Source organism: Pelobates fuscus, chromosome 4 (assembly GCF_036172605.1).
Source record: "Pelobates fuscus isolate aPelFus1 chromosome 4, aPelFus1.pri, whole genome shotgun sequence".
In the NCBI taxonomy this organism is placed as follows: Eukaryota; Metazoa; Chordata; class Amphibia; order Anura; family Pelobatidae; genus Pelobates; species Pelobates fuscus.
This window is the reverse complement of record NC_086320.1, coordinates 162716865-162921837: the sequence shown is the minus strand read 5'-3', so window position 1 is coordinate 162921837 and position 204973 is coordinate 162716865. Positions and strand designations below refer to the sequence as shown.

Here is a 204973-nt window from a genome sequence, read left to right as displayed (position 1 = left end):
GCAGGGATATTCTGCATTGTAATAAGAATGGCCGGTGCTTGCTTGTATCTGCCCATAATCACTCCTGTCTCCATAGCCAGCTTTGCCAAAGATTGGTTTCCATCCATGATGTTTGCCATTGGAATCATAGCTTCTTTCGTGGGAACCCAAGACCCCAAGGTTTGGGTGAGGTCCATTTAATGGCATTCGATCAACATCTGGTAAACTGTTCACTGCCTCCTTGTACAGAGGTGGGTATGCATTTGAGTTTATGTAGCCAGGGAAATCATAACAAGGTGCCCTGGGCACATATATTCTTGTATTAGAACACTTTGGGAATGATGACATTGAATCTCCCTGATAGCTTACCGGGTCGTAAGAAGGCTTGTAAGGGTCTGTGCTCTGGAATGAGGAATAATGTTGAGCCGTTATAGGGAAACTTGCATCTGCTACAAGACTAAACCGGTCTGATCCTTCTATGCAAGACATAGGATGAATATTGGAGAAATGGCCACCACTGTCGTTATATCGCCCAACCTGAAAAGTAGCAACACGTTATGTTTACAAACAGGAAAACAAAATTAACCTGAACGTTGGCAGATTTGACTGTGATTTTAAAGTAAGCTAAAGGTCATGTTAGCCATAGCACTCTTGAAAAGAAAATAAATATTTAATGTGTGTTTTTTTTATTTTTTTCTCCATTACTTACATACAACTATCTAGAGTTGTTACGCAGCTTTTCGTAAAGGAATAAATGTGAGTTGTAGTGAATAGACAATATATTTATATAACAACAACTATTTTGCTATTTAAAATTCACTGATGTAGGTAACCACATCCAGATTGGTTCATGTAACTGACTATCACCAATTAACCAAATCCCACTAAACTGCCTAATAAACAGCCTTGGGCTAAAAACATATACATATTTTTTTTTTTTTTCAATGAAAGAAAATAATTTTAGCTTTACAAACTTGTGCTAATATACTGCTTCGGATGTACCAGATGCCAAGACTAGAATATACATTGACATAGATTTAGATAAAATGGAGGTGATGGATGGAAACACAGACAGACGGAATTGTTTACCCCTTACCAACAAACCCAGGACAGGATATATATGAAAAGTAGCCAAACATATAAGAAAATACTGCATTTATAAAAGTGTTTGGAAATCTGAAATAAAATTCTACTAATACACATACAATAACGAGTATGTAGCTCATTCAATTCTAATTATTAAGTCCATTTAATGGGGCACCAGGTGTGGAACACTCATATTCAGGAGCATAGCATTGTTCTATTTACCTCAGACTCCAGAATTTTCTTTTTCTGTGACAGGTGAGATGACAGCTGTCTTTTCACTGCGCTTCTTCTTGCTTCCGTCTCAGATTTACTTTCTGGTCTTGGATGATCGTGAACACCCTTGGCCTTACAATGAACCAAAGACAAGTAATTTCCTTATTATACAGATACATCGAGGAACTGAAACCATACTAGAAAATCTGGATGGGCAGTGTGTCTTTCCTGACTGATTACGAATGTTTGTTTTTCCAGCAGACGTTTTTCTGCATTCTTTTTACCTAGTCCTCTCTACAGCTATGGGTTGTAATGAGCTGTAACAGTAAAGTATTTTGGATGGATGTAAATCGAGACAAAGTAATAAACTCATTCAACCAACACAGATTATGTCAAATTATGAAGGGCATTAAAATATTTTGTGGCAAGTAGAAATGTAAGATCTTGGGCTTCTTAAAGGACCACTATAGTGCCAGGAACACAAACTTGTTTTCCTGGCACTATAGGGTCCTTAGGTCCGCCCCACCCTAAGGGCCCCCCTCCCGCTGGGCTGAAGGGGTTGAAACCCCTTCAGCCACTTACCTTAATCAAGCGCCGGGCTCCCTCGGCACTGGTGACTTCTCCTCCCCCTTCCGACCACAAATCCGAATCAGCATGCACGGCAAGAGCCGCGCACGCGTTCAAACCACCCATAGGAAAGCATTACTCAATGCTTTCCTATGGACGTCCAGCATCTTCTCACTGTGATTTTCACAGTGAGAATCGCGGAAGCGCCTCTAGTGGCTGTCAGTGAGACAGCCACTAGAGGCTGAATTAACCCTCAGTGAAACATAGCAGTTTCTCTGAAACTGGTATGTTTTCAGCTGCAGAGTTAAAACTAGAGGGACCTGACACCCAGACCACTTAATTGAGCTGAAGTGGCCTGGTGCCTATAGTGGTCCTTTAATTCCCCACTCCTGCCAGGTTTTACTTAGTTTAGCACTTATCAACTTTAGTTATTGCTCTACACATTTCTTAAAGGGACATTGTAGGCACCATAGCCATTGCATCTCATTGAATTGGTTATAGTGCCTGGAGTCCCCTGGCACTCTCCCGCCATTCAGTCTTAAACTATTATCAAACAGTTTAATATTAAATTAGGGTATCTGACCACATACAGCCCAGCCCCCTTGAAGTTATGGCTAAGGTCAGCTGACACGCTCAGTCAATCACAACTGCACATTGATGCTCAGGCAAATGTGTCTATCGTTTAGCATTAAAACATTAAAAATGGTTTAACATTGAATAGAATTCTCAGTGCCAGGGATCTCCAGACACTATAACCCCTTAAATGAGATGACACAGTTACAGTGCCTACAGGGTCCCTTTAACCCCTTAAGGACCAAACTTCTGGAATAAAATGGAATCATGACATGTCACACATGTCATGTGTCCTTAAGGGGTTAAATGACCTACAAATAGCCCTAAATATTTACTCCCTTTTTTACTTTCACTTCTATAATTCCTTGTTACATTTTTTTGTGTTCTCCTTTATCTTATTTTATGTTTTTACCACCCATCTCTCTGGTGATTTTCTGCACCAAACTCTCTTGTTTCACTCTCCCCTCTCTATATATATATCCGTTATATACCCTCTTTCTTTAATGATTTTTCAAGGTATCACAATCTAGAAAGTGGTGTCATGTTGTAAACGTGGAGTGATCACCAGTAGAATGTGCCTGTTAGTTCTACTGGTTTCCATAGTGATTGTGTCACTTTAAGAACTTTGTACAACTTTTATGGACACTTTCATAAATCTCTCCCCTGTGTCCCTAACTCTTTTTCACATCTACTCAACCTATGTCAATCATCATGTTTATTCTGTTCTCTCTTACTCTTATCTTTATTTTACATTGTATTTTGTGTAACTGTTGCGTTAGTTTAGCAGTCCATTATCAACATTCTTCAGTTCATTTTTAAAATGTAGCACTTTAAATTTCTATTTCAGATATGATCAGTTAGTATGTCCATTAGGAATGTTGGTAATATGTCATAGCATCATTTCTGCATATAATACCTGGAAAAATATGGCTTTTACATCAAGCCTCCAGAAGTTAGTGACAGGATATCCACTGTGACCTCGACAAGGAATCAGCTCCAGAGCAGAATTACAGTTACTGCATAATTTTTCTACAATAGGAAAACAAGTACAGGTGTTTAGAGTGTACATTCATGAGCTATCTAGTTCAGTACTTTAAAAAAATGAAAGGGCTGTAAATGCTAGATCTCAGCTCTGTTCATTTTGCATTGGCTTGCCTATACGTTACTGTCTATTTTGCCAGCTTATATATATATATATATATATTATTATAATTATTATCATTATTATTATTTTATTATTTATATAGCGCCATCATATTCCATAGTGCTGTACAATATATACATATATATACACACACATATCATTACATCCTATTAAAAGATAACATTAAAACCCCATTTAGAAAAGGTTCAGGTTTTGAAAATATGGCATGTATTCATGTGAAAATATTTAAAAACACAGATTTTGGGAAGTCATTGAGGATGGGGTTTGGGGGGTCTGGATAATGTGAAGAACTACTGTAATGTCCTCATCATTGGAAAGGTTCTGACCTCTACAGCCACTGTAATCTGATTAAAAGATATAAGAATTTCTATTTCAAATCTTGTCTTAAGGCAAGTGCCACTTACTTTGCTGTTTCTGACGGGCCTTGTCACAAATTGCGGGACGGAGCTGTAGTTTCCCACCATCTGGCAAGGTACAATTGCGACTGCACACCACCACACCCAGACAGGACTTTTTTAAGATCTGGCAATTGTGGTTGTTGGTATTTCGCATGGCCCAGCCACTGAGATGGCGCTGTGCGTTCTTGTCATCCCCGCTGTATATAAAGCGAACATAGCCATCTGTCCATTCCTGGAAATTGTCAAACTGCTTCAGGTCCTACACAGCATTGACATTCAAGAAATATTCAGGTTACAACAATGAAATAAGGGTATAATGTATTATTAATACAGGTGTATCACACAATCAGAGGCATCTCATGCAGTATTGGAGCACGCCATTGCTGTTTGCTACAGCACCTTACACCTATTTCATAAAATAACATTGCTCAATAACCTTGTTACTAGTCAACACTTTTTATTATGAGACAAAGGTAACAAAATATCTATATATTAATCAATCACTGTTCTATGGACAAACACTCACAACACAGTAATATTAAGCACCTTCTTCATCTATACACTGATTAGTCACAACATTAAATCCTCGGACAGGTAAAGTGAATAACATTGATAATATTGTTACAATGGCACCTGTTAGGGGGTGGGATATATTAGGCAGCAAGTGAACAGTCAGTTCCTGAATTTCATCGGTTGGATGCAGGAAAAATGGGCAAGTGAAAAGATCTGAGTGACTTTGACAGGGCCCAATAGTGATGGATAGACGATTGGGTCAGAGCATGTCCAAAACGGCAAGTCTTATGGGGTGTTCCCGGTGTGCAGTGGTTAGTCCCTAACAAACGTGGTGCAAGAAAGGACAACCAGTGAACCCGCATCACGGTCATGGATGCCAAAGGGTCATTGATACATATGTGCAGCAAACCTGACCCCCATCCACCACTGAAAGCCTTCAATTAGCCTTCAATACCTTCAATGAGGATGTGAGCATCGGAACCGAACCATGGAGCGATGAAAGAAGGTTGCCTGATCTGATTAATTTTCTTTTAGACCAGGTGGATGGCTGAGTGCATGTGCTTTTACCTGGGGAAGAAATGGCAACAGGATACCCTATGGGAAGAAGGCAGTCAGGCGGAGGCACATACCACCTTCCTAGAGATTTTTGTAGACCACAGATATCCCTTGAAGGCAATCGTTTTGTAGACCACATACATCCCTTCAAGGCAATCGTGTTCCCTGATGGCAGTGGCCTCATTCAACAGGATAAGGCACCCTGCAAAAATGGTTTAGGAATGGTTTGGGGAACATGACAATTCCCCAGATTTCAATCCGATTGAGCATCGTTGGATGTGCTGGAACAACAAATCCGGTAAATGGAGGCCCCACCTCACAACTTAAAGGATTTGCTGCTAATGTCTTGGTGTCAGATACAATAGGACAGTTCAGTGATCTTGTGAAGAAAAGCATGCATGTTTTCATTGGGGGTATAGCTACTAAAATGTTTTTAAAAAGTAAACAAAAGTCAATGGAGTGTTCCTTTAACCCCTTAAGGACACATGACATGTGTGACATGTCATGATTCCCTTTAATTCCAGACGTTTGGTCATTAAGGGGTTAATTTAATAAAAGCATGGCTACCACCATAGAACCAGAAACATCTGCAGATATTTACTTTGTATACTAATCAAATAAACTACATTTAAATAATAAAATACAACTATTTACACAGTGCACTGAAGGTGGTCACACAGGAGAGTATTCTTTGCCATAGAAAAGGCCCCAATTGAGAAGCTATAGACTAGCAAATGTGATGACAACTCTTCAATAGGAAGCTCAGGCAAATCTGTTTGCAAATACTTAGACTATGTTCATAATGGATTAATTTAGTCTTTGAAAGTCATTGGGAGGATGTGCAGTCACAGGGAAGGTGCTACTTGAGTATGGGAAATGATTGCTTCTTTAAGGGGGCCTGTTCTACAAGTGGTGAGTTATGCCATCCTGAAGAATGTAGAAAATAAGGCAGGCGGAAAAAAAACACTATTCCAGCCAAATTGAAGAAGGTTAATTATTTAACCCCTTAAGGACCAAACTTCTGGAATAAAAGGGAATCATGACTTGTCACACATGTCTGTGTCCTTATGGGGTTAAACTCCAAAATTCAGTAAGCTCAAATTGTAAAATTCAGGCTACAATACTCCATCTGTGTCTAGAGTCGAGTTGGAGATTTATTTAATTTTGTTTTACATCAATTATTTTAGCTCAGTGAAGTCTAATCTCCAAACACAGCATTATAGTGAATTGCCATATAAACAAACACGGCTGATTTGTAAAAAGTCAGATATAATAGCAATGGCGACTGGTTGGCTTTTAGTTTACATTTTGTGAGTCACTCCAACCCTTGATTTGTTTTTAGCATGACAGTCTGAGAGAGAAATTTCAGTCAGAGACAAAAGGAAGGATTTTGTGGGTTTTTTTGTGGTTTATTTTTGTTTTGTTTTTTCATTCAATGCAGCATTTGGTCTTAAAAAGCGAATTTAAAATTAAATATTTAGCTTCACACATTGACTATAAAAACCTTAATTATTCACATTTATTTTCAAGAAATCTCAAATTCACGGGTTAGTGAATAAAGCCTTAAAAGCTATCAGTAAGTACCAGTAATCTCTGCAAGCCAGTGTTATAACAATATGACAAGTGGGCACTGCAGTCAGTGGGTGCTGTTTGGTGAAGGGTGTTTTACACACTTGTTAGCTTTTTTTTGTCCCTGTTTGCATTGTCTGGACAGTTTTATTGTAGGCATGCATGCATTCATTTTTGCAATATCTTTTTTTGTATTTTAAAAAACGTATTGTTCCAGTGAACACTGGCAATCCTAAAATTAGTTTTACTCTTAATCATTTTTGAATTGTTTTTATTTTGTCTGGTTTTCTTTTAACTACACTTGCCTTTGCAGCAATTAGATGGGATTGTTCATTTAAAATAGTTTAGAACAAATTTGCAAAATTTAGGTTGAAAATAGACTTAATTTCGCTAATTTGTGTTTTATTGGATTAGCAGAATTTGCAGTTTAGTGAACAAAGACAAAATAATGTATTCACTAAACTGTTAACAGGGGTCAATTGAGAAATACACAACATATCTGAAAGTATAACAAAGAAAAAACTTACATATCTACTATATTCTTAATTCAGACATTTTAGCCTAAATGGTGCTAATAAATTGTGCAATAGCTCACAGCTTGATGTTTCGTAAAAGGATCCCCAAATCTGACCACCAAATAGATCCCCAAATCTGATCCCCAAATAGATCCCCAAATCTGATCTTCAAATAGATCCCCAAATCTAATCCCCCAAATAGATCCCCAAATCTGTCATGTATAAATAAGTGGATGTATTCTTGTTAAATATTAATTCATCATATTTCAATTTTTTTTCTTAAATATGATGACTTTATTTTAACTTTAAAAATTCAGTGACAACCCGTTATAATGTAATACAATGCAGAGTGTATATTAATATATAGGCAAACTTTTCAAGATCATTCATAATTTATTTCAACTGTCAGACATCCTTTCTAATTCTCTAACCCAGCAATGTTTACCTTTCCCAGATCACTATATTACTCACTATCGCCTGCATCTAAAAATTGGCAAAAAAAAATATTGGGCATAGTATACTGATTGCTGTCAAATCAAACCTATTGTTTAACATGTTTTGTTGTCACTCCATACAATATTTCATTAGGATTACATTTAACTAAGATACCCAGTATCTAGTTTTATCGTATTCACTTGACAAATTAACACGTATTTATCATAATGTGTCAAATTCACCTGAATGTCATCCCACATAATTAGCATCCCACATATTAGTTCCACTGTATTCGGTATCTTGTCAGTAATATTTATCACTGTGAAATCTCAATCCATGTTAACCAATTATTTATCGCGAAATACTAGTAAATTAGATACAGGTAAAAAAAAAAAAATGCTGAGACGGAATACCACCGATTGCATTGATTATTGGCAGAGTATCAAAAACTGATCGTGTGCTCTTATCCCTGAGAATTACAAATATAGGAAACCAATCAGAGTCACTTATAGGGCTTGGAATTACAAATATATTATTATTATTATTATTATTATTATTATTATTATTATTATTATTACTACTTTTATTATTAATATTTACATAACTTCAATGTATTATGTATATAACAGAAATTATCTCCCATATATGTGCGTGTAATATATATTAGTGTGTACTATAAGTGAAGATTTGTTATTCATTTTGAATGCAGTAAAAACAAGTGATGTGGACTGTAAACTGCATTAAATATATTTTCTTTTATAGAGTTTGATTTTCAAGAGATACTTTGTATCCATAAAATATTATGTGTTATTTAATCTATGGCGAGTTAAGAACCGATTAACTAACTAACTAAGGAGTTATATTGCTGTTTGGGAAATAAATGATTTATCAGTTAGACTGTGAATTGTGCCGAATTATGAAATTTAGCTCAATATAGCTGCTTAGGAAACAATGTTTTATGTATGTATACCTGAATTTGCAAGGCTATTCACTAAATTGCGAATTCGAGGTGAATTCACAGTGAATTTCAAATTTTAGGCAAAAGTAGCCGAACTGATAGTTGACTTAAACAATTTATCCAGTTCGGCTATTTTACCTTAATTTCGAATTGAACTTTCAATTCACATTGAATTCTCGCTATATTGAATAACCTAGTCTGTTATTGATTTCTAGTCTTCTGTCAGCTGTTTAGTCAATAAGCCCTATAATATCAAGTCTGCTTTGTTTTTAAAGAAACCGACTATGGCGATCTCAGGCTAGTGTTTTTATTCAAAAGAAGATACTATTTTGGGAATAAGCAGAAACTGAAAAATAATGTATGTAAAATAATTGAAGTATGAATTTTCATGTTAACCCATGCTCATAGACATTCTTTAATCTTTAAATCAGTTATTTTTACTGATACTCCAGTCCAATCAACAGCTATTTACAATATACATTATTCTATGCAATTAACCATACCCATATCATCTTTTATGAATTAACCAGCAAGTGAAAATAAAATAAATGTATACGATTTGATTTCTAGTCTATGTCTTCTTATTATTAATAGTATTATATATACACGTATATATATAAATATATATACATATATATATTAATATATAAATATATTAATATACTGAACAGTTTCCTTAGTATCTGTTTTATACCTGCAATGCTATTTTTTTTACATAATAAAATATAACTTTTCAGAATGTATTATTTAAAGATTAGTAATAAATTCTTTCAACAAAGTTAATATTTAGAGAATAGAATACAAAATATAAATTGTTTTAAATCGTAAGTCAAATTGTATCTCTAATGTTTGTGTTAATGAAAAGTGACTGGTAATAAATTACTTTTTCTACTTGCCCATATATATGTTTTAGACAAATAAACCGAAATATACATTTTAACTATTTATCACAGAACCCATATTTAATCAATATTCCAGAAGTGTAATCATTGTTAGAACGTTAATAAATTGCAACATAATATAAACAGTTGAAAACACAAAACTTCACTTTTTGCATACAAATAATTCATACAAAAGACATTACAGTAACCAGCAATAAGTAACAAGGATTGCATTCTATATCCCACACTATCTATAAATGTTTGTACAATGTTGTCATTCACGCAATTTGCTTATAGCGCTAAATCAGCGTGAACATTCCATTGGTTTCCATGGAGACTGCTCTTTTATTAAGAATTTTGCACCAGGATAGATCTTAATGCATAATCCAGATTTAATTATAATTTACCTAGATTATTTTTTAGAATTTACAATCTGATTACTCATAGAAATATCCTGTATCAATTACCAGATATTTTCAGAATAATTTATATTACATATATAATAATTGTAAATGGCTGCCCTGTGTGGATATTATTTACTGTACTGTGTGTTTTATTTTTAGCTGTGTATACTGACAAGTATTTGGTGCATGCAACGTGAAAGTATTTGCTTGGCTTAGATTAGTTTCAAAAAGGTTGAAAGAGGCCGACCCTCCCCAAGCGTATCTACAGTATATGGTAAGTTAGAGCACAGTTGTTTTAATAAACCACAGAAATGCAGAAGGATGAACATGACTGGTAAGTGTTAGGATAGAGATTAGTGGAGTCACAGGTAGGATACACAGTGCAGCAGAATTACAGATAAAAGAGAACTCGATGATTCATTTTACATGTGTCAACTTTCAAAAATGTCACCGCAAATGTCTCTCACACAGCAGGGAGAGTGCTGTGATAGGAGATGGAGAATTGTGATCAGCTCAGAAACAGTGCACTGCTCACCTGCTAGAGTGAAATGACAAAGCCCTGGTATCTGGGGACTCTGAGTGCTCACAGGAGACAATACACAGGACACTGACATATTACAGTGTGTGCTGTGCTCACTGTCTATATTGGAGTTACAGGATAGTGATACATTAACACAGAATGTAGAATGGGGCACTGAGTGTGCTGTGCTCATTATCTGGAGTGGAGTGTAGAATGGGGCACTGGTGTGCTGAGCTCACTATCTAGAGTGGAGTGTAGAATGGGGCACTGGTGTGCTGAGCTCACTATCTGGAGTGGAGTGTAGAATGGGGCACTGGTGTGCTGAGCTCACTATCTAGAGTGGAGTGTAGAATGGGGCACTGGTGTGCTGAGCTCACTATCTGGAGTGGAGTGTAGAATGGGGCACTGGTGTGCTGAGCTCACTATCTGGAGTGGAGACTGGAGTTTAGAATACTGGCGTGTGGAATGGGGCACTGCGTGCTGTGCTCGCTACCTGGAGTGGAGTGTAGAATGGGGCGCTGAGTGAGCAATATATGACACACATACATTAAGCCGATATTAACCAGGGCAGGAGAACTGACAGGTGTCACTTGTATATGAGATTTGCAGAATTTACTGCACTCACCTGCGGGAGTTTGGGGTCATTAATATCCCAAGTTAACTTCATCCCATAGGAACAGACACGGTCCGACTCTTCATACATGTCTCCTGCCATCTTGGACATATTACACTGTGTGCAGAGAACAGAAGTCACTCACAACCCCTGTGGAATGTCAGCTCTGGGGACAAGCCTCAGCTGACCTCTCGCAGTCCTCTCATACAATGAATAAGAAATCTCCCGCACTGCAAGTTGGTATAATGTATTAATCAATGCCACCAGGTACACATAAAGGTAAACATTAATATGTATACATAATATGGCACACATACATCCACACACAGGGGTAAACAGATAGCCATCAGGTATATGGACTGATTTTCCATTCACTTGCCCCCAATGCCATGGATAATGAATGATCCCCAGGAGCCCCAGGTGGAGCACTACTTACCTGTGTGCAGACAGAAGACTGTCAGCCTTGGAACAGCTCCCAGCCACAGACAAGGTTATACAGTTCCTCCTCCTGTTTATGTAGATGAGCAGGGCTGGCTGTGATGTATCAGGGGTGCAGGCTTTGTATCTGTCACTGCTAGTGATCCATGAGGCTGACCCCACCTTCCACAGACAAATAAGACAAGGAGATGGAGAGATCACAGGGGCAGAGAGCAGCTCACAACTGACACATCAAAGGTCAAGGTGTAGCTTTTTTCAGGATTTTTTAGGTTACTAACCCATATTGCACATCTAGTACTAAACATAAAACAAACAAGCAAACAAAATATAATTTGGAAACATCATTTATAGTACTTTAATATTTAATAATAATAATAATAATAATAATAATAATAATAATAATCATTGTATTATGTTTAATTAAAAATTAACATTTAATTGCTTCTTAGATAACATTTTGGGATAATATTTTCCATTAAAATGGTTAGGTTTAACTGTGTGATAAAAAGGAAGTATGTATGCTTTGTTTTGTTTTAATTATGTAAACGAATAAACTATTTCAATAGAATTATAGAAATGCATTTTATGATAGGCTTCTGGAGATTATTTGTCAATGTAAATGATGCTTATAGTAATTAAATAAATATATTACTATATCCCAACATTTGCTTTTGACTCCGAGAAACTAAAGGTATTTATTTATTTTAATCTGTTTTACAAACGTGCAATAATTAGACTTATGGCTGACCATGTCACAGCCCCCATACTTGGACTTTAGTAAGGTAGCAATTTATTGAACCTAGATTAGTGAGTGAACGGGAATGGTAAAATATTGAGAAATAGCCTACTTGTGACTATACGTGAGTTGATTTTTCCCCCCATGTCAGCAATATTAGCTTCAATTTATTAATTCGATTTATAACTCACTCCAATTTAATATTCAGAAAATACTAGTCCATTTCATAATGCAATTATTATTTATTATGATGTTATTATTTATATAGCGCCATCAGACTCCGAAGCGCTGTACAATAAATAAATACATTTATTAATCAACTGAAAATTCCTACTTAGACTATCTACCTTCAACTTGTGATAACAACATCGCAAATGTCGAGTTTTAAAGAGTTGTGATAAATATTGTGTAAGCTCTATCCAGAATATATTTCCACACTTCCATACAGTATTCTCTGATAAAATATAGGTCAAACTGAAATAACCTTTTCAAAGGAAAAAGATCAGCTCTTTTTCTTTGGAATTCTGTTTCTGGTAAATACTAGTTTGTCTTTATAATGCAACAGGAACTAATCATTAGAAAATCAATATTTTAGCGATGTTATGACATACCACAGGTGTTATGGCTACAGGTAACTCTGTGAGTGGAGCAGTTACCATGGAAACCAAAGAAATGTTCCTACAATCCTTTCACTTTTAGAAGCATACTCCAGATTTTCTGTTTATGCATAACCTTCTTGTGTTTTTGCTTACTGATTTATGTATTTATATTTTTTTTATAGTGTATTATATTTCCTTAGTAAATTCTACAAAAACCGACCAGGAAGAGTTTGATAGGAATGACGCAACAGATGTTATGTATCAAGAGCGGTGCAAGAAACATCTGCAGTCTGTTAGTTCCCATGGTGACTGCTGTCAAAGACACATCTTGATAAATAATATTGATGTACCTGGTGAGTTTCCGCTCTCCCTTTTGCAAATGGTCCTGGATAATAAATGCAATAGTTATATTTAAAAAAAAAAAAAAAAAAAAAGTAAAAATAATCTTTGCAATTATCTTTTAGTAAGTGAGCAAATTTGGGTCTAATTATATGCGTCTCACATTAATTCGTATACACTCTGTCAAATTTCGTTTAAAGACAGGTAAACTTCCAGTTTAGTATAAATGAAATATACATTTTTATATATTATAATCTATTTGCTTTGGGATAATTTTCTATTTATTCCATGTGCCTATGGTTTTAAGAAACTAAGCAGCTGTTTAGTCCAGTTACATTTATGCAATCAAAAATCTAACAAGTGGACTCAGCAACGTTACGACACTAAGTCTTTGATAAAGCTTGACAAGGATACAGTTGGTGTTGAAAAGTTGTTGGATCCACTTGTTTGTTTTACTGCATGAATTACTAACACTGGACTGAGTGAGTGTGAAGTCTCCCAATTTTATGTGTTGGTCTTTGGGACAGGGGACCGTCACCTATCTAACATCCACACTCCAGCTGAGTGAGTTCTTATTTTCCTTAATTTATGTGTTTGCATATGGCCTTAATGTGTTGGGGAAAAAAGCCACACAACTCAGATAGAGATAATTAAATGATGTGTATAGGTACTAGATGTGTCATGTAATCATTTTTTATTGTCAGACACGTGTGTGTTGGATTGGAAGGTAAGGTAAGGTATTGTGGATAAACCTGGCACAGATCCCAAAGTCCATTTTGGGATAAAATTCTGCAACTCATAAACACTACTTGGGTCAGTTACAGTTACAGTTTGTTATCACTAGTATATTAAGCTGGATGTTTACTAAGTACCAGCTTGTAACCATTCTTGAAATAAAATCATTCAATTATATTAATCTAGTGTCATCAGTCAAAGCTTTAAGGTCCTATTATTCGGCTCACTAAATAAATATCCTATAAAAATATCTAAGGTATTAAAAAATGTGCATCCACATATACCTATTACATATGTTTAAAAAAAAAAAACAAAAAAAACCTTGTACCATGAAATTACAAAATTCAGAAATTGGGTCAAATTCAGATATTATTTCAATTGTTGTTATTTGGATAAATAATTCTCCCAAGTTATTTAATACAACATTGTATGCATATTACTTTTTTTCTGTTTAAAGTTTACAAAATAATATAAGATACAAAGCTATTTTTTGGAATTTATTACTTTATTCAGTTTTCCATTTTACTCACTGGATTATAAACTCTTTAGATTAGTTGATCTGATCAATTGCAAACATTTGATAGCAATGATTATTCTACACAGTTATTGCTTGTTTGTTGATATGTTGGTTGCTCATTTGAACTACTTTAAGTAAATATCTGAAACGTATGTTTTACACAATTAAATTAATTACAGATATTTCCTTGTCTCACTTTTAGAAACATCAACCCAATTATTCTGTAGGGAAAAACTACTGGAAACCGTTGCTGGTCCAGTTTGCCAATTTTTCAAAAATGCTACCAAGTAATATTCATCCTAAACCTCCTCAAATTGATATTTATGGAACAAGAAAATCCAACAGTCACTATATATACGTTTACATCATATATCACAGCAACCTCCACTAATCTAGTTTGTCTGAAGCTGAAGAAAGCAAGGTGAATTGCTAGTGTAGGACCCACCTAAGAGATTTGTCTTGAAGTGAAAGGTGGGTTTACACCTGTAACAAACTCTCTTCCCTAGTGTTTGGTTGTCTGTACCCCCTTATTCGTCCCCCAAACGAGTGTGTGGTGCCCCATTGTTATACCCTTCAAACGCCGACCTCCCCTGGCTGTTAACCACAAATTGGTGATTAACTTGAGTGCTTACCTGTGTGGCCACCATTCGTAAAAAACGAACGCACGTGGTCCAGTGCATTTTGTCTCCCAAACGCAGGCAGCTGTACCTGGTACACGAACCCGACCAACTAGACCAACGGTGTTAGGGAGATAGGATCTACCAAACAGGAAAAGCATTCGCTCCCTAACAGCCGGGGGGGTATTCATCGGTTTTCGTATGAGAACCCGCGAAAGATGACCGGTCATTGCCTTGTTTTCTATGGAACTATTTTGGGGCATCACCTTGTGGCCAACCGGTCAAAACTTTATTTGATTTGCGTTCCCGAACCACCTAAGGGATCTGAGCGCTATTTCGACAAAGTGGGCGGTCAGAAGCAAGCTATTCGGGGATATGACTTTCGTGGGGTTCCTATATTATTAAAATGTATTTTTATGATGTTTTATAATATTGTATATGTTTCCTGTATCTGAGAGATAATTGAGTTATAGGTTTCTCATGCAATTATCTCTCAGAAACAGAGACTCCTGGGAGGAAAACCTTTGAATTCTCGATGTGGACACCCCATGCTAGGGGTCAGTGCATAAAAGCTGTGTGTTGCCAAAATAAAATCAGTTGTACTCCCAGAAGTGTGTGGCGTCCAGTTGCTGGAGAGGAGGTGGGCTTTTCACTTGGCTATTTCTTGTTCCTGAATTCCTAAATCATAGCATAGGGAGATTCCTGGTCAAGACTAAGGCTCTGCTACAACACCTACTGGCCATTGGAGTGAAACAAAAAATCTCCATTTGTTTAAATATGCATGAGGATTTTGGGTAGTGTGCAGGTAACTCTTTTCTTTGCTTTATATTGTATGTATTGAGGCTAACGTGTACCATATTAATTAATGCCCAGGAGTAGTGGGAGTCTGAGCACAGGACTTATTTTTGTGTATTTGTATTTGGTTTTGTATCACACAGCCATGTTACAATGCTGCCGCCCAGCCCATGTGCTCCGTATAAAGGGTTAATAAGTATGTAGGGGTTTAGAAAATTACCCCTCTCTGCCTCGTTAGACATTTCTTTGCCTGAAGCTGAAGAAAGCAAGGTGAATTGTTAGTGTAGGACCCACCTAAAGAGGTTTGCATTGACATGGCAGGGGGGGTTTACACCCAACGGCCATTGGAGGGAAACAAAAAACCTCCATATGTTTAAATATGCATTGGGATATGGGATAGTGCGCAGGTAACTCTTTTCTTTGGTTTTTATTAATCTAACATCACATTTTTTAATCAAAAGAAGAATGTTGTGGTCTGGCTAAAGCTCGTAACATGCAAATCTACTGGCCTAAAGCCAATTGCCACTATACCCTGTGCCTAATCTCCTCTGATGGTTCCCATTCTACAGTGCTGGAGAGCAATGATCCAGAATTACAGCATCAGACCATACCCATCTCCTATGCTCCTCTTTATGGACAATCCAACTTTTCCACCATTATCCAATTAGACATGCACACTACATATTACATCCCAGCACTATTCATGGTACCACTCAACACTCCTGCAAAACATTTCAAACTCTACAATACAATTTTGAAATGTGTGTATCATTTAATCATTTGCTACACAGAATAAACCTATACATGTATAGGTCAAAATGGAAATAACATTGTTTTATTCAGGTAGACCACATGGGCTGGAGTTCTGACATTTTTGTTTATTTAGCTATGTTAATGCTTAATTTGTTCAATAATATTTTAGTGTTAACTGCTGTTCATGTTTACTATCGCTTCCTGTTGACTAGACACTTTTGATGGTGATTGTCTGCCTATCCTCCCACTTTCAAATACTAGAGACCATTACCTACAGCCAATCATAATGAAGCGTGCAATCAGGATCAAGCTCACTTAATCTTTTATTGGTCTTTTTGTTTTATACTTTTTCTTTCTTGGTAAGTTTTAGCTCCACATTTGGCCATCTTGAGAAAGGTGACAAAGTTATTAATATTAACTGTTTTTCTTCAAATGTCAGTCAAAGATGCACAGTTTTGTTAATTAGCTCACTTAAGAGTCCCCTAATATTTCTGGTTTTCAGTTATCCCATAGCCAACAGCAAGTAGGCCAATTTTAAAGAGGTCTCCTGTTTAACTACAACTTTATTCAGTGCCTATAATTAACCAGGCTGCGCACCACTGTCACCATGTTGTGCCTTGAAATACGTGTAGTTTGGGCCTATTTTTTTATTTCTACAAGGCTGACTCTTTAACCCCTTAAGGACCAAACTTCTGGAATAAAAGGGAATCATGACATGTCACACATGTCATGTGTCCTTAAGGGGTTAATGAGAGACAGCTGCAGAGAAAGTTTTAGTTTCCACATTGTAGTCCAATATCCATCTAATTTGTAGTTTATGTAGTGCATTCATAGCTATAGGCATGGAAGATGACTTGGGACAATGCCGCGAACCGCCCCGTTCACTAAACTGTGAATTGGACAGCTAATAAAGAATGTTGTGCATGACTGTTCACAAAACCACAAACAGTGCAGTCAGTTAACTAACTACAGCCACACATTATGGCAGCTATTAGCTTATCCAGGAGTTCCATTTGTGGCTGGGTGCCACACATACTCCATAAACCTCTGCTGGAGACAGTGGAGAGGAGTTTGTGGGATACTGTCTGATCACAGAGACTAGAATAATTGCATATTGATATTCCTGGTCTAGATGGTCTTGGTCTGGGATTAAGAACTTTAAAGGTTAGAATATAAATGTTTACAGAGCTTAAAATTTGTTGTCTTATGCTACTTGCCAGGTCTTAAAAATTACTTTCCGCTGCAAGCCATAATATATGCCCACTCAGGGCTGAAATTCTACTTGCCAGGGCTAATTTTCACTCACAAAAGGCTAGTAGCAGATTTTTATTTATTTATTTTTCAGATTATTTATTTATTTTTTATTGTTATATATATATTGTTATTATTGCATATAAGTGGCATACAAAATTCATTATTTAAATTTCAACAATCATCTGTTAAACGATTCCAATGGGTAATATAAAGCCTCATTTTATGATTATAAAAGATAGGAAACTGTACACATGTGAAACTTATTTAAGATTGGACCGTATAGCATGCACAAAGGTGACTAAAGGCATATGTTTTGCTGCTAGATTATATTACTTCTCTTTTCTCCTTTTTAAAACTGTTTTAACAAACAGGTAGACACAATATGTAAAAGAAAATGTGGTAGACAGGTCTAAATTAATTGCGATACCCCATTGTACATTATTGTCCAAGGTGCTGAACCCAAACAGAAATAAAACATGTAAAACAATAATTGAGAGAAGATCAAGAAAGGTCCTTATTGACTGGAGTTAGGCACCCACCAAAAAAGGTAACGAATACCCCACAGCTTTCTGGACAATTATTAGGTCAGGTTCTGAGATCAGCATGTTAAAGGTTTAGCTTGCCACGGCACAAAAGGTTTGATGGAGGAGAAGTCCCACCAGATGTAGAACCCCCCAGCCTTGTGGCATCATAGACCGAATAAAGGTGACCTAATTTAGCCAGGAAAGAGTTCGTCTGGGAGGTAAGTGCAAAATGATCTCTGGTCGCGGTACGAACCACCAAGAGAGTCCTTGAATCAGTCCAATGGTTTCCATTACCCTGTTGCTGCAACTGCCTTGTGACTGCACATAGTGATTGTCATAAGAGGATGGTGGAGTTGCATAACTCCAGAATACTGTAAGTTTAGACACTTCAAACTTGTAGTTTTTTTTGCCCTGATCGCTGTCAGAAATGCTGGTTTACCTCATGCCCTGAGGAACTTGATCATCACATCCCGAGGAGCATTTTTGGGGGCTTTGGCTGAGTTGAGAACCTGAAAAAGTCCATCTATTTGAATATTAAATGAAACAGAGTATAGTAGCCTCCTAACATATTGGAGCAGTTTCCTATTATCCACTGAGTCCAGTATGCCTCTCACCCTTAGGTGTTTCCATCTGCTATTAACCTCCAGTGAATCTAACTTGGCATCAAAGCTGGCCTGTGCTGCCTCCAGGCGTATAATCAGTTATGAGGTTGTTTCCTGCCTTTTCTTTACAGAATCTAGGTTCTCTTCCACAGACCTAGCTCAGCCCATGACTGTGGTAATTTCGCTACGTACGAGTGCCCTCTCAGGATCCATGCTCTTTTTCAATTCCAGCAGCAGATTGTAGATATCTTTTTTTTATAGAGAGTAAGCCCTTGTTGGCCCCCATGAGCAGTTCCAAATACTTCAGGAGGCTGCAAGAGATCTAAGGTGTCTAGTGCTTGGTTTCTGATTCCTCGGAGTCAGAATCTGGTGGTGTGCCATTTTAGGTTTGCTCCGTTGGGGCGTTCTGGAGAAAAGCACACCAATATCTCCGGTGTTGTTCAATTTCTTGGCACCATGATTCTTCCAAATCTTTCCCATGTGCTTAGGCAGTATTCTCGCCAATTCTACAAATAATAAAAGAAACTTAGTCAATGTTTATCCACCTTCACACATGGTCTATGCAGGAGCTCTCTTAAAACACCCAGATTTTTTTTTTAACACATTAATAAAATGGAGTTCACTTCATGGCTCGAGTATCCTTTTAGGTATGTATGCCTTGCTAACCATTTGTAGATCATTTACCCCTCATAATGCAAGCAAGGGGTTTGTCTAGCCATTCGCCATGAAATGGTTAAGTGGATATAATTATTATTAGTCGTAGCCCTATTAATGGTTTTATTGTCATCAAATTATGGTACATAGTATACTAAAGCACATCGTGGTGTCTAAAGTGTTCTTGGTTGTCTGGTAGCTAGTTGGTTGGACAAATAACATTATCAAAGATGTGGCTTCCAGAATATCGACATCAAAATAAAAAAAAGAAGGGAAGAAACAAAATTAAAAACCAATAGAATGCTTGCGATATAAAAACAAGCATACATAATGTCTGCAATACAGAGAAATGAAGCATGCACAATAGTGTTTTTACAATCTCATCATTGTTCACTGTTACTGAATTACTAAGTGACAACTTAAAAGGTGCTCTCTTTTTGGTACAGACGACCACATCCTCCAGGTCTAATTTTCTCTGATAGTGATCCTCTGATAGTGTTTGTTGTGTAAACATAATTGGAACGCACGTACACACTTGGTAGGATTGCTCCCGAATCAGACCTTTTCCGGACTCTTATACATTACATTATCTTCAAACTCACTGAAACCTTGCCCTTTAAGTTAAAGTGTATATTACTAAAACACACATAGACCCAAACCCAAAGCACTTACAAACCAATCACCTCCTTACAGCTGTCAGAATGCTTGTTGCTCTTTTCTGGAAATCCACTCCAACATTCAATGAGTGGGTTGGAAAAGTAGAGGGCAATCATACCAATTTCCTACCGAAGTCAAAACAGATTTATAATAACATGGCTGATTTGCCTCAAATTTATTGAATCGGACATCTATAAGAGCATGCGTCAAAATTTTAAACTATCTAACATTTTAATCTTTGGAAGACACGATCAGGACATCTTTAGTGCTAATATTTCTCTGCCTCCTCATTTTCAATTTTCTCTTTGACATACAGCATTCCTCAACATCTTCTCATTGTATTCTCTAACCATTATTTATTTATTTTAAAGATTTTATTGAAATATTTCAGGAACACACAACAAAAGCACATAGTATTGAAGCAGTGCTGTGGGAATTATTTCACTCTTCATATGATACATGAGTGTCAAATCAACAGCATTTGCAAATCACTCTCCACCATATAGTCATTCAAAACATCATATCTGGTCTCCGTTGGTTTAATGTTGGTTGCCTACATAGACAAAACACAAAAAGAAAAATAATAGTAACAGTTAGTCTTTATCTTAATATTTAATCTACCCTAATCTGGTTTAATTACTGCACCCTTCAAGCATGCAACCATAACCCTAATTCTAAAAAAAAAATAGCCTTGACCCAAACTCCCCATCCAACTACCGCCCTATCGCACTACTACTGTTTCCGTTAAAGATCCTTGAGAGAGTGGAGTACAAGAGACTGGTAAATGTCCTTGAATCTAACTCTTGGCTTTTCCCACTTCTGTCTGAATTTCACACTTTCACTCTTTCGAATCAGCCCTGATCAAAGTATACAATGATTAATTGCTGCAAAATAACCCAAATGGGACTGTGCACACTCAGACTACAGAAAATTAAAAAACATTTTTAATGCTCAAGATTCAAAATAAGCATATAAAGAAAAATATACACAGAAAAATATTTCAAAATATACACACAAAAAAAAGGGAATTGGGGGCACACCCTGAACATAATTTTTTTTGTGTGTGCGCGCTGTTCCTTAAGTCTGTGTCCAATAAAAGACTCAGTTCCAGCCATCCAGAGTAATCCACTCCACCAGCCTGAGGCCTCAGTGAGGAACCTGTATGTGATGCCCACCGATCCAGCTGCCTCTGGCAACCCAATCTGTAATCTGGAGAAAACTGTTGCTTTATGGTGTCGGTTGTATGTCCTCCTTGGATCTTGTAGATCCGGTAAAAAGAATGTGGCTTGGCAATATTCCTAATTCTTACAGAGTGAGTAAAGAGCCTTTGCCCTGCCTGAGGAAGTCCATCCCCTGCCTGGGGAAGTCCACCCAACCGCCCCTGGGACATTCTGCCATCGGCTCACAGGTAGGTTGCAATCCTTCTCTTTCATCTCGGGCAGCAGCCATTGGCTGCAATATGTCAATGGCATTCGGTTCGGTTCGGCACTTTGGAACTTCCGAACTTCGTCACTTAAGACATTCGTAAGCATCCGAATTTCCAAATGGCATGAAATTTGTACAAATTTACATTCAGAACGAAACGAATCACACATGTCTGGATTTCCCAAGACTTCTGTAAGTGCTCTATAAAATATCAGTGGTATTCTCTCATAACAGAATAATTCTTTGTAGGAGCAGATAGCTACTTCTGCTTCCTTTGTGGAATATAATGCAAATTTGTACAGGCAAACGAATAAAGCTCTGACAACTTTTTGGAATTAAGCATATGCATTGACAAATTAATGGAGGATAACACGCAAGAGTTCTTCTGATCTGAAAACGAATCCTATTGTTTAATCTATGCAGAATTTTTCTCTTGAACGTATAGCCTGCAGCCTTTAATATACACTTAATGTTTCATTTTGTGATTTATTTATTGCCCATTAAACCTAATATTTCTCATCAAAACACAGATGTTTATTTACAAAGGTGGGGCACTATGAATGGAGGGGTTATTGCCAACCCAACAGTGAATATGAATTGGAAACAGAAATATAAATAAAATAACATGGTTATTAGCGGGTCATGACGTGCGGACGTGCGGAGGCGTGCTGACGGCGGGATGACGGAGGAGGAGGGGCGGTCTGCCATGTAATGGCGCGCCCGGCGAGAGACGACCGCGAGCACCATTAAGTTTTTACTTGCTTCCATACCGTATACCAGCAACTGGCTTTTCAAATCGCATGCCAGGAATTTGGTAATACTCAAAGGGGGGACTTAGAACTGCGCACGGCAGTAATCCGAAACTCTATAGGCGGCAGTCCGACCATCTGCAGCCCTGAATGAGGATAGAGACGACAGCCTTATACACACGCCGGATGCCCGGACCCAAGTGGTTCAGCCCCTAAAACAACAGCCACGCTGAAAATTGAAAATTGAAATAATCGGAGTCCCAACGACGCTTCAGTGCGGTAATATATATCAGCCGCTGTGCTGTTTCAACTTGTTGTGTGGTATGTGAAGACTCAAATTTTCAGCGTATTCTGCCTCTGCAGGGTAAAATAGCCTGAAGCCTGAAGTCTGAAGCCTTTAATAATGCCTTCAATGCCTTTAATAATGCCTATTCCGACCATATTCTGTAACTGAACTATTAGAGGGACAGAGAAAGAGAAAGAAAAGAGGAAAGGGCTACAACCTAATGCTAAAAGTTGTCCCAAGGGTATAATTTATCATGAGTGCACAATATGAGCATAATATGTTTAAACCGTGAAATATACAGTACAGAGCATTAAAATTGCACCTTGGGACCAATATAGTGGATGTGGATTTTTTTTTTTTTTTTCTCTCTCGATCCGAAGGACTTGTAAAAATATCAAGTGGCAATATATCTGCTAAATATATTACTGCTAAATATAATCCACCTAATATTCATCAAATATTGGAAGCAATTGTATAGTATTATATACTGTATATGACCTTAAGTGCCTCCTGAATATGGCTGCTAAAAAGACACATGACACAAAATCCTCCTTGAGGAAGGACAAAAAAGATACAACGCAAGATAAATCTCTATCAACTTACTTCTCTCCCCAACATAAAAACTCCAAACAGATGATGAATGACACAGACGTTAGCGTGGAATGCTTGGATTCGGAGACCAATAAAGAGCCGTTAACAATCACTTTTTTTTGTTCTACCTTAAAGGACAACTTGCAACAGATCAAAATGGAGTTGGCTACAACAGCCACAGAAATAAAATCAGAAATTAAACAAGAAATAAATGTACTTGCGGCAAAGATAGACAAGTTTGAGGACCAAATTAAAGAGCTGGAATTTAATGTACAAAATCTAGCTGAAGACTGCCAAACGGCCAATCATAAGATTTTGGACCTGGAGTCTAAATTGAACGCTATCGAAGACCGGTCTAGACGTAAAAATCTGCGTTTTAGAAATATAGCAGAAAAGGGAAGACCAGAAGATGTGAGACAAACCCTGATGGAATATTTTTCTGCGCTGGGGGTGGAGTGTAATTCACATAATCACTTAATAGAACGGTGCCACAGACTTTTCAAACCTCAATCCATCCAGAATGATGCGCCGCGAGATATCATTGCATGTTTTAATACAGACGACTATAAAGAAAAAGTGTGGAAAGCCGTAAGAGAGAATCACCCAACCTCGGGCAGTTTTCAAATCGTAAAAGTATTCCAGGACTTATCCTTCGAGACGAGAGCAAAAAGGAAAATGTTTAATCCAGCAATTCAAGTTCTCAGACGTCATGAGATAAAATATAGGTGGCTTTATCCGCCCAAAATAAGCCTGTCGTTTGAAGGGAAAAGAGAGGTATTTGAGTCAAATACCAAACTGCTGGACTGGCTGAAAGCGAACAAATTGACTTTGTAAATAGCGGAGTCAGGGGCCAGGGCTAGTATCTGATATTATAAGGAAAGAAGGGGAAAGGGAATTCTTCTTTTCTTTTTTTTTTTTTTTTCTTCTCTCGGGTGCAATAGGACATGGTGTCAAGGATATGCAGCTGGTCTTTGGTTGAGATAAGGGGAATATATCAGAAATAACCCCTATAATTGTTAGGTGAGCATTAATTCTGACCTAACAAGAGTTAAGTAGTCAAGATTTTTTCACGTTGTGAGGAGTTATGGAAAGGGCTCCTAATGAAAGGGCTATTGCAAACAATAGCCGGTAATATGGGTTTAACACTAAGGCGATGGTAAATAATTTGACAAGAATTTGACCAAAATGTATGTATAGTAATAATTGCTGTATCATAATTCAATTTAATCTAGAACGACACTATTTCACAGCAAGGTTCGACTCAAATACAGGAGTAACACAAATATAATGATATACACGGGTTTAAAGATACACGGAAAAAGGATACAAATCAAGATAACACAGAGATACAGTAATGAGAAATAAGAAAAGACCTCAGTGAGGTACATTGATAAAATAAAAATCCACACGGGGATATAATTTTCGGTAAATGGGATAGGATTGGAAATTGTTGCTAGGGTAGTTTTATATCACATAAGTTGTTATCACATATACTTGCACTAGGAGGTCAATTTTCTGTAGACCAATAAGAAGGGGTATACTTAGATACACACTGAAAAAACGATATAATGCAAAGAAAAAAAAACACAGTGTATATATACTTCAAATAGAAGATATGATGTAGTCTCATTAATATATTAATGTGAGAAGTCGATTTGGTTTAAATGATATAAATGATTTATGCCCTTAAAGGGAATTTTTTTTCTTTTTTTTTTTTTTTTTCCCTCTTTTCTTGGGTGTAATAGGATATGGTGTTAAGGATATGTAGGTGGTTTTTGGTTGAGATAATGGGAATATATCAGAAATAACCCCTATAATTGTTAGGTGAGCATTAATTCTGACCTAACAAGTGTTAAGTAGTAAAGATTTTTTCACGTTCTGAGGAGTATATGGAAAGGGCTCCTAATGAAAGGGCTATTATAAACAATAGCCGGTAATATGGGTTTTAACACTAAGGCGATGGTAAACAATTTGACAAGAATTTGACCAAAATGTTTGTATAGTAATAATTGCTGTATCATAATTTAATTTAGAACGGCACTCAAATACGGGAGTAACACAAATATAATGACACACATGGGTTTAAAGATACATGGAAAAAGGATATAACTTAAAACAACAAAGAGACACAGTAGTGAGAAATAAGAAAAGACCTCAGTGAGGTACATTGATAAAACATAAATCCACATGGGGATATAATTTTCGGTAAATGGGATAGGATTGGAAATTGTTGCTAGGGTAGTATTATATCACATAAATTGTTACCACATATACTTGCACTAGGAGGGCAATTTTCTGTAGACCAATAAGAAGGGGTATACTTAGATACACACTGAAACAATGATATAATGCAAAGAAAAAAACACAGTGTATATATATTTTTAATAGCTGATATGATGTTGCCTCATTAATATATTAATGTGAGAAGTTGATTTGGTTTAAACGATATAAATGATTTATGTCCTGAAAGGGGAATTTTTTTTTTTTTTTTTTTTCTCTTTCTCCCCTTCGATGCGATAAAATGGTTTTCTCTAAGGCGTTTTTTTCTGGGCCCGGTGGTAGGCTCGCCCCTCTTGGTGTAGTAACACTACATTGTTGACGTTGATTTCTATTACTATCGGAAATCTACGGTTAAAATAGAGCAGAAAGAATCACCTTCTTTCTAAATCTAGCTGTATGTTGGATGATCATGTTGGATCTTTTTCGATCCAATTTTAATGTGATGGAGTTTTTTGTTGTCTGTTTTTTGGTTGGTTTTTTTTTTCTATTATGTTTGTTTATGTTATCCCACGCTCAGAGCTTTTGAATTCATGGACAAAGGAATGGCAAAAAATGACAAGAGTACTCCTATGTGGGGTGACGGGGGGTTTGAATATAATTACACCTGTTTAATTTTTTGATAGACACAGATGTTAAAATTTTTATCTTTAAAAGTTCAAGGTTTAAACACGAACAAAAAAAGGAGTAGATTATATGATACCCTTAGTGAACATAACATTCAAGTGGCATTCTTACAGGAAACTCACTGGTTGCAAGATCTTAAACAAAGATGGGGCGGGGTTAAATTTACCAATATTGTACACGCTTCTTTAAGAGACAAGAAAAAAAGAGGAGTTGCAGTCGTCTTCAATAGTAATATTGAATTGGTAATTGAATATATTGAACTAGACCAAGAAGCCAGATATATAATTATTGTATGCGTAATGGATAAAAAGATCTATACCTTAGTAAATGTTTATTTACCGAATGTTGACCCTATGTCAAAATTTGCATCAATAATGGATAGAGTGGACAAAGTAGCTAAGGGGTATTTAATAATAGCAGGAGATTTTAATTGTGTGGGAGATCCCATAATGGATAAAACTTATATCTCTGCTACTACAAATGATAAAAGAACTGCCAAACAATCTAAGAAATTAAAAAATATTTGTAAACAATATAACCTTCATGACATATGGAGATTATTACATCCAACGGATAAAGACTATTCCCATCAATCGTGCGTGCATGGTTCATACGCTCGTATTGATTTTTGTTTATTAGAGGCCAATGTGATACCCTTATGCAAATCAAGCGAAATTAAAGAGAGTCTATGGTCGGATCATAGCCTTATTTTACTAGACTTTGGTAACAAATCCACAAGGGGGTATAATACTTGGAGATTGAATGACGCCCTCATAAATGACCCGAAGAACAAGGAAGAAATAACCCAATTATTAAAATTCTTTTGGTTAGAAAACAACTCATCCGATACTTCGCCTGCAAACAATTGGTGCACTCACAAATCAGTTATGCGTGGCTACCTAATTAAATTAGCACATATAATGAGGTCCAAAAACGGGAAGACCCTAACTGATTTATATATTGAGTTTTATAATTTATCTAAACTAAACAAACAAAATCCCGCCGCAGAAACAAAAACTAGGTTAAATGGGCTACAAAAACAAATTAATCTTAAAGTGGAACAAAAAATTCAATTAAATATCCATAAACTAAGACTAAAAAATTACTATACTGGTAATAGAGCCAATAAGAACTTATCTAAAAGACTACGAAATCAGTATGCAAAAAACAGGGTGGAACAACTGACGGATGGCCAAAAGATATATTCGACACCGGCTGAAATAGGGGACAGATTTAATCAATTCTATGAAGATCTGTATAATCTTAAATTGTCGCCCAATCAAAAAGATATACAAAATTATCTTGCCGAAACCCAGATCCCAAAAGTTACACCGCAGGATCTACTAATGTTAAATAGGATCATCTCGGCTGATGAAGTCAAATTTCAAATAAATAGACTTCCTACTAACAAAACTCCGGGCCCCGATGGCTTCACGAATAAATATTATAAACAAATGCAGTCCCTATTAATTAATCCTCTAACAGAAATGTTTAACCAAATAGCTCTAAATAAATCTTTTCCAACTGAATTACTACAGGCCAATATTGTTCCGATACTGAAACCTGATAAACCCAGTCACAATCCTAGTAACTATAGACCTATAGCCTTGATTAATGTGGACATGAAGATCTACGCGGCCATTATCGCGGATAGAATTAAGTCTATTGTTGCGACGCTGATCCATCCAGATCAGATAGGGTTTGTGCCGGGTAGGCAAGTATCCAACAATATTAGGAGAATAATCGATACTTTGGACTGGGCTAATAGAAATGGGAGGCCCTTCCTGGCCCTGTCGTTGGATGCTGAGAAAGCTTTCGACAGGGTCGGGTGGGGCTACCTCAGTGAACTCCTTATCGCTTTTGGGTTCACGGGCTGGATACATAACGCCATTATGGCCCTATACTCCTCCCCCACTGCTAGAACGGTGGGTCCAAATATTACGGCAGGGTGGTTTGCACTCAAAAATGGTACACGACAGGGTTGTCCTCTCTCCCCCCTGCTGTATATATTGTCTATCGAGCCTTTGGCAATTAATATTAGGAATAATCCCCTAATCCAAGGTGTCCAAACGAACTTGATGGATATTAAGATATCATTATACGCGGATGATGCGTTACTCACTCTTACATCTCCAGAGTTCTCTTTAAAAACGCTAATGAAGGAAATTAAAAGGTACTCCAATTTGTCGAACTTTAAATTAAATGTAACTAAAACCACAGCAATGTTTTTGAATTTCGATAGTGATATGGTAAACATCTTAACCCATTCTTATAAATTTATATGGACTGATGTGGAATTAAACTATCTGGGACTCCTCATAACCGCCAATGTGACAGACATAATGGAGAGGAATACAATGTTTTTCATGAGAAAGATGAATTTCAAACTTAAAAGATGGAAAAATTTAGAAACTTCCTGGCAAGGTAAAATCAATATTATTAATTCATACATTTTGCCTAAATGGCTATTTATGTTCTCTATGATGCCACTCAAAATACCGGGGCCTTGGTTGGCTATGATCCAAGCCAGTTTTAACAATTTTATTTGGAATAATAAAAAACCCAGAATTGCTCAAAAAATCTTAACTAAAAAATTGTCTAATGGTGGACTAAATTACCCTAGTATTACCTATAGTTATTACGCAAATATTATTAGACATATTTATCTTCTTCAGGATCCTGTGCAGGTCCTCGAACCATGGTATATTTTAGAGTCTGAAATGGTGCAAACTGACACATTGCAATTCGCGATGTGGACAGTTACAAATAATTCTTTAACCAATATGTTCAAGAAATCTACGATATTATTTCAAATTTTGGAAGAGTGGATAAAAATTAAGAAAAAATTAGGCCTAATGAATAAGATACCCAAGACATGTACACTAGATATATTGCAAAGCCTTATAATAGATTTTTCTTTAAAGAATTGGGCTAATGCAGATAAAATTAAGATATTACAAATTATGCAAGGCGATAACATTTTGTCATTTCAGTCCTTAAACGATACTTTTCACATTCCATCTAGAGAAATTTTCACATATTTGCGGATAAAAAACTTTATACACAAAAACGTGCTCAAATCGACGTCCATTTTTGCTAAAAATTTGGAATTTATGTTTAAGTTGCAACCTATTAAAAAGAGCATGTCTGCTGCCTCAGCAATGTTGGAATCCCTTAAGGAGTCTCCCTATAGAGTGATCAAGACGTGGGAACTAGACTTGAAAGTGCAAATTTCGATAGATGACTGGAACTCCTCTTTAACGCGGGTAAATAAATATATCCACTGTTTAAATCTGTCAGAATGCCACTTCAAAGTTCTCTACAGATGGTATTATACACCTGTTAGAGTAGCCAAAATGTTTCATTCTGTCGAGCCAACTTGTTGGAGATGTGGAAGCCATTTAGGCACCTACATACATATCTGGTGGTCATGTCCAGTTGTTAAAGTTCTTTGGTCCTGGGCCTTCAATATTTTTACATCTATGTCCGTAGATAGAATTCCGGAGAATGCCGCTTCGGCTCTTATACATTTGAATTTGCCTTTTGATTCTCAAAAAGAGATATGTCTGGCTATCCATTGTTTAGTCGCTGTTAAAATTATTATTGCGAGAAATTGGAAAATATCCAAGCCGTTTAATAAACGATCACTGATAGAACAAGTAAGGCATCAAATATCAATGGAATATGAAATGATCAAAAACGCGAATGCTACTTCTAGAAAAAACAATTGGTATAGGGAATGGTTAGATAATTACAGTTCACTATTTGGATAAATACCCCATAGATGGTTATCTTTCAATGCGATTTATACGAGATATATAGATATCTGTTGAAATAGAGAAAGACCGCTTGAATTGAAAATAGAAGTCAATAACCCCACTATAGGTGGAAAAGAACATATTATGATTATGTGCTCTGAGCTGGTGGATGTTTTTTTTTTTTTTTTTTTTTTTTGTTGTTTTTGTTTCTGTTGTGCCTTATTGTTGTTACTGTTGTTTTTGTTGGTATGTTAGTACTGATATGCCGGATTATGAGTGAATACTAATACGCGATTACTATTTGTGTGTTATGCATGTTAAACATAAAAGATCCATGTATTTATTGGACAGATGTGCATATATGCTAAGTACAGTGGCGTACTAAGGGGGGGGCGGGGGGGGCGGCCCGCCCCGGGTGCCACTGACTAGGGGGGTGCCATGACGTCCAGTGTCATGTGTCACCCCCCATCATTACGCTGTGGCGGCTGCGCACAGCCGCAGCACCTTTGCGCCCGGCGGGACTTAATTCAAGGAGAAGGGGGAGGAGTGTTGCGGGCCGCGACGTCGCGCAACATGATGACGTCGTGCGCAGCGCCGTCAGCCCGCCTTCACGGATATTCAGGCGGTCAAGGCATCATCAAAATGTGAGTAGTCATTTTATGTGATGGGGCTAAATTAATTAAAGGGGGGGGGGTGGATAATGGATTAATTAAAGAAGGGGAGGGAGGTTTAATTAAAGGGGTGAGGATTAATTAAGGGGGGTGTATTAATTAAGGGGGGGTGTATTAATTAATGGGGTGAGTATTAATTAAGGGGGTGTGGATTAATTAAGGGGGGAGTGAGGATTAATTAAGGGGGTGTATTAATTAAGGGGGGTGTGGATTAATTAAGGGGGGTGGATTAATTAAGGGGGGTGTATTAATTAATTAAGGGGGGTGTATTAATTGGGGTGAGTATTAATTAAGGGGGTGTATTAAGGGGGTGTGTATTAATTAAGGGGGGTGTGAGGATTAATTAAGGGGGTGTATTAATTAAGGGGGGTGTGGAGTAATTAAGGGGGCTGTATTAATTAAGGGGGGAGTGAGGATTAATTAAGGGGGGTGTGAGGATTAATTAAGGGGGTGTATTAATTAAGGGGTGTGTGGATTAATTAAGGGGGTGTATTAATTAAGGGGGGAGTGAGGATTAATTAAGGGGGGTGTATTAATTAATGGGGGTATTAATTAAGGGGGTGTAGATTAATTAAGTTAAGGGGGTGTGAGGATTAATTAAGGGGGTGTATTAATTAAGGGGGGTGTGGATTAATTAAGGGGGCTGTATTAATTAAGGGGGGTGTGGATTAATTAAGGGGGCTGTATTAATTAAGGGGGGGAGTGAGGATTAATTAAGGGATGTGTATTAATTTAGGGGGTGTATTAATTAAGGGGAGTGAGGATTAATTAAGGGGGTGTATTAATTAAGGGGGGTGTATTAATTAATGGGGGTGAGTATTAATTAAGGGGGTGTATTAAGGGGGTGTGGATTAATTAAGGGGGGTGTGAGGATTAATTAAGGGGGTGTATTAATTAAGGGGGGTGTGGATTAATTAATGGGGGTGTATTAATTAAGGGGGAGTGAGGATTAATTAAGGGGGTGGATTAATTAAGGGGCAGTGAGGATTAATTAAGGGGGTGTATTAATTAAGGGGGGTGTGGATTAATTAAGGGGGGTGTATTAATTAAGGGGAGTGTATTAATTAAGGGAAAGTGAGGATTAATTAAGGGGAGTGAGGATTAATTAAAGGGGTGTATTAATTAATGGGGTGTATTAATTAAGGGGGGAGTATTAATTAAGGGGGGTGTATTAATTAAGGGGCAGTGAGGATTAATCAAGGGGTGTGTGTATTAATTGAGGGGGGTGTATTAATTAAGGGGGTGTGGATTAATTAAGGGGGGTGTATTAATTAACGGGGGTGTATTAAAGGGTGTGTGGATTAATTAAGGGGGGTGTATTAATTAAGGGGGTGTGGATTAATTAAAGGGGGCTGTGGATTAAAGAATTAAAGGGGGAGGTTTAAATAATGGGGGTGCAGGTTTTTTTTTATTAAGGGGGCTGCAGTATTCTATTTATTAAGGGAGGATGTGCACTGCAGATTTTTGTTTTTTGTTAATGGGGTGTGCAGGGTTTTTATAAGGGGGGTGTGCAGGTTTTTTGTTATTAAGAGGGGTTGTGCACGTTTTTGTTTTTTATTAAGGGGGTGTGCAGGGTTTTTTATTAAGGGGGTGGGCAGGATTTTTATGTGTAGGGAGTGAATGAAATTTATGTGATTGGGGTGCAGGGTTTTTATGTGTAGGGAGTGTATGACATTTATGTGATCGGGGTGCAGCGTTTTTATATGAAGGGCGAGACAAGGGGCTTTGTAGAAAGGGGCAGGGCAGGAGTTTTCTATAAGGTTCTCACCAGCCCCTTTCTACAAAAGCACTGGTCTTCCCCCTTCTACAAAATTGGCGCATTTTACAAATTTTACAAGCAGTTTACAAATGTGAGCAATAAATATTATTGAAAACATTGAAAAAAATGTGGGTGTTTTCTTACATTTTTATTATGGGGGGGGTGCCACACTCAGGGTCCGCCCCGGGTGCCAAATGCTCTAGGTACGCCCCTGGCTAAGTATTAATTCCTGCATATTTGATGTATGTCAAAAAAATGAAAAAATGTTTGTCTAATAAAGATTTATTAAAAAAAAAAAAAAAAAAAAAATAACATGGTTATTAACAAAAGTGAAAATTGGTGGGAATCCAATGTGAATTTCAAAACCAAAATAACCAAACTGTAAAAATTCTCCAAGTTAGCTATGCCTCCAGTTCAGCTACTATGGCCTTTCATTTAAAATCCACTGTGAAGTCTGACAATTCTCACTTTAGTGAATAACCCTGTTAGTCTGATTGGGCCCGCAAGCTTTCATTCAAAAGGTGGCTTACTCCTCCAAGTAGCACAAGTCTAGATTGTAATAAGCCCGAACCTGGGTCCACATCAGTACTGTCTCTAGCTCTGGAGCATGCTTATGTTAAACTAATGGTAGAACTAACAGTCATATTAAGGAATGATCATTTATAATCTTGTAGACCAGGGGTGCTCAAAAGGTAGATCCGCAGATGTTGTAGAACTACAACTCCCACAATGCTTTGCGTGCCTTCAGAATGTCTTTAGAATGATAAAGCTTCCTGGAAGTTGTAGTTTTAAAACATCTACTTTTTGGACACCCCTGTTGTAGACAGATTTGATCTCAGGAAAGTTGGTTTTATAAAGGCAGAAGAGTCTCATTATTTTCTGGTCTTTACTTCTTTTCAAAGTAAGTGGCAATCTAGCTGTCCTCAATACTTTTACACCTCTCTTCCTTATTAGATTAACATTTTAACACATTTCTTGGAAACATGGAAACATTTATGATAATTTTAAACATGAAACCGGTAAGTGAGGAAATGTTTGTTTGCTAAACATCACCATAGACAACCAGCAGATAAGTTGATTGACTGATAGCTAAGGCAGGCTTCCCTGGAATGTATTTTTAATGGCATTATTCACTTAACAGTGAGTTGACCAAATTTAAATTGCAACAGGCAGGGTGGAAAAAAAGTCTCCTATTTATATTATTGGAGAATTTATTTTCTAACTCCAAAATCTTGTACAGGTGTTCCTCACTTAATGACTTACTTGTTTACCGACTGCTCAGACATATGACCAGCTCTATGCTGCGTGGAATGCCCTGAATCTGAGTCTCGGGAATTCAAGGGTTTACCTCCACTAGAGAGCTGGGTTATGTTAACCCTTAAGAACTGCAGGCGTTCTATGCTGTCCTTTTTTGGGCGTTCTTAACGCCGAAGGGTAGCATAGAACATCCCTACTGTCCAGGGGACTTACCGGGTCCCTGCCGATCCCACAACGGCGATCGCGATCCGGCGGCTGCCTGAGAGCTCTGGCAGCCCCCTTATGCACAATCCGGCCCTTCAGGGCCATGTGATCGTGGGGTCCTTGCGATCACATGACCAGAATAGCTGGCTCATGCCGTGCCAGCAGGGGGACTGCCTGAGCTCCCCCTGCTGCCTGTAAAAAAGTTTTAAAAGGAAGTAAAAGTTAAAAAAGTTTTGTAAAGTAAATTAAAGTATTTAAATCATATATATATATATATATATATATAGCTATATGATCTAAGTACTTTTATACGCACACACACACACACACACACACACACACACACACATAAACTATTATTCTAAGTGTATTTTAATATTAATATATATAATTATATATATAATATTAAAATACACTTACAGTAATGTTAAATGTATATATATATATAGAAAGAATCAATAAAGGGAGCACACTGGGTCTTGATTATAGTGCAAAAGTTATTTACTGCATTCACAACGAATACATAAACTGTGGTTTAAGCGAAAATCAACGTTTCGACCCTCCTGGGACCGTATGGTAGCCCAGGAATGAGAATTACCCCCATGATGGCATACCATTTGCAAGTCTAATTTATTTTTATCCAGGTGAATATACTCACTGTAAGATAATATTTTCTATTACTAACCTATTTATAAACTTGAATTTTTTAAAATAAAAAGTATGCAAAATTTAATGTCACAACCAATAAAATGCTTCTCATCATTGCAGGGGTTAAACTCATCAGTTCTTGTATAAGCAGTATAGGGTGATGATGGGTTGGCAGGCCAGCAGGTGGAGCACAGTGAGAATTTTGCACGGGAATGCAACCCTTCAGACTGGTTCTGCACCCATTGTTGCCAAAGTGATTGATGTGTCTTTTTGTGTATGTGATAGAAAATCCAAGTACTTTTTTCATCAATGTAAGCAGCTATGTCCTTTCTTCTTCCGCAGCACCTGGACTGTATTTCAAGAAAGCTACAAAAATACAATGTAACTTTATATTCTGTGTTCCCTATTTCAAGGCCAGAGAAAAAAACAAAAAAACACTTCTGATGTAAACCTTGATCGTCTAATAAGATTGATAAAAAATACAGATGTAAAACTGGAACATTACTTGCATCAGGTTAACGGTTAGAAAATTCTGTCGACAGACAATATTTTCATGATGTACAGCCAATCGGAGTTTATTCACACTTTATTAATCTGGAATTGTAGAGAGTTGATTGGAGAATTGCAAATAGGAGCTAAAATATTCATGTTAATAAAAATAGGTGGATTGATTTTACAGTGCCGCTAATTTAGCCTAAAATGTTTAATTCTCTTATGGGTTAGAAAAGTTTTAAGATTCCAAGGGGCACTAGTCAGGTCACCAGTTTGCTCTTGCTCCCCCTCAATATCTTCACATAAGTATAGTTAATGAGGCCAAGCAAATTCATGGGGTTCTGGGGCCCCTTGGGTCCTCAGCGGCCCCCTAGAGTATCTTTTTGATAACAAGGCTCTGTTATTCTCTGGAATTTCAGATTTAAAAAATAAACTCAAATTCATTTTAAGGGGAGCCAACTTTAAAGGGACACTATAGGCACCCAAACCACTTCAGCAGGGTGGGGGAGGTGGGCACTATAGGGAGTCATAGTGCCAGGGAACAACTTTGTTTTCCTGGCACTATAGCTTCCCTATAATATTAGCAGCTTATGCAGCTTCACATGGCCTCATTTACCAGTGGCATCTTGGGTCCAGGAACACCTAGTGATTCATCTAAAGCTTAAGGCAGGAGGCTCTATGGAAGGGAATGAGGGCAACATCTATACAGTTATGACAAAAACGAATGTGTATGTAAGGACGCAGTACGTAAAGAGTTAAAAAAAAGTATTCAAACTGGGTTTCCTGTTGTAAGTAGTCAAATGTTTTTGAATAGTTTAACTTCGTACCTGGGGATCAATGGACACAGCTCCCCACCTTCAATACTAATACCGGAGAGCCTAAATTTCCTATGCAGTTGGTTCTCCAGAGCTAAGGCCTGCAATGCAGGGCTAAGTATAGGCTCAGGGTGATCAGCAGATGCTCTTCAAGTTCATTCTCCTGCATTAGTAGTTAAGGCAGGGTGTGGCATCCAGTGAAACCCAGGTAAGAAAATAAAAAAAAAACATTTGACTTCCTACAATGGGCACACCAGTGCACTCCTGGCACCATAACCACTATAGCGAGGTGTAGTGATTGTGGTGCTTGTAGTATTCCTTTGAATAACACCTGCATCCTTATTGTCTTTACGACTGCACTTATTGACAGCTAGAGCAGCTAGCTGGCCTTATTTTACATTTATTTTTTCTGGAGTTCATTTCATCTCTTCAATGTTTGATTTTACTTTGAAATTTGTGACTTTTGTCAGAAAGCCACATTCTTATTGTTTGCATTAAAATTCAGCTTACATTTTTACCACTAACAAATAGTGGTTTAAAATCTTATTAGTATTTTTGAGTTAATAACTAAATTGCCTTATGGAAATACCTGAAGTGGATTATGATACTTTTTTAACAAACATTCCAATTACACAACTGTAGTGTTTATAAGGCTAGGAGTACCCTAATGTCATTCTCCAGGAATTGGACCAAAAGCTGTTTCAGTTGAATGCTCACAGCCAATGAATGAGCACTGTGACAGGAGTTCTGCACAAAGGAAAATACCCCCAGAATATTTTACTTGCATTTTGCATTTCACATGTAATTTGGGATCTTTGTAAAAAACTAAACAAAAAAATAAACTACATATATATTTGTTCATGTTTATTGAGGACATTATGAATTTAGTAGTTTTTTAGTATTTTTAGCATTGTTATATGCATGTTATCTAACTTTTCCTTAAATTATTACTTCAACCATTTTTGGGAAAGAAGGGTGGCAAGTTTTTCAATTTGAAATGTCCTATTGGGCAATATTATTTGCCCCCATATTAATTAGCACTGGCCCTCCACTCCCCTCCTGACGTCACGGCTGCCGATCAGAGGCATTTCATAGAAAGGCCTGCCTGTAATGGGACTGTTGTGCTAGCTCAGCTAGCTTTTTTAAACAAGCACTATTGAGCTAGGCGAAGGGCAGGAGGGAGGGGACATCCACGCTTCCCCTTGAAGACTCAGAATTGACATTAGGCAATGTCACATGTGCCGGGGTGAAACGAGCTCCTGGCACACAAGTCCTGATTTCTCTGTATATGAAGTGTTTGAAGTAGATCCCTACCTCTAAGACCACTTCAAATCACAAAATTGGTTGTGGTGGTTGGAGTAACCATTTAATAAGGGACACTCAAGGCACCAATACAACTTTAAGAGAACACTATAGCATTAGGTATACAAAACTGTATTTCTAACGCTATAGTGTCCCTATATATAGTAATACCAAAGCCCCACACGTTTGCAGTAAAAAACAGTAAAAATATTTTACAAAAAGCTAATTGCTCACCTTTCTCCCTCGGGCTGCTCACCTCTCTGCCTCTCCGGTATGGCTCTCTTTGGCGATGGTCCAAATCAATGCTCCTCATATAGAAGCATTGGGAGCAGATTTGCATGGGCAGGGAATACTGCACAGCCATCCAATGCTTCTCATAGGAAAACATTGAATCCAGTGCTTTGCTATGAGCTGCCATGTCACATTTGACTCGGTCTATGCAGCGGAAGCACCTTTCACATACACTGCCCCCATACACACACTGCCCCCCACCAAACACATACACTTCCCCCCACACACATACACTGCCCCCCATACACATACACTGTCCCCCACACACATACACTGGCCCCCCACACACACACATACACATACACTGCCCCCCATACACACACTGCCCCCATACACACATACTCTGCCCCCACACAGACACATACACTGCCCCCCATACACACACTGCCCCCCCACACACACTGCACACACACACACATACACTGCCCCCCCATACATACGCAGCCCCCCCATACACACACTGCCGCCCACACACATACACTGCCCCCCATACCCACATTGCCCCACACACACATACACTGCCCCCCCACACACATACACTGCCCCCATACACACACTGCCCCCCCCACACACATACACTGTCCCCCCATACACACACTGCCCCCCCAGACACATACACTGCCCCCCCCATACATACACAGCCCCCCATACACACACTGCCCCCACACACACATACACTGCCCCCCATATACACATTGCACCCCTCACGCACACACACACTGCACCCCTCACATTACACCACTGCTCCTATGCCCTACTACAGCCCCATATCCCAGCAGATCCCAGGTAAGTTTGACTCAGAGCTGTAGTGGTTATTGTGCATGGATTATTTCTTTAAATAATATTAAAGTGCCCCTCCCGAAATCAGTCTCTGGATCCGCCACTGGGCAGAAGTGGGTTGCAATGTGAACTCCACTGCTGTCTGTCACCAAGAGTAGACTTCCACCCCCCTCCGCTTAGCACACTACTGGTGTCACCAGCCTCTGATGGTGTCACCCGGTGGGTTCTGCACCATCTTGGGTTGTTGCTTTCTCAGCATATCTCTCCTGTTCAAGTACGTTTGAAATTCATATTGCTAAAGCAGAAATATAAATCCTCATTTACAATATGGAAAGTGAGAGGCTAGGCCACAAGTACCTGGGAGACCTCTGTTTTTCTCAAGATGTTGAAATATTTTAGGAGCTAGAGGATAGTGCCCATAGCCTACTAGCAGCATAATCAATACAAACTTCTATTTTAAGCAGTTTTGCCTAAACAAAGACAGCTTTATTTGAGACACGTCAAATAGATGTGGCCACTTTACTACTTTACTAAGGTGCTACCAGACTAGAGGGAGGAACCTCTATCTAGTCAATGTGCTAAAAAAAAGGCCCACAAAGTTTTGATATTGTCAGTCTTTATTCAGGATCAGAGTAAGAGCCTTTCTCTTGATAAAGTCTGGCAAAGACAAAACTTGCTATGCCCAGTGGCGGATCCAGGAGGGGGCAATGGGGCAATTTCCCCCCCAAGATTCTCGCCTGCTGGCTAATGCAGGGCTGGCATTGTCCAAGTGCCAGCCAAGCAATGTGCCTGCGGACCGGAGGGGAGATCAGAGATCTCCCTCCCCGGTCCGCAGGCACCGTGCTGGCAGCCAGCAGGGGAGGGAGAGAGGACCCAGGAGCTCTTACCTGCAGCTCCTCCGGGTCCTCCTTTCGCGAGCATGGAGCGTTGCCACAGTTACCACGGCAACGCTCCAAATCTCGCGAGAGTGAACTGGAGCGCAGGCTAGAGTTCACTCTCACCACTGAACCACCAGGGATTCCCACTGGACCACCCAGTGGCGGATCCAGAGACTGATTTCGGAAGGTGCACTTTTATATTATTTAAAGAAATAATCCATGCACAATAACCACTAAAGCTCTGTGTAGTGGTTATGGTGCCGGGACCCCCTCCCAGAGTAAGTAGTCAAACCATTTAAGAACAGTTTGACAACTTACCTGGGATCTTCTGGGATATGGGGCTGTAGTAGGGCATAGGAGCAGTGGTGTAATATGAGGGATGCAGTGTGTGTGTGTGTGAGGGGTGCAGTGTGTGTATGGGGGGCAGTGTATGTGTGTGTGGGGGCAGTGTATGTATGGAGGGACAGTGTATGTGTGTGGGGGGCAGTGTTTGTGTGTGGGGGCAGTGTATGTGTGTGGGGGGGGACAGTGTGTGTATGGGGGCAGTGTGTGTGTGAGGGGCAGTGTGTGTCTGTGTGTGGGCAGTTTATGGGGGGCAATTTGTGAATGTGTGGTGAGGAGGTAGGGGGGCTTTTTGATAAAAATAAATAAATAAAGAATGTATAAAATTAAATGTATGTCCCCCTCCCTTCTTACCTTTACTGGGAGGAGGGGGGACATATTTAGATCCCTGGTGGTCCAGTGGGAATCCCCGGTGGTCCAGTGGTGAAAGTGAACTCTAGCCCGTGCTCCAGGGCTAGTGTTCACTCTCGCGAGATTTGGAGCGTTGCCGTGGTAAGCGCGGCAACGCTCCATGTTCGCGAGAGGAGGACACGGAGGAGCTGCAGGTAAGAGCTCCCGGGTCCTCTCTCCCTCCCCTGCCGGCTGCCAGCACAGTGCCTGCGGACTGGGGAGGGAGATCTCTGGACAATGCCAGCCCTGCATTAGCCGACAGGGGAGAATATCGGGGGGGGGGGGGGCAATTGCCCCGTTGCCCCCCCCGGATCTGCCACTGGGACCACCAGAGATTGAAATATGCCCCCCCTCCTCCCAGTAAAGGTAAGAAGGGAGGGGGGACATACATTTAATAATTTTATACATTCTTTTTATTTATTTATTTTTATCAAAAAGCCCCCCTACCCTCTTTACCACACATTCACACATTGCACCCCATAAACTGCCCACACACACAAACACACTGCCCCTCACACACACACTGCCCCCCATACACACATACACTGCCCCTCATATACACATACACTGCCCTCCATACACACACTGCTCCCCATACACATACACTGCCCCCACACACACATACACTGCCCGCACACACACATACACTGCCCCCATACACACACTGCCCCCATACACACATACACTGCCCCCACACACACTTACACTGCCCCCCATACACACGTTGCCCCCCGACACCCATACACTGCCCCTCTACACACACTGCCAATCCCACACACATACACTGCCCCCACACACACATACAGTGCCCCCCCATACACACACATGCACTGCCCCCCATACATACACTGCCCCCACACACACACTGCCCCACACAAACACACTGCCCCCCCACACACATACACGGCCCCCATACACACACTGCCCCCCACACACATACACTGCCCCCACACACACATACACTGTCCCCCCACACACACTGGCCCCATACACATACACTGCCCCATAACACACTGCCCACACACACACATACACTTCCCCCCACACACACATACACTGAACCATACACACACTGCCCCCCACACACATACACTGCCCCCCCCCCCCCATACACACACTGCACCCCTCACACACTGCAATATCCAGTGCATTGAGTAATGCTTTCCTATGGGCGGTTTGAATTGCCGCGCATGCGCATTCAGTGCGGAGAGGCAGAGAGAACCCCAGCGCCAAGGGAGCCCGGCACTAGAGAAAGGTAAGTGCTGAAGGGGTTTTAACTACACACACACACACTCTAACGAACAGACGCATACACACTAGCTAACAGACACACACATTTACTGACAGGCACACACTCAGTGACAGACATACATACACACTCACTGACAGACAGACACACATACACACTCACTTACAAAACATACACTCTCACTGACAAACACACACTCACTAACAGACACCAAACAGACTCACTAACAGGCACACACTAACAGACACACACAAACTAACACAGTCAGTAACAGACACACACAGTAACACACTCACTGACACACACACACACACACACTCACTGACACACAAACTAACACACACACACTGACACTCACTAGCAGACACACACTCAATAACAGACACACACAAACTAACACACAAACTAACACACTCACTAGCAGACACACACAAACTAACACACAGTAACATACACACAGTAACACACACACAATCTAACACACTCACTGACACTCACTAGCAGACACACACTCAATAAGACACACACAGACTAACACAAAACTAACACACTCAGTAACAGACACACACACAGTAACACATACACACACACTAACACACATACACACTCACATTTTTTTTAATTTAATTCCCCTGTAATGGCACCCCCAGGCATAAAAGGGTTAAACCGCCGTTTAGTAGATCTTCCCTTCCAGAGACACAGACACAGCTACTGTAGACACCAATACACCGAACCGGAGAAGCATATGAATGCTCTCAAACATACGAATGCTGCAAACAGCCAAATAGGAAAAACCATCCGAATAGGTTTACACTCCTAGCAGTCAAATTGGAACAGCATACAATAAATCCCCCCAAGAACGAGACAAGGCTCCATTTTGAAGGTCAAGCAGGAACAGACAGAGCTGTGGGCACATTAGTACCACCCACAGGGTTTTGGAAAACAACCAATAAACACGTACAATACACTCAGACACTCCCACACAAAATCCTTGCCTGTGATACAATTACCTTACACAATGGGTAATGTAATTATCACAGGCAGAGAAATACAGTTTTTCCACATTATTCATAACTTTAAAAGTATGTATCACATATACATAAAACTTACATTTTCAGAATCAGCATACTCCAAATATGTCAAAATCCACATTGGTCCATTGGTTCAAAAGATAGATCGAAGTCCTTAGTGACCAAAGGAAGCATGGCTTTTCTGCCCAAAACCAGTTCCACAGAGTCTTCAATTCTGGAGATAATTGGGAAGTAATCCAATTATCTCCAAGGACAGAGGCAAAACTCCATTGAGCACATGGCAGTAAAAAGACAGTAAAATACAATAAAATACACAAGGTTAAATTTATTACATAAAATACAGGCATGCAACATATCCCCAGATAGCTTAGGTCTGAGCGTACATTATTACTGAATGGCTCTCAGACCACACACATAAAGTTCAATTGCCATGGAGCCAAAGTCTTTTATTACACGAATAGGCTCCATGGCATAGCTATCTGGGTTAAATTAGTTCATTCAGTAAATCCGAGAATCTACCGAACGCCAGAGCAGAACTACATGAATAGACCTTTCTGCATAGGAAAATAAAGTATTTAAATGCTGGTCCATAGTCAAAAGGCAGCAGGCAGGCAACCAGGCTCCTCCAATGCACAGTGGTGAGATTGGTCTCATCACACCCCCAGCCTCCCTACCTTTGGGAGTGCTGAGGGGATTCCAACTTTCCCTGGGGTCCAGTGGGGCTGCTGGGCACCGGTGCTGCAGGTGGCGAGGGAGCACTGATCCTACTGTTCAGCTCCCTTGCGTGCCGCTTACTGATGCCGGAGCAGGAGTGACGTCATATTCCGGCTCTGGCATCACTGCGATGCGCGCAAGGGAGCTGGGCAGAGAGCGCTCAGGGGAGAATGCTCCCTCGCGCATCCGCCAGGTGACACCATTTCCAGCCTCGGGGGCCCTGAGGTGGCCAGCTCCTGGTTTCCCCAGGAGAAGAGGCTGGCAAACTGGCGTACATACCTGCACCTTCGTCACTGGGATTTGGAGAGGCCTGCTTGCCAGCCTCTTGCCCTGTGACTATGGCCCCTGGGATGTATTGCCCTTTAAAAGCTTTATTTGGGCATATTGGATTTTAAAACACTTTTTCTGCCCCTTCAAATCTATTGGAAAATGTGCCTCTTCCCCTCCCCCTTTATCCTGTCCTATTGTATCTTCAGCAGGGCGTTGTCCCAGGGACACTGCTAGATCAATTTAAACTGGCTGCTTTGTCCCTCCTCAATCTCCCATCAGCCCTTGCTATTGTTTAACCCCATGGCGATCCAACTGTATTCGTGAGATCTAAATGCTTTTCAGACATATTGAGCGCTCAGATCCAAGCTATCTGGGGATATGTTGGACATATAGGTTAAACATTGCATTATAAAAGTTATGTATTTTTATGTGGTTTTTGTAACAGTTTTTGATTTAGAGATATTTCCTGTACCTAGAGATAATTAAGTTACCACAGCCATTTAAGCCACTTATGTCCAGGATAGAGGAGAAGCTAGACCGGCTGCACAGCCTAAATCTGTGGAACTGTTTTGGGCATGAAAGCCATGCTTGCGGTCGGTCAAATGTCACTTCCATAAAACTTTTGAACCCCTGCTCAGATCTGGGTGATTTTTGGATATGTTGTTCACCCAGATCAGGGCTATCCAGGGACATAGGATTTATGTTGTTGTTATGGGGTGTTTCTGGACTTTGGGTATTTTCTGCCTGTGGTAACTGAGTTAGTCCATTGTGTTTGGTAATTTTATCACAGGCAGAGGGGAGGGTTTGTGTACATTAGCTGGGAGTGTTTAACTGTACAATATTGTGTTGATTGGATGCTGTGATTTTGTGTCCTGTGCTCCACAAGGTCCACGTGGGTAGTAACCTTCTGGGGAAAACTGTATATAAGAAATGCCTTTGTGCTCAATAAAAGAGATCATGAAGTTTCAGCTCATGTTTGGGGGATTGGAGAACTACACTCTGGGGATTGCTATAATCACTATACTCCCCAGGGTATAATCACTAAGCTCTGGTAAGAGCTTGTTCCTGTTCTCTGGATTTAAGAGAGGTTTACCTACTGGAAGCTGGACCCTGGTCTTGGGTCCAGGGTGGGTGGAGACGGCGAGACCCCAACCAAGCTGTGGCGGTTCGTGGGGTCTGCGGTGGTTATGGTGTCTGGTGGAGGGCTTGGAGCCCTCGGGAAGCACTAGGAGCATCTGTCAACAGAAGGTACCCAGTCGAGGTGCCAGGCGTTCTGTTACAAGCCTCGCCGCTGCATTCATTATAGATTGCAGCAATGCAATCTGTGAACATGTAAGACCACTGAGAAGGGTATTGCAGTAGTCAAGGCGCGAAAGAACAACAGCATGGACCAGCACCGTAGCTGCATCTGGTATTAAATAGGGGTGGATGCCAGCTATGTTTTTGACTGGACAAAGGGGTCAAGGAGAGGTCGGAGTCAAAGAGAACACCTAGGCAGCGAGCCTGCGAGGTAGAGGTGATGGTGGCGCCGTTGACTTGGAAGGAGACAGACACGGGAGTAGCAGCACTTGAGGGAGGAAAGATCAGAAGTTTTGTTTTGGACAGGTAGAGTTTAAGGAAATGAGCATCCATCCAGTTGGAAATCGTAGAGAGGCAGTCAGAGACACAAGTCAAGATGGGCGGAAAGAGATCAGGAGAGGACAGGTAGATTTGCGTGTCATCTGCATATAAATGATAATGGAAGCCAAAGGAGCTGATGAGTATACCAAGGGAGGCAGTATAGATGGAGAACAGTAGGGGACCAAGGACACACCCTTGGGGAACGCCAACAGAGAGGGGTTGGGGAGAAAAGGCAGAGCCAGAGAAAAACACACTGAAAAAGCGCTGGGAGAGGTAGGAGGAGCACCAGGAGAGAGCAGTATCTCGTACACCGAGATTATGGAGAATGAGAAGAAACTGTTGATGATCAACAGTGTCAAAGGCAGCAGAAAGATCAATGCGAATTAGGATAGAGTACTGGCCACGAGATTTAGCAGCGATTAAATAATTGGATACTTTGGTCACAGCTGTTTCAACAGAGTGACGAGCGTGGAATCCAATTTTAAACGGGTCAGCAGAGAGTTGGATTTAAGGAAGTCTGTCAATCTCACATACATAACTCTCTCAGACTTCAGGCACTATGAACATTTCAAATAACTGAAGTAGTCGTGGTGCTTGGAGTAATCGTTTAAGTACAAAACAACTGGCGCTTTGTCACTAAAGTTTTAACTCTGCTGTGTGTTCTATACTATATGTGGACTGGTTCCTTTAACACATGTAATTAGATGCCATTAATGGACGGTTCCATAACAAGCAAAGTGCAACTCTTCTTATCTCAACAAGTCCAAAAGTTTTACATCCCATGCAAGGTTACAAAACACTTAAAAATAAAAACTATGACTTGCACTAGCTGATGACCATTTGCTATATTGACCTATATTATGGACCATTTCTTACCAAGAATCTGTACCTATCCCTCCCCCACCCTATAGAGCGGTGTAAACTGGAAGGACACAGCGTGGATCTGAACTAATTAAGTAGTATGAGGGGCAGCTGAGCTCCTCTGGGGGGTGCCGTGTGATTACACCCACCAAGACTTTCTTCATCACTTCATACCGAGCTTTCCGAGCCTGGGACTACATAATGAGTGTGAGTGTCATGGTTCCATGTAACGGAGTCAGTAACTGGTAGGATTGATCTAGGTTTAGTTTAGTAAGATACCTGCGGTTCCAAAATTGAATCACCTCCTGTAACTGAGAATCGGCGTTCTGAATGGATAGATATGAACCAGTCAGCAAATCATGTGTCAGGCTCAATATATGTTTTAGGAGCTGTATGTAATGGAAGGTTTTTACATGGGTTTTTATTTTTTCAGATGGTACAGACGAAACACGTGGCTGTTGACATGTTTGGGAGGCTGGTTACATTTTGAGTCAATATCCTGCACACAAAAAAAAAAAAAAAAAAAGAGGCAAAGAGTCCGTTATGAGTTTTGATTTTTAGTCCATTTGTTTTAGTTTATCATTTTTTTTTTTTCCTTTTTATTTCTTGATATTGTGGAGAACGCTGCAGTCTATCCTACTAATTAATATCGCCCAGCTGCTGGTGAAAGTGGGCTAGGAACCTGAGCGAGCAGGCTTAATGAATTTTAATGAATACGTTAGTTCTATTGAACAGGATATCTATCTAGGCAATGCTAAAATCTGTAAATGTTTCTATTTTGTTTTCTGATTAAGGAGGACTTGGCAGACTGTTTTCGCTAACTAGTTATTTTCACCGAATTAAAGCTAATTGTGAGCGATAAACAAACTCTTCTACCATTCAGACTTGTAAATAGATCGTTAGATTGTATTTAATTCGTAGAATTTTGCTACATGGGTTAAGAATACAGTATATCTCACACTATACTATAGATTAGTTCCGATCATAGGCCAAGTTAAGGGCGACCCCTGCTGGAATTCTTCATATAGAACTGCAGTTGTATTTAAATATTTACTGAAGGTTACGTTAAGGAACTGGCTTTGGGATTAAAAACGTGTTCATAACGTTATAGTGCCCCCTGCCCCTAGGTATAATCAACCCAACCCCCTCCTCCTCCTCCTCCTCCTCCTCCTCCTCCTCCCCCCCCCCCCCCCCAAAAAAATCTGAAATTTGCAGAAGACACCACTCCTTTGGTCTTCAGTGTGTGTGTATGTGTATGTATATGTATATGTATATGTATATGTATATGTATATGTATATATATATATGTATATATATATATATATATATATATATATATAGTATATGTATATTTTTGCTCAAAAGAACAGGAGAATAGTGTTTACTAATAAGATATTCCAGCCAGCAAGGGAACTAAGTAATCCATATAAGTAATAAACCAGAAACACACTTAAAGTGGCTCTTTACACTCGCAGTGTGTGTATATGTTCACACCAACTATTGTCTTACCCTCAGGGACTCCTGTGTTATATAGAGAGACTTCAGATTAAAAAATCCAATGAGCTTCATTAACCCCTTCAGGACGGCGTCAATAGTACACATTCTGATCAAAACAAAACGTAAACAAAAACAGGAATTTGCGCTATATGTCTGTTCAACCGTAATTCACCTCTTTCATATTAAATGCACCCACACTTATTCTATATCATTTTGTTAAGGAGAAACAGGGCTTTCATTTCATATTAAATATTTATATATGAAACATAATTTATTATGAATAAAATTTAAAAAACTGAGATTTTTTTTTTTTTTTTTTTTACATTTGTAGTTCCGCTTCACATTTTAGCTGTAAATGTCATAATACTGTTAGGTTTTACTGCAAAAAAATGCACATATTTGTAATCGGCGATGTCTCACGAGTACAACAGTACCCCCCATTAACAGGTTTTATGGTGTTTTGGAAAGTTACAGGGTCAAATATAGAACGTTCCATTTTCTAATTGAAATTTGCCAGATTAGTAATGTTACCTTTGAGACGGTGTGGTAGCCCAGGAATGAGAATTACCCCCATAATGGCATACCATTTGAAAAAGTAGACAACCCAAGGTATTGAACGTGGGGTATGTTTAGTCTTTTTTAGTAGTCACTTAGTCACAAACACTGGCCAAAGTTAGCGTTCATATTTGTTTTTGTGTGAAAAAAGCAAAAAACTAATATTTGGCCAGTGTTTGTGACTAAGTGGCTACTAAAAATTACTGGACATACCCCATTTGCAATACCTTGGGTTGTCTACTTTTGCAAATGGTATGCCATCATGGGGGTAATTCTTATTCCTGGGCTACCATACGGTCTCAAAGGCAACATAACTAATCTGGCAAATTTCAATGTCAAAAAAATGAAATGCAAGCCTAATATGTGACTCTCTAACTTTCCAAAACACCATAAAACCTGTACATGGGGGGTACTGTTATTCTTGGGAGATTTCACTAAACACAAATATTATTGTTTTAAAACAGTAAAACATATTACAACAATAATATAGTCCATAAAAGTGCAGTTTGTTTGTAAAAAAATGCAAAAAACGTCACTTTTACTTAAAATATCATCGTTGTAATACAATTTACCAGTTTTAAACACTAATATTTGAGTTCAGCGAAGTCTCCCGAGTAAACCAGTACCCCCTATGTACAGGTTTTAGGGTGTCTTGGAGAGTTACAGGGTCAAATATAGTGCTTGTGAATTAAATTCTCTGCACTTTCTCCCTGTGTTGTCAGGCATGTCAATCAAATTTTAATTAATCAAATTACATAATTATGTTAAAAAATTACTTGAATATACACGTAGAATTTTAATATATATGCATTTATAGGTATTTAAATTCTACTTGTATACTAATGTAATCTTTTATGTAATTATATGTATTTATCTCTATATATATATATATATATATATATATATATATATATATATATATATATTTGCGGTTATTTGTATTTTATATATAGATAGCTATATATAGAATGTCATTCTAAGTGTATTCTGTTTCCAATATATATATATTAATAACAACAGTTAGAATGAAATTACATATGAATATATAATTTATTTTAAATTTTGTTTAAATATTTTATTTATTTTATTATTTTATTTATTTATTATTGTAATTATACGTATATATAATATATGTAGATCTATTATATATATAATATATATACATATTAAATATATGTAACGTCATTCTAAGTGTATTTTAATATTAATATATATACTAATATTAATATTAAAATACATTACGTATGACGTTACATATATATAATATGTATATATATTATATATATATACATATATTATATATATAAAAAGGCATTTAATTTATTTTATAACATGTTAATATTTATTTTTTTACACTACCTACCAGCAGGGGGACTGTCTGATATTTTAGACAGTCCCCCTGCTGGCGGATCCATAGCCAGCTATAGGGGGCCATATTTGCTGGAGGGGGGCTGCCTGGGCTCTCGGGCAGCCCCCCAGAAGAGGATCGCGGCGGAGGTGAGTACCGCCGGACCTCCAGGGCTGCAAGCCGTTACGGCGTTCTATGCTGCCGCAACGGCTTTAAAGCCCTTTAAAGCCGCGACGGCATAGAACGCCGTAACGGCGTTAAGGGGTTAAAGGGAAACTATTGTTTGTTTTCCTGGCACTATAGCTCTCCTCCTTGGGGTGAGAAGGGGATAAAATCCCCTTCTGTCACATACCACAGTCCAGCGCGATGTCTCTGGGCTCTGACTCCGTCTGCCTTTGCTTATCATCAGGTGGCGGGGGAGGCCTAAAGCGCCTTCTCCCCATAGGAGAGCATTATACAGTGCTTTCCAATCGGGATTCGGGTGATGCTGGAAGTCCTCATGCATAGTGTGAGGACGTCCAGCGTCAGTTAGGCGCCTAACAGCCCGGATGTCCCTCTAGTAGCTGTTTGCTGGACAGCCACTAGGGGTGGAGTTAACCCAACAGGGTAATTATTGCTGTTTCTTAACCCCTTAAGGACCAAACTTCTGGAATAAAAAGGAATCATGACATGTCACACATGTCATGTGTCCTTAAGGGGTTAAAAACTGCACTAATTACCTTTGCGGGGTTAAGGGACTTTGGACACTGCACCCAGACCACTTCAATGAGCTGAAGTGGTCTGGGTGCCTATAGTGTCCCTTTAAGTGTATAAAAATCATCAATAAAAGCCTGCCCTTCTATACCCAAACATCTCCATGAATTAATCTAGCCAGTATTCCACCTCAAGTAGTAACTGAGTATTCATCATTCTCTTCCTTACCCGAGATGTCTCCTCACATTGCCCCACATAACCTCTGTGCAGTAAATTGCTGTATTGTGCAGCATATAAACGTTTCCTACTTCCTTTTCTACTGCGTTTCACCATGTTCCAATTTGCGTATCATTCACAGAATCATTCCATATATCTGTTCATTCTCCATTTTTGAAATTTGTTTTCCCCCAAGGGTGAAGAAAAGGTTAAGCCGATTGAAAATACGGAGAGCCCAACAGAGTACTATGTATGTAAAGATTATTTTTTTTTTAATGCTGGGTTTCATTTTGTAATGTGTTCTTATTTTCTTCAAATGTCACTGTTCAGACATACGTTTAGCCCCTTAAGGACACATGACATGTGTGACATGTTATGATTCCCTTTTATTCCAGAAGTTTGGTAATTAAGGGGTTAAAGGTTTACTCCAAGCACCATTGCTACTTCACTGATTTATTTAAAGTGGAACTGCCACTTCTCTGGAATTGCACCATTAAATAAAGTGAAAATCAGCTATAATATACCTTGCTCTCTTTTCTTATATATTATACAATTGATCTTACAATTTAGCTCATTGCAGGCAAATGAAGATAAAAGAAACATTGTTTCCGTTTCTCCTCTTCTGCTAACTAATGTTCAATGGCAGAAAAGGACACCATTTATAACAGAGTGACTTGTGTAATGAGAACATTTTAACTTGTGTATACTATTTTTCTAATTGCCTGTTTACTAATTATATGATTTTATACTTCCATCCTCTAAGTAAAAATATACACATATACAAAGCATAGGCATTTTGGACATCCTATAACAGTGTGCAAATTGACCGTATCCGTAATTCTGTCTCGTCAATTTTCTTTCTTTTTTTTTTTTTTGCTTCAATTTCGATATGCTTATATACAATTTTTTTTTTTTTTTTTTTACAGCTGGAAACTTTAATCAGTGATGCTTTTAAAGGAAAAGGATTTCAGAAAATATCAGAATTAGTTGAAGATAAAATAGCTTGCTCTTCTCAGCGATACAGCAAAGTTCTCTTAAACCAACTCGACAGACTCATAAATAAGGCTGGTATCTTAATAGTATAGTTCAATGGCATCGCGTTATTTGGTTTGGAGGGACTAATCTACTTATCATAACCTGAGGGTCAAATACAACATGAAATGTGTTTCTGGAAGTAAATATATGGATGCACACTTTTGTAGGGCTAATTTTAGGAAAGCACTAGGACCAGGGCCGGCGCGTCCATAAGGCGGCACAGGGGGGGTGCTAGATTAGTGTGACCATGATGAGGGAAGCACACAGCACTCCTTCCAGCATGTCACTCATTGCAGCTTGGACAGGCGAAGCAGACCATGGTACAGGAATCAGAAGCTCCTGTACCGCTGTCCGCTCCGCTTGGCCACGCTACAAGCGAGGTATTGAGGCATACCAGGGAGAGTGGACCACTAAGGGGGGGGGGGGGGGCGGTGAGAGAGAACACCAAGGGAAAGGGGAGGGGGGAACTAAGGGACAGGTGGAGGCGGGACCACTACAAGATAGGGAAGGGAGTGGAGAGGAACACTAAGAGGGGGTGGGGCGTGGGAGGAACACTAAGGTGAATAGGGGGGCACTAAAAGACAGGTAAGGGGGGGAAGAGGAACACTAAGGGACAGGGAAGGGAAGGAAAAGGAACACGAAGGGAGGGGGGGAGGAACACTAAGGGGGGTGGAGGGTGTCTAAGAGACAGGTAAGGGGGGGGAGAGGAATACTAAGGGACATGGAGGAGAGGGGAAGGGACCACGAAGGGACATGGAGGGGAGAATGGCCCACAGGGGGGCCTCATAGGGGATAAAGACGCACAGGGGGACTGGGGATGAAAGAGACACACAGAAGGGCCTGAGGGATACGATACACTTAATAGGGTAACACACAATAGGTGGGTTAAGAGGCATGAAGATGCTTTTTGGGGGGGGGAGGGGCACCATAATAATCTTCGCCTGTGTACCCAAAAATCCTTGCACCATCCCTGACTGTGACATACATGTACCAGAATGCCAGACATTAGCTTGACTTACAGTCCGTGGCAGCAATTGTATCTGGCTGCCCCAATCCGTTTTTTTCCTATTGGTAAACCAAGACAGATAATGGGGAGCGGTGTTAATTTTGGCAGCAAATTTCAATTTAGTTTTAGTCAGTCTTTTGACTAAAAAGCAATTTTAGTCATCTGAATAGTTTTTTACTCTACAAAATTTCCAGTAGATTTTTTTTTTTTCACAAGGTTTATTAATATTATTTTTTTTCCTTTTTGGGTAAAATGTGAAACAAAATGTGCAGAAACAAATCTTGATGTTTCTGCTCGTTGTAGGACCAACAAAATATGGTTTAAATGCATGCAAAAATATTTTTAATAGCTTGTAAAATCCATTGTATTTGGTCACTATTAAAGTCCCATTTGTGTCCAATTTTCAGATTTTTTTTTTTTGAACATAGATATGACTATGACAATAAAACAATCACAGTATAAAAGTGTCTTGTTAATTAGATCCGAATAGTTACACAAACTTTTACATACATAGACAAATCTAAATCCTAGCTGAAGCAGCAATGTGAAATAGGGAGTATTTAATTAATACTGGTCTGGTTTTTATGCTTTGGGTTTTTTTCCCCATTTTTTTTTTTTTGCGTCTCAAAGCTCCTTTATTTTTTTTTATTATTGTCCAGTAGATTTTAGTCGAGACCTACTTCAATCCCTATCCCCTCCACTATGTTTCCTAAACCCACCCCTCCCCCCAATTACAGCCCATACCGTATATATGTGTGTGTGTGTGTGTGTGTGTGTGTGTGTATATATATATATTCTATATATATATATATTCTATATATATATACACACACACATATACGGTATGGGCTGTAATATATATGACATATTGTATGTGTGAGGGGTGTAGTGTGTGTTTTTGTGTGGGTGTTAATGCCAATGTATATGTCTAGTGCCAACGTGTGTAAATGCAGGGTTTATTTTATGTAGTGAGAGAGTGTATGTGTGTGTGTGCATATTAAATTTATTTTTTTTCTGCTAAAATTGGCATGAATACCAGGGGCTACTCCTCATATGACTCTCACATGTCTCTCCCATTTCTCCTGACACGTCTTTTCTCATTTACCCCAGGTATCTCTCCCTCTTCTTTTCACATGTTCTGTCCTGTGTGGAATGTGCTCCATCTGCAGGTCTGTTCAATAGCAGCAATGTGTTCACTGCGTGTATTGAGAGGCAGGAAAATAATTCTGCCTCTTATCACACATGCAGAGCTTGTGTTTGGGAAAGCCTTGCACGGGAGTGCAGAGTTGCAAATGAGGTACATCTTGCTTAGCTTTATTTTAAGTGCTAGGGCTCTTTGTGTGATGCAGTGGAGTGCAGCCATTCTGTTGGCATTACAGATTAAAAAGGAATCCTGATGTTAAACTTTGTGCCGTTGCTCATTTTTCTTTATGTATAAACTTAACTAGTGATTTATATCTGGAGGGGATCTTTTTTAGTTTTGTTCCCCTAACCCCCCACCCTGCTATCTATGCTCATATACCTACTTCCCACCATTGAAAGGTACAAAAGTAGGACAACTTGTACAAAGCTGAAACATATGTTGGCCTTATATAAATAATAATAATATATGAGAACATTTGAGGTGTTTCCTTTTGTTTTTGAGTTAGGAACTGGATCGGAATGAATTTAAAAATGTTTCGTTATTATTGAAATGCATCCAATACTTCTGTAAGAATGACTGTCAAGAGGGATCATTGATTCGACAAGGGCTGGTCGCAAAGATAAGTTAAATTTTTTTTTAAAATTTTTTTTTAATGTTTTGTAATTTCTTAACTTGTGTCAAATTATTTTAAAGGATCACTATAGTGCCAGGAAAACCCATTTTCCTGACACTATAGTGCCTTAAGGGTGCCCACACCCTCAAGGTCCCCCTCCCTTGGCACTGAAGGGGTTAAAACCCCTTTAGCTGCTTACCTTAATCCAGCACAGGGCTCCCGAGTGGAGCGGCATGCGTGGCAGGTGCCACGCGCGCATTCAAACAGTCCATAGGAAAGCATTTCTCAATGCTTTCCTATAGACGCTCTGCACACTGGATGCGAAAATCGCATCCATCATCGCAGAAGCGCCTCTAGCGGCTGTCAGGAAGACAGCCACTAGAGGTTGGATTAACCCTGCTATGTAAACATGTTGACCAGGGTTAAAACCTGAGGGACCTGGCACCCAGTCCACTTCATTGAGCTGAAGTGGTCTGGGTGACTATAGTGTCCCTTTAAATATTTTGAATACAGTATACTTATTCACTAACTTCAGAGTTATTCACTACAAGATTTAGCGAAATCAGAATGGCAAATTTGTGACTATAGCTTTCCATTTTTCCATATATGCTATCGTTACAGACATTTTGAATTAATTTTCTATTTTCAGAAACTACCATTCTAGGCACATAGATCACTTCAGCTCAATGAAGTGGTCTGGGTGCCAGGTTCCTCTAGTTTTACCCTGCAGCTGAAAACATAGCAGATTCTCTGAAACTGCTATGTATACACTGCAGGGTTATTCCAGCCTCTAGTGGCTGTCACCCTGACAGCCACTAGAGGCCGCTTCCGTGATTCTCGCTGTGAAAATCACAGTGAGAAGATGCGAGAAACCTGGGGTACAAAATACCCCGGCCTCTTTAAAGGAATACTCAATGCAGCATTACAACTTCACCAGAATTAAGTTGTTATGGTGCTAGGGATTGTATTTCACTCCACTTTGCTGGCACTCTCAGCCTATCAGCATTGTTTCCTGCTTGAAGCCTCTGCCTCTAAAAAAAAATTGGTGGCAGAACTGACCGGCATCGGACTGAAAACTGATGGGCTAAACCATGTAATGGTTTAATCCTTGGAGGCAAGCTGCCGCCATCAGGGGGTGACAACCATGATGGTTGTCACGGGCCCGGCGGCCCGGGCCCCACGTGGAGCGGCAAAACTGCCACAGGTGCATCTGCACCAGGGCCCATCAGGTGGCCCAAGCATTTAGGGCCACCCAATGGGCCCTATATCTTCAGAGGCCCGGTCAGCGCTGCGGCCGGGTAATTGCGCGACCGGGCCCCTTTTAAAAAAATAAATAAAAATTGCGGCAGCACCGCAAGGGCTGCTGGGAGGAAGTGACGTCCGGTCACTTCCTCCCAGCTTACTGTGCGCAGGAGGAGAGCGGAGGGAGAGCAGAGGAGAGGAGAGGCATCCGCTCACTCCCATCATCCCCAGCCACCCTCCTGCAACTTAAAGATAAGAGGAGGGTGGCTGATAAATGAGGTGTGTGTGTGTGTATGTCAGTGTGTCTGTATGTGTATGTATATATCTATCTGTGTGTATGTATGCCGTTATGTATTTATGTGTATGTATGTACGTCAGTGTGTGTGTCTGTATATCAGTGTATGTGTATGTGTGTCTGTTTGTATGTGTGTATCTTTCTGTGTCTGTGTCCTTTTGTGTCTGTGTGTGTGTGTATTCCTGTGGGCGGGATTTGGAGGCGGGCACAAGGGGGCCCAGACCTTGAGCTGTGTTAGGGGCCCCACAATTTCTGATGGCAGCCCTGGCCGCCAGGAACCTTCTGGCTCCATAACCATTTCATTCTGATGAAGTTGTTAAGGTGCCCAAAGTGTCCCTTTTAATGGCCACACTTTTGGGGGGAAAAAAATGTGAAAAACTGATAAACCTGACCAATATGGCTTTCCATAACACAAACTGAAAAGATCCTTGTGTGCCTGAAAGAATAAACAAATTTAATCAGAACTTGGTTTTGTAAATGGTCTTGTTTATCATCGGGATAAAGTCACCATCGAGTGTGCCGCCTATACACTTTTCACTTGACTTAATTGTGTTATTATTATTTGTAAGATCGCTGCTTAAAAGGGCAAAGTTAACTACCCTTGTAGCAGTCACATTAACCTCCTGCAATCTGTATGTTTTGGTTACAACATAAATACCTATATGTTATAAAAGTCCATTTGCCTTTTAGTATTATCACCTTTTAAGTGCTAATACACTTTTTTTTTTTATATGGTTGACATATCAAGTGCAATTTAAATGCAGATTACACATACCAAATCCAGTTTGAGATCTGAAAATGCAGACCTCCTGCAATACGTTTCTGTTAGAAATAATGGTATGTTCGCTGTTATTTATACATTTGATAGCTAAGCATTAGGACAGATGCAACATAATACTGAGCAATAAACGTAAGCAATAAAATACTGAGTTTCTGTATAATGCTAGCATCTTTTAGTATTTTGCTTATCTTCCTTTACCCCCTTAAGGACACATGACATGTCTGACACGTCATGATTCCATTTTATTCCAGAAGTTTGGTCCTTAAGGGGTTAATGAAAACCCATCTTAAAGAAGAACCAATATGAACAGAGTACCGTTAGTATAAGAACCTAGGCCATCCCTACCACTACCTCTTTTGTTGATGGCACAGACTCTACAGTGAGGAATATCACAGAAAGATATAGATCTATGAAATAAGTGAGGACCGTGATCAGCCAACAGGAAGTGTAGACCGTGATATGCTAACAGAACAAAAAAAAAATGGGGAAAGTTACAAAACACATGGCATGGGGAAAACAAAACAACCACAGGAATGACCGCTTCTTAGAAAAATTACTAAGAAAACATAATACATAAAAAGAACACCAGACCGAACCACAAAATCAAAACAATCAAAAGAAACATTGTGGGAATAACCAAGAAATTACATGTAATCAGAGCCCTGAGAAAAAAGGTGGAGGAAGGGCCAGGAGAATATTGACTCCTGTTTTTATTAAACATTTTATTATTCAATCACTAAAGCTAGAATAATTCCTAATTTTACAACAAGACAAAAGGCTCATATTTGGCAGTTTCAACACTCCAAAAGATGAGACAAAACCACATAAGAACAAGGATGAAAGTTAAATGCTCAGAAGGTAAACCAGTCTGCCGAGGTCAGAATTTCAGTTGAATTCACAGCATTAAAAATTACTTTTTGTTAGCCAAGTTTACAGCAGCACAGAATGTGCTCCAATTGAGTGGTTAGCACCAACAAGAGAGAAAAGCCAATGAACTCACCTGGCAATAGAATGTGAAAAGACTGGCTTGTGCGGGGGAATGTACAAGATGACAATCTGACCATTAGATGAATGGTTAAGGTGCTTGTGGATTTCAGATTTTGTCAAAGGCAGCAGGCCACACAGAGTTGAAGCTCTGGAAAAATAGGGATAAGACATAGAAGAGGAATTCGTCATAGTTCTACGTCACGCTAAAAAGGAGACCTTTTCAGGAGAGAAAAAATATAGAATCCACAATAAAGATGTGAATATCTAAAACATGATGAAATTAAACAAAACAAAAAACAAGAGCAGGCTTGGCCAATAGTTGTCAAAGGAACAAGGAACAATGCATAGAACCAGGAGGTCTAGCCAAGTGGACTCTGACGAGTGGGCAAACTAAAGGCTCCTTGGCAATGACTAGATCATAAGGGAACATGACCAGCTGAAATAGCCAGTCTTAAAAGGTTAATGGTGCAGTACGACTTGCACTGGTAGAAGAGAAAAGACAGAAAGTTAAGAAAGGCAGTCAGAGAAGTTGTAAGGGAATCCACCTGTTACTCCAAATATCAATTATTTCAGGCACATCTAGGTATGGTTTTCTACTGCCAGGAGTCCCAGACCAAGTTTCTAGAATCATGAGATAATCCAGACAAACACTAGAAACTGTCCAGGCTAGTAGAGGGAGATAGTTTTGCAAGATCAGAGGGTGAGGGTCCCCTTGAGGATAGATTTGTTGTGGGGCAACAGCAGAGGATTGTTTGCCAACATCTACAAGAACATAGGGAGCCAATTCTGAGTTTGCCACCGTGGTGTGATTAGACACATGATCATAACATAACACCACTGGCACTCATAAAGGGCAGAAAGGCATACGCTCTAAGAGTCAGCCACTGATGGAGAAAGGCATCCACCACCAAGTTCTATGAATCTGAGGATATGATGATTCATCAAGGTTGTGAAGTGAAACTCCTCATTCCTCAAGATGAAGGAATACAGATTGACTAAGCATAAGTTGCTGGAATCCTTCCAGTGCTATGAGAACCAATTTTTGATCAAGATGTCTGAGCCTAGAGGTTACTTTACCCTGAGAGAGATGGTCCGGTCCTATCAAGTGGATAAAGCCACTATAGGTGAAACGCGTTGTGTATATTTTATATATTTTACTCTATATTCCAAATAAAGGTATTTTGGCTACTTTTAAATAACTCTGTGCCATTTTACTCTTTTATTTATTATTTTTAATTTTGCTTGGTAGTCTGATTTTATCTTTCCTGCTGAGTATTACTCCAAAGACATCCGAGGTGGGGATTATACCACTCACGCCTAAGTCATTGAGCAGTCCGCCTGCTCAATCCTATGCGAGTACACATTTTATAGTTTCTACTCCTTTATATAAGATTTTATACAGTGAGCACTAGTCGTTGTCTCTCTTCTCCCTTATGATCTACATATCGGCAAAAGACTTGACCCTCTACACTCCTCCTACAAGTGGGGATTATACCGCTGTACGCTAATCATACTAGAGCTGGCTTAAGCTCTACTAGGCGTGAGTAGGACTGTATTAGACTCTGTTATTATATACACCATCTTTACCAGATGTACTGCCCTATCATCTGTTTTTCTCTTCCACATACGGAGTAAAAGATCAATACTTCTCTACGTATCCTATAAGCGGGGATTGTACTGCTGTATGCCATCCACACTATAGCTAGTTCAGCTCTACTACACGTGAGTAGGATTACTATAGATCTCTTCTTCTTGCATATCAACCCTCTTATCAGACATATTTGCACTATTATTTCTTTCTTTCTTTACATACGGATCCTGTAAAACCAACTTCAAGTGACCTTTAGAGAGAATACTCCTCCACATAGGCCGTCGGCGCCCCATCAGGCCCAACTAAAGACTTTGTTCTGGCACCACTTACACTTTGGAATTTGTTCATTTCAGCTGCACTTTAGCCAGCTTTGGCGCAACCTTCTTCTGTTTTGTCTTGTATATTAAAGGTGATGAGCCTTGAGTCTTTATTGCTTGGTGATATCAGCTCACAGGGAGATTGCATGAATGGTGGAAGATAACAGGCCTATAACCCTGATGAGACATCAGAGAGGTACCACGTTCTAACACGCAGTAGCATGGATTTCTCTATCTTTCCATCTTTGCAGATGAAAAATGTAGGATGGCCACCTGCAAGTCAACATTGAAACTGAGGAATTGGACCAAGTGAAGGAGAGAATTGTTTTTTGCCCTTAAAGGGAGCTCAGCTGGAAACTCAACCCACCTTCTTAAGAGAAGACTTTCATGAGTTAAGTGAACACAGCCACATGATGGTTCAAGTCATTGATGAAGTGTACAAAACAACCTCTAATTGGCTGCTAGGCCAAGTTGTTTGGTGCTCAGTTCAGTAAGCTTGGATTCAAGCATTAACAAAGTTGCATGTCTACATTCCCTGGACAAAATCCACAATAACAGTCATTCAAGATATATAAGGAAAGAGCCTGAGCCAAAACTCTCCAAGAGCTACAGCAGCAAAGAGGAAGGGGAAATGATGGTCTAGGCCAGGGGTCAGCAACCTATGGCACGTGTGCCATACATGGCGCTCAAGGCTGCCAGAGCCAAACTGGCTCTGGTTTGTCAGGAGTTTCAGTGTGACGTTAGATATCTGCTAGTGCAACCCGAGCAGTAATTGCAGAGGGTGAGGGACAATCATCAATTTATGCATTGCAGCACTTAGTGGAAGTCTCAAATCACTTTCTCCCAGCACCTGTGAACGGGAATCCGCACTGGAGTAGAGCAGCGCAGAGTAGCTTTCACTGCTCCTCTCCCTGACCTGCACCTCAGCAGCACAGTTCTGACTGGTCCTCTGGGAAGTCACCCACACTGCTAGATCTACACAGAGCTGCAGAAGAAGCCTCCTCCTCAAACAAATGATACAAACTGCTCAGAGACACACAATCCCCACAAAAACAACACCATTGACAATCCACATATATGCACACAACCCCACAAGCAGCCCTACACTTACACACACCATCAAACACTGTGACATATCCACATACACACACAATTCCATTAGAAGCCTCCATACAAAGCCCATATGCATAGTTATACACAATACCACAACCTACGCATGAACATATACAACATAACAGCCCACATACGAACAAATACAATGCTATAAGGCAACTGCAGCACCCATAAATAACACAAGCAGAATACGGCAGCATACAAACCTCCGTTTAAAAAAAAAAAAAAGACAAAAAAAACAACAACTAGGTCTAGCATGCCAAGGGACTTCAAAGATATTGTTTTGGCCCTGTATTACCGAGAGATTGTCTACCCCTGATCTAGGTTCTTATACTATTGGTACTCTGTTCCTCTTTGTTAAATTGTATGATATAGTTAACTGTTTCTTTGCTGTTGGAGGTTTTTAGTAAAGGAATATTGGCAAAATATGAGGCTCATGTATTGCTGCACATTGAATAACATTTGAATTTTATTTGAATTTGTTTATTCTTTTTTTACATGGTCTTATGGTTTGAAAGAACAATAGACTTTTTGAATATTTCTGGAAAAACAGACCCCTTCATATCTGCTCTTGTTGAAGACTTTTATGACACTGCATTGGTAAGTTTATCTCTCCTTCTTTTTTTCTTCTTTAATTTATAAATTAATCATCTTATTGCAATTTTAGGTTAGAGAGTGGATTTAGATCACCTCACTTAATGGGACACTCTGGGCACCAATATATTTTTAATACATTTGATAATCATGCAAAACACAAAAAGCAGTTTGCACTGAATACTGTGTGTATTAAAGTCCAATTCTTTAGAAGATCCTGGCTTGGATTTGTCCAGGCTTCAGTTGGTGATAAGTATATGTGATAAAACAGAAAATAACCAGTAATAGTGCAGATAGCCAGATACTTGGTGTAGGACACACAACAAGGATATGTGGGATCACACTCACATTTGCTAGAGCTGTAGACCAGCTCTGAGTAAAACCCCGTACAGTGGTATAATCCCCATTGATGGGTATGTAGCTCCTTAGAGGTAAGTCTCACAGCATCCAGATGAATATAAAATGGTGAAACATACAAAGCAAACCATAGTGCTTACTGTGTAAAACCAAAGCCAGGTAAAATATAAATGGTAATTTACTAACATTTAGTAGTGCAGTAACACAGCTCAAGAGAGCGCTTGGGTGATATGATCCCCACCAAGGATATAATGTTGAGTAGATTGTCCCGAGGGCAATCCTTGCCAGGGATTGGGTGCAGAGTGGAGTAGATACTTCAGGAGTTTTTAAATATGCCAGGAACAATAAAAAACAATAAAAGTAATAGAAAGTATAATAAATGGTCTTGCACGATAAAATAGGTGTAAGCCAAATAAACTTTTTTATGCTTAGAAACAATATTAAAACACACACAACGCGTTTCGCCAAACAAGGGTCTTCAAGTGTACAAGGTGTTGGGAGTATTCCTTACTTTCAGTGTTTGCAGCTTAATCTACTGTCTATATTAATTGATCCCTCAGCACTTATCCTACCATTTGTACTAGCCATTGGCTTTATTAATATGCTATATTTGTATCTTTTTATTTTTTTTAATTTTTTTTTGTTTTTGCAGAATGCTGTGCTATAAGCCTGCCTCCTTAACCACACCTCTTCACGACTTCCTTATCAAATGTTTGTACATGGCTCAGCCAGTGACAACGCTGAGTGTACTGAACTACAAGGAAGATACATAGAAGTGATCACTACATGTTAGTAGTTTGTTTGCAGCCAGGTTGTGAATTGAATGCAGCTCATTCAGTGCTTTTAGGGGATGAGCAATGTGCATACACTGATAAGGAAGTCAAAGTGGCAGGATTCTGGTGCTGCATTCTGCAAAACCATTATTTTTTTTATTGTGTGCAAAAGCTATAAAAAGATTTGAGCATGTACACAATACAGTATATCGAGGCCAAGACATGTGAAATCAAGAATGCAAATGTAAGAAACATAATACAGAAAAATAGAGGCTCCTGTATTTAGTAAGACATGTAAAAGCAAGAAAATGATGGGAATGCTGTATATCAGAAAGGTAAGCAAGTGGACAGTGGAAGAATTTATCATCATTTATAAAGAACAGCGCTTTACAAGTCTAGAAAGCTGAAAAAGGCCTTGCTCAAACTAGTTTACAATTTGAGAATATGAAGTAGGTGGATATACAGTATATTGTTTGTTTTCCTGCCCAAGAACCTTACTGGTGAGGTGGTCTGCTGGGATTTGAACCTAAGAAACCCAGCCCAAGAAATAGAGTCCTGAGAAGAGGAGTAAAATATCCAGGGGGCATATAAAAGTAGACTCCCCCTTGATCATTCTCTCTCTGCCAGACTTTTATAGGTTTCTGGTTAATGGCATTCTCTTGGAAACGTGCTGCCCATTAGCAAGTTGGGTAACTACAGAGAACAAATGAAGGTCCTTAGAAGAGCATAGTGGTTTAGAAGTTGACTTTTAAATGAGTTAAAGGGGAAATATAGTAAATGGTACTGTTAAGGGATTTGCAGTTTCGGCTATTAATTTGGACAGAAGATTTGGATAATTGTAACTCAGTGTAAAATTGACAAAAGGACAAGGTGTAACTGTATTGAAAGAGATGTTTTTGGCTGTATTATCTATCACAGATTGTTGTATGGAAATGTGGGTATTCTGGTGACTTAAAAGGAGTGAGCTGAAACAAAGGAGTGATGTGTGTAAAAATTACACCGGGGATGAAAATAACTTGTGGGAATGGGCTAGTGGGTGTTCAGCTTACATGGAGGGTTGATGGAAACTTATTTAAATATTAAATATCTATTTTGGAAGAACTGAGTTTTGGGAAATAGGTAATCCAGTTAGAAAGAAGAGATACAGCTAGTACCATGTTCCAGGAGACAGATAAGGAAAGAGTGGACTCTCTGGTCATCTAACAGGGTTTTCCACTAAGGTTTCATTTGTTGGAAACTCAACTTGTGCTGATGTGTAGATTATGTGTGGAACATACAGAGTTTGGTCCAGCAACTTAACTTTCTAGGTAACCTAATAATACAGTCCTTTTGTCAATTACCATCTTGACAATAATTTGAGAATACAGCCATAGCTATAAAGGCAAAATGGAAGCAATTTTGGAGGCAATTATCTATTCATTTATTATAGAACTCAAATAAGTGTGTGTATGTATGTAATATATATATCTTTAGTGTAGATTGGATTAGCCATATTAGTCCAGTAAACAAGATGCCAAAATATTGGCAGTATGCAATGATACCTTTTTTATTGCACTAACATAACAAGACAAGCTTTCGGGAGTTTTCCACTCTTCCTCAGGTCTGAAGCAATCTGATAGTTTAATACTTAAAACAACTGATGTTAACAGCTTGTCTGTCATGTTAGTCCAATAAAAAAGGTATCCGTGCATACGGCAATACTGTTTTTTTGACAATATATATATTATATTTTAACCCTTATTTTGATTGGAAATTAAACAGAGTTTCAATAGCCATATCGGTGTCGGGGTTGCATGATTGGACACCTCAGATTTACATTTTCGTTTTTTAAATAACAAAGTGTCATACGCTGTGCATATTAAAGAAATGTGATGTTTTTTCCAGAACAAAATTGTATGTGAGCATCCAGTGACTAGATGCAAACCGCTATAACATAACAAAAGAAATGTATATGTAGGCAATACGACTACTGTTTAACGTGTTTTTTTTTTTTTTTTTTTTTTTTTTCCTGTGTCACTTCTTAGGTTATTTGTAAAGGTAACTGTGATGAAGGTAGGTAGTCTTATTTATTGTAAATAAAGTAATAATTATGGTATTCAAGACTTTAATTCCAAATGCTTTGTAGGCAAATTTTAGAAACCTCAATGCCAAATGTATTATTTTGTCAGCCGTGTTTTAGGTTTTGTGATATAACTATGTTAAGCAAAGCACGCGACACTATATGATTAAATTATACCAGTTTTGGGTAAAGTCAGAAAATGTTGGTATTGTATCTTCTAGAACTACCCCAATGTGTCTATGGGTACACGTTTTTTATAACATTTTTGTTTGTTTCGGTTTCTTGTTTGTTAACTTGATTCAAGGATAAGATCTTTACCAGGATGGGGTTTGGCCCAGTATGTCACATTGTACTCATAATGCAGGGACAGACAAGTATGGTCCTGATGCAATCCAGGGGCGTATTAGCCGCGAGGCAAACAAGGCATTTGCCTTGGGCGGCATTTTCCAGGGGGCGGCAAAAAACGCCGCCCCCAAATGCCCAGGGCAAATGCCTTGTTAGCCTTGCGGCTAACTGACATGCCATCTGGGCGGGCGGGCGGTCTGCTGGGCGGCCGGCGAGGGACCACTTCCTCTGAGCTGTCTGCTCAGCTCCCTCGCGCGCCACACAGTGAGGCTGGGAGCCGGAATATGATGGCATATTCCGGCTCCGCCTCCCAGCCTCACTGTGCGGCGCGCGAGGGAGCTGAGCAGACAGCTCAGAGGAAGTGCTCCCTCGCCGGCCGGACGCCCGCCAGTGCCGCCCAGCAGCCACTGGACCACCAGGGAGAAATAGGACCCCCCCCCCAGCATTCCCAAAGGGGGGGGGGGGTAAATTAAAAAAAAAAAAGTGTTAAATATGTGAGTGAGTATGTGTGTGTGTGTGAGTATGTGTGTGTATGTGTGTGTGTGTGAGTGTGTGTGTGTGTGAATGTCTGTTAGTGTGTGTGTGTGTGTGTGTGAATGTCTGTTAGTGTGTGTGTGTGTGTGTGAATGTCTGTTAGTGTGTGTGTGTGTGTGTGTGTGTGTGTGTGTGTGTGTGTGTGTGTGTGAATGTCTGTGTGTGTGTGTGTGTGTGTGTGAATGTCTGTTAGTGTGTGTGTGTGTGTGAATGTCTGTTAGTGTGTGTGTGTGTGAATGTCTGTTAGTGTGTGTGTGTGTGAATGTCTGTTAGTGTGTGTGTGTGTGTGTGTGAATGTCTGTTAGTGTGTGTGTGTGTGTGTGTGAATGTCTGTTAGTGTGTGTGTGTGTGTGTGTGAATGTCTGTTAGTGTGTGTGTGTGTGTGTGTGTGAATGTCTGTTAGTGTGTGTGTGTGTGTGTGTGTGAATGTCTGTTAGTGTGTGTGTGTGTGTGAATGTCTGTTAGTGTGTGTGTGTGTGTGTGAATGTCTGTTAGTGTGTGTGTGTGTGAATGTCTGTTAGTGTGTGTGTGTGTGTGTGTGAATGTCTGTTAGTGTGTGTGTGTGTGTGTGTGTGAATGTCTGTTAGTGTGTGTGTGTGTGTGTGTGAATGTCTGTTAGTGTGTGTGTGTGTGTGTGTGAATGTCTGTTAGTGTGTGTGTGTGTGTGTGTGAATGTCTGTTAGTGTGTGTGTGTGTGTGTGTGTATGTCTGTTAGTGTGTGTGTGTGTGTGTGTGAATGTCTGTTAGTGTGTGTGTGTGTGTGTGTGAATGTCTGTTAGTGTGTGTGTGTGTGTGTATGTCTGTTAGTGTGTGTGTGTGTGTGAATGTCTGTTAGTGTGTGTGTGTGTGAATGTCTGTTAGTGTGTGTGTGTGTGTGAATGTCTGTTAGTGTGTGTGTGTGTGTGAATGTCTGTTAGTGTGTGTGTGTGTGTGAATGTCTGTTAGTGTGTGTGTGTGTGTGAATGTCTGTTAGTGTGTGTGTGTGTGTGAATGTCTGTTAGTGTGTGTGTGTGTGTGAATGTCTGTTAGTGTGTGTGTGTGTGTGAATGTCTGTTAGTGTGTGTGTGTGTGTGTGTGTGTGTGTGTGTGTGTCTGTTAGTGTGTGTGTGTGTATGTCTGTTAGTGTGTGTGTGTGTATGTCTGTTAGTGTGTGTATGTCTGTTAGTGTGTGTGTATGTCTGTTAGTGTGTGTATGTCTGTTAGTGTGTGTGTGTGTGTGTGTGTGTGTGTGTGTATGTCTGTTAGTGTGTGTGTGTGTGTGTATGTCTGTTAGTGTGTGTGTGTGTGTGAATGTCTGTTAGTGTGTGTGTGTGTGTGAATGTCTGTTAGTGTGTGTGTGTGTGTGAATGTCTGTTAGTGTGTGTGTGTGTGTGAATGTCTGTTAGTGTGTGTGTGTGTGTGTGTGTGTGAATGTCTGTTAGTGTGTGTGTGTGTGAATGTCTGTTAGTGTGTGTGTGTGTGTGAATGTCTGTTAGTGTGTGTGTGTGTGTGTGTGTGTGTGTGAATGTCTGTTAGTGTGTGTGTGTGTGTGTGTGTGTGTGTGTGAATGTCTGTTAGTGTTAGTGTGTGTGTGTGTGTGAATGTCTGTTAGTGTTAGTGTGTGTGTGTGTGTGTGTGTGTGAATGTCTGTTAGTGTTAGTGTGTGTGTGTGTGTGTGTGTGTGAATGTCTGTTAGTGTGTGTGTGTGTGTGTGTGTGTGTGTGTGTGTGTGTGAATGTCTGTTAGTGTGTGTGTGTGTGTGTGTGTCTGTTAGTGTGTGTGTGTGTGTCTGTTAGTGTGTGTGTGTGTGTGTGTGTCTGTTAGTGTGTGTGTGTGTGTGTGTGTGTGTGTGTGAATGTCTGTTAGTGTGTGTGAATGTCTGTTAGTGTGTGTGTGTGTGTGTGTGTGTGTGTATGTCTGTTAGTGTGTGTGTGTGTGTGTGTGTGTGTGTATGTCTGTTAGTGTGTGTGTGTGTGTGAATGTCTGTTAGTGTGTGTGTGTGTGTGTGTGTATGTCTGTTAGTGTGTGTGTGTGTATGTCTGTTAGTGTGTGTGTGTGTGTGTGTATGTCTGTTAGTGTGTGTGTGTGTGTGTATGTCTGTTAGTGTGTGTGTGTGTATGTCTGTTAGTGTGTGTATGTCTGTTAGTGTGTGTATGTCTGTTAGTGTGTGTGTGTGTGTGTGTGTGTGTGTGTGTATGTCTGTTAGTGTGTGTGTGTGTGTATGTCTGTTAGTGTGTGTGTGTGTATGTCTGTTAGTGTGTGTGTGTGTGTGTGTGTATGTCTGTTAGTGTGTGTGTGTGTGTGTGTGTGTATGTCTGTTAGTGTGTGTGTGTGTATGTCTGTTAGTGTGTGTATGTCTGTTAGTGTGTGTGTATGTCTGTTAGTGTGTGTGTATGTCTGTTAGTGTGTGTGTGTGTGTGTGTGTGTGTGTGTGTGTGTGTGTATGTCTGTTAGTGTGTGTGTGTGTGTGTGAATGTCTGTTAGTGTGTGTGTGTGTGTGTATGTCTGTTAGTGTGTGTGTGTGTATGTCTGTTAGTGTGTGTGTGTGTGTGTGTGTATGTCTGTTAGTGTGTGTGTGTGTGTGTGTGTATGTCTGTTAGTGTGTGTGTGTGTATGTCTGTTAGTGTGTGTGTGTGTATGTCTGTTAGTGTGTGTATGTCTGTTAGTGTGTGTGTATGTCTGTTAGTGTGTGTGTATGTCTGTTAGTGTGTGTGTATGTCTGTTAGTGTGTGTGTGTGTGTGTGTATGTCTGTTAGTGTGTGTGTATGTCTGTTAGTGTGTGTGTGTGTGTGTGTGTATGTCTGTTAGTGTGTGTGTGTGTGTGTATGTCTGTTAGTGTGTGTGTGTGTGTGAATGTCTGTTAGTGTGTGTGTGTGTGTGAATGTCTGTTAGTGTGTGTGTGTGTGTGTGAATGTCTGTTAGTGTGTGTGTGTGTGTGAATGTCTGTTAGTGTGTGTGTGTGTGTGTGTGAATGTCTGTTAGTGTGTGTGTGTGTGTGAATGTCTGTTAGTGTGTGTGTGTGTGTGAATGTCTGTTAGTGTGTGTGTGTGTGTGTGAATGTCTGTTAGTGTTAGTGTGTGTGTGTGTGTGTGTGTGTGAATGTCTGTTAGTGTGTGTGTGTGTGTGTGTGTGTGTGTGTGTGTGTGTCTGTTAGTGTGTGTGTGTGTGTGTGTGTGTCTGTTAGTGTGTGTGTGTGTGTGTGTGTGTCTGTTAGTGTGTGTGTGTGTGTGTGTGTCTGTTAGTGTGTGTGTGTGTGTGTGTGTGTGAATGTCTGTTAGTGTGTGTGTGTGTGTGTGTGTGTGTGTGTGTGAATGTCTGTTAGTGTGTGTGTGTGTGTGTGTGTGTATGTCTGTTAGTGTGTGTGAATGTCTGTTAGTGTGTGTGTGTGTGTGTATGTCTGTTAGTGTGTGTGTGTGTGTGTATGTCTGTTAGTGTGTGTGTATGTCTGTTAGTGTGTGTGTGTGTGTGTGTGTGTATGTCTGTTAGTGTGTGTGTGTGTATGTCTGTTAGTGTGTGTGTATGTCTGTTAGTGTGTGTGTATGTCTGTTAGTGTGTGTGTATGTCTGTTAGTGTGTGTGTGTGTGTATGTCTGTTAGTGTGTGTGTCTGTTAGTGTGTGTGTGTCTGTTAGTGTGTGTGTGTCTGTTAGTGTGTGTGTGTCTGTTAGTGTGTGTGTGTCTGTTAGTGTGTGTGTGTCTGTTAGTGTGTGTGTGTCTGTTAGTGTGTGTGTGTCTGTTAGTGTGTGTGTGTCTGTTAGTGTGTGTGTGTGTCTGTTAGTGTGTGTGTGTCTGTTAGTGTGTGTGTGTCTGTTAGTGTGTGTGTGTCTGTTAGTGTGTGTGTGTGTCTGTTAGTGTGTGTGTGTGTCTGTTAGTGTGTGTGTCTGTTAGTGTGTGTGTGTCTGTTAGTGTGTGTGTGTGTCTGTTAGTGTGTGTGTGTGTCTGTTAGTGTGTGTGTGTGTCTGTTAGTGTGTGTGTGTGTCTGTTAGTGTGTGTGTGTGTCTGTTAGTGTGTGTGTGTGTCTGTTAGTGTGTGTGTGTGTCTGTTAGTGTGTGTGTGTCTGTTAGTGAGTGTGTGTGTGTGTTTCTGTTAGCTAGTGAATGTGTGTGTGTGTGTGTATTTAGAAGGCGGGGCGGGGGGAGGGTGGGGGTGGTGCGGGCGGGGGGAAGGGTTGGATGGGGGTGGCGCGGGCGGGAGGGGGGCGCCTGAGTTTTGTCCTGCCTAGGGCAGCACAAAACCAGGATACACCACTGATGCAATCAGGAGCATTTTACCAAATGTGATCAAACCAAATGGAACCATCAAGATTGTCCGCTTAAATCACTGCAATGCATCTCACAGAAATACTGATGATATCCTTCCTGAGTACAGATGATTCCTCACTGAGGAGGACATAGACCATGAAATCTACTTAAAAAAACAGGTACCATTGCATAGCTCTCCCACTCAGGTACCCTGCGCAAGATACCTGTTCCAGTCATTGGGCAGAGTTGCATGCATCAGAACATCTTTGGACACCCTTTATGTACACACCAATACTCCTGCCTGTGTTATTATAATTTTTTTTTTTTTTTTTTATATAATTCTTTATTTTAGGAGTGCAGAGTTAATTACAGGCATGAACAAAGACTTGTACAGTACAATATTTCACAGTAAACAGTATAAGCATAGGAAGTCAAGAGATGCTGCACTTTTTTTGTTTTGGTAGATAGGTACATTAGTAATACAAGAAATGCTTCAATAGTGATATTCAGTGTGCGTAACAGTTGTTTGTCATATTAAGCTATGATATGTAGAGTTTAAATAAACATGCTTAAACACAGGAACTGGCACTTTGCAGGTTTGAGCTTTGTGGCTTAACCGATCCCCATCAGCTGTGGATTTGGTGCCCGGGACAAGCGTTGGGGGTCCCCCCAGTCAGTGCCCGTCCTGATCCCAGCCGGGATACATTCAGTTGGTTTGGTAGCATAAGTCCCGGGTACTTGTAGTTATTATTTTATTATTTATATAGCGCCAGCAAATTCCGTAGCGCTGTACAATGGGATGTTGACCTTTATGCCTTGACCCTCTTCAATCTGGGTTCTGCTCCTTCCATTCTACCGAAACTGCCCTTACCAAAGTGACTAATGATGTAATCTTTGTTAAAACGAAAGGTCATAACACTCTATTAATTCATTTAAACCAGGGATTGACCCATTTCTCCAGTAGCTCCTCATTATATTGTATAAATATATTATTAGCCCTAACTATAGTATTATACTTGCACAGGTCTTCCACAACAAATTGAGCAAAAACTGGCCCAATGACAATGCCAGTCAGTCTGGGTTTAGGTGTGGTATAAAATATACCAGCCTTGGCCCATATGTTGTGGGTGTGAACATCCTGTATACAATTTGGCAAATTGACAGCTCAGGGATGCGACTCTACACTTACGGTAGTTTAATTTTTGAGAGTAAAAAAGGCTTCCAGTGCACAGTTTTGCACCATAGCCACTTTAGTAAGTTGAAATACTTATGGTGGTTAAAGTGACCATTTTAGGAGTCCATACCTAATCCTAATTTGCAGTCCTTCAAACTAGCTTGTGAAAATCTATTGTTATTCTCAAGTGTTAGATCTATTTTACTCCTCTTAAAGCATGTATCTGGTATGTAAGTACAACAATCTGAAACCATTGTTGCGCATACCACTTTTATACTTTTTCCTTTCTTTTTTGGATTCATTAGTTTTTTGTTTTAGGATGGTGGTTTAGTAATAGATTGATTTGGACTTTCTGCCCTTTTCTACATCCAGCAAAGCTGGAATGAATGTCTCTAACATTTCATTTTACTTTCAGCATTTTGGCATAAGTAGGGCTATGTAAAAAAGTGTTAAAGGACTATTTGACTTTTTTAGAGGCCAAGATGAGCAATGAATCCATGATTACCAAATGCATAATTATCAGCTCCCATCCTCTTCAGTGGACTGTCATATGGGCTTGTGCTCAGTAGTGATGTCGCGAACACTAAATTTTCGGTTGGCGAACTGTTTGCGAACCGGCTAACCGCCTTTGACTTCAATGGACAGGCGCATTTTAAAACCCACAGGGGACTCTTTCTGGCCACAAAAGTGATGGAAAAGTTGTTTCAAGGGGACTAACACCTGGACTGTGGCATGCCGGAGGGGGATCCATGGCAAAACTCCCATAGAAAATTACACAGTTGATGCAGAGTCTGGTTTTAATCCATAAAGGGCATAAATCACCTAACATTCCTAAATCACTATGGATATGGATTGACACCTGACATATGACATATTGACACCTTGACATATGGATTGACACCTGTCCTCAGAGACCCTGATACACACTGACACAGAGCAGAATAGGGACTGTTCACCCTACATAGGGTCACTTGGCAGATATGGATTGACACCTGTCCTAAGGATCCCTGATACACACTGACATAGAGCAGAATAGAGACACTTCCCCCTACATAGGGTCACTTGGCAGATATGGATTGACACCTATCTTTAGAGACCTAATTGTGTAATAATGGTAATACTATTTCCTATTATATAATATTGGCAGGGGCAAGGCAATTCCCTCTAAATAGATGGGTAAAGGCAGAGACTATGGAGACTGGAGTGATAAAGTGTCAATAAGGTGATATAAAGTTAAATGTATCACAGACACACAGCCACCCTTTCTCTTAGCTAGTTTCTAGAAATGCTGGATAGGTAGAAGGGCTATAAAGACTCAGAGAGGTCTAAGAAGAATCCTCTAAACTAGCCCTAATCTCCTTAAACACCTTCAAGGGTGTTCTAAGCTAAAGCTCAATCTAAACGTTTAGATGACTGCCTGATTTCCCATCACAGATGCTGGCTAGGAATAACACTGTGCAAGACAAAGAGTGGGTCTAAGTGCACATGGTGCAGTAAAGTGTCCCAAGTGAAGTGAAAAAGAGAATAATGAGCTGGCGCCCTATCAGGGGACGTGTATATGGCATAGATTTTAGGAAGCGGGAGATGGAAAAAGATGCTTGGTCGGTCCTCCTGCTTCAAATTTGGGGCACTGCGCGTGCACTTTAATGTGCCACCAGATAGGAGTGGTGTGTTAAGTAGTACTATTCCTATCCGTTTAATCCCTGTTAAGTGCATTTCTTTTGGTTTGGTTTTTGAAGCCACAGTGCAGCACCACAGGGCCGAAAAATTAGACATGTACACATGCCTGAAAAATTAGGTATTGTTGCAGCCGCTGCTGTAGCAGCAGCCATAAAAATTTATGTTTGTTTCCCAGGCAGAAAGTGCCCTAAAACATTGCGGCTTGAACCCTAGTTGGTGGCGGATAAGTCACGCAAGTCAACCGGCATTCAGAGCTAAAATACAGCAGCATGTGGACCATTTTTAGCCCAAGGCAGCTCATCTCAGGCCTTTTTTAGTCAAATGTATCGCCCACTGTCAGTCCCTTCGGGATCCATCTCGCATTCATCTTAATAAAGGTGAGGTAATCTAGACTTCTTTGACCTAGGCGACTTCTCTTCTCAGTGACAATACCTCCTGCTGCACTGAAGGTCCTTTCTGACAGGACACTTGAAGCGGGGCAGGCCAGAAGTTCTATCGCAAATTGGGATAGCTCAGGCCACAGGTCAAGCCTGCACACCCAGTAGTCAAGGGGTTCATCGCTCCTCAGAGTGTCGATATCTGCAGTTAAGGCGAGGTAGTCTGCTACCTGTCGGTCGAGTCGTTCTCTGAGGGTGGATCCCGAAGGGCTGTGGCGATGCGTAGGACTTAAAAAGGTCCGCATGTCCTCCATCAACAACACGTCTTTAAAGCGTCCTGTCCTTGCCGGCGTGGTCGTGGGAGGAGGAGGATGACTTTCACCTCTTCCCCGGTTAGATTCCCGTTGTGCTGTGACATCACCCTTATACGCTGTGTAAAGCATACTTTTTAATTTATTTTGCAAATGCTGCATCCTTTCCGACTTGTTGTAATTCGGTAACATTTCCGCCACTTTCTGCTTATACCGGGGGTCTAGTAGCGTGGACACCCAGTACAGGTCGTTCTCCTTCAGCCTTTTTATACGAGGGTCCCTCAACAGGCACGACCGCATGAAAGACCCCATTTGCACAAGGTTGGATGCCGAGCTACTCATTTCCTGTTCCTCCTTCTCAGTGATCTCAATTAAGGTATATTCTTTCCCCCCCTAGCCACGTACAACACCACGGGTACCAGATAGGTGACAATGAGCACCCTGGGATGCCTGTTGTGGTTGGTCTTCCTCCTCCTCCTCAAAGTCACATTCCTCCTCTGACTCCTCTAACTCATCCTCTTCCAGCGATGCTGATAAGGCTGTTTCTGGTGGCGATGGTGACCACAACTCTTCCTCTTCATGCTCATCTACGGCCTGATCCAGCACTCTTCGCAGGGCACACTCCAGGAAGAAAACAAATGGTATGATGTCGCTGATGGTGCCTTCGGTGCGACTGACTAGGTTTGTCACCTCCTCAAAAGGACGCATGAGCCTACAGGCATTGCGCATGAGCGTCCATTAGCGTGGCAAAAAAAATTCCCAGCTCCCCAGAGGCTGTCCTAGCACCCCGGTCATACAAATATTCATTAACGGCTTTTTCTTGTTGGAGCAGGCGGTCGAACATTAGCAGTGTTGAATTCCAACGTGTCGGGCTGTTGCAAATCAAGCGCCTCACTGGCATGTTTTTTTTGCCACTGGATATCTGCAAAGTGCGCCATGGCCATGTAGGAACGCCTGAAATGGCCACACACCTTCCTGGCCTGCTTCAGGACGTCCTGTAAGCCTGTGTACTTAAGCACAAAGCGTTGTACGATCAGATTACACACATGTGCCATGCACGGCACATGTGTCAACTTGCCCAACTTCAATGCCGCCAACAAATTTGTTCCGTTGTCACAAACCACTTTGCCGATATCCAGTATCTGCGGAGTTGGGCCCCGCTTGTTTCGCGTGGGAAAAGCTAGAGGACTGCCTTTGGGGTACCTCTTGCCTGTTTGTGTTCGTTCAACGCACTACAAAAAAAAAAAAAAAAAGTGGGAGACAAATATACAAACTGTTGTAATTCCTACACCATTCACCTGATTTGGATGTAAATACCCTCAAATTAAAGCTGCAAGTCTGCAGTTAAAGCACATCTTGTTTGTTTCATTTCAAACCCATTGTGTTGGTGTATAGAGCCAAAAAGATTAGAATTGTGTCGATGTCCCAATATTTATGGACCTGACTGTGTGTGTGTGTGTGTGTATATATATATATATATATATATAACAAAGTAATAGAAAACAGCACTCCAGGGACTTCAAAAGTATAGTGAAAAAAGTAACTTAGCTTTTATTCAGGATCCTGATGAAAGTTCTGCACAAGAACTGAAACGTTGACACTTTGTGGCAGTTGATGAATAAAAGCTAAGTTACTTTTTTCACTATACTTTTGAAGTCCCTGGAGTGCTGTTTTCTATTACTTTGTTCTATTATTATTGCCAACAAGCACCGGGCTTTACTTTATCATAACAGGAGTGCAAGCATTTGGATTTATATATATATATATATATATATATATATATATATATATATATATATATATATATATATATATATATATATATATATATATATATATATATATATATATATATATATAATATCTCGATGTTTGTATATATAAATAAAAAATCACATGAAATATATATCCATATACAAAATTGCATAAAGATTTTCATAAATATACACGTAGATGTCAAATGTATAAATATGCATATATATTTAAATTCTACGTGCATATTTATGTAATATTTTTACATAATCAAGTCATTTTATTGTTTGCTATTTGAGGGACCTGCATGACAACCCTGGCCGAAAGTCCAAAGAATTTAATTTTACTTTTTACTAGCACTGTATTTAACCCTGTACCGTTACATAAAACCTGTACATTGGGGGGTACTGTTTTACTCGGGAGACTTGCTGAACACAAATTAGTGTTTCAAAACAGTAAAACATATCACAGCGATGATATTGTCAGTGAAAGTGACTTTTTTGCATTTTTTACACACACACAGCACTTTTACTGATGATATAATTGTTGTGATACGTTTTACTGTTTTGAAACACTAATATTTGTGTTCAGCGAAGTCTCCCGAGTATAAAAGTAACCCCCATGTACAGGTTTTATAGAGTTTTTGAAAGTCACTGGGTCAAATATAAGGCTTGATTTTTTTTTTTTTTTTACATTGAAATTTGCCAGATTGGGATGTTGCCTTTGAGAGCGCATGGTAGCCCAGGAATGAGAATTACCACCATGATGGCATACCATTTGCAAAAGTAGACAACCCAAGGTATGCAAATGGGGTATCTTCAGTCTTTTTTTTTAGTAGCCACTTGGTCACAAACACTGGCTAAAGTTAGTGTTCATAATTGTGTTTTGCATTTTCCACACACAAACAGATAAATGCTAACTTTGGCCAGTGTTTGTGACTAAATGACTACAAAAAAAAAAAGACTGGATATACCCCATATTGAATACCCTGGGTTGTCTACTTTAAAAAAAAAAAAAAAAAAAAAAAGTACATGTGAGGTGTGATTCAGATATTTATGACAGACAAGTGTTACAATGTCACTATTGATTTATTTATTTATTACTGCTATTTATAAAGTGCCAACAGATTCCGCAGCGCTGTACAATTAGTGGAGAAACTTACAATATACACAGACAAATACAAGAGGTAGAGAGAGCCCTGCCCGTAAGCTGATATCTAGCCATTGGAGCTCTTTTATACAAAGTGCTTGGCTAGATGGCCCGTGAGCTTACAATCTAAAAATATATATTTTGAAACCGCAGTTTCCTACTTGTACTTATAGCCCTATAATTTGCAACAAAAAAAAGCGGGTAAACACTGGGTGTTTTTAAACTCAGGACAATTTTTTTTTTAAATCTATTTAGCAGTTTGTTCATTAGCTTTTGTAGATAAGTAAAAGATTTTTCAAGTAAAAGTAAAAAAACATGTTTAAAAAAAATAATAATTTTTTAAAGTAAATTATATGACATGATACAAATAATAGTATGTAAAGAAAGCCCTTCTCGTCCTGAAAAAAAATAATATATAACTTGTATGGGAACAGAAAATGAGAGAGAAGAAAATTACAGCTAACACCACAAAAGCGAAGAGAATAACATTAATTATATTGTTGCAATGGTACCTGTCAAATGGTGGGATATATTAGGTTGCAAGTAAAGTCAGTTCTTGAATTTCATGTGTTGAAAGCAGGAAAAATGACAAAGTGAAAAAATCTGAGAGACTTTGACAAGGACCAAATAGTGATGGCTGGATGACTGGGTCAGAGGATCTCCAAAATGGCAAGTCTTGTGGGGTGTTCACACTATGCAGGGATTAGTACATACTACAAGTGGTGCAAGGAAGGACAACCAGTGAACTGGCATCAGGACATGGGAGTCAAGGGCTATTTGAAGCATGTCGAGAGCGAAGGTTAGCCAATCTAGTGTGATCACACACGGCTAATATAGCTCAAATTGTTAAAAACAAACAAACCATAATGCTGGCTGTGATATAAATGAGTCGGAACACCCAGTGCATCTCAGTTTGCTGCATGTGAGGGTGCATAGCCACAGACCGGTCAGAGTGCCCATGATGACACCTGTCCACTGCAGAAAGTGCCTTCAATGGAGATGTGAGTGTCAGAACTGGACCATGAAGCAATGGAAGAAGGTTGTCTGGTCTGATAATTCACATTTTATTTTGGATCAGGTGGATGGCCGTGTACTTGTGCATTGTTTACATGGGGAAGATAGAGCAGCAGGATGCACTATGGGAAGAAGGCAGACCAACAGAGGCAGTGCTATTCTCTGGGCAATGTTCTGCTGGGAGACCTTAGCATTCATGTGGATGTTGCTTTGACACGTACCACCCACCTAAAGATTGTTGCATACCACGATCGTACATGCCTTCATGGTAATGATGTTCTCTGATGACAGTGGCCTCCTCTCAGCATTTCACATTGCAAATATTGTTCAGGAATGGGTTGAAGAACATGACAAAGAGTTCAAGATGTTGACTTTGCCTCCAAATTCCCCAGACCTTAATCAGATTGAACATCTGTAGAATGTGTTGTAACAACAAACACCTCACACATCGCAGGGCTTAAAGAATCTGCTGCTAATGTCTTGGTGCCAGATACCACAGGACACATTCAGGTCTTGTGAAGCTCATTCATCGACGCAGCAGAACGGTTTTGGCAGTATGAGGGGGACCTACACAATATTGGGCAGGTCGTGTTTAATGTGGTGGTTGATCAGTGTATGCTTATATCTGTTGGTAAAAAGTTAAATAAGTCTATTACAAAAATGCCCGACACGTGTTCTGGACATATACTCAACTAAACCATGAGTTGTTTTTGTTTGTTTGTTTGTTTTTTACACTCTTTGTCAATATGCTTGACGTATGTACCCATAAGTGCTTTGTGACCAGGATTATTATACTGCTAACTTGTGTTTGAATTTTTATTTCAAAATAGCAAGTGTCTTTATTTCTTTTTTTATTTTTTTCTTCTTCTTCTTTTATTATTATTATTATTATACAGGAAGAAAGCAGCTGTTGGACTCATTTTTGTTTAGGCTTGCACTAATAGTAACAGAAAAATGGCCACCTTGCCATGTCCGTTTGGAGGTACGCTTTATTTATCGTTTCTGAATGAGCTATTTTACAAGTGCTGTTCTAACACAGTTTGTCACTCATTAAACCCTGGAATAGGCACTGAGGACTTTAAATTTCATCCTGGATAATTGCTCTCGAGAGGAAAAGAAGAGGCTTCAGTCTTGTGAAGAGTTGTGCATACTAACGTAAGTGCCCTATTGTCAAAAGTTAGTATTAAAAGCATGTGGGAGTTTAACTATAAGAATTAATTGGTTCATAGTTTAACCAATGACTTGGTGCAGGTAGTAATTTTAACAAGGCAGCTAGAATCCATTCTCTTGCCCATATTTTGTAACTAATTTTGTAGTTTTAGATTGATAACAGAAATTACTTTGAGTTGAGGAATATTGTCTGCCTGTACAATGTGGAAAAAAGTTATGAATAAATAAAAAATTAGCACAGTGTGTATTGATGTGATAAAAAATACTTCAATCCTTTCACTCCCCCTGAAAAAAAGGAATGTAGGAAGTTCTCCACGTAAGCTATGCTACCAGTTGTGTTTTTTTTTTTTTAATTTTATAACTTCTAAAGAAGAAAAAAAAATGTGAAACAGAAATTTTTGAATAATTTAAATAAATACATATTTTACAACTACGAACATGCAAACATTAAGCCCTGCACTCGGTCTACTTCCTGACGGCAGCAATGGTTACAATATGCATCAGAAAAAATACATAGAACAAAAGTAAAAAAAAAAAACTCTTTGAATATTAAATGACTGTGGCCATTAACGTGCAAGCTCACCTGCCCTATCAAGGCAAAAGCTAGTGGCTATGCGACAGCCTCCCGGAGTCAAATGCCAGAGCTGAAAAATGCTTGCGCTGTGCTCCTGCACAGATGCAGCGTTTCAGCCAATCAGGTAATCAGTATTGTCGTGGTGAGCGTGGGAATCCTAATTACGTCAGATTTTTAAAATTGAAAAACTGCGGATGGTTAGCTCATTCCACGAAGCACTGAGAATATATATTGCCCAAAACGTGGGTAAAATATATAAAAAAAATAAATAAATAAAAAAACCCAGTCAACCAGTAACAGCGTACAAAGGGTAGAGAAACTGAATGAAACATCTAAACAAAAAAAATGATTCAAGAACCCAATAGTAAAGGGAAATAAGAAAATATTTAATAAGTCGTAAAGACATATAAGATGGACTTGAAAATGTTTGTGTAATGCACACAGCTAAACAGATAACAAGGCAACAATGTATAAGCTTAAGAAAGTATCAAGCACACTGAAACTGGAGCATCATTACAAAAAATTAAGTTCTGTAAAGATAAATGTAAATGTTGTAACAAGTTTCTGAAAGCACATTTTTGTTATGCAGGGTGCACATGAGAATTCCATATTACACATAGTACTAGCATCCAATCTTCCTACTTAGGTGGATCCTTGGTTTGTTGGTCTTGTTTTGGAGTACAGTTATAGTCTGGGAAAAAAAAAAAACAGAAAGTAGTTAGAAATAGGCTGAATATCTACAAGATAGCCTTATGTAAAGAAAAACAATCTACCACCAGCAGGAAAAACCCTTACCCTAGGGGAGGGTGGGACGGGTGCTATTGCTAGGTGGTTATTCTCATCCATAAGACAAAGAAAGTTTGCAGATCATAGATTCCTGCTTCCAAGACGGTCAGAGAAGAGTTGAAGTCTATTCTGGGGTTAGAAACACCACTTTCTCATCCCCTGTTAGAGCAGCTGTTTGCGGTTACTCTGACATCAGATGCCTCAAATCACGGTTGGTGTGCGTTTACAGTCCAAAACGCGATAAGAGGAATTTGGTCAGACCAAGAGAGACTCCTTCATATAAACATCTTGGAGTTAAGAGCAATAAAATTTGCTCTCCAGGGCCTAGTTCCTCTAAACCAGTTACCGATGTCGGTAAAAGTCCAATCAGACAACAGGACATTGGTGTTTAAAGGCTCTAGATCTTTGGTCTTGGGCTTTGGCAAACAAAGTTCGGGTTTACACAGAACAAATTCCAGGAGAGGCGAACAAGCTCAGAGATTTTATCTCTCTCGCCAGAGTTTCTCTGTCAACGGTTCAATTAATGATTGCACTATTCCAATGGATAAGAAATTAATTTTGGCCAGAGACAAGTAGTTCAGTTTGCATCCCAAACCTCTGCACAAACTCCCAGGTTTGACTCCAGGATGTGGACAAAGGGAGCTTGGAAAATGGATGCACTGTTTTTTTTCAATGCACAGATGTTCCAGCCCCTTATGTCTGTCCCCCTCCATCTTTACTGATGAGAGTGCTGGAGAAGATCCGCAGGGACAGGGTACAGAGTTTAGTTCTCGTTTACCCAGTATGGACCTCCAGACCCTGGTACCCCGTGATCCATCAGTTAGTCAAGAAAACCAAGATCCCATTGGGCATGACTGTGGACTGCTTTCAGGGAACCAGCGATCTTTTGATCAAGCTTCCGCAGCTGATGTGGATCGCAGCCCTGGTAGGCTGTTAACGCATCCCCTTTTATCGGATAAGGTTCTGGACATCATTTATTCATCTTTAAGATGCAGAACTAGGGTAAGATATAAAGAGATGATTGAGCAATTCAAAGAATGGGAGGTTGCTTTTCTATCTACTTCTCAGGGATCTGATACCATTCAATTGGCTTTAGAATTTCTTACCCTTAAGGTACCCCTTCTGGTTTAGTGGTCAATACCTACCCATCTGAACGTTGCTAAGTTTCCCTCGCTCAGCGGAAGCTGCTGAACGTACTACTTCCTCAGATTCCCAGTCTATTTCTGGAGAGCCATGTCTAGAACTTGAACGGCTTTGGGAGTATGAATGAGCAAGCGCTCTAGAAGAGGAAGGAGAAGGACTCTCTAACCTCCAACTAAATTTGTCTTTTTTTTTCTCTGGAAGATGTTTCTGGTGCTCAAACGAGGGAAACACACTTGCTCTCTTGGTATCCTGTCCCTTTAATATTGCACTTGCTCAGACGAGTATGAGTTGAAGGGGAAGCATAAAAACTCTCCTCAGGCGAGCAACTGGCCGGACAGACCAGCCGCCTTTCTTTATTCTTTTTACATAGGACTGGGACCATATATGTCATGGCAAGGGTGCATAATACATTATTGCACTATGGAATATTGTCCTTTTAATGTAATTTATGTAGTGCATTGATGACCTGCCTGCCTGGTAGAGGGGGTATTGTCCATTTGAAAAGGGGTTAATTTGACTGTATGGAGGTCAGAAGGTTTAAAGCCTTAATTCCTCTTTGAAGCTGGGACCCCCACAAAGGTCAGATGACAGAAGGGGTAATGTAAATTGCATAGGAATGTGAAAAGGGTCAGATGGGTTACCATATGCATGGATCCTGTGATTAATCAAAGGCTTTGCAAGGTGTGAGATTCTACACTAGGGATTTCGGCATTCCGAAATTCTGGACTTCGAGACCACAGTATTAGGGAGTTATCTACCAAAAGGCTGAAAAACCTAAATTGGTCTTTCAGCCAAATTTACTAATACTAAGTAAAAATTACTTAGTATTAGTAAATTATGCCGCTACTCGCTATACCGTGAGTAGGGGCATGTTTATTAAACAGTGAGCAGCCTGTGACTGCTCACTGTTAAAAAAGACATCTAAAAAAAAAAATGTCCCCCCTCCCGAGCCCCCACCCATGCCGCGCGAGTGGGGGCTTCCAACCTGAATCTAACCGATCGGAGGGTGGGGGCCCTAAAGTAAAATAAGGGGGGGACCTATTGCCCTCCCCCCCAGCCCCCACCCCTGAGTGGCGGGTGGGGGCCCTAAAGAAGAATAAGGGGGGGGGGTAAACCATTTAGTACATACCCTTTCCAGGGGCCGGCCAGGGTCCTCTGTTCAAGCCGCGCGCGGTCCTCCTGCTGCACGAGCCGCGCACGGCTCATCCGACGGCTGCAACAGGAAGGCGGGCAGTGACCGCGAGAAGCGGTCACGTGTCCCGCCTGACTCTAAGAGCGCGCAGCGGGTCTTGGGCGCGCTCTTAAAGGGACAATGGGAGCCTAAATTGGCAAAGGCTTCCCATTGGTCCCTGTCATGCCACACTCCCCATACACTTACCTTTTGGGGGTTTGGATGTGACAGGGGCCAATCAAAATAGATGCTAAGGTATTTATACTCACCTATTTTCCCTTAGTTCCTTGCCCTATCGTGGTTTCTGTTTCAGTTCCCTTTAGCGCTTGTTGTGTTCCTTCGTACTTGACCTTGGCTTTGTTTCTGACTACGTTTTCTCTTTATCCATAGAAACATAGAAACATAGAATGTGATGGCAGATAAGAACCATTCGGCCCATCTAGTCTGCCCAATTTTCTAAATACTTTCATTAGTCTCTGGCCTTATCTTATAGTTAGGATAGCCTTATGCCTATGCCACGCATGCTTAACTCCTTTACTGTGTTAACCTCCTTATCTGTTCTGTTTGCCGGCTGGCTGTTTACCGTGTACCAGACCCCGGCTAGTCCTAGTTTAGGCTGTCTCATTGTGCCCTTGACCTCGGATCACTCCTGACTCTGTACTCCTCTCATATAGTCCGGCCATTCTAAGGTCCGGTAGACGTATCTCCCCTCTGTGTGTTGTCTTCTGTTGAGTTGAATCCTGCGCGTTGGGGTATATTTTCTAGTAGACAGCCACTAGAGGTGGAGTTAACCCTGCAAGGTAATTATTGCAGTTTATAAAAAAACTGCAATAATTACACTTGCAGGGTTAAGAGTAGTGGGAGTTGGCACCCAGACCACTCCAATGGGCAGAAGTGGTCTGGGTGCCTGGAGTGTCCCTTTAAGGTATGTTGCTTAAAATTAAAACGTTCCAGCAATGTTTTAGGTTTTATGTATAGATTAAGTAATTTTACTAATGTATCTCTATCTCCTCACCAGGCAAGATTTGGCAAGAACTATATTAGAGGCTGGAGGTAAGTTAACTATTTCAATTATTTACCATAACATTACATCTGAAAATCTTCCTGTTTGCTTGATTAGAAGAATGTATTTTGAAAATATAGGTTGTTTACAGCACAGATGAAATACATATACATTTTTTGTCATCAGATACCCAGTTGATTGCCTTAATCAAACTATTAAAATAGTTTTAAAAGATATAGATAGGGGGGGCGTGGTTTGTGGCCGAGCGAGCTGGACGTGTCCGGGTAGAGCTCTGCTGCGACCGCGGTGCCAACAGCCTATATTAGCGGAGACGAAACTCTAAAACTACAAAATCAGGTGGGGGAAGCACGATGGATAAAAGAGCCCCACGAAAGCAGGCGAAAAAAGCAACGGAGACGGTTACAGTATCCGATATGTTTGCGGCCTCTCGCGCTGTGCGATCGAGCACGCAAGATGGCGGACGAGATGGCCTGGGCACACCCTGTTCGCCTTCGAGCCCTGCGAGCAGAGGGGCCATGGGGTCTTCGGACTACGACACTAGCCAGATCCTGGCTAAATTGGCTGAAGTCCGCAACTACCTGGCCACGGATATTGTCCGCAACACGGCCGAAGTTAAAGCTGAAATTCAGGCTTTGAGGGTAAGGACGGCGGCGCTTGAGCAGCAGGTGGAGTCCACGGTCGTGGCCCACAACGCAGTCGCAGCCCAAATCAACCACTTAACCTCTCAACTATATATTGCAGAATCTGCAATTGCCGATCTTGGGAATAGATCGCGGCGCAATAATATCCGCCTCCGGGGATTACCGGAGCAGGAGGGGGAAGGGTCCCTGAGCGAGGTGGTCTTGGGGATTTTCAAACCACTTCTTCCCAGTATCCCGGATCATTTGTGGCATATATAGAGCGCATAGAGTGCTCCGTGCTAAAAGGGCGGATGGCCGGCGTCCCAGGGATGTGAACATAAAATTCTTGTCTTACCAAACGAAAGAGGCCCTGATGAAGTTTGGCAGAGATCGCCCGATTGTCCATAATGGGGTAGACCTCGCTCTCTACCAAGACTTGACCCTACAGAGACGGCGGGAATGGCGCCCTATTACTGAACTATTGCAGCGCCACTCTATTAAGTATGCCTGGGGGCATCCCTTTAGGCCGCTGGCCTTCAAAGCTGGGCGCACAAAAATTTTATTTTCAGATGGAGATCCGGTGAGATTCCTGAGCGAATTGGGGATCCAAACCCCCGATGACTTCACGGTTCCGAAGGCGCAGGCGGAGGTTCTAACTGCTCTCCCCCGCGAGTGGTATGCGGCGGAGGATTGAGGGGATCTGCTTTTCCCGTCACTATCTCCAGGCGGCTAGCCGATGTCCCGGATGGTAAGGCCTCGCGGGTGGGATAATATTGCTTGGGAGGGGGAAGCCGGACCCCACATTGTGTTGTTTTTTCCTTTTTTAATGGGGGCCCCGGCTGCCGGGATCTTATGTGAGGCCTACATGGGTCTGTGGGTTGCCCTTACCGCGGGTGGGATCATTGATTCTGGGGAGGGTTAGGGTTGCTCGCTCTCCCCGATCCTGGCCTTGATACCCACTCTAATATTTTGGCGTGCCCCTTATTTGCCTACTGACTTCATATGTTCCATCGCCCGACTTTTACATTTTTCGTTGGGTCTCTGGGGTCTGGGGACTAATGTATACTCTGTTTCTGTTTTGGCTGGGATGCGGGATCGATGCGGGGCGGCGGGTGTTATTTACGGTAGTTACAACTCCGACTGCTCTCTGTTACGTATGTTTCTATGCTGGGCTAGGATGCATTTTTTGGGTAATTCTATACGAGGGGTACGTGGCCGGTGGGGGTTGGGGCCCTGGGATCCGGGTGCGAAACTTTGTTGCAATGTTCATTTTAACAGCCCCGGACCTGGCCGTGAGGGGAGGGGTTTTCCCTTCCTTAAATTGGGGTCCATAGGTAAGCTTTCAGGGGCGAATACTACTTATGCTCTCACGTCCCCTAACTGTATGGATCCCACCTAATGAGTTTTGAATTTTGATGTGTTTCCAGGAGACTTGCTAAATCCCCGGGCTCAGAGTTATCTCTATGCTTTCTTATGCCGCTTATCCTCGTTTCGGGGACCACTGATACATGAGGTCTACTTGGGGGTGGGGGGTTAATAGTCATCGTCCCGGCCGGTAGCCCGGATCTGGAGGGTCTCTCTTCCGGGGCAGTTGTGTGTGTATATATGTGTTATATATAACCTTCTCTTATTTGATGCTCTCCATTACCAACCCCTCCACACACCAGCTATATTCCCTTATCTCTATACCTCTAAAGGTAGCCCCAAACTCTGATAGCATTTATCACTATCACCATGGGGGGAACAAACATGGAAAAAAAAAAATATATATACAATTAAGAATGATAAATAAATAATTAAATAAATAAATAAAAACAAATATAATAAAAAAAAGAGAGAATTTTTTTTGTATTTAGTACGCCTGGATTCCCCTTACTGTTAATCGCTGCCGGGAGGAGGGGACGCGGGTCTATCGGCCTCCCCCAGACGCCCAGATTAGTGCCTCCTTGAGGGGGGTCGCGAAATCGGGCACGACCCTGATGCGACCCAACAGTAATCCCCCACCGTTTGGTATCTTCTAATACCTATTAGTTAGATTTCTGTCTCCAATTTGGTTGCGCTTGGCACCCTGGGGGTGCCTTTCTTAGTTGGTCTATGTTCATGCTGTTCTGGAGCCCATTTGGTGCTCTGGAGAGGCTTCAACATATACCCTGTATTGTCCTGGCAATAGATAAGACCAGGCAATTGTTCTCTTCACTGCTACTTTCTTCACTTTCTATTCTCTCACTCTACTCTACCATCCCTAGTCTATACCTCTCCTTACCCCTCTTCCCTACTCGTGCCCTCCTGGGAGGGGCTGTCATTGTGCCCATTACGCATATTCTGTGTCGACCCCTGTCGGGTCTGACTAATAAGACTTGCTTCACCTTTAGTCCAATGTCATGCCGTTAAAGATACTATCTTTAAATATTAAAGGTCTTAACGCCCCGAGTAAAAGACGCCTCATGTTTAGGGAACTTAAACGCCTCAATCCAGATATAGCGCTCCTACAGGAGACACATATGCCAAAGGCCGCGAAGTTTGCTTTGAGGGACCACACGTTTAGAACTGTACACGAGGCAAGGGCCTTAAACAAAAGGAATGGCGTGGCTGTACTCGTACACCATAGATGCCCTTTCCGGATAGGGAATGTGACAGCGGATCCGGCGGGACGCTTCTTAGTGCTTTCGGGGAGTTTATACTCCCATACGATCCACTTCCTTAATATCTATGCCCCCAATGACCCCTCCGCCGAATTTTGGGACACTATGGCCCAAACTGTTAATGATCTACCGCATGGCATGATTGTTGTGGGAGGGGATCTTAATGCCACTCCGTGTCCAGCTGTTGACCGGAGCCAGGGAGGTGGGTTGCCGAGATCGCATAGGAGGGGGGCCAGGATAAGTTACTCCGCACATTCATCCAGTGCACTGGCCTCTTGGACATCTGGAGGGCTCACCATCCTGATGATCGCGACTATACTTTTTATTCTGCTCCCCATGATACGTACTCTAGGATCGACCTATTCCTGGTGAACTCACATTTGGCGCTGAAAATCTCGGACTCCACGATCGGATCTATCACATGGTCGGACCACGCTGAAGTCACGTTGTTGTTAGACAACTTGTGCACAGCATCTCCGTGGTCCTGGAAATTAAATACCTCTTTGTTACAGGATCCGGCCGTGGTGGAGACGATCCGTACAGAATTATCCGATTATTTCGAAAGGAATGCGGTGCCTGACCTCCGCCCGGCTACGGTATGGGCCGCTCATAAAGCGGTTATACGGGGCATATTTATCCGCGAAGCCACTTTAAAGAAGAAACTCAAAATGCAGTTGCTGTCGTCTCTCTTGGAGGCTTTGGGTAAAGCTGAGGAGAAACATAAATCTGCCTCGTCCGCCGACACGTTGGCGGATGTGCAGACTCTGCGTACCTCAGTGCGTGAGACACTTATCGACGATACGGCCAGAGCAGTGGTTTGGTCTAAGAGGACGTACTATGAAAAGTCCAATAAAATGGACACGCTGCTGGCCCGATCAATCCGCCCGAGACAAGGTCACTCCCACATCACAAGAATCAAAGACACCACAGGTAAGTACCGCACTGATCCCACTGATATTGCAAAGGTTTTCTCGGATTATTACTCAGAATTATACAACCACTCCGGGAGGGGCGGCAGTGACCAGCAACGACGCGAGGCTGATGAAACTAGAATATTTTTGGAACACTTGGCGCTGCCGACGCTGGGTGTTGGAGACGCCGCTATCCTGGGAGCGCGAATCACAGCTGACGAAATAGATGCGGCAATTTCAACATTGAAAGGCAATAGAGCCCCTGGACCGGATGGATTCGAGGGTGGTTATTACAAAGTCTTTCGGGAAACGCTTACGCCACATCTGGAGACGTTGTTTAACGATCTCATGTAGGGGGGGTGCCGGACAAGGACATGTCGCTGGCCGACGTAGTTCTTTTGCCGAAACCAGGCAGAGACGACTCGATGCCCGAAAACTTCCGCCCGATCTCACTGATAAATTATGACTCTAAAATTCTGGCTAAGATCTTAGCGACTCGCCTGAACCCCTTCCTAACGCACTTAATCCATCCGGACCAAGTAGGTTTTATACCCGGCAGACAACTGTATGAGAATACTCGGCGCAATATCGACCTTATATGGAGGCAGGCGACCAAAGGGATCCCTACCCTGATCCTACTGCTTGATGCGGAAAAGGCCTTCGATAGAGTTAAGTGGCCCTATCTATTTGAGGTTCTTCGGCACTTTGGCCTTCCTGACTCTTATATCACTGCAACTACGGCTATGTATACGGATGTTCAGGCACGGGTCCGGATAGCGGGATCAAAAGCACTACCATTTACTTTGGGCAATGGAACCAGACAGGGCTGTCCTCTGTCACCTCTGCTTTTCGCCCTGTCGCTGGAACCCTTATTACAAAAGGTGCGCATCACCCACAAAATTCGGGGGATATCAATAGTGGAAAAGCGATATGTGGTTTCCGCTTTTGCGGATGACGTACTATTAACTCTGACGTCTCCGACGGAGTCAATGGACGTGCTGGCGGCGGTGCTAGAGTCCTACGGTGACTTGGCAGGCTATAAGGTGAACCTACCCAAATCGAGCGTGCTCCCTATTTGCATGCGCGTCTCCGATGTTACCCACGTGGGGACTGTACACAATATTCGAATTGAGAAACACCATATCAAATACCTGGGGATTCACCTGACAGCAGACCCTGCCCAGCTTTTCAGACAAAATTACACCCCTTTGATTCGCACCTTGATTTCGGATATGGAAAACTGGCAGGATAAACCAATTTCATGGATCGGCAGGATCCATGCAGTAAAAATGAATGTGCTCCCCAGGATCTTATTCCTGTTTCATGCCCTTCCGGTTAAGCTGACTAGGTCTCATTTGGGTGCACTTCAACAGGCGGTGGGGAAGTTCATCTGGCAGAACAGGAAACAGAGTCTCCCGCAATATCTTATACAGAGCGCGGTCTAGGGGGGGCCTGGGATTACCACATTTTTATTTCTATTATCTAGCGGCCCAACTCACGCAAGTAGCGTACTGGCACTCTCCCCCGGATGAGAGGAGGTGGGTGGACTTAGAATCATCTCTTATGGGGCCTGATCTCCCTCAGTTCTTTATATGGGTCCCTCGGGACCATAGACCGATAACACAGATCGCTTGTCCAGCCATAGCGAACTCGGTGAAAATATGGGACGCTACGTCGGTTAAATACGGGCTGTCCTCCCGGGAATCCCCGCTGACTCCCTATCTGAGGAACAAGACTTTCACCCCAGGAATGGTCGCTAGGGAATTTAAAGGGATAGAGGGTACGGGTATTCCGCGCTTATGCCAACTCTACGAGGGCGGTACACTTCTTCAGTTTGAGGACTTACAAACTAGGGATGTTCTACGCCCATCTGATTTCTTTAGATACATTAAACTTGGGGACTATGCACAGACTCCGGCAAATAAACTATGTGCGCTGAAACCGCTTACCTTCTTTGAAACCCTATGCCTTAAGGAACAATTCTCAAGAGGCCTTATCACAAATTTATACGCGCACTTGAGTACATCCACCTCAGAATGGGGAGAGCTTAATTACATAGCCCAATGGGAAGCTGATCTTGGTGAAGAGCTGGAAGGGGTGGATTGGCAGGAGATTTGGGAAGCGTCGGCGACTTCCTCCATATGTGTATCCATGCAGGAACAAGCTTATAAAACAATGTTCAGGTGGTACACCACCCCGGTGAAGCTTTGTAGAATGCATAGGTTATCTACGGACGTATGCTGGAGAGGCTGTGGACAAAAAGGAACCTATTTGCACATGTGGTGGGAATGCCCTGTGGCCCAGAACTTTTGGAGGCAGGTGGCGGGGTTATTAAAGGATATCTTCGGCAGGGAGATAAAGCTAGACCCATGGGTGTTCCTCCTGGCCAGGCCGCTGGAGGACTGGACCAGGACCGAGCAGAAGCTGGTACATAAGGTGAATCTAGCAGCGAGGCGGGCCCTTGCACAAGTTTGGCTTCAAGCCTCGGCTCCCCCACTTCGTGTACTGCTACAAAAGATCAAAGATAATTTCCTCATGGATAAACTTACTGCGAGGGTCAGGGGCACGAATGCAAAATTTGATAAAATTTGGGCACCTTGGATAGATAGTGGCATGGGCGACTAGGAGCCGCGGGAACTAAGCTTGAGTACTCGCGCAACCCCCTCTATGCAATTCCCGGGAACCGAATATTCACCGGACTTGCTCCCCTTTGGAGGGAATATGGGGGCTTCCACTAGGAAGCCACCAGGCTGTGGCCTACTTCTTGGGAGTTGTATTGCCCAATGTCAGGAACAAAGATGCAAAGACAGGACCAAAGACATGGCCTCATACGCTGGAGTTGGGGGTCACATTACTATACCATCCCCTCCCATACACCTTCCACTCCATCCCCTCCTCCTCCCCCTCCGTCTCCTATCCCTGTAATCTTTTCTACCCCCGCTTTCACATATCTTTACTATTTTTACCTTTTTCTTTCTCTCTTCTATTTCCTCTACTATTCATCTGAATGGCTTCATAATATCTTCCATTATTTCCTGAGCCCCGCCTTTGCCCAGTCTGGAAAGGGGCACTACTGCATGGAAAGTTTATAGCTGCGTGTAATTATACCGCCGGGCGCCCCCGATACCGGGGTTGGGTGGGGTTCTTGGATAGCCTGGAGGCTCTGCCACTATGTGTATGTGTTCTTCGAAATATGAACCTCAATTTCAGGCGCTATAGCCATTCCAGATTTCTTTGGATTTTATATACGTTGAAAATTGGAAGGACACCGTCCACATATATGGACATCTCAGGGACGACTCACCAACTATGCCATCGATATTGCCAAAAACTTGTGCTTTACCCTGTATGATGTGCTTTTTATATATCTAAGCTCTTGAATATGTCCGGTCTGTGATGTCTGTATCAATGCTGTTTGTATTGATGGTGTTCAACCTTGTTATAAATAAAGAATTAAAAAAAAAAAAGATATAAACTACGATATGTACGCAATAGATTTGATCAGTGTCCCTTAATGTCATAGAAACTCTATAGAGAAATTTAGGAATGAGTTGCAGAACATGTGAGCATGCTGTAACTTAATAATTCTAGAACAAATTAGAATATTTATTAACAAAATATCGTGCTAGCCCATGATAATTTTGATTTAGTGCATTAGGCTGCTCATCCTAAATTTGTGCAGGACCATAGTAAGGATTAAGGATGGGACCGTGAATTAACTTAAGAGTAGAAGACATACTTCCCAAAGACCGTATTATTGAAGGATTACCCATCTCCTCTGGTGCTGTTTTACCAGTAAGGTCTGAACGCTATTAATTTCTCTTTACATTCAATGCAGACTATGATATCCAAGTCGCTGTTTCTGAAGCTCTGTGCAGGATGATGGTAAAGAAATGGAGGGATAGTTTTGCGTCACGATGGTTTGGGGATGGCATTCTTACTGAAGCCTTTAAAGAGATTAAGGATAAAGACTTTGAAACAGTACGTCCATTAAACATTTTTACACTGACACTTTTGTTCAATGCATGCCATCATTATGTATATTAAAATTCATATACAATACTTTGATATATTGCTATATTTGTTATATGGATAGATGTAATCTCCAAAATCGGTGTCTGGGGGCCTAATACAGCACACATCTGTTAACATTTTCATTAAAAGGTATGCAAAGGCAAGACATTGCAAATTTTGTTTATTCAAATATTTACTTAAAACTTGAAAAAATAAATAAAAGTAAACTACTAAACTGACGATCCATTATTTATTTGTGGCAGGTGAATTTTATAGGTGTGTTTTTGGCTTGGGCCATTCCGAAACAGTTTACTATACACTCGGGGATTAAGTGACTTCTGCCATTTCAATTGCCGTGGATGACCACTTCCTTAATGCCATACCAGACTGAAAGCTTGGAGGGAATCATGGGAGATGTAATCCATAGCATGAAAAAAAACACATATTTCCTGGGGGATACATTTTAGATGTGCACATTATTATTCTAGAGTTCCACTTCTAAATAAAATATGTGATCTACTTTTTATTGTTTTTTTAGGACTGTAGGAAATTTTTGAACATTTTGAATACAAGACGCCAGGACAAAAGAGGGTATGAATGAACATTTAGTTGTGCATTTTTCTTTTTCCTTACCATTTTGTTGAGTACATTAAAGATGCAGATGTCTCAATAGAAACCTGTCAACATCCTTCATTGGAATCCTTCATATTGACCACATTTTCTTAATTGTGTATCAAACCCTTTTTAAATGAAGGGTACACTGTCAGGGCTATTTACTAAAGTGGGAATTCAAAGTGAATTTTACATTTTAGGTGATAGTAGCTGAACTGGAAGCATTGCTGACTTAGAGAATGTTTCCGGTTTGGCTATTTTGTCCTTAAATATAAGTTCACTTTGATGTCTCACTTGAGTGAATAACCCTGACTGTGTTTTGGGAGTGCTAAGATTGTATATGTTATCAGTGAGACAGGCAGCAGCGTCCATTAATGGTTTGAGCAGAGTATTTAAATTGGTCTTTTGGGTTTAAATACCCATATATCATGATCTCAACCAATCCAAAGCTTACCCATAGGAAAGCATTTGGAGGCTAGGGCACATAAGCTGCAAAATGACACTCGGTGCCAATGAGATGTTCTACTGTGAAACCATCTGTCTAAAATAGCAGCGTTTTTCACTTTGCTATTTTATTAAAGCGCCTCTAGTTGCTGTCATACTGACAGCCACAAGAGGCAAGTTAAACCTGCACTGTAAACATTGCATTCCTGCAGATCCCTCACTGTTTTCAACTGCAGAGGTAAAAGGGGGCACATGGCACCCCAGACTACTTCAGTGAGATGAATTTGTCTGGGTACCTGTTCTGTTCCCTTTAAGGAGCAGATGCGTAGTCTAGACTGGCATGATTATCCTGCATGGGGCACAACTTCTCCTCTTTCTGATGTGTGTTTGGCAAGCAGTCGCTGAATATCCTGGCATGTATTCTGTCAAAAGTAGTTTAATCTTTTTGACACAGAGTATCTTGGTATGTCAGATGGCATGCAATCTAATGTTCATAGATCTCATGTAAAATAGAAATTTCAACATTTTTGTAAATCTTTTTTTTTTTCCTCTCTCTCTCTCTCATCTATTACCCAGGGTTTACACATTTCCTTGTATTACAGTTCTTGCCGATATGGATAAGGTAAATGTTTAAAATGTTTGCTTTTGGTTTTGATTTTATTGATCGCTTTTAACCACTGCAGCGGTTAGTATTCATGTAACTTTCTATAAGCATTTCATTGTGTCTAGTGGTTTAATTTATCTGCTTTTTGCCTGGTCTAAATTGTTATTGAATGTAAAGATGAGGTACGCCTGTTGCATACCTCAAAACATTTCAGAGGGACATTTTTAATTTTAGGTGTGTGAGGGAGGTATGGCCAAGAGTGTGGGTCTTAAGAGACTTCTTAGGTGACTTAATAATATCAATTTACGCAACACAAATATAATTTAGAACACAAACAAAGTATCTTATTGACGCACTGAATTTTAAACACATTTATTGTGGTTTAAAGACACATTACTGTGAGTATAATTGCTGTAGTGCTTTTTTTTTTTTTTTCCAGAATTTTTTTTTTCAATAATTTATTTTGGTTGTGCAATAAAGATTAGCAAACATTCCCGCAGAGCTACGACAGCAGCTGCAGGTGTGTCACAGTATACATTATCACGACATTTAGTTGCACAGTTTTGTGTAGTGAGTGATCAGTTAATGCTATTCTTGTCCCATTATGGGTATGTTTGTGGTCTGTCTTTGTGTCATGTAGATTTAGTCAACTCGGCATTTAAGGTGAAGGTGAAGTGATGTTAATGTGGGAAGACGTGAGGGGAAAAACATCAATGTAATGTAGTGCAAGGTATATCCCTTGTGCGTGTCCAGCCCGTGGTTTATGGGATTGTCTGTCCTGGGTCCTTGATGGGCCTCGGGTAGTGTGGGCTGATTGTGCCCTTACATCTCTCGAACGGAGAGTGTGGCTAGTGGGTAGGTTGTCTATGGGCGTCTTTGTTGAGTCTCTGTATGGGCGACAGCCTAGTGCCATGGGTGCGCTGTGGGTGGTTATACCAGGCCAACAACTCCTTCCATCTGGTTAGGCAGGTAGGTCTGCTAGCTAAGGAGCATGTGAGCAAATGAGGTGCCTTGGTCTGTAACTTCTTGGCGCGTTTTGTGCGCGCCGCAGTGTGGCCGAAGCCCTTACCGTCGCCCACCCTATTAATTTGTAGTGCCCTACGTCTCGTAATTGCGTACCTATATGGGGGGGGGTTGACTGACAGGGGTTTACTGCCTATGTGTCCCCTTGGTGCCGCCTGTGTCCCATTTAATGTTGGCCTGAATAACATAACAAATAACATTATATAATAATAATATAAAAAAAAAGAAGGAAAAAAAAAAGGTATTAAGTGATGAGTGCATTAATACTGGCCCAAAGTTCAGTGTCAGTGTCTCTGGTCTTGTCTGGCTCCGTAGCAATAATGACAGGGCAGTCTCGATGCGTGGTGTGGGGTGAGTACATATGTTGGTCCTGTGTGGCCCGTTCAGGGTACGCTTCGGAGCCCCCTGCCACTCCGCTGGAGCCGGGAAGCCCTCAATAAGGAGAGTCCTATGGGAGGTCTTGCCGCCCTAGATGCCGTGCTTCTCCGTTTTGTCTAGATCCGCTTTTCTGTTTCGGGCCTGGGTTCGCTGCCCTCGGGGTTGTTGCTTGCTATGCTGTGGTGCGCGGGTCCGGCAGCGGGAGGCTCCGTAGGAACTCCGTGTGGTCCTCCGAGGCCGTCAGCGTGTGTATCGTATCTCCCAGCGACACCACCAGGGTACCCAACAGTCCCCATCGGTACCTGATTCCCCAGTCTCGCAGGATCCGGGTTACAGGTGCGAACTTTCGCCGGTCAAGGAGGATCGCAAAGGGTAAGTCATCATATATCGAGATCCTGCAGTTAGCTATAAGTAGGCTCAGTCTTTGCCTGGCACGGGCCATGATGGAGGTCTTCGCGTTAATGTCTTTGGTCACGGCTATGATGTCCCGTGGCACATCTACGGGTGCTGTAGGAGCCTTTCGTACTCTGAAAGCTGTGACAATGGTTGGTGTTCCGCTGTCCTCCTTGATCCCAAGTGCTTGTAGGACTTCGCTGGTGAAACCTAGCAAGGCTTCTTGGCCCACCGTTTCCGGCGCCCCACGGGTCCTAACATTCCTCCGTCTGTGTCGTGATTCGAGGGAGGTTGCAGTGCGGGATAGGCGCTGTACTTGTTGGGTTAGTATGTCTATGCGGGTATTAGTGTCTTCCAGTTTTTTCCCTCTTTCTTTGTCTTTGGTCTCTATGGCTCCCATGCGGTGTCTCAGGCCCCCGATCTTTTCCTGTGCCCCAGCGAGGTCCGATTTCCACACCTCCCTTAGGTCCCGGAGGAGGTTTTTTATGTCTCCTTTAGTGGAGGGGGATTTGTCGGAGTCGGAATCCGTCCTCTGGTACACTCTGCCGTAAGCCTGGGTTGCTTGGGCCGTCTCCTCGTCTTGCGACGGCTCAGAGTCGCTGGAGCCGCGCGGATCTCCGAGCGCCATGTTTGGTCGGGCCTGTGAGGATGGCCTGATAAAGGATAGGCGAATATCGGAGTGTCTGCCACCCTCTGCGTGTGTAATTTTTCTATTTTTTCGGCCCATCTCTCTCGGGGTAGGTAATCTTCGTGGGTGATGCACTTTAGGGCAAAAAGTCGATTTTTATCTCTGTAGAGTGGGAGCTCTGCAAAAGCACGACCGCTCAGTAACTCAGCTAACCACGGCCCCCCCCAGAATTTTTTTTTAATTGTCTTCTCTGATATCATCTTTGTGTGTTCTTTACCTATTGCTCTTGTTTTTACAAAGACACTTGCTGATCTCAGGGCTAGCTCTCTTTTCAACTTGTCCCCATTGTAGAGGGATTGTGCAGCCAACCAACAGGTCCGAAGACTAACATCTGTAGTGCTTTTTTTATACACTCAAACACACAGGGCCGGCGCATCCATAAGGCGGCACAGACAGGGGTGCAAAAATCCGAATCCCCTGCCTCTGGCTGGGGACTTGAAATTTTTAAAATCACTGCAGCCTACCATGCTCTGGTCACATGGCCGCAATAGGTGTCCACAGTGCTGCCAGCAGGGGGACTGCCTGAACTGACAGGCAGTCCCCCTGCTGGTGACTAAAGTAAAAAAAGGTGAGAAAAAAAAGTGTGTGTGTGTGTGTGTGTGTGTGTATGTATATATATATGTATGTATGTATGTATGTATGTGTATATATATGTGTGTGTGTGTATATATATATATATATATATATATATATATATATATATATACACACCATACTAAGCGTATTTCTTTATTAATATATACATAGAGTAAAATTACAGACGTGTGTGTGTGTGTGTGTGTGTGTATATATATATATAACTATATTTATTTATAAAAAATAGAAAACTGTAAAAATAATTTGTAATTTTATTCTAACTGTATTTTGATATTTATATATGTATGTATATGTATATGTATATGTATATATATATATATATATATATCAAAATGCACTTAGAATGAAATTTTATATATATCTATGTATATCTCCTTGACGACCGAGGGGGGGGAGGGGGACTGCAGTTATTATTAAAGCATTTTTTTTATAATATATTATAAGTGTACTTTGAGATATATACATATATCTCAAAATACAATTATAATGAAATTATATATGTATAATATATTCTAAAATGCTTTAATTATAATATACATATATAGGAAATATAAAGTACAATGTGAGAGAAAATTAACACAAAAAAATAGACTAGGGGTAGAATTAGTTCATGGAAAGTGTTAAAATACCACCATTTACAATACCCTAGGGTGTCTACTTTTCAAAAATATATGGTTTGATCGGGGTTGTCAGGATATTTATATCGGCAGACATTTTGCGCTATGATAGAAATTAAAAGTGTATACTGCCTGAATCACTCAGAACAGAGCAGACTCCATTTTGGATTTCAAGCTAACAAAGACACAAATTTATATCCTTTCTGTGACTAACCTAGCCGGAGCTAAATAATGCATTGTTTATACAAACCAAGTGATAAGAAATGAGAACGGGGGATGGAAAACTGTAGAGAAAACTGAACTGACAGAAAACTTAAATTATAGGTAACCATAACGATAAGCTAAATAACGTCAAAATAGCCACCAGGAAAAGTTAACTCTTTACTGGATAGGAATGTTTAGTGGGACGAGACTGCCCATCTATAGACCAAATACTTAAATTGCTATCTGGAAGGTAAACACACCTCCAGTTTTCTATTGGTCTATCACCTAATGACGAACAGAGAATTTTTTCCTTTAAAAAGTTAAAGGACCACTATAGTGCCAGGAAAACATACTCATTTTCCTGGCACTATAGTGCCCTGAGGGTGCCCCCTCTTCTGCCCTGGTGCCTTCGCGCTACTGCCCAATTTACAGCCCCTCTACAGCCTCATTGCTCCCCACCACAGCCCCTTTACTTACCACCACAACTCCATTGCCCCCACAACAACCCTTGTGTCCCCACCTCAGGGCCTGTGTACCCCTCTTCATTCCCTGACTTCCCTACTCCACATCCCTTCCCCTACAGCCTCTATCTCCCTACTGCAGCCCCTAACTCAATTGCAGCCCCGATCACCCTATGTGTAGGTTGTTTGACTGTGTGCTTGTATGTCCGTGCCTGTATGACTGTGTTTGTTTGATTATGTGGCTGCATATCTCTGTGACTGTGTGCCTGAATAATTATCGTTGTGTGTTTTGCTATACAACTATATCTATATAGCTTGGGAGGAAAAATACACACAAAGGTCCCTGGTGGATACACACACCAGGCTGAAAGGAGAGAGCCACAGAAAAGGACTGTGGGAAAGAGCCACTCAAAGGGGCTAGGGGGAGTAAGAGACACACAAAGGGAGTGGGCAAAGTGAGACACACAAAGAGACCGGGGGAAGTAAGAGACATACAAAGGGGTGTAAGACACACTAAAACGGGTATAAAATAAACTCAAGGGGTAAGAAATTTAAAAAGGGTGTTATGATACACAGGTGAATATGCATTTTCTTTTTTGGGGGGGAGGGCGGCAAAATGCACCTCCGCCTGTGTAGCCAAAAATCCTTGCACTGCCCCTGCAAACTCACCAACAATATTCAGCTATCCAGTAAAGAGGAATAGAGGGATTTTATATGGGACTGTTCCTCCTAAATACGGACACTTGGAAGGTATCAAGTTCAATACAGAATGGGTGGGTCAGGGATATAACACGCATTGCTGACGTTGCAGTGAGGGGATGGGTATGTTGAATTTGAGGGCTTGGGCACTCTTGAGGATATATATACACGCCATGTTGACAGGTAGCCAATCTTGCCCTCCTCCAAGCTGCTCGCACACAAAACACTTTTGAAACATTCTTGTTTGGACGTAAACCTGGACTCTATTGTGTACAGGGCAAGCAGGTTCAATGCACCTATTTGAGCCTTTTCTTCTCTAGTGTTCACAGAAGCACAACACCACAGAACGAATACTGGACACAGGCCTGAATTCAGTCCGTTGCAGTGGGGTGGTAACCAGATATATATACATTGGCTATCTGTTATTTTTGCATGTAAACCCTGATAATTAGTATTAACTCTCAGCCTTTTAGTGATGCCTCTATCTGAGGCTTACTGACTCAAGCATCGGACAGAAGTGGGATGGGCAGAGCTTAATGGAGCTGAATTAGACACTTTCCATACTGAAACTAATATGGTTTTAGAGCTAGGCTTAGTTTCCTCTGTATGTGGAAGATTAACCAAAAAATTAAGAGCAATTAAACAACATCTTTCATTGATTCATGAAAATGAAAACTTACAGCACTCACATGGCAGCCATAACAGACTGTACATAATAATTGTGTTTTTTATGGCTCTCATTTTACAAAATTAGCTTACAAATGATACTCTCCACGTTTAGACAAAGTTCCAGCATTGTAGACCTACATTTTATTCACAGTGCCTTTGAACATGTCATTAGATGCTAGTTGGTTGAGATTTTTTTGTTTGTATGTGTTTTAGGGTGTTTTTATGCAAGGATGGTAACAATGCACAAACACTTTTCTTTTGTTTTTCTGACTATTAGTTAATAAAACCACAGGATGACAAACTAGAACACTTTTGGATTGATTTCAATGTGGAAAGTCAGTGCATTTCTTTCTACATACATAACACTGAGGTAAGAATGTGACCATGTGAATGTCTCGGAGAGCAGGTCCTTGTTCATGTAAAACCGGTAATCGTGTGGTGCTTTTTCTGCAGGGAAGTCTTTGGGATTCTGTCAGACTGCAAAAGGATGAGCTGAGCAGCTACAACCTGCAAGGTACCTAAACACAGATTGTTTCTTTGTGTTTTTAACGTGGATCTTTCTTTCAAAGATCATATTTTGAGTAATACATTTTAATACAAACATTTTCTTATTTGTATACAGGCTGTATACAAGCATTCTCTACCCACAATGCACCCGAACTTGTTAAATGCTCGTGTTGTAAATCTGCAACAAACTTGCTTCTAGATTCTATCTTTGGCACCCCTATTTACAACTGTTTATTTCTTTTTAATAGTTTTTTATTTACCTTTTTTTCTATGAAAGTTGTAAATAAAATGTATTTTTTTCTTTAGAAATTGATGGACAAAAGATTCTACATTTGTACCTGAAAAAGCCTCTCCTAATTAACAACAAAAATGTCACGAAAGTCAAAATCTATTTTGAACCAGAGCTTGATATTCAGAATGCAGTGTGCAGAGTCTTTAATGGAGAGGGAAGTATGGTAATCCCCTGCTTCTATATTGAAGTAGTCTAATTATTCTGATGGAGCCTTACCTCTACTGCCCTAATCTCAGCCACGTATGTTAAACAGTTATACCTGCACTTGCAGATGTGTGTGTAGTTAGTGTTAATATATGAGTAGTGTGTATATTAATTCTGACTATACATGTCTGTCTGTCCTACATATGTTTTGTGTGTTTGGTATGCATGTGTTTACGTGTGTGTGTGTGTATTAAGCTTAACTCACGTACATTACATATAAATGTGCAGACATACACAGTTAATATGTAGACTGTAGGTTTATTTCTGTCCAATCTCGCCCTTCAGGTGGGAGTGATGGAGAGATGGTAATGCTCAAATCTATCTATGAGAAATCACATTGGTAACTGAATAGTTCCTCTGCATTTTGTGGCTGGATTCTACTCTAGTTATAAGCTTAGCTCTAGTTATGCATCTTGGAGCTGAACAGGAAGATATTCACTTTCTCTGATGAGATATTCCTTACTCTTGTGGTTTCTGATTGCAGTGGCTCCATTCTATGTTAGTAAAGTTAAGTACTGGGAACCGTAGCACGATGAAAACACAAACGCTAACCCCCCTACCCCCCCAAAGAAGGTAGAAAAGGAATATAACATTTTCTGAATGCAATGTTAAAAGTGCCATAGGAGATTGCTGTGCAGCTCTGTTGTAAAAAGCTTGATAGCTTATATATTTTTTTTTTTTGTAAATATAATTTTTATTTCGTTTCGTGCAGTTTAATTTGAGACTCGCAGGCCCCTGTGTATAGTAGAGCCAGTTAACCAGGACGCGACATGCGTCAAACATTCGTTAGGAATATGCTCCAGAAAGGTCATGAATATTTGGGCACGCAGGCCCACGGTTTCGTGAGACTCGCAGGTCTTCATCACATGCTAATTACTTTCCATAGTTACATTTCGTTACGTGCTGTTTACCTTGAGACTCGCAGGTCTCCGTGTGTATTGGAACCATTTGACCCAGATGCAGCATGTGTCAGATATGAGAAAGGATCATGTTCAAGAGAAGTCATAGCTATTTGGGCGCGCAGGCCCGCAATATCATAAGACTCACAGGTCCCAATTTCACTCTAGTAAATTTCCCTTTAGGTATCGGTCCCCCTGTGGAGAGATCTCTGTAGCCGTTTAACTGGGCTATGTCTGTCACTGCCTCACTGTTCACCCTATATCACGTCATCTCGGTAATTGTGCTAGGTGGCGTCAGTTTGTTTGTGACATCCATAGTCTTATCCAATGTCTGATACTATCTACGTCTCTGATCGGATCCGTTCACCTGTTTTCGTTTGTGGACCTGACCCTCTCTAGTCGGTGTGTGTAGGAGGGGTTGGGGTTGAGGGGTTAGGATCAACTGGGAGAGAAGGGGTAGGGTTAATCTGCTGTCTCTTGTGCTCCGTTTCTGTCGACTAGTCTTAGCCAGTCTGAAAAGTCGGGTTTGGAGGTCTGTAGTAGCCAGTGTGTCCACTTGTTGAGGTATTTCTGTTGTGTGTTTGCTGCCGTGTGTTGTAGTTCCTCTAGGGCTCGTAGGTCCTCTATATGGGAGAACCATATGGTCAGCGGTGGGGTTACAGTTTGCTTCCAGTATTTCGGTATAATGGATTTGGCCGTGTTCAGTATGCGTATGGACAGGGACTTTTTATATAGAGAGCGCGGTACCTTGGTGTGGTGCAGTAGCATTTCCGCTGGCCTGAAAGGGGGCGGGTCGTCTGAGAAAAGTTGTAGCATTGTGTGTATCCCCCGCCAGTACGGAGTGATTCCACTGCATTCCCACCATATGTGTAAATGCGTGCCCCTCTCCGTTCCGCATCTCCAGCATTGCGGGGAGTGCGTCGGGGAGATGGCGTATAGTGTCGATGGTGTGCGGTACCAGTACGTCATGATTTTGTGTGCTGTGTCTTGTGTCTTGCTGTAGCTGGCGCAGTGATGTGTGAGGTAGCAAATTTTCTCCCAGTCAGCCTTACTGAGTGTGTGTCCCAGCGCCTCTTCCCATTGATAGCTTATATTAATTGCAAATTCTAACCAGCAAATTTCAGTAGATGCCACCTTTAAAAAAAAAAAAAAAAAAAAAAAAAAAAAAAAAAATAGAAATTAAAAAAAACATTAAAAACGGAAGAAATTGTCCTTTTTTTTTTAACCAAAACAAAACGGAGAATTTGTGCTATGTTTTTGTTCAGCCACAATTTAAGAGTTTCTCTTTAAGTGCCCCCATACATATTGTATATTGTTGATTTCTTATTTTTTAAGAAAGAAAAGGACTTATTTTTTAGGTTAATTCAACAAACCTTCAAAATAACCTAATCAAAATCCATTCCCTATGAAAGTATAGAGTACTCCTGTTCCAGGAATAGAAATAAAACAGTTGTCAAATCAGGTTTGTAAATTTTAAATTGTAAAGTAAATCTAGCGGTGTCCTACAGAGCAGTCTTAGAGTACTGGTAAGTTGAACCATATGCTTAACTAACAAAGGTTTTATGTGTATCTAAAGATTGTATGTTTGTCTCCCAATATTGAAAATATTTGGAACCTTACATTCCCTGAAGTTGGGAGGCTTCTACCCAGGCCAACTTGAACACATTGGCTAGTTTAATTTTGCATAATGTCAGAATTGGCGTGTGGAAAGAAATCCAAGTGTGCCAGTATCATTTAAATGAACCCAGAGTTTTTTGAGTGCAATGCCAGTAAAAATACCAAAGATGGACAGCTCTGGGCATAGTGACACTGGGAGAATTAAGGCAAGTTCGTACCCTTCGCCCCCGAAACTCTCTTATTTGAGAAGATCCCCTAAAACGGTGGTATGAATCTCCCTACTCCCCTACGCATTTCAGGCAGTTCGAGGAAGCCCTCAAATTAATTTGGTGGTGGGAGTCAGGTGCCAGGTAGATGTATAATGCTATCCTCAAATGCATCTCTTGATGTAAAGTTACCGGAGAGAGTTTTAAGAAGTTTGTTACGGTAAGGATGTCTTCAGCGGAAAGAAGAGGAGTGATGTTGCCCATTTGTAAACATGACTAGTTAGGAGAGAATGGTCCGGGATTGGTTTAATACACATAATTAGTGATGTCGCGAACATAAAATTTAAGGTTGTCGAACGCGAACTTCCGCAAATGTTCGCGAACGGGCGAACCGCCATAGACTTCAATACGCAGGCGAATTTTAAAATCCACAGGGACTCTTTCTGGCCACAATAGTGATGGAAAAGTTGTTTCAAGGGGACTAACACCTGGACTGTGGCATGCCGGAGGGGGATCCATGGCAAAACTCCCATGGAAAATTACATAGTTGATGCAGAGTCTGGTTTTAATCCATAAAGGGCATAAATCACCTAACATTCCTAAATTGTTTGGAATAACGTGCTTTAAAACATCACGTATGATGTTGTATCGATCAGGTAGTGTAAGGGTTACGCCCGCTTCACAGTGACAGACCAAACTCCCCGTTTAACGCACCGCAAACAACCGCAAACAGTCCATTTGCACAACCGCAAACTCCCCATTTGCACAAGGTTGGATACCAAGCTAGCCATGTCCCGTTCCTTGTCCTCACTGATGTCATTGAAGGTCTCTCTTCCTCCACCCAGCCACGTACAACACCAGGGGTCCCCGTAAGGTGACAACAAGCCCCCTGGGACGCCTGCTGTTTGGTCTTCCACCCCCTCAAAGCCACCTTCCTCCTCTGACTCCTCTTCTTCAGACTCTTCTCTCTTTGTGTTGCCTCTCTCTGCATTATAATAAGGTGTGTTAAGTAGTACTATTCCTATCAGTTGAATCCCTGTTATGTCCCCTATCAGGGGACGTGTATATGGCATCGATTTTAAGAACCGTGAGATGGAAAAAGATGCTTGGTCGGTCCTCCTACTTCAAATTTGGGGCACTGCGCATGCAATCTAATGTGCCACCAGATAGGAGTGGTGTGTTAAGTAGTACTATTCTTATCAGTTTAATCCCAATGTCACGACTACTAGTGTGGTCCAGCACGCAGAAACTATGTAAACATATACATAGGCAAGAAAAGGAAAATAAAAGGACAGAGCGTAAACCGGACCTTAGAATGGCCGGACTAATACGCTGGAGACAGAGAATGGTCAAAGGGAAAGCCGAGGTCAAGGAAGCCAGAAAATACACAATACCGTTTACACAAGCCAAGTCAGGGAAACCAGAATTCAGAATAACCAGGGAAAAGCCAAGATCAGGATACCAGGAAATCAGATTCACAATGATAAAGCACTCTCAGGAAACCAGGAACAGGAAACCACGACAGGGCAAGGTACTGGGGTGAGCTAGGGATTTAAATATCACGCGGCGGGCCGGCAGCCGTGACACCCTGTTACGTCCCCCTCATCAGGCCTTTTTTAGTCGAATGTATCGCCCACTGTCAGTCCCAGTCAGTGGTGGCGGATAAGTCACGCACGTCAACCGGCATTCAGAGCTAAAATACAGCAGCATGTGGACCATTTTTAGCCCAAGGCAGCTCATCTCATCAGGCCTTTTTTAATCGAATGTATCGCCCAGTGTCAGTCCCTTCGGGATCCATCCCTCATTCATCTTAATAAAGGTGAGGTAATCTAGACTTTTTTGACCTAGGCGACTTCTCTTCTCAGTGACAATACCTCCTGCTGCACTGAAGGTCCTTTCTGACAGGACACTTGAAGCGGGGCAGGCCAGAAGTTCTATCGCAAATTGGGATAGCTCAGGCCACAGGTCAAGCCTGCACACCCAGTAGTCAAGGGGTTCATCGCTCCTCAGAGTGTCAATATCTGCAGTTAAGGCGAGGTAGTCTGCTACCTGTCAGTCGAGTCGTTCTCTGAGGGTGGATCCCGAAGGGATGTGGCGATGCGTAGGACTTAAAAAGCTCCGCATGTCCTCCATCAAAAACACGTCTGTAAAGCGTCCTGTCCTTGCTGGCGTGGTCGTGGGAGGAGGAGGATTACTTTCACTTCTTCCCCTGTTAGATTCCCGTTGTGCTGTAACATCACCCTTATACGCTGTGTAAAGCATACTTTTTAATTGATTTTGGAACTGCTGCATCCTTTCCGACTTGCCGTAATTCGGTAACATTTGAGGCACTTTCTGCTTATACTGGGGGTCTAGTAGCGTGGACACCCAGTACAGGTCGTTCTCCTTCAGCCTTTTTATACGAGGGTCCCTCAGCAGGCACGACAGCATGAAAGACCCCATTTGCACAAGGTTGGATGCCGAGCTACTCATGTCCTGTTCCTCGTCCTCAGTGATCTCACTGAAGGTATGTTCTTCCCCCCAGGCCACGTACAACACCACGGGTACCAGATAGGTGACAACGAGCACCCTGGGATGCCTGTTGTGGTTGGTTTTTTTCCTCAAAGCCACATTCCTCCTCTGACTCCTCTTCCTCACAATCCTCTTCCAGCGTTGCCGCAGGTCCAGCAAGCGATGCGGATAAGGCTGTTTCTGGTGGTGATGGTGACCACAACTCTTCCTCTTCACGCTCATCTACGGCCTGATCCAGCACTCTTCGCAGGGCACGCTCCATGAAGAAAACAAATGGTATGATGTCGCTGATGGTGCCTTCGGTGCGACTGACTAGGTTTGTCACCTCCTCAAAAGGACGCATGATCCTACAGGCATTGCGCATGAACGTCCAGTAACGTGGCAAAAAAAATCCCAGCTCCGCAGAGGCTGTCCTAGCACCCCGGTCATACAAATGGTCGTTAACGGCTTTTTCTTGTTGGAGCAGGCGGTCGAACATTAGGATTGTTGAATTCCAACGTGTCGGGCTGTCGCAAATCAAGCGCCTCACTGGCATGTTTTTTCGCCGCTGGATATCGGAAAAGTGCGCCATGGCCGTGTAGGAACGCCTGAAATGGCCACACACCTTCCTGGCCTGCTTAAGGACGTCCTGTAAGCCTGGGTACTAACGCACAAAGCGTTGTACGATCAGATTACACACGTGTGTCAACTTGCCCAAATGCAATGCCGCCAACAAATTTCTTCCGTTGTCACAAACCACTTTGCCGATCTCCAGTTGGTGCGGAGTCAGCCACTGATCCACCTGTGCGTTCAGGGCGGCCAGGAGTGCTGGTCCAGTGTGACTCTCTGCTTTCAGGCAAGTCAACCCCAAGACGGCGTGACACTGCCGTATCCGGGATGTGGAATAGTTCCTGGGGAGCTGGGGGGGTGCCGTTGATGTGGAGCAAGACGCAGCAGCAGAAGAGGACTCAGCCGAGGAGGTTATGGAAGAGGATGGAGAAGGAGTAGAGGAGGTGGCAGCAGGCCTGCCTGCAAGTCGTGGCGGTGTCACCAACTACTCTGCAGAGCCACGCATTCCATGCTTGGCAGCCGTCAGCAGGTTTACCCAATGCACAGTGTAGGTGATATACCTGCCCTGACCATGCTTTGCAGACCAGGTATCAGTGGTCAGATGGACCCTTGCCCCAACACTGTGTGCCAGACATGCCATTACTTCCTTTTGCACAATCGAGTACAGGTTGGGGATTGCCTTTTGTGCAAAGAAATTTTGGTCGGGTACCTTCCACTGCGGTGTCCCAATAGCTACAAATTTTTTGAACGCCTCAGACTCCACCAGCTTGTATGGTAAAAGCTGGCAGGCTAAGAGTTCAGACAAGCCAGCTGTCAGATGCCGGGCAAGGGGGTGACTTTGTGACATTGGCTTCTTACGCTCAAACATGTCCTTGACAGACACCTGACTGTGGGCAGATGAGCAGGAACAGCTCAAGGCGAGAGACGGAGGGGCGGATGGTTGAAAGGGGGCAAGGAGGACAGCAGTGGTTGACGTGGCTGAAGATGCTGGACCAGGAGGAGGATGGCGGATTTGAGTTTGTGTGCTGCTTGTTGATCCCATAGGCATTTGTGATGTGCGATCATGTGCCTTCGCAAAGCAGTTGTACCTAGGTGGGTGTTGGACTTCCCACGACTCAGTTTCTTTTGGCACAGGTTGCAAATGGCATTGCTGTTGTCAGAGGCAGACACACACAAAAAAAGCCACACTGCTGAGTTCTGCAATGACTGCATTCTGGTGGTGGCAACAGCATGCGTTGATTGGCGTGCTGTCTGGCTGACCCCGGGTGCCGATGCATGCTGTCTGACTGTGCCACTAGCTCCTTGTGACAACCTCCCCCTGCTTCCAACTCGTCTCCTCCTCCTCCTCTCTGTCTCCCCATCTGAACTTTCCCCCTGTTCTTCTTCTCTTCTAGCGGGCACCCACGTGACATCCACGGATGCATCGTCATCATCAACCGCTTCACATGTATCTGACAACTTAGCAAAGGAAGCAGCAGCGGGTACAACATCATCATCACACCGTACGCGTGTAATGCTGCCTGACTGAGACATATCCCTGTTATCTACATCCTCTGGCAATGATGGTTGCGCATCACTCATTTCTTCCAACTGATGTGTAAATAACTCCTCTGACATACCAAGTGAAGCAGCTGTGGTGCTAGTGTTGGTGGTGGCGGCAGGCAGGCGAGTGGTAACTTGAGAGGTGCGTCAAGGTTCCGAGCGGAAGCTGTAGAAGATTGGGTGTCCTGTGTTAGCCAGTCAACTATGTCCTCAGAACTTTTTGAGTTCAGGGTACGTGGCCTCTGAACATTGGGCATTTTTCTAGGGCCAAAGGGAATCACAGCACCACGACCACGACGGCCCCTGTGGGGTGGACTGCCACTGCCTGTCTTTTTTTTTTTCCGATTAGTGGTACTATGCATGCAAGCTACTGTGACAACAGATATGAGTGGCACTCGCAGAAGTTGGCAGAGTAGACGCTGTAGGCCTGACACAAAAATGTACACTACTGTTACACCAGATATGAGTTGCACTGGTGTGACACTGTGCCCTGGCAGGCCCTGAAACGCACACGCATGAAGGAAACTGACTGCTATTATATTACAGTCAAAAAAGTTTGTTTTTTTTTAAATGCAAGCTATTGTGACACCAGTGAGTGAGTGGTGGCACTGGGCAAGTGGGCACAGTATATGCTGTGAGCCTGACACACAGACTGGCAGGCAACTGCAATTACATTACACAGAAAAAAAAAAGCAGACTGATGTTCTAGCCCTAAAAAGGGCTTTTTGGGGTGCTGTCCTTACAGCAGAGATCAGATGAGTCCTTTAGGACTGTAGTGGACACTGAATACACTAGCCTAGCTATCAATTTCCCTATCAAATCAGCAGCAGCTACACTGTCCCTCCTCTCACTAAGAATGCAGGTTCACAATGAATGTAAAATGGATGCTGTCCAGGAGGTGGGAGGGTCTGCTGCTGATTGACTGGAATGTGTCTGCTGACTATGAGGTACAGGGTCAAAGTTTACTCAATGATGACGAATAGGGGGCGGACCGAACAGCGCATATGTTCTCCATCCGTGGCGAACGCGAACAAGCGATGTTCGCCAGGAACTATTCGCCAGCGAACCGTTCGGGACATCACTACACATCTGATGGAGTACTTTGCTTGAGAAGGGCTCCACACAATAGAGTCCAGTGGTTGAGTCCAGTCATTGTCATGTAGGTGTAGTAGAACTGTACAGATATAGCTTCTAATTGTAAATCAGCAAAAAGAGGTACCTGAAATGAGGGAAACATGTCCCATAAGTGTAATAATGTAGTATTCTCTGATTGTCTCTGACTATCTAAATAATGTCAAATACATTATTGGGAATTCTGATACCATTACTGAAAAAAAAAGTGTTGACAAGTTGTTTTTGAGAACGTTACTTGAATGAGCTTACAATCTAGAGAATTAAATAGCGGAATTAGGGATGGGGGGCAACCTGGAACTTGGCTATTTTCAGATATATTATTTTTGCCTATAACTTTAAATTCCATTAACAGTTTAGTAAATAACCCTGCATGTGAAAGAAAGAAGAAAAAATATATATATTTAATATTACACTATAAGTTTATGTATGTATGTATAGCTGTAGTGTGCATGCTTCAGTTTGTTGAATGACTCGGCAAAGGTCAATAATTGGTTAAAACTTCGATAACATGCATAAATATAGTGCTCCTTAAAATTAAAGTATAGCTTAATCAATTTCATTTCTATTTGCATTTATAAATAAAATAAAATATGCATGTTTTGTGGCTGCTATGGGACATTTGGTCATGGTGTTTTGTTCAGTGTAGCAGTTTACTATTCACTTAAACAAATACATTATGTCTGAGCCTTTCGTCTAAATAAAGTGTTAATTCATTGTGTATCTTTGACTCTTTTACACTTTCTTTTTGATGTTTGTTGATCTGGTTGTTTAGTCATCAGGTGACTTTTAATAGTTTCAATGACCATGTAAATAAATATTATTATTCCATGGTTATACACTGGTAACGCTGCAAGTTGCAAAACTTATTTTTTTTCTTGTATTGGATGTTAAATATGTTTGTGTGAATTCTATTTTCTTTTAGGTCTCGAAGATATGCAGTGCTCCAGCAGTAGAAAAAGAGAGCGTAAAACCAGCAGAGATGGAGTCTAGTAAGCCATCGAATGCAGGTAAAAAAAGTATTCTGTTTGGTTTTCATTTTATATAAAATAATTACAAATATTTAATATGAAATCCATTTGGAAGACAAATATCCCTTATGTGACACATCACTCGGTCTGTCCTGTCATTTTAAAATATTATATATATATATATATATATATATATATATATATATATATATATATATATATATATTTATAAAAGTCACTTTCTACTGAAAGAAAATAGATCACTTCGTTACCCCTTTACAGGAAGGTCTGACCGTTTGTAACATTTTTAACCTGTTTTGGTTAGTCTGGGCGGCCAGATCTCCCAAACTGGCTTTGATACGCACTCACCAAGTATCATGGCGGTTTTTATGTTGGTGGTAGGTAATCTCTCTGCTGTCCTGGTAAAACCTGCTGAATGTTTACCATGGCTAGGGATACTGTTAAACTAATAACACATTTTAAGTAGTGTGTATAATTCAATCTTATCGGCAGGGGACTTGTATATTGAAATACAGCCTGTATCTGCCTGTAGTATTTTAAATTCATAGCTGGTAGTCAACCACTAGAGGCAGTCTTAGCACTGCAATATTAACATTGCAGTTCCTGTAAAACGGCAATGTTTTACATTGCAGGGTTAAGGGAATAAGTGATCTGGGTGCATATGATGTTCCTTTTTTTCTCCTGATGCGGGACATTTCAGCATCCCCCATATGATAGCACTGTGAAAGATTACTCTGTGAGTATGTGATGGGTGATTAACTCTGTGATTAGTAAGTGGTAGGACGAATTTCCACCTGCTGATGAGCAATGTCATATACAGACGACAGAGGAGCCTTCTGGATTAAAAGTCAAATTTGGTCTGAGAAGAGTCTCTTCAGTTTGAGTTACAGCAGAACACCCAACAGTGTTTGCTGTATATTCAAGTTCTGCATGAGTAGTAGTAACTTGCAGGCAACAATGTCAAGTCACTATCTTCTTTTTCCCTGTATCTATGATTTGTTGTATAGTACTTTTGTTTTTTTGGATTTGTTGTGGGGTTTGTTGTTTTTTTGGGCATTTTGTTTGCCCAAACTGTTTTTGTTTTTTGTTTTTTTTTCTGATTTTTTTTTTTCTCTTTTGTTGTTTAATATTCTATTTTATTTAATAGTAAGAACATCAAGTACAACGTATGAACAGTGGAAGAATGATCAAGCAAATGAAGAGAAAGTGGAATCCTTGTCAGACATTCTTTTTTCTCAGACCAGTGGGTCTATAGGAACTGTGAGCTAATTTGCTGGCTTCTGTTTGTATCCCATCTGTATATGTTTACAATATGACAGAACTGCTGCACCAATGTACTGTTTTGTCTTAGATGCATTTTCCCTTAATAGGATATTTCAGTCATCATAGCCGTTACAGTGCTCTAGTGATGTACATCCAGCTTCTGCAGAGCTGCCGAAGACAAATGCCAATTCCACCGCTCATTCATTGGCAGAGAGCCCCAGCTGGGCACTCTCAGACAATGAATGACCCTTGGTGCATGGAATATGCACAGAATAGACATTACCCAGTCCAGGACTCTTGTGCCATCTGGCTCAAGACATGCTAATGCTGGGGTTAGGTTACACCTCTTGAAGCATCATAAATATCTGTCTGTAACATTTCATAGTGAAACTGCGCATAAATACTCCAAGCACTGTGACCGGTTAAATCAGTGAACATAGAACTTGGAGTAACTCTTAAAGGGACACTAATGGTATCAAAACAACTTTAGCTTACTGAAGCAGTAAGCAGTATGTATAAATCATGCCCATTCAGTCTCAGTGCTCAATTCTATGCCATTTAGGAGTTAAATAATTTAAGTTTTTTTTGTTTGATTATGCAGCCCTAGCCACACCCACCCTCCCCCCACCCGACTGTAATTGACACAGCCTGCATGAAATGATTTTCATTTTCAGTCACATTTTAACTTGCTGTAGAACTTTGTATCTCCTGCTCTGTAAATTGATATACATTCAGGAGGCTCCTGCAGGGTCTAGCAGGCTATCATCAGTGCAAGAGGTAAAAAAAAATAAGAAAGGATGTGTAAACATTAGATGAATCTTTACAGGAAGTATTTAGGAAGGCTGTGTAAGTCACATGCAGAGAGGGATGACAAGGGTTGCATACATACAGATGCACGATTTGGTTGTAGCACAATCTGTCACCATACTGACCAGTGTTACACTTTGATGCTATTTTTAACCCTCCCTTACTTACGCCTTATTGTCTCCCTAACTCCAACTATGCAGATTAGTAAATTGACCCCTGGGATAATTTCTAGTTAAGCCAAGTCATTCCTGTGATTTACTTCCAGTGTGATTGGTCAGCCTAGAGGGGTGAACAAAAGACTACTGCTAGATTTCCTCATTGTGAGATAGTCCTGCATTGGCCAGGTGACAGTTGATCAAAACAGTGGTCCTATGGCTTTGACAGCTCCGTGAAGGTGTTATTGGACAGGAGTGAAACTGTCCAGTAACAACATGTGCACACTGGGATCCCCGAGATCACAGCAAGTACAACTTGTAACAGATGTCAATTAGCTGCCAGTGGATGATAGGCATGTCGATCGTGGGGAAGGCTATCCCTGTGACTTCCTGTTTTACCTCATTAATGAGAGATCCACACATAACACTGCCTTGATCACAGTGATTGTGTTGATATTTAGGGCATTTTAAACAAAGTTCTTATGTGGTACAGAGCATGTCATTAAGTACATAATTGACGGCTACATACCACAAACAGAGTCCGTTGCAAAGCGGTTACATTCTCCTTTAGGATAGATTTCTATTGTTTTTGTTGTAGCTGTCCAAATATTTGCTAAATTTTCAGTTTGTCTCAATAAAGAAATAAAAAACAAAACAATCAAGGATATGTAAAGTGCCCACACACAAACTGGAAATGTACCAAAGGAGGTGGTATTTGTGGGGTGTGAATTCATTGTATGTCATTTATTGGAATTCAATATTTGTAACCTTTGTGTTACGCTTGTCAGAAAGTAAGTTCTGGAGCTGCATCAACTCCGAAGAGAAGCGAAGTAATTGATTCACAGGAAGTGTTGATAGGTAAGTGTAAATTGGTACCAGCGAAAAACAGTTTGCTGTTTTAAATTGGGTGATCTGTGTAGATTTGTCAAATTAATAATTAGATTTTATGTTACACTAGAATACGTTCCACTTGAAGCTGTTATTCCAGTTTCCGAAGAACAACTGAGCACATCGGCGGACCATGGGGATTCCAGGTCTGTACCACTGGTCTGTAAATGTCTAAGTCGGTAGATCCTACATACAATGCAAGGCCCAGAAGCTGCTCTACTGACGTGTGAAACAGATAGACAAGTCTAAAGTCTGCAAGTGAACCACTTGTGGTTGCGCAACTAAATAACACAGAGATTTTCTTTTCTTTCATTCTTGATTGGTCTTTTCCTAGGGATGTAATCCTGGATGATTCTGCAGATGTCTCAGATGTTGTTGTGCAAGCTCCCACAAAGGTATTTATTTAATGTGTACAATATATGTAGGAACATGTGTAGACAGCTGAGAAACTATATCTACAGTATAGTTACATAGTTGTCTAGGTTGATAAAAGACTAAAGTCCATCAGGTTCAACCTTGAAGCCCATTCTATTATGCTGTTGATTTAGAAAACATTATTATTATTATTACTATTGTTTTATTCATTTTAAAAAAGTGAGGACAATAGGTGTCCCCCCATTTTCAGTTAGGTGAAGGCCAAGGGGGACCCTATGTCCCCTGTTTATTTGCATAGCCCCAACTCACGGGGCACGGGTGAGGGCTGGGGGAGAACACTTTGTTGCCCCTGCTAGGTAATAGATGCACCACCATAAGACTACATGTTGGAAGGGGGGGCTTTTTTTTTTTTTTTACAACAATGATCAGCCACAGGCTGTTTAGTAGACATGCCCCTACTCGTGGCATAGCAAGTAGGGGCATTCGGGAGATTTAAATCTCCCTTATGCTAATATATTGACCCCCATAGAGTAAAGGAGGACATTGGGGGGGCTTAGGAAGTGGAGGGGAGCACTGCTCCCTGTCGCTTCTATTTTTACATTTTACAAGGAGGGGCATAAGCAACGGTAGCTCCCTCCTTGTAGTAAACTAAACGAACATCGACATTCGGTGTTTGTTTGTTCATCTGAAATTTCTATTCATTCATTCGTCTTTCTGACGAATGAATAGACTAAATTCCTGTAGCGAACTCCCAAATGTTTAAATGGGCATGCGCGGGAATTTCACAGTACTATCTAGTGTGGGCAGATGATATGTCCCAAAGGGACTTCATCTACCCACTCAAAGATTGCAGTGCCCAGGACCTAGGTCCGGGCAGAAAATAAAGATAAAAAGATAGGTAATATGGGGGGCTTAGGGGCATTTGGGCGTGACTAGGGGGACAATTAGATGTAGTGGAGTCTGGAGGCTTAAAAAAAAAAAATGGATTGGCCATGACAGTGCCGCTTTAAGTATTTATTTATTTTTTAAAGAAACTAACATGGAGTCATTGACATAACTTATCTTTCTAATCACCCTTAAGTTAGAAAATATGTACAGTGAGAAAAAAAAACTATTGTGTTACAGATGCTCCTCACTTACCGACTGGGTTCCGTTCTTACGACCTGGTCGGTAAGTGCATGCACACCAGTGCGGGTCTATGTTCGAGGAAATTTCACTGAACATAGACAAGCACAGCAGAGCACAGAATCCTTCAAATCAATGTTCGGGGAACATTCCCTGAATATAGATTAGATGGATTCACTGCTCTGGTGTGTTTTTTCTATGTTCGGGGAAATTTCTCCGAACATAGACATACGCACCAGAGTAGAGAATCCCTCTAATCTATGTTCGGGGGAAAATTTCCTGAACATAGACCAGCTCTCTAACATGGGTAATCCCTTGAATCCCCACACTAGAGAGCTGGTCGTAAGTGAGAACCACCTGTAAATGGAAAGTTGGGTGATATGAGTTGTACCTCTGGAAAAGTCTTGTGGATTTATAGGATGAATCAAGTCATGAAATGTAGATTTATGGGATGAATTGTCATCAAATGTGACAAATGAATGGTCTCTGCCTGTGAAACCGCATACTGTATAAAAATATGCTCATGTTTAATGTTCCTGCCTTAATTCAAATGCACAGCCATTGCAGTTTACAAGGTCAGGATTATTTACTAAAAGTGAGGTTTCTAAATTAATTTAAATTTAAGGCTAATGTAGTTGAACTGAAAGCATAGTTGTCTAAGAGACGTTTTCCAATTCTGCTGTTTTGACCTTACATTTAAAATTCACTATGAATTCTCACTCATTAAGTCTGTGTCTGCCCAGACCAGGGCCTCAGCCATGCATATTCTTAAAATCTCTGCCCAGAAGGGGTTTATGGGGATGTAAATTGGCTATTGGTAGCAGTTCCATTTAGCAGATCAGCTAAAAGGAACTACTGCCTAAGCTGTTAGTGACCACTCCATTCAACTGTTTTGTGAGTGTAACTGCTAGACACAAACATGTTGCCTTTGTTTTGAGTTATTATTCCTGAAAACTGTCAATGAGGAGGAAAACTTACATAGTGTGTGCACACCACAAATACAAAGAAGGCAGATGAGGAGTATAACTTCATTTTTTGAGCTCTCTGACTGAGAAGGTAGCTTAAAGCTGTAGTGCTATTTGTCCTACATGCTTATTATCACTTTAGATTTGCAATCTAAACTGTCTAAAGTGCTACGTGGGGGCTGGGGCAAACAAAACCGATACAAGGGATTATGGATAACCATGTGCTCAGTTTTAAAGCATGCCATTAACTATTCGTTTTTTATTTATATATTAATTTTATTGGTTTACTTTTCTTCACTTTAAAGTTTTCCAAGTCAAGTGCTCAACAGTTAAAAGTACGAAGTCCAGAGATCCAGGCTGCTAAAAAGTATGTCCTTTTTTATTTTTTTTATTTTTTTAATACCAGGTCATGTTAAATGAAACAGTCTTACCTCTTTCTTTACACTACTTCAGTTTGCACCTTTCCTTCTACATATATAATTTGTTTAGAAATGGTTAAAAACACACGTTTAAGTGCATTTATGCATGTGTGGGGAAATAAGGGCTTCAATCCAACAGTATTTTATAGCAATATTAACTCAAATGTTTTGCTGCAGCAATAAGTGACATAAATGTGACATCATCTGTGCTTCTAATCTAGAAATTGCCTTAAGACCCACCACACACACCCCATGAGTTTTAACAGTTTAATTTATCATTATTTGATCGGGCATATCTTTAGCCAGTCAATAGGAAAGTTGTAGAACATTTAGTATCTGTAATAAACAACATTCAATAACCAGGGAATATAAAACACAATTCATACAATTTGAATCTCAATATGGTTGTCTTTCTGTGGTGCCTGTGCATTAAAGTAGCAAACTGCTCACTTTTTGAGACCATTCTTCCAGTATGCACATGTGATTAAATGTTACATTAACACATTTAGTTTGGTTTCATTTTGTCAAATTGCAAATTATAATTCCATTCATTGTGTTTTTCCTGGTATGTACCTTTAACAAAGGTTTCGCTTCTAGTGTCTTTAACTACCTTCTGATTTTGGACCCTGCTAATGCTCAAAATGTAACAAAATGAAGACAAGAAACAAAATACAAAACCATTTCTAAATGTTAAACCATACATAAATTCAGACAAGAAGGAGAATATATAATGTGGGTTATCAAACTTTTCTTTTACTTTTTCTCTGGGCTTTTTTGATTCTTTTAACATTGTTCATGCTATTTATAGTAGAAACTATTGAACTTCCTATAGTGAGGCAGTAGAGATGTCGCGAACATAAAATTTTCCGTTCGTGAATGGCGAACGCGAACTTCCGCAAATGTTCGCGAACACCCATACACTTCAATAGGCAGGCGAGTTTTAAAACCCACAGGGACTCTTTCTGGCCACAATAGTGATGGAAAAGTTGTTTCAAGGGGACTAACACCTGGACTGTGGCATGCCGGAGGGGGATCCATGGCAAAACTCCCATGGAAAATGACATAGTTGATGCAGAATCTGGTTTTAATCCATAAAGGGCATAAATCACCTAACATTCCTAAATTGTTTGGAATAACATGCTTTAAAACATCAGGTATGATGTTGTATCGATCAGGTAGTGTAAGGGTTACGCCCGCGTCACAGTGACAGACCAAACTCCCCGTTTAACGCACCGCAAACAACCGCAAACAGTCCATTTGCACAACCGCAAACTCCCCATTTGCACAAGGTTGGATACCAAGCTAGCCATGTCCCGTTCCTTGTCCTCACTGATGTAATTGAAGGTCTCTCTTCCTCCACCCAGCCACGTACAACACCAAGGGTCCCCGAAAGGTGACAACACGCCCCCTGGGACGCCTGCTGTGTTTGGTCTTCCACCTCCTCAAAGCCACCTTCCTCCTCTGACTCCTCTTCTTCAGACTCCTCTCTCTTTGCGTTGCCTCTCTCTGCATTATTATAAGGTGTGTTAAGTAGTACTATTCCTATCAGTTTAATCCCTGTTACGTCCGCTATCAGGCGACGTGTATATGGCATCGATTTTAGGAACCGGGAGATGAAAAAAGATGCTTGGTTTGTCCTCCTACTTCAAATTTAGGGCACTGCGCATGCAATCTAACGTGCCACCAGATAGGAGTGGTGTGTTAAGTAGTACTATTCTTATCAGTTTAATCCCTGTTACGTCCCCCTCATCAGGCTTTTTTTAGTCGAATGTATCGCCCACTGTCAGTCCTTTCGGGATCCATCCCTCATTCATCTTAATAAAGGTGAGGTAATCTAGACTTTTTTGACCTAGGCAACTCTGCAAAGGAAGCAACAGCGGGTACAACATCATCATCACATCGTACGTCCATGTGTGTAATGCTGCCTGACTGAGACATATCCCTGTTATCTACATCCTCTGGCAATAATGGTTGCACATCACTCATTTCTTCCAACTGATGTGTAAATAACTCGTCTGACAGATCAAGTGAAGCGGCTGTGGTGCTAGTGTTGGTGGTGGCGGCAGGCGGGCGAGTGGTAACTTGAGAGGTGCCCGAAGCTAAGCTGGAGGAGGATGGTGCGTCAAGGTTCCGAGCGGAAGCTGTAGAATATTGGGTGTCCTGTGTTAGCCAGTCAACTATGTCCTCAGAACTTTTCGAGTTCAGGGTACGTGGCCTCTGAACACTGGGCATTATTCTAGGGCCAAAGGGAATCACAGCACCATGACCACGACGGCCCCTGCGGGGTGGCCTGCCTCTGCCTGTCATTTTTTTTTCGATTAGTGGTACTATGCGTGCAAGCTACTGTGACAACATATATGAGTGGCACTGTGCACTGGCAGAAGTTGGCAGACTAGACACTGGAGGCCTGACACACGCTTGCAGACAACTAACTGCTATTCAATCTATTACAGTCAAATTTTTTTTTTATTTTTAATGTACACTACGGTTACACCAGATATGAGTTGCACTGGTGTGACACTGTGCCCTGGCAGGCCCTGAAATGCACACGTGTGAAGGAAACTGACTGCTATTATATTACAGTCAAAAATGGTTTTTTTTTTTTTTTTTTTTTTTTTTTTTTTAAATGCAAGCTATTCTGACACCAGATATGAGTGGTGGCACTGGGCAAGTGGGCACAGTATACGCTGTGAGCCTGACACACACACTGGCAGGCAGGCAGGCAGGCAGGCAACTGCAATTACATTACACAGAAAATAAAAAAGCAGACTGATGTTCTAGCCCTAAAAAGGGCTTTTTGGGGTGCTGTCCTTACAGCAGAGATCAGATGAGTCCTTCAGGACTGTAGTGGACACTGAATACACTAGCCTAGCTATCGATTTCCCTATTAAATCAGCAGCAGCTACACTGTCCCTCCTCTCACTAAGATTGCAGCTTCCGGGGGGCGGGGCCTAGCTGTCATGGAGGAAAGACGCACTTCGTGTGAGCTCCCTCAATATCTCACTTTAAGCAGCTATCAACAAGCGAATTTCACCCCAGAAGGGGATGACCCAGCAATGTTGCTCCTACCTGACCGACCTGACATGCTTAATAGCGGTCATCAACTCGACAGAGTCTTACTTACCTCTGCGTGGCAAGTGTGGCCTGGTGCTCACCGGGCTGGAGAGGCGGCTGATCTCCCGATCCTGGGATGCCCAGGAGCAGCTACTTCCCGGCAGGAGCTCCGTTACCCCCCCCCACCCCCGGACCGGTGGGGGTTATCTCGGTCCACCCCTGAGCGGCTGTCTGGAGCTAATGGACGCACAGAGCACAGCTGCCCAGGCTGACATATTCATCTGCGACTCTCCCAATATGGCGGCAGCCGCGTGTCCTCCTAGTACCAGCAAAGCATGGCAGGATATTGAGTCTAAGCTGGACAGACTCTTTAATCAATTTTGGAAGCAAATAACAAGCAGGAAGCCCCAACAAGCTCCACCACAGCTAAGCGAAGCAGTCCCCATTAAAATCCACCAACGCAAAAGGCGTCGAAGACTGGACCGGAGGCACAAACAGAAATGCAGAGCCTGCCCCACGTCAAGCACTCACCTCCACCTTAAGCCACCACAATCCCGCACCGGACCTGAAGCACCACTGGGACAGATCCGACCACCCGACAAAACAAGCTTCCACCACCTCAAGCCGCGAACCCGGTACTCAGCCAGAGACTTGCCTTTGTTGTTCCAGTTATCAGGGACTCCCAGGGTCTGCACCTGGCGCCCAGAAGGGATTGGATGAGCACAAGCAGTAAACAGCAGCCTGCCAAGCATGTCCCACTATAGCCGATCCTCCACACTCCATGCCTTTGATCACATGAACTGCTCTCTGCACATTAACTAATCGTAAAGTAGCAAGCGTTTAAACATGTCATTAGTTCACCTCCTAAAGAGTTTATTGTCGTAGTTCCTTACATGCCTTTACCCAGAGGCGGCTCTAGACTTTATGAGGCCTTAGGCGAAACTCAAACATGAGGCCCCACTAACAAAAAAGTGTCACATATACACATTGATGCACAGTTTACCTGTGTATGTGCCTGAGAGTGTGTCTAACAGAGAGTATCCTTGTGTGTGAGAATGTATGGCTCTGTGAGCATGTTTGCATTTTTGTCTGAAGTGTGTTGTGTGTATGGCGGGTGATGGTGAGAGGGAGAGGGGGGTGATGGTGAGAGGGAGAGGGGGGTGATGGTGAGAGGGAGAGGGGGGTGATGGTGAGAGGGAGAGGGGGGTGATGTGAGAAGTTGATGGTGAGGCTGAGGGGGGTGGGGGTGATGCTGCAGGTGGTTGGGGTGGGGGAGTGATGCTGAGAGTGGTGAGGCTGGGGGTGGTGGGGGGTGGTGAGGCTGGGGGATGGTGGGGGGTGGTGAGGCTGGGGGTGATGGGGGGTGATGAGGGTGGTGGGGGGTGGTGAGGCTGGGGGTGAGGCTGAGGGTGGTGGGGGTGGTGAGGCTGAGGGGGGTGGGGTGCTGATGGTGGTGGGGAGGGTGGTGAGACGGAGGGTGGTGAGGCTGAGGGTGTTGGGGAGGGTGGTGAGGCTGAGGGTGTTGGGGAGGGTGGTGAGGCTGAGGGTGGTGGGGAGGGTGGTGAGGCTGAGGGTGGTGGGGAGGGTGCTGAAGCTGAGGGTGGTGGGGAGGGTGCTGAAGCTGAGGGTGGTGGGGAGGGTGCTGAAGCTGAGGGTGGTGGGGAGGGTGCTGAAGCTGAGGGTGGTGGGGAGGGTGCTGAAGCGGAGGGTGGTGGGGAGGGTGCTGATGCTGAAGGTGGTGGGGGGGGGCTGGTGAGGCTGAGGGTATTGGGAGGGAGGGGAGGCTGAGGGTGGTGGGGGGTGCTGAGGGTGGTGGGGAGGGGAGGGAGGCTGAGGGTGGTGGGGAGGCTGAGGGTGGTGGGGAGGGGAGGGAGGCTGAGGGTGGTGGGGAGGCTGAGGGTGGTGGGGAGGGTAATGAGGCTAAATGGTGGTGGAGAGGGTGATGAGGCTGAGGGTGGTGGAGAGGGTGATGAGGCTGAGGGTGGTGGAGAGGGTGATGAGGCTGAGGGTGGTGGGGAGGCTGATGAGGCTGAGGGTGGTGGGGAGGATGATGAGGCTGAGGGTGGTGGGGAGGATGATGAGGCTGAGGGTGGTGGGGAGGATGATGAGGCTGAGGGTGGTGGGGAGGATGATGAGGCTGAGGGTGGTGGGGAGGATGATGAGGCTGAGGGTGGTGGGGAGGATGATGAGGCTGAGGGTGGTAGGGAGGCTGAGGGTGGTGGGGGGTGGTGAGGCTGAGGGTGGTGAGGGGGGGAGGGTGGTGAGGCTAAGGGTATTGGGAGGCTGAGGGTGGTGGGGAGGGTGATGAGGGTGGTGGGGAGGATGGGGGTGCTGAGGGTATTGGGAGGCTGAGGGTGGTGGGGAGGGTGGGGAGGCTGAGGGTGGTGGGGAGGGTAATGAGGCTAAATGGTGGTGGAGAGGGTGATGAGGCTGAGGGTGGTGGGGAGGCTGATGAGGCTGAGGGTGGTGGGGAGGGTGGTGGGGAGGCTGAGGGTGGTGGGGAGGATGATGAGGCTGAGGGTGGTGGGGGGTGGTGAGGCTGAGGGTGGTGAGGGGGAGGGTGGTGAGGCTAAGGGTATTGGGAGGCTGAGGGTGGTGGGGAGGGTGATGAGGGTGGTGGGGAGGATGGGGGTGCTGAGGGTATTGGGAGGCTGAGGGTGGTGGGGAGGGTGATGAGGGTGGTGGGGAGGGTGGGGAGGCTGAGGGTGGTGGGGAGGGTGGGGAGGCTGAGGGTGGTGGGGAGGGTGGGGAGGCTGAGGGTGGTGGGGAGGGTGGGGAGGCTGAGGGTGGTGGGGAGGGTGGTAGGGAGGCTGAGGGTGGTGGGGAGGATGATGAGGCTGAGGGTGGTGGGGGGTGGTGAGGCTGAGGGTGGTGAGGGGGAGGGTGGTGAGGCTAAGGGTATTGGGAGGCTGAGGGTGGTGGGGAGGGTGATGAGGCTGAGGGTGGTGGGGAGGATGGGGGTGCTGAGGGTATTGGGAGGCTGAGGGTGGTGGGGAGGGTGGGGAGGGTGAGGGTGGTGGGGAGGGTGAGGGTGGTGGGGAGGGTGGGGAGGGTGAGGGTGGTGGGGAGGGTGAGGGTGGTGGGGAGGGTGAGGGTGGTGGGGAGGGTGATGAGGGTGGTGGGGAGGGTGATGAGGCTGAGGGTGGTGGGGAGGATGGGGGTGCTGAGGGTATTGGGAGGCTGAGGGTGGTGGGGAGGGTGGTGAGGCTGAGGGTGGTGGGGAGGGTAGGGAGGCTGAGGGTGGTGGGGAGGCTGAGGGTGGTGGGGAGGCTGAGGGTGGTGGGGAGGGTAATGAGGCTAAATGGTGGTGGAGAGGGTGATGAGGCTGAGGGTGGTGGGGAGGCTGATGAGGCTGAGGGTGGTGGGGAGGGTGGTAGGGAGGCTGAGGGTGGTGGGGAGGATGATGAGGCTGAGGGTGGTGAGTGGGGAGGATGATGAGGCTGAGGGTGGTGAGGGGGGAGGGTGGTGAGGCTAAGGGTATTGGGAGGCTGAGGGTGGTGGGGAGGGTGGTGAGGCTGAGGGTGGTGGGGGAGGGTGGTGAGGGTGGTGGGGAGGGTGATGAGGGTGGTGGGGAGGGTGATGAGGCTGAGGGTGTTGGGGAGGATGGGGGTGCTGAGGGTATTGGGAGGCTGAGGGTGGGGGTGCTGAGGGTATTGGGAGGCTGAGGGTGGTGGGGAGGGTGATGAGGCTGAGGGTATTGGGAGGCTGAGGGTGGTGGGGAGGGTGATGAGGCTGAGGGTGGTAGGGAGGCTGAGGGTGGTGGGGGTGAGAGAGCCTACCTACTCCCTGCAGACCATGTAATCTCGTGAGACCATCAGAGCGTTGCCGTGGTTGGCCGGTTTTCGCAAGACACATGGTCTGCAGCTCTGCTCACTGCGGAGCTGCAGACCAATGTCTGCAGTGGCTGGCCGGGCAGCCAGGAGGGTCCTCGCACCTGGCGGCATACCGGGCAAGTCGCCGGCCCCCTCCTGGTGTCAGGTCCTCGGTCAGTGACCGAGGACCTGACAGTCTGCCCACAGGCGGTTTAGGCGGCCGCGAGGCCCCAGCCAGTGCGAGGCCTTAGGCGGCCGCCTAAACCGCCTAATTAGAGAGCCGCTTCTGCCTTTACCTTAACCGTTCATGTATTATGTTATTCACTAGTCTCATCTCATGGGGCGACTCACACTTGATTTATAACTAGTGGTGGAGCTGCTGATATAAATACACAGTTGATAAGTTGCAAGCTACACCCTAAACATGACAGCCATCTTTCACAACAATGTACTGCCATATACTCATACCCTCAGTGCAACTAGCCATGATATACGCACGTTCAGCCTAGCATGCTCAAATATAACACACTTCTGTCTAAAAAAAAAAAAAAGAATACAAAAAAAGAGAGAATGCAGCTTCTGAATGAATCTAAAATGGATGCTGTCCAGGAGGTGGGAGGGTCTGGGAGTCTGCTGACTGTGAGGTACATGGTCAAAGATTACTCAATGATGATGACGAATAGGGGGCGGACCGAACATCGCATATGTTCGCCATCCGTGGCGAACGAGAACAAGCTTATATGCATATGTTCGCCAGGAACTATTCGCCAGCGAACTATTCGGGACATCTCTATGAGGCAGTAATAGTAGGATAAGAAGGGAAGCGATGCATGTCACTGGTAACCTGTGGCGGTGGGGTGGGGTCTCAGATAGTGACTGTCTAGTCAGAGCTTGGACACTCATGTGGTGGAAGTAACACGCAATGGTCCAGAAGAATTGTCAATCTTTTTAAAAAATGCAGAATATCCCCACACATTGGGGAAAATAGGCTAAAGGGATAGAGAAAATCTGACAGGCTTACACCTTGTGCATACATATATTCGTAAACATAAAAATGCATAAATGCCATAATTTCACTTTTCCATTTAATATGAGACTTCTTCCACTAATGTTCATGTGTACAGTGTTTGATATAATTGGCTATTTACATAAAAATAGTAGTAGCTGTTGAATAACACATAGAAAATGGTTCTTAAGTTTGACAATGCCCATAGTCTTGAAGGAGATACCGGTAAATGAAAAGTATTATTGTTAAAAAAAAAAAAAAAATGTTTTATCTTAACTGTTTAGAACATGCACAGATTCCTTCTTACGATTGTTTTATCTTCATCAGGATAGCAGAAGATTTATATGAATTTCAGTTTTCCTCTGATTCCCCGGTTTGTGGCAAGGTAACCATTTAAAAATAAATAAATAACCCAACCGCTTCCACAATTTTCCTAAAGTATATAATTGGGCTTCAAATGTAAAGATGCATTCACTTACTCCTAATTCACTACTAGAAATTGCAATGTAAAAACTGTTTCTTTACGAGTAGTATGTGTTAAATGCGCCAGGTAGCCGCGTCAGACATTTATTTCACATTTCAGAAGAGCAATCTTTAGCATTCTGCCTCTGTAACCTACAGTAGGCATAGAAAGAACCAAGCACCTTTTTGCAAAGCTTCTGAGCAAACATTGTGTAATATCCAAGTCTTCTCAAATATATAATATTTAATGTTTAATGTTAACACATGAAAAATAACTTTTTTGTATGTTTTTGTGTACTAGGTGAGCGAATCAAAAGAGAAGATCTTGGTACCGAAAGCCTCAACTTATAGGTATTGTTTTATTAACTGTGATATGTGGTGGCAAGTTTTGTTCCCCAAAATTAAAGTGTGTGTTTGTTTATCACCCATAAGTGGCCTCTTGCATAGATTGTTAAAAATGTTGACTAATAATAATAAAACCATGTTTATTCCTCTTGAATTTAAAACGTAGTGCCCCCTAAGCTAAGATAGATCATATTAAGGATTCATGTCCAAGAGAAAAGTAGAGCTACTTAATCTGTATTTGCTTTTTGTTTATATTTACAAAGTCGTAATACTTTTTTTTTTTTACCAGTATTGTGTAACTGTGAAGTTTCTTAGTATACTTTAGTTGGCGATAATTGCACAGTTTGTGTTTAAGTTGATTTTCCTGTATTTTCTCAGAAGGCAGGTTCTACAGACCAGTCCGGATGAAAAACAGGTAAAACCCTTAATGAATTTATAAGTTAATGTTATATTTTGTAGGTGCTTTGTACCTGCTAACGCCAATAACGTCTAAGAATTAAATTAAAATCCCTCCAGTAGGGCACTACTCCTGTTGTCAGAGGAGACTTTAATCTGGTACATTGGAAATCTGGACATCCCCTGTTCTGTAGGTTAGCTGCAGGATGAATGCTGTACCAGCAACTTTGGCTGCCTAGCTATGGATCTTGGGGATGAAAGGTGGCTATATGCTGATCTTGGGAAAGACACTGTCCGGTTTACAAGTTTGTAACTCCAATTTAGGAAAATATGCGAATTATGACATTACCCTCCTCTCCTTGGCACAGGTTTAACTCTTCCCTCTACACAAAGCTTAAAGCTCAAGTCTCACATGTATTGGATTTAAAGAGAACTGCTTAGTCAGAAAAGTCTCTTGACTAATATAATATTTTCTATTTATTATTTTAAAAGGGCATTCCAAGAACCATAACCAAGTCCAAGGATAGGCAACCTTTGGCTCTCCAGATGTTGTGGACTACATCTCCCATAATGCTCTTACAGCTATAATGCTGGCAAAACATCAAGGGACATATATTCCACAACATCCGGAATGCCAAAATGTTGCCAAACCTCACCTATATAGATTATGATGTAAGGCATTCTATGTCCCAGCATCCCTAATATTATTCATCCTGCCTTGTAATATTTCCAAAGCTTTGTCTACTACTCCACACTTCTGACCTGGTTCTCTATTTCCAGACAGGACATGTATATGTTTACATAGCTTAAAGAATTGCTCCAAACATAAGTAGCTAATTATAAAGCACATAATTTGACATTTGCTCTTTTGCTAGTTAATGTTAGTTGAAGATACCAACGAGGCATATAATGTTGGTTTTCAAATAACAGAAAATAGTGAAATGTCTGATGTATAACATTCTTATGCATCTATATTAAAAATAAATGAAAAATATTATTTCATGGTATTAAATTCTTATGATACGAGACTGTATAGAACCGAAAATTTGTCAAAAATTGCTGTACTAGAAGATTTTCGGAAATATTTGTATCTATCAAATGTGTGTAGTTTTTTTTTAATACTTTTGTGTGTCGGTTTTAGTTTCTCTAACTGCTTCAATTATTAAAGTGACCTTTTCAGATTTTTCAAATGTTTTGATCACTGTCTATCACCTTCTTGGTAACAAAACTCAACTCTCAGTATGACCCTCGTACCTTCTACATGTCCTCTAAGACCATCCTTTTTGGGGTTTTTTTTGGTCTGTTCCAGTAGACTTGTAACTCATTCCTCTGAGAACGCACATAACTATTGTACATCATAAAGTGAATCACCACTCATTCTACCGACGCACCTCTTCATCTTACATAGCCATCTTTGTGCTTTAGATTAACTGCTCCGTTGTTCTCATTTACAGACTAGTAATTACAAGAGCCATCTTTTCTCAGAAAGTAATGGAGTTGCTAGTAATAATCAAAGTGATAAGAGCTGGGTCATCAACTTTCAAAAAAAGTCTTCAACAAAGTCTGCAAACTATAGCCGTAAAAAGAGAAGACGCCATGGTAATCTTAAAGGTAATGTAGTTTTCACTTTAAAGAACAAGCTCAGGGTTACCCATAAACTTCCAAACATATATTTTCCCCAGCGTGTATTACATATTAAGAGAGAACAGTCTGCTCTTGTCTAATCTGAAAAACTCAAGTTAGAATTCTTTCATTGTTAAAAGGGTGCTACTACTTAATTGGAATTGATACCATTTAATAAAACTTTGAAAATCTCTTATAACTTATGGCAACTTGTGTTCATAAGAGGTTTTCGTTTAAATACATATTATTAATGACTTAGCAAATTATGATACAACAAAGCTCAGAAACGGCAAAGCCAGGCCAAACATGGCAAATGAAGAGAAGAAATAGATCCATTGTTTCATTTCTCCTCTTCTCTGTATGCTTTCTCTATGATCAATGCCAAGTGCAAAGGACAGAGTGTATATCAATGGTTGACAGGGTGCTATGGTGGAGGAATCCAGTACCCAGAATCAGGATTCAGAAGAGCAGATATCAATATTTTATTTTTCTCGCTTTACAATTATATGTTTGTTATACAGCGTTGTATATAATAATGCGGATAAGTACACGTAACAGTAAAAATCTTGGGAGTTGGTAATTTTAAATACAGTGGTGAATACTTGTGATTCATTTTTCACCACTTGATCCGTTGGGTACATATACCCAGTGGATAAGACCCCTACTCTCCTAAATAAACAAGTTATCTAATGGTTATGGAAAATAATTTCCCATCTACAAGCATTGCATTTGCATGGTTATATCCTTTTATTTATGGTGGTACAGAAAGAGTGATGTGACATACTCAGTATGTCCGAAACATTCCTTAGAGTTGGCATCCAAATAAGCATAGCTGATATACCGACAGAGGCCCTTTCAACACAACAATACACGCCAGTGAGGTCTATCACGTATGGAGGAAACATAGTCCTAGTCATTTACTTGGGTGAGAACTGTCTGGAATACAAAGTGAATTTTAAAGTTTAGGACAAAATAGCCGTACTGGAACATTTTTTGACATGATTTTCCAATTCACTTTTTTCGCCTAAAATTTAAAATGACCTCAGTGAATATGAGATCTTTTCAATAGCAGTAGTGGGGTTTTCTGTATGTTGCTACATTATAATATTTATTTATTCTATTACTTACTGGTAAAAATGGAATGTGGAATCTAATGTGAATATGTATTTGTTTTTGTTTTCTTTCAGTTTTACCCTTATCTTCAGAAAGTAGCAGTGAGGAAAAGGATTCAAAAAGCAGAGTATGTCTATAACTGCTGATTATTATTATTATTATTTATTTTTATTTTATTTATTTTTTTAGTAAGAGGAGTGTTCAAGATCGATGTTCCTGGAATGAACTTCCTGTTTTATTGTTAAAAGGCAACACTTAAATGTAATTTTTGATCACCTCCTGTTATATATTGTCGCTTGCCCCCCTTTCCCACAAAATAAAGCGTTAATTTACCTCTACTCCCGCAGCTTGGAGATCATCACCAAGGATATTTCTCATTACATGAGATAAAATATGCATTGATTCTCTTCAACATGGTGAAATTGTGGTAGAGTTAACACAAGGAAAAATTTGCCAAGAAGGTCCTTAAGGGATTAAATTAAAAAAAATAATTTAGAATTCCCACTTCAGTGAATAACCCTGGAAATGTTCGATCTGTAGGTATTGATGGTCATATACTTGCCAATGTCTTTTTTACCAACTCTACTGCTGTCTAACCTTATGTTCAAATGCAAGTTCCCCAAGCCAGATTGTTATAGAACCCATTGAGGATCCATTCTGGCTAAGATTTTATGGGGCTGGTTATCAGTAATTTATTTATTTTTATTACCATTTTTGTGCAATTCTAGATAGTGTTGTAGTTTTTAGAGCTGGTCTCATGAATTTCATACCTGTTTATTTCCTTGCCTTTTTTTAGGGTAACATGTCCAAGTTTACTTCTCTTAATAAATATTCAACACCAGACAAAGGAAAAGCTAAAACTCTGTCTTCTGAGTTAAAACTCCCCGGCATTTCAAATATTTTAACCCCTGAAGAATCTCGTGTACAAGATTCAGGTATGTTGTGTATATTCTGACAACAGATACATTTTGATTAGTATTTTATTAAGTAAATACTGCAGCTATGTATTTGTCTTTTTCATATTTCATTGTGATATTGAGAGATGTGTAACTCCTCCTGTTGCATAATTTGTAACACTGCCACATTAATGTAGTTAATTGTACAGCACAGTGTGAGTGCATTGCTGTGGTGCAGGTTAAATGCTGCAAGTTTGGGGATTACGCTTTGGATGCATTGTTAATAAAGCATGATTTGGGTTTAATTCACAAAGCGTGGAGTTTAACAATATCAGTTTAGGTAATTCTCTTAATTCTTTCAAATATTTGGTATTATAATGTGCTTCATAGAACATTTTAGGGTTAGACATAGGGCAATGCAAAGATCAGTGGTTGAGGGGGTAACTAAAATCAATATCACTGGGAGGAGCCATAAATTATACTTTTGGGCTGAAGCTATGTTATATGGCTAAATACCAGGCTAATGCAATACCCCATCTCTTGAGGCTTTTGAATGTGGGTAACTGTGTAACTGTATAATAAACATAGGCCAGTGATTATACATTCTTTTTTTTTATTTTGTATATTTTTCACTTCAACCCTGCTATTTTTCTTTTATATTCTCTCTCTCGCTCTCTCTCTATCTATAAATATATATATATATAATTTATTTTTTCTGTTTTTATTAAATCCATTATTATTTCAGCTTTGCTAAACCCAAATGACTATGATGATGTAATGGACCCACTAGTAGAGACTTCCTCTCCACAAAGCTCTAAACATTCAGAAACCCCAGCAAAGGTAATGCATTTTTATTCTTTTAACAAACATAGGGGATAACTAACTAATCAACTAATCAATAAACATTTTATCCAGCATTATGCGATCATACCAAATTTCATAAATCATACTCTTTGGTAATGCAGTTAGCATCTTAAAGCCTAGAGTAAATTCTATTTTCATTCTTGTGATTTCACAATTGTTTTGCCGATATTACAAATCCACCAAGGTAGTATCAACTGAGTACTGGGAGCAGTGGTGTATTTTGAAATGGTGCTGCGCTAGGCACAGGCCCGTCGCTACCGGACAGGCAAACCAAGCAACTGCTTGGGGCCCCGAGCTGGCCCGGGGCCCAAAGCAGAGCCGGCAGGGCCGCCATCAGGGCATGACAACCGCAACGGTTGTCATGGGCCCGGCGGTCCTGGGGGGCCCGGACTGCTCAGGTAGTCCGGGCCCCACATTCAGTGGGTACATACCGGGTCGCAGGGGGCCCTGCGACCCCGGTATGTACCCACTGGGCCAGCCTCTTCTCATTTGAGGGAGTGGGGGGGGGAGAGGGAGGGAGGACATTTGAGGGAGTGGGGGGGGGAGAGGGAGGGAGGACATTTGAGGGAGTGGGGGGGGAGAGGGAGGGAGGACATTTGAGGGAGTGGGGGGGGAGAGGGAGGGAGGACATTTGAGGGAGTGGGGGCGAGAGGGAGGGAGGACATTTGAGGGAGTGGGGGCGAGAGGGAGGGAGGACATTTGAGGGAGTGGGGGGGGGAGAGGGAGGGAGGACATTTGAGGGAGTGGGGGGGGGAGAGGGAGGGAGGACATTTGAGGGAGTGGGGGGGGGAGAGGGAGGGAGGACATTTGAGGGAGTGGGGGGGGAGAGGGAGGGAGGACATTTGAGGGAGTGGGGGGGGGAGAGGGAGGGAGGACATTTGAGGGAGTGGGGGCGAGAGGGAGGGAGGACATTTGAGGGAGTGGGGGCGAGAGGGAGGGAGGACATTTGAGGGAGTGGGGGCGAGAGGGAGGGAGGACATTTGAGGGAGTGGGGGGGAGGGGGGGAGGGAGGGAGGACATTTGAGGGAGTGGGGGGGGAGAGGGAGGGAGGACATTTGAGGGAGTGGGGGGGGAGAGGGAGGGAGGACATTTGAGGGAGTGGGGGGGAGAGGGAGGGAGGACATTTGAGGGAGTGGGGGGGAGAGGGAGGGAGGACATTTGAGGGAGTGGGGGGGAGAGGGAGGGAGGACATTTGAGGGAGTGGGGGGGAGGGAGGGAGGACATTTGAGGGAGTGGGGGGGAGGGAGGGAGGACATTTGAGGGAGTGGGGGGGAGGGAGGGAGGACATTTGAGGGAGTGGGAGGGAGGACATTTGAGGGAGTGGGAGGGAGGACATTTGAGGGAGTGGGAGGGAGGACATTTGAGGGAGTGGGGGGAGAGGGAGGGAGGACATTTGAGGGAGTGGGGGGGAGAGGGAGGGAGGACATTTGAGGGAGTGGGGGGGAGAGGGGAGGGAGGACATTTGAGGGAGTGGGGGGGAGAGGGAGGGAGGACATTTGAGGGAGTGGGGGGGAGAGGGAGGGAGGACATTTGAGGGAGTGGGGGGGAGAGGGAGGGAGGACATTTGAGGGAGTGGGGGGGAGAGGGAGGGAGGACATTTGAGTGAGGGGAGGGAGAGGTAGGAATTTGAGGGAGAGGTAGGAATTTGAGGGGGGAGAGGAAGGGAGGAAATTTGAGGGGGGAGAGGAAGGAAATTGGACGGGGGGAGAAGGAAGGAAATTGGACGGGGGGAGAAGGAAGGAAATTGGACGGGGGGGGGGAGAAGGAAGGAAATTGGACGGGGGGGGGGAGAAGGAAGGAAATTGGACGGGGGGGGGGAGAAGGAAGGAAATTGGACGGGGGGGGGGAGAAGGCAGGAAATTGGACGGGGGGGGGGAGAAGGCAGGAAATTGGACGGGGGGGGGAGAAGGCAGGAAATTGGACGGGGGGGGGAGAAGGCAGGAAATTGGACGGGGGGGGAGAAGGCAGGAAATTGGACGGGGGGGAGAAGGCAGGAAATTGGACGGGGGGGAGAAGGCAGGAAATTGGACGGGGGGGAGAAGGCAGGAAATTGGACGGAGGGGAGAAGGCAGGAGGGGAGAGGGAGGGGGAGAAGGCAGGAGGGGAGAAGGCAGGAGGGGAGAGGGAGGGGGAGAAGGCAGGAGGGGAGAAGGCAGGAGGGGAGAGGGAGGGGGAGAAGGCAGGAGGGGAGAGGGAGGGGGAGAGATTGACATGCATTACACACAGCAACACACAATGCACCCCTTCCACACACTCGGTGCATCCCTTACAGCAGTGTTTCCCAACCCAGTCCTCAAGGCACACCTACCAGTCCAGTTTAGGGGTGACCCAGTTGTGTCTAAGGTGTTTTTTCTTTTTTTTCTAAAAACACCTTAGACAAAACTGGGTAATCCTTAAATCCTGGACTGGTAGGTGTGCCTTGAGGACTGGGTTGGGAAACACTGCCTTGCAGACACACACACTGCATCCCATACATACACAAACTCACCTTGCAGCCCTTACACATACAAACACAGATTCACACAATGCACTGTGATGTCACATGGGGGGCGGCAAACTTTACTTTTGCCTAGGGCGGCAAAAATCCTTGCACCGGCCCTGCAGACACTGCATCCCTGTGGGCGGACTCGGGGGGGGGGGGGGGGGGGGGGGGGAGGGAGGACCCGGGTGCAGGGGCCTCCATGTCTGTTTTGCTTGGGGCCCCCAAATTCCTTCAAACGGCCCTGACAGATCTTGGGCACCCCTTAATTTAAATTTACCCACCCCTTCCTGCCAAGGCCACACCTCTTCCTGTTAACTAACACGTTTTGACTGACATACACACATTCACAGACCAGCACACACTCATACTTACTGATTTAACACAATCTGACATAAGCACTGACACACGCCCACTTACTGACAGACAGACACACACACACACACACTGACACACACTTAGCTTGGGCATTTGGGGTGGCGTTTTTTGCCACCCCCTGGAAAATGCCGCCCAAGGTAAATGCCTTGTTTACCATGCGGTAGATACAGCACTGACTGGGAGATGCTATATAACCTGTAGCCATCTGACACGTGCACTTGCTAGCAAGTAAGTAAGAGGTTGGAATGCATATAGCCCAAGTACAGCATGTGAATGAGCAAGGATGGAAGTTTTTCAGGAGGAAGCAGAGTGGTAGTGGTGTTGTGAAGGGTGACAGGGTAGTGTATGTACAGCAGAGAGTATGAGCATCATTTGGGGTTGTGAAGGGCTTTGCAAATGCTAATGTGAGTGTGGCTGAGAGTGCTAGATTAGATTTGGCGGATAATGCTCAGATGAGTGTGGCTGAGAATGCTGGTACATTAATGGTGAATTAAAAAGTGAGATTAGTGAGCAAACTGCATGACGGAGAAAAAGAAAAATGAGAAGGAAAAAAGCTTACTTTTTTAAGAAACCAGATAGCCAAATGACATACAGATTATAGCCAGTGTGAGGGTGAAGCGCTATATAAATGGGTAACCAAAATATAGAATATATTCCGTGCAGTGGAGAGCAGAAATATAATCTAAAGATACCTTTGTTTGTCTATTAGAAATCACAATGGTTCTTATGTAGTTTCCTAAAAACATAAGCAAGAAAACCAAAACATAGTGCAAACTGCGGCACAAAGGTAGATATATATATATATATATATATATATATATATATATATATATATATACATACACACAGGGAGTGCAGAATTATTAGGCAAGTTGTATTTTTGAGGATTAATTTTATTATTGAACAACAACCATGTTCTCAATGAACCCAAAAAACTCATTAATATCAAAGCTGAATATTTTTGGAAGTAGTTTTTAGTTTGTTTTTAGTTATAGCTATTTTAGGGGGATATCTGTGTGTGCAGGTGACTATTACTGTGCATAATTATTAGGCAACTTAACAAAAAACAAAATATATACCCATTTCAATTATTTATTTTTACCAGTGAAACCAATATAACATCTCAACATTCACAAATATACATTTCTGACATTCAAAAACATAACAAAAACAAATCAGTGACCAATATAGCCACCTTTCTTTGCAAGGACACTCAAAAGCCTGCCATCCATGGATTCTGTCAGTGTTTTGATCTGTTCACCATCAACATTGCGTGCAGCAGCAACCACAGCCTCCCAGACACTGTTCAGAGAGGTGTACTGTTTTCCCTCCTTGTAAATCTCACATTTGATGATGGACCACAGGTTCTCAATGGGGTTCAGATCAGGTGAACAAGGAGGCCATGTCATTAGATTTTCTTCTTTTATACCCTTTCTTGCCAGCCACGCTGTGGAGTACTTGGACGCGTGTGATGGAGCATTGCCCTGCATGGAAATCATGTTTTTCTTGAAGGATGCAGACTTCTTCCTGTACCACTGCTTGAAGAAGGTGTCTTCCAGAAACTGGCAGTAGGACTGGGAGTTGAACTTGACTCCATCCTCAACCCGAAAAGACCCCACAAGCTCATCTTTGATGATACCAACCCAAACCAGTACTCCACCTCCACCTTGCTGGCGTCTGAGTCGGACTGGAGCTCTCTGCCCTTTACCAATCCATCCATCTGGCCCATCAAGACTCACTCTCATTTCATCAGTCCATAAAACCTTAGAAAAATCAGTCTTGAGATATTTCTTGGCCCAGTCTTGACGTTTCAGCTTGTGTGTCTTGTTCAGTGGTGGTCGTCTTTCAGCCTTTCTTACCTTGGCCATGTCTCTGAGTATTGCACACCTTGTGCTTTTGGGCACTCCAGTGATGTTGCAGCTCTGAAATATGGCCAAACTGGTGGCAAGTGGCATCTTGGCAGCTGCACGCTTGACTTTTCTCAGTTCATGGGCAGTTATTTTGCGCCTTGGTTTCTCCACACGCTTCTTGCGACCCTGTTGACTATTTTGAATGAAACGCTTGATTGTTCGATGATCACGCTTCAGAAGCTTTGCAATTTTAAGAGTGCTGCATCCCTCTGCAAGATATCTCACTATTTTTTACTTTTCTGAGCCTGTCAAGTCCTTCTTTTGACCCATTTTGCCAAAGGAAAGGAAGTTGCCTAATAATTATGCACACCTGATATAGGGTGTTGATGTCATTAGACCACACCCCTTCTCATTACAGAGATGCACATCACCTAATATGCTTAATTGGTAGTAGGCTTTCGAGCCTATACAGCTTGGAGTAAGACAACATGCATAAAGAGGATGATGTGGTCAAAATACTCATTTGCCTAATAATTCTGCACTCCCTGTGTGTGTGTGTGTGTGTATGTATGTATGTATGTATGTGTATATATATATATATATATATATATATATATATATATACATACATACATACATACATACATACATACATACATACATACATACATACATACATACATACATACATACATACATACATACATACATACATACAAATTTCCCACTCACACTTTTAGGAGCTAAATGGGTATAGCTCAATAGAAGCGCTTTCAGGGTCCGTGAAGGCGACCTTATCCCTTCTTTAATGTGAGTTCTTCTCTTTCTTGTATTCTAGAATGGATAAGGGAGAGCACATCTGGTGCAATAACGTAAGTTTTATGTGTAATAATAAGTAAGGAAAATTTACTTACTATTACTTACTGTTTTGGTTTTCTTATGTTTTTAGGAAACTAAGAACCATTGTGATTTCTAATAGACAAAAGAAGGTATTTTTATATTATATTTCTGCTCTCCACTGCACGGAATATATTCTATATTTTGGTTACCCATTTATATAGCGCTTCACCCTCACACTGGCTATACATTGTTGTTGAAAGATAAGATCTGGGTGGTATAGCAGCTGAACATTAGTGGGGCTTTTACACTGTTAAATTATAATTTGTCAGAATATTAGCGCTGGTACCTTCCCCTGTTTCTAGACATACAGATTATACCTGCAAAATCTTTAAACAAATGTTTACAAGCCTCTATGATGCATGAAAACAGAATAGACAGCGTTCTCATTAAAATAATTCATGTAGTGCAATCCCTGCAATACTATTCATGCTTATAATGTATACACACCATGGTTGTTAAAAGGACAAAATCAGAATTAACCCGATTTCATACTTTTGAGTTGTTTCATATCCTACAATATCATCAAAAATGTAATGCGCCTTGATGCAGTCAAGTATGTTTTTTTTTTTTGTATTCTTTATTTTCTGTGCAAAAGAGCATATACTTTTGTGTTGCCACAACAGTAATGACATAGTTTTCAACAGCATAACATGGTATATATAGGAAAAATATAATTTGCACATATTTGTGGTTTAACTGGTCTGGTATGTTGTAACAAAACATGGTGTATTGACAGTGAAAGTGAATAACACTCTGGGGTCGCTGACAACGTATCTGGAACCTAGTGTTGGTAAAGCTAAGTGGTCAATGGGCCTAGTGGGGTTGGCCTCGGTACTTATGGCTGGCTATTCCACTGTGATATTTCGGAGGTTAACATTCAGTGGATGGAGAGTGGTCAGGTACCTGTGTCTAGGGGGTAGTTGCTAAGAGTTGCATTGCCTGGTGTCTAGCGCTGAAGGACCTATTTGTGGGTGGGCTAGGTGAGACATTGGTGCCTTCAGTATTTAAAGCACAGCTAGTTTGTTTGGGCCTATGGGGGTTGGAGCTTGAGTGTATGCGAGTGGCCTATCTAGATTGGTCGGCTATTGTTGCTACAGGTGGGGTTCATTTTAGCAGTACGGAGTTGTTCTGGTAGCGGGGAAGCTCCTTTGAAGATAAAGCCCCTATGCCATGGTGGGGTGGGGTGGAGGAAGGGTTAATGCGCCGGAGCATAGAGATGTGTTCTCTGTAAGCATCACTCATGTCCTATGGACAGTGTGATGGGTAGGGGTAACTGGGCCAACTAGAGACAGGCAGAGACAATTGAGAAGAAAATCATTGGAGCAACATAAAGTGTCCAAACAAATAAACAAAATACAACAGCAGTTGGCTTGTAGTCCAGTCATGGCACCGCTTTTCCCTCTGGATGCGGAGACATCTATGCCCTCTGTGTTCCATGGTTGAGGGCGTGGAGCTGCGGCCACATGTTGGTTTGTTAGTCCCAGGGCCGCCAGCAGAACCTGGGATCGGGGTCTTGTAGTGATTTCCCTCCTTGGTTATCCAGAGGGTCTTTGGCATCTCCCATCTGCCAGGTAATTCCTGCTTCCTGAAGTTGCTTGGTGAGTGGCCGCATTGCTTTTCGCCATAAGAGTGTGTCTCTACTTATATCCTGAAAGAGGGATATTTGGCATGTGTCAGTCATATTGGTTCTTCCCTTGGAGTGCAGCTAGCAGTCCCAGCTTGTCAGACATTCTGCAGCAGCGTAAGATGAGGTCACGTGGTACCGAAGTAGGGCCTGAGGTGATTTTGTGATTCTGTAAACTCAGTCGAATAAGGACTTTTGGCCTGTTTGGCTGGCAAAACTGCAGCCGCTAGGCGCCTAATAAAATGCGGCAGTTCTTCCAGTGGCAGCGTCTCGTGGACCCCTCTAATTTTTATGTTCTTCCTCCTGCCCTATCATCTATTACATTAAGTTGTCTGGCCATTGTGACCTGTGCTGTTTGTAAGTGTTGAACTGTTTCACTTAGGGCAAAAAAGTCTTGTCAGGTCTAAAAGACCTGTTTCAGTAGCCTGTGATCGCTCTCCCTGGAGCGATCATTTCCGGGTTGCTCCACGTGGAGCCCGGCAGTGAGGCAGAGCATTGGAAGTCATAAGGCTCGAGGGGTCGAGGCACTGAGTGCAGAAAAAATAAAAAATTAATTAATTTAAAATTAACCCCTCCCTCTCCCATGTACTTACCGATCACTGCCATTTCCCCGCTGGCGATCGGTGGTCTTCTTCTATGGGGGGGACTGTCTGAAAGCCCAGACAGACCTCCCTCTGCAATATGTGTCCATAGTGCTGCCAGCAGGGGGACTGCCTGAACGTTTTACTCTTCTACTGTTTTGAAACACTAATATTTGTGTTCAGCGAAATCTCCCGAGTATAACAGTACCCCCCATGTACAGGTTTTATAGTATTTTTATATAGGCAAAACACAATAGGGTTTATCCAACTATAGGGAAACAAAAAAGAACGTAGTGCAATTATGTATGTCACTAAAAAATAACTATATGGCCAAATGGTCACTCACACTTTAACTGATAAAGTAGGGCATGTAGTAATCAAATGGAGCATTCAGGTAGTTTCTTGCTTCCAATGTATAGTGTTTTTGAAAGTTACAGGGTCAAATATAAGGACGTTTTTTCCACATTGAAATTGCCAGATTGGTTATGTTGCCTTTGAGAGCATATGGTAGCCAAGGAATGAGAATTATCCCCATGATGGCATACCGTTTGCAAAAGAAGACAACCCAAGGTATTGCAAATGGGGTATGTTCAGTCTTTTTTAGTAGCCACTTAGTCACAAACACTGGTCAAAGTTAGCATTCATAATGTTTTTTTTGCATTTTTAACACACAAACAAATATAAATGCTAACTTTGGCCAGTGTTTGTGACTGAGTGGCTACTAAAAACAGACTGGACATACCCCATATTGAATACCCTGGGTTGTCTACTTTTCAAAAATATATTGTTTGATGGGGGTAAATTATATTGACCAGCTTAAAAAATGTCCCATTAGGACATGGGTGCAGGATGATTAGCTGTGAAAATTCCAAGTTGGAAAACTGGAATGCGCACCCTCCAAATAAGGTCTTTTAGCCCCCAAAGAACCCAACACATGGGTGGTATTTGATTCAGTTTCTCACAATAGGTTAGTCTTCAAACTAAAAGAAATTGGTCTAGATGAATATTCTTGTTCTTGGGTAGAACATTGGCTTAAGGATAGAGTACAACGAGTTGTCATTAAAGGGACACTCCAGGCACCCAGACCACTTCTGCCCATTGGAGTGGTCTGGGTGCCAACTCCCACTACTCCTAACCCTGCAAGTGTAATTATTGCAGTTTTTTTATAAACTGCAATAATTACCTTGCAGGGTTAACTCCACCTCTAGTGGCTGTCTACTAGACAGCCACTAGAGGTCACTTCCTCCTTCCTAGCACAGGAAACCTGTGCTAGAGCGTCGCTGTACGTCCTCACGCTGTATGAGGACCTCCAGCGTCGCTCATTTCCCCGTAGGAAAGCATTGAAATTATTTTTCAATGCTTTCCTATGGGGAGCGCTAATGCGCATGCACGGCATTGACGCACATGCGCATTAGGTCTCGGCCGGTGGGCGGGATCAGTCTCGCCCACCGGCCGACGCAATACAGAGGAGGAGCGGCGCGGAGGAGGAGACAGCTGCGAGGGACATCGCCGCTGCCTCAGGTAAGTGACTGAAGGGGTTTTCACCCCTTCAGTAACTGGGGATTGGGGGGGTGGGAGGGAGAGGGTACCTCCAGTGCCAGGAAAATGGATCGTTTTTCTGGCACTGGAGTTTCCCTTTAATGGTAAATTTTCAGGCTGGACAAAAGTGGTAAGTGTGTCCCTCAGGGTTCTGTTTTGGGACCACTTCTATTTAACATATTTATAAATGATCTTGAAATAGGCATTGAACGCCATGTATCTGTGTTTGCAGATGACACAAAACGTTGTAAAGTAATAAAATGTGAGCAGGATATTGCTTTGCTGCAGAGGGATTTGGATAGATTGGGGGACTGGGCACTAAAATGGCAGATGAAATTTAACGTAGAGAAATGTAAAGTTATGCACTTCCGGGTTAAGAATGCACACGCAATTTACACCCTAAATGGTAGTGAACTAGGGATAACCACACACGAGAAGGATTTGGGAATTGTTATAGACAACAAATTAAGCAGCAATATGCAATGTCAATCTGCAGTTGCTAAGGCCAGTAAGGTTTTGTCATGTATAAATAGGGGCATAAATTCTCGGGATGAAAATATAATTTTGCCTCTTTATAAATCACTGGTAAGACCACACCTTGAATATGCTGTGCAATTTTGGGCGCCTGTTCTAAAGAAAGATATTATGGCACTAGAAAAAGTCCAGAGATGAGCTACAAAATTGATAAAAGGAATGGAGCATTTTAGTTATGAAGAAAGGTTAAAAAAAATTAATCTGTTTAGTTTGGAAAAACGGTGCATGAGAGGGGATATGAAAACATTATACAAATATATTCGGGGCCAGTACAAACCTTTATCTGGAAACCTATTCATAAACAGGGCTATACATAGGACACGAGGTCCCACATTTAGGCTGGAAGAAAGGAGATTTCATCTAAGGCAAAGAAAAGGTTTTTATACAGTAAGAGCAATAAGGATATGGAATTCTTTGCCTGAAGAGGTGGTTTTGTCAGTCTTTACAGATGTTTAAACTGCAATTGGATAAATACTTACAAAAACATAACATACAGGGATATAATTTCTAATTAGTGGGGTAATAGATGCTTGATCCAAGGAGACATCTGTCTGCTATTTTGGGGTCAAGAAGGACTAGGTTTTTTGCCTTCTTTTGGATCATCAGCAAAAACATATGTGAGGAAGACTGAACTTGATGGACACAAGTCTCTATTCAGCTATGTAACTATATAATATGCTGTACTCAGGAGATGTTGCTGAACACATATTGGGGTGTTCTTTGGCAGTAACCCTTAAAGTTCTCAGTACATGTATTCTTAAATTGCCATGTGTGTAAAATGTTGCATAGATTGGTGGAAATGGTTGCATTAAAAGAGTCAAAATACCCCAAGTGTAATACCTTAGGTTGTCTTCTTTTAAAAAATATATACATGTGAAGGGTCATTCAGGGATTCCTGACAGATATCCGTGTTACAATGTAACTTGCATTCATTTTGAAAAAAAATGGTTTGGAAATAGCAAAGTGCTTCTTGTACTTAAAGCCCTATAACTTTCCAAATAAAGCTAAGAACATGTTAATATTCGGTATTTCTAAACTCAGGACAAAATGCAGAAACTATTTAGCATGGGTGTTTTTTGGCTGTTGTAGATGCGTAACAGATTTTTGGGGTCAAAGTTCGAAAAAGTGTGTTTTTGTTTTTTTAAATCATATTTTATAAAAAAAAATTATATTATATATTTTATAATTTTTAAAGTTATATGATAAAAATAATGGTATCTCTAGAAAGACCATTTAATGGCAAGAAAAGCGGTATATAATATGTGTGGGTACAGTAAATGAGTAAGAGGAAAGTTACAGCTAAACACACACTGCAGAAATGTAAAAACAGCACTGGTCTCAAACGGTGAGAACATTGAAAAAGGGGTTAATAAGCAGAAAGAAAGAAAGAAGAAAAAAAAAAGCAAGTTTGTATACCATAGGTTATATTCCACAAAATGGGTACTGGATGACTGACCGCAAGACAGTAGCAGGTTCCACATGTTATCAATCGTTAACTTGTCATAAGAGGTCAGGGTTAATTCAAATCACTTATTTCAAAGCATGATAGTGAAGAACACATAATGCCTTCAGTGGCATCGACATGGTTCTACATAGATGTGTTCCTTAATGGCTTCCTTCAGTTTCACCAACATACCTTGAAGGATCTCATGAATGAGCTTTTTCGTGTATTTGACTGCTCCCTAATCTCTGTTTGCTTGCTAATCAAGATCTAAGTGTTCTTCCCCCAAAATGCTGTCACACTTTGGAAAAAAACGTGCATTTATCATGCTGACATCCTTATGGAAGGACTATAGGGGGACACCATCAGTATTATGTAGGCAACAGAAATGGGATTTGTGTGCACTTAATGGGTTTTTAGTTCATCTTGAGAATATGGATACAGAGCACAGAAAGAATACATATAAATGGTTCTAGAAACAAGACCATGTATGTTGATTAAACAAATTAGGTTCAAGTGTGTGACTAAATGGAATTGGGTCCGCTTAAGATTAGCTTAATTTACTCTTGATCATCGTCACTTTTCGCCACAGGATGTGGTTAAGGGGACGTATTTTATGGTGCAGAAAAATGCAAACTTTTTTCTTTTTTTTTGGTTGGAGATAAATTTATGCTTAATAAAAATTCTTTAAAATTAATTCCCTAAATCTGCAAAAAAAAATGTTTTCAATTGGAAGTACTCAATCCCTAAATACTTGTTTATTTCAATTAACCGAGCATATGTATCATATTTTCCTACACAACACCAATTCCTTCCACGGTAGAATATAGAGCCTATCTCATAATATAGTGGCAAGTATTACTTCCCCCTACTTCGCTTAGTACTTAATACTTACCCATAATTGCACTCTTTTTGCCTACTTTTCTAATACTTAATGAAAACTTTAATTTGTTACTATTTTGCTTGGGTTCCTCCGCTAATTTGCTTACCAGTGGACTCCTTTCTTTCACACTCTTTAATTTCGCCTCCGTTACATAGGTAGTAAACCAAAACGTCATCTGCTCAATCCTAACTCATGCTCTTGATCTGACTTTATTCTGTTTCTACCTTCCCTCCCTACCCCTTATTCATTTAATAACCGTATGTAATAAAAATTGTAAAAATGTAAATGAATGCTCAACAAACACTTTGGATGGGATTACAAAGCATGTCCGGAAGATTAACTAGTCGTATTAAACTGTTATGCTTTACCTGGCCCTCCATTCCCCTGCTGCAATCTCATTAAAGAGGTGGGTGTAGTGTGTTACACTTCTATAACACCCACCTCAGGCCTGCCCACACTTCTACTCTGGCCTTTGTTGATTTGCTCTGCTTGGGGACACGGAAAACATGCATACTAACTTGTGGATGGGACAAGTTATTTAAATGCTATGGTGTTCCTTACTTTGTTTGGTGTATTTGTTTAGCTGTTTTCAGCGTTCTAATTGCTAAAGGTCATCTAAATTGTGTACTAACATTTGTCTGACTTTTTCTGTCTATTGTAAACTGCATTTTTTATTTTTCAAATAAAATGTTAATAAAAGAACTACCTTTAGTGTATTAGCATGTTATATATTTACAAATGGCTCTCAGACATTGTAGTAAAACAGAACTTCTCTTTACTTCAGTACACACACATAATGACATAACACCAAAGAGACTAAACACAACAGAACAAGTGCATAACTTCACTATGCTGCCATCTACTGGAAGGTGGACTGCATAAACCTCAATACATAACACTCCTCCCCCCTAGACCTCAAAGTCTTTGAGATCACTGGGAGGTTTAATATTTCGTCTTGGGCGCCCCAAAACCGTGTTTGGAACTGCTTCACCTGGACCTTCAGTTGTGCCCATCCCTTCTTCCTGTGCTCTGTCAGATGGACCACACAGAACTGGTTCTTCAATAACAACTCCTGGAGAACTGAGACCTGTATCATCCAGTGGTTCCACATCATTTGGTATCACAGAAAACCCAGTATGACTGGGACCGGCAGCAGGCACAATCTCATCACTCCGTTCCCGAATCTGATCGACATGCCTTCGTAATATTCTACCATCAGGAATTCGTACTTTGTATGACAAAGGTCCTGTGGCCATAAGTACTTTTGCAGGTATCCATTTAGGTCCAGAAACATAGTTCCTGACATAGACATCACTGTCAGGTGCAAATACTCTGACAGTAGAAGCATTATAGTTCTTATTGAATTGCAATTCTTGCTTCTCTTGTAACTCAGTTGTCAAATCAGGATGTAAACGATCCAAACAAGTTTTAAGACGCCGGTTCATAAGGAGCTCTGCTGGACTACTACCGGTGCTTGAGCAAGGTGTCACATGTTGTTGCAGAAGGAAATTTGCAAGTCTACGATTCCAATCTCCTTCAATAATTCTCTTTAATGAGTCTTTGGTAGTCTGAACCATACGCTCAGCTTGACCATTTGATGATGGGTGAAATGGTGCAATAGTAACATGTCGAATAAGATTACTTGCCATGAACATTTTGAATTCTGATGAGGTAAATTGTGTTCCATTATCAGACACAATTGTATCTGGCAACCCATGTGTAGCAAACCACCTCCTTAGAATCTTTATGACTGTGACTGAGGTAGCAGATGTAACTGGAACAACTTCTAACCATTTTGAAAAGGAGTCAACAACTAAAAAAAACATCTGTCCGTGAAAAGGGCCAGCAAAATCTATATGTAAACGGGACCAAGGTGACCTAGTCACTTCCCAAGGATGTACTGAGGCTTTAGGTGGAGCATGACGAGTAGATTGGCATGGTACACAGTTCTTCACCCACTTTTCAATAACTTCATCCATTTTAGGCCACCAAACATAACTTCTGGCTAAAGCTTTCATGCGAACTATTCCAGGATGTCCTTCATGAAGAGCATGCAATACTCGAGCTTGTCCTGCATTTGGAATTACCACTCTGTTTCCCCATAATAAGCACCCTTTATAGGCAGATAGTTCATGTTGGCGCACTACAAATGGTTTGAACTTGTCTTCCACTTTTGATTTTGGCCACCCCCTCCAAACCCAGTTGAGCACACGGGACAGCAAAGGATCCTTGGCAGACATATAAGCAATGTCACTTGCATGTAACGGAGGGTTTGGAATGGATTCCAACATGAGGACCTCAGACATAGGAGGAACAAGGAAGTCAGGAGAAGGCAAAGGTAATCGGCTTAATCCATCAGCATGTGTGATATCCTTGCCAGGACGATACTTGAACTCACAATCATAGGCATTCAGCAGAAGGGACCACCTGAGCATGCGTGGTGAAATTATTTGAGGAGTGGGAGTATTGCTGGTGAACAGACCCAGTAAAGGTTTATGATCTGTTATAATAGTAAACCTCCGCCCATACAAATAGTCATGAAACTTTTTTACACCGGACACAATAGCTAAAGCCTCCTTGTCAATTTGGGCGTAATTCCTCTCTGTAGTAGATAAAGTCCGTGAATAAAACGCAATAGGAGCCTCAACCCCATTTCTCAAAGTGTGGCTTAATACAGCCCCTATGCCATACGGAGAAGCATCGCAGGTGAGGTTGAGCGGTTTCTCCAAATCATAGTGTACAAGCAAACTGTCAGAAGACAACAGTTTTTTAGCAGCGCTGAAAGCAGTAGTATGAACGTCAGTCCACTTCCATGGAGCATCTTTATCTAGTAGACGATGCAGAGGTTCAGCAACAGTGGCTTTATCAGGCAGAAAAGAATGGTAAAAATTAAGCAACCCTAGGAAAGCTTGCAGTTCTTGTTTGTTTGTTGGAACCGGAGCTCTATGGATAGCTTCAACCTTAGAATCAGTTGGATGAATGCCCTGTGCGTCAACTCGGTAACCAAGGAAATCTACGCTGCTTACACCAAAAACACACTTTTCTTTTTTAAGTTTTAGACCAGCATCAAGAAAATGTTGTAAAACAAGTTGCAGCTGTGCAGCCAATGATTGTATAGAATCTGCTCCAATAAGAACGTCATCAAAATAAGGCACTACACCTGGAAGTCCAGATAAGATGTCCTCCATTAAATTCTGGAATATGCCAGGAGCAATGGAAACTCCAAACTGCAAACGTCTTGCTCGGAAAGCTCCTTTGTGTGTTATCGTTTGTGCATCAGCAGCCTCATCATCCACAGGTAACTGCTGGTAGGCTTGAGCCATATCCAACTTGGCAAATACTTTTCCTTTTGCCAAAGTAGTAAGAATTTGATTAACAGCTGGAATTTGATAGGGATGCTCTTGCAACGCTTTATTTATTGTACATTTGTAGTCAGCACAGATTCTGACATCCCCATTTGGTTTCATGACCGGAACTATGGGTGTACACCACTTTGGGTGTGTTATGGGTTCAAGTATGCCTTGTTCCACAAGACGTGTAATCTCAGCATCTATTTTTGGTCTGAGAGCTAATGCAATTTTGCGAGGCTTCATACGAATTGGGGGTACTTTTGAATCTAATACAAAATAAACAGGAGGGCCTTTAAACATGCCAAAACCTTCTTCAAAAACTGCACTAAATTTATCATATTTTACTGGTATAAAACAAGCCCCTTTAACATCCACAGCCTGTTTGTTGTAGTCCACGAGATGAATATCACAAGGTACTATTGAAGGAGAATTATGAGGCCATAACAATGTAAATGTCTCTTCTGAAATCAAAGAATATGCGCACCCAGAATCTACTTCCATTTTGCACGGAACATCTTGAAGCACAATTTCAGTGTAAACCTTCAGTCCTGATGGTGAATTTTCCACTTTATTCACATAGTCATTTGAGTAAACACCTGTAGTCATTTCACTATCTGAAACGGTTTGTGGAGTATTAAAAGAGTGCGCTGTGGTTTGTATTTTATTCACATTCTTATATTTGGTCTGAATTCCACTGGCTTGACTTTGGCAAACTGTCTGTATGTGACCTGTACGTTTACATGTGTGGCAAACTGCATTTCGAAAACGACATGTATTACGCCTGTGTTTTCCACCGCAACTATAACAAGTTCCTTTAAATGGAGCTGTGACATCAGTGTGTGGTGAACAGTGTATTGATTTAACATCAGTCTTCTTCACTAGATTTATTTCTTTGCTGGAGGAGGAGGAGGATTGTATCTCTTTTGAATGGACATATGCAGCCTCATTTGCAAGCGCTTCCTCTTGTGCAATAATAAAAGTTAAATTCTGTCTTGCAAGCAGTCTCCTCTGCAGTGCTTCATCTTGCACCCCACACACAAGCCTGTCCCTTAACAAGGATTCTAAGCTGGTACCAAAATTGCAATTTTCAGACAGCCGGCGCAGTTCTGCAATGTATGCTGCAATGCTTTCACCTGGTTTCTGATTTCGTCTATTGAAATGGAAACTCCTCACTGTTTCAGATGGGGTGGGTGCTAAATGATGTTTTAACAGTGCCAGTATTTCTTCAAATGAGTAGTCTTGTGGTTTAGCAGGAGATATCAGTGAGCGGACAATATCAAATGTTTTGGACCCAATAACACTCAGTAACACAGCTCTCTTCTGAATAGCATCCACCACCTTATTAGCTTCCAGGAAAAACACTAACCTGTCAGCATATGAGTCCCATGAGGCTGGATTAGCCAGATCAAATTCCTCCATGTGTCCCAGAGAAGCCATGCTGGAAATATTTGTAGAATAAAGTATTCAAAAAAAAAGTTTTACTTCCTCACTGAGGCTGATTTCATTTCCTTTATATATATTCTGCAGTGTCCATTTATTGGAATCCCATCCTCGTCGCCAGTTTAGTGTATTAGCATGTTATATATTTACAAATGGCTCTCAGACATTGTAGTAAAACAGAACTTCTCTTTACTTCAGTACACACACATAATGACATAACACCAAAGAGACTAAACACAACAGAACAAGTGCATAACTTCACTATGCTGCCATCTACTGGAAGGTGGACTGCATAAACCTCAATACATAACATACCCATAGGTATCCTTTTAGTCAGATAATAGGTAGTGCAAAAATTGTAGTGAGTGTTCCTCTTTCACTGAATTAAACAATAATTCCAGAGACTTTGCTTCACATATCCTCATTTATTAAATATACCTTCTGTATGTCTTAACTGACGCTTTATTTTAGTTATGAAAAACATGTTCAAAAGGTTGTGTTCATTTAAATGCACCGACTAGACTAGAAAACTAGTTACTGTTAAACTAGAACACTATTTAGTTAAAGTTAATTGTTCAATTCTATTTTCTTAGATCAGTTTAAGATGTTGCCTTATCCTTAGCCATTCAACTTGTTTAGCAATTATAATAATTTTTCTTTTCTTTTTATTTATTTTTGTACCAGTATTGTTTACGGAGTGCACTTAATGATCGTGGCAGTGTGGAGATGAAGGACCCTGGAGGTATAGAAACAAAAAATACTAGATTTTCCTATTATACAGCTTATCTTTATATAATTTGTGTTTTGGCATTTTTGCCATTCACACCCACACATTTTGATTGTGTACAATACTCATGGAAGACCTTGGTAATTACATTTCTCCATTAAAACTGCAGGTTTTTATCTGGGAATGGTATATGTGCAGTAATAAGATTTGGGACAGTCATAATCTTGCATAACATTTTGTTTGCTCACGACTCTAACTGAAATGCATTTCTCCCTCCCTCCCTCCCAAAAAGTGTTGAATAAAACTTTTAATTTTTATTATTATTATTATTAATATATATATATATATATATATATATATATATATATATAATATAATATATATATTTTTTAACAGTTTTGAATTGTGATTTTATTCTAAAGTGTTGGTTTTTTTTTTCTCTTTTAATGACAAGGGTGATAAACCGTGCATTATATTTGGGATTAGAAAGTCATATTTATGTATGATCATTTGATAAAAATTACAAAGATGTAACCGTACAATTATATGTAGCTTCACTGCTGGTTATCTTCACAGCATGTTTTTGAGGAGAAACTTAAGCGAGCCATATTTTACTTTCTAGTAGTTGAGTATTTGAAAAGGAGAAGATTGAGCCATGATGCAAATAAAGGCAGTGAAAATTTTGATTTGAAGCCAAAGAAGCTTTTCAAGTCCAGCGAGAAGAAAGCTGGTAAGTTCAATGTGTTTTGTTTACATTTATCATGTTGAATTTAGTGAGTATGGAATAAGTAGTATCTAGAATTCTCAAAGAAGCTGGAGATTAGATCTCTATGTAATCTGGCACATGAGGAAAATGTATGCATGAATGATTAGCTGAGTTCCAAAGAGAGCTAATCATTTGTGCAACAGGTTTCGACAGCAGCTGCTTTGCTCAGAATTTTACAGAACCTGACACAGTGCTGAAAACAGCAAAACAAATACACCAAACAAATGATGGGCAACAAGACAAAAAGATCCAGGCAAAGCTAAACTCATGCACTACACACAGGGATAGGCAACCTTTGTCACTCCAGATATATTGGACTACATCTCCCCTGATGCTTTGCCAGCATTTTGGCTGAAAGAGCATTATAGGCTATGTAGTCCAATATATCTGTCACTGCCACCCCTTTCCTCTAAAATAAAGAGGTTACTTAACCAAGTTTCAAGATGTCATCCTGTCACTGGCTCCGCCCAAATCACTCAAATTTATGGCAGGTCAGCCTGGTGTGAATGCACACCAGGCAGCCTGCCAATTAAGCAGCCCACTGAGGACAGACCATGCAGAACAGACTGTTTCAAGGTGCCCAAAGTGCATCTAATAATGAGCTCAATCTGCACTGTTTGGTGACTGTTGCCTGGTGTCTCCAAAAATGGGACAACAGGGAACAAAGTAAAGACCTTAAATCTGGGACTATCCCACAAAGTCAATATGGCTGTGACAAATGGGGGTCTGCTATGGGCCAGTCACCTCTTATATGAGAGTAGGGAGCTCTCTGCATTGAACTAAGCAGTGTTTCCTTAAGTCCGCTATATCTAATTTCTAAACAATACTGAATGCTAGTACTGTTTGATTAGATATTTGTTTGAGTTTTTTGATTTAGTCAAATCAGCAACATTAAAAATTGTCTTACATACTGGAGATTTTGTCACACACATACTGGAGATTTTGTCACACACATACTGGAGATTTTGTCACACACATTTAATCTGTACCAGTTAAAGTAACTGGGACAGATTTAAGATATAGCAGCAAGTGAGATTTCTGGCGCTTGTTCCTTATGTGTACAGCAGCTAAAACTTTCCCAAACCAGAGTCTCTTCTTTCTGGTCGTTGATGCAAGTAAAGCGGGGTATGTAGGGAAGCAGCGCTTAACAATTAAAGTCCTTGTGTGGAATCCAATGGAGCCAATATAAGGGAGAAAACAAAATATTGGTCCTATTTTGTTTTCTCCCTTATATTGGCTCCATTGGATTCCACACAAGGACTTTAATTGTTAACCCCTGCTTCCCTACATCCCCCACTTTACTTGGTACAGATTTAAGCTTCTTTAAGTGTCTCAACTGCAAATCTGTTTTAAGACTATTCTACATCCACGTCTTTCCTGGACTATTTCACATCTGTTTGGTTTGTGCTTTACTAGTTCCAGTGCCAGCAGATATTGAAGATGATTCAATGGACTCAGACATTCATGAGCAGGATTTTGGAGAAGCCAGTGTAATCACAGCTTTTGAAATGTTTACCAAAGACCTAAAGAATAAATTTCTGGTAAGACCTACTAACTGTAAACAAATTGATTTCTTCAATTTTAAGAAAATTGCTCAGATGGAAATGATCTTGGTGTTTTTAAAAAAATATGCAAATTACTGTTATGCATCACCTGCATATCTGAAGTTGGACTTTGAAGTGTGAAATTCAAGTTTCCACAACTTTCCCAGACTTCACAGCTTCACATGCAAATGAGCACAGACTGGCATTGTGTTTCGGATTTCATACTGCAGTGTACTTAAAAATGTTTTAAACGCAGATTTTTTAAAACCAAAGAATGGGCTATAGAGATGTCGCGAACATAACATTTTCCGTTCGCGAACGGCGAACGCGAATTTCCGCCAATGGCGAGAGACGGAGGGGCGGATGGTTGAGAGGGGGCAAGGAGGACAGCAGTGGTTAATGTGGCTGAAGATGCTGGACCAGGAGGAGGATGGCGGATTTGAGTTTGTGTGCTGCTTGTACTCATGTGTTGATCCCATAGGCGTTCGTGATGTGCGATCATGTGCCTTCGCAAAGCAGTTGTACCTAGGTGGGTGTTGGACTTCCCACGACTCAGTTTCTTTTGGCACAGGTTGCAAATGGCATCGTTGTTGTAAGAGGCAGACACACAAAAAAAGGTCAAGGTCAAGGTTCCCGAGCGGAAGCTGTAGAAGATTGGGTGTCCTGTGTTAGCCAGTCAACTATGTCCTCAAAACTTTTCGAGTTCAGGGTACGTGGCCTCTGAAAACTGGGCATTATTCTATGGCCAAATGGAATCACAGCACCACGACCACAAAGGGCCCACCCCGATGTACCGCACACGCCGCAAGTGAACCCCTCGCCACCAGAGGAGACGAGCTCCCAAGCCCATGATAAAAAGGCCTCTGAGGTACACGCGGAGAGACTAGAGGCACCGGACCAGACCCGCGAGACGGGCCGACCGGGCCCAGCAGCCGGAAACACCAGGGCTGACCCAGAGCCCTGTTGGACAACAAACCCCTCACAGGATGCTACAGCCCCTTCTGCAGGTACGAGACCGGACCGGCATCCTTACCAAGCACTGCAGTGCTGCTCCATGCGCCAGCCTCAGACCCAGGCCTTGAACGGGCATAGGATGACTTTGGAGGGCCAGCACCAGGCTTTATGGACTCTAACCCACCAGGAGGCTACAGGACTCACCCACCAAATAGCATTGGCAACAATACCCGGCAATCTATGGCTCCTGAATAGCATTGGCAACAATACCCGGAAATCTATGGCTCCTGAATAGCATTGGCAACAATACTCGGCAATCTATGGCTCCTGAATAGCAGTCGCAGAGATACAGCACCCACGGACTGGTGATCCTTAAGGTGCAGCTAAAGCCACTTCGTCTATAGACAGTCATAACAGTTAACCTTTCCACATCATATACATGTCGCAATGCATAGTCTCTGAGAGCGGTTGATCACGATTCATACTAGGATGTCTTCCATGTTTTAGTGCAAACTAGTCTAACTACTAATATAGTTGAAACATGCTACTTTTATTCCTGCCAGACAACCATGCAGGCCAGACTAACAAACATGCCAGGGCCAATCATAGTTAACCACCTCAGACATAGCCTCACCCTGGTTCTCAGTATGTAGATTTATATACTCACGCACTGCTTAATATAACGTACTCACTATGACGTAAGCTTAAGCCTGTTTAAATTCAAAGATGTTCTTAAATTGTCTAAGCCTGTCTAAACACTACCAAGTTGTTGAATCTGACTGACAAACCTAATAATAATTTAACATATAAAATGTGCATGTATTAACATATACCCTATTGTTACAATTGTTACTTGAAAAGCATGAGGAATGCCGTTGGGGTACCAAATGCTCATTTGTTATACCTCCATGCACTACAAAAATAAAGAATAAATAAATAAAAAAAAAATGTATGCAGCTTCCGAATGAATCTAAAATGGATGCTGTCCAGGAGGTGGGAGGGTCTGGGAGGGAGGGTCTGCTGCTGATTGGCTGGAATGTGTCTGCTGACTGTGAGGTACAGGGTCAAAGTTTACTCAATGATAACGAATTGGATGCATGGCGAAAATCGCATATGTTACAAGCTATGTTCGCCTGTTCGGGACATTTCTAATGGGCTATGATCCAAAATCATCAGTGATCAAAAAACTAACCGTGAAACATATGGAAATATGTGGTGGTTTTGTCCCAGGGTAGCCCGGGATCTCTTGTCAGAAATATTTAGCAGACGTGTGTGGGATTAGATCCATGGATATATTTGATATCTAAACATATGGAAGGAATCACTTCAACTGCGCAAAAACTGCTCCGTAAAATTTAATACTGGCAGTGAGAAGGACATTGGTGCAATCCTGTCTCAAAACGGAGACCACCTTACTAGAATTAATAATACTTAGGATCATGGATAACTATGGACAAGCTCACAGTCCATGTTAGGTACACTCTACCCTATTTCAACAAAACTTGTCTTCTTTGGGAGACTTTCCATGGAATTTACAACAAATGGTTCCGGCGTTCTCTCTCCCCTCGGATCTTTTTATTTCTCACTTTTCTCTCTTTACCCACCACTCTCTCTTCCTCTCTTTTCTATGCTCTTCGTTTTTATCTGGACCAGAGGAAATGTTTACAGTTATACTATTTTTACTTATCCAAAAAACATTGGAACGGTCGGAAAATATATCAATGTGTAAAATAATATACTTGGAAATGTGGTGTCTTTTACTATCTATATTGTGACCTTGTGGGTCTCATCTGCATGGTGCCAGTATTGATCTGAAAGTTGAAGTACTTCTGACTTCAAAAGCTAGTTACCAAAAAACTGTGATGAGACTAAACATGATAAAACTTCTCACATGTATATACAAAAATTACTGTTATGCATCACCTGCATATCTTAAGTAGGACTTCGAGAAGTCATTCCTTGGCAGAGTAAAGTACAAATGGCCTCCCCCTCGAACCAAATGAGGAAAACCATTCTGTCACAGCAGCACATGCTCTGAGCTGGAATGGAGAACGAGATGATTAGGGAGAGGGGAATGTGAGCCTTCTTCGGGCACAACATCCTCGCAAATGATTTTCTCCCAAACCTGCCCTGCCTGGGCTGAGAGCCGACAGGGATAATCTCTCACCTCATCGACCACTGAGAGGCAAGATCCATCACTGCAGGCAGCAAAAGACCACTCAGAACTTTCCTCATATTGTGACAGAGAAGGACTTGGAGTTCGTGGTTCTGAGATGCTGGCCCTCTCTCTACATAAAACATAAAGAAATGACCAATGGACATAAAATCCAGAGGACAAAGTAATGTCCCTATATGAAAATAATGTAATTAAAACTAAATGTATTTATATATGTTTAAAAAGGAACAGTAATTGAACCAAAAAGACAAAAAAAAAGCAGTAAAAAAAGGAAACGTATAAACACAAAATAATGGGGAACTCATAAGCTCTAAGTAAGAAATTAGGTAGAAGGGTTTAAGGAGCAATGGAGGCTGCTTGTTAAAAGAATGATAAGATAGAGACAATTATGAATCCTAATCGTTGATAGGTTACAAGGTAGGTGACATCCTCACTGTCACGCAGGTCACACAGGGCCCTCCATTCACCTCTAGTGAGATTACCTCTAGGTCTCATTGGTAATGACTCTGTGTTGATCTTCTGGATGATGTTGGAAGTGGATTCTACAAATAAATCTATATTCCTAAAATCACAGAAGTACGGGGTAAAATTGCTTTTGGGCTTAAGACCCGTGTAGGGTTTGGGGGTACCCTCTTCATTACTTTCTAGGAGGGATACAAGGTCTTGCAGACAATGGTGTTCTTTGGTGTTGAAACCTAGTTCTTTAGCCTTTTTCTCATCCCTTACCATGTAATGTTTATGGAGTGCCAAACGTCTTTTTGCCTTCATTACAATATTATTTTTTCAGACCGCAACCTTGAAGTCGATTCAGTGTTCAATGATTCAAGTTCAATGAAAGCTTAGCTATATAATGTTTTCCACAGACATTATCCCTCTGCTATCCTTAGGTTATAGGATCTAGCTGCTACATATGTATATATTTCCTTGCTGTACTATCCTATAGGTATTATATTGTTCAAACTCTCTGAGTATATTTTTTACTCACCACAACTACCTTGTAACCTATACACGATTAGGATTCATAATTGTCTTTATCTTATCATTCCTTTAACAAGCAGACTCCATTGCTTCTTAACCCCTTCTACCCCATTTCTTACTTAGAGGTTATGAGTTCCCCTTTATTTTGTGTTTATAAGTTTGCTTTTTTGTGTGTTTTTTTCATGTCATGTGTCCTTAAGGGGTTAAACGTACAGGTGATACTCGAAAAATGTGAATATCGTGCAAAAGTTCATTTATTTCAGTAATGCAGCGTAAAAGGGGAAACTAATATATGAGATAGATGCATTACATGCAAAGCAAGGTAGTTCAAGCCGTGATTTGTCATAAGTGCGATGATTATGGCTTACAGCTCATGAAATCCCCAAATCCACAATCTCAGTAAATTAGAATATTGTGAAAAGGTGCAATATTCTCCGCTCAGTGTCCCACTCTAATCAGCTAAGTAATCCATAACACCTGCAATGGGTTTCTGAGCCTTTATATGGTCTCTCAGTCTGTTTCAGTAGGAATCACAATCATGGGGAAGACTGCTGACCTGACAGTTGTGCAGAAAACCATCATAAGGAGGGAAAGCCTCAAAAGGTAATTGCGAAGGAAGTTGGATGTTCCCAAAGTGCTGTATCAAAGCACATTAATAGAAAGTTATGTGGAAGGGAAAAGTGTGGAAGAAAAAGGTGCATAAGCAGCAGGGATGACCGCAGCCTGGAGAGGATTGTCAGGAAAAGGCCATTCAAAAGTGTTGGGGACTTTCACAAGGAGTGGACTGAGGCAGGAGTCAGTGCATCAAGAGCCACCACACACAGACTGATCCTGGACATGGCCTTCAGAGTAGTATTCCTCTTGTCAAGCCGCTCCTGAACAACAAACAACGTCAGAAGCGTCTTACCTGGGCTAAAGATAAACAGAGCTGGTCTGTCGCTCAGTGGTCCAAAGTCCTCTTTTCTGATGAGAGCAACTTTTGCATCTCATTTGGAAACCAAGGACCCAGAGTCTGGAGGAAGAATGGGAGGTACACACTGCAAGATGCTTGAAGTCCAGTGTGAAGTTTCCACAGTCTGTGTTGCCATGTCATCTACTGGTGTTGGTCCACTGTGCTTCGTTACGTCCAGGGTCAACACAGCCATCTACCAGAAGATTTTGGAGCACTTAATTCTTCCTTCCGCAGACAAGCTTTATGGGGATGCTGACTTCATTTTCCAGCCCACACTGCCAAAAGCACCAAATCCTGGTTCAATGACCATGGGATTACTGTGCTTGATTGGCCAGCAAACTCGCCTGACCTGAACCCCATAGAGAATCTATGGGGCATTGCCAAGAGAAAGATGAGACATGAGACCGAAAAATGCAGAAGAGCTGAAAGCCGCTATTGTGCCACAGGCTGATAGCTTCCATGCCAGGCCGTATTGAGGCAGTAATTGCTGCAAAAGTTGCCCAAACAAAGTACTGAGTCCATATGCATGCTTATACTTTTCAGAGGTCCGAAATTGTGCTATGTACACTCCTTGTTTTATTGATTGCATGTAATATTCTAATTTACTGAGATTGTGGATTTGGCGTTTTCATGAGCTGTAAGCCATAATCATCGCACTTATGACAAATCACGGCTTGAACTATCTTGCTTTGCATGTAATGCATCTATCTCATATATTAGTTTCCCCTTTTACATTGCGTTACTGAAATAAATGAACTTTTGCACAATATTCAAATTTTTCGTGTATCACCTGTATATAAATAAATGTAGTTTTAATTACATTATATTCATATAGGGACTTTACTTTGTCCTCTGGATTTTATGTCCATTGATCATTTCTTTGTTTTATGTATTCTATTTCTATGGTTACCCCCTATTAAATTCACTTTACATACTCTAGACCCCTTAGGGGGTCGCTCCCCTTTTTTCTTTGTGGCCCTCTTTCTAGCCAGGGGCTGGAGGGATGCCATGTCTAGCCCCTGTCTTACAGCACCTACTGACTGCCTTTATGTGTTTCCAAACCTAGGGGCTGCCTGACGCTACTAGGGTCATAGCTAGTTCTACTAGGCTTGCAGACTATTCTCCCATTTACATGCTCTAGTTACATCATTTTATGCTTTACTTTAGTTTTTGGTATAGTTTATTTTTATAATTTAAGCAGCAGTATACCAGGTATTCAGGGAATTGTGTTTTTGGCCGTTATCATATGGAGCTATAGCTTATTCAGCAGCGTTTTTATTTACTCATTACCACTAAGCCTCTTTAGCGTTTTATATAAGGTATACCTTGTGCAGTACCATAATGTGAAAGTGAGTGGGGTCTCTAAGTGATTACCCTCTTACTACTTTTATTTTTACCATGCAAGTTACTCTTGGTACTACCATAAGTTGCCTAATGTTTCCAGTATTTCTACTGAACTGGGCCGACTTGCTTGCTCATAGCTACTAGACATGTTCTCCTAGCTTGCATATTTCTATTTTAAAAAATGAGGCTCGGGCGGGGCTGGGCCGCCATGGTGGATGGCTGCATTTCAGAAGTGGTCCTGAAGGTTCTGGCCTCTATTCGACGACTATCACACTGTTCCACTTACCTTGAGCCAGGATCCTGAAGTCTACGATGCAGACAGCTACTGGGGGGCCCAAGATCAAGAGTTTTTAGCCCCCAAGGAGGAATCGAAACTGCGGCCTACAAGGGCGGAGAGAGGAGTGAAGTACACGCCCACTGATTTACTCATCTGCTCACTTGCTGCATAACGGCTTCTACCATCTTGCTGGTCCCGTTCCCCCGCCTTTGGACTGGTGGGGGTTATCCTGGTCCCCACTGGAGGGCCCAGAGTCAGTCCAACGACCTATACTCGGCAGGCCTGCTGTAAGTGCACCAGCGACTCAAACCTAAGATGGCTGCCGCAGAGGCCCCTCCAAACCCAGCAACAATGTTCAGCCTGTAGCCCTAACGTGAAGGGATCACCTGGCACCCGAGATTGACCTCGCAGCTGCTTACCCAGGCATCGAGACCTACGGAGAGGAACACCTCATTGCAGCCCTACACCCAGGAGGGCTATCCGCCGGCAACGGGAATGCCACCAGGGCCCATTCGGGGATACCAAATACGGCTCACTGAAGGGCCGGATCCGAGGATGCTTGTACAACACCATGAGGCTGGTCGAGTTGAGCTAGCTGTATTTGTTGACATGCTGGGTCTTTGCCATTAGTCAAAACAGACTTGCTGGGAGTTAGAGGGAGATGAGGGGCATTTTAGAATTGCAAGCTCTCTGCAATCATATCCTAGGTCGCATGGTGTCTTGGGGCTCTGCACTCTGTGGGGCTCTAGTGGTTTTTTGCTTTGTTTATTTTTTATTCTGGGCTCATCTTTTATTTTATGTTGTATTAGGCAAAGTTGAGCTATGTTTCATCAAATTCTGATGCTGGGATTGAGTTTAAGATACTAACACCTTGTTATAATACCTAGCCATCACACCATCCTTGCTTATCATGGGAGTGACCTCTTAGATCAGTAAATTGCAGGCTCTAAAGTATTTGAGAGTTTGGGTGGTGTGGGCAGGGCCGGTGCAAGGATTTTTGCCGCCCTAGTCAAAAAAAATTTGCCGCCCCCTCCCCATATGTCCTGCCCACCATGTGACATCACAATGCCCCGCCCATATGCTCTGCCATATGGGCCAACGTCAGTCTTCACAAAGTGTCTTTTATCTGAAAAGACTGTGTTTACATTAAAAAGCCTACAGGCACAGGCTATAGACACCAGAACCACTACATTATGCTGTAGTGCTTCTGATGACTATAGTATCCATTTAATGTGAGATTAGTGCCACTAATAATATATTGGATTGCCTACTTACCACCAGATGAGGACAAGAGGCTGATGATGGGCTCAGTCTGGCTCCACAGGTCTGGTGTAGAAGGGCTCTCTGGAGACAACAATTAACGAACAGGGCCCCCAGGGCTTGACCGTGAGTGTGCCTACAATGCCCACCCATAAATACCTACATGGCCCACCCATGAGTTCTCTCACAGGAAGTGGAGTGTATGTGTGTAGGGGATGTTTTATGTGTATTGTAGAGGATGCAATGTGTGTGTGTTCTTATGGAATGTAGTGTATAGGGATACCAATTTATGTAAGGGATGTAGTGTGTTTATAGGGGATGCAGTGTGTGTTTGCGTGTAAGGAATGCATTGTATGTTTCTGTGTGTGTGTGTGTGTGTGTAAGGGGTGCAAGGTGTGTTTCTGTGTATGTAATTGAATGCAGTGTGTGTCTGTAAGGGGTGCATTGATTGTGTAAGAGATGCATTTTGTTTCTGTGTGTAAGAGAATGAGTGTTTGTGTGAACGTAAGGGATGCGTTGTGTGTTTCGGGTGTGTCTGTGTGTGAGTTGGAATGTATTGTATGTTTCTGTGTGTGTGGGGGGGGGCAGGGGGGGGATGCATTATGTATGTGTGTGTGTGTGTAGTGTAAAAGAGAGGGTTTGTGGGGTAGGATAGGGACTGAAAGGGGAGCAGCTCTTTATTTAAAAAAAAAAAAAAATCATAGTGCTCTCCCCTCCTGTCAGTTATTGATTTCCCCTTCCCTCCTGTCCCTCCGTGTTCTCCCCTTCTGTCCCTTAGTGCTCTCCCTTGGCCCCCTGTCCCTCTGCAGTCCCCCCTTGGTGGTCTTCTCCCCCCTCTCCCCCTTAGTGGTCCTCCCCCTCCCAAACCCCTTAGTGGTAATCCCCCCCCCCACAGTTATGATTACCCTCTCTCCCCCCTCACCCCCTTAGTGGTCCTCCCTCTCCCAAACACCTTAGTGGTCCTTACTCCCCCCTTCTCCCCTCCCCTCCCCCAGTGGTCCTTACTCCCCCCTCCACTAGTGGTCCTTACTCCCCCCTCCCCTCCCCTAGTTGTCCTTACTCCCCCCTCCCCTCCCCTAGTTGTCCTTACTCCCCCCCTCCCCTAGTGGTCCTTACTCCCCCCCTCCCCTAGTGGTCCTTACTCCCCCCCTCCCCTAGTGGTCCTTACTCCCCCCCTCCCCTAGTGGTCCTTACTCCCCCCCTCCCCTAGTGGTCCTTACTCCCCCCTCCCCTAGTTGTCCTTACTCCCCCCCCTCCCCTAGTTGTCCTTACTCCCCCCCCTCCCCTAGTTGTCCTTATTCCCCCCCCTCCCCTAGTTGTCCTTACTCCCCCCCCTCCCCTAGTTGTCCTTACTCCCCCCCCTCCCCTAGTTGTCCTTACTCCCCCCCTCCCCTAGTTGTCCTTACTCCCCCCTCCCCTAGTTGTCCTTACTCCCCCCTCCCCTACTTGTCCTTACTCCCCCCTCCCCTAGTTGTCCTTACTCCACCCTCCCCTAGTTGTCCTTCCTCCCCCCCTCCCCTAGTTGTCCTTCCCCCCCCCTAGTTGTCCTTCCCCCCCCCCTCCCCTAGTGGTCCTTCCTCCCCCCCCCTCCCCTAGTGGTCCTTCCTCCCCCCCCTCCCCTAGTTGTCCTTCCTCCCCCCTCCCCTAGTTGTCCTTCCCCCCCCTAGTTGTCCTTCCTCCCCCCCTCCCCTAGTGGTCCTTCCTCCCCCCCCTCCCCTAGTGTCCCTTACTCCCCCCTCCCCTAGTGGTCCTTACTCCCCCCCCTCCACTAGCGGTCCTTACTCCCCCCCCCTCCACTAGTGGTCCTTACTCCCCCCCCCTCCACTAGTGGTCCTTACTCCCCCCCCCTCCACTAGTGGTCCTTACTCCCCCCCCTCCACTAGTGGTCCTTACTCCCCCCCCTCCACTAGTGGTCCTTACTCCCCCCCCTCCACTAGTGGTCCTTACTCCCCCCCCCTCCACTAGTGGTCCTTACTCCCCCCCCTCCACTAGTGGTCCTTACTCCCCCCCCTCCACTAGTGGTCCTTACTCCCCCCCCATCACTAGTGGTCCTTACTCCCCCCCCCTCCACTAGTGGTCCTTACTCCCCCCCCCTCCACTAGTGGTCCTTACTCTCCCCCCCCCCTCCACTAGTGGTCCTTACTCTCCCCCCCCCCTCCACTAGTGGTCCTTACTCTCCCCCCCCTCCACTAGTGGTCCTTACTCTCCCCCCCCCTCCACTAGTGGTCCTTACTCTCCCCCCCCCTCCACTAGTGGTCCTTACTCTCCCCCCCCTCCACTAGTGGTCCTTACTCTCCCCCCCCTCCACTAGTGGTCCTTACTCTCCCCCCCCCTCCACTAGTGGTCCTTACTCTCCCCCCCCCTCCACTAGTGGTCCTTACTCCCCCCCCACAGTTATGATTACCCTCTCTCCCCCCTCACCCCCTTAGTGGTCCTCCCTCTCCCAAACACCTTAGTGGTCCTTACTCCCCCCTTCTCCCCTCCCCTCCCCCAGTGGTCCTTACTCCCCCTCCCCTCCCCTAGTGGTCCTTACTCCCCCCTCCCCTCCCCTAGTTGTCCTTACTCCCCCCTCCCCTAGTGGTCCTTACTCCCCCCTCCCCTAGTGGTCCTTACTCCCCCCCTCCCCTAGTGGTCCTTACTCCCCCCCTCCCCTAGTGGTCCTAACTCCCCCCCTCCCCTAGTGGTCCTTACTCCCCTCTCCCCTAGTGGTCCTTACTCCCCTCTCCCCTAGTGGTCCTTACTCCCACCTCCCCTAGTGGTCCTTACTCCCCCCCTCCCCTAGTTGTCCTTACTCCCCCCTCCCCTAGTTGTCCTTACTCCCCCCCTCCCCTAGTTGTCCTTACTCCCCCCTCCCCTAGTTGTCCTTACTCCCCCCTCCCCTAGTTGTCCTTCCCCCCCCCAGTTGTCCTTACTCCCCCCTCCCCTAGTTGTCCTTACTCCCCCCTCCCCTAGTTGTCCTTACTCCCCCCTCCCCTAGTTGTCCTTCCTCCCCCCTCCCCTAGTTGTCCTTCCTCCCCCCCCTCCCCTAGTTGTCCTTCCTCCCCCCCTCCCATAGTTGTCCTTCCTCCCCCCCTCCCCTAGTGGTCCTTACTCCCCCCCTCCCCTAGTGGTCCTTACTCCCCCCCTCCCCTATTGGTCCTTACTCCCTTCCTCCCCTATTGGTCCTTACTCCCCCCCCTCCACTAGTGGTCCTTACTCCCCCCCTCCACTAGTGGTCCTTACTCCCCCCCTCCACTAGTGGTCCTTACTCCCCCCCTCCACTAGTGGTCCTTACTCCCCCCCCCCTCCACTAGTGGTCCTTACTCCCCCCCCCTCCACTAGTGGTCCTTACTCCCCCCCCCCTCCACTAGTGGTCCTTACTCCCCGCCCTTCACTAGTGGTCCTTACTTCCCCCCCTCCACTAGCGGTCCTTACTCCCCCCTCCACTAGTGGTCCTTACTCCCCCCCTCCACTAGTGGTCCTTACTCCCCCCCCTCCACTAGTGGTCCTTACTCCCCCCCCTCCACTAGTGGTCCTTACTCCCCCCCCTCCACAAGTGGTCCTTACTCCCCCCCCTCCACAAGTGGTCCTTACTCCCCCCCCCCTCCACAAGTGGTCCTTACTCCCCCCCCTCCACAAGTGGTCCTTACTCCCCCCCCCTCCACAAGTGGTCCTTACTCCCCCCCCTCCACAAGTGGTCCTTACTCCCCCCCCTCCACTAGTGGTCCTTACTCTCCCCCCCCCCTCCACTAGTGGTCCTTACTCCCCCCCCTCCACTAGTGGTCCTTACTCCCCCCCCCCTCCACTAGTGGTCCTTACTCCCCCCCCCTCCACTAGTGGTCCTTACTCCCCCCCCCTCCTCTAGTGGTCCTTACTCCCCCCCCCTCCACTAGTGGTCCTTACTCCCCCCCCTCCACTAGTGGTCCTTACCTCCCCCCTCCCTTCATGGTCATGGTCATGGTCCTTACCCCCCCCCCCCCCCCTGCTAATGGTCCTTACCCGACCCTCCCTTCATGGTCCTTTTCCCACCCTCCCTTCATGGTCCTTACCCCCCCTCCCTTCATCGTCCTTACCCCCCCCTTCATCGTCCTTACCCCCCTCCCTCCCTTCATGGTCCTTACCCCCCCCTCCCTCCCTTCATGGTCCTTACCCCCCCTCCCTCCCTTCATGGTCCTTACCCCCCCCCCCCTCCCTTCATGGTCCTTACCCCCCTCCCTCCCTTCATGGTCCTTACCCCCCCCCTCCCTCCCTTCATGGTCCTTACCCCCCCCAATGGTCCTTACCCCCCCCCCCCCCAATGGTCCTTACCCTCCTATCTGTGTAGCGTGGCCGGGCGGCGCGGAACGCGGGACAGGAACTTCTGTTTCCTGTACCCGGCCGCCGGTGGACTGAAGGGAAGTGCTCACTGGCCACGCTACATTGAGAGACCGGCAGGAGGGAGCGCTCTGCACTTCCCTCCTGCCGGTCACTCAAACCCGGCCGCCCTCCATACAGCAATGCCGCGCCGCCTGGGGCTTGCTGAAGTGCTCAGGCGGCACAGCATGAGGAGCAGCAGCGGGGACTCCGGCACAGGGATCCGGCGCCCCCTGCTAAGGTGCGCCCTAGGCGGCTGCCTAGGTCGCCTTACAGGTGGCGCCGGCCCTGGGTGTGGGCCAGCAGGCAATCGAAATTTGTTTGTTTTTTTCATTTAACCATAATCATCCTATAGGGTGGAACGGCATTCTGTTGTTGCTAAGCTACTCTGTGCATATGCTCCAATTGGTTCCTCTAGTTTTGTTTTTAACGCCAAGCACTGCATCTCTTTTCTTGCTATAATTGTTAAAAATGTGTATTATCAACGCCATGCCACGCAATTGTACTACTATGCCTTTTGAATTGCTTGCTATAGCTGTTGTGGCTCTGCAAGTATGTTTGTAACTACATACACCGCAATAATAAAGAATAAAAAATAAATAAAAAAAAGAGGCTCATCCACGCAGTTTATGTAGTGATGTATTTTAATTTTTTCATTTGCGAATGGTATTTTCACTGCCATAACTCCCCGTTCTTCGTTCTGTACTGTTTTATCTTTTGCCTCAATAAAAGAACAATTTACCAAATAAAGGACGTATAGAAAAGAAAAAATAAACAATGACCATTGGTTGCTGTAAAAATCAGAATGCATAGCTTAATGAAGCAGTTTTGGTGTATAGATCATGCCCATGCAGTCTCACTGCTCAATTAGTTGCCATTTAAGAGTTAAATCACTTTGTTTATGCAGCCCTAGGCATACCTCTTTGCATGTGACTTACACGGGCTTCATACAAACATCCTGTAAAGAGTAACCTTATGTTTACACTTCCTTTATTGCAAATTTTGTTTAATTTAGAATGTCTTCTCAACTGCTCTGTTAATAACTTCCTTGACCCTGCAGGAGCTCCTGCGTGTGATTTAAAATTCAATTTACAAAGCTGGAGATAAAACGTTTATAGTAAGTTACATCTGATTAATAAAGAAACCATTTTTCTTTCATGCAGGCTGTGTCCATCACAGCCAGGGGAGGTATGGCTATGGTGCATAAACTGAAACAAAATGATCTAACTCCTTAATGGCAGAAAATAGAGCAGTGAGACTACAGGGACATGATCTATACACCAAAACCGCTTTATTAAGCTAAAGATGTTTTGGTGACTATAGTGTCGCTTTAATTTTTTTTTAGTATTTTTTAAGCATTTATGGCATCTGTAGACTATTTGTGTTTAGTCTAGGTACAAAAGAATGGAAATCCGAGCTCATAAGACATTGGAAGTCTCTCATCAGAAGGTGTCTAACTTGTTGGGTGAAATACAACAATGCAGGTAAATTCATTACATAGTAGATCTGGTTGCTATATTTAACTATTTAATTTATTCTTTGACTAGCATGGGATCTGTTTTAAGTCAGTATTCACTAACTGATACGGTTAAGCAGAAACTAAAAGCTCTGCAGTATTAAAGGCAATTTATAATACCCAGGGACTGAGTGCTCCACTGAACATCATTAAATTCTCCCAGGTTGGTCGAGACTGATTTCAGTAGGTAGTGGGACTGCGCAAATGTTCTCAAGTCTTATTAATCTTGCTAGATGCTATTTTTCAGAAAGCTTGTTAAGCTCTGCAAATATATCTGCATATTTTGCATTGACCTTGCTAGTGTCAATGAAGAGCGATATCTTTCAAAATGTGTGGAATTGTGATTTGCTCCTTCCGCAAACATTTTTGTAGCCCACTCTGTAGCTCCTAATAATAAACCCTTCTCAAATTTTATTGAGCTGAATATGTTAAATCCCCCTTGCTTTATTTGAGGTGCTTACAGGATATGTGTTTATCTTTTAATTGTGGTCCCATTCCAGTGGTATACTTCATCTGTGTCTGATGTGGAAAGGGAGCAAAGAAGGGAAATATGGTTAATTTTATCTGCCAAGTTAGGACATAGAGCACATACAGGGTTATTGACTATAGTGTTATTGACTATAAAGTTAATTTTTAAAAGAAAAAGTGGCAAAACTGAAATAAATGCTTCAATTCAGCTGTGGTTCCAGGTCAACCACTTTGACCTTCATTTTTAAATTCGCTTGGTATTCCATACAATTCTCATGTTAATGAATAACCCTGTCAGTATTTGTTAAGGAGGCTCTGTCACTGTATGGGGTGTTTGCATGTTTTGCAAAGACCCCGACGGTGACTGCTCCACTGAGTGTCTCGGGCCGTGGGACAAAGTGAGTTTTACTTACTTGAACCAGACCCTTGTGGCTAAAGCCATCTTCATCCAGTCGGTCCACTTCACCTCCTGACACTTCATCTCAGGCCGTTCTGTACCTTCGCATGCTTTAAGGGCACCCTTCCTATCTTCATTTAGCAGATTGAATATTTGCTCTTTATGCATTGGATCTTACTTGACCGAATGTCCCATTGGGTCTTTCTTGACTGAATGTCTATTTCTGTTGGTATGGTGTGTGTGTAAGGTATGTCACGGGTCAGTGCTGCCTCACTTTCTGACGCTTCCTGGAGAAACATAGTGCTGGTGCTGTAAAAGCCATCAAGCGCTTGGATCCTGCAGTGAATTTTAGCTTAGGGCAATATAAAAGTTTGTACCAGCCCTACACAAGAATGTCTTGTTTAAAGAGATCAGGAACTGTCCACACTGACATTTAACTACAATGTAATTTGCATTGAGTATGTTAAAAAAAAATTTTTTATTTGTTTTGTCATTTGGTTTTTCCCCAATCAGATTACAGAAATTGAATAATTTTAATAAGATTGTTGTTCACGAGCTTTCCAGTCTTGAGGCTGAAATACAGTCTTTGAAAGGGCTGGAAAATGAAACTGTGGTGAGTATATGGATTTTGGATGTTGATTTACAGGGTAAAAAATAAATCAAGATGAATTCTTATTAAATTCCTACAAAAGACAACATTCAGAGTGCTATAGACTCAATCATACAGCAAACCTCAAAGTTGCTTTAAGACATGTGGAGATTTACTGATATAGTACAATTATAACATGCAGAGCCTACCGTAATACCAATGGAAACCAATTTGCTATACTCTCCACTGCTTTAAATATCGTCACATACCTGCAAATACAGTACACGGGATTCTTTATAATGTATTGATTAGCTGCCGGTAGCTTGCAACAGTATCTAGTATTACATGTGCTGTAAAACAAATTTAAATAAAAAAATAATATAATGGGTTATCTATATCTATTTTCAAAGCTCATTGTGATGTTTATGATGAGAACTTCATTCTGTCAGTGTTTGGAGATATTTTTCACTGTTTAATATACCATCTTTTTTTGGAATAGATGTTCTGGGAGGAACATTCTGAAAAAATGAGCACATTTTGGGACAATCAGAGACAAAGGTATCTGGGCTTTTACCATCTTTAACAAAATGCTGTTTAATAAATTGCCATTGAGTTATACATTACTGTACACTTGGCAACATTCTTTACATGATGGGGTGTCCACTATTAACGGCATTCTAATTCATTGTGATAATTGTAGTGCAACAAATTGCAAGTTACTACGTAATAATTTTTATGATCAGTATTGGCAATCTTGTGTATCCTCTTCAGAGGCTCAAATGTATAGAATGGGAAAAAATAATCTTGGGAATTTATACTAGTATGAAAACGTAAATGCTTTAATTATGAAGTCTCATGCAGTATGATGCTGAGATTCATGTTCCTTTTGAGCATGTGCTGCTATTAACAATGATATTGCCACTGCCAGTGATATTTCCTGTGTGTCGGTGGAGAGGAGGAGGTGGTGCTAATGTAAACAATGGACTTCACTTACATGATCAGGATGAATTTCTTCTGTAAAAAGTACAAATTCTTGCCTCTAAATGCAGATAAAAGAAAATTGAATACAGCTGTACACATAGCTGTAGTCTATGCTGTCGTAACTGTTGTCAACAACCACTTGTACAAAACATAATTAGTGAAAGGGAGCATTGTCCAACCATTTCTTTGGTTTATTAGACATGCTTACTCCTCTTTGTAGTAAAGACAGGTGAGCTCACAGGCCAGTACGGAGCAAATGGTTTTTGCATATGGCTCTCAGACTCCTAGCTTATCTCTTCTCAAACTTAACTTAAAGGGACAATCCAGACCCCTAAAGCTTTGTGTTAAGAGAGTCCGATATTTATTTTGTTTATTTTTTGCAAAAAAGTGCTGATTGCAATAGAAATTGACACTTTTATAAATCAACCTGGTTACACCCCCTAGCTTTTAAGCAGACAACAGGTCTTGTTACTTCCTGGTCTTGTTAGCTCAGTGGAGCTAATCCCAAAGGCAGCAATTGCTCAGAGCACCTGCCTTGTAAACACTTCTGATTGAGTTGCATTGGGAAAACCGATTGGACAGCCTTATCTCTCTGGGTAGCTTTTTTTTTTTTCATTATAAAAATCCACCCACCCCTCGAATGTAACCTGTACTTCCCCTTTCTTCCTCAGCCCTGACTTTCTGCGGCTGTCCAATAACAGATTTCCCCAATGCAGCTCAATAAGAAGTCTTTGCATGGTAGGTGCTCTGGACAATTGCTGCCTCTTGAGTTTAGCCCCACTAAGTTAAACAAACCAGGAAGTAACAGGACATGTTGTCTGACAGTCAGGGGTTTTAATAAAGTTTATTTAAAATAGTGCTAATTTCTATTGAAATTTGCACTTTTTGTAATGAAACACTATTCACACACAAAGCATTTTACCCAGCTGAAGTGCTTTAGTGGTCTGGAGTGTCCCTTTAAGCAGAGTCCGTAAACAGGCTTGGGTCAGGGAATCCAGAGATGCACAAACCCATAATTCCAGGCTGGATCCATGAGTACAGAGATTAGGTAAGTCTATCTAGCGGAGTCAATATATCAGAGAAAACACACTGAACAGAAATGTGCTATTCGGAATCACAAAGGTCAGCACCACAGGGCTTTGAAACAAAGCTCAAAGTAGTTTTATATAGGTCTGTGGCCAGTCCTGGCACTGAATGCGTCTGACAATTGGTGCTGGAACGTCTTATTGTAATATGTGAAAGGAAGGGACAGTATCTTGAGTCAACATTAATGCCTATATATGTCCATACTGGAGGGGTTGCTCCTCAGCATCATAGCGGACTTGAACAGTTGCGAATGACTGAACAGAGAGCACCAGATAACCTGACAGAAAGTGGCCCTGTTTTGGCCATTTGTGTAATGATCCTGAAGCAGAATGGACAACAGCTCATTAAGCCTGCCCTTCGGTGGGTCCCCGCTCAGATCTCAAGCTGGTTACCTCACTTATTATACCTTACAAGGTTGAAACGATTGTCTGGGGTTGCTCTATCTCTCGTGCAGAGGGAACTTGCTGGCATTTCAGATCTGGACTGCCCGTATGTGTGGGACCAGTCTGATATGCTTCAGATATGTTCTCAATGTAATGGCACTAGATGAGCTAAAACCAGCTTGAGATCTGAGCGGGGACCCACCGAAGGGCAGGCTAATTGAGCTGTTGTTTATTCTCACCTCTCTTGCTACTTCTCTCTCTCTCTCGTGTGTGTGTATTATATACACACACACACACACAAACATACATACACAGGGCTCGACAACTGCCAGGTCGCCATGGCGACTAGCAGGGGAGGGCTGGCAGCCTTAGGCCTGGGGGGGCAAAAGCAGTCAAGTGGCCCATTGCGCCACCAAATCAGTTCACCATCCATGCCCACCTTTTTCTGGCTTTATAACGGATATTGATGTTATGCTAATCAGTAGCTCTTTGCCATACCCGCTCCTTCACGGCTCTGACTTTCAATGTTGTCAGAGCACAGGCTGAGAATCTCTGAGCGCCGGAACCACGAGGGAGAGGATATGATCTGACTGCACCTACTGCTGGTGCGCACCAGTGGACCACCAGCGAATCGTTTAAATTAAATATGCTGGTGTACCCAACTTGTGAGCTGTGTTGGCCGCCGGGCGCCTCTGTTGTCATGGCACCCTGCCTGACCGCACAGCTTGCCCACCCCAACGGCTGGCCCTGCTGACACACACTGATGTTACTACTTAGACATCCCTCAATATTAATACAGAGATGAGAGTAAACACCAATAAACTGTGGAAACAGAGCTGATCCCCCCCCCCCAAAAATTTATAAAGGTTTGCTTAGAGGATTTATTCAAGATTAAATCATGCCTCCTCCTCTCTCCCCCATGCGCTGCTCTGTAGGCTGGGAGGAAGTGAAGAGTAATCACAGTCTCCCAGCACAACGCCACCTGTGGCTGCATGGGGAACAGCTGTTTAATGTAATGCTGCAGAACCTCTTTGTTTCCGTCTCTGCAAAGGGCTCCAGTCACTGCTTGTTGTGAGTGTGAGCCACTGTAAATTAGGGGCAGAGGGCACTTGCACTGCGGTCAAGACGGGTCTGGGCAGGAGGAGAGTGCAGTGCAATCAGTGCACTCCCCTCCTGTGGGTCACCACAGTGCCGGTGCAAGGATTTTTGCCGCCCTAGACAAAATATAAATTTGCCGCCCCCCCCATGTGACATCACAATGCCCCACCCATATGATCTGCCATATGAACTAACGCCAGTGCTGCACACAGTGTGTGTTTACATTAAAAAGCCTGCAGGGACCAGCTATAGACACCAGAACCACTTCATTAAGCTATAGTGTCCCTTTAATGTGAGGTAAATTATAGATTAGTGTCACTAATAATATACTAGATTGCCTACTTACAATTAGATGAGGATGATGATGGGCTGTTATGTGTTATCTAATATGTGTGCTTATGGTATGTAGTGTATAGGGATACCAGTTTGTGCAGGTGATGCAGTGTGTTTGTGTGTAGTGGAAGCAGTGTGTATTTGTGTATAAGGGATGTATTATGTGTTTCTGGTTGTGTGTGAGGGATGCATTGTGTGAATCTGTGTTTGTATGCATAAGGGATGCAAGGTGTGTGTCTGTATGTGTGTGCATTGAGTGTAAGAGATGCATTGTGTTTCTGTGTGTATGTAAGAAAAACAGTGTGTGTGTAAGGGTTTGCATTGTATGTTTCTGTGTATGTGTGCAAATGATGCATTGTCTTTGTGTGTAAGGGTTGCATTGTGTGTTTCTCTGTGTGTAAGGGAAGCATGTTCAGTTTCTGTGTATGTATAGGGATGCATTGTGTGTTTCTGTATATGTATAGGGGTGCATTGTGTGTTTCTGTGTATGTATAGGGATGCATTGTGTGTGTGTGTGTGTGTGTGTGTGTGTGTGTGCGCGCGCGTAGTGTTAAAGAGCTCCCTGTCTTGCCCCCTGTCCTATAGAGCTGTCCCTTAGAGCTCTCCCCTGCCCCTTAGTGGTCTCTCCTCTCCCCCACCCTCCCCTAGCGGTCTCTTCTCACACTCACCCACCCTCCCTGTGCTCTTCTCATCCCCCCTCCACCCTCCCTGTGTTCTTCTCACTCCTCCCTCTGTGTGTTCTCACCCCCCCTGTGTTCTTCTTACCCCCTCCTCCCTGTGTTCTTCTTACTCCCCCCCCTTGTTCTTCTTACCCCCTTCTTCTTATTACTCCCCCCTTCTTCTTACCCCCTTCTTCTTCTTACTCCCCCCTTCTTCTTCTTACTCCCCCCTCTTCTTCTTACTCCCCCTTCTTCTTCTTACTCCCCCTTCTTCTTCTTACCCCTTCTTCTAATTACTCCCCACTCTTGTTCTTACTCCCCCCTCCCCTCTTCTTACTCCCCCCTTCTTCTTACTCTCCCCCCTCCCCTCTTCTTACTCTCCCCCCTCCCCTCTTCTTACTCTCCCCCCTCCCCTCTTCTTACTCTCCCCCCCTCCCCTCTTCTTACTCTCCCCCTCCCCACTTCTTACTCTCCCCCCTCCCCTCTTCTTACTCTCCCCCTCTTCTTACTCTCCCCCCTTTTTCTTACTCTCCCCCTCCCCTCTTTTTACTCTCCCCCTCCCCTCTTCTTACTCTCCCCCCCTCCCCTCTTCTTACTCTCCCCCTCCCCTCTTCTTACTCTCCCCCTCCCCTCTTCTTACTCCCCCCCTCCCCTCTTCTTACTCCCCCCTCCCCTCTTCTTACTCCCCCCTCCCCTCTTTTTACTCTCCCCCCTCCCCTCTTTTTACTCTCCCCCCTCCCCTCTTTTTACTCTCCCCCCTCCCCTCTTTTTACTCTCCCCCCTCCCCTCTTTTTACTCTCCCCCCTCCCCTCTTTTTACTCTCCCCCCTCCCCTCTTCTTACTCTCCCCCCTCCCCTCTTTTTACTCTCCCCCCCTCTTTTTACTCTCCCCCTCCCCTCTTTTTACTCTCCCCCTCCCCTCTTTTTACTCTCCCCCTCCCCTCTTCTTACTCTCCCCCCTCCCCTCTTCTTACTCTCCCCCCTCTTCTTACTCTCCCCCCTCTTCTTACTCTCCCCCCTCTTCTTACTCTCCCCCCCTTTTCTTACTCTCCCCCCTCCCCTTTTCTTACTCTCCCCCCTCCCCTTTTCTTACTCTCCCCCCTCCCCTCTTTTTACTCTCCCCCCTCTTTTTACTCTCCCCCCTCTTTTTACTCTCCCCCTCCCCTCTTTTTACTCTCCCCCTCCCCTCTTTTTACTCTCCCCCTCCCCTCTTTTTACTCTCCCCCTCCCCTCTTTTTACTCCCCCCTTCTTCTTACTCTCCCCCCTCCCCTCTTCTTACTCTCCCCCCTCTTCTTACTCTCCCCCCTTTTCTTACTCTCCCCCCTCCCCTCTTTTTACTCTCCCCCCTCTTTTTACTCTCCCCCCTCTTTTTACTCTCCCCCCTCTTTTTACTCTCCCTCCCTCTTTTTACTCTCCCCCCTCCCCTCTTTTTACTCTCCCCCCCTCCCCTCTTTTTACTCTCCCCCCCTCCCCTCTTTTTACTCTCCCCCCCTCCCCTCTTTTTACTCTCCCCCCCCCTCCCCTCTTTTTACTCTCCCCCCTCCCCTCTTTTTACTCTCCCCCCCCTCCCCCCTTCTTACTCTCCCCCCCTTCCCTTCTTTTTACTCTCTCCCCCCTCCCCTGTAGGTGGCCGAGCTGCACTCCAGTCCGCGGTCCCGGCCGGAGTGATAGGAAGGTGCTCAGTGTGCACCTTCCTGTCAGTCCGGCCGGGTACAGGAAACAGAAACTCCTGTTCCCCCCTCCCTTCTTCTTACTCTCCCCCCTCCCCTCTTCTTACTCTCCCCCCTCTTCTTACTCTCCCCCCTTTTCTTACTCTCCCCCCTCCCCTCTTTTTACTCTCCCCCCTCTTTTTACTCTCCCCCCTCTTTTTACTCTCCCCCCTCTTTTTACTCTCCCTCCCTCTTTTTACTCTCCCCCCTCCCCTCTTTTTACTCTCCCCCCTCCCCTCTTTTTACTCTCCCCCCCTCCCCTCTTTTTACTCTCCCCCCTCCCCTCTTTTTACTCTCCCCCCTCCCCTCTTTTTACTCTCCCCCCTCCCCTCTTTTTACTCTCCCCCCTCCCCTCTTCTTACTCTCCCCCCTCCCCTCTTTTTACTCTCCCCCCCTCTTTTTACTCTCCCCCTCCCCTCTTTTTACTCTCCCCCTCCCCTCTTTTTACTCTCCCCCTCCCCTCTTCTTACTCTCCCCCCTCCCCTCTTCTTACTCTCCCCCCTCTTCTTACTCTCCCCCCTCTTCTTACTCTCCCCCCTCTTCTTACTCTCCCCCCCTTTTCTTACTCTCCCCCCTCCCCTTTTCTTACTCTCCCCCCTCCCCTTTTCTTACTCTCCCCCCTCCCCTTTTCTTACTCTCCCCCCTCCCCTCTTTTTACTCTCCCCCCTCTTTTTACTCTCCCCCCTCTTTTTACTCTCCCCCTCCCCTCTTTTTACTCTCCCCCTCCCCTCTTTTTACTCTCCCCCTCCCCTCTTTTTACTCTCCCCCTCCCCTCTTTTTACTCCCCCCTTCTTCTTACTCTCCCCCCTCCCCTCTTCTTACTCTCCCCCCTCTTCTTACTCTCCCCCCTTTTCTTACTCTCCCCCCTCCCCTCTTTTTACTCTCCCCCCTCTTTTTACTCTCCCCCCTCTTTTTACTCTCCCCCCTCTTTTTACTCTCCCTCCCTCTTTTTACTCTCCCCCCTCCCCTCTTTTTACTCTCCCCCCTCCCCTCTTTTTACTCTCCCCCCCTCCCCTCTTTTTACTCTCCCCCCCTCCCCTCTTTTTACTCTCCCCCCCCCTCCCCTCTTTTTACTCTCCCCCCTCCCCTCTTTTTACTCTCCCCCCCCTCCCCCCTTCTTACTCTCCCCCCCTTCCCTTCTTTTTACTCTCTCCCCCCTCCCCTGTAGGTGGCCGAGCTGCACTCCAGTCCGCGGTCCCGGCCGGAGTGATAGGAAGGTGCTCAGTGTGCACCTTCCTGTCAGTCCGGCCGGGTACAGGAAACAGAAACTCCTGTTCCGCGCGGAACAGGAGTTTGTTTCCTGTACCCGGCCGGACTGACAGGAAGTGCACACTGAGCACCTTCCCATCACTCCGGCCGGGACCGCGGACCGGAGTGCAGCTCGGCCACCTACAGGGGAGGGGAGGGAGGGAAAAGCAGCTGCAGCCGTCTGAGCGCTCTTTACAGAGCGCTCGGCGGCTGCAGCATTTAAAGGGCTGGCCCGCCGCGGCCGGTCCTAAAATAATTTCGGGCGGCCTGGGGGGCAATTGCCTCCCTGCCCCCCGGCCCAGCCCGCCCCTGGTGACTAGACATTTCGCCCTTTGCTGAGCTGCGCAGCGCGTGAGGGAGCAGTAACCTTCCTGCAGTTCCTCTCTGCTCTCTTGCGCGCTGTTTAAGTACATGATGTCACTCCGGCCCCGGCATTACAACAGAGAGCACACAGGGGAGCAGGAAGAGATTGCAGGAAGTTTGAAAGGAGACACACTGGACGCCAGGGAAGATCCACTCAGCTCTCCCAAATGTAGGGAGGCTGGGTGGATCTAAATTAAAATAAAAATAGCAATTTGTGAGAGTGTGTGTATATGTGTCTCAGTGTGTGTTTTAGTCAGAAAGTATGTGCCTGTCAGTGTGTGTCTCAGTCAGAGATTAGGGACGGAGCATGCGTACGGGCAGGCAATCTTCCATGTAGGGGCAGAGCTTGTGTGCCGGGGAAGCTGTTGCACAGTGGTGGAATCAACGTAGAGTAGGCCCTGGTGCAAAAACGGTTTTGGGCCCCTGAAGACACATGCCGATCGGATGGCCCTAATTGCCACTCGATGGGCCCCGGTGTAACCGCAGCACCAGCACTCCCTGTAGTTCCACTGCTGCGCCTTCCTTATTACAGACAAGACACCTTTTCATGGAAACCTTTTTCGGGAGATGTAAGATAACTGTTTGGCTGTTTAGAAGTGGCAGTGGTGAAGTGTGTGTGTGTGTGTGTGTATAGAGGAGTCTGTTTATGGTGTACTATGTGTAACTAGGGGCTGTAGTGTAAGCATGTGCTCATGTATAGGAGCTTTTGAGATTGTGTGTGCGCTGAGAGGGCCTGTAAAGTGTGTGCGTGTGCAACTAGGGGCTGCATTGTGAGTGAATGTGTATTGGGGTTGCATTGTGTGCTTATGAAGGAGCTGTAGTTTTATTTTTATTATAGATATATATAGATATAGATATAGATATATATATATATATATAGAGAGAGAGATTTGGTGTGTAATGGGGTGAAGCATGTATGCGTGTGTGTGAGGGGTGCATTGTGTGTGTATGCAAAGATGTACTCTGTGTTGATGGGAGTGTACTGTATGTGGGGGGTTCACTATCTGTAAGGGTGTACTGTGTTCAGAGGGACGTAGAGAGTGGTATAAGGAAGAGCTTTACAATTTGTATTTTACTAATTGTGTAAAAGGGAAAAAAATGAATATTCCCCTTTCCCTGATCTTACCTTGCAGGGAAGGGGTGGCACAATCCGATCCGGGGTGGTTGAGAAGGCTGCCTATCCAAAGGGTACAGGGGAGGTCACAAAATGAGAGGTATCTCACTTGGAGCCTTAGCACTTACACAGACTGACCCATACACACACAGACTGAGCCCCCCACCACACCAATACACACAGACTGAGCCCCCACACAGACTGACCACCCCCACCCACACAGAGACTGCCCACCCCCCCCCTCCCCTCCACACACACACACACGGACTGAACCACACACACTGACTCACTCTTAACACTGCCTTGATGCCTCTGTGCAGAGCTAAGCTTCCTCTCCCTATCTCTCTCTTGCGCTGCTCTCTGTTGTGACCCAGGAGGAAGTCCGCCAAGCAAAATGCCTCCTCTGGCCGCACGTGGGAAAAGGGTGGAACACCGTTCCACAGTGACAGTGTTGTTGCTGTGTCAGGGTACCTGTAGTCTCTACCCCTGAGACGGGTAGAGACTTAGACGTTGTTCCATCCAGACGGCATGATTCTTCCGTTCCTCGCGGTCCCCTCGCGCATGTAAACGCCGGCCGCGAGAGAACTATGCCTTTTTGTAACGTGACGCTCAATAGTCGACGTCATGACGCCATTCTAGCCCGACCTGTCAGTCAAATCCCGGACACGAATCAGGCCTCGGCGGAGGTGTGATTAGTCTCTAGAACCAGGGTATTTAAGGGAGCTCTCAGCATTTGCTCATTGCCCTGTCGTGGTTCTAGCCAGCCTAGTCACACAGTGCTCTTGTATTCTCTTGTCTTTTGGTTCTGACCCGGCTTTGTTATTACTTACCTGTCTTCTCTGTTATCCTTGACCCGGCTTGTCTCTCGCTTACCTGTCTTCTCGTTCCCTCGACCTCGGCTTGTCCCTGACCATTCTATACGTAGTTTTACGTTAAGTCCGGCCATTCTAAGGTCCGGTATACGTATCTGCTACTCTTTGTACTCTGCGTGTTGGATCCCTGTCCCGATCCTGACATTACGACAGGGCCAATGGATCCTGCAGGTACAAACTGTCAGCTTGGTTCTCCTGATCCTAGGTTTGACGCCATGGATCATAGAATGGATCAGATGGCACTAGCACTACAGGCGTTACTATCACGTCCTAATAATCCACCTGAGGAGATGCGTAATACTTCTATTCCTCCTGTGGGTTCAGGGCTAGAGGTAGCCACTGTAGGTGCTTCTTCCCGAGTTACCCCACCTGTACGTTATGCTGGTTCTCCTGAGAGGTGTCGTGGCTTTTTGAACCAGATCAGTATCCATTTCGAGCTACAACCCCGTTCCTACCCTACTGATAGGGCAAAGGTGGGATTTATTATCACCTTACTCATTGAGAAGGCTCTGAGATGGGCTAATCCGTTGTGGGAGAATGATAATCCATTAGTCTATAACTATAATGCCTTTGTAGCTGCTTTTAGAAGAACTTTTGACCCCCCTGGCAGAAAGGTCAATGCAGCTAGATTACTGTTGCGCCTTAGACAAGAGAACCGAACACTTGTGGATTACGCACTAGTGTTCAGGTCTTTGGCGGCAGAGGTTAAGTGGAATGAACAGGCTTATATAGACGTATTTTTAAACGGATTATCCGATATAATACTTGACGAGGTAGCGACGAGAGAGCTTCCCGAGAATTTGGAGGACTTAATTTCCTTTATCTCTCGCATTGACGAACGTCTAAGAGAGAGGCAGAACACTCGAGATAGAACCGGTAGACCTTCCTTTAGACTAGCTCCATCATTTCAAAGTCCTGAAACCAAAACTCCACAGTTTCCAGAACCTATGCAGATAGGCCTTACTCGCCTCTCAGAAGAGGAGAGACAGTACAGGAGAAGGGAGGGACTATGTATGTATTGTGGAGTCAGAGGTCACTTACGTTTGAATTGTCCCAATCGCCCGGGAAACGCTCGCACCTAAGTTTCTCTAGAGGACAGGCCTTGGGTGTTTCTATTTTGTCCTCTACTCATAACTACAAAGAACACAGGCTTCTATTACCCGTCTCTTTAACTTGGGAGAAGGGAACTTTAGAGACTATGGCATTGATAGACTCCGGAGCTGCTGAGAGCTTTATCGACCAAGTTTTTCTCACCAAACACGCTATCCCATCCCAGTTAAGGAAGACACCTTTGGCTGTTGAGGCCATAGATTGTACACCTTTAGTTGAGCCTGTGATTTTCCGGGAAACCACACCTCTTAACTTAACTACTGGTATTCTACACAAGGAGGAGATATCTCTACTACTCATTTCATCTCCTTCTGTTCCCATAGTTCTGGGATACTCCTGGCTGAAGAGACATAACCCCATTATAGATTGGAAATCAGGGGAAATAGTCTCGTGGGGTCAGGGTTGTCAAGAGAGATGTTTAAAGAGAGTGTCACCCCTTTGTATTGTTAACACACTTAATAACTCTACCGACTCTACTAAAGTACAGATACCGTCCTTGTATCTAGATTTAAAGGCGGTATTTGACAAAGGAAAGGCTGATACCTTACCACCACACAGGCCTTTTGATTGCAAAATTAATTTACTTCCTGGTACTATGCCTCCCAGGGGCCATGTATACCCTTTATCTACGAATGAGTACGTAGTCCTAGAGGAGTATATTCGTGAAAACCTAGACAAAGGGTTCATTAGGAGATCCTCCTCCCCTGCTGGGGCTGGATTTTTTTTTTGTTAAAAAGAAGGATGGTTCTTTAAGACCTTGCATTGACTACCGAGGTTTGAACAAGATAACCATTAGAAATGCCTATCCGATCCCCTTGATCACCGAGCTTTTTGATCGATTAAAGGGTTCCAAGATTTTCACTAAGTTAGACCTCAGAGGTGCTTATAACATGGTGAGAATTCAGCAGGGACACGAGTGGATGACTGCGTTCAATACTCGTTATGGGCACTATGAGTATACAGTAATGCCTTTTGGTCTCTGTAATGCCCCGGCGGTATTTCAGGATCTAATTAATGAAGTTCTTAGGGAGTTTCAACATGACTGTGTTATTGTATACCTCGATGATATACTTATACATTCCAGGGATATTGAGACTCACCACGGACAGGTCAGAAGGGTTTTGCACAAACTTCTTCAACATGGCTTGTACTGCAAATTAGAGAAATGTAGCTTTGACCAATCCCAGACTGTCTTTCTTGGTTACGTGATTTCTGGAGAGGGCTTTGAAATGGACCCGGAGAAACTCCAATCCATTTTAGATTGGCCTTTACCTAAGGGCCTCAAGGCCATTCAGAGATTTATTGGTTTCTCTAATTATTACAGACGTTTCATTAAGGGTTACTCCTCTATTATTGCTCCTATCACCAATATGACCAGACAAGGGGCTGACACTAAGAATTGGTCTACTGAAGCACTTCTGGCTTTTAAGACTCTCAAGGAGCTGTTTGCTTCCGCACCAATTTTAGTTCACCCTGATACTACTCTGCCTTTCCTACTCGAAGTTGACGCTTCTGAGACGGGTATAGGTGCCATCCTGTCCCAAAGGTTGGGTGTGGATAAACCATTACACCCATGTGGGTATTTTTCCAAAAAATTATCGGGTACTGAGAGCAGATATGACATTGGTGACAGGGAACTCCTAGCGGTTATCATGGCTTTAAAGGAGTGGAGACATCTATTGGAGGGAACTTTGCATCCTGTTACCATTTTGACGGATCATAAAAACTTATCCTATATTGGGGAGGCTAAACGATTATCATCGAGACAGGCCCGTTGGTCTATATTCCTTACTCACTTCAATTACATACTGTCAGGATCGGGACAGGGATCCAACACGCAGAGTACAAAGAGTGGAAAGGTACGTATACCGGGCCTTAGAATGGCCGGACTAACGTACCGAGAGTAATAGAGAATAGTCAGAGACAAGCCGAGGTCGAGGGAACGGGAAGACAGATAAGCGAGAGACAAGCCGGGTCAAGGGAGAACAGAGAAGCAGGGTAGTACAACAAGCCGAGTCAAAACCAAATAGAGTAAACTAGAATACCAGAGCACTGAGTGACTAGACAAGCTAGAACCACGACAGGGCAATGAGCTGAAGAGAGAAGTAAGCTTAAATACCCTGGCTCTGGATGGTAATCACGCCTCTGACAAGTACCGATTGGATATCGGACACTTGAGTGACAGGTCGCTCGTGATAGCGTCATGACGTCACGTATTGAGCGTCCTGCTAGAAAAGGACGTGGATTCCTCGCGGCCGGTGTTTAAGTGACTGGATGAACCGCGAGGAACGAAGGAAACAGCTCGCCTGGACGGGCAAACCACCAAATCTCTACCTCCCTTAGAGGTAGAGGCCTCAGGTACCCTGACAGTACCCCCCCTCTCAGATACGCCCACCGGGCGGAAGGAACCGGGGCGAGATGGGAAGCGGAGGTGAAATGCTCTGCGAAGGCGAGACGCATGAACGTCCTCCTGAGGTACCCAACTCCTCTCCTCAGGACCATATCCCCTCCAGTTGACCAGATATTGCAATTTTCCCCTTGAAATTCTGGAATCAATGATGGAGCTGACCTCGTACTCCTCCCGACCCTCCACCTGAACAGGACGAGGAGAGGAAACCTTAGAGGAGAATTTGTTGCAAATAAGAGGTTTCAACAAGGAGACATGAAAAGAGTTAGGAATGCGTAAGGCAGGTGGCAGAGCAAGGCGATACGCAACCGGGTTGATACGAGTGAGAATCCTGTAAGGACCTATGTAGCGAGGAGCAAACTTCATAGATGGGACTTTTAGGCGAATATTCTTAGTACTCAACCATACCCTATCCCCAGGAACAAAAACAGGAGCCGCTCTTCTATGCTTGTCAGCGTGTTTCTTGAACAACGAAGAACTATGTAATAGAATTTGCCGAGTCTGATCCCATAATCTCTTCAGGTTGGCGACATGATCATCAACCGACGGTATCCCCTGAGAAGAGGAAACCGAAGGAAAAATCGAAGGATGAAAGCCATAGTTCATGAAGAAAGGGCTAGAGCGAGTTGAATCACAAACAAGGTTATTGTGTGCGAACTCCGCCCAAGGAATCAGACCGACCCAATCGTCCTGGTGTTCGGAAACAAAGCAACGTAGATACTGTTCGATCTTTTGATTAGTACGTTCAGCAGCTCCGTTAGACTGAGGGTGATAGGCAGAGGAGAAGTTCAATTTGATACCCATTTGAGAACAAAAGGATCTCCAGAAACGTGAGACAAATTGAGAACCTCTATCAGAAACAATCTCCGAAGGAATCCCATGTAGGCGAAAAACCTCTCTCGCAAAAATCTCCGCCAATTCAGGAGAAGTCGGAAGTTTAGGTAATGGTACGAAATGAGCCATCTTAGTAAATCTATCCACTACCGTGAGAATAACAGTATGTCTCTTGGAAGCAGGTAAATCAACGATAAAGTCTATGGACAAACAGGACCAAGGTTTCTCAGGAACGTCCAAGGGGTGTAACAGGCCACATGGAGAAGCATGAGGTAGTTTAGTCTTGGCACAAGTCTCACAAGCTGCGACGAACTCCTCAATATCTTTTCGAAGTGAAGGCCACCAGAAATCCTTGGATATCAGAGAGTATGTCTTGCGAATACCAGGATGACCAGCTATCTTACTTTCGTGAAAACATTGTAAGAGCTCCAGTTGAAGTTCAGGAGGAACAAAGTTTCTTCCCTCAGGAGTGTTTCCGGGAGCTAGATGTTGTGACTTCAAGATCTGGTCAAGTAGCGGAGAATGAATTTTAAGACTGGTATTAGCAATAATATTGCATTTGGGTACAATGGAGGACACAAGTGGTTCAACTGAAGCAGAAGGCTCAAATTGGCGAGATAGCGCATCGGCTTTAGAATTCTTTGAGCCAGGTCTGTAAGTCAGAACGTAATTGAAATGGGTAAGAAACAATGACCAACGAGCCTGCCTGGAGGACAGACGCTTGGCCTCTCCGATATAAGACAAATTTTTGTGGTCTGTTAGAATGGTAACAGGATGTAAAGTACCTTCCAATAAATGTCTCCACTCTTTCAAAGCTTTGATAACCGCAAGTAATTCTCTGTCACCAATGTCATATCTGCTCTCAGTACCGGACAATTTTTTAGAGAAAAATCCACATGGATGTAATGGTTTATCAACACCCAACCTTTGAGATAGGACAGCACCTAAACCAGTCTCTGATGCGTCTACCTCAAGCAGAAAAGGCAGGGAAGTGTCGGGGTGAACTAAAATTGGAGCGGAAGCGAAAAGCTCCTTGAGAGTTTTGAACGCAAGAAGAGCTTCAGTAGTCCAATTCTTAGTATCAGCCCCTTGTTTGGTCATATTAGTGATAGGTGCGATAATTGAAGAATAGCCCTTAATAAAGCGCCTATAATAATTGGAAAAAACAATAAATCTCTGTACGGCTTTAAGACCTTTGGGTAAAGGCCACTCTAGAATGGACTGGAGTTTATCCGGATCCATCTTAAATCCCTCCCCAGAGATCACATAGCCGAGAAAGGTTACCTGGGTTTGATCAAAGCTACATTTCTCCAACTTGCAGTACAAACCATGCTGAAGAAGCTTGTGCAAAACCCTCCTGACTTGCTTGTGATGAGTCTCAATCTCACTAGAATGTATAAGTATATCATCTAGGTATACAATGACGCACTCTTGCTGAAATTCCCTAAGAACCTCATTAATCAGATCTTGGAATACCGCTGGTGCATTGCATAACCCAAAAGGCATAACCGTATATTCATAGTGACCATAGCGAGTATTGAATGCCGTCATCCACTCATGTCCCTGCTGGATTCTCACCAAGTTATATGCCCCTCTGAGGTCTAACTTGGTGAAAATTGTAGAGCCCTTCAAACGATCGAAGAGTTCGGTGATCAAGGGAATCGGGTAGGCATTTTTAATGGTTATCTTATTCAAGCCTCGATAATCAATACAAGGTCTCAAAGAACCATCTTTCTTTTTAACAAAAAAAAATCCAGCCCCGGCAGGGGAGGAGGACCTCCTGATGAATCCCTTGTCTAAATTCTCGTGAATATACTCCTCTAGAACTGAGTTCTCTTTCGTAGATAATGGGTATACATGACCTCTGGGAGGCATGGTACCAGGGAGTAGGTTAATTTTGCAATCAAAGGACCTGTGTGGGGGTAAGGTATCGGCTTTCTTTTTGTCAAATACTGCCTTTAAATCTAGATACTGAGGCGGAATTTGTGTCTCTGTAGGATTGTCAGAGGTAGTCGATGTGTTAGTTAATCCGAGAGGTAAGACCTTCCGCAAGCATTTTCCTTGACAATTCTTTCCCCACGAAACTATCTCCCCTGACTCCCAATTAATAATAGGGTTGTGTCTCCTCAACCAGGAGTACCCCAGGACTATGGGAATAGACGGAGAAGAAATGAGCATTAAGGATATATCCTCTTTATGTAGGATGCCAACAGTTAAGTTAATCGGTATGGTCTCATGGAAAATAACAGGCTCAAGTAACGGTCTACCATCGATGGCCTCAACAGCCAGTGGTGTCTCTTTTAACTGGGATGGGATAGCATGCTTGGCAACAAAACCCTGATCTATAAAGCTCTCAGCAGCTCCAGAATCGATTAGTGCCATAGTCTTTACTACTCCCTTCTCCCACCTCAAAGAAACGGGTAACAGAAGCCTGAACTCTTTGTAGTTGTGAATAGAGGACAAAGTAGAAACACCCAAGGCCTGTCCTCTAGAGAAACTTAGGTGCGAGCGTTTCCCGAACGATTAGGACAATTTAGGCGTAAATGTCCTCTGACTCCACAATACATACATAAACCCTCCCTTCTTCTGTACTGTCTCTCTCTCTCTGTGAGATGAGTACTGCCTATCTGCATAGGTTCAGAAATACGTAAGTCCTCGAACTCAGAATTTTGAAAGGTAGGCGCTAGTTTAAAGGAGGGTCTACGGGTCCTATCTCGAGTGTTCTGCCTCTCTCTTATGCGTTCATCAATACGAGATATAAAAGAAATTAAATCCTCCAAATTCTCAGGGAGTTCTCTAGTAGCGACCTCGTCAAGAATTACATCTGATAACCCATTCAGAAACACATCTATATAAGCCTGTTCGTTCCACTTAACTTCTGCCGCCAAGGACCTGAACTCTAGTGCATAGTCCACAAGTGTTCGATTGTCCTGTCTAAGGCGCAACAGTAATCTAGCTGCATTGACCTTTCTACCAGGAGGGTCAAAAGTTCTTCTAAACGCAGCTACAAAGGCATTATAATTATAGACTAGTGGATTATCATTCTCCCATAAAGGATTGGCCCATCTCAGAGCTTTCTCAATGAGTAAAGTAATAACAAATCCAACCTTCGCTCTATCTGTAGGATAAGAGCGGGGTTGTAATTCGAAATGGATGCTGATCTGGTTCAGAAAACCACGGCACTTCTCCGGTGACCCGCCATAACGTACTGGTGGGGTAATACGGGAAGAAGCACCTACAGTGGCTACCTCTAGACCTGAGACTGCAGGAGAAATAGAAGGAGTACGTGTCTCCTCAGGTGGGTTACTAGCACGAGACAAAAGTGCCTGTAGTGCTAGAGCCATCTGATCCATCCTATGCTCCATGGCGTCAAACCTGGGATCAGAAGAACCAAGCTGACTGTTTGTACCTGCAGGATCCATTGGCCCTGTCGTAATGTCAGGATCGGGACAGGGATCCAACACGCAGAGTACAAAGAGTGGAAAGGTACGTATACCGGGCCTTAGAATGGCCGGACTAACGTACCGAGAGTAATAGAGAATAGTCAGAGACAAGCCGAGGTCGAGGGAACGGGAAGACAGATAAGCGAGAGACAAGCCGGGTCAAGGGAGAACAGAGAAGCAGGGCAGTACAACAAGCCGAGTCAAAACCAAATAGAGTAAACTAGAATACCAGAGCACTGAGTGACTAGACAAGCTAGAACCACGACAGGGCAATGAGCTGAAGAGAGAAGTAAGCTTAAATACCCTGGCTCTGGATGGTAATCACGCCTCTGACAAGTACCGATTGGATATCGGACACTTGAGTGACAGGTCGCTCGTGATAGCGTCATGACGTCACGTATTGAGCGTCCTGCTAGAAAAGGACGTGGATTCCTCGCGGCCGGTGTTTAAGTGACTGGATGAACCGCGAGGAACGAAGGAAACAGCTCGCCTGGACGGGCAAACCACCAAATCTCTACCTCCCTTAGAGGTAGAGGCCTCAGGTACCCTGACACATACTCACATATAGGCCTGGTTCTAAGAATTCTAAAGCTGATGCCTTGTCTCGCCAACATGAACCTTCTGCCATATCTGAGCCGGTTTTATCCTCTATAGTACCCAAGTGTAATATTATCACTAACACAACTCTCAAAATCCATTCTCCGCTTCTTGATCAGATCAGGAGCTTGCAGCATCTGGCACCTAGACTGACTCCTGCGTCTAGACACTTCGTTCCTCCTGAACTCCAACTGGAGCTTTTACAGTGTCTTCACGAGAGTAAGGTGGCTGGTCATCCGGGCGTTCGCAAAACATATTCCTTGATCTCTAAAGATTTCTGGTGGCCTTCTTTACGGAGGGATATTAAGGATTTTATCGGAGCCTGTGAGGTCTGTACTAAGACTAAACTACCTCATTCGCTTCCTTGTGGTCTCTTACATCCCCTGGAAGTTCCAGAAAAACCTTGGTCCTGTTTGGCGATGGATTTTATTGTGGATTTGCCTGTTTCGAAAAAGCACACTGTTATTCTCACAGTGGTGGATAGGTTTACCAAGATGGCTCATTTCGTGCCTTTACCTAAACTTCCGACTTCACCTGAATTAGCGGAGATTTTTGCTAAAGAGATCTTTCGCTTACATGGGATACCTTCCGAGATTACTTCTGATAGAGGTTCCCAGTTTGTTTCACGTTTCTGGAGATCATTCTGTTCTCAACTAGGCATTAAATTGAATTTTTCTTCTGCTTATCACCCTCAGTCTAACGGAGCTGCTGAACGTACCAATCAAAAGATTGAACAATATCTGCGTTGTTTTGTTTCTGAACACCAGGACGATTGGGTCGGTCTGATTCCTTGGGCAGAGTTCGCACACAATAATCTTGTTTGCGATTCAAATCGCTCTAGCCCCTTTTTCATGAATTATGGTTTTCATCCTTCCATTCTTCCCTCGGTTCCTTCTTCCCAGGGGGTACCGTCGGTTGATACTCATGTTGCCAATCTGAAGAAGTTGTGGGATCAGACTCGACAAATTCTCCTACATAATTCTATACTGTATAAAAAACACGCTGACAAACGCAGAAGGCCGGCTCCTAGTTTTGTACCTGGTGATAGGGTATGGTTGAGTACTAGAAACATTCGTTTGAAAGTACCGTCTATGAAATTCGCTCCTCGCTACATTGGACCCTATAGGATTCTGAATCGAATTAATCCTGTTGCGTATCGCCTAGCGCTTCCCTCTGCCTTACGTATTCCTAATTCCTTTCATGTTTCCTTGCTAAAACCCCTGATCTGTAACAGATTCTCCTCCAAGGTCTCCTCTCCTCACTCTGTTCAGGTTGAGGGTCAGGAGGAGTACGAAATCAACTCCATCATCGATTCTCGAATCTCCCGGGGGAAAATCCAATACCTGGTTGACTGGAAGGGATATGGTACAGAAGAGAGGACCTGGGTACCACAGGAGGATGTCCATGCTCCTCGTCTTCGCAGGGCTTTTCATTCCCGCTTTCCATCTCGTCCCGGTTCCTTCCGCCCGGTGGGCGTTTCTGAGAGGGGGGGTACTGTCAGGGTACCTGTAGTCTCTACCCCTGAGACGGGTAGAGACTTAGACGTTGTTCCATCCAGACGGCATGATTCTTCCGTTCCTCGCGGTCCCCTCGCGCATGTAAACGCCGGCCGCGAGAGAACTATGCCTTTTTGTAATGTGACGCTCAATAGTCGACGTCATGACGCCATTCTAGCCCGACCTGTCAGTCAAATCCCAGGCACGAATCAGGCCTCGGCGGAGGTGTGATTAGTCTCTAGAACCAGGGTATTTAAGGGAGCTCTCAGCATTTGCTCATTGCCCTGTCGTGGTTCTAGCCAGCCTAGTCACACAGTGCTCTTGTATTCTCTTGTCTTTTGGTTCTGACCCGGCTTTGTTATTACTTACCTGTCTTCTCTGTTATCCTTGACCCGGCTTGTCTCTCGCTTACCTGTCTTCTCGTTCCCTCGACCTCGGCTTGTCCCTGACCATTCTATACGTAGTTTTACGTTAAGTCCGGCCATTCTAAGGTCCGGTATACGTATCTGCTACTCTTTGTACTCTGCGTGTTGGATCCCTGTCCCGATCCTGACATGCTGCAGCTTTGTGAAGGGAGACACTGTGCTCCCAAATTCAATTGGGGGGGCACAAGGGGGGGGGACTGCATGATGTAGGGCTCCCGCCAGCGACGCCACTGTGAAGCGTTGGAGATGCATACTGCCTAAGATTAATCGCGATTACACAAGGGATTTCTCCTACTTACATTAGTGACCTCGGTTATTTTTCGTGTGGCAGGGTGCAAGCACAAAGCTGTAGATCAGGGGTAGGCAACCTTCTAGCAGTACTGTGCCGATATAGGAGTGTGATGTCCCGTAGCGTGCCGATCCTCAGGCCCGTTGCTACCAGGCAAGCTAACCAAGCAATTGCTTGGGGCCCCGAGCTGGCCTGGGCCCCCAAGCAGGGCCGACCATTTCTATAAGGCTGCAGCCGCCTGAGCGCTCTATAGAGAGCCTCAGGCGGCTGCAGCACTGCCTTTCTCGTCATCTCCCCTTCCCTGTAGCGTGGCCGAGCTCCTCTTCCTCCTGTCAGTCTGGCTGGGTACCACGCAGTACAGGAGATTTAGTTTCCTATTCCCGGCCGGACTGACAGGAAGTGCACCCTGAGCTCTGCCACGCTACAGGGAAGGGGAGGTGAGAAGAACATGGGGAGGGAGGTGGGGGGGGGGGAGTAAAAAGAACATAGGCGGGGGAGTAAGAAGGACACGGGGGAGGGGAGTAAGAAGGACACGGGGGAGGGGAGTAAGAAGGACACGGGGGAGGGGAATAAGAAGGACGCGGCGGAGGGGAATAAGAAGGACGCGGCGGAGGGGAATAAGAAGGACACGGCGGAGGGGAATAAGAAGGACACAGGGGGAGGGGAATAAGAAGGACACGGGGAGGGGAATAAGGAGGACACAGGGGGAGGGGAATAAGAAGGACACAGGGGGAGGGGAATAAGAAGGACACAGGGGGAGGGGAATAAGAAGGACACAGGGGGAGGGGAATAAGAAGGACACAGGGGGAGGGGAATAAGAAGGACACAGGGGGAGGGGAATAAATAAGAAGGACACAGGGGGAGGGGAATAAGAAGGACACAGGGGGAGGGGAATAAGAAGGACACAGGGGGAGGGGAATAAGAAGGACACAGGGGGAGGGGAATAAGAAGGACACAGGGGGAGGGGAATAAGAAGGACACAGGGGGAGGGGAATAAGAAGGACACAGGGGGAGGGGAATAAGAAGGACACAGGGGGAGGGGAATAAGAAGGACACAGGGGGAGGGGAATAAGAAGGACACAGGGGGAGGGGAATAAGAAGGACACAGGGGGAGGGGAATAAGAAGGACACAGGGGGAGGGGAATAAGAAGGACACAGGGGGAGGGGAATAAGAAGGACACAGGGGGAGGGGAATAAGAAGGACACCGGGGGAGGGGAATAAGAAGGACACCGGGGGAGGGGAATAAGAAGGACACCGGGGGAGGGGAATAAGAAGGACACCGGGGGAGGGGAATAAGAAGGACACCGGGGGAGGGGAATAAGAAGGACACCGGGGGAGGGGAATAAGAAGGACACCGGGGGAGGGGAATAAGAAGGACACCGGGGGAGGGGAATAAGAAGGACACCGGGGGAGGGGAATAAGAAGGACACCGGGGGAGGGGAATAAGAAGGACACCGGGGGAGGGGAATAAGAAGGACACCGGGGGAGGGGAATAAGAAGGACACCGGGGGAGGGGAATAAGAAGGACACCGGGGGAGGGGAATAAGAAGGACACCGGGGGAGGGGAATAAGAAGGACACCGGGGGAGGGGAATAAGAAGGACACCGGGGGAGGGGAATAAGAAGGACACCGGGGGAGGGGAATAAGAAGGACACCGGGGGAGGGGAATAAGAAGGACACCGGGGGAGGGGAATAAGAAGGACACCGGGAGGGGAATAAGAAGGACACAGGGGGAGGGGAATAAGAAGGACACAGGGGGAGGGGAATAAGAAGGACACAGGGGGAGGGGAATAAGAAGGACACAGGGGGAGGGGAATAAGAAGGACACAGGGGGAGGGGAATAAGAAGGACACAGGGGGAGGGGAATAAGAAGGACACAGGGGGAGGGGAATAAGAAGGACACAGGGGGAGGGGAATAAGGACACGGGGAGGGTGGGAGGGGAGTAAGAAGGACATGGGGGAGTAGTAAGAAGAACACAGGAAAGGGGGAGGTGAGGAGAAGGGGAGATGAGGAGAGCACAGGGAGGGGGTGAGGAGAAGGGGAGATGAGGAGAACACAGGGAGGGGGTGAGGAGAAGGGGAGATGAGGAGAACACAGGGAGGGGGTGAGGAGAAGGGGAGATGAGAACACAGGGAAATTGTTGAAAATGTTCAAGTTTTATGCACATTATATGCAACAGCAGTATTTGCACTGTAAACCTTTTTTATTTATTTAAAGTGTGGGTGAACTTAAACTGTATGGCTATGCTGTCGTTCCTGTAGGCTTTGCGTGCGGGGGGGGGGGCCTGTGTGGGATGTTCGTATTATTTGTATGAGGGGAGGCTTATTCTGCAGGTCCTTGTATATCTAGCAGTGTGGGTGGCTTCCCTGGGTTCCAGTGGGGACCAGCCTGGGCAGGTACAGGTCAAGGACAGGAGCTGCAACATCAGCTGTGGGCTGCTCTACTACAGTGTGGATTCCCATTCACAAGTGCTGGGAGGAAGTGATCTGAGATCACTTCCTCTAAGTGCTGCAATGCATAAATTGAGGATTGTCCTTCACTACCTCTTTGTATTAGCAGATATCTGAAGTTTCACTGAGACTCCTGATAGGCCAGACCCTGTTTGGCTCTAGCAGCCTTGAGTGCCGTGCAAAGACACCTCGAGTGCTGTGCTTGGCACTAGTGCCGTAGGTTGCCTACCCCTGCTGTAGATGGTACATTTGCAATTGTGTCGTTATTTTCAGCAGCTGCGCTCTTCTAAAGTATAACTGGAAATTCATACAGTGCTATTTAATTTCTAGTATTATAAGAGTTAATATTATTTATATAGAATACATGACTTGGTCATTAGGGCACCCAACCTGTACAGCTTGGACTCTACTGGGTACCATTTAGTCAGTGCCTCAATATTGGATGAGCTTTTGTGATTTAGATGGTCTCTTTTCAGTGCTGGGATTCATTGTATGATAGGAGTGTGTCACAGGGATATTCATCGGCTGGAAAACTTGCCATAGCAAATTAGAGTTCTTATGATGTATTTGTTACTAATAAAATAAGTATTATGATATGTCTTCAGGATTAAAGCCATTGATTCTAAGTTTGATGAGAAGATGACCAAACTTGCAAACACACTTGAGAAAACTATAAAGGTATGTGAACATATCCTAACATAAGTATGCTATGCTAACATAAGTATGTGTTTATAAGTGTATGCCTGTTCTGAATGTGTGTGTGTGTGTATAGTATACAGAGGCGGCTCTCTAATTAGGCCACCTAAGCCACCTTAGGGCAGACTGTGTCGGGTCCTTGGTCCGTGACTGAGAACCCGACACTAGGAGGGGGCCCCGGCGGCTTGCTGTGTAACCGCCGGGTACGAGGCTGCTCCAGTCTGCCAGGCTGGAGAGCACCAATCGCAGATACAGGTCTGCAGCTCTGCAATGTGCCCCCTCCCTCACACCATCATCACCCCCGCTCCCTCACACCATCATCACCCCCGCTCCCTCACACCATCATCACCCCCGCTCCCTCACACCATCATCACCCCCGCTCCCTCACACCATCATCACCCCCGCTCCCTCACACCATCATCACCCCCGCTCCCTCACACCATCATCACCCCCGCTCCCTCACACCATCATCACCCCCGCTCCCTCACACCATCATCACCCCCGCTCCCTCACACCATCATCACCCCCGCTCCCTCACACCATCATCACCCCCGCTCCCTCACACCATCATCACCCCCGCTCCCTCACACCATCATCACCCCCGCTCCCTCACACCATCATCACCCCCGCTCCCTCACACCATCATCACCCCCGCTCCCTCACACCATCATCACCCCCGCTCCCTCACACCATTATCACCCCCGCTCCCTCACACCATCATCACCCCCGCTCCCTCACACCATCATCACCCCCGCTCCCTCACACCATCATCACCCCCGCTCCCTCACACCATCATCACCCCCGCTCCCTCACACCATCATCACCCCCGCTCCCTCACACCATCATCACCCCCGCTCCCTCACACCATCATCACCCCCGCTCCCTCACAACCTCATCACCCCCTCCCTCACAACCTCATCACCCCCCTCCCTCACACCATCATCACCCCCCTCCCTCACACCCTCATCACCCCCCTCCCTCACACCCTCATCACCCCGCTCCCTCACACCCTCATCACCCCGCTCCCTCACACCCTCATCACCCCGCTCCCTCACACCCTCATCACCCCGCTCCCTCACACCCTCATCACCCCCCACCCTCACACCCTCATCACCCCCCTCCCTCACACCCTCATCACCCCCCTCCCTCACACCCTCATCACCCCCCACCCTCACACCCTCATCACCCCCCACCCTCACACCCTCATCACGCCATCATCACCCCTCACATACAGCATCACCCTCACACACACAGTATCACAGTATCACCCTCACAAACACAATCGCACTGTCACCCCCCATGCAGTGTCACCCCCCACAATGTAGTGTCACAATACTCCCCTCACACTCACACCCCCCACTGCCAGCCCTCTCACACTGCCAACCCCTTCTCGCATCCACACTCACATTAATAAATCCTAATCCTGATAATCTCATCCCCTCAGCTGCCCTCGCTCTGCCACTATCACCCTGTCAAATAAACCCCCCTAATTCTGTCACACTCACCTTCTCTCACTCTCACACTCTGCCCCCCCCCAACCCTGCCAAACTTATCCTGTCACATTTATGCCTCTAATTCTATAATCCTGTCACACTCTGCCACACTCACGCTGTCACATTAGCCCCCCCCCCTTAATCCTGTCACACTCCCACCTACAACCATGCCACATTCTCCCTTCACCCCAACCCTGACACACTTTGCCCTGACACACTTACCTCCACTCGCACTGTCACACTCCCTTTTCAAATCATGTCAACCATGGGGAAAATATCTATGGCACCGTTTTGTTTTATCTGTAACTTTTCTATTTGGTAAACGATTTTTTGCTCAAACAGTAACCCCTTGACACCAATACTTACTTATACACGACTGCCACGCTATACAACGCCACAATGGTGTATAAACGATTGACATAACGGCAAACTAAATGTATTTATTACAAATTAATTTTGTTTGCAAATTATGCTACAATGCAGGAGCACAGGAAGCCGCTACACTGTAAGCTTCTAAACACTGAATGCAGAGACTAACTCTCTGTATCCAGCGCTGCAAGCCCGCCTTTCAATATAGCGAGTGCTCTTTGTACACACAAGATGCAACCCTATTTTTTTCACTTTGGGTGTTAGTGGGGCCTCATGTTTGAGTTTCGCCTAAGGCCAAATAAAGTGTAGAGCCGCCCCTGATAGTATATCTATATTCTTAATCATCAGAGTCTAAATCATTCTATTTCAAGTGTATAAACTTCTAAACAATTTAATTTATTTTTCTACAGGATGAAATCACAATGATTCCTGCTACCAATATGTCCACAAATTGATTAAGGACTGAAAGATTGAGGTGGATTTTTTTTCATTTTTTTTTTTTTTTTATTGATCATACATTTTCATTGGGTCTCAGAGGTGAAACTATGGTTCCTTACATTGTTAAAATGAACACTTGTCAATGTCCACTTGTAATCACTTGTGTTGTGTAATAAACTGTAATTTGATTTATTGACTGATGATTTTGAGTTCTGAGCTCCATTTTACATCACAACTAAAATAACCGACTTAAATCTCAAATGTTTTTTCCCCAAATACATCAATGGGAAAATGATAGAAGAAAATGTTGGTTCATTGATAGTTAAAAAAAAATAAATAAATAAATAAATAAATAAAGATAAACGATAATATGACTTAAACGTTGGTCTATTGTAATATGAAGTTATTGTGTTCGTTAGTGAGTATAAGGTGGTAGTAGAATGTTGTGTTATATATGTCATCCTTCTAAATTAAACACAGAAATTTATTCCAAATATTAATGGGGATAATTCCCTATAAGCCAGATTGTAGAGACTTAATTAGTGTAGTAATAGCGAGACCATTATCTTTTAACCTTCTAAGTTTTTTTTTATTTCTGCCATGGTCCCAAAAGACCATCATAAATCAAATATGCTGCACAGAACTTTGAATAATTTCCTCCCCAGATGACTAAGTTCTAAGGTCTATGTAGTTAAAATATTCAGGAAGATATTTTGCATTGTATACTACTACTGATAATGAAAATGTAACTTGCTTCTGTTTTATAAAGAATTTGAAGGCTAGAAATCTTTGTTTTGGTGGATATCTTACTGAATCGATTTATTTACAGGTAATGTTGCATGAATGTAACCCAAAAAATAGAGGGTTAAATGTCTGGCAAAAGCAGACTAGAGGAATAACTCCAGGAAGTCACTGCTTCATGGACTAAAGAAAATGTTCTGTATGGTATTGGAAAATTGCATTAAAACTGGAAAAAGTATACTTGAGTGATCATAGATTTAAAGGAAAACCAAAACATAGTTTGTTGGATGTCATTTTTTTTTTTTTTTAAATTCTTTATTTTTGCACACGATAGGTAAGGCAAGCATAATACAACCTTTTGGCTTACGCAGAAGCCTCAATATAAAACATCAAACTTATAAACAGAAGAATTGGCATCAGCCCATAAGATAAATCGTTTTATACATTCTGAACAACTTGCCTCCCATCGAGGATTTTATGTTTTTGTACAGCTATATTATCGAATTACCGTATGCTCATAGAAAATAGGCATAGCAAAAGTAACATGACCGCGTGGCTTGCGCAGAAGCCACCGTGCAAAAGATCAGAGTTGAGTATATAACATTCGATATCAGCCCATATTCCCAGCCTCAGCATGTAGGTCGTTCAACTTGCCTCCCCTCTAGGATTCGTAAGGAATAATCAGGCTGCTTATCTTATAGAGGAGCCCTGTCTCTATCTACGTGAGGCCGTACTGTAGGCATCTTCAATGCCCAATCACTATACTCATGCCTGGGTGATGAAATTCGATATTGACAACATAGCCTATAACATAAGAGACGAAAGAATATAGAACAAGAATAGCACCCTTGTCAATCAAGGGTATAACAAGAATAATGAAAGAAAAAAACTTAAAGAAGAGAGAAAAGGTTAAAGAAGAGAAGGTGAAGTAGAAGGAAGAGAAGGATACGAGGACAGGAGTAGGGAGGGTAGGGGGGGGGGTGCGTGAGGCTAAAGCGACTCAGTCCTGCAATGGCCCCATGGGGCCAAATCCCGAATCAAACTGGAGACCTCCCACGTCACTCGTTACTGGAGCCCATAACACTATTGTCCCAGGGTGCCCATGTCCTCTGGAAGGCCATGGTTGTACCTCTCAATCTAGCGGTCAGATCGTCCATGATTCTGCTTTCCTTTATCCTAGAGATCACCCCCCCAAACTCCGGGCCTTCAGGTGAGAGCCATGCCGTTGCTACCGTTCTGCGTGCACTTAAAGTTATCGCCCGTACTAGTTTCTGCTCTCCTCTCGTCCATCCCGCAATAGTTCTATTTAACAAGTAGATCCACGGGTCTAAGGCCAGGGGTCTGCCAAAGGTCTGACGCAACAGGTCCTCGACCGCCTTCCAGAAACCACGGAGTTTCGGGCATTCCCACCACATGTGGAGATACGTGCCTCGGAGTCCGCACCCCCTCCAGCACTCGTCCGTATCTATCTTGCGCATTTTGTGCAAGGTGATTGGAGTAGTATACCACCTAAGCATGGTTTTCCATGCCTGCTCCTGTTGCGTGACGCACACAGAAGCGCTCTTGGTAGCTTCCCAGATCTCCTGCCATTCTATTCCCTCCAGCACCTCCCCCAGGTCCGACTCCCATCTATCAGTATACTTCAGGCTACCCCATTCTTTTGTTTCCGTGCTAAGATGAGCGTACAAGAGTGTGATCATTCCCTTAGGGTTATAACCCTCTCTACACAGTCTCTCATAAAAAGTGAGCTGTCTCTGGGCTGCTGCTTTTATATGGGATTTTCTAGCGAAGTCTCTAATCTGGAGATACCTAAAAAAGTCTGCTGGAGTCAGGTGGGCATCCTGTTGGAGGTCTGTAAAGGGTATGACATCCCCTTCCCTATATAGTTGGTAAAGGCGTTGTAACCCAGTCTGTTCTATGTTTCGAAAGTTCCTGGGGGCCATTCCCGGTGGAAATTCCCTATTTCGGAGTATCGGAGTCATAGGGGAAGGGTAGGAGGCGAGTTTAAATTTAACGCTATTTGCATCCCATACTCGGAGAGAGTTAAGGATGGCCGGGCAGGTCACCCGTATCATGGGCCTGTGTTCTTTAGGGACCCACAACGTAAATTGGGGAATATCTATGCCCACCATCAGCGATTCAAGGTCTACCCACCTCCGTTCCCCGACAGGGGAGTGCCACATGGCTACTTGAGACAGTTGAGCCGATAAATAATAGTAATACAAGTTCGGGAGTCCCAAGCCCCCTCTGTCCTTTCGCCTATACAAAATTTGTCTGGCTATTCTGTGTCTCTTATTGTGCCACACAAAATCACATATCGCCCTCTGCAAGGGTATCAGTTGGGATTTGGAGACACGAGTAGGGAGAGCCTGGAAAAGAAACAGTATTCGCGGGAGGATATTCATCTTCACAGAGTGGATGCGCCCTAGCCAAGAAATAGGCTTGTCCGCCCATTTTTCTAAATCACCCATCAAAGTCCGAAACATAGGATCGTAGTTGCTAGCATATAGACGGGTTGGATCCGCCGTCAAGTATACCCCTAAATATTTTAGTGAGTTCGGTTCCATCCTCAGATGGTGCGTTTCCGTTATATATGCTTCATCCGCCAATGGTAAGCCTATAGACATCGCGCTGGATTTCTGCATATTCGCCTTGTAACCCGACAGGGCCCCATATTCTTGAATGACACCCTGTAGTGCAGAAATCGACTCAATTGGGTTTGTGACAGTGAGGAGGACATCGTCTGCGTAAGCAGAGACAGTGTATTCCTCCCCCCCAACCGTGACCCCACTAATGTTTGGGTGCATGCGTATCGCCTGAAGCAGAGGCTCCAAGGCCAGCACGAATAGGAGGGGGGACAGGGGGCACCCCTGTCTGGTCCCGTTATGTAGGCTAAAAGGATTCAGTGGTGCCCCTGCTATCTGTATCTGTGCCCTCACATCGTAATACATTGCTCTTGTAACTTGCACGAATTCCTCCGGAAATCCAAGGTGTTTCAGTACCGCAAATAGGAACTCCCACCTAACCCTATCGAAGGCTTTCTCCGCGTCGATAGAGATTACCAGAGAAGGCGTTCCAGTTGCTACTTGTTTCCAGATTAGGTCGACTGTCCGCCTGGTATTTTCAAACAACTGCCGACCTTGTATGAATCCCACCTGGTCAGCATGGATAAGTGAGGTCAAGAGGGGGTTTAGTCTATCCGCCTGTATCTTAGCTAAGATTTTTAAGTCGTGATTTATCAAGGATATCGGCCGGTAATGTTCGGGTAGGAGCAAGTCCTTCTCTGGTTTGGGTAAGAGGACAATCGTGGCCAACGCCATCTCCGGGCCCAATCGTCCCCCTTGCCTTAGGTAATTGAAGAGCATCACTAGGTGAGGTGCGAGCTCCTCTCTGAAGACCTTGTAGTATGTCCCATCGAACCCGTCCGGACCAGGGGCCTTGTTTCCTTTCAGACTCGAGATTGCTTTGTCAACCTCCTCTATACCGATCTCCGCAGCCAGGGTTTCTGCTGCCTCCCGCGTAATTTTGGTCATACCCAATCCGTCCAGGTAATGCAAGATGTCGTTTTCCCCTCGTCCCTCCTGGGCGTGTCCGTCCGGGGTATGGTTATACAGGTGTTTATAAAAATCTTCGAAGACCTGTGCAATATCCGTCGGTTTCGTTTTGATCGTGCCATCCGGGTGCCTGATGGCCGTGATATGAGGTCTGGTTTGCCTGGGCCGCAACGTCCTAGCCAGGAGCGTATCCATCTTATTAGCCTTATCAAAATACGTACGTTTGGACCACGTCATGGCCCGAGCCGTGTCATCAAGTAGAAGGGAACGGATGTCCCTCCTAACAGCTTCCAGTCTTCGGAATAGTTCCCTATCCGGGGCAGCTTGGTGTTTCTGCTCGAGGTTCCGTAATTGTTTGAGCAAGGCCTCCAGGTGTTGATGCTTCAGTTTCTTCCTCCTCGTGGCCAGTTTGATCAAGTGCCCCCTTATCACCGCCTTATGCGCCGCCCATACTGTGCTAATGCTCACGTCCGGGGTGGTATTTTCCGCAAAGTAATCCGTCAGAGCCGTACGAGTGTTCTCCGTGATCGACTGGTCCCTCAACAACGATGTATTCAGTCGCCATGACCAGGGATTTGCGGTACAAAGATTGCCAAGGGTGATAGAGACGTCAGCATGATCAGACCAGGAGATATTTCCGACTTCAGATCTCAAGAGCCTAGCCATACCCGCCGCGTTGACCAAAAAGAGGTCGATTCTAGAGTAGGTTCCATGAGGGGCCGAATAGAACGTATAATCCCTGTCCAGCGGGTGTTGCGCCCTCCATACGTCTACCAGACCCGTATCTGCAATAAAAGCCTTAAGCAGACGGTCCTGCCTCCCCCTACCATGCGACCTCGGGCCCCCGTCTCTCGAGCTTCTATCTATCGCTGGGCACGGGGTAGCATTGAAGTCACCTCCCATGAGGATCATGCCATGCGGCAACGCTGCAACCTTCCCTCGGATCATAGCCCAGAATTCAGCGTCCGGTTGATTCGGGGCATAAATATTTACTAAATGAGTGGTGTGGGAATGTAAGGTTCCGGAAACGATTATGTATCGTCCCTCCGGGTCAACATCTTGGGCCACCATCTGGAAGGGGCAAGTGCGTTTAATTACAATGGCCACCCCGTTCCTTTTACGGTGAGATCTAGCTTCAAAGGAACCCGTATATACATGGTCACTTAGTCTAAAAGTTGCCTGTCTAGGGAGGTGAGTCTCCTGTAAGTAAGCAATATCTGAGTTCATCCGTTTTAACACCCTGAACATAAGCCGTCTCTTGTTTGGGGCATTGAGGCCCTTAACGTTCAGAGATGTAAGTTTAATCGTCATCCAGAGACATGGTGACCCCTGCTAAGACAATATCTCCCTTGCATAGATCAGTAAACATCAATCGGACATTAGGGTTACACCAAGGAGCCAGCCCCCTGCACACCCCCCCCGGGGTCAAAGGAAGGAAGGGGACAAAGGGGAAAGGAAAAGAGAGACAAAGAAAAGGGAAAGGAAAGAACAACAAAAAAAACATCTGGACCACGTCCGATGTAAGAGAAATTCTGGTCTTACCAATTGCCAGAAAACAGTGGGTAGTGTGCTCCCACCTCCCCCTCACGATCTACGTGCAGAGGGAACCGAGAATCCCTAAAGCCCCGACCCCTACGCGCCCCACACGATCTACTGAGACCCTTGCATGTCCCTGCTAGTCAACCCCTTGGCCGTCCTCAATTCTCCCAAAGATGGGGAGTACAGTGGTGACCTCCTCATAGCGTCTTGGGTATCCAGAATTGGAATCCCTTCCCTCTACATTCCCCTGTCATACGGACAGGAAGCAGACCCTGTCTCCCGCCACCCCTCCCCCCCCTCTGGAGTCTGTGGAAGGAGGCTCCTGCTCTACCCCGCCTCTCTGGGGTCCCATCCATCAACTTTCACTCTCTATTATTACCCAAACGGACAGGGGAGTTATCACCTGTCGGCAGCACGCTTCCCAACCAATATCCCAATTGGCCTAATGACCTAAGGTGTACAGTAAGCGAGGGAGGTCCCTCTATAGTTTGATGCTACCATAGGGCACTCGGGACACAGGAGGAGTGATAAGGAACCCCCCTCCTCCCACCACCTGATCTCGTTATATGATGCAGCCGCCCCAATTCCTAAGGCTCCCCTCTCTCCCCTTCGAGGCAGGCAAAAGCTACTGAAGCATAGGCAGTACACCTTCCAGTATATAGTCACATGGCGCATACCGGCGACCACCTGTGCCCTAGAAGCTTCGTAAAAATTATATAAGCTTGGGAGCAATTGTAGAGGAGCACAAGCAAGAATGCAGCCAACAATATGTAGGACCGTAATCACGGCAATAATAAGTACGACAATTAAAGTACCATCCCAGAAACCCGCCCGTCTTAGGATAAACCAGGATCAAACATGGCCCGAAAAATACAACATAACATGAACCATAGTTTTATAATTATATGTTTTTTCCATTATTTTTTATTTTTTGGGGGATCATCGTGTTTGAGCTTTGTTTCACCTCCTTTTGTTGTTTAATGCTTTGTACGTTATTTACGTGTTAATTATTAGCGTTTTTATTTCTATTGTTATTTTTATTATTTTTTTTTTTTTTTTTTTTTTTTTATTAAAACATTTTCTTTTTTGTGCAACATTGTTATTTGAATCCAGCTTTATCGGACCCTTGAAAGCAAGACACTTTGTACCTGCGCAGTTTCGAATCTTAATCTGTGTACATAATCCCATTGGTGCAGTAAGATCCGCGTCTACGCTAACCCATCCTCTACGTGATGATAGCTCTATTGTTTGGGTGTCGTGATAGGCATGCCGTGGTAACCCCCCAGGGAGAAGAAAACTGTATCTTCAACATGGGCACTACCGAAACTAATATGTCCCCCGTCGTTCCCGTCACCCCCCCTCCCTCCTGCCGAAGAGTCTAGGCATGAGATGCCGTAAACTGCCCCCCCACCCCCAAAACGCAGAGAAAAGTAACAGTATATATTGCCATATGTATAGTAGGTTACAGTAGGTTGAACGCCCGGCATTTGCTATCATTGCTTAGTGTGCTTGTAATGTGCTTACTCTCTCATGTCTTATTGTGTACTTCAATGTTCAACTAACAGGGTTTTGAAGTTATTAAAATGTTCCAGTTAATTTGCTATGGTCAGCTTTTATCTCTATCTATTCTCCCCCTCTTACTGGATGGTCACTGTAATAATAATTCTATCGATTGTTAACACTTTTTATCATTTTTTTTTTTTTTTTTTTTTTTTCATAACATTTTGAAATGAAAGCCTTGTTTTCAGACACGACCACTAGACTCCTCTCCCCCGTGGGCGCCGTCATCCCCGGCCACCGAACGGAGGGGCCAACACTGCGGGGATGCGACTACAAGAGGAGAAGCAAGGGCCCACCGGGGCCCCCCGCAGCCGCGGCCAGGGACAAGGGCGCCCCCCAGGGGAGAGCAGAGACATCAAACACAAAACAATCAACACTGCATTGGTAAATTCAAGTAGATCCCAAGCGGAAGACCAAACCCCTCACTCGCTGAAAGTACTTCACCAGGGGAGTCCCATAGGAAACCAGGCCAGAAGCATGCCGCTACCGAGAGCAGGCGAGTACTGTACCCCTTCCCCCTCCCAAGCCATGCAAAATGCGGCCAAAAATAGGCCTCACGTCCCGGTAAACCTCCCCACTCTGGCGGTGCGGTATCGGTGTTCCCCGCAGCCCCGGCGTAACGGGAGGCGAGCATCCCCCAAAATCTCAAGCTGTAGGCAGAAAGGCGAGTAGGGGAGGGGGGGGACGTTCCAGAAGACCCACGGTGGAAAAAAAAAACAAACCCAACCTCTCAAAGTGGAACCTCTCCCCGTCACCCACCCCAAGTAAAACAGAAAAGATCCGGAGAACAGCCTCCCTCGGGCCCCATGTCATCAGGGGAGAGAGAGTGAAGGGACACCAGCAGCCATTTCATACGATACCATCAGTAGTTATCGGCGTCTTCCCGCTCCCGCTCCCTGCCACTCCGAGGACATCCGAGGAAGGTCCTCCGGGTACAGAGCCACGCTGGGAAGGTCAGTGGGCGGCTGAATTCCAAGGCCGCTCAGTAGGCGACAGGGATCCCCTCCCGGCGTAAGGATGTGAGCCCGGTCGCCACGAAACACCATTAACTTGAAGGGGAATCCCCATGCGTATTTTATGCCAGCAGTCCGTAGTGCTTCAGTAATAGGCCGCCAGTCCCGCCTTCGTTGTAATGTGGACGGAGCCAGGTCGTGAAAGAGGGACACCACCCTGCCATCATACCGTATGGGTACCTCGCGGCTCTTCTTCATAAGTGCTTCCTTGGTGCGGTAGTACAGGAATCGGATGATGACATCCCGTGGGGTATTTGGATCGTTCCTCTGGCCCCTCAGGGCTCTGTGAGCCCGCTCCATGTGCCAGTGTTCTTCCGGAACTTGCGGGAGCAGAGGCTTCAGGATGGTGAGTATGATCCCCTGTAGGTCCTCGTCCGCTCCCTCTGGCAGGCCCCTCAGGCGAATATTGTTTCTCCTGGACCGGTTTGCCATGTCTTCGTAGGCAAGGTTCATGTCCACCATCTGTGCCGAGATGCTGTTCACCCTCTCCACGACAGCGTTGTGGGCCTGCGTTGAGGCCTCCACTCGGTCCTCGAGTTTGGCGGTACGTTCACCCAGGGCCCCGATCTCAGCCTGCAGGACTGCGGTAGACTTAGCGATTTCGCCCGCAAGGAAAGCCCTTACCTCCGCTAATTTTGCGAGGACTGTGTCCTGATCATCCGGGGAAGCCTCCCTGTCAGTACGGGGCGAAGCCTGCGGGGTCGAGCCAGCGCCATCTTGGGTCCCCACGCGGCCCTGTTTTTGCGCCGACATGAGGTCGAGAACTGTGCCTCCGGAGTCGGTGCCCCTCTTCTGCAGCTTCTTAGTGTGCTTCCTATCCATCTCAGGAACCTCCTCAGGGTAAATATTCAGGCAAAAGGTCGCTTTTGTAAGCTATAAGGGCGCGTTTCGCCGGGAGCTCTAGTGAGACACGTCTAGTCTCATCGACGGTCAGACCACGCCCCTCTGTTGGATGTCATTTTAAAGGAGTGCGTTTCTTGTCTTCCCAAAATAAAATATTGATGCATTTCACCTACACATTGAAGTATCACAAAAAGAGTTTATTAAATTAATTTGTTGTAGTACATGGTAATATTTTTTCAAATTGGTTGTCAAATTTCCCATCTGATTATGATCTTGATTTAAAGGGATACTATTAATAAGATAAATTTAATAATGTTAGCTTACTGAAGCAGTTTTTGTGTATAGATCAGGGATGGCAAAACTTAATGTCTGTAAAAGCCTCATGTTCAAATTTAGAAATATTCAAAAGCCACAATTAAATGTATTAGATTATTCAACAGAACCGAATATTGTCCAATATTGTCCCTCAGCCCCCTATGTGTCTTATCCCACCAGCCCCTCCATATGTCTCATTCCCCCAACACATCCATTCATGTGTTTCATTCCCTTAGCTCCCCCTATGTATCATATTCCTTCAGCTCCCCCATGTGTCACATTCCTTCAGCTCCCCCATGTGTCACATTCCTTCAGCTCCCCCATGTGTTACATTCCTTCAGCCCCCCCCATGTGTCAAATTCCATCACCCCCCCATGTGTCAAATTCCATAACCCCCATGTGTCAAATTCCATCAGCCCCCCCATGTGTCAAATTCCATCAGCCCCCCCAATTTGTCTCATTCCTTCAGCCCCAATGTGTCTCATTCCTTCAGCCCCCCAATGTGTCTCATTCCTTCAGCCCCCCAATGTGTCTCATTCCTTCAGCCCCCCAATGTGTCTCATTCCTTCAGCCCCCCAATGTGTCTCATTCCTTCAGCCCCCAATGTGTCTCATTCTACCAGTCCCCCAATGTGTCTCATTCTACCAGTCCCCCAATGTGTCTCATTCTACCAGTCCCCCAATGTGTCTCATTCTACCAGTCCCCCAATGTGTCTCATTCTACCAGTCCCCCAATGTGTCTCATTCTACCAGTCCCCCAATGTGTCTCATTCTACCAGTCCCCCAATGAGTCTCATTCTACCAGTCCCCCAATGTGTCTCATTCTACCAGTCCCCCAATGTGTCTCATTCTACCAGTCTCCCAATGTGTCTCATTCTACCAGTCCCCCAATGTGTCTCATTCTACCAGTCCCCCAATGTGTCTCATTCTACCAGTCCCCCAATGTGTCTCATTCTACCAGTCCCCCAATGTGTCTCATTCTACCAGTCCCCCAATGTGTCTCATTCTACCAGTCCCCCAATGTGTCTCATTCTACCAGTCCCCCAATGTGTCTCATTCTACCAGTCCCCCAATGTGTCTCATTCTACCAGTCCCCCAATGTGTCTCATTCTACCAGTCCCCCAATGTGTCTCATTCTACCAGTCCCCCAATGTGTCTCATTCTACCAGTCCCCCAATGTGTCTCATTCTACCAGTCCCCCAATGTGTCTCATTCTACCAGTCCCCCAATGTGTCTCATTCTACCAGTACTCCAATGTGTCTCATTCATTCTACCAGTCCCCCAATGTGTCTCATTCATTCTACCAGTCCCCCAATGTGTCTCATTCTACCAGTCCCCCAATATGTCTCATTCTACCAGTACCCCAATGAGTCTCATTCTACCAGTACCCCAATGAGTCTCATTCTACCAGTCCCCCAATGAGTCTCATTCTACCAGTCCCCCAATGTGTCTCATTCTACCAGTCCCCCAATGAGTCTCATTCTACCAGTCCCCCAATGTGTCTCATTCTACCAGTCCCCCAATGTGTCTCATTCTACCAGTCCCCCAATGTGTCTCATTCTACCAGTCCCCCAATGTGTCTCATTCTACCAGTCCCCCAATGTGTCTCATTCTACCAGTCCCCCAATGTGTCTCATTCTACCAGTCCCCCAATGTGTCTCATTCTACCAGTCCCCCAATGTGTCTCATTCTACCAGTACCCAAATGTGTCTCATTCTACCAGTACTCCAATGTGTCTCATTCTACCAGTCCCCCAATGTGTCTCATTCTACCAGTCCCCCAATGTGTCTCATTCTACCAGTCCCCCAATGTGTCTCATTCTACCAGTCCCCCAATGTGTCTCATTCTATCAGTCCCCCAATGTCTCATTCTACCAGTCCCCCAATGTGTCTCATTCTACCAGTCCCCCAATGTGTCTCATTCTACCAGTCCCCCAATGTGTCTCATTCTACCAGTCCCCCAATGTGTCTCATTCTACCAGTCCCCCAATGTCTCATTCTACCAGTCCCCCCCATGTGTCTCATTCTACCAGTCCCCCCCATGTGTCTCATTCTACCAGTCCCCCAATGTCTCATTCTACCAGTCCCCCAATGTCTCATTCTACCAGTCCCCCCATGTGTCTCATTCTACCAGTACTCCAATGTGTCTCATTCTACCAGTCCCCCAATGTGTCTCATTCTACCAGTCCCCCAATGTGTCTCATTCTACCAGTCCCCCAATGTGTCTCATTCTACCAGTCCCCCAATGTGTCTCATTCTACCAGTCCCCCAATGTGTCTCATTCTACCAGTCCCCCAATGTGTCTCATTCTACCAGTCCCCCAATGTGTCTCATTCATTCTACCAGTCCCCCAATGTGTCTCATTCATTCTACCAGTCCCCCAATGTGTCTCATTCTACCAGTCCCCCAATGAGTCTCATTCTACCAGTCCCCCAATGTGTCTCATTCTACCAGTCCCCCAATGAGTCTCATTCTACCAGTCCCCCAATGAGTCTCATTCTACCAGTCCCCCAATGTGTCTCATTCTACCAGTCCCCCAATGTGTCTCATTCTACCAGTCCCCCAATGTGTCTCATTCTACCAGTCCCCCAATGTGTCTCATTCTACCAGTCCCCCAATGTGTCTCATTCTACCAGTCCCCCAATGTGTCTCATTCTACCAGTCCCCCAATGTGTCTCATTCTACCAGTCCCCCAATGTGTCTCATTCTACCAGTCCCCCAATGTGTCTCATTCTACCAGTCCCCCAATGTGTCTCATTCTACCAGTCCCCCAATGTGTCTCATTCTACCAGTCCCCCAATGTGTCTCATTCTACCAGTCCCCCAATGTGTCTCATTCTACCAGTCCCCCAATGTGTCTCATTCTACCAGTCCCCCAATGTGTCTCATTCTACCAGTCCCCCAATGTGTCTCATTCTACCAGTCCCCCAATGTGTCTCATTCTACCAGTCCCCCAATGTGTCTCATTCTACCAGTCCCCCAATGTGTCTCATTCTACCAGTCCCCCAATGTGTCTCATTCATTCTACCAGTCCCCCAATGTGTCTCATTCATTCTACCAGTCCCCCAATGTGTCTCATTCATTCTACCAGTCCCCCAATGTGTCTCATTCATTCTACCAGTCCCCCAATGTGTCTCATTCATTCTACCAGTCCCCCAATGTCTCATTCTAGCAGTCCCCCCCATGTGTCTCATTCTACCAGTCCCTGTCCCCCCCTAGTGTCTTACCCCCTCCCCACATGTGCCAGCTTACCTCCCCTGCCTTGCGTGGCTGAGCCACAGACTGCAGTAGAAGAACTTGTTTCCCTCCATCTGGTCTGCCAGGGAACCGTTTTGGTGCTCTCAGTGCGCACACTTCTTGTTAGACTGGTCAGAGGGAAACAAAGTCCTCTACCGCGGTCCGCATCTTGGCTACGATACAAGGAATGACTGGCAGGAGGGGAGCATTGTGCAGTGCTCCCCCCTGGTCAGCTGGATCCCTCTGTGCCACTACGCCCTAATACTGTCACCTGTGCGAGCCGCATTGGACTGTCTAGCGAGCCACAGTTTGGCTATTTCTGGTATAGATGATGCCCCTAAAGTCTCAATGCTCTGTTCTCTGCCATTTAGGAGCTAGATCACTTTTGTTTTTGTTTTGTGAATGAAATTTTAAAATTTTTCATAATATTAAATAATTTAAAAAAAATTGGCCAAAAATATAAAATCATTTGAAAAGATTATCCAGCAATATTAAATTAAGTCCTATATTCCTGTTCCCCTCTTCCGAGGTTTAAAGCGGACCTGTCACTTTTGGGCATTTGCAAAGACCTCCATAGGTGGCTTCTCCAATTGGGGTCCGTAGCCCGTGCACTTGAAGTATACTTACCTGAATTTATGCTTTGCATCGTGGCTACCTTCTTCTGGTGGATCCTCTTCATCTCCTGGCACTTCAACTGCCAGGACCTGCATCAGTACTGTACTCATGCAAGTGTGAGAGTACAGCACAAAAGTCTAAAACATATCCTGTGAAAACCTTCATAGATAATGTCTTCTTACGAGTGAGACGATGCCGGAATACTGTTGTGATGCCTTTTAAAAGTTGATGGAGGAGCTCTGACATTTAGCAACTGTTGTCAAACTCCGGCTTTACCATAAGTTATACTGTTAATAGCTTTCTCTCTCTACACCTTGGTAACCACCCTTGCTTCCTCTGCTGCATCTGTCATCCAAAAAAACAAAAACTAAGCCTTCATTAAAAATAATTCTAGCAACCAACTTCCTGTACATGAAATGTATCTTTACTTCTTATGTCACTTTACCCCACTCCCTCTAGAATGTATGCTCGTTGAAGCAATGCATCTCTATGATGAAAGTTGAGTGTCTCCATGCATAGGGTGGAGACACTGAATGGCAGTGCTGCACACTGTGCAGCATTGCCCCAGGACGCGGCTCCAGTGGCCATCTGAGGAGTGGCCAGTGGCGGCACCACTAGGCTGTAATGTGAACACTGACTTTTCTCTGAAAACATGTGTTTACTGCAAAAAGCCTGAAGGGAATGATTATACTTTCCAGAACAAACACAATAAGCTGTAGTTGTTCTAGTGACTAGTGTCCCTTTAAGTAGTAATTGAAGCCAATTCAAAGTGGTTCAGTCCCAAATAGCAGATCAAAAGGATCATGAGATTAAAAAAAAAGTGGTTTCTGTTTGTAATGTTGGTAGGTTAACCTATCTCTCAATTATCCCAATTCTGGAGGGACGGTCCCTATTTTGGATCCAAATACCTCTGTCCTTTTTTATTTATTTATTTACAATTTGCAATTTTAGTGATTTTTCTCAAAAGTTGCTTTGGTTACAATATCTGACTAGAATATATAATGAAAACAATATGTGGTGAACAGCTTAGACATATAATTTGGCAAAATGGTACAAGGTGAAGTCTTTAGTGCTTGTTTGTAGTACAGGTAGGCAACTTGATCAACCCAAACCAGAGTCTCTTCTTTCTGGCCGTGGATGGTGTGGAAAAAGGACAGAGGGAAGCAGCAACTTTAATATATCCTCGGAATCCAAGTTTGGAAAAGTCGATATGGTGTAGTATTTTCAGATGATGGTGAAATAAAAAAATTTAAAAAAAGCACTTATACTTTTTTGGGGGCTAGTAATTAACTCTAAATGTATGTGCTCGGGCAGTAAAATCCCCGTCTGCGGATCTGTGGAATATCTTGATCTTGCGCGTGGGAGTCTTTATGGTTGATACGGTTGATGTTTTGTTAGCTGGTGTGGTATGAGCTCTCTAGCTCAAGGATTTACGCTCATCAATGCACAGGAGTATAGCAGCAGGTTGTCACCAGGATATTTACCATATAAAAAATAAATATTGTTCCCCACCAAGGAATGTGCTGATTTCTGGGTAAAATCTTGTGGAAAAAACTAGGAAGGTTCCAATATTTATCAAAATAACTAAATTCATTTAAGATTAAGATTAAAACTATAAAAGGAATAACCACTAAATCATTTAGCCAAAGATTACAAGCTTTCTCAGTGTCCTTTCTCAATTTTATGCAAAATGCATGGGTGTTTGTTCCTTTTATGGTACTATACCATATTTTGTCTTTGTTTTTCTCTACTTTTGCATATTGACTTTTCCTGACTTGGATTCTGAGGATAAATTTAAGGCACTGCTTTTCTCTGTCCTTTTTCCATATGACTGGGAAACACAATGGTTACCACACTCCCATTAGTTAAAGGGACACTCCAGGCACCCAGACCACTTCTGCTCATTGGAGTGGTCTGGGTGCCAACTCCCACTACCCTTAACCCTGCAAGTGTAATTATTGCAGTTTTTTATAAACTGCAATAATTACCTTGCAGGGTTAAGTCCTCTCCTAGTGGCTGTCTACTAGACAGCCACTAGAGGTCACTTCCTGCATCATAGCACAGATTATCTGTGCTAGAGCGTCGCTGGACGTCCTCACGCTGTGTGAGGACCTCCAGCGTCGCTCTATTCCCCATAGGGAAGCATTGAAATTCATTCTCGCCCACCGGCCGACGGAGGAAGAAGGTGGAGCGGCGGGGGAGGAGCAGGCAGCGACGTGGGACATGTCGCTGCCTGAGGCAAGTGACTGAAGGGGTTTTCACCCCTTCAGTAACCGGGTATTAGGGGGTGGGAGGGAGAGGCACCCTCCAGTGCCAGGAAAACGGATTGTTTTCCTGGCACTGGAGATTCCCTTTAAGGTATCTTGGTGTTACTAGATAAGAGGCTGTGCATACCACAACATGGCTTGTTAGCTAATTTAACATTGCAAAGTTACCTCCAATCGGCATCAACCAAAACAAATACCAAAGCAAATATAGTTAGAACAAACATAAGTGAATAACAAATCATAAACCAATAATAAAATGAGTGGGTAGTGGATGTTCAAAGATTCTAACATCCAGACTCACAAACCTGTTTGAAAAAACAGAGAAAAATGACATTGAAGTTGTAGGTGGATATTGTACAGTTTGCTGTGCTATGTTTGAGAGTTTGGTTTGGCAGTGTTGCCTAATGTTCCCATACCTGCCTTAGGGGTCAGTGT

The 204973-nt window shown here is 43.3% G+C and overlaps 2 protein-coding genes across 2 annotated transcripts in view; one reads left to right on the top strand and one right to left on the bottom strand.

Annotated features, from left to right (window-relative positions):
• Window positions 1-11423, bottom strand: part of GCM2 (glial cells missing transcription factor 2) — a 12057-nt gene extending 634 nt beyond the window's left edge. The window contains exons 1-6 of the mRNA XM_063450520.1: window positions 11381-11423; window positions 10957-11174; window positions 3988-4240; window positions 3335-3447; window positions 1288-1410; window positions 1-516 (exon numbers count right to left, since the gene is read on the bottom strand). The exon at window positions 1-516 is cut by the window's left edge and continues 634 nt beyond it. Coding sequence (XP_063306590.1) covers window positions 1-516; window positions 1288-1410; window positions 3335-3447; window positions 3988-4240; window positions 10957-11055 — 1104 coding nt within the window. The 5' untranslated portion in view covers window positions 11056-11174; window positions 11381-11423. The remainder of the gene's footprint in view (window positions 517-1287; window positions 1411-3334; window positions 3448-3987; window positions 4241-10956; window positions 11175-11380) is intronic.
• A 38354-nt stretch (window positions 11424-49777) lies between these two features.
• Window positions 49778-188959, top strand: SYCP2L (synaptonemal complex protein 2 like). The gene is made up of 36 exons (XM_063453060.1): window positions 49778-49813; window positions 49957-50010; window positions 50687-50824; window positions 53451-53564; window positions 60383-60484; window positions 63633-63660; window positions 77118-77203; window positions 77288-77376; window positions 82084-82118; window positions 90101-90243; window positions 90815-90867; window positions 91909-91954; window positions 97943-98035; window positions 98119-98179; window positions 98479-98627; window positions 108049-108133; window positions 109263-109375; window positions 111129-111198; window positions 111299-111374; window positions 111563-111623; window positions 113999-114060; window positions 122312-122369; window positions 122748-122797; window positions 123170-123206; window positions 124642-124798; window positions 125998-126050; window positions 126720-126858; window positions 127565-127659; window positions 145367-145424; window positions 146032-146139; window positions 147592-147716; window positions 161382-161476; window positions 162887-162986; window positions 163462-163520; window positions 186467-186539; window positions 188830-188959. Exons 1-36 carry the CDS (start codon window positions 49778-49780, stop codon window positions 188872-188874), a joined length of 2946 nt encoding a protein of 981 aa, XP_063309130.1. The 3' UTR covers window positions 188875-188959.
• Window positions 188960-204973: the final 16014 nt, after the last annotated feature.

What these genes read in the sequence shown, in the direction of transcription:
- SYCP2L (XM_063453060.1), top strand. Translation starts at nt 49,778, where the DNA reads ATGTCTCCTCACATTGCCCCACATAACCTCTGTGCA. An exon ending in TTGTGCAAGCTCCCACAAAG is followed by an intron (nt 111,624 to 113,998) that starts GTATTTATTTAA and finishes TTCACTTTAAAG; the next exon opens with TTTTCCAAGTCAAGTGCTCA. An exon ending in ACGCCATGGTAATCTTAAAG is followed by an intron (nt 124,799 to 125,997) that starts GTAATGTAGTTT and finishes GTTTTCTTTCAG; the next exon opens with TTTTACCCTTATCTTCAGAA.